Source organism: Ranitomeya variabilis, chromosome 2 (genome assembly GCF_051348905.1).
Source record: "Ranitomeya variabilis isolate aRanVar5 chromosome 2, aRanVar5.hap1, whole genome shotgun sequence".
Classification (NCBI taxonomy): domain Eukaryota; kingdom Metazoa; phylum Chordata; class Amphibia; order Anura; family Dendrobatidae; genus Ranitomeya; species Ranitomeya variabilis.
This window is the reverse complement of record NC_135233.1, coordinates 263,057,252-263,310,357: the sequence shown is the minus strand read 5'-3', so window position 1 is coordinate 263,310,357 and position 253,106 is coordinate 263,057,252. Positions and strand designations below refer to the sequence as shown.

The following is a 253,106-nucleotide window of genomic DNA, read 5'->3' as shown; positions in this document are numbered from 1 at the left end:
TACAGGGAGCTCCCCCTAGTGCTGACTGCAGACAGGATCTTATCATGTATCTCTGTATACAGGGAGCTCCCCCTATTGGTGGCTGCAGACAGGATCTTATGTATCTCTGTATACAGGGAGATCCCCCTAGTGGTGGCTGCAGACAGGATGTTATCATGTGACTCTGTATACAGGGAGCTCCCCCTAGTGGTGACTGCAGACAGGATCTTATCATGTATCTCTGTATACAGGGAGCTCCCCGTAGTGGTGGCTGCAGTCAGAATCTTATGTATCTCTGTATACAGGGAGCTCCCCCTAGTGGTGACTGCAGACAGGATCTTATGTATCTCTATAAGCAGGGAGCTCCCCCCGGTCGCTGCAGATAGAATCTTATCTTGTATCTCTGTATAGTGGGAGCTCCCCCTACTGGGGGCTACAGACAGAACCTTACGTATGCACAAAAAGAAAAGCAAAAAAACGGCACTATCTTGACCGCATTCTTTGAGAAGTATTCAGCGCAGACTTGATAGCAGCTTGCTAGTATTGTGGTATACAGGTGCTCCACTCAAAGAAGACAAGTTTTTGGTGGACCCGTTGAAGCGCTAGTGCAGCGCGAAACGACCGTCATCCTGAAGGAATACCATCCCCGGCTCCATGTTGTATAAAGTGCTGTAAGAATAAAAGTTTATACAAGATGCTTATGTTAGTAACAGTACCACCCTTTCCTCTTCATGAAGCTACAACCTTATCGTGTATATCTGTAGATAGAGAGCTTCCCCCTAGTGGTGGCTGCAGACAGGATCATATCATGCATCTCTGTATACAAGGAGCTCCCCCTAGTGGTCACTGCAGACAGGATCTTATGTATCTCAGTATATAGGGAGCTCCCCCTAGTGGTGACTGCAGACAGGATCTTATCATGTATCTCTGTATACAGGGAGCTCCCCCTAGTGGTGGCTGCAGACAGGATCTTATGTATCTCTGTATACAGGGAGCTCCCCCTAGTGTGGCTGCAGACAGAACTTTACCATGTATCTCTGAATACAAGGAGCTCCCCCCAGTGGCAGATGACAGAATCTATTCATGCATTTATACAGGAGCTCCCCCTAGTGGTGGCTGCAGTATCAGAATATTTGCAGGTCTGCCTGGATATAATATAACTGGATGGTGGCCCGATTCTAACGCATCGGGTATTCTAGAATATGTATGTATATAGCAGCCACATAGTATATAGCACAGGCCACGTAGTATATAGGAGCCATGTAGTATATAGCAGACAAATAGTACGTGGCCTGTGCTATATAGTATGTGGCTGCTATATACATACATATTGTAGAATACCCGATGCGTTAATACAGGCCACGCAATATATAATAGTGGCCACGCAGTAAATAACACAGCCCAAACAGTATATAACACAGCCCACGCAGTGTGGGCACCATATCCCTGTTAAAAAAAAGAATAAAAAATAGTTAGTTACATACTCACCTCCTGGGATCCAACGGCGCGCTGGCGATGTGTGCGCGGCTGCCGCCATCTTCCGTTTTCAGGATGCATTGCGAAATTACCCAGACTTCTTCTGGGTAATTTCGCAATGCATCTCTGGGACCGGAAGCTGGCGGAAGGCGAAAGCGCATCCTTGGACTACGGAGGGTGAGTATAGCAGTTTTTTTTTTATTATTATTATTTTTAACATTAGATTTTTTTTACTATTGATGCTGCATAGGCAGCATCAATAGTAAAACGTTGGGGACACACAGGGTTAATAGCAGCGGTAACAGAGTGCGTAACCCGCGGCATAACGCGGTCCGTCACCGCTAGCATTAACCCTGTGTGAGCGGTGACCGGAGGGGATTATGGAGCGAGCGGGCGCCGGGCACTGACTGCAGGGGAGTAGGGAGGGACTAATCGGACTGTGCCCGTCGCTGATTGGTCGCGGCAGCCATGACAGGCAGCTGGCGAGACCAATCAGCGACGCGGGATTTCCGTGACGGAAGTTGCCGACAGAAAGACAGACAGACAGAAAGACGGAAGTACCCCTTAGACAATTATATATATAGATGTATGTTAGGAAAAGCAGCTTGCCTCTAAGGCTACTTTCACACTAGCGTTGTACTCGGCCCGTCGCAGAGCGTCGGGCCGACGTACCGACGCTAGCAGTGAATGCGCCGCACAACGGGGGCAGCGGATGCTGTTTTTCTACGCATCCGCTGCCCCATTGTGAGGTGCGGGGAGGTGGGGGCGGAGTTCCGGCCGCGCATGCGCGGTCGGAAATGGTGGTCCATCGGCGGCAAAAAACGTTACAAGTAACGTTTTTTGCAGCCGACGGTCCGCCACAACACGGCGCAACCGTCGCACGACGGTTGCGACGTGTGGCAAAGCGTCGCAATGCGACGCTAATGCTAATCAATGGTGAAAAAACGCATCCTGCAAGCACTTTTGCAGGATGCGTTTTTTCAACCAAACGACGCATAGCGACGTGCAGTGCACCACGCTAGTGTGAAAGAGGCCTAACAGGAAACTTTGGGTTTGACATCTCTATGCATGTTCTCCTGTATGTCAGGTGTTAATTTCTGTGTTAACACTTTATTTTCCTGTGTGAAATGTGTTGTTCAGTGATCCCACATCCAGATATGGTGATAAGCGAGGTCTGGGAGAACGTCATGACCTTGGTTCTGCAGTTTGTTTTTAAATTGTTTTCGGCTGTATAAAAATCCAAAAAGCGAGTCCAGCAGCAGGAGGTGACATGTCCGGAGACGGGGAGGGAGGAACTTCAGCTGTCAGGTAAAACATCACCAGCTCTCAGGAATGTTCTAACAGACTTGGAATTTCAGCTTGCTGTCTGAGAATGGAAACACGCACAGATCTGCGGCACAAGGGAACTGCTCTCTCTGTGACCTGCTCGCTTGTCAGCCGGGTTATCTATAAAGGTGGCAGACAAGATGGCAGCCGTATCACCAGGGTGGATGGGTCAATGCGCCAGCAGCATTATACAATGTAATGTCATACGGGAAGGAGACCCCAGAGCCTCAGATCTGCAGAGTAATACTCTCATCTTCAGCAAAAAGATAAACTGTCCCCAATAATGTAACAGGGGCTGTGGAGTACTGAGCTGCAAGCGTACATCCAAGGCCAGCAATCACGCATCCAAGCCCATCCGGTGCGGCACTGAGATGAAATCACGCATCCAAGCCCATCCAATGCGGTATGGAGCTGTAAGCGTCCATCCAAGCCCATCATGGGCGGCACTAAGCTGCAAGCACGCATCCAAGACCAACACATGAAGATGGAAACTCCCTTGACTTGGTCTTCTCCCGGCTTTGCTCAGTGGACGATTTCACAAACTCCCCTCTCCCGCTCTCTGACCACAACCTTCTTTCATTCTCTATCAAGAACTGCCATCCCGCTCAGGTCACCCCCACTTTCCACACTTACAGAAACATACAGGCCATTAACACCCAGAAACTTATGAAGAACTTGCAGTCCTCATTGGCCCCAATCTCCTCCATCTCATGTCCTGATTCTGCTCTGAAGCATTACAATGAAACCCTGCAAAGAGCCCTGGATGAAGCTGCACCTCCTATACATAGAACAACTCAGCACAGATGGCGACAACCGTGGCACACGCTGCAAACACGTTTCCTGCAGCGGTGCTCCAGGTGCGCCGAACGTCTGTGGAGAAAATCTAATCTACCCGAAGATTTCATCCATTATAAGTTTATGCTAAAAACATACAACTCTGCCCTTCACCTCTCCAAACAAACCTATTTCAACACCCTGATCACCTCACTGTCAAATAACCCTAAACGTCTCTTTGACACTTTCCAGTCCCTACTCAAGCCAAGAGAGCAGGCCCCAACCAAGGATCTCCGTGCTGACGATCTGGCCAATTACTTCAAAGAAAAAATTGACCACATTCGACAGGAAATCATCTCCCAATCTCTTCATACCATGCACTGTCCTTCCTCCCCCACTGCATCTAATTCACTCTCTGACTTTGAGCCAGTTACAGAAGAAGTAGTTGGGCTCCTTGCATCTTCTCGCCCGACCACTTGCACCAGTGACCCCATTCCGTCACATCTCCTCCAGTCCCTTTCCCCGGCTGTCACCTCTCACCTAACAAAAGTATTCAACCTTTCTCTCACTTCCGGTATTTTTCCCTCCTCATTTAAGCATGCCATCATACATCCATTACTTAAAAAACCATCCCTCGACCAACACTGTGCCGCTAATTATAGACCTGTCTCTAATCTTCCCTTCATCTCTAAACTCCTCGAACGCCTGGTCCACTCCCGTCTTACCCGCTATCTCTCAGATAACTCTCTTCTCGACCCTCTTTAATCTGGCTTCCGCTCTTTACACTCTACTGAAACTGCCCTCACTAAAGTCTCTAATGACCTACTAACAGCTAAATTTAATGGTCACTACTCCATGCTAATTCTCTTGGATCTCTCCACAGCATTCGATACTGTGGATCATCAGCTCCTCCTCAATATGCTCCGCTCCATCGGCCTCAAGGACACCGTTCTCTCCTGGTTCTCCTCCTATCTCTCTGACCGATCCTTCACTGTATGTTTTGCTGGTTCCTCCTCCTCTCACCTTCCCCTTACTGTTGGGGTTCCTCAAGGATCAGTCCTAGGCCTCCTCCTCTTCTCTTTGTATACTGCCCCTATTGGACAAAATCAGCAGATTTGGGTTCCAGTACCATCTCTATGCTGACGACACCCAATTATACACCTCTTCTCCTGTTATCACGCCAACCTTTTTAGAAAACACCAGTGATTGTCTCACCGCTGTCTCTAACATCATGTCCTCCCTCTATCTGAAACTGAACCTGTCAAAAACTGAACTCCTCGTATTCTCTCCCTCTACTAACCTACCTTTGCCTGACATTGCCATCTCCGTGTGCGGTTCCACCATTACTCCAAAGCAACATGCCCGCTGCCTTGAAGTCATCCTTGATTCCGAGCTTTCATTCACCCCCCACATCTGATCACTGGCTCGCTCTTCTTATCTGCATCTCAAAAACATTTCTAGAATTCGCCCTTTTCTTACTTTCGACTCTGCAAAAACTCTTACTGTTTCACTTATTCATTCTCGTCTGGACTATTGTAACTCTCTACTACTCGGCCTCCCTCTTACCAAACTCTCCCCGCTCCAATCTGTCCTGAATGCTGCAGCCAGGATCATATTCCTCACCAACCGTTACACCGATGCCTCTACCTTGTGCCAGTCATTACACTGGCTACCCATCCACTCCAGAATCCAGTACAAAACTACTACCCTCATCCACAAAGCACTCCATGGCTCAGCACCACCCTACATCTCCTCTCTGGTCTCAGTCTACCACCCTACCCGTGCCCTCCGCTCCGCTAATGACCTCAGGTTAGCATCCTCAATAATCAGAACCTCCCACTCCCGTCTCCAAGACTTTACACGTGCTGCGCCGATTTTTTGGAATGCACTACCTAGGTTAATACGATTAATCCACACAGTTTTAAGCGTGCCCTAAAAACTCATTTGTTCAGATTGGCCTACCGCCTCAACGCATTAACCTAACGATCCCTGTGTGACCTATCATTAAAAAAACAAAAAAAACAAACCCATAATCAGGTTCCTCGTATCATGTTCTCATACACTTTATGCAGTTAATAGCCCTCTGTGTCTGTACTGTTACATACTTAGGCAGTTAACTGGTTCATGCAGCTTTACATGAACACCTGATCCTATGGCTGGTCCAAATAACTAGAGCAATTGTTACCATCCACCTCTCCTGTCTCCCCTTTTCCTCATAGTTTGTAAGCTTGCGAGCAGGGCCCTCATTCCTCCTGGTATCTATTTTGAACTGTGATTTCTGTTATGCTGTAATGTCTATTGTCTGTACAAGTCACCTCTGTAATTTGTAAAGCGCTGCGGAATATGTTGGCGCTATATAAATAAAATTATTATCCTGTGCGGTACTGAGCTGCAATCATGCATCCAAGCCCATGCGGTGCGGTATGGAGCTGCAAGCGTGTATCCAAGCCCATCCTGTGCGGTACTGAGCTTCAAGCGCATCTAAGCTCATCATGTGCGGTACTGAGCTGCAAGCACATCCAAGCTCATCATGTGCAGTACTGAGCTCCAGGCACGCATCCAAGCCCATCTTGTGTGGTACTGAGCTGCAAGTGCAACCAAGCTCATCATGTGCAGTACTCAGCTGCAAGCGTATCCAAGAACATCCTGTGCAGTACTGAGCTGCAAGCGAACATCGAAGCCCATCCTGTGCAGCACTGAGCTGCAATCGAGCATCCAAGCCCATCCTGTGTGGCACGGAGATGCAGACGTGCATCTAAACCCATCAAGTGCGCATCCAAGCTCATCCTGTGCTGTACTGAGCTACAGGCGTGCATCCAAGCTCATCATGTGCGGTACTAAGATGCAAGCGCATCCAAGAACATCCTGTGCGGTACTGAACTTCAGGCATGCATCCAAGCCCATACTGTGCGGTACTGAGCTGCAAGTGCGCATTAAAACTCATCCTGTTCGGTACTAAACTGCAAGAGAGCATCCAAGCAAATCTTGTGCATTACTGAGATGCAGGCGCGCATCCAAGCCCATATATAGCCCGGGACAGGCAGCATATACAGCACATATAGCCCGTGACAGGCAGCGTATACAGCACATATAGCCCGTGACAGGCAGCGTATACAGCACATATAGCCCGTGACAGGCAGCGTATACAGCACATATAGCCCGTGACAGGCAGCGTATACAGCACATATAGCCCGGGACAGGCAGCATATACTGCACATATAGCCCGGGACAGGCAGCGTATACTGCACATATAGCCCGGGACAGGCAGCGTATACTGCACATATAGCCCGGGACAGGCAGCGTATACTGCACATATAGCCCGGGACAGGCAGCATATACAGCACATATAGCCCGGGACAGGCAGCGTATACAGCACATATAGTCCGGGACAGGCAGCGCATACAGCACATATAGCCCGGGACAGGCAGCGTATAAAGCACATATAGCCCGGGACAGGCAGCGTATACTGCACATATAGCCCGGGACAGGCAGCGTATGCAGCACATATAGTCCGGGACAGGCAGCGTATACAGCACATATAGCCCGGGACAGGCAGCGTATACTGCACATATAGCCCGGGACAGGCAGCGTATACAGCACATACAGCCCGTGACAGGCAGCGTATACAGCCCGGGACAGGCAGCGTATGCAGCCCGGGACAGGCAGCGTATGCAGCCCGGGACAGGCAGCGTATGCAGCCCGGGACAGGCAGCGTATGCAGCCCGGGACAGGCAGCATATGCAGCCCGGGACAGGCAGCGTATGCAGCACATATAGCCTGTGACAGGCAGCGTATACAGCCCGGGACAGGCAGCGTATACAGCACATATAGCCTGTGACAGGCAGCGTATACAGCCCGGGACAGGCAGCGTATACAGCACATATAGCCCGGGACAGGCAGCGTATACAGCACATATAGTCCAGGACAGGCAGCGCATACAGCACATATAGCCCGGGACAGGCAGCGTATAAAGCACATATAGCCCGGGACAGGCAGCGTATACTGCACATATAGCCCGGGACAGGCAGCGTATGCAGCACATATAGTCCGGGACAGGCAGCGTATACAGCACATATAGCCCGGGACAGGCAGCGTATACTGCACATATAGCCCGGGACAGGCAGCGTATACAGCACATACAGCCCGTGACAGGCAGCGTATACAGCCCGTGACAGGCAGCGTATACAGCCCGGGACAGGCAGCGTATGCAGCCCGGGACAGGCAGCGTATGCAGCCCGTGACAGGCAGCGTATGCAGCCCGTGACAGGCAGCGTATGCAGCACATATAGCCCGGGACAGGCAGCGTATACAGCACATATCGCCCGGGACAGGCAGCGTATACAGCACATATAGCCCAGGACAGGCAGCGTATACAGAACATATAGCCCAGGACAGGCAGCGTATACAGACCGGGACAGGCAGCGTATTCAGCACATATACCCTGGAACAGGCAGCATATACAGCACATATAGCCTGGGACAGGCAGCGTATACAGCACATATAGCCTGGGACAGGCAGCGTATACAGCACATATAGCCCGGGACAGGCAGCGTATACAGCACATATAGCCCGGGACAGGCAGCGTATACAGCCTGGGACAGGCAGCGTATACAGCACATATAGCCCGGGACAGGCAGCGTATACAGCACATATAGCCCGGGACAGGCAGCGTATACAGCCTGGGACAGGCAGCGTATGCAGCCCGGGACAGGCAGCGTATGCAGCACATATAGCCCGGGACAGGCAGCGTATACAGCCCGGGACAGGCAGCGTATACAGCCCGGGACAGGCAGCGTATACAGCCCGGGACAGGCAGCGTATACAGCCCGGGACAGGCAGTGTATACAGCCCGGGACAGGCAGCGTATACAGCACATATAGCCCGGGACAGGCAGCGTATACAGCACATATAGCCCGGGACAGGCAGCGTATACAGACCGGGACAGGCAGCGTATACAGCACATATAGCCCGGGACAGGCAGCGTATACAGCACATATAGCCTGTGACAGGCAGCGTATACAGCACATATAGCCTGTGACAGGCAGCGTATACAGACCGGGACAGGCAGCGTATACAGCACATATAGCCCGGGACAGGCAGCGTATACAGCACATATAGCCCGGGACAGGCAGTACCTACACTATACACCCCAGGACATACATGACTTGGTCACGGTACATAAGGCTCCCGGTCTCGGTGGTGCGGCCCCCGGGGCTGGGGCTCGGGGTCTGTGCGGCCAATGATGGCTGCGGGGAGTCTCCTCATTACATAACACAAACGTCAAGAATCCGCGGGAAAACTGACGGCGGCTGAATATGGAGCAAAGCGGAGGAGCCCGGGGAACGGAGGCGGCCTGAGGTGAGAAGACTTTACATGTCAGGACCCCCACACTGATCACATACTGAGGTGACCCCCCCTCTGCACACGTCAGGACCCCCACACTGGTCATATACTGAGGTAATCCCCCCTCCACACAGGTCCGAACCCCACACTGATCATATACTGAGGTGACCTCCCCTCACACGTCAGGACCCCCACACTGATCATATACTGAGGTAACCCCCCCTCCACACAGGTCCGATCCCCACACTGATCATATACTGAGGTAACCCCCCTCCTCATACGTCAGGACCCCCACACTGATCATATACTGAGGTGACCCACCTCCACACAGGTCTGAATTCCACACTGGTCATATACTGAGGTGACCCCCCTCCTCACACGTCAGGACCCCCACACTGATCATATACTGAGGTAACCCCCCCTCCACACAGGTCCGATCCCCACACTGATCATATACTGAGGTAACCCCCCTCATACGTCAGGACCCCCACACTGATCATATACTGAGGTGACCCACCTCCACACAGGTCTGAATTCCACACTGGTCATATACTGAGGTGACCCCCCTCCTCACACGTCAGGGCCCCCACACTGGTCAGATACTGAGGTAACCCCCCCTCCCACATGTCGGGACCCCCACACTGATCATATAGTGAGGTGACACCCCCCTCCCACATCAGGACCTCACACTTACCATATAGTGAGGTAACCTCCCTCCCATGTGTCTCGACTTCCACAATGACCATATAGTGAGGTAACCACCCCACATGCCCAGGACCCCCACACTGACCATATATTGAGGTTCCCCCCCCATATGTCAGCACTTCCACACTGAGCATATGAGGTAACCCCCACATCAGGAACCCACACTGACCATATAGTGAGGTAACCCCCTCCCACGTCATGACCCCCACGCTGACCATATCGTGAGGCTACCCCCTCCATGTCAGGACCCCCACACTGGCGTTATAGTGTGGTAACCTCTCCCCTCACTTCTCAGGAACCCCCCCTCCAGTACTGATCATATACTGAGGTATCCCCCCTGTTGCGGAGGGCTGATGGTCTGTGTTTCAGCAGTGGCAGTTATGAGGTTAATGACGGCGGTCCATGCTCTGAGTACTCCTGGAGGATTCGTGATCTGTGTCTGAAGCTGTATTTGTAGGTTTAGGGACTCCGGTGTCCATGTTGGGTGCCCACACCTGTGACATTGGGGGCCATTATCTCACGCCACAGACCTGCGGTCCTGGCAGCCGGCTGTCTGCCAGGAGCACAGACCCCATCATCACTGCGGACCCCCGCCATCACTGCAGGCTCTTGTCCTTCTCGCCCTCGGGTTGTGCTCTATGTGGTCAGACGCATGGCTCGGCCAGTGTGGGTAGAGTGACTAATGCCTGACTCGCCTTGTATGATGAGAACTAACCTGCCCATCATCTACTGACGGGTGGCAGAGGAGGAAGCGCTCCACCTGCAGGTGTCTTTTTGTGGTGAGGCCTTGGCTGGTTTCCAGCTCGGAGTCCTCCTGGCAGGTGGTGATGATGAGGATTATACACTGATTGATGATTATCAAGGTCATGTGCACACGACTTGGGGGAATCTTGGATTGCATCCGCTCCAGAGATAACAATCAGTGCCATTCTGTACATCCAACCTTGGACAGGGAGACACATGGCTTCTAGGATGCAGTCTCTGGCCATGGGATATAAGGAAATGGAATCTGGTTGCACGTTTTAAGATCTTATTCTCGTCGGTTTTTCTGTATTTTTCACAGATGGCACTCGTACCTGCGTATACAAGTGAATGGGGCTGTTCACATGTCCGTGATTTTTTTTCGAGCTGGCAGTCTAAACAGAATTGTAGAGACATGTCCAAGTGTCGGACCAAACTCAGCAATGCACGTTTATGGATCCGTGACAACAATCCATCCAAATGCTGCCTGATTATCATTGGCTGCCAAATAGGAGAACGGAGAAAACCCTTTTCTTTTTTTTCTTTTTTTTTAAACTTTTGCTATGTATGAGAGAAACTGATGCAATTCGGATCAAAGTCTGGTGAAACTTGGTCAGGTTTTCTCATACGTGAAAAAAGCATAGGTGTGAATGTACCCTTACAGATCCATTCTTCTAATCCATTTGTCAACCACTGCAGTGCCATGTCTTGGCCGTCATAGCTTCACATTGGGTTACACATAGTGGTCAGCAGCCATGAGCACCACCTGCACACTGTCTACTAATCCCCAGATGACAGCTGCGACAAGCTTCATGAAGTGGCCGCACACTGGGAGCGTGTGGAGACTATGGCTGTAGTCGGCTTTCTGTGATCTCGCCCGGGGAATAAATGGTCGTGTGCTCCTTTTGTGTCTGAACAATCCACTGCTGCTGTCAAATTACAGCGGAGCTGCACCTTCTGACAACTTGAGTTCAAGCAGAGTAAGGGTATGTTTCCACGTTCAGGAAACGCTGCATGTTTGACGCTGCGTAGAGCCGCAGCGTCAAACACGCAGCGTCCAGATGTTACAGCATAGTGGAGGGGATTTCATGAAATCCCTTCTCCACTATGCATTAAAAGACGCATGCGGCAGACCTGCGGAAACGGACATGTGGCGCGTCTTTTCAGAACGCAGCATGTGCTTACAATGCTGAAACAACGCAGGTGACCTGCCAGTGACCTCAGGTGCAGATTTGGTCAGGATTTTACCTGCATAAAATCCTGACCAAATTCTGATGCAATCCTGAACGTGGACACATACCCTTAGGCTGCTGTCACACTAGCAGTATTTGGTCAGTATTTTACATCAGTATTTGTAAGCCAAAACCAGGAGTGGAACAAATAGAGGAAAAGTGTAACAGAAACATGTGCACCACTTCTGCATTTATCACCCACTCCTGGTTTTGGCTTACCAATACTGATGTAAAATACTGACCAAATACTGCTAGTGTGACGGCAGCCTAAAATATATTTGTGGTTTGTGAAGTGTGGTGATAATAATGTTTGGGGTTTCAGACTATTAATCCCTTCTACTCCTGCGCCATTTCTTTAATCAATTACTATCGGGACAAGTGACGACTCTCAGACATTTTGACAATTTTGCATTTCACTGCTGAGACACTTTAAGCACACAATAAAATCCACGCTTAATACTGTGTGTGTAGAAATGAGCATTTTCCACTGTCCCATGCAGTTTTGGATACTTTTTTAGCTGAATCTGCAGATTTTGGATGAATTTCAGAAGAGAATGTGCATGGAAAAAGCTCATCCTTAAAACAAATTTTCCTGGGTCCAAAAGCAAATAATATAAATGTGCTGTTACATGGGAGAGAGGCATGGCGCCACATACATTTTTGGTGCATAGTCACACACCTAATGGTGTAAAGATGAGATGCATTTATCATCTAGCATGATGATATATTTTGGACAGTTTTAGTAAATCTTCCTCAATGTTCCCTGTCAGGCTTTTCTGCATTGGTTTCTCTGAAGCCTCCCTCGAGCTTTGCGATAAAACTTTTCAACATCTGATCTGTCAGTAGCATGGTTTTGCATATCATTTGATTATTTCATGGATATAGGTTGAGCTTGGAGTTCCCCTTTTGACACATCTGACAAGTTCTGAAAGCAGCCGGTGCTGAGACCAGGAGATATCCCACAGTATGTGCTGCAGAGCTGTGCACAGCATCTCCCCGAGGTGGAGAGGGGGACGAGCCTACTTGAGGTTTTACATTATTAGAAAACAGGAAATACAAATTACAGCGAAGATTTCCGCTGTAGAATAAACTCCAGTGTAACCTTACATTGAGAGTAGAGGAGCACAGGATCACTGGCATAGTTTAGGTGACGGCTGCAGAGAGAGGACCCACCATCACGGTGAGTACTGGGCCTACTGTCCACTAGGGGGCAGTATTGGGGTGTGCAGGTACTGTGTATATATAGATCGTAAGGTTTGCGGGCAATGCATTCAGCTATGTGTGGTCCGTTTTATTGTGAAATGGACCTTTTTTTTTTTGCTGTGCATCATCTCATTTAAACTGAGCTCCTGTCTCTGGGTGACACAGGAAAAGGAAACTGCTACTGACTCATAATAAGAAATATTCTAACAGATGCTGTGACTTGCTACCAACTATTGATCTGATTCACTGTTTTATGCTCAGAGCAGCATAGTGTGCCTGATGTGTGCATATGTAGAACCTACAAACAAATCAACCTAAATACCCTTAGTCTCCAGAGGTGCATTCAGTAGTAATATACCGCTGTACACCCTGCATTCTGAAGTACGAAAGAGTGGGAACATTTTGTTGTAAAAACTTGTCTATTCTCTTGCATTCATTGAGCAGAAGATGCAATTATTGTTTGTCATGTGGTATGTCCGGCAGACATGGAGGAGAGGAGCCTGGAGCCAGCACTGCGAGATGTCTACACGTCCTGTGATCACCAGCACCGCTCACCCATGGAAACATCTACAAAGAATGGACACAGCTGTTCAGAGCTGATGGTCAGCCAAGCAGAAGGTCAATACGTGCTCTGCAGGTGGACAGACGGACTCTACTACCTGGGGAAAATTAAGAGGGTAAGTGTGGAATAGTTAGTTGGACACAGAGGCAGAGATGTTGGGAGTGATACTTTGTGTGTAACTGAGAAAGTGGATGGTCAGCTCCTGTAGATGAGGATGATGGGAGTGATGCATTTGGTGTACCGTGCGGTGACAGAGGCCCGTAGTTCTCGCCTGTCCTCAGAGAGGCTGCCTCTGGTTACTGGTATGCCAGTAGTGAGAAGGGCTCCCCTCTTATACTCAGAAGGTGTGTGTGGGGTGACACAGAGTCCGCCCTGTCATTGCTATTTGAGGAGCTTTTTTTTTCATTTTCCCTTTTGTAATCCATTTACAACCATAGCATTCTGGCAGTCTAGTAGAACAGTAAAAATCACACCTCTATCGAAGCGATCTGATGTGCCATCACTGAAACATTAAAGGGGTCTTCCCATCTCCAAGATCCTATCCCAATATGTAGTAGGTGTTGTAATAAAAATAATAGCAAATTCCTCCAATTATAAATGTAGTATTCTGATTTGCTAGGTCGCCTTAACTATATGCAGGGCATTGCATGTTCGGTATCCATTAATTTATGGATTTATCCATAATATTTGCTAATATTATTTTTACACTTACTACACTGTGTTCCAAATTATTATGCAAATTGGATTTAAGTGTCATAAAGATTTAATTGTTTTGTTTTTCAAATAAACTCGTGGATGGTATTGTGTCTCAGGGCTCAATGGATCACTGAAATCAATCTTAAACACATGTGATAATTGGTTTTCCAGGTGATTCTAATTAAAGGAAAACTACTTAAAAATAATGTTCCACATTATTAAGCAGGTCACAGTTTTCAAGTAACATGGGTAAGAAAAAGGATCTCTCTGTTGCTGAAAAGCATCAAATAGTGCAATGCCTTGGTAAAGGGATGAAAACATTAGAATTTTTCCAAAAACATAAGTGTGATCATCGTACTGTTAAGAGATTTGTGGCTGTATCTGAGCACAAATGTGTTTGTGCTGATAAAGGCATAATGAGGAAGATTTCTGCCAGGCAAGTTCATCGGATTAAGAGAGCAGCTGCTAAAAAGCCATTACAAAGCAGCAAACAGATATTTGAAGCTGCTGGTGCCTCTGGAGTCCCTCGAACCTCAAGGTGTAGGCTCCTTCAAAGGCTTGCTGTGGTGAATAAACCTACTATTCGGCCACCCTTAAACAGTGTTCACAAGCAGAAATGGTTGTATTGGGCCCACACATACATGAAGACTAATTTCCAAACAGTCTTGTTTACTGATAAGTGTTGAGCAACCCTGGATGGTCCAAATGGATGGAGTAGTGGATGGTTGGTGGATGGCCACCATGTCCCAACAAGGCTGTGACGTCAGCAAGGAGGTGGAGGAGTCATGTTTTGGGCCAGAATCATGGGAAACAGCTGGTAAGGCCCTTTAAGGTTCCTGAAGGTGTGAAAATGACCTCTGCAAAGTATATAGAGTTTCTGACTGACAACTTTCTTCTATGGTCTAAAAAGCAGAAACGTGCCTTCAGGAGCAAAATCATCTTCATGCTGTCAATGCCCCATCTCATGCTGCAAAGAATACCTCTGAGTCATTGGCTTCTATGGGCATAAAAGAAGATAAACTCATGGATGTGGCCACCACCCTCCCCTGACCTCAACCCTATAGAGAACCTTTAGAGGATCATCAAGCAAAAGATCTATGAGGGTGGGAGGCAGTTAACATCCAAACAGCAGCTCTGGGAGGCTATTCTGACTTCATGCAAAGAAATACAAGCAGAAACTCTCCAAAAACCCACAAGTTCAATGGATGCAAGAATTGTGAAGGTGACATCAAAGAAGGCTCCTATGTTAACATGTAACTTGGCCTGTTAGGATGTTTTGGCGTTAAATAGCTTTTTTGCTCAGTGAATGTGAACTCCTAATGCAGCAAATTCCACAAATGAGCATTTTCAGTTCTTTAAAACATATCAAATGTATAAAAATTCTACTGTGCCTAATAATTTGGAACAGTGCATTTTGAGTTTTTATTCATTTTGGAGATTATACTGTTATCATTGGGAGGTTTCTTCAATAAAATTCGATGTATAATCTAACGGGTGATGACTTTTATTAGACTGACTGTCATTTGCACCGACCATTTAGGAAAATCTGAGAAAAATGTAATTTGCATAATAATTTGGAACATAGTGTAAATATTGGGATAGGATCTTGGGAATGGGAATATCTCTGTAAGCCTTGAAACCTCATGCACATTAGCCTGAAAGTGCTGTACCGGCGTGTCAACACGCTCTGACTGCATGGGCACACCCCCAATGCTCTTCCAGGCTCATTAGCATGAGGCTTCAAAGTTAAATTTCTCTACGCTGGTACATCGGATCACTACAAGACCTATCTCATTGTTGTGCATATAGAGCCGCACCACTAGGTACAGTAATAAGCGGCTGAGCCCTCACAGTATGTGTGTGTGTGTATATATATTATATTATATTATATTATATTATATTATATTGTAACGTCCCGTGTTCTGTCTCATAGGTGAGCAGCACAAAACAAAGCTGCCTCGTGACGTTTGAGGACAACTCCAAGTACTGGGTGCTGTGGAAAGACATTCAGCACGGTTAGTTCTAGATCCATTCGCTCAATGCTATGGGGAGCAGTGTAACATTATTACAGGCAGGTGTGGGGAGCAGTGTAACATTATTACAGGCAGGCGTGGGGCAGCGTGATGTTATTACAGCATGGTGTGGGGACAGTGTGACGTCATTACAGCACGGTGTGGGGGGGCAGTGTGACATTTACAGGCAGGTGTGGGGGCAGTATGATGTTATTACAGGCAGGTGTGGGGGGCAGTGTTACGTTATTGCAGGCAGGTGTGGGGGGCAGTGTAACGTTACAGGCAGGTGTGGGGCAGTGTGACATTGTTATGGGCAGGTGTGGGGGCAGTGTGACATTACCACAGTCAGGTGTGTGGGGGCAGGGTGACGTTATCACAGGCAGGTGTGGGTGGCAGTGTGACATTATTGCAGGCAGGTGTGGGGGGCAGTGTGATGTTATTGCAGGCAGGTGTGGGGGGCAGTGTGACATTATTGCAGGCAGGTGTGGGGGGCAGTGTGACGTTATTGCAGGCAGGTGTGGGGGGCAGTGTAACGTTACAGGCAGGTGTGGGGCAGTGTGACATTGTTACGGGCAGGTGTGGGGGGCAGTGTGACGTTATTACAGCACGGTGTGGGGGGGCAGTGTGACATTGTTACAGGCATGTGTGGGGGCAGTATGACTTTATTACAGGCAGGTGTGGGGCAGTGTGACATTGTTACGGGCAGGTGTGGGGGCAGTGTGACATTACCACAGTCAGGTGTGTGGGGGCAGGGCGACGTCATCACAGGCAGGTGTGGGGGGCAGTGTGACGTTATTATAGGCAGGTGTGGGGGTAGGATAATGTTATTACAGGCAGGTGGTGGGGGGCATGGGGATGTTATTACAGGCCAGGTAAGTTCTTCCTGCTCAATGTAATATTGCATAACAATATTCGGACACATTCTTGGCCGGTGCTCTCATCACGGTTTAACCCTTTCCCATTTTGAGTTCTTCACAGCAGTAGCTCAAACCACTTTCCTCTACTGATAGTTTGCTACAATGCATCGGAAGGTAAATGTATCAGCCTAGACACAGAATATTACCTCTAATTTCTCCAATTGTAGCAAACCGATGGAGGAGTCCTTGTTACCATAAATTAGACCCTGTGTCATGGTTGGAAATAAGGTACACATTGGGAACGACACAGTATGGAAATCTAGAATGATGGGGCGAGGAACGGTGATATAAACAGCATCAGCTGGGTCATGTCACACATCTGCTCTGTCTGTGAGCTGTACTGGGCCACAACCGAACATGCATGCCGGTTTTACCGTTATACATAGAAGAAAAACCTCATAATGAACCAGTCCCCTGTGGTCTCCACATGTAGGGGCTCTGCTGCTGCCACGTCTGTGTGGTTGATACTGTAATTTGTAATGAGGCAAAAATTATAGTATTCACACAGCTGTGCCCATGCAGGGAATATAACACGATGTCATGTAGCGGCTGGTTACTAGTGCTAAGCATGGAGCAGCATTATAATATAATCCACTATCTGTAGGAAATATCACCTCCATAATCTTCTGTTGTTTTCCTAAATCCTTGTACTCACAGCCGGTGTGCCCGGCGAGGAGCCAAAGTGTAATATCTGCATGGGAAAGACAAAAGCTGTGCAAAACGACATCCTCCTATGTGGAAAGTGCGGACTGGGTGAGTGCAACTGTGAATGAGACTATCTGAGTTCACAGCGATGACACGCTGCCACTCCGGGTACAGGGTAATGACGCTACCACTCTGTGTATTGGACAAGGATGCTGCCAGTGTAGGTACGGGATAATCACGCTGCCACTCCGGGTACGGGATAAAGCCACTGCCACTCTGGGTACGGGATAATGACGCTGGTACTCTGAGCATGGGCTAATGACACTGGTACTCTGAGCACGGGGTAATGACACTGGTACTCTGAGCAGGGGGTATTGATACTGGCACTCTGGGTAAGGGACAAGGATGTTGCCAGTCTGGGTATGGGATAAGGATGCTGTTACTCTGGGTACGAGACAATGACGCTGCCTCTGTGGGTACAGGATAATGACGCTGGCACTCTGGGTATGGGGTAATGGCGCCGCCACTGTGGGTACAGAATAATGGCACTGCCACCCTGGGTACGGGATAATGACGCTGGTACTCTGAGCATGGGGTAATGATACTGGTACTCTGGGTACGGGACAAGGATGCTGTCAGTCTGGGTATGGGATAAGGATGCTGTTACTCTGGGTACGAGACAATGACGCTGCCTCTGTGGGTACAGGATAATGGCGCTGGCACTCTGGGTACGGGATGATGACGCTGGCGCTCTGGGTACGGGATAATGATGCTGCCTCTCTGGGTACAGGATGGCAACTCCCTGACAGTCACTACAACGCAATGTGGTTATAACATTTCTGAACAGTGGAACAGCTTTGATAAATTCATTGTTCTCTTAGTGAATACTGTTGTCACTGCTTTACATAATATCCTGTGATACTGGACCAGAATATTATTGGGTATGTGATATATTTTACTGGGAAATATGCAAATTGCTATTTGGGGAATGTGGATTATTTGCTGCTCTTTCTACAAAAATCTGTCACATAAGCAGAACGGATACCTAATTGTTACCGTATGTGCGCTGTTTGCCGATCTACACATGTGCTTCATCAACATTCATTGGAGAAAGGTCGTCAGATGTGTTGCCCCTGTGCAGGTATAACCCCTTTACTAGCTGTGCATCCTGTGATGCTGATCAGAGCCTGAGGCTACAGCCTCGGAGTACATGGGGATGGTGACATGAAGGTCTGCTCACAGAAAATGTAGTTGGTTAGTCCTTTTTTACAGCCATCGTAGTAGTCCAACCAATTTTGGCCGCATTCACACATACGCTTATCATGGACTGTGATGCATGGACTTGAATTCAACATATACATTGCCTTGAAAATAGAATTTCCACATTTTTTCATATTACACCCACAAAAGTAAATGTATTTTGTGGGTGCGGGTATGTGACATACAAAGTCGCAAGTATTTATGAAGTGTAAATGAAATGACACATGGTTTCTAATTATTTTAAAAATATAAATTTGAAAATTGTGACGTGCATTTGTATTCAGCCTCCTGTAGTCTGATAGCCCTAAATAAAATCCTGAGTGACCATTTGACTCCAGAAGTCACGTAATTTGAGTCCACCTGCATGCAATTTCTTCTCAGTATAACTACAGCTATTCTGTGAAGGTCTCAGAGGTTTATTTGAGAAATTAGGGATTAAACAACATCGTGAAAACCAAGGAACACACTAGACAGGTCAGGGATAAAGTTGTGAGCTAGAGTAAGGCTGTGTGCACACAGTACTAATTTAATGACAATCCTGAAGTGTTGTGCACATGATCAGTAATTTTTGTATAGCATGTCAATTCTTTGTCCGTTTCTGCGTTTTTGTTGGCGTTTATCCGGCTTCCTATGGTGTTTCCCATGCTGTCATCTGTGTGACAATGTGGTTTCTATCAGTGGTAACGCTACTGTTGGTCAGTGCTGTGGGTTCATGCTGTCAGATGTCAGCGTGACCCGCAGCGGTGACCTGCAGTAAAAAGCTTACCGCAGGTCATCAGGCGTGGGCTAATGGGACTACTGCTCCCATTGGGCTACTCTGCTGTCACTAATAACAGTGACAGCAGGTGCATTTGATGGAAGAGGTAGTCTAATCAGCCGGCGCCTGTGCTCACAGTATAAAAAAAAAAAAGTTAAATAATTATGTACATGTTCAAATAAAAATAAAAAAAGGTACAGTATACTCGCCTAACACCAAATCCCCGATGCCCTCATTTCCTAGAAATAATGTAAAAAAAATAACCAACATATACTCACCTGTCCGCTGTAGTCCACGTAATCCTGAGTGTCCCACGGCGAGATGTCCTGCTCTACCCGGCCGCCGTCGATACACTGCGGGAGCAATTAAATCGTGTCCGTGTATCACAGAGCTGCTGTGAGAGAGTTCACTGGAGTTCATCAGCTGATCAGCTCCGGTGCTCTCACTTACGGCACTGCTGCGTGAGAACTGTCTCACGCAGCAGTGGTGCTGCAAGGGAGATGAAAAAAGGTGGTGCTGAACCAAGAAATTACATCACAAAACTTTTTTTTAAATATCTTAATTTAGTGTAAAAAAGCATTCATTGCTGTACAAAAACGCATACAAAAAGCTGCAAAAATTAGCATTTTTGCCACAGTGGTTTTCCTGCTAAGAGATGCAGAAACCTTGCCGAAATTTCTGCAATCAAATACTCACACATAGCCTTAAACAGTGCTAGATTATTAAAGAAATACATATCCCAAGCTCTGAACATCTCATGAAGCACTGCTCAATCAATCATCCAAAACTGGAAGAATTATGGCACAACTGTAAACCTACCAAGACATGGCCGTCCACCTAAACTGACATCCGAAACAAGGAGAGCACTAATTAGAGAAGCAGCCAAGGGGTCCATGGTCACTCTGGAATAGCTTCAGAGATACACAGCTCAAGTGGGAGGATCTGTCCACATGAGACTATTTGTCATGTACTCCACAAATCTGGCCTTTTATGGAAGAGCAGCAAGAAGGAGCCATTCTCAGGCTATGTGCACACGTTGCAGATTTGGGTGCAGAATTATCTGCCTCTCCTGGCAGAAAACGCAGGTGCAGATTTGATGCGTTTTTTATGCAGATTTTGTGCGTTTTTGTTGCGAATTTTGTGCGGATTTCATGTGTTTTTTTTACCTCTGCGGATTTCTATAATGGAAGGGTGCAGAAACGCTGCAGATCCGCACAAAAGAAGTAACATGCTCCTTCTTTAAATCCGCTGCGTTTTCCATGCGGAATTTTCCGCACCATTAGCACAGCATTTTTTTTTTTGCTACTGATTTACATTGTACTGTAAATCATTTTGCGGATCTGCAGCGTTTCTGCGTGGAAAAAAATGCTGCGGATCCGCAGTAAATCCGCAACGTGTGCACTTAGCCTTAAAAGTAAGCCATAAGAAGTCCTGTTTGCAGTTTGCAACAAGCCATGTAGGGGACACAACAATCATGTGGAAGAAGGTGCTTTGGTCAGATGAGACCAAAGGAGAACTTTTTGGACTAAATGCAAAACACTATGGCAGACAAATAACACTGTAGGGGAAGGGAAAAAAGAGTGTATAGATTGCACCAGTATCCCTAAGGCTGTATGCACACGTTCTGGATTTTTCATGTTTTTTCGCTATAAAAATGCGATAAAACCGTGAAAAAAACACTCACCTTAAGCATCCTATTTAAAAGAATGCAATCCGCATTTTGTATGCACATGCTGCGTTTTTTTCCTGAGCGGAAACGCATTCCGGAAAAAAATGCAGCATGTTCATTAATTTGCGGAATCGTGGGGATTCCGCACACATAGGAATGCATAGATCCGCTCACTTCCCGCATGGGGCTGTGCCCACCATCCTAATCAACTCGTTACCTGCATTAAAGACAGCGGTCTTACATAGTCGCCTTTATAAAAGACTCCTTTCCACAGACTCAATTAATCAGTCAGACTCTAACCTCTACAACATCGGCAAGACCAAAGAGCTTTATAAGGATGTCAGGGACAAGATCGTAGACCTGCACAAAGCAGGAATGAGCTACAAACCATATGTAAGACGCTGGGTGAGAAGGAGACAACTGTTGGCGCAATAGTAAGAAAATGGAGAAATACAAAATGACTGTCATTCGACATCTGTCTGGGGCACCATGCAAAATCTCACCTCGTGGTGTATCCTTAAAGGGAACCTGTCACCCCCAAAATCGACAATGAGCTACGCCCACCAGCATCAGGGGCTTATCTACAGCATTCTGTAATCCTGTAGATAAGCCCCCGATGTATCCTGAAAGACAAGAAAAAGAGGTTATATTATACTCACCCAGGGGCGTTCCCGCTGCGGTCCGGTCAGATGGGCGTCGCGGTCCGGGGCCTCCCATCTTCTTACGATGATGTCCTCTTCTTGTCTTCACGCCGCGGCTCCGGCGCAGGTTTACTTTGTCTGCCCTGCTGAGGGCAGAGCAAAGTACTGCAGTGCGCAGGTGCCGGGAAAGGTCAGAGAGGCCCGGCGCCTGCACACTGCAGTACTTTGCCCTCAACAGGGCAGACAAAGTACGCCTGCTCCGGAGCCACAGCGTGAAGACAAGAGGACGCCATCGTAAGAAGATGGGATGCCCCGGTTCGCGACGCAGGGACAGCCCCTGGGTGAGTATAATCTAACCTCTTTTTCTTATCTTTCAGGATACATGGGGGGAGGGGGGGGGGCTTATGTACAGCATTACAGAATGCTGTAGATAAGCCCCTGATGCTGGTGGGCTTAGCTCATTGTCGATTTCGGGTGTGACAGGTTCCCTTTAATCATGAAGAAGGTGAGAGATCAGCCTAAAACTACACGGGGGGAGCTTGTTAATGGTCTCAAGGCAACTGGGACCACAGTCACCAAGAAAACCATTGGTAACACATTACGCCATAAATGTTTAGAATCCTGCAGTGCCCACAAGGTTCCCCTGCTCAAGAAGGCACATGTACAGGCCCGTCTGAAGGTTGCCAATGAACACCTGGATGATTCTGTGAGTGATTGGGAGAAGGTGCTGTGGTCAGATGAGACAAAAATTGAGGTCTTTGGCATTAACTCAACTTGCCACATTTGGAGGAAGAGAAATGCTGCCTATGACCCAAAGAACAACCCACTGTCAAGCATTGAGGTGGAAACATTGTGTACTAATGTACTAATGTCTGCTAAGGGCACAGGACTACTTCACCGCATCCGTGGGAAAATGGATGGAGCCATGGACCGTAAAATCCTGAGTGTCAACCTCCTTCCCTCTGCCAGGACAGTAAGGCTGTGTGCGCATGTTCCGGATTTTTCGCATTTTTTCCGCTATAAAAACGCTTAAAATACGCATACATATGCATCCCATCATTTAGAATGCATTCCTCAATATTTGTGCATATGTTGCTTTTTTTCCACGAAAAAAACGCAGCATGTTCATTAATTTTGCGGATTTCCCACTATATTATTGCATCCCAGGACCTCCGGGAAAAAAATGCGAAACATGTTGCAAAAAAACCCGTGAAAAATCCGCATGCGGATTTCTTGCAGAAAATGTCCGGTTTTGTTCAGGACATTTCTGCAAGAAATCCTGATGTGTGCACATAGCCTAAAAATCGGTCGTGGCTGGGTCTTCCAGCATGACACTGACCCAAAACATACAGCTAAGCCAACAAAGGAGTGGCTCAAAAAGAATCACATTAAGGTCATGGAGTGGCCTAGCCAGTCTCCAGACCTTAATCCCATAGAAAACTTACAGAGAGAGTTGAAGCTCTGAGTTGCCAAGCGACAGCCTCAAAATCTTAATGATTTAGAGATGATCTGCAAAGAGGAGTGGACCAAAATTCCTCCTGACATGTAAGCAAACCTCATCATCAACTACAAAAAACATCTGACTGCTGTTCTTGCCAACAAGGGTTTTTGACACTAAGTATATGTTTGCCAGAAAGATCAAATACTTATTTCTCACTTCAGAATGCATATAAATGTATATACAGTAATTTATACAATGTGATTTTCTGGATTTTATTTTTGATATTCTATCTCTCAATGTTAAAATTAGTTAAAAGTTAATTTATTTCAGTTCTTCAGTACAAAAAGTGAAACTCATATTAGATAGTCATTACAAACAGAGTGATCTATTTCAAGTGTTTATTTCTGTTAATGTTGATGATTATGGCTTACAGCCAATGAAAACCCAAAAGTCATTATATCAGTAAATTAGAATAATTAACAAATAACACCTGCAAAGGCTTACTAAGCATTTAAAAACGTCCCTTAGTCTGTTTCAGTAAGCTCCACAATCATGGGGAAGACTGCTGACTTGACAGATGTTTAGAAGGCAGTCATTGACATATTCCACAAGGAGGGAAAGCCACAAAAGGTCATTGCTAAAGAAGCTGGCTGTTCAGAGTGCTGTATCCAAGCATATTAATGGAAAGTTAAATGTAAGGAAAAAGTGTGGTAGAAAAAGGTGCACAATCAAGCGGGATACCCGCAGCCTTGAAAGGATTGTTAATAAAAGGCCATTCAAAACTTGGGGGAGATTCCCAAGGAGTGGACTGCTGCTGGAGTAATTGCTTCAAGAGCCACCACACACAGACGTATCCAGGACATGGACTACAAATGTCGCATTCCTTGTGTCAAGCCACTCATGACCAATAGACAACGCCAGAAGCGTCTTACCTGGGCCAAGGAGAAAAAGAACTGGACTGTTGCTCAGTGGTCCAAGGTTCATTCTCCAGCAGGACTTGGCTCCTGTCCACACTGCCAAAAGTACCAATACCTCGCTTAAAAGCAACAGTATCACTGTTTGATTGACCAGCAAACTCGCCTGATCTTAACTCCATAGAGAATCTATGAAGTATTGTCAAGATGAAGATGAGACACCAGACCCAACAATGCAGATGAGCTGAAGGCTGCTATCAAAGCAACCTGGGCTTCCATAACACCTCAGCAGTGCCACAGGCTGATCGCCTCCATGCCATGCCGCATTGATGCAAAAGGAGCCCCGACCAAGTGCTGAGTGCATTTACTGAACAGACATTTCAGTTGGACCACATTTCGGATTTTAAAATCATTTTTCAAGCTGGTGTTATGAAGTATTCTAATTTACTGAGATAATGACTTTTGGGTTTTTATTGGCTGTAAGCCATAATCAACATTAACAGAAACAAACACTTGAAATAGATCACTCTGATTGTAATGACTGTATATCACACCTGGGCAAAGTGCGGCTTGCGGGTCACATCCAGCCTTCTGACTGTCTCAGTCCAGCCCACAGACTGAGACAGCCGTGGGGCTGGAAACCAGAGGTCCACAGGCCGCATGATGCCCGCCGGCTCGCTGTCTCCATCTTCGCTGAGCACTGACTTCTTTGGAGGAGGAGGGGCCTCCCGCCACTTCCTCCACCAATCAACGTGTGCAACAGCTGAGGCGATGACGTCATTTTATCGCGTCAGCTGTGTACTGCTGATAGTCAGCGCCTTGGAGGTAGAGAGAGAAGCAGAGTGACGGGGAATGGGACAGAGGTGAGTGTGGTGTTCATTATTATTATTATTATTTTTTTTTATGTGTATGGGATGTTTGGGTGGGCATGGGGAGGCTATAGGGATGTCAGGCTGCACATGCCGCTGCCCATGAGGGTGCACATGGGGGTGACATGGTGCTGCAAATGCGGAGGGTGACATGATTTTGCACATGGGGGTGACCTGCACATGGTGCTGCATGTGGAGGCGACATGTGCTGCATGTGATGGCGACATGCTGCATATGGGGAGGCTATGGGGGCGACATGCAGTGTATACAGGGAGCCAGTGTGGGGCTCATACCATATATAGGAGGATGTCAGAACACTTAAATCTGCTCAATATTAAGTGATACAATTAATATTAATTCTGCGCAGGTGCAGTTAAATCACTTGGCTGATCTCGGTGGCAGATGCGCGACGTGTCTACAGGCAGAGGAGGCCGGTCACATTAAAGGGGTTTTCCCACGAACAAAAGTTCATTTTAAAAACTGTCTGTGTCTGACCGTGTACAGAGCATACCACATCTCCTGGGCAGGGGAGGAAGCAAAGGACAATACTGACATTACAGCAGGGGATCACAGTGGATTCATTTTGTGAGGTAAAATATTTCGCTGACTGTTTTTTAAAAATATTTTACTTCACAAAATGTATCCTCTGCGATCTCCTGCTGTAATGTTAGTATTTTCTTTTGCTTCCTCCCCTGCACAGGAGCTGTGGTATGTTCTCTACATGGTCAGACTCAGACAATTTTTAAAATTAACTTATATGTGGGAAAACAAAAAAAAAAAAAGCAAATATCAAACCCAACATGGCTCCTCATAAAAAGTAACAGCAAAAGCACAACGTCAAAGACAACAAAGGGCAAATGAGACTCTAGAAGAGCAACAGCATCGCTGGGACAAAAGCAATGCATATAAGCCTAGGCATCAAGCACATGAGTCCCCTGATGCAAAAGTCATTAGGCAACAACAGTACAGGAAGAGTTCAGAAATCAATATTTGGTGGAATAACCATGATTTTTAATCACAGCATTCATGCGTCTTGGCATGCTTTCCACCAGTCTTTCACACTGCTTTTGGGTGACCTTATGCCACTCCTGGCACAAAATTTTAAGCAGTTCTTCTTTGTTTGGTGGCTTGTGACTATCCATCTTCCTCTTGATTACATTCCAGAGGTTTTCAATGGGGTTCAGGTCTGGGGATTGGGCTGGCCATGACAGGGTCTTGATGTGATGGTTCTTCATCCACACCTTGATTGACCTAGCTGTGTGGCATGGGACATTATCCTGCTGGAAAAAAAACAGTCCTCAGAGTTGGGGACATTGCCTGACCAGAAGGAATCAACTGTTTTTCCAAGATAACCTTGTATGCGGCTTGATTCATATCATACATCCTTCGCAAAGATTAACTGCCCAATTTCAGCCTTCCTGAAGCATCCCCAGATCATCACTGATCCTCCACCAAATTTCACAGTGGGTTCAAGACACTGTGGCGTGTACGCCTCTCCAGGTCTCCGTCTAACCATTAGACGACCAGGTGTTTGGCAAAGCTGAAAATTAGACTCCTCAGAGAAGATTACCTTACTCCAGTCCTCTATGGTCCAATCCTTTGGCAAACTACAGCCTGGCTCTCCTTTGCTTCTCATTGATGAAAGGCTTTTTTCTAGCTTTACATGACTTGAGGCCTGCCTCTAGGAGCCTGTTGTGATCTGTTCTTGCCGTCTTCGAAATTTTAAGGGTGGAGACCACATGATGCTCACTGTATCCCTCTGCTAGTAAAGCCAGAATTGAGCCCTTCTTTTCCTCACTCAAGACTTTTCTTTACAACTCCTTTGACATGGTTAAAAGTTATTTTTTTCATTCAAATTAATTTTGGGCTATTCCTAGCACTTGTTTGGCCATCCAACTTTTCCTATTGGAAGAGGATTGTGAAGACCACAGCAGTGTTTTTTATACTTTTCCTCATTAAATAAGATTTGGTTCAGGTGATCTTCTCCCACGATTGCTCAGTTTGGCTGGACGGCCAGGTCTAGAAAGACTTCTGGTGGTCCCAAACTTCTTCCATTTAAGGATTATGGAGGCAACTGTGCTCTTGGGAACCTTGAGTACTGCAGAAATTCTGTTGTAACCTTGGCCAGATCTGTGCCTTGCCACAATTCTGTCTCTGAGCTCCTTGGCCAGTTCCTTTGACCTCCTGATTCTCATTTGGTCTGACATGCGCTGTGAGGTCTTATATAGACAGATGTGAGCACTTGATTTAGAAAGGCAATCAGTTTAATTAAACACAACTGGACTCCAATGAATGAGTAGAACCATCTCAAGGAAATGGACAGCATGTGATTTAAATATGAGTGTCTGAGCAAAGGGTCTGAATATTTATGACCATGCGGTATTAAATTTTTTATTTTTTTCAGTCTAGATGGGGTGCAGAGTGTACATTAATGTATAAAAAATGAACTTTTTTGAATTTACCAAATGACTGCAATGAAACAAACTTTGAAAATCTAGTGGGGTATGAATACTTTCCGTGCCCTGTGTGTGTGTGTGTGTATGTGTATGTACAGCATATATGTATGTGTATATACTGCATATGTGTGTGTGTGTGTGTATGTATGTGTGTGTGTGTGTGTGTATATGTATGTGTGTGTATATGTATGTGTGTGTATGTGTGTATATATATATATATATATATATATATATATATATATATATATATATATATATATATATATATATATATATATATATATATATATATATATATATATATATATATATATACACACACACTCTCACCGGCCACTTTATTAGGTACACCATGCTAGTAACGGGTTGGACCCCCTTTTGCCTTCAGAACTGCCTCAATTCTTCGTGGTATAGATTCAACAAGGTGCTGGAAGCATTCCTCAGAGATTTTGGTCCATATTGACATGATGGCATCACACAGTTGCCGCAGATTTGTCGGCTGCACATCCCAAAGATGCTCCATACAAGGCAGGATGGATCCATGCTTTCATGTTGTTTACGCCAAATTCTGACCCTACCATCCGAATGTCGCAGCAGAAATCGAGACTCATCAGACCAAGCAACGTTTTTCCAATCTTCTACTGTCCAATTTCGATGAGCTTGTACAAATTGTAGCCTCAGTTTCCTGTTCTTAGCTGAAAGGAGTGGTACCCGGTGTGGTCTTCTGCTGCTGTAGCCCATCTGCCTCAAAGTTCGACGCACTGTGCGTTCAGAGATGCTCTTAGGCCTACCTTGGTTGTAACGGGTGGCGATTTGAGTCACTGTTGCCTTTCTATCAGCTCGAACCAGTCTGCCCATTCTCCTCTGACCTCTGGCATCAACAAGGCATTTCCGCCCACAGAACTGCCGCTCACTGGATTTTTTTTCTTTTTCGGACCATTCTCTGTAAACCCTAGAGATGGTTGTGCGTGAAAATCCCAGTAGATCAGCAGTTTCTGAAATACTCAGACCAGCCCTTCTGGCACCAACAACCATGCCACGTTCAAAGGCACTCAAATCACCTTTCTTCCCCATACTGATGCTCGGTTTGAACTGCAGGAGATTGTCTTGACCATGTCTACATGCCTAAATGCACTGAGTTGCCGCCATGTGATTGGCTGATTAGAAATCAAGTGTTAACAAGAAGTTGGACAGGTGTACCTAATAAAGTGGCCGGTGAGTGTGTGTGTGTATATATATATATATATATATATATATATATATATATATATATATATATATATATATATATATATACTTATACACTAGATTGTGGCCCGATTCTATCGCATCGGGTATTCTAGAATATGCATGTCCCTGTAGTATATGGACAATGATGAGATTCCAGAATTTGCGGCAGACTGTGCCCGTCGCTGATTGGTCGAGGCAACCTTTATGACATCATTGTCGCCATGGCAACCACTATGACATCCACGTCGATACTGTGCCCGTCGCTGATTTGTCGAGGCCAATTCGCGGCAGACTGTGCCCATCGCTGATTGGTCGAGGCAACCTTTATGACATCATCGTCGCCATGCTGTGCCCGTCGCTGATTGGTCGAGGCCTGGCGGCCTTGACCAATCAGAGACGCGGGATTTCCAGGACAGACAGAGACAGACAGACAGAAAAACCCTTAAACAATGATATATATAGATATACAGTACAGACCAAAAGTTTGGACACACCTTCTCATTTAAAGATTTATCTGTATTTTCATGACTGAAAATTGTAAATTCACACTGAAGGCATCAAAACTATGAATTGACAAATGTGGAATTATATACTTAACAAAAATGTGAAACGACTGAAATAATGTCTTATATTCTAGGTTCTTCAAAGTAGCCACCTTTTGCTTTGATGACTGCTTTGCACATTCTTGGCAGTCTCTTGATGAGCTTCAAGAGGTAGTCACCGGGAATGGTCTTCCAACATTCTTGAAGGAGTTCCCAGAGATGCTTAGCACTTGTTGGCCCTTTTGCCTTTACTCTGCGGTCCAGCTCACCCCATACCATCTCGATTGGGTTCAGGTCTGGTGACTGTGAAGGCCAGGTCATCTGGCGTAGCACCCCATCACTCTTCTTCTTGGTCAAATAGCCCTTACACAGCCTGGAGGTGTGTTTGGGGTCATCGTCCTGTTGAAAAATGATGGTCCAACTAAACGCAAACCGGATGGAATAGCATCCCATAGCAAGATGCTGTGGTAGCCATGCTGGTTCAGTATGCCTACAATTTTTAATAAATCCCCAACAGTGTCACCAGCAAAGCACCCCCACACCATCACACCTCCTCCATGCTTCACGGTGGGAACCAGGCATGTTGAGTCCATCCGTTCACCTTTTCTACGTCGCACAAAGACACGGTGGTTGGAACCAAAGCTCTCACATTTGGACTCATCAGACCAAAGCGCAGATTTCCATGTTCATTCCTTGTGTTCTTTAGCCCAAACAAGTCTCTTCTGCTTGTTTCCTGTCCTTAGCAGTGGTTTCCTAGCAGCTATTTTACCATGAAGGCCTGCTGCACAAAGTCTCCTCTTAACAGTTGTTGTAGAGATGTGTCTGCTGCTAGAACTCTGTGTGGCATTGACCTGGTCTCTAATCTGAGCTGCTGTTAACCTGCGATTTCTGAGGCTTGTGAATCGGATAAACTTATCCTCAGAAGCAGAGGTGACTCTTGGTCTTCCTTTCCTGGGGCGGTCCTCATGTGAGCCAGTTTCTTTGGAGCGCTTGATGGTTTTTGCCACTGTACTTGGGGACACTTTCAAAGTTTTCCCAATTTTTCGGACTGACTGACCTTCATTTCTTAAAGTAATGATGGCCACTCCTTTTTCTTTACTTAGCTGCTTTTTTCTTGCCATAATACAAATTCTAACAGTCTATTCAGTAGGACTATCAGCTGTGTATCCACCAGACTTCTGCACAACACAACTGATGGTCCCAACAACATTTATAAGGCAAGAAATCCCACTTATTAAACCTGACAGGGCAGACCTGTGAAGTGAAAACCATTCCCGGTGACTACCTCTAGAAGCTCATCAAGAGAATGCCAAGAGTGTGCAAAGCAGTCATCAAAGCAAAAGGTGGCTACTTTGAAGAACCTAGAATATAAGACATAATTTCAGTTGTTTCACACTTTTTTGCTAAGCATATAATTCCACATGTGTTAATTCATCGTTTTGATGTCTTCAGTGTGAATGTACAATTTTCATAGTCATGAAAATAAAGAAAAATCTTTAAATGAGGTGTGTCCAAACTTTTGGTCTGTACTGTATGTATATGTGCCTATATGTGTGTGTATGTATGTATGTATATATATATATATTATGTGTGTGTGTATATGTATATATAACAATTGTGAGGCAGCGACAGGTATTATATGCGAGGGTTGCTATGTGTCCCCCACGATATGCGCTCAGAAGCGTATTGAGCCCTCTGGACTGCATTGCAGTAACAGGCATATCTGTCATTGCAGAGCAAAATAAAAGTAAGCTATTTGCCCAAGGCAGATTTAAGAAAACCCGCAATGGGCTTTTATTTTTGGAGCGGACTACAGGATGGTAGTGGGGCTGTCTGCTCTCTCCCGGCCAGGTCTTACAAGTGGCCCATGGCCACAGGTTTCATTTTAAAACCGTGCAGTAAAGAGTTTGGGTGTGGTAGTCTTGGTTTGCAAACTGCAGAGCAGGAGGCTCTGCAAACCTTCAGACTGTGTGAAGTAACGCGGAGCCAAGCAGCGCCCAAAAGGCCTTGCACCCCTCAGTGTACACGGCGGTGGTCGCCCACGGCAACAGGACTTGGATTAGGACTGTCTTGTTTCCTAGCTGCGATCCGTAGACCTTTTGTTTTCTGCTTGTGAGTACACTGGACATTAAAGAGAGTTTTGCTTTGAACTTTCCTGTGGTCACTGACTGTCTGTCACACTGCACTACACTGAGGTGTGTGTGTGCGTGTGTGTGTGTGTGTATATGTATGTGTGTATATATGTGTATGTATGTATATGTGTGTATATATATGTATACACACACACACACACACACACACACACACACACACACACACACACACACACACACACACACACACACACACACTCACCGGCCACTTTATTAGGTACACCATGCTAGTAACGGGTTGGACCCCCTTTTGCCTTCAGAACTGCCTCAATTCTTCGTGGCATAGATTCAACAAGGTGCTGGAAGCATTCCTCAGAGATTTTGGTCCATATTGACATGATGGCATCACACAGTTGCCGCAGATTTGTCGGCTGCACATCCCAAAGATGCTCCATAGAAGGCAGGATGGATCCATGCTTTCATGTTGTTTACGCCAAATTCTGACCCTACCATCCGAATGTCGCAGCAGAAATCGAGACTCATCAGACCAAGCAACGTTTTTCCAATCTTCTACTGTCCAATTTCGATGAGCTTGTACAAATTGTAGCCTCCGTTTCCTGTTCTTAGCTGAAAGGAGTGGTACCCGGTGTGGTCTTCTGCTGCTGTAGCCCATCTGCCTCAAAGTTCGACGCACTGTGCGTTCAGAGATGCTCTTAGGCCTACCTTGGTTGTAACGGGTGGCGATTTGAGTCACTGTTGCCTTTCTATCAGCTCGAACCAGTCTGCCCATTCTCCTCTGACCTCTGGCATCAACAAGGCATTTCCGCCCACAGAACTGCCGCTCACTGGATTTTTTTTCTTTTTCGGACCATTCTCTGTAAACCCTAGAGATGGTTGTGCGTGAAAATCCCAGTAGATCAGCAGTTTCTGAAATACTCAGACCAGCCCTTCTGGCACCAACAACCATGCCACGTTCAAAGGCACTCAAATCACCTTTCTTCCCCATACTGATGCTCGGTTTGAACTGCAGGAGATTGTCTTGACCATGTCTACATGCCTAAATGCACTGAGTTGCCGCCATGTGATTGGCTGATTAGAAATTAAGTGTTAACAAGAAGTTGGACAGGTGTACCTAATAAAGTGGCCGGTGAGTGTATGTGTATATATACCGTCATATGAAAAAGTTTGGGCACCCCTATTAATGTTAACCTTTTTTCTTTATAACAATTTGGGTTTTTGCAACAGCTATTTCAGTTTCATATATCTAATAACTGATGGACTCAGTAATATTTCTGGATTGAAATGAGGTTTATTGTACTAACAGAAAATGTGCAATCTGCATTTAAACAAAATTTGACTGGTGCAAAAGTATGGGCACCTCAACATAAAAGTGACATTAATATTTAGTAGATCCTCCTTTTGCAAAAATAACAGCCTCTATTCACTTCCTGTAGCTTTTAATCAGTTCCTGGATCCTGGATGAAGGTATTTTTGACCATTCCTGTTTACAAAACAATTCCAGTTCAGTTAAGTTTGATGGTCGCTGATCATGGACAGCCCTCTTCAAATGATCCCACAGATGTTCAATGATATTCAGGTCTGGGGACTGGGATGGCCATTCCAGAACAGTGTAATTGTTCCTCTGCATGAATGCTTGAGTAGATTTGGAGCGGTGTTTTGGATCATTGTCTTGCTGAAAGATCCATCCCCTGCGTAACTTCAACTTCGTCACTGATTCTTGCACATTATTGTCAAGAATCTGCTGATACTGAGTTGAATCCATGCGACCCTCAACTTTAACAAGATTCCCGGTGCCGGCATTGGCCACACAGCCCCAAAGCATGATGGAACCTCCACCAAATTTTACTGTGGGTAGCAAGTGTTTTTCTTGGAATGCTGTGTTTTTTGGCCTCCATGCATAACGCCTTTTTGTATGACCAAACAACTCAATCTTGGTTTCATCAGTCCACAGGACCTTCTTCCAAAATGTAACTGGCTTGTCCAAATGTGCTTTTGCATACCTCAGGCGACTCTGTTTGTGGTGTGCTTGAAGAAACGGCTTCTTTTGCATCACTCTTCCATACAGCTTCTCCTTGAGCAAAGTGCGTTGTATAGTTGACCGATGCACAGTGACACCATCTGCAGCAAGTTGATGCTGCAGCTCTCTGGAGGTGGTCTGAGGATTGTCCTTGACTGATCTCACCATTCTTCTTCTCTGCCTTTCTGATGTTTTTCTTGGCCTGCCACTTCTGGGCTTAACAAGAACTGTAGCTGTGTTCTTCCATTTCCTTACTATGTTCCTCACAGTGGAAACTGACAGGTTAAATCTCTGAGACAACTTTTTGTAGCCTTCCCCTGGACATCTATGTTGAATAATCTTTGTTTTCAGATCATTTGACAGTTGTTTTGAGGAGCCCATGATGCCACTCTTCAGAGGAGATTCAAACAGGAGAACAACTTGCAAGTGGACACTTTAAGTAGCTTTTCTCATGATTGCATACACCTGGCTATGAAGTTCAAAGCTCAATGAGGTTAGAAAACCCCAAAAAAGTGCTTTAGTAAGTCAGTAAAAAGTAGGTAGGAGTATTTAAAACAAGAAAATGATAAGGGTGCCCATACTTATGCACCTGTCAAATTTTGTTTGAATGCAGATTGCACATTTTCTGTTAGTACAATAAACCTCATTTCAATCCAGAAATATTACTGAGTCCATCAGTTATTAGATATATGAAACTGAAATAGCTGTTGCAAAAACCCAAATTGTTATAAAGAAAAAAGGTTAACATTAATAGGGGTGCCCAAACTTTTTCATATGACTATATATATATATATATATATATATATATATATATATATATATATATATATATATATATATATATATATATATATATATATATATATATATATATATATATATATATTTATATATATTATGCTCTAGGAAACCAGAATAAGTACCAGGACACTCCAGATACTATAAATCCTGCAAAACCCACAGAGTCATTGTGAAGGACATGAAAACATTATTTGTATTGCATGGTAGGGAAGGACTGAGCAATCAGATCGTCAAATAAGCCATGATTTATGGTACTCTAAAGTGCTTAGTGCATGCAAGGTTCAGTAAAAGAGTCCGGAGAGGGCATGCTCAAACCATGGAGATGATACCAAAAATGGTCACGTGTAATGGGTGATGACTACTGTAAAAGTCTCTATATAAGGCATGAGACCTCACAAAAAACAAATAAAAGGACAGATTAATCATAAGGAGCCCAGCTTACCCGTTCTAATGCCTGCCAATGTGATGTCTAGTGCAGCCCTGTATATTTGTCTCTGGTTCTTTTTTGCTTATTTAAGAGAGTGTTCATATATCCTTACATATTTTGATGTTGATTAGTTTTTCAGCCAAAAGTATTCCCCCTAATTTTTATTTTGATGTCCTTTTTTGTACACTTAAATTATTTAATAAAGGTATTTGGTCACTTTTCATTTTTGAAATTGTCTTTGCGTTTTATTTTGGGTTACTGGTGCCCTCTATATACCTTCTTTCCCCCGTTGTGTACAGTCTTGTTTTTTATGTATGGCACAGAACCTTACTAGTTGCGGACTAGTTCTTTACTCGGAAAACTAATACTACACATCACCCTGGAAGCACCATCCCCACCGTCAGACATGGTGGTGGCAGCATCATGCTGTGGGGAGACTTTTCTTCAGTAGGGACAGGGAAGCTAATAGAGTTGATGAGAAGATAGATGGAGCTAAATACGAGGAAATTGTGGAGGAAAACCTGTTAGAGGCTCCAAAAGACCTGAGACTGGGATGTAGGTTCGCCTTCCAGCAGGACAACGACCTTAAACATCTTGTCAGTACTACAATGGATGTTTAGATCAAAGTATATTCATGTGTGTGAATGGCCCAGTCACCGTCCAGACCGAAATCCCATTGAGAATCTGGCAAGACATGGAAATTGCTGTTCACAGACCCCTCCATCCAATATCACTGAGCGAGAGTGAGTGTGCAAAGAAGAACGGGCAAATGTCACCTCCAGATGTGCAGAGGCGGTAGAGACAGACAACAAGACTTGCAGCAGTAATTGAAGCAAAAGGTGGTCCTACAAAATATTGACTTGGGGGCTGAATACAAATGCACATCACAATTTTTAGATTTATATTTTTAAAGTATATAAAATACCATGTATCATTTCCTTTACACTTCACAAATACTTGCTACTTTGTGTTTGATATATCACATAAAATCCCAATAAAATACATTTTAGTTTGTGAGGGTAATGGGGAAAAAAGGGTGAATAAGTTCACTGGGTATGAAGACTTTTTTTGTATAACCTTTTCAAGTTTGGGTCAAGAGACCTGTGGCCTGTCCTTTCAACATGACCAGTGACACACGGACAGCCAGTTACACCTGGGTGGGAAACGGTCATTGCATCTCCAGCCTCTAATATTTCAGGATATCATCAAAAGTGTCACATCCCAGCGGTGGAGAGCGGAGACGACAGGACTCTGGAGCCGTGGTTCTGCAGGCGCTGTATCTTTGTCCTGGCTGTTAGGGTAAGAACATAAGGTTATCAATGGCCGACCTGCTGCCTCCTGCTCTAATATCTCCCATAGTGTAGAATTGGGGACGTTTACACTGCACAGCTTTCAGTTTTCTGCATAGGGATACTCGTTTCCTGATATTCCTGCAACGTAAACGGATTGCCGATCATACGGTAAATGAGCAAGATGCTTCTTCGTCTAGTCATGATCTTTACACTTATAATCACTAATCAACACCCCCCATCAATTATGGGAGAATTAGAGGCAACAGCCAAAAAATAAACGTATGATATAAAATTTATTGTTTTATTACATATATAAAAGTTAAAATTAACAAGGGAATATCACAAAAAATCCGAGGACAGTACAAAAAATCACACCAAGGGCATAAGTACACATATCATGTTATTGGCAATGTTAAAGCACCCAGCTTACCTAATGTCTATATGCCTACAAACAAAAAATGGAAACTGCTTAATATCAGGATCCTATTTGTAAAGTGGCAATGCTATATACAAAATAAGGCAAACAAGGCTATGTGTATACATGCCAATAACTCTAAATGGAAACCGCTCTATGTCAGGATCCTAGTTATAAAGTGGCAGTGCTATGTGCAAAAAATACCAGCGTACACAAGCCTAAGCCAGGTTATCAGTGTTTACAGCATGCTACTTACATGTCACCTTTAGACCTTGTGTGTACTGCCTCGGACACCCCGACAGCGCCGTTTCGCCATGTAGCTTCCTGTTGAGGATTCTCCAGCCCTGTTCATGTTTAGTTGCGTCTTTTCCATTATGTGATAATCACCAGTATTCAGTCAATCGCAGCCCCCAAACGACTGTCGTCATCATTGCTCTGATATGTGGCTGTCAGAACGGTCATGGTCATTCTGCAGTCGCTGCTACATGATGTCGGCTGATTAACCTTCACTCGTCTGCTCCAGGTGAATAAAATCACAGTCTGATTCACAATGGCGTAGTGTCCTCTACACTGGTCATTGAGCAGATCATGCCTGGCCTTCGTTTCCACTCGCCCCTGATTTGGAAAGCCTCACCATAGTAAGTTTAGTGCTGGTGCTGTGGCATGTTCTGGAAAACATGAAATATTACTCATTTACGATGAATGTTAAGCCAATATTCATCTAGGCAAGTCTGAGTGTCCCGGAGACATTATCCAGTCACGGAGTGGAGTGACCCCTAAGAAATGTCTCTAGGATGTTCAGGAGGAAAAAAAATGCCTCTTGTGGGCCTTTAGGTGTTGATGCGCCTCCATTGTGAACTAACTCCAGGCACTGGAACTAGATTCTGAACTGATACATTCTGTCACTGACAGATTGTAACCAGCTATTAGGAAGAGAGACTTGTGCTTTTGTTTACCTTAGTACGAGAGTACGAGAGGAACTCCGCCGGTTAGTGTACACATAAATAATACATCCTATACGGTTCTATTCACCGATACCCCAGGGAGTGTATAGTACAAATAATGCTAATAATGCACCCAACTAATGACGTGATCAAAAGGGTGGGAATATAAGGGTGCCGTCATGTCTCATGAAAAAACATATTACCAGGTATGTAATACCCATGTTTTTCCATGATACATGACGGCACCACGAGAGAGTTACAGAGATTTGTATTCTCTTTAGGGAGGGATCACTGCTTGTAACACTCTTCTCCCAAATGCGAGATCAGAGGTAGCAGATAGGTCTAGCCTATAATGTTTAAAAAATGTAGACAGAGAGGACCAAGTGGCCGCCTTACAGATTTGGTCGATGGTAGCATCTGCTCTCTCCGCCCACGACGTCGCCATGGCCCTCATGGAGTGGGCTTTCAGACCCTGTGGAACAACCCTGCCTGCACTACTATACGCTAGAATAATGGCCTCTCTCACCCATTTAGCGATAGTTTGTTTTGAGGCGTTAAGGCCCTTCCTTGACCCCTGGAACGAAACAAATAAAGCCCTCTGTTTCCTCCAGGATTTTGTACTCTCTAAATACTGTAGGAAACATCTCCTGACATCTAGGCAATGGAGTCTCTCCTCTTTCTTGTTACTAGGATTGGGACAGAAAGAGGGTAGGGTTATATCCTGAGCCCTATGGAATCTCGATACCACTTTGGGGAGATATGCCGGATCTAATTTTAATACACCCCTATTGTCCATAATTTGTGTGTAAGGGGGGTCAGCTGACAACGCGTGTAAATCCCCAACCCTACGGGCCGATGTAAGTGCCACTAACAAAGCTGTCTTTAATGTCAGTACTTTATCTGATGTTGTATTTAACGGCTCAAAGGGGCTTTCTGTCAAAGCTGTCAACACTAAATTTAGATCCCATGGTGGAGGAGTAGGGGATGGAACAGAGTCAGCTCTACTACAGGCTCGGATAAACCTCACCAACGACCTATTGCTTGCCAGGTCACAGTTGAATAAGGCTGCTAAGGCTGAAATGTGTACTTTGAGGGTACTAACAGCTAACCCCAGATCTAAGCCCTTTTGCAGGAACTCCAGAATTGCCACTATCGGGACCTCCTCTTCCCGTATTGGCCCTGAGCTGGACAGGAATTTCTTCCATATTTTCCCATAGATCTTGGTCGTTACTGGTTTTCTGCTACTAAGCAAGGTGGATATTAAACCAGCTGAGAACCCTTCTTTCTCTAACAACGACCGTTCAAATGCCAGGCCGTCAAATGTAGCCCCGAATTCTGCGGGTGGTTGAAGGGACCCTGTGTTAGAAGGTCCTGGTCTTCCGGGAGAACCCACGGGTCCGTCACTGACATCACTCTCAGCCAGTAAAACCATGGTCTTTTCGGCCAGAAGGGAGCGATTACAATCACTCTGGCCTTGTCCTCCCTGATCTTCCTCAGAACTGCTGGGATTAGACATATCGGTGGGAAGGCATACAGGAGTCCTGATGTCCATTCTATACTGAAGGCGTCTACTGCCAACGGCCTGTCTGCAGGGTTCAGGGAGCAGAATTTTTGAACTTTTTTGTTGGCTTTTGAGGCAAAGAGGTCTATACTGGGTCTTCCCCACATATGTATTATCCGTTGAAAAATTGACTTTTTTAGGGACCATTCCCCTTGCCTCAAGTGGTTCCTGCTTAAAAAGTCTGCTTTTATATTGTCCACACCTTGAATATGCAGGGCAGATAATGAAAGGAAATGCCTTTCGGTTAGAGTCATGAGTCTTCTGGTTATGTGCATCAGTGACCGAGAACGGGTGCCCCCCTGGTGGTTCACGTATGCGATCGCTGTTCGGTTGTCCGATAGGACTCTCACATGATGCCCTGTCAAGTGTGGAAGTAGTCTCTCTAGCGCCTTTTTTATTGCTAGGAGTTCCCACTTGTTTGAGAATAGATTTTTCTCCTCTTGAGCCCAGGGATCTTGGACCCATAGTGTGTCTGAGTGAGCTCCCCACCCCCATGGACTGGCGTCCGTTGTGATTACTTTGGAGGCTGTGTATGTCCAGGGAACTCCTCATTTGTTTGATCTTGTCCTCTTTTTCCTCTGGGAGGCAACATTCCTGCGCCACTTAGTCTACCGTTATCCCTAGGAAATTCTGGACCATTGCTGGCTCTAGTTTGGATTTCTTGAGGTTCAGTTGCCATCCTAGTGTCTGTAGAGTGTCCATCACTATTCTGACCTGCTCCTGACTGTGAGAAAAGTTTTTCCCCACTATCAGGAAGTCGTCTAAGTAGGGTATTATCAGAGTGTCTTTTTCTCTGAGATGTGTTGTGACCTCTGCAATCAGTTTTGTAAACACCCGTGGGGCTGTTGCTATCCCAAAGGGCAGAGCCCTGTACTGAAAGTGACGTAGCTGGGACCCCATCTGAACTGCCACTCTGAGAAACTGACGATCTTGTTGTCTGATTGGGACGTGATAATAAGCGTCCTTGAGGTCTAGGACGGACATGTAACACTGAGGATATAGAAGTTTCACCGCTGATTTTATGGTTTCCATTTTGAAAGATGGAATTATTAGATATTTGTTGAGGCCTTTTAAATTTATTATTGTCCGCTTTTTTTATGAGAAAAAGGGGGGAATAAAATCCTTCCATCCTTTCCTCTATTGGAACTTCTTCCAAGACGTGCTTGTCTAGGAGTGATGTTACTTCTCCTTCCAGACTGTCTTGTTTCTCTTGGGAGGACTGTACCGGGGTCTGCATGTATCTTCTTGGAGGCCAGTGGTGGAATTTTAATTTTAGGCCTGATCCTATGATCTGTTGGATCCATATGCTGGATGAGATCCTCTCCCAGGCTGGAAGGAAGTGAGAGGGCCTCCCTCCCACCTGAGAAGGACCGTCACTGGGAGGGTTTCTTGGTGTCCCTGGGGGACTTGCCAAAATAGAAGCCTTTTCCTCCCCTTGACCGCTTATCGAAGTTGCTCCTGTCTCGGTCTCTCTCTTTGAAAGGAGCGCTGAAAGGGCTGAAATGGCTGCTTAGGAACATTTTTCTTTTTGTCACCGGCTTTTTCTAACACTTCGTCTAATGCCAGTCCGAACAGGAAGTTCCCCTCACATGGCAAAGAGCAAAGCTTCATCTTTGCCTGAGTATCTCCTGGCCAGCATTTAAGCCATACGGCACGGCGTCCTGTGTTGGCTAAAGCTGCTGATTTTGCTGCCAGTCTAGCTGAGTCTGCTGATGCTTCAGCTAGAAATACTGCCGCTGCTCTCATGGCCGGTATTGCCTCTAGGATAGTCTCTCTGGGAACTTTTTGTTCTACCTGATCCTCCAGGTTGTCTATCCAGATCTTTAGGGATCTGGCTACACAAGTGGCCACGATAGCTGGCCTTAGTGCTCCTGCCGAGGCTTCCCATGCTGTTTTCAGGGAACTGTCCACCTTTCTATCCAGAGGTTCTTTTAGAGAACCTAGATCCTCGAATGGCAGGGAGGATTTCCTGGCAACTTTTGAAATTGCCACATCAATCTTCGGGGCTCTATCCCAAGATGAGGACGCCTCCTCTTCAAAAGGATATCTTCTCTTTAGGGAGGTGGTTATCTGGGACCTTTTTTCCGGTTTTTGCCATTCCCTTTTAATCAGTTCTTGTAGCTGTTCATTAATAGGGAATGACCTCCGTTTTCTCTTGCAGACCACTGAACATAAGTTCTTGGGCTGTCTTTTTTGCCTTCTCATCTACCAGCCCCATGGTAGAGCGAACAGCTTTAATAAGCTTATCTGTAGCCTCCGCTGGAAATGCGTCTTCCTCCTCTGAGCTACTATCTGAGCAGCGAGCTGTATCTGAGTCCCCCTCTGACTCTGAGGAATCCCTCTGGGATGCTACTGAGGGGCTGGATCTGTCCCTAGATCTGGTATCTGTGTCGGCTGTCTGCAATGCTTTCACAGACCTACAGACCTCTGATTTGATCAGTGATCTTAGACTCTCTGTAAAGGAGGGTGTTTCCTCCGCTACCGTCTTGTTAATGCAATCCTGACACAGATCTTTATTCCAGGATGGTTTTAACGCTTTTTTGCATAAGGGAAATTCCTTGTTTTTAGCCTTTGATTTACACTTCTTGGGGACCTCCTATACTCCACCCCCCAATGTATGTAAGAAAAGAGGGGAGAGACGGAGATAAGAGAAGAGAAAAGAACAGACATTAGCGTGCTGGACTTTCTCACAGTTCACTCACCACTTAGACGCTTTCAAAGTACGGGTACTGGATCCGAAGGTTGGCTGGTGTCTCCGTGTCTCCCAATGAGACTAGGGACCCCTCCTTGGTATGGCGATCCGTCCGTACGATGTCCGAGCGGCTTCTGCTGCTGCCATGGCGGATCTGGCTCTTCTCACTTGAGCGAGACCGCCTCTCCTGCACCTCTTGCTATGGCATTAAATGTTCTGGTGAAAAGCTCTCCATCATACACCCTACCACGTAACAAGAGTAGTCACCCTCAACCTAGCCTGGTTTAGTGACACAGGGCAGCACTTCTGGTTCGTTTAAATACATTCACTTCCTCTTTTTTTTTTTTTTTTTTTATGGATCACCTGTTGATCCTGCCATTACTGGTCGCTTCAGTAGTCAGGTGCATGTGCGCACCTGTCCTGATTTGATTACCTGGCTGATCGTGCCTGCACCACTTCCGGTGCTCATAGATGCAATCAATCACCTGGTTGATCCTGCATCTGCTGGCCGCTAGCACAACGCCTGCGCTGTATAATTATGCCAGAGCGCGCACCCGGCAACCACTTCCGGTGCGCGCTATCAGATCCACCATTCACCTGGTTGATCCTGCCCCGAGTTCTGACGCCGGGTCCTGCGCGTGCACACGGCTATTATCTCCGGTGCATTATTAAGTCTCCTCTGAACCTTCTTTTTCGTAGGCTAAACATTTTCATATCCTTTAGAACAGCACGGTGGCTCAGTGCTGGAGCCTTGCAGTGCTGGAGTCCCGGGTTCTAATCTCACCTTGGACAACATTTTCAAGGAGTTTGTATGTTCTCCTTGTGTTTGCGTGGGTTTCCCCCGGGCACTCCGTTTTCCTCCCACATTCCAAAGACATACTGATAGGGAATTTAGATTGTGAGCCCCATCGGGGACAGTGATGATAATGTGTGCAAAACTGTAAAGCGCTGCGGAATATGTTAGCGCTATATAAAAATAAAGATTATTATTAATTATTGTGACAAGTGCCACTTCTATATGTGCAAAGGGAGGAAATTACCATGAGCTAAGTCAATTATTATAATACGAACTGTCACTCAAATCAAAGTATGTATCTTGCCTCCAGATGAAGATAAAGGGAAACACGCGTAGGGGCAGTAGGCTGGGGTTCTAGTAAGAACATTATACCAGTAAGTTTTAGCCCTTCTTATGCACTTTGGCCCACTTCTGGCTGTGGCTTTGCACTACTTAGCACTAAACACCTTATTTTCATACATATATTTAGTGATATACATTTTTTTGCAGCTACTTTGTCCTCAGGTCGAGCACTGATATTCAGTACATGCAATATAGCAAATTACCAGCAAGATACATACTTTTATTTGAGTGTCCGCTCCTCTTATAATAATTAAAGTCAAGTAAATAAGGCAGCACACTGCAGCGCTGAAACATGCAAACATGAAACATGAAAACTGAACTGCATTACTGCACTAGAAATATGAAAAATGAGAGCGTTTAGCGCATAAAAATGGCCAATTTTATGTGTACCTGGTAGCCACTTTAGGGCATCTCTCGTATACCAGGTCCTACGCTTTCCTTTCCTCGCTGAGAATAAACGTCTCAAGTCAAATAATTGACTTAGCTCATGGTAATTTCCTCCCTATGCACATATAGAAGTGGCACTTATTACTTTACTGGTTGCTATTTATCTTTTGTTATTCCCCTTAGTCCTGCTTCGGCAGTATGATTCTGTTTATTTATTAATTTATTTGTTATATTTTACTTCAATAAAATGTATTATTTGGTACAAGATACTCTCTTTTCCCATTTGCTATAATTAGTTGGTTGGGGTTGTGTATATGCATCACACTGTTGACTCATGTGCAGTCTGTGATCTGTTAGTATACCCGCTCTTTTTCACACGTGCTGTTGCTTAGTTCTGTTCCTCCCATTTAATAGATGCAATTTTCGTTTTTCTTGCCCATATGTATAATCTTGCATTTCTCCGTTAAATACCATTCTATTAGGGCCCCTTCACACTGTGCAATCAAAGTCTGAACGAGCGTTCGATTTGTGACGTTTATCCGTCCTCGTTCCGAGGTTGCAAAGTGTGACATGGCGTTACGATTTGCGACGCAGCCCAGCATCGTACGATGTGAAAGAAAGAGCAGAACTTTCTTTCGTCGTAAATGTCTCGCTGTGGCGGTCGAAATCGTAGTATGTGACGGCGGTCATACGAGCTCGTAATGCGACTACGTGGGTTGGGCTTCCGCATACCTGTCTCCTGATTGGGCGTGACGTTTTAGCACGCCCATGCTGGTAATACGTCACGCTCGGAGTCGTAGGACTATGGCGGTGTGAAGGGTAGCGTACGATTGCGACGCGTGACGTTCACATCGCAACTACGTCAGAAAAAGCGTTAACATCGTAGAGTGTGACCGCTGGCTACGAGCTCGTACTGCGATGTCGAATATGACGCAAATGCGTCGTAATCGTAGCAGAATCGACCAGTGTGAAGGGGCCATTAGTCACTGCCCATTGTTCAAGTTTATCTATATCCTTCTGAATCCTTTCTCTTTTGTCTAGTGTTAGCTATCCCTCCTAGCTTTGCATCGACTGTAAATTTGATTAGTTTACCTTCAGTTCCATTACCTAGATCATTTATAAAAATGTTGAACAACACTGGGGCTAGTACAGAGCCTTGTGCTACCCCACTGCAAACACTTTTCCAATTGAATGTGCAACCATGTATTACCACTCTTGGAGTACTTTCACTGAGCCAGTTATGAAACCACCAAACCATAACCTTGTCAATCTCATACTTGGTCATTTTTTCAATAGTATGAGATACATATCAAATGCTTTGATGATGTCGACATATACGATATCTACCACAATTCTCTGATCCCCCCAGTCAGTGATTCCATCATAGAAGAAAATTAGATTAGTCTGGCTTGACTTGTTTGCTACAAACCCATGCTGGCTCTGGTTAATTGCTGTATTCTTATCTAAGTACTTATATGCATGCTGTTTAATAATTTGTTCAAATATCTTTCCTGGGATGGAAGTAAGGCTCACTGGCCTGTAATTTCCTGGCTCCATCTTATTTCCTTTTTTGAAGATAGAGACAACATTTGCATCAAAATTGTATCCTGCGGCCTCATGACAGAGAAGAAAACGAAAGAGCTGTGCACGTTTTGGTGCCTTGTGACTGGAAAGTGACTCAGATAAATGATTTCTAATATTACTACTTTTTTTTCCAGAAAGGTGGCGCTCTAAAGAAAGGTCCGATAGCAAAGACCCTCCAGGCTGTGAAAATGTTTCTTACATACTGTCCTGAGGACCTGGACTGGGACTCGTCTCACAGAACTAACCAGCAGCAGTGTTACTGTTACTGCGGGGGCCCCGGAGAGTAAGAGACTGGTCCTGCTATGTGCATCCTTCCAGCTTAATACAATGACAGGGCTCGCTTGTAGTTCCTGTGTAGCAGATGAGCCTAGTTAAGTCAGTATAGCTACAGTTAGATCCAGAAATATTTGCAAGATACTGTTATATAATCAATATGGGCTTAGAGTGCAGACTCTCAACTTTAATTTGAGAGTATTCACATCCTAATTGGAGTAGGTGTTTAGCAATTACAGCTCTTTAATATGTAGCTTCTTCTTTTTCAAGGGACTAAAAGTAATTGGACAGTTATCTCAAAATCTCATTAATGGTCTCCATGTGCTATCTCTTTATTGATCCATTATCAATTACGCAGGTAAAAGATCTGGAGCAGATTCCAGATGTGGCTTTTGTCTTTCAAAGATGTTGCTAAGAACTCACAACATGTGGTCAGATGAGCTCTCAATGGAAGAGAAACAGACCATCATTAGGCTGCAGAAATCCATCAGAGAGATATCAGAAATGTTAGGACAAATCAACAGTTTAGTACATTCTGCAAATCAAAACAAAAAATCCACTGGTGAGCTTGGGAACTCAAAAAGGCCTGGACGTCCACAGAAGACAACATTGGTGGAAGATCGCAGAAACCTTTCCATGGTGAAGAAAAACCCCTTCATAACATCCATCCAAGTGAAGAACACTCTCTATGAAGTTGGTGTCTCAGTATCGAAGTCCACCATAAAGAGAAGACTTCATGAGAGCATATACAGAGGGTTCACCACAAGGAGCTAACCATCAATCAGCCATAAAAATAGAAAGGCCAGATTAGAGAGATGTAAGGTGCGCACTCAGTGTTGGGTAGAGAGGCATGTAGGCTGAACTGGAGAATCCAAACTAAGTCAAATAGCAGGAAATCGGCCGCACTCGCACTGAGAACGCTTGTATTTATTTAGTTACAGTACAATATTTCACAAAAGTACTGGGTAGAAGAATATAGCGTGACATGTTTAGACCTGTCCCGGGTCTCTTTCAAACGTTCCTTTAATCACAAAGATAGGATGTACTGCACAGCACACACCAACGCTGGAGCACATGTTGCGCAGCACACCCTTATCCTTGCCATTAAAGCCACATTTGAAAAAGACCAGGGACGGGCCGAAACATAAAATACGAAAGGCCACATTAGACTTTGCCAAAAAACATCTAAAGAAGCCGCCCAGTTCTGGAAAACCATTCTGTGGACAGATGAATCTAATATCAACCTGTACCAAATTGATGGTGAGAAGAAAGTATGGAGAATACTTTGAATGGCTCATGATCCAAAGCACAGCACACCCTCTGTAACACATGGTGGAGGCAGTGTGGTGACATGGGCATGTATGGCTTCCAATGGCGCTGGGTCACTAGTGATTATTGATAATGTGACAGAATCAGCCGGACGAGTTCTGTAGTGCACAGAACGATACTTAATGCTCAGATTCAACCACATGCAGCAAGGTTGATTGGACGACACTTCACAGGACATTGTCCCAAAACATCCTGCGAAAGCAACCCAGGAGTTTAAGGCAAAGAAGTGTAATTTTCTGCAGTGGCCGAGTCATCCACAAGATTAACCCCATGGAGCAGCATATCACACGCTTAAGACAAAACTTAAGGCAGAAAAATGCGCAAACAAGCAACAAGTGAAGTCAGCTTCAGTAAAGGCCTGAGAAAGCTTCACAAAAGAGGAAATCCAACGTTTGGTGACGTCCATGGTTTCCAGACTTCAGGCCATCATTGCCTGCAAAGGATTCTCCCCAAAGTATTAAAAATGAACATTTTATTCATGGTAAAGTTAATGTGTCCAATTACTTTTGACCCCCTGAAATGAGGAGGCTTTGTAATAAAATGATTGTGATTCCTAAATGTTTACAGGATATTTTTGTTCAACCCCTTTAATTAAATATGAACGTCTACACTTCAATTGTATATCAGTTTGTTCATTTTTCAGCAAAAATAGTGGCCTGCAGAGCCCCGATCTAGAGATTCAGTCACTGTCCAAATATTCGAGAATGGGGTTATAGAGCCTTGTTTGAATCCATATGGGTTTGAACATGTAAACCACTGCTCCATCTGTCTGTTCTCTGTGGCTTTCCTGAAAATGGCTGAGTGCAGTATTGTATTTGGCAGTCCTGTAGACATTGAATTTGGCGCTGGAGTGCATGCTTGCCCCATTTAGATGAGAATCTGTAGAGCCTGGATCTAATGACCGGTACGCTTCCCAGCAATCAGACCCCAGTGTTCAGTGAGTTACGCTTGTTGTTTCCTGGAGATGCCCTCCTCCGTGTGTATGGACATGTGCCTTGTGACCATTTATAGCTATAATATGATATGCTCCTGGTTTGAAAATTCTCCCCAGCGCCAATGTAGTCATTGCTATGGGCTGTACATGATTTATCACAATAGATGTAAAGATAAATAAATAGGTGCAATTATAAGATCTAAATTAGCTCTGATGCACCATCTAGTAAGTCATTGACATTCTCTGGTTTTGCCATTGATCCTGTCTTCTGATCGCAGGTGGTACCTGAAGATGATCCAGTGTTGTCGCTGTCGCCAGTGGTTCCACGAGGCTTGTATCCAGTGCTTGACTGAGGCCATGCTATTTGGAGACAGGTAGGATCGTTATCCCCCCGTTCTTTTGCCATGGAGGGCCGTTATAATACAGCTTCACCGGCCGTTAATGTGCAGTAAATGATACAGCAGTGACTGCTTGTCATGTACAGCAAACAAGCTGCGCTCATTCTGTGAGGAGCGATTACCTACAGAAAAAACTATAAGAAAATTCTACCTGAGCTGTGACTTCACCGAATGTAATTGATGCTGATTTCCTTCAGTTCCTATACTACAGTACTGACATGGAGGTAACTCCATAAATGTGGGCCTCATGGCGTGGGCTGGATTTCACCTCCTTCCGCCATTCATCGTGCAGGGGTGCAGTCAGTCTGAAGTGGTGACTTTTAGCGTGAAGTCTGTACATTCCTAAGTCTGGGCCTCTCCTTCACATGGCCCCCCGCCCTACACAACCAGCAAAAACATTCACTGCATTAACCCTTCCAGAAACATGGCTGACACCGGCCCACTGAGAAGTATCCATCAGTACTATGGGCTCGTAGTAAATAGTGGCATGTGATACTCAGGCTTTCTAGCTATAGTGATGGAGAAGCCGACCCTGTGCAGTTCCAGAAGCAGGACAGACCCTGCAATACACCTGACACATGGATCCCATCTAACCCTGTGTTTCTTTGCAGGTTTTTCATATTCTTCTGCTCTGTCTGCAATCACGGGGTGGAGTTCATCCGACGGCTGCCACTGCGATGGTAGGAACGCTCTAGATTTGTCACAAGTGCACCCTAATAATGGGCCAACTGATTGGTGCAACACTTATTAGATGTTTTTGAGACTCTTTACACAACTCTCACAGTAGAAATGTAGCGAGTTATGGGGCAGTGTCTGAGAGGAGTGGTAAAGTGCCCAAGTTTTGGGAGTAAACGAATATTGTATAGTTGCATCAACCACATGGTGATATAAGAATCCCAGCACTCGAGCGTTACAACACGGGCTCCATTTACATTTGTAACTTTTATGAATGTGCTCAATTTGCCTGATTTTGTGCATCTTCTGACTATTGATGAGTCACCCTCATATGTGGAGGCCAGAAGATCCCTCTGCTCAGGGCTGACGCTTATTCCCTTGTGTCCTTGTAGGGTGGATGTTGTGCACCTCGCTCTCTACAATCTCGGGGTCCTCAGTAAGAAGAAATACTTTGATTTTGACGAGATCCTAACTTTTGTTAATGAGAAGTGGGAGCACCTGCAGCTCGGGAAGGTAAGTGGCAACTGTGCAGGGCTGTGCCAGTTGTCTGGCATATAAAGCTCAGAAATATGTAGTATATGTCTGCATGTATACAGCTATATGAACTTATAAGTATTCGGCCATGAGTAGATATTGTGTCCATTCTCTTTGTAGTCCTGACTAGGGTTGAGCGACCTTAGCTTTTTTAGGATCGAGGTGGGTTTTGTGAAACCCGACCTTCTCGGATGTCGGATCATATGGAATCGGCCGATTCTCCTGTAAAGTCGGGTTCCGGACCCAGAACACGAAACCCAATGTATGGCAATGAAATTATATTTTAATTTTTTTTTTTTTTTTTTTTTTTTTTTTTTTTTTTTTTTTTTTCTCTCTCTCTCTCTCTCTCTCTCTCTCTCTCTCTCTCTCTCTCTCTCTCTCTCTCTCTCTCTCTCTCTCTCTCTCTCTCTCTCTCTCTCTCTCTCTCTCTCTCTCTCTCTCTCTCTCTCTCTCTCTCTCTCTCTCTCTCTCTCTCTCTCTCTCTCTCTCTCTCTCTCTCTCTCTCTCTCTCTCTCTCTCTCTTTCTCTCTCTCTCCGTCCGGAACCTATGTCATCACGCTGCCCACAATTAATTGGCTCAAAAAAATTGCGGGGAAGGCCTCATTCGAAACGCGACTTTGGCGCCAAGTTCGCGTTCCACGTGGCCGACCCACACTGGGATCGGATCGGGTTTCATGAGACGCCGACTTTGCCAAAAGTCGGCGACTTATGAAAATGAACGACCCGTTTCGCTCAACCCTAGTCCTGACTGTTCTGTTCTCCTTGCTACGCTTATCAGCCATGGCCATGAGTAGATGTGTCCATCCGCTATGTATTTGTGTCTGTTCTGTTCTCCTCGCTGCACTTACCAGCCACAAGTAGGTTTTTTAGATATTGCATAATGCCCAAAAAATAAATATAAATTATTTGATAGCACCTTAAAATTACAACATATGTCAAAGAAACCAGTGAAAATAAATAGTGACAGCTAATTAAAATAATATATGATATAAATTGAAAATAAATTTGCAAGAATATTTGCAAAAATTATGTGCAAAAACGTGCAATTCCTAAAACACATATACTGCAGCAAAAAGCTGTGTAATCAGATGAAGTAAAATATAAAGTGCAAGCAGTGCTGGACGGTTTAATATGACAATGTTAACAGCAAATGCGTTAATAAAATAGATAAGGTGTGTCATAGGATGTATTAAAACATCTCAGTAGGGCATCATTTACCTAAGGGAACCGTGTTACCAGGTCCTCTACTCTCGTTTTGACGCTGTTCCTTCTTCCGGGGGTGGCCATGAGTAGATGTTGTGTCCATCCTCTGTGTAGTCATATTTGTTCTGTTCTCCTCGCTGTGCTCATCAGATTGGGCCATGAGTAGATGTTGTGTCCATCCTCTATGTAGTCATGTCTGTTCTGTTGTCCTCGCTGCACTGATCAGCCACGGCCATGAGTAGATGTGTCCATCCTCTATGTTGTCATGTCTGTTCTGCTCTCGCTGCGCTTATCAGCCCCGGCAACGAGTAGATGTGTCCATCCTCTTTGTAGTCGTGTCTGTTTTGATCTCCTTGCTGCGCTTATCAGCCACGGCCATGAGTAGATGGTTATTATTATTATCTATTTATATAGCATAAATTAATTAATTCCATGGTGCTGTACATGAGAAAGGGGTTACGTACGGGGTTATAGATATCGTTTACAGTAAACAAATTTACAGTGACAGACTGGTACAGAGGGGAGAGGACCCTGTCCTTGCAGACTCACATTCTACGGGATAATGGGGAAGAGACAGAAGGTCAAGGGTGCGGCAGCTCAGGTGGTGGTGAGGCAGCAGCTCAGGTGGTGGTGAGGCGGCTGCTCTGGTGGTGGTGACGCAGGAGCTCTGGTAGTGATGAGGCGGCAGCTCGGGTGGTGGTGAGGCGGCAGCTCGGGTGGTTGGTGAGGCGGCAGCTCTGGTGGTTGGTGAGGCGGCAGCTCGGGTGGTGGTGGTGAGGTGGCAGCTCAGGTGGTGGTGAGGCGGCAGCTCAGGTGGTGGTGAGGTGGCAGCTCAGGTGGTGGTGAGGCGGCTGCTCTGGTGGTGGTGACGCAGGAGCTCTGGTAGTGATGAGGCGGCAGTTCGGGTGGTTGGTGAGGCGGCAGCTCGGGTGGTGGTGGTGAGGTGGCAGCTCAGGTGGTGGTGAGGCGGCAGCTCAGGTGGTGGTGAGGTGGCAGCTCTGGTGGTGGTGAGACGGCAGCTCTAGTGGTGGTGAGGCGGCAGCTCGGGTAGTGATGAGGCAGCAGCTCAGGTGGTGGTGAGGCAGCAGCTCGGGTGGTTGGTGAGGCGGCAGCTCAGGTGGTTGGTGAGGCGGCAGAATGGTTATTGCAGGCTGTAGGCTTTCCTGAAGAGATGGGTTTTCAGGTTCCGTCTGAAGGATCCAAGGGTGGTGGATAATTGGACGTGTTGAGACGTGGAATTTCAGAGGATGGGGGTTATTCGGGAGAAATCTTGGAGGCGGTTGTGTGAGGAAAGAATAAGTGTGGAAGAGAGAAGGGGGTCTTGGGAGGATCGAAGATTACGTGAGGGAAGATATTGGAAGAATAGTTCAGAGATATAGGGAAGGGACAGGTTGTGGATGGCTTTGTAGATCAGTGTTAGTAGTTTGAACTGGATTCGTTGGGGAATTGGGAGCCAGTGGAGGGATTTGCAGAGGGGAGAAGCAGGGGAGTAGCGAGGAGAGAGGTGGATTAGCCGGGCAGCAGAGTTGAGATGTAGATGTGTCCAATCTCTATGTAGTCTTGTCTGTTCTCCTCGCTGCAGTTATCAGCCATGTGTAGATGTGTCCATCCTCTATGTAGTCGTGTCTGTTCTGTTCTCCTCGCTGCGCTCATTAGCCCCGGCCATGAGTAGATGTGTCTGTTCTGTTCTCCTCGCTATGCTTATTAGCCTCGACCACGAATAGATGTGTCCATCCTCTTTGTAGTCATGTCACTTCTTTTCGCTGCACTCCTCAGCCCCGGCCATGAGTAGATGTGTCCATTCTCTTTGTAGTCATGTCTGTCCTGTTCTCCTCGATGCGCTCATCAGCCCCGGCCTGCACATTTGGCTGCTATGGTGACTTTGACAGTAAATGTCCTATAAGGTCTCGGCCATAGAAGAGTTGATGGTTTTTATCTGTAGAGACCCAAGTTATTATTACGTGTCTTGGTCCTCAAAGCAGTACACGGCTCAGTAAAAAACCTTTTGACATATGTGAGGCAGTGACCGGGGTCATATGCGAGGGTTGCTATGTGTCCCCCAGGATGCGCACACAAGCTGTGATTGCAATGCAGAATAAAAGTGAGTGTTGGCTTTGGGCAAGCTATTTGTCCAAGGCAGATATAAGAAAACGTGCTCTGGGCTTTTATTTTTGAAACGGACTACAGGATGGTAGTGGGGCAGTCTTTTACCTCCCCCACCTGGCCCGGGTTTTCCATGTGGCCGCTGGTCACAGGTTCTTTGGTAAAAATCCCTACAGCAGAGGGTGGGGTGTGTCAGTTTTAGTCTTGCAGGCAGGCAGAGCAGTCTGCTCTGCAGAGCTCAACCTGTGTAAGGCAACACAGGGCCTAGTGGAGCTAAAAGGTCTGACACCCTCAGCGTACACGGCAGTGCAGTCACCCACGGCAACAGGTCCCAGACTGTCTTTGTTTTCCCGGCTGCGATCCGTAGGATACAGCGTCTGTGCACTGTGTGAGTTTTTGGACACTAAGCACGTTTTGTTTTGAACTTTGCTGGGTCACTGCCTCGTCACTACACAGTGTGGACACCGCTGCACTACACATACACAGGTACTTTAAGGGTTAATGTAGCGATAACTGAATAGGGTGTACACTGTATCCCATCTGCTGCTCATTTGCAGAGGCGCAGCTCCGCCATCTTATCTCCATCCCCTGCTGGTTCTGGGAAGTGGGGAAGAGGCGGTGTGCCTTCATGTACTGTACGGGGGCTGCTAGGAATGACTGGCTCAGAGATTGTTTCATCACGTGTGGCATATTGTGCAGTAATGGAGGGAATTTCCTTAGGAATCAGAAAGTTGTGAAATAGTTGAAAACCACCCAGCCTGGAAGCGCAACACATCTACTTTTATTGTAGTGTCTCTCATACTGTGCTGAGCTGTGTATCTAATCCTATAATATGTGATACGGTTTGCTGAGCTATGTATCTAATCCTGTCACATTTGATAGTGGCTTCTGAGCTATGCATCTATTGCTATCCTGTGTGACACAGTCCCAGAGACAGTACAGATGTTGCTCTGTTTCATTGTGCTTTGTTGCCACCTAGTGAATATGTCAGGAATTACTGCTCTGAATCATCAATAAATTCTCACGGTCCATAAACAAAATTAATTTTTCCAGCAAACAAGAATTGTGATAAACTTCACAGAAAAAGGAGAAATAATCAGGTTGTGACCTGGGGCTGCTGCCCGGGTATCTCACCATGTGATCCCCTGGTCATTTCTGTACATTGTCATTTTAGAATTACAACACCTTGTAGCTACCAGTCTATGTTTCCGTTTGTTTATGTGCCCGATTATTCCTGTGCTCTGACCTGTCAATCATGTCACTTCCAGCTTTCGATCTTCCCTGTAGAGGAGCGAGAGCAGCACCTTCTTGAAGCGTTAAACAGCTACAAAAGCAGGTGAGTGCTGGTGACTTCAATTGGAGAAGTACTGTGAGATGCCACTTCCATCAGAGATATATACTATGTGCTGACAACTTCCATCAGAGAAGTACTGTGTGCTGGCGACTTCCATCAGAGATATACTGTGTGCTTGTGACTATAAGAAGACATAGTGCCCCTGTGTGGAGGCTGCACTGGAGCTGGGACTTATGTTCTGTAACCACAGCCTAATTATACCAGGTCACTGACCCCTGTGAGGGGTTGACTCACTCAGCTGCTTCCCAAGGTAGACACAGGAACACTTCTTTTGGTGAATCACCTGCTGGTTTATTGTGGAACAGCATATACCATAGCAGGGTTCAGCAAAGTAAACATGGCCTTTCTGGCATAACGGCAAAACAAAAAGAAAACATATAGCAAAGTCTATATGTCTGAGGGATTCGCCCTCTCAGACCACCTTGTGTCTCCAACTCTACCTGGAGCCACCGTTTGGAGTCTTTTTCTCTCCAAACCACAACACACAGACTTCTTCTCAAGTCCAGTTATTTAAACCCCTGACATTGTGACTCCAAACTGTGACATCACAGAGGTGCCATCAGCACACGGCTGTGCCGACTGCAGGTGGAGATGAGGTGCACATCTTCCCACCCACTCTATAGATGTCCACATAAAACCAGCCCATGTATGCAACTTTAATTTAACTCTCACAACACTTACTGTGCTGAATGAAAATACTGTGGTTTCACATCACTGACGCCATTATGCGCAGCAACACATATCTCCCCTCATATGCTGTGCCAGTGACCCTGTCACACCCCCTGCAGTTAGCCCGAGGATAGGGGGCTCATTTAACTACCAAGACATATGTAGACAAGTAAGTGTTCCCAGTGCATGCAAGTCAAGGCTCTGCTGTCGCTGGGGCGCTCCTGTTGCTCTGGAGCTGCTGTTGCTCTGGAGCTGCTGTCGCTGTGGAGCTGCTGTCGCTGTGGAGCTGCTGTCGCTGTGGAGCTGCTGTCGCTGTGGAGCTGCTGTCGCTGTGGAGCTGCTGTCGCTGTGGAGCTGCTGTCGTTGTGGAGTTGTTGTCGCTGTGGCGCTGTTCTCGCTGTGGCGCTGTTCTCGCTGTGGCGCTGTTCTCGCTGTGGAGCTGCTCTCGCTGTGGCGCTGTTGTTGCTGTGGCGCTGTTGCTGTGGCGCTGTTGCTGTGGCGCTGTTGCTGTGGCGCTGTTTTCGCTGTTGTTGCTGTGGAGCTGTTGTCGCTGTGCCGCTGTTCTTGCTGTGGAGCTGCTCTCGCTGTGGCGCTGTTGTCGCTGTGGAGGTGCACTCGCTGTGGCGCTGTTGTCGCTGTGGAGCTGTTGTCGCTGTGGAGGTACTCTCGCTGTGGAGGTGCTTTCGCTGTGGCGCTGTTGTCGCTGTGGAGCTGCTCTCGCTGTGGCGCTGCTGTCGCTGTGGAGCTGTTGTCGCTGTGGAGCTGCTCTCACTGTGGTGCTGCTGTCGCTGTGGAGCTGCTGTCGCTGTGGAGCTGCTGTCGCTGTGGAGCTGTTGTCAATGTGGAGCTGCTCTCGCTGTGGAGCTGTTGTCGCTGTGGAGCTGCTGTCGCTGTGGAGCTGTTGTCGCTGCTGTCGCTGTGGAGCTGCTGTCGCTGTGAAGCTGCTGTCGCTGTGGAGCTGCTGTCGCTGTGGAGCTGTTGTCGCTGTGGAGCTGCTCTCACTGTGGCGCTGTTGTTGCTGTGGAGCTGTTGTCGCTGTGGAGCTGCTCTCACTGTGGGGCTGTTGTCGCTGTGGGGCTGTTGTCGCTGTGGAGCTGTTGTCGCTGTGGAGCTGGTGGCGCTGTTGCTGTGGCGCTGCTGTCGCTGTGGAGCTGCTGTCGCTGTGGAGCTGCTGTCGCTGTGGAGCTGCTGTCGCTGTGGAGCTGGTGGCGCTGTTGCTGTGGAGCTGCTCTCGCTGTGGAGCTGCTGTCGATGTGTCGCTGTTGTCACTGTGGAGCTGCTGTCGCTGTGGAGCTGCTGTCGCTGTGGAGCTGTTGTCGCTGTGGAGCTGTTGTCGCTGTGGAGCTGTTGTCGCTGTGGAGCTGTTGTCGCTGTGGAGCTGCTGTCGCTGTGGAGCTGTTGTCACTGCTGTCGCTGTGGAGCTGTTGTCACTGTGGAGCTGCTCTCGCTGTGGAGCTGTTGTCGCTGTGGAGCTGCTCTCGCTGTGGAGCTGCTCTCGCTGTGGAGCTGCTCTCGCTGTGGAGCTGTTGTCGCTGTGGAGTTGCTGTCGCTGTGGAGTTGCTGTCGCTGTGGAGTTGCTGTCGCTGTGGAGTTGCTGTCGCTGTGGAGTTGCTGTCGCTGTGGAGTTGCTGTCGCTGTGGAGTTGCTGTCGCTGTGGAGTTGCTGTCGCTGTGGAGTTGCTGTCGCTGTGGCGCTGCTGTCGCTGTGGCGCTGCTGTCGCTGTGGCGCTGCTGTCGCTGTGGAGCTGTTGTCGCTGTGGAGCTGTTGTCGCTGTGGAGCTGCTGTCGCTATGGCGCTGTTGTCAATGTGGAGCTGCTCTCGCTGTGGAGCTGCTCTCGCTGTGGAGCTGCTCTCGCTGTGGAGCTGTTGTCGCTGTGGAGCTGTTGTCGCTGTGGAGCTGTTGTCACTGTGGAGCTGCTCTCGCTGTGGAGCTGCTGTCGATGTGGCGCTGTTGTCGCTGTGGAGCTGCTGTCGCTGTGGAGCTGCTGTCGCTGTGGTGCTGTTGTCAATGTGGAGCTGTTGTCGCTGTGGAGCTGCTGTCGCTGTGGAGCTGATGTCACTGTGGAGCTGCTCTCGCTGTGGAGCTCCTGTCGCTGTGGAGCTGTTGTCGCTGCTGTCGCTGTGGCGCTGCTGTCACTGTGGAGCTGCTGTCGCTGCGGAGCTGCTGTCGCTGCGGAGCTGCTGTCGCTGCGGAGCTGTTGTCGCTGTGGAGCTGTTGTCGCTGTGGAGCTGTTGTCGCTGTGGAGCTGTTGTCGCTTTGTCACTGCTGTCGCTGTGGAGCTGTTGTCACTGTGGAGCTGCTCTCGCTGTGGAGCTGTTGTCGCTGTGGAGCTGCTGTAGCTGTGGAGCTGCTGTCGCTATGGAGCTGCTCTCGCTGTGGAGCTGCTCTCGCTGTGGAGCTGTTGTCGCTGTGGAGCTGCTGTCGCTGTGGAGCTGCTGTCGCTGTGGAGCTGCTGTCGCTGTGGCGCTGCTGTCGCTGTTGTCGCTGTGGAGCTGTTGTCGCTGTGGAGCTGTTGTCGCTGTGGAGCTGCTGTCGCTATGGCGCTGTTGTCAATGTGGAGCTGCTCTCGCTGTGGAGCTGCTCTCGCTCTGGAGCTGTTGTCGCTGTGGAGCTGCTGTCGCTGTGGAGCTGTTGTCGCTGCTGTCGCTGTGGAGCTGCTGTCTCTGAAGCTGCTCTCACTGTGGCGCTGTTGTTGCTGTGGAGCTGTTGTCGCTGTGGAGCTGCTCTCACTGTGGAGCTGTTGTCGCTGTGGGGCTGTTGTCGCTGTGGAGCTGTTGTCGCTGTGGTGCTGTTGTCGCTGTGGAGCTGGTGGCGCTGTTGCTGTGGCGCTGCTGTCGCTGTGGAGCTGTTGTCACTGTGGAGCTGCTCTCGCTGTGGAGCTGTTGTCGCTGTGGAGCTGCTGTCGATGTGGCGCTGTTGTCACTGTGGAGCTGCTGTCGCTGTGGAGCTGCTGTCGCTGTGGAGCTGCTGTCGCTGTGGAGCTGCTCTCGCTGTGGAGCTGTTGTCGCTGTGGAGCTGTTGTCGCTGTGGAGCTGCTGTCGCTGTGGAGCTGCTGTCGCTGTGGCGCTGCTGTCGCTGTGGAGCTGCTGTCGCTGTGGAGCTGCTGTCGCTGTGGAGCTGTTGTCGCTGTAGCACTGTTGTCACTGTGGAGCTGCTCTCGCTGTTGAGCTGTTGTCGCTGTTGAGCTGTTGTCACTGTGGAGCTGTTGTCGCTGTGGAGCTGTTGTCGCTGTGGAGCTGTTGTCGCTGTGGAGCTGTTGTCGCTGCTGTCACTGTGGAGCTGTTGTCGCTGTGGAGCTGTTGTCGCTGTGGAGCTGCTGTCGTTGTGGCGCTGCTGTCTCTGTGGCCCTGTTGTTACTGTGGAGCTGCTCTCGCTGAGGTGCTGCTGGCTTTGATGTCTGTTTGCAGTGTGGATTGTCAGCCTCAAACTCTATGGATCAGTAGAGACACTAACAACTTAATGCTCAAAGAAAAATATGAAAAAGTAAACATAAACCCGTTTTTAGTTTGATATATTTTCTACCTCACAAGACGTTGGACAAAACCTGCCGAGCAGCTGTTGCCTTCCTGCTTTGTGACCGCCGGTGCAGAATTCATGACATTAGCCCCATGTGAGATAGCGCTCACTAGGGTATTGGGGAACACTCGATTGGCACGGGATTCAAGCACTCAGGCACAGTTTTCTCACATAAACAGACTATTTGGTTAGGTGGTAAGGGTGTTGTTTAGTAAAATGAAAATATATTATCAGGTCATGTATCTAATGTACGGTATTTGTCTGGATATTGTATCGGACGGTGTTAATGGCTTGATATATGCTTTAATAAAAAATACATGATTTAAAAAAAATTAAAAAAAACAGACTATTTGGTTTATTTAGGCAGTCATAAACCATAAAAACGTGAACCAAATGCAAACAATCATCAGTTTGCGGCAACTAAACATGCTGGTCTGGCTCTGACCAGTTGCTGTGGGTGACCGCACAGTTCATGAAACATCATAAGCACCAACAGTCTATGGAGGTACCTTACGGGAGCTCCTGCTCCACCTGCTGACTCCTTGTCAGTCCTTTCTCCTGGGAAAACTGCCTTACGGGGAGCACCAACTTGCCTGGCAGGCACACTTCAGTCAGTCCAGATCCACCGAAGGACGATAGCTTCCCCAACATAGACCGTCCAAGTCCACGGTCCCTTTAGGCATTCCAGGAAGACTCCACTCACAGGAGCTTCCAACACAGACCGTCCAGGACCACGGTCTCACTGTGCGCTATTCAGGACGTCCATCCCCACCTGGGACCGTCCAACACACAGGCATGTGGCCTGTCTGGGTGCTATTCAGGACGTTCGTCCAACACCCAGGCCACCAGGTCCAAAGCCCCACCACGTGCTATTCAGGGAGATAGAACGCCCAACACATAGGCTTTTCCAGGACCTACAGCACAGTCCACACTCTCAAACCATGTGACCACACCCTGGTCACATTATGAAGCTGTAACCACTCCCACAGGTGGGAGGTGTGTGTGTGGCTAGTTCGACCCACCCAGCTCTCAGAACTAGCCCTGCCAGCCTCCCTCTAAAACAACACAATTTACTTGTAGGACTACAGGTCCCAGAACATCCTTACTTCAGGCTGACAGTGCAGAGTGTCTTCCTCTGCGACACACATACCGGCCATTTACAATAATGCCGGACTTTGACTCATCACCACAGTTATGCCTGCGATTGCCATGCATTCCTGTGGCCTTAAAACGCCTCCATGCATATTCTGGGAAGACCATGCAGTGCCCCCTACCTGTAACAGGGGTCACTGCATCACACCCTCTACTTCCTTAGACCATCAGGACGTTTTAATTAATAGGAATTATTTTTCTCTGTATGTCCTTTAGTCAGATGTGGACAGTACTGAATTTTTTATTTTGCTAATGAGATCAAGAATGAGAATAAAAATGTGAGAAAAGGAAGCATGGTCGCAATGTAGGAGAACATCCAGAAAATGCTTCCCACTGGCATTTGATGTCAGAGACCACTGCAGACCCTGCTCTCTCCTCCTGGGGATTATTACATTGCATTCACTAAATTACTTCTTGCTTTGGAGGAACAGCAGTGACTTGGGTGGCAGCTCGTTCCTCAGGTGAGAAGCTGCCCTGGAATTGTCTCAGGATTTCTCCTGTACAGTTCCTAATTACTTTTTTATGTTACAGGTTTCTTTGTGGCAAAGAAATAAAGCGAAAAAAATGCATCTTCCGTTTACGTATCCGTGTGCCGCCAAGCCCTCCGAGCAAGCTCCTACCAGACAAACTGCTTGGCCAGACAGAGAACCGGTCAGGAGCGGATGTCAAGAAGAAGGGTCGCAGCAAATACAAAGACAGGTACGACTGTGAGCATGACCACTGCGTGTGGTTTCATCATCTCTTGTATTACACATCCATCGTCTTGTCTACTGCAGCCTCCTTCCCCAAGAGCGACAGAAGAGAAGAGGAATCCGCAGGAAGCAGGCCCAGTTCCTCCTAGAAGATGCCATTCCCAGTGTCAGTAACTTTCTGCAATGATGTAGTTTGTGGTGTTCTGTGAGAGATATTTCCTCTCATTACTAACTTGTTATCCTTTCGGTATCATTGCTGCCTGTCCCTCCATATCTTCTTACTCATATTTCTTTTATGATGAGAATCCTTTCCCTCCTGACATTACAGAGTGACTTTACCTCGGCCTGGAGTACCAACCACCATCTGGCGAGCATCTTTGATTTTACGCTGGACGAGATTCAGAGCTTGAAGAGGTAAATTCAGTGTCCTGAACATCATAGAACATCACTAATGGGTAATGTACTGATGAATGTGTTCTCATGTACGGCTGGTGATGAGGAGCCTGGTCCGGCCGTATGTTCCCGCAGATACAAACAGTCTTTGCTTATACATTATATCTAGTGTGAGGGGTTGACACACTCGGCTGCCTCCCAAAGTAGACACCGGAACGTTTCTTGTAGTCAATCACCTGCTGGTTTATTATAGACAGCATAGACCATAGCAGGGTTCAGCAAAATAAACGGAACCTTTCTGGCATAACGGTAAAACAAAAATATAACATGACCATATCCTTTTGTCTGAAGGATTCGCCTACTCAGACCACCAGGTGTATTCAGCTCCGCCTGGAGCCGCCGTTTGGAGTCTTGTGCTGTCCAAACCACAATACACCCCACTGCTTTCAAGTCAAGCTATTTAAGCCAGACCATGTGATGATCACATGTCTGTGACATCATCCCAGGTCCTGTCAGTACCCATGCCCGTGTCAGCCCTGCAGGTGGAGATAAGGTGGGCACCCTCCCACCCAATCTATGGATGCCCACATAGAACCAGCCCATGTCTGCAACTTTAATTTAACCCTCCCAACACAATAACTGACGCCATTATGCGCAGTGACACATATCTCCCCTCATATATTGTGCCAGTGACCCTGTCACCCTAGATATTATTATATAATGGCAAGTAGTGGAGCAGATGCATGACATGCCATGCTCCAGTCACCTCCAGAGCTGCGGTCACTATTCTGCTGGAATTGGTCAGTTGGTGCTGACACATGCTCCTCCAGCGTATCTAACAGCCTATCCTGCCCCACGCTCCTCTCTACCTTGTGATGCATTTTCAGGCCCTCTGTTTCTTCTTAGTGATTATTTTTTGTTTTAGCGCCAGTTCTGGACAGAATTTCCCATCGGATCTGGACTCTATTGATGCCGGCAGCTCATCCGGATCGGCCTCCACCAGTCTTTCCTATGAGTCGCAGTAAGTGGTGCAGGAATGTGGTTTGGGAGAAAAAGTCCTTGTGTCAAAAAATGTTAAGAATATTGTGCCATGCTCTGACATCTACATACTACACAGACTTAGCACGTCTCACAGCTGAGATTTGTTACAATTTTATTCAGTTTTGACAAACGTTAAACTACAAGTTATTGCTTCCTCATAGAATATGCGATAACTACCAGATTGATGGGGGTCCGACAGCTGAGACCCCCACTGATCTCCAGAACCAGTGGCTTGTGTCCTCTGATTTCATGGATCGTCAGTCTCACTTGTTCACTCACCCTCCATTCAATCTTTATAGCACTGACAGTAACAGTTGAGTACGGAGAAGTCTCATAGAGAGACAGTGGTCACACGCCCTACCAATGCTGCATTCACCCTGGAGATACGACCCCCATTAGGAGACTTTCTCAGTGGTCAGTTCCCACCACAATGTAGATAGCCGTTGACCTCTAGTTTTTAGAACACCCCTCTAAACAACTTGGACTCCAGACTGACACATTGTACCTGCACCTACACAATGTAACAAATCACCAAGTGTGGAGAGATTCCTGCTGTCATTGTGTTTAGCTCCTCATTTAGAAATGGGAAGAAGTATGGTACTCCTTGTTGATGGCAGGTGCACGGGTAGGAACCCAACTCTTTAAAATATAGAAAAAAAATAAAATATAGGCAAAAAAAATGGAATCCGGCACATTAATTGCGATTTATTCACTCCAAGAAATGTGTGTAATCAGATATACACAAAATAAAAACAGATAGATATACAAACAATGTGTCCTAGTAAATAAAGAAAAAATATAATGCAGTTTCGCAGATTTTTACATAAATGAATGCAATTCATATAAATTCAATCCGGCTCTTTAAATTTCATATACTGTTCAAAATTTATATCATAGCCTGTTAGAAACAAAATGTGAGATCATCAGAATATGAAGGCAGTATATAGACATGAGTTATGCATAGGGATATGGATCGCCCCCTAGGGCTAGGGGAACTCGGTACCGGGCCCTTCGGTTCACGATGGGGATGTCACGGTGGCTGACCCGGTCCGTGGCCCTAGGGACGTCCGTGTTAAAAGGGGAAGTGTTCGTGACGCCACCTGTGGTATTCGGTCAGGATGACCGATGCTGCGGTGAGGGGTCCGCTGGGGTGATGTTATGGCAGCTAGATGGTATACCTTCCCATAGGTGAAATGTTTCCCCAGGGCTTCCCAGATGTGTAGATGGTGATGGTGGACGATGTAAAGCGCAGGGAATAACGAGGACTTCAGCATCCACAGCCCAGGGTACAGACCACAGGGTAGGTAGAGTCCGGCCGGTCCAAAGGCAAATCCAGAGTCCCCTTATCCAGGTGGAAATCAGTAGCCTTCCTACTAGCGCCTGTGTGTTGTAGTACCTCCCTGCTGAGCAACTCGGTAAGGTCCTCACAACTTTCGTAGATGTTCTAGATGTCTTCCTCTCTGTCCCCCAGATGATATGGATAGGACAAACCCGTATGACTGATGGCCTGAGGCTTGTTTATAGGGACCCTAGAGACGCCCCGACCCCCACAATTTGCCACCGTGTCTTCTTAGGTATTTAGGTTGGGCAGCCAACTTGGAATTGACTGTCCTGCCGGTCTCTGAAGTAATGCGTAGAGTCAATTACTCCCTCGGTGTTCCGGCCACCGGCTATGCGCCTCAGAAGGAGGCAGCCTATTTCAGGGCAGAACTCCTCCCGGTGTTTTCTCCTTGTGCTATGACTTCGTTTCTCACCCTCTACAATACAATTCTCTTCGTGTCCTTTCTTAGGATCCTGCCGCACGTGGGGCAGGCGCAGCTCTGTAGCTTTCTGTCTCGCTAGGCCTCTGTCAGGATCCCACCTTTGACAGGGACCCTCTGTCTGCAGCTCAGATGTTCCTCCTTTCCCCCTGTCTGCCTGACAGGAACTCCCTGGGTCAGAACCCAGGCAGCGTCTCACTAACTTCCTATCCAGTCCACCAGTTTTACATGGTGGATTGGAGTGTGAAGTGTGGTGTATGGTTTGTGATACCTGGAAAGATGAACTCCTTTATTACCTTCAGACGTAATATCACTCCCCCTGGTGGAGGAATGACATTACTGCAACGACCAGGACTCTGGGGCGCTGCAGATACATGATATATAATACCTAGTATAGGTCTTGTTGTACCCAGCATATGATAGGACCTTACATTAATGCTAATAAACATATACAGGGAGTGTAGAAAGTGCAAATCAAAGCTAAATCCATAAAAAGAATGGAAAGAAGGGGGGGGGGTATTCAATATCTTACCATCCATGTATATGAGTGTAGGAACCCAGTATTAGATAAGCATTAGGACATTTATCACGTCGCCAGAGTAGTCTCCTTGTGCCCTCCCTGGCATGTTAGTGGGGGTATAAGCTAGCATTGTGACTTCCAGTTGTTATGACTGCCAAAGCACATTCACACAGGTAACGTACAAACCTGGGACACAAATACCTGAAGCTAACAGGTCCCTGTTCAGAGTAGGTAAAGCCCTTCTCTGACCCTGGTCTGTCCCTGCCCGACCGCAGAGGTTGGCACCCTAAGATAACGCAATGGCGGCCTCTCTCAACAGCAGATTACCCTGAATGTCCTTAGCTGCTCCTGGGATTGCTAGAGTAGCAATAAAAGATCACACAAAAAACAACTGCAACCAACACAAACTACAGCAAAGTGAATGAATTCAACAAAGCAGCAGGAAACACCAGTAAGGGAAGGAATTTAAAGCTGCACCTGAAAAGTGATAGGAAAGACAAACATAGTAAATGAAGAACACATATGTTAAGCTAGAAAGACTGCAGCCAGAATAGCAGAACCCAAACACCTAGAGAAAAGGTGTGTCCCTTGTGGCTCGGTGGAAAGAGAATCTGACCACAATCTCAAGGGATCAGATCCAGGAGCATGACACCAGTCCAGATACTGGAAGCGACGTATCGCTACTTCCTATGAGGAGACAATGCTAGCTAGTGTATGTCATACATACTGGAGGCGTCAGGTGACTGGACTTTGTTGGTTCCACGTGGGGCCGAACGTATCACATCTTCCAATGATAAGAGTGGCCAATGTCATGTTTTGGATGGCAGTAGCAAAGTTAACAAAATATATAAAGCAAAACATAGAAAAAGAGGATTTGAAGAAGGAAAAATATGGAAAATAAGGAACCAAAAGAGGAAAATGAACCGAATAATAATGACAATGAACAAGCAAAAAATACATTAAAAATACATTAAAAATAAAATGTATTTATATTTTGTTTGCTTTTTTTATTGTTTACTTTATTCATACCAATTTTTTTATTACAATGCATGGCATGCTTAGTAAAATCTGATTATAATGCATAATACAGTGAGTTAAATATAGAGTATAGATATTCTCAGCAAATAACACACTGTGGTATACACATTTCCCTTCCCCTTTTCTCTCTTCAGTATCCACATACATATAAACAAAAAAAAAAGCCTTGAGAAGCATTTATATACCAATAGGCGGTAGTGCGCATGTGTCTTCTGCGTACCTCTTGGATCTCACTCAGTACTTATCATAGCAACTGCCAGTATGCTCCGCTTGCGATGAAGGAGATCACTTCCTTATGATCGTCATGCGCCAACTGTACCGCCCACTCATCGACGTCAGACGCCATCCTCTGTTGGTTAATAGAGCAATTGCGTATCTTTACCTGACTAGATCAGCGATTTATTTTACCCGGCCATGCCTCCCACTTATGACATGCACTCAGGAAGAAGCCAGAGCAGCGAAACGCATGTAGGGGTAAAGGTGGCAGACCATACCAACCCCGCTGTATCAACCCCATTGTGAACAGTACACTCCTTTTATCCATGTAAAAATCTGCAATAGACTTACTATCCCTTAAGCGATTCAAGTTCACATGAGAAGGATTATAAGAGTTGCATAAACTGTGGACAATAGGGGGAGTGAGAAGGACTTTATGAGATATGTAAATTGTGGATATTGTTAAATATATAGGAACAGTTTACTGCACTAGCACTTATTAATTTTTCCTTTTTTACACATATTTCCCTGTACTACTAGTCTGATAAAGCTAAAAACTAAATGGTCTGCACCTACTTGAGGTATCCTTGCTTCTCAATGATTTTATTGTAATTTTTAATATGCAATTTTTTTTAAAATTCGTTTATTAATTGCAGAGTAAATCATACAATACACACATTTGCATTTGTTTCTATCATTATCCATTATGACATACAGTGTGAATCGTTACAATGCATCATCACATCTGGAGTATTACAGGAGTAATAAACGGTGCATGTCAATCACAAGTATCCTATTGTATAACCTTAACTACATCAACTACTAAAAGAACGCCGCCAAAAGAAAATTCCGTATAAATTTCACCCTGTAAGCAATGTCCCCAAAACCACAGACCCTACTTCCTACGTGTATATTAAATTGTTATAGATTATAGAGTATGATGGGAGGAGTTCCATTTACCCCATGTTTTCTCAAATTTATCTGGACATCCTCTATTCTGATATAATGTCCGTTCATACGGGATAATTGAGTTCACTAAACCCACCCAAGCTCTAAGAGATGGGCAAGAACCACCCATCCATCGCAGCGCCAGTACCTTTCACGCCAGAAGCTGTCTCTCGCAAAAAAATCCCAGTGTGGTGGTCCCAAGCCTCCGCATCCCACACCCCAAATAAACAGGTCAATGGCTCAAGTGGGACAGGAATCAACAACAAGGATGTCAATAATGTCGTCACCTCTTTCCAATAATGAGAGATAACGGGACAATTCCATATCATATGAATAAAATCCGCATCACTTAAGTGACATCTCAGACAATCTGACGAATGGAGACGACCCATTTTAAAAAGACGAGTCGGGGTCAGATAGGATTGATATATAATGTATAGCTGAGTCATCCTATTGTTAATTGATGGGGAAACCTTAGTTGGAGATTCCAAAATGTCGTTCCATTCTTCCCCCAGTGTATCTGGAAGAAGCCCCTCCCACCTCCTCTTAATAGAATCTATAGTAGACCCCTCTCCTATGGATAATAGATAAGTGTATAAAGAGGAGATAAGTCCTTGAGGACCTTGTGAATTGAGAATTCCTATCAATGGTAGAGATGAAATGGCTCGACCCGTACCCATATTTCGCACGTGTGATTGAAAGGCTGATCTCAATTGTAGATAGCGGAAAAACTGGGATCTTGAGATGTTATAAGTATTTTGTAATTGTTCAAAGGAGGTAAAAAAAACCCTGGTTATGTATATTGCCTATTGAGAGAACACCGTGTGATATCCAAAATTCCGTGGATGGGTGGCCCAATAATCCCGGGAAATAACTGTTATTCCACAGTGGCATTTCTGCCACTATATCAACAAATTTAGTTATTTTTTTAATTTGACTCCATATTGATCTTGCCAACCGAAGCAAAGGTAGCAAACGGGGAACACCAACCCTCTCCATTTCCAAAAACCCCAACGGACAATCAATCCGAGCAGAATAAAGCAGATGGCTCTCTGAATTAGGGCGAGAATTAGAATTGTTGGGCATCCATTTATTTATCATTTTAACCTGCCCGGCCAGATAATATAAGTAGAAGTCTGGCAAAGCTTCTCCTCCCCCCGCCTCGGTCTCTGCAGAGTAGATAGCCTAAGTTTAGGCCTACTTTTCCCCCATATAAAAGACGTGGTTAGGGAATTTAGAGTCGCAAAGAGGGATTTAGGTATTGGGACAGCACTGTGTTGAAGGCAGTAACTTAATTTGGAGAGCAGTATCATTTTGATCAAATTAATGCGACCAGCCACAGAGAGAGGGAGTTTATCCCAGGTAGTAAATTTGGAGTTTACCAGATCTATTAATGGGTAAATATTAAATTGTAAATCAAATCTACTATGTTGAGACATATGGATTCCCAGATATTTGAAATTGGAGACAATGGGCAACAACGAGAGAGTTTCAAGACGTGACATTGGAATATGAGAAAGAGGCATCAGGGCGGACTTATCCCAATTTATATCAAGACCAGAGAATTTTCTGAATTTGTCTATAATCGTTATTACTTTTGGTAGCGTATCCTCTGTTTGATCCATAAATACCACCATATCATCAGCATAAAGACCAATAATATCTACCCGATCTGCAATGCGTATCCCCTTGATGTCAATGGAGGACCTCATCCGTATTGCCAGAGCCTCTATCGCCAAGGCAAATAGAGCAGGGGAAAGAGGGCATCCCTGGCGAGTTCCTCTATGTAAAGAAAAGGGCTCAGATATTGAGCCATTCACTATCATACGCGCCCTGGGTTTCGTATATAATGTACCTATCCCTTTCAGAAATTTGTCCCCAAAACCGTACCTCCGCAAACATGCAGATAGAAAGGACCACTCAAGGGAGTCAAAAGCTTTGGCTGCATCCAGCGATGCCAATGCCCACTTATTATCTGGCTCTAAAGAGCTATATTGAATAACCGACTGGGCCCGTCTAATATTGATGGAAGTGCTTTTCCCAGGCATAAACCCAGTTTGGTCCGGGTGTATGAGATCTAATATAATCGTATTCAGTCTGGTAGCCAAAATTTTAGTAAAGATTTTATAATCTACGTTCACTAGAGATATAGGTCGATACGATCCACAATCGAGAGGATCTTTCCTGAGTACAATAATATTGGCATCATAAAACGTTTCAGGGACAGGTTCTCCCTTCCATATTCCCCCGAGTACCTTCAATAGAAGCGGTGCCAACTTATCCCTGTATTTTCTATATAGCTCAATGGGAAACCCATCAGGACCCGGGGCCTTCCCAGTAGCCATGTCTGCTATAGCTTGTTCCACTTCCTCCAAAGTAAACTCAGCATCCATAAAGGCTTGTTGGGACGGGCTCAGCGAGGGGAACGTTATATCTGATAAATAATCCAAACATTCATCAGTATCAAAACCGCTACTAGATTTATATAATGAGTTATAATAATCGTGAAAACATTGAAGTACCTCATCAGTAGAGGATACTAATGAGCCATCAGGCACACGGATTTGTAATATTGTGTTGGAGGTGTTGTGTTGGCGTACTAAGAACGCCAGGAGTGTACTGGCCTGGTTCCCCAGCTCAAAATAGGACTGACGGATAAAGAATAATTTGCGTTTCGACTTAACGTCTATATGTTGGGTATACAATCTCTGGGAGGTAAGCCATTCAGCCCTGTTACTGCTGGTCTGATTTGCTATATATGTAGCCTCTGAATCCTTTAATCGTTGCTCCATCTCATCATCCCCCCTCGCCGTCACCCTTTTAATGTAGGAAATTATAGAGGAAAAGCACCCCCTTAAATATGCCTTAAGGGTGTCCCAAAATAAACCAAAATTCTGGGGTTCCGGATGTGTTAAAATAAAACAATTTAATTGGTCAATTGTCCTGTCACTAGAATCTATTAATTTCAACCAGAAAGGGTTTAATTTCCAGGATCTATTGTTATTGGACTGACCATATTTAAGTTTAAGAACTACTGGACTGTGGTCTGAAATCCCTCTGTTGCCATGTTCAACATTATCCACCTGCAGTGCCACGCCACTAGATCCAAATATATAGTCTATACGAGATAAAGATTGTTTAGTGGATGAGTGGCAGATATACCCCCTAACCTCCGGGTGACTTATTCTCCACAAGTCCAACCAACCGCTGCCATCCATAAACAGTGCCAGCTGGGAAGGGGACTGGGGCAAGGACTCCCCGGATACTGTGTTATCCAATCTTACTCTGTCCATGGAATGATCCATGACTAGGTTAAAGTCACCCATACAGATAACATTGGCATCTGGATATTTTAAGGAGAAACCCAATGCCATACAGAGAACCGACATATTAGCGGGGGGAGGATTATAAACACATAGTATCACATATTCACACGAATTAAGAAATGCATGTACAAAGACAAAACGGCCCTCAGGATCTCGCTGTGCTTCTCTCGCCTCCCATCTAACCCCTCTGTGTATCACCAAGGAGACCCCTCTTGAGTAGCTAGTATGAAATGCATGGAGCGACCACTGTACCCATGGCTTTTGTATACATCGAACCGTATCCCTAGTCAGGTGTGTCTCCACCAATGCCACAACATGAGGATTGTGTTTTTTGATCTGTGAAAATACCTTGATTTTCTTCCGAGGAGTCTTAATACCCCGTATGTTCCAGGTCATATATATAATTTCAGATCCCATATTTATATATAAAGGGAAAAATAATATATGTCAACGTTATTCGGGCGTGATTCAGAGACACCCCACAGAGCAAAAAATTAATATTGGCGGTAACCATATACATCAAACAGTCAAAACTAGTGCATAAAATCAAACCCAACAGAACTTGAACAATGGAGGAGCATGCTTCCATACTCCTACAGTCAAATAGAAACGGGGATACCCTCACTGAATTCAGTGTCTGGTATTGTTGACATCTTTCGCACCCACGTGAAGAGCTCTATTTATATTGCCTTTAGATAAAGATCCCAAATTAGGAGTTTTTTTGCGCATTGGACCCCTTGTGAGACCGCAACTATTCGGCCACCTCTGCTGGGTCTGTAAAAAATAGAGAGGATCCGTCATGGACAATGCGGAGACGGGCTGGATAGAGCATGGAATAAATGATATTCTTGTCTCTAAGTTGCTTCTTGACTTCCATAAATCGTGCTCGCTGTTTCTGGAGCTCCATGGAGAAATCCGGAAAAATCGATATGATAGCATTGTTGAGTTTGATGGGGCCCTTCTGCCGTGCCAAACGAAGAATAGCATCTCTATCTCTGCAATTAAGGAGGTGTGCCAGAAAAGGTCGAGGCGGAGTTCCAGGGGGCAGAGGTCTCGTTGGGACCCTATGGGCTCTTTCCACCGAGAACGTTGAGGAGAATCCATCCCCCAGAGTGGTCTTAAGCCAGTCTTCCAGGAATTGCTCAGGCTGCTGACCCTCCGATCGTTCCAGGAGACCGATAATTCGAATATTATTGCGACGCAGTCTGTTTTCCAATTCATCTGCCTTTTGTTTCCAAGCGTTTACGGAGCCAGCAGCTTTTGTCAATTTAGCTTCCATAGGAGTGATAGTATCTTCTATATGAGACACTCTGGTTTCAACCTCCGAAATATGCCCTCTCATAGCTTGCATGTCGTGTCGCAAACGACCCACCTCAGTATGCACATCCTCTATTTTCTCCGTAAGAGAAGATCTAGTGAGGGAGATAGCCTGCATTCTACTCAGATGCTTGTTTAAGTCCATGTACACACGTTCGGTATTTTTCGCGTTTTTTTCGCGTTTTTTCGCTATAAAAACTTGATAAAAACGCTAACATATGCCTCCCATTATTTTCAGTGTATTCCGCATTTTTTTGTGCAAATGTAGCCTTTTTTTCCGCGAAAAAATCGCATCGCGGAAAAAAAAGCAACATGTTCATTAAAATGCGGAATTGCAGGGGATTCCGCACACCTAGGAATGCATTGATCTGCTTACTTCCCGCACGGAGCTGTGCACACCATGCGGGAAGTAAGCAGATTATGTGCGGTTGGTACCCAGGGTGGAGGAGAGGAGACTCTCCTCCACGGACTGGGCACCATATAATTGGTCCAAAAAAAAGAATTAAAATAAAAAATAGTCCTATACTCACCTTCGATGTCTTCCCGCCTCTCCGCTGCATGCTGCCGCTTCGGTTTCTATAGCTGGTGTGCGGTGAAGGACCTGCGATGACGTCACGGTCTTGTGATTGGTCGTGACCGCGACGTCATGGAAGGTCCTGAACCACACCGGCATCTATAGGAACGGACGCCTGCAGGTGAGTATAACCATTTTTTTAATTTTTTTTATTATTTTTAAACATTCTATCTTTTACTATAGATGCTGCATAGGCTGCATCTATAGTAAAAAGATGGTCACACTTGTCAAACGCTATGTTTGACATGTGTGACCAACCTGTCAGTCAGTTTTCCAAGCGATGCTACAGATCGCTTGGAAAACTTTAGCATTCTGCAAGCTAATTACGCTTGCAGAATGCTAAAAAAAAGGCGAAAAAAACGCAAAAAAAAAATGAGGATTTCTTGCAGAAAATTTCCGGTTTTCTTCAGGAAATTTCTGCAAGAAATCCGGACGTGTGCACATACCCTTAGAGTCAGTTCGTCTTGTTCTCCCTCCTCATTACTATCAGAAGGACGGCCCTTACGCTGGGCAGGTGCAGGATTATTTCTGAGAGTGCGCAAGTTATCAGAGGAATCATCTCTGGCGAATTTCCTCAATTTATCGGCAGCCCCTGCTCCCTTAGAGTGTTGCATGGTAGGCAGTTAAAAGAACTCCACAAAGTAATCCCAATTATAGTTGTAGATAAACCGAACTCTGACTTCAGGTCCTGTATAATATTGGACTGTACTCCAAAGGGGCCACGAGATTGGCAGATAATGATAATGAGGATCACAGGGTGGTCGTTTTGATGTTTACTCGGGCCCTATATAACTGAGCGGGCTCTCAGTCTGTGCACGGGGAGGGCATCAGGGAGGGGGTTAATTCCCAATATTATGGTGCTGCTAAATGAAGCGGCTGTATGATAGGGGGGGCGCAGGGCCCAATATTTCAGGGCACACACCGCACCACCCCTCTAGTTCCTTATATGCTCGTTCTCCTTCCAAGCAGCACCGCAGGTATATGAGGCGCCGCTCCCCTTGCTGTTAGGGAGCGCGCTGTATTGATGGCCGCTGCACCCCGTGGACACCGCTATCCCCCTCAGGCCTCCCAACTTCTGTGCACAAGCACAGCTCTCACCGCTGCGATCCTGCCACTGTCAGCTCCGATGAGGAGAAAGCCCGGCTTCAGCAGGAGACGGCGCCGCGTCCTGTGTCCCGGAGCGCGCGCACCGAAGATGGCTGCCACTGCACATGGATCCTCCTGGTGTCTCTGTCCCTGCAGCTCCCGCCGCCTCAGATCACCGCGGCAGCCGTCCTGAGGGCTCACAAGGTTCCTCTGGATGTGGGGTTCCAGCCCCTGTCGGTACCACTTGCTAATATGAGGTATATGTGGCAGGATTAAATTAGGATGTATGGAGCTCTCACTCAGTGCGTCCTTCTCCGGCTACATAGCCACGCCCCCTTTAATATGCAATTTAAATAAAATTTGGAACTTTTATTATAGTCATAGATCTCTTGGTCTGGATATTTTATCACAGATTTATGGTTTTTCATATGCAATTAAAGTGCTATGTATTATTTTGGGACATATAGTAACAATTCATATAAATCCTACATCTGTGAACATTTGGTTTTCTGTTTATTGTGAAGCAAACAACAAATAGGACAAAATAACTGAAAACTTCAGCATGCATAACTATTAACCCCCCTCCCCAAGGCACTATCCATTTTCCCTGTCCCTTCTGCTGAAAAACATCCCCACAACATGATGCTGCCATCACCATGTTTCACTGTGGGAATCGTGTTCTTGGTGTGATGAGCTGTGTTGGTTTGGCTCCAGACATAGCGTTTACCTTGGTGGCCTGAAAGTTAAATTTTCGTCTCATCTGACCACAGCACCTTCCTCCATACATTTGGGGAGTCCCCAACGTCTTTTGGCAAACTCAAGATGAGCCTTACAATTTTTGCGTGTAAGTAAAGGGTTTTTTTTTCTGCCCACTCTTCTATAAAGGCCACCTCTATGGAGTGTATGGCTTATTGTGGTCATATGAACATCTGCTTAGGAACTCTGCAGCTCCTTCAGGACTACCTTTGGTCTCTGAGCTGCCTCTCTAATTAATGCCCTCTTTGCCAGGGATGAGAGTTTTGGTGGACGGCCCTCTCTTGGCAGGCTTGTTGTGGTACCATGTTATTTCCATTTGATGATAATGGATTGGATGGTGCTCCGGGGGATCATCAGACATTGAGATATTTTTTTATAACCCAATCCTGACTAGGACTTCTCATCAACATTGTCCCTGACTTGTTTGGAGATCTCCTTGATCTTGATGGTGTTTGGTTAGTGCTGCCTCTTGCTTAATCATGCTGCAGCCTCTGTGGCCTTTCAGGGTATATACTGACCAACATGCGACACTTAGATTGCACACAGGTGGACGTCCTGTCACTAAGCATGTGACTTATGAAGGGAATTGCTTACACCAGAAATTTCTAGAGTCTTCATAGCAAAAGGGGTTAATACTTCTGCACATGACCATTTTTGGTTATTTGATGTCATAAATTGAACTTATGCCTATATTTTTCTCACTTCACCAACTTAGACTATTTAGTGCTGCTGAATCACACACAAATCGGAGTACAAAAATATTAGGCTGGGTTCACATTGCGTTAACAGTAGCCCGTTCAACACATACGTTAACGGGCTGCTGTTAACGCAAGTGCCGGTATGGCTGCCCACTAGCGCAGATAGAGCATCTGCTAGCTCTATCTGCACTAGCGGTGACGAACCCGGAAACACTGCAGCCCGCGTCTCAGGGTCTGTCACTCAATGACGGAACATCGCTAGCGCACGGCCATTGTGGGCGTGCGATGTGTCCGACATTGCATTCAATGGCGGCGTTAACGGACTACGTTACACCGCGTTATGCCGTGGTGTAACGTAGTCCGTTTAACGGACTCGCAGAACGCAATGTGAACCTAGCCTTAAACACAGGGTGCAATGTAACAAAATAAGTAAAAAGCCAAGTGGGTGAATACTTTCGCAAGCCACTGTGTGTATACTGCCTTCATATTCTGATGATTTCACATTTTTGCTTCTAACAGGCTATGAAATAAATGTAGAACAGTTTATGAAATGTAAAGAGCCGGATTCAGTTTATATGAATTGCATTAATTTATGTAAACATCTGCTAAACTGCGTAATTCGTTTTCCTTTTTCCTTTATTTGGTATTATTACACACTAATTTATTATGTATATCTGATGAAGGACAGTGAGACCCAAAAATGTCAAAAATCTGTTTATACACAATTCTTGGAAAGAATAAATCAGAATTCTTTGAGTGCTGGATTTCATTTTTTTTCTGTATCTCAATGTTTAGGTCGCTGTTTCTATTTACTGACAGCAATCGGAGACATTGAGGCCATGTGCGCTGCGGATTCCATTGCAGAATTTTCCGCAGCGGTTTTGATAAATCCGCAGTGCAAAACCGCTGCGGTTTTTACTGCGGATTTATCGCGGTTTTTATTGCGGTTTCCGCTGCGGTTTTTCGCCTGCAGTTTCCTATTGGAGCAGGTGAAAAACCGCTGCGGATTCCGCACAAAGAATTGACATGCTGCGGAAAATAAACCGCTGCGTTTCCGTTTTTCCACAGCATGTGCACAGTGGTTTTTGTTTTCCATAGGTTAACATTGTACTGTACACCGCATGGAAAACTGCTGCGGATCCGCAGCGTCAAAAACGCTGCGGATCCGCAGCAAAAACCGCAACATGTGCACATACCTTTAAGCTACAAAAGTTGCAGTTTTCTTATTTTCTGCGTCTGTTTACAGGGGCTACGTAGGAAGCAGGAAGAGAAAGTTGACATCAAAGATGTATCCACCCATTGAATCAAGGAGGCTGGTGGTGACCCACTCCGACCAGCAGAACAGCTGCACCAGCGACTTAATAGAGTATACCAGGGCATCCGACTTCCAAGACAATGGCATCGATGGCCACACCTATGAAAGCATCAGCAAGGATGACATGTCACTGCCGCACCTCAAGACCTCCATCACTAATTACTTTGGCGCTGCAGGCAGATTGGCTTGTGGAGAGAAGTACCAGGTCCTGGCACGGAGAATAACCCCAGAGGGAAAAGTTCAGTACCTGGTGGAGTGGGACGGCACAACTCCTTACTGAGAGATCTATAACCTAAGTATATATCATGTATCTTAGTCAAGTAACCAAAGCTGGGGTCTGCTGGCAGCAGGCGATGGCACTAGCCAGGCGTGTGCTGCCTAATCGGCCCCTGTGCAGGTGTCAGAGACTTATTAACCAGCTGCAATTATGAAGAAAGCACTTATGCAGGGTACAAGGCCCGCGACCTCTTGATCAGTCAGTACTGACAATGAGGAAATGATTGTGGTTTTATATGGCACGGTAATACGGCCACCAACTATAGTACAGGCGTCACTGACACCACAGATGTGAACACTTCAGCACTGCCTCATCAAGACCTCTGCTTACCGTCAGTGAATGAAAACAGTTCGGTGCACAGCTAAGGACTTGTTACAGTTACATTCAGTAACCAAAACTCTGTGACCTGCAGTGTCTGGACTCCAGACTGATACATTGTAACAAAATGGCAGGAGAAAGGTGTGTGCTGCTGCTATATTTCGTTCACAGAGGATTGTTTCAGCTGTGCACAGTTGTCACAAACCTCCAGCTGTGAGGAGTATTTTGACTTGGACAGGCTTCTGGATGGAAACAAAAAAACAATTTCCATTTCACTGACAACAAGCAGAGATCTTGAAATAATGATAAATTGAAATGCAAACTATAGTTATAAGATGCAGTACATAATTTTTATGTCCATATGATGTAATGGGCTCTATGCGTCCTAAAGGGCAATAGACGGGGGCTGTCACCATCAATTTATGCACTGGGAGTCATTGTAAGCCTTATCTCCCCTTGCAGGGTCCAAAACGCTTTATCACATGTAGTAACGTTTTGATGGCAACCCTTCTGGGATGTCAGCGGAGTGGGAGGAGCTTGCAAAGCATCAATAAAGTGGGGGCTTTTCTCGGGACATTAGCAGGGTGACGGGTGCTCCCGGTACTTCAGCTGAATGGGGGGAGCTCCTATGATGACATCTTGGTGGGGGAGCTTCCAGAATGTCAGCAGGGTGGGGGAAGTTCCCAGGACGTCTGCAGATTGAGGGGAACACTCAATCTGTCAGTGGGATGGGGGGAGCTCCCGCGATAACAGCTGGGTGGAATAAAATTCTGGAATGTCAGCTGGGTGGAGGGTGCTCCCAGGCCCTCAGCTGGGTGAGGGGAGCTCGCAAGATGAAAGCTGGGTGGAGGGAACTTCTGGGATATCTTCCGGGTGGAGGGAGCTTCCAGGACATCGGCTGGGTGGAGGGAGCTTCCGGGACGTCACCTGGGTGGGGGGTGCTCCCGATACCTCAGCAGGGTGTGTAGCGAGCTCCCAGGATGAGTTGGGTTGGGGGAGCTCCAAAGATGACAGTGGGATGGTGGGAGTCTGTGGCTGCCCACCCCAGCTCATACACCCATGAAAAGGCCCATAAGCTCTACCACTGACAGTTATTTCTTCCGGCATACATGCAATACTGAGAACAAGGTGATCAGGTAGGAAATTTACTAGTCCTGATTTTGCATACCCCAACTTCACCTGTTGGGGGACAGTCCAGAGACCCCCAGTCACATAGTTGGCCTATTCAGACAACTTTAATGTGTGTCAGGTCTTTAGATTTTTAGAGAGGGGCCCTTTAGATGAGCAATGGCATTCAGGGTGCTCCATGAAAAGTATGGCTGCTATATATGGTGACAGACACTGATTGTGTCCTTGTTTCTAATAGGTGGGCTAATAAAATATAATCTGAGAGGCCGGTAAATGATGTAGTGAAGGGCACTGCGTGCACCTGGGGCAGTATACAGCGAGTGAAATAAGTATTGAACACGTCACCAATTTTCTTAGTAAATATATTTCTGAAGGTGCTATTGACATGAAATTCTCACAAGATGTCGATAACAACCCATCCAATCCACACAGGCAAAGAAATCACCATAAATGTCCATAAATTAAGTTATATGTAATAATGAGAAATGATACAGGAAAAAAGTATTAAACACAAAAAGAAAGGTGACAACTGCCATGGAAAATTCTGATACCTTCTGAAATCTGTCAGTAATTAGAAAGCAATCCTGCCACTTAATGAAAAATAATATCAGCTGGTTCAACTAATGCCTATAAAAAGGTGTCTCATTAACAAGGTGCCACACAAGAAACATCTCATGATAGGAATACCCAGTGAGCTGTCTTGTGACCTTCACAACCTTATTGTTGGAAAACATACTGATGGCATTGGTTACAGAAGAATTTCTAAACAATTGAAGGATCCAGTGAATATTATTGTTGGGGCCATAATCCAGAAGTGGAAAGAACATAATTTCACCATAAATCGGCCATGACCAGGTGCTTCCCGATTTCAGACAGAGGAGTGAAAAGAATTATTAGAGTTGTCCAAGGACCACCTTTGGAGAGCTCCAGAAAGACCTGGAATCAGCAGATACAATTGTTTCAACGAAAACTATAAGTAATTCACTCAACCTGCATGGCCTGTATGCACGCTTACCAAGACACCATTACTGAACAAAAAAGCATGTTCAAGTGTTTGCTCAACAACATTTAGACAAGCCTGTGAAATACTGTGAGAGTATAGTCTGGGCAGATGAGCCCAAAATTGAACTCTTTGGCTGCCATAATACACATCATGTTTGAAGGCCAAAAGGCACTGCATATCACCCAAAAACACCATACCAACAGTGAAGTATGGAGATGGGAACATCATGTTGTGGGGCTGTTTTTCTGTATACAACACTGACAAACTTCATATAACTGAAGGATGAATGTACAAATACACTCACCGGCCACTTTATTAGGTACACCTGTCCAACTTCTTGTTAACACTTAATTTCTAATCAGCCAATCACATGGCGGCAACTCAGTGCATTTAGGCATGTAGACATGGTCAAGACAATCTCCTGCAGTTCAAACCGAGCATCAGTATGGGGAAGAAAGTTGATTTGAGTGCCTTTGAACGTGGCATGGTTGTTGGTGCCAGAAGGGCTGGTCTGAGTATTTCAGAAACTGCTGATCTACTGGGATTTTCACGCACAACCATCTCTAGGGTTTACAGAGAATGGTCCGAAAAAGAAAAAAAATCCAGTGAGCGGCAGTTCTGTGGGCGGAAATGCCTTGTTGATGCCAGAGGTCAGAGGAGAATGGGCAGACTGGTTCGAGCTGATAGAAAGGCAACAGTGACTCAAATCGCCACCCGTTACAACCAAGGTAGGCCTAAGAGCATCTCTGAACGCACAGTGCGTCGAACTTTGAGGCAGATGGGCTACAGCAGCAGAAGACCACACCGGGTACCACTCCTTTCAGCTAAGAACAGGAAACTGAGGCTACAATTTGTACAAGCTCATCGAAATTGGACAGTAGAAGATTGGAAAAACGTTGCTTGGTCTGATGAGTCTCGATTTCTGCTGCGACATTCGGATGGTAGGGTCAGAATTTGGCGTAAACAACATGAAAGCATGGATCCATCCTGCCTTGTATGGAGCATCTTTGGGATGTGCAGCCGACAAATCTGCGGCAACTGTGTGATGCCATCATGTCAATATGGACCAAAATCTCTGAGGAATGCTTCCAGCACCTTGTTGAATCTATGCCACGAAGAATTGAGGCAGTTCTGAAGGCAAAAGGGGGTCCAACCCGTTACTAGCATGGTGTACCTAATAAAGTGGCCGGTGAGTGTATATCAAGACATTCTTGAAATGAGGGTGGACATTTCAGCAAGAGAATGATCCCAAACACACAGCTCAGTGCTGCTAGAATGGCCCCGCCAATCACTGGACCTGAATCCAATAGAAAATATATGGAAGAAACTAAACATCAGCGTCCATAGAAGGAGCCCACGGGACCTTTAGTATATGAAGACTTTGTGTGGAAAAATGGGCCAATATCACACCTGAGCAATGCATGCGACTAGTTTCTCCATACAGGAGGCGTCTTGAAGCTGTCATCACCAACAAAGGCTTTTGTACGAAGTATTAAATACATTTCAGTAAACATGTTCAATACTTTTTCCATGTGTCCATTCTCATTATTACACACAACCTAATTTATGAACATCTGTGGTTTGATTTCATTGCCTGTGTGGATTGGATTGGTTGTTAAGACAGCTCATGAGAATTTCATGTCAATAGCACTTTTAGAAACATATTTACTTAGAAAGTACTTAATTTGCCTGCTCTATATAGCAGTGAGCAGCATGCTTCCTCAACCTCCCTACCTTTTTTTCTTTCGCACCTTAATTCACTGGCTCCTAATACTGACTGCTAACAGAGAGCAGTGGAGCATAAATGCACAGATGAGTGATACTGACAGGACCTGGGCAGGGGGTGCTGTGGCCGATGTTCCTGGAATATGAGGCTTGGAGCCAGGCGGGCGGTGCAACGACCTTGTCCCTCTGCTGGATCTATTTTGGATTGGCATTAGATAAGTAGAATTACTGGTGTTGAAACCAGTAAAATGGGTCCAATACTCAAAGCGGAAATGAGTTGTGACTGGAGACCGCATGTGACTGATGGCTTCATTGTTGAGGGGGTGTCATGTAGACTGCTCTACTCGGTGGGGGGGATGGGGGGGTCACACCTAATTTTCCCTGGATTATATCTGTTCTGCCTGTATGGGGCACTTTTATGTGAAATGGGTTGTCTCAAAGACACTGTTTCAGTTTACCTCTTATTAAAAATCTCTCTGTGTAATCAATAACGGAGGGATTTTTAATTCCATTGTTGTCTAGGTTACTGGCTACCTCTGCAGTCTATCAGAAGTGGTTGGACTCCTAGGCAATGAGCGCAGAGCTTATGAGTTCAGCTTTGAAGCTGTCTGGATTGCTGGACCTGCCATCTTCGCTGCCCAGGTAATGTAACCTCGCTCACATGCCGCTGGTCCCATCTGTCATTTTTCAGGAGCTCTCAGGAACCTGGAGCAGTGCACAATTGGACAGCTCCTTTATGGGGCATTTGCTGTATTTTCCAGTGCAGTCTTACATTCCTGACAGCATCTTCATGTAGAACATGAGCACTTTTGATTCTTTCAGGCTGGTGATTGGGGTGGAGCGTTCCTCGCTAAGCTCATCCCCGACTATCTGGCTGGTAGTTCCCCAACATATGAGTGTAATGCTCGGTTATCAAGTGCGATAGTTTGTAACAAACGTAAAGATAGTGTTTCTTAGCAGCACATCACCAAATTCAACACGTGCTGCAGAGAATAATGGTATTGTGTGCGCACAGGTCGGTTGTGTTACTGATAATTCTGTGCTAATTACAGAGGACGTGCGGATAAGGTGCTGCGAGTTGGGGGACTACTTGTGACCAAATTACTGCAACAAGCACGGACAAAAATTATGTCCTATCAAATTATCACTAAAATATGGCACCTTTCCCACATGTAGTGCGATGGAGCAGTGATCCAGCGCTGCTCCATCCAGCAGCCACCGGTCACATCTTGTCTGTTTAGCAAGTCCCAGACGAGTCATGCCACCAAAATCATTCTGACATGCAACTATTATAGCGCTGCAAAAATCTAAGTAAATCACAGACGTGCGAATGGTGGCCAAACAGCAGAAATCTGTTGCAAACTAAGATAAAAAAGGAAAATATCTGAGTTGAGAAATGTCAGGTGGTCACTTTGCAGTTCACATCTGACACTTTTCTGACATCTCATTTGATGTTTATAACCAATGTGTGGCTACAACAGACCCCTATATTCTAAGAAGACAGCATGCACAATGTCCTCGGCCAATCAGAGGTTCAGATAGGCATGATGTGATCTCTTACGACCTGGTCATAGGCAGCACCAGACGTCTTGGTGTTGGTGACTATCCGGCTCCGTGTTTGCCCCTCTATCACTTCATACTTCTTACAACATGGCGGCCTGTGCTGTGTACTAGGTGACTGCTGCACTTGTTCATGTGGTATATACATGTATATCTATCTGCTAATTAGTATTTCTCATTAATATACAGAGGTTTATTGTAGAGACCGAATAATGATTGTATCTTATAGATTTTATGTATCATCTGCTGCTAATAATCATCTCCCCACGTCGTCTCTCTGGAGCGCGGCCCAGTCAGACAATCGCCGTCAGTCCGCGTCGACTGCGGTTATGGACGCGGTTCTTATATTTTATTTTACTGCTCAAAGATTTATACAAACTTATCGAATTGTAGAAAGTGGTATATCTGATTGTGATGTCCCCAGCACACAATAAAGTCTGCTATATCCTCTATCGCCTCATGTCACACAGTGGACCACAGCTTCCCAGCTGCCTGTGGGCTGTCAGGTGGACGTCACTTTCTCGGGTGAGACTGATGGAAAGAAGCTCATGACAAGACAGTGGGGATGTGGATGATTAAAACCAACTCGCCATGCACGCCTGTATGGCGGACTAGGGTAGCACCTTCCTGCCCTGGCTCCTCTCTCACACCTGATTTGTCAGGACAAGCAATGAAATGTGCTCCAAGCTGGAGTCACTTCCTTTCCCTCAACCTACCCTTCATACAGAGCATGCATGTTTAGTATTTGGTCAGTATTTTACATCAGTATTTTTAAGCCAAAACCAGGAGTGGAACAATTAGAGGAAAAGTATAATAGAAACATATGCACCACTTCTGCATTTATCACCCACTCCTGGTTTTGGCTTACAAATACTGATGTAAAATACTGACCAAATACTGCTAGTGTGACGGCAGCCTAACAATATAATCTTAACACTAGAAAGGATAGAGGTAAGCTGGTGAGGGGGTGATCAGTCAGAGGAAAAGTATAGTATAAACACGTCACCACTTCTGTATTATAACCCACTACTGGTTTTAGATTACAAATACTAATGTAAAATACTAACCTAATAGTATACATGTGCACTTGGCCTTATTCAGCAGGGGGCGCAATCTGCCCCACCCTGGGATTCATGACGTCCCTGTGTAACCTATCATGGCTCCTGTTATTATACTGGAGCTGCCATTTAAGAAACATGACAGCTTTGCAGTAACGTACAGCGTGATGTGAGTGGGTGGTTTATTCATCTACAAGATGACATTTTCCAGAGATTTTATAACCTGCACCATTATTCTGTTACCAACAAAGAATCCCCAGTGTGTTGTCACAGACGAAGAATCCTCAGCGTGTCGTCACTGACAAAGAATCCTCAGCGTGTCGTCACTGACAAAGAATCCTCAGCGTGTCTTCACTGACAAAGAATCCTCATCTTGTCGTCACTGACAAAGAATCCTCAGCGTGTCGTCACTGACAAAGAATCCTCATCGTGTCTTCACTGACAAAGAATAATCATCTTGTCGTCACTGACAAAGAATCCTCATCTTGTCGTCATTGACAAAGAATCCTCAGCGTGTCGTCACTGACGAAGAATTTCCTGCATGCCGTGGTGCTTCTCACTACTTACCCGTGTGCTGTCAGCCGCTACTGGGATGTGATTGCTTCTCAAGTAAATAAGTAATTATTTATGATATGTAAGTTTTTTAGGCTCTTCTTAAGGTGGAAAAGCTCAAAAAAAACTCAAACGTGATCACATGTTTAGAGTTTTTTTTTCCATTTCTGACTTTGAAAACCGCCTGGTGGGAGGAAGGAAAATGCTGGTCGCATCTCTGCAGCCACTCCTGATGGAATCTGATGCGTGAGCAGCGCCGTCCAATCAGAAGGTGGCAACAACTATAGGGACGTTCACACTTTTTTTTTTTCTGGCAGTCAAAAAAAGCTGTTTATTAGGGCTCTTTTCCATTTGTGAGAAACACGTCCGTATCTCGCATGTGAAAACCAAGCTCTGGCGCCGGCACTTTGGAGCGGAGCGTGCAGCTCCATGTGTTGCTATGCGGACGCACGCTCCGCTCTGGAGTGCCGGCGCCAGAGCTTGGTTTTCACATGCGAGACACTTATGTGTTTCTCGCAAATGGAAAAGAGCCTTTAAGCAGAGGATCCTCAGGAATTGCGTCATTTTCTCTGGCATTTTGTAAAGCTGAAGTGTCTTTTTATGCATTTTTTTTTTGTTATTTCCTGAACACTTTTTCCACTACCATTTTATCCAGCATTTTTTGAGAGTCTCTGGTGTTTTCCTATCATTGTTTGAGATACATAAAGAAATCAAGAAAATGCCTACAAAGTCCTCAAAAAAACACTCCAGGTTTCTTTAACTTCTCCATTGACTTCTGTTGTAAAGTTTTGAGCATCCTCCCAGCGGAAACGCCCGATGAACAGAGGTCACTTCTTTTGGCGTCTTTAGAAGCCTGAACATGTGACTGGAACTTTGTTCTTCAAAAGAAATGAATGGAGATATTCTATCACTTTTTCCGACATCTTTATGAGTTGAACCACTGAAAAAATGTGAGAAAAAGACAGTATGAACATATCCGAAAAGCTTCAGAAGACGAAGACTTCTCCAAAAACTTCCCGGAGAATGGGCGGTGCTGATGCAGTTTACACCTGTCTGGTCCAAAAAAAAAACTCTTCGCACAGCCTCAAGCTGCACTTGTATCCCAGTATGCCCCACCCAAACCTGAAATGGCTGATAACAGAGAGCACATGGAGCAGAGGTGGGAGTGCACTTCACTTGGCTGAAACATAAGTTATTAGGAATTATGTTTTGGGGTGACTTTATTACTACACTTGGGTATAGCAGGTCACAACACGGTGTGAATCAACCCCTAAGAGTCGATGGTCATTCCCTGATGGTGAATGCAGTCACATTACACGGGCCCCCCGCTGTGGAGTCCGGGGCGGGGGCCCTGTTCTCAGGCTCCTTCCATCAGTCCAAATACAGGAAGGTGCTCCGTGATTTCAGGACCTACATCACTTGACTTCAGTCATGACCTGCGACCATGCTTCACTGCCAGCTGTGCAGGGTCATTTCTTCACTGTCACCTCCTCTATGTACCTCGAATAGTCCAGGTCTTCCTGATCGATGGACATGGTCATAAAGTCTGGAGCCGCAAAGGGATGACTGAACCTGGAAATGGGAAGACATTATCATAGACAAATCATTCTATTGTCATCTGGAAACCATCAACAAGCTGCTGACGACAGATATGTTATTCCTCTGTACATAGTAAAGTTATAGGCACCAACAGGACCAAACTGTGCAGGATTATCAAACACATAAAGACGTGTATACATTTTGGCTGAAAATATAAAATCTGCTGCTGGTGACGGAGCCGGACTGCTGGTGTTCTCCACTTGTGACATTCATGATATGGAAGCGGTGTACTGCAAACTAATCAGACTTCCTAAATGAATGGTCCTGAGATTATCAGCTTTCTCATGTGTGCAGAGAGCCTGCATACTGATGGTTTTCAGTTACAAATTGACCTCTTTTTGGTAAGTGAAGTGTTACAGAGTGTAGTTGTATTTTGCCTATTTCAGAGACTGGATGTCACATTTGTTAGTCTACGTTCACATTTGCGGTCTGCGCCGCAGCGTCGGGCGCCGCAGCGTCGCTGCATGCGTCATGCGCCCCTATATTTAACATGGGGGCGCATGGACATGCGTCGCACTTGCGTTTTGCGGCGCCCGCGTCCGGGCGCAGAGGACGCAGCAAGTTGCATTTTTGCTGCGTCCAAAATCAATGAAAAAAAGGACGCATGCGACGCAAAACGCAGCGTTGTGCATGCGTTTTGCTGCGTTTTTGTTTGCGTTGTGCGTTGCGGCGCCGACGCTGCGGCGCACAACGCAAATGTGAACGTAGCTTTAGCTGGAGGTGGAGCGTCAGTTTTACATAAGTAAGTGAACCCTATAGATGGTATAAGGAACGTACCGCACGTATCCAGATAACTCGTGTAACCGCGCTGTCCGGGTCTTAACAATCTGAAATAAAAATGCAAAATCTTTACAGGAACAAACTATAATCGGCTTATAATAAGACTGCATGTCGCTGCTTCTTAAGGGGAAGTTGTGCCCACAGAGCCATTGTCTTTACTGCCATAGTATATGACCCCCACCTCATCATATAACTATAGACACAGATAGGTACGTGATATAAAATGTATATAACAGAGATCAACCCTTAGGAGGGGCTGGAAACGGTGCAGCTTGGCGCCCTGTTGGTTGGTGACTATTACATTCCTGAGCCTCGTTATCCCGCAGGATTACATTCACAGAATGTAGATTATGTCCATGTTATTACAGCATGGGAGGGGGATGGGCGTGGAGGAGACCTGTCGCAATGGGTATAACTTAGGGATGACCGTCATTGACAGACTTACCAGCAGCACCTCACTGGACTGCTCAATCTCCCCTTTCCAGATGTATCTGAGGAGCAAGAGAACATTAATGACAACCATGAAGAAATGGCGTTCAGTAACTCTCGCCGCAGAATGACCACACCTATAGGAGTGTGGGTGTTGTAGTCACCCCCATGCCACAGGAGTAATATACCACCCCTCAGCATTACTACTGATGTGTACTGCTGACAACTACCATGTATGCCATGTGTGAGAGGTTGTTATCCACTCCCCCCAATGATGACATTACTGATTATATGTGATTACACTACACCCCTTATAAAATGACACACTACACCCCTTGGTAAAATGCAAGGTTTTTGCCATGTACTGTAAAAAGATCAATCCAAGAAGAATCATTTCAGGACTTGTTCCCCCTTTAAAGGGAACCTGTCAGCAGGATTGTGCACAGCAACCTACAGACAGTGTCAGGTCGGCGCCGTTATACTGATTAAAATGATACCTTGGTTGATTAAATCTGTCTTGTGGTTGTTGTTTAACCCCTGAAGGTGGTTTGCGTAAATGACCAGGACAATTTTTGCAATTCTGACCATTGCCACTTTATGTGGTTCTAACACTAGAATGCTTCAACAGATCCCACTGATTCTGAGATTGTTTTTTTGTGTGACATATTGTACTTCATGACAGTGGTAAAATTTATTTGATATGACTTGCGTTTATTTGTGAAAAAAATGGAAACTTGGCGAAAATTTTGGAAATTTCGCAATTTTCTAACTGAATTTTCATGCCCTTAAATCACACAGACATGTCACACAAAATAGTTAATAACATTTCCCACATGTCTACATCAGCACAATTTTGGAACACTTTTTTTTTTTGTTAGGAAGTTATAAGGGTTAAAATTTCTCATTTTTCCAGCAACATTTACAAAACCATTTTTTTACGGACCATCTCATATTTGAAGTCATTTTGATGGGTCTGTATGATAGAAAATACCCAAAAGTGACACCATTCTAAAAACTAAACCTCTGAAGGTGCTCAAAACCACATTCAAGAAGTTGATTAACCATTCAGGACCTTCACAGGAATTTTTAGAATGTGGGGAAAAAAAATGAACATTTAACTTTTTTTCACAAAAAAATCAGATCCAAATTTATTTATTTTAATAAGGGTAACAGGAAAAATGGACCCCAAAATTTGTATAATTTCTCCTGAACAGGCCGATACCCCATATGTGGGGAAAAAAAATATAGTTCTTACTGATAACGGTATTTCTCTGAGCCCATGACAGCACCACGGAGAGAGGGGATCCGCCCACCAAGGACAGGAAACCTACAGATAAAAAGGCGGTACCACTCTCCCGCATCAGTTGTTTACTAGAGAACGATTGGAGACTAGGAGATAGAGTCTTACTTTAATATTACTTAAACTAAATTGAGATACCGCGTGACTTATTTAGACAATTAGCATATGGCACTATATTAGTGTGCACACCCATAAGTGAAGGGAGGGAATGTACGGGTGCCGTCATGGGATCAGAGAAATACCATTATCGGTAAGAACTATATTTTTCTCTGACGCCCATGACGGCACCACGGAGAGATTTGCAGAGATTGTACATTCAGGGAGGGACCACCGCTTCCAGAACCCTTTTACCAAAGGTAAGGTCTGAAGAGGAGATAAGGTCCAATCTATAGTGCCTATAGAATGTAGATGGTGAGGACCAGGTAGCAGCTCTACATATCTGGTCAATTGAAGCTCCAGCCTTCTCCGCCCAAGAAGTTGCTACTGCTCTTGTTGAGTGACCCTTGACATCTCCCGGGACGGACATTCCACTTGATGAATATGACAGGCTGATGGCATCCGTGATCCATCTCGCCAAAGTGGCTTTGGATGCTTTTTCCCCTTCCGGGGACCCTGAAAACACACAAAAAGAGAGGCATCCTCCCTACTTTCTCTGGTGCCTTCTATGTACTGCATGAGGCATCTCCTGACATCTAGTGCATGTAATGATTCTTCCTCCTTATTTTTAGGGTTGGGACAAAAGGAGGGAAGAGATATCTCTTGAGTTCTGTGGAACCATGATGCTACCTTCGGGAGGTATGCTGTTGTGAATTCTGCTTTTGGGCTCCCTCCGGTGGTTGTAGGTGGTAATGCAGTTGCCCCTGAGTTGCAGCCCTGGTCAGGTGTATCTGCTGATTGCAGTTCTGACTGGGGTATTTAGGCGTGCAGGATTCATTTGTCCTTGCCAGTTGTCAATTGTTCTTGGGAGGTTATGGACCTCTGCCTGGTTCCTCCTGCCTTTCTGCCAAATCAGCAAAGATAAGTGTCTGGGTTTTTTTTTCTGTGGCACACATGCTGTGTGCTTCACAATTCAGTGCTATTCTTTGTGTTTTCTTGTCCAGCTTCAGTTGTGTCAGTATTTTCTCAGTCTTGTTGGATTCTCTGGAGTGGCAGATATACATTCCATGTCTTTAGTTAGATTGTGGAACTTTTTGTATTATCTGCTGTGGATATTTTTGGAAGGGTTTTAATACTGACCGCCTAGTAATCTGTCCTATCCTTTCCTATTTAGCTAGAGTGGCCTCTTTTGCTAAATCCTGTTTCTACCTGCCTGTGTCTATTCTTCTCCTACTCACAGTCATTATTCGTGGGGGGCTGCCTATCCTTTGGGGGTCTGCTCTGAGGCAAGGTAGCATTCCTATTTCCCTCTATAGGGGTATTTAGTCCTCCGGCTGTGTCGAGGTGTCTGGGTTCGTGTTAGGCACACCCCACGGCTACTTCTAGGTGCGGTGTTAGTTCAGGATTGCGGTCAGTACAGGTTCCACCGACTCCAGAGAAAGTTTCATGCGGCTCCAAGGTCACCGGATCATAACAGTATGCTGGGTCTATTTTGAGAACGACCCTATTCTCTAAAAACTGTGTGTAAGGAGGGTTAGCAGATAGAGCCTGTATGTCGCTAACTCCACGAGCAGAGGTGAGGGCGACGAGCAGGGATGTTTTGAGGGACAGGAATTTCAATGGGATATCCCCTAAGGGCTCGAAGGGAGGTTTAGTCAGGGCTTTAAGGACCAAGTTTAAATCCCATTGAGGGGTAACCTTTACTGGAAGCGGTCTCGATCTACCCGCTGCCCTGATGAACCTGGAAACCCACCGGTTCCCTGCCAAGTCATAGTTAAATAGTGCTATATATAGGGCTATATATAGACCGATCTCCAACCCGTTTTGTAGGAACTCTAATATGGATTTAAGAGGGACTTCTTCACCTATTTTAGCGCCTGATGAGATGAAAGGAATTTTTTCCATATCTTTCCATACTGTTTTGTTGTAGTTGATTTTCTACTTTGCAATAGAGTAGATACCAGACCTGGAGAGAACCCTCTGCTTTCTAGTAGCTTCTTCTCAAATGCCAACTTGCAGATGATGAACTGGGCCCTGGGAGAGGAGGTTTGGAAGGTCTGGAAGTACCCACGGGTCGGAGATTGACATTCTCATCATCCAAGAGAACCAAGGCCTCTTCGGCCAGAACGGGGCTATTAAGATCACATGAGCCCCGTCCTCCCGAATCTTCCTCAGAACTGCCGGAATCAGAGCAATTGGGGGAAATGCATAAGCTAGCTGTTGGAGCCACGGAATCAGGAACGCATCCAACGCTACTGGGTTCCCCAATGGGGTTATGGAGCAAAAAGAGCCTACGTTTGCAAAGAGGTCTATGCTTGGTACCCCCCATTTTTCTGTAATCTGGGTGAATACTGCTTGATTTAGCTCCCATTCCCCCTGCCTTAGTTGGGAACGACTCAGAAAGTCCGCTCTGTAATTGTCCACCCCTTTTATATGCAGGCCTGACAGGAATAGAAGTTTTCTTTCGGCTATGTGGAATATTGACTTGGCTACCTCCATCAGTTTTTGAGAGCAAGTACCCCCTTGATGATTCAGGTACGCTACTACTACCCTGTTGTCTGACATAACCCTGATATAGTGAGAGTGAAGGGGCCCCAAGAACTCCAGTAGAGCAAACTTGACCGCCAGTAGTTCCTTCATGTTGGAGGATTCTTTTGCGAGAGATGGTGACCAAGTGCCTTGGGCTAATAGGTCGTTCAGATGAGCCCCCAACCCGCTGGGGCTTGCGTCTGTGGTTACTATTTTTGAAATTGGAGTTACCCACTGGACCCCTTGGGAAAGATTGTTTTGCGATGTCCACCAGGTTAGTGACCGAGTTGTGTGCGGAGATAAACTGAACCGACCTTCTAAATGATCTCTTAGAGAGACTTCCTCTGACAAAATTTGCCATTGAAGATCTCTCGAATGGAGCTGAGCCCATTGGACTGCAGGGATGCATGAAGTCATGGATCCCAAGAGGGACATAGCTTGGCAGAGAGTTATGGAGGGGAGAGCTTGCATTTTGGACACTAGCCCCGATATTTTATGTATTTTCTTTGCAAGAAGACGGCATTCCTGTTTCACGGAGTCTAGAGTGAGACCTAAATATTTCTGGGTGTGGGAAGGTAACAACCTGGTTTTTTTAGATTTGTCAACCAGCCAAGGTTTTCTAGAGAGGACATTATCGTTTCTAGTTGTTTGGTGCAGTGTTGGGGAGAGGAGCCTATTACCAGAAGGTCGTCTAGGTATGGCACGATCAGGGTGTCCTGTTCCCTCAGGTGAGCCATTACCTCTGCGACTAGCTTGGTGAATACCCTTGGAGCTATGGCTAGCCCAAAGGGTAGGGCTGAAAATTGAAAGTGGTGTAACACCCCCCCCCCCCCCATGTGAACTTCTATCCTGAGAAACCTTTGGTGATCTCTGTGGATAGGGACGTGATAGTAAGCGTCCTTCAGGTCCAGGACTACCATGAAACACAGAGGAAACAGCATTTTAATCAATGTTCTCATTGTTTCCATCTTGAATGCTTGTACCTCTAGGTATTTGTTTACGTTTTTCAAGTTTATGGTAGTCCTGTATGACCCGTCCGGTTTTTTCCTCAGGAACAGAGGGGAATAATATCCTTGCCCTTTTTCCTGGGGGGGGGGGGAACCTCTAGGAGAACCCCCTTGTTCACCAGTCCAATGATCTCGTTTTCCAACGCTAGTTGCTCTTCTACTGAAGACCTTGGCGATGTTATCATAAAGGAGGAGCGAGGGGGATTGAGAAATGTCAGTTTCAGTCCCGATTTTACTATGTTCAGAATCCAAGGACTGCAGGTAACTTTCTCCCAGGCCGAGAGAAAGAGGGACAGTCTTCCCCCACCCGGGGCAAACCTTCATTAGGAAGGTTTCTTGTTGTCACTAGGGTTCTTATTGAACAAGAACCCTTTATTCTTGTTTCTCTTATCCTCCCATTTTTCCTAGTTTTTCCCCGGCTTCCTTCGGAAAAACCTCTTGCTCCGAAAGGGCCTTCTGTAAGAAGGGAAACCCAGGGAGGGAAAAGATTTCTTTTTATCCCCCGCCTTCTCTAAGATGTCATCTAAGGTGGGGCCGAATAAGAATTCCCCCTCACAGGGGATGGTACACAACTTGGACTTGTCTGTAGGTCCCCTGGCCAGCACTTAAGCCAGAGGGCGCGCCTAGCTGCGTTAGAAGAAACTGCCGACCTAGCAGCTAACCTAATTGAATCGGCAGAAGCATCTGCCAAAAAAGCGGCCGCTCCCCTCAAGGTGTTTAATATGGAGTCTCGGGATGACTTCCCTTTAAGCTGGCCTTCCAGTTGGTCTAACCAAACCATTAATGAATGAGATGTGCATGCAGCGGCAACTGCTGGCTTTAGACCTCCCCCAGCTTCTTCCCAGGTACTTTTGAGAAAGGCGTCTGCCTTTTTGTCCATGGGGTCTTTCAAGAACCCCATGTCCTCAAATGGGAGGGCGAATTTCTTTGATGCCTTGGCTATGGTGACATCTAGCTTGGGTTTTTTTCCCAGAAGGAGCAAGATTCATCCTCAAAAGGGTACTTTTTGGTGTTAATAACGCCTTCCTTGTGGGTTTTTTCCACTCTTTCTTGATTAGCGCTGATATTGTCTCATTAAGGGGAAATGCTCTCCTCTTTTTTTTTGCTCAAGACCCCAGAACATGATGTCCTGTACCGAACTTTTGGGGTGAGGGTCCACTAGTCCCATAGTACTTCTAACTGCCTTCATGAGGCCATCTGTGTCTTCCAAAGGAAAACAACTGTGACCCCCAGAGGAAGAAGAGGATGATGAAGAGGAGGAGTTTGATGTATCTGAGAAAGCATCATCACTATCCGTAGTATTAGACCCAGGAGATGGGGTCCTGTGTCTAGTCTTCCTTCGTTTTTTACCACCTTTTAGGGACCTGAAGGTGTCTTCCACCTGATTTTTTTTATCAGGGTTTTGAGGTCGGCTGCGAACCCAGGAAGCCCTTCGGATACTGCTTGCTGTATACACATGCTACAAAGTCTTTTCTCCCAGGTAGTCGGAAGGTCTTCTTTACAAAGGGCACAAACCCTGTGCTTAGATTTGCCTAAGCTTTTCTTCCCCTAAAGTAGCAAAACAAAAAAACAAAATATGTCCTTGCGGACCCATAAATACCGGTTGGGGATGCTCTGCATCTGTCCTTTTGCCGGACGCCATACTGGACTCCTTGCTGTGCAGGGACCTTTGGCGTTCTTTACCAGTAACATCTTGGTGTCCTTTTTGTTGTCGTCGCTTTTGCTGCTGCTGCGGCGGCGACGCTGGTGGTGGTGTTGATTTTGCTAGGGGTGAAGCCTCTAGGTCGCTCATGCTGCTTTCTGGGTGATTCCCTGAGCTCACAAAAAGCACCAGACCTTGGCAAGCCTTCCCCTTTATGTTGCGGCGGTTCCCGTCGTCTTTTGAAGCTTGTGCCTGCGCAGTAGCCTTTCTGCCGCCCGGCGCATGCGCAGTAGCCAGTATTGCGCGAATTGTGCCAAATCTCGCGCATGCACAGTTAGATCCAAAATGGTGCCGTGCATGGCGTGCAGTGCTGCATATTGGAATCTCTGGATTCTACAGTCTGCAGGCTGGCGTTCCGGAGGGAGAGCCGCGCTACTCCCCCACAACTGCAGAGGGACCCCCCTGGATGTTGACGCTGCAGGCATTTTTTCACATGGCGCGCGGGCGCTGTATACTGGAATCCCCGGCTTTTACAGTCTGCAGGCCGGCGTCTCCGAAGGGAGAGCCGCGCTACTCCTCCACAACGACAGAGGGACCCCCCTGGATATTGTCCTCTGCAGGCATCTTACCCTGGAAGGTGGCTGCGAACTCCATGCCACCTTCCCCCACACACCCTAGAGGCCCACTAGCCCCAGCAGTGGTGCCTCGGGTCACCACACCAGCCGAGGCAGGGGTACCCCCGCTGCCTGAGTCGGACTGATTGGTCGCGGATCCGCGACGTCTTCTTGTTGGTAAGTCCGTAGGTCTCCCATCAAGGACAGGAAACCACTGATGAGGGAGAGTGGTACCGCCTTTTTATCTGTAGGTTTCCTGTCCTTGGTGGGCGGATCCCCTCTCTCCGTGGAGCCGTCATGGGCGTCAGAGAAAAACACTGTTTGGGCGCACGGCAGAGCTCAGAAGGGAAGGAGTGCCATTTGACTTTTTGAATGTAAAATTTCCTGGAACAATTGGCGGATGCCATGTCGCGTTTGGAGAGCCCCTGATGTGCCTAAACAGTGAAAATCCCGCGCAAGGGACATCGTTTTGGAAACTAGACCCCCTCAGGGAACTGATCTCGATGTGTGGTAAGCACAATGAACCCTCAGGGTGGTACATTTGCACCACCAAAATTTTGTTTTAGACCCAGATTTTACATTTTCACACAAGAAGTGGGTAAAAATGGCACCAAAATTTGTCCCACAATTTCTACTGAGCTTGGCAATACCCCATATGTGTCTGTACAGTACCACTTAGCCATACAGAGAGACTTAGGAGGAACGGAGTGCTATTTGCCTCCTGGAGTACAGATTTTCCTAGAACAGTTTGTGGACTCAATGTACAGAGTCCCTAATTGCTAGAAGAGCAGAATCTCCATCCCCCCTCAAGTGACCCCATTTTGGAAACTATCGCCTTTGGGGAATTTATCTGAATTCATCTACAGATGCAGTGACGATTTTGACTTCATGGGTATTTTCCAGAAACCAGCAGCAATGAATGTGCTCTCATCGCTTCAGAAATGCCAAATGTGGACGGTATATGTGGTTTAGGTATACTGTGGGGCTCAGAAGGGAGGGGGCATTTGGAAGCGCAGAATTTGCTGAATTTCTTTTGGCAAGTTATTTTGCTTTTCCGGAGCCTTTGTACTACCAGTAAAGTGGAAGTCCCCTATATTTCCGTTAACAGATTTCGGACCTGAGTGGGGACTTGATTTTTTTGTGGACTGAATTAAAGCTTTTATTGGGAACATTTTACATAACGTTTGGGATCGCATTTATCCGGCACTCTACGCTGCGCACTTACTTTGGGGTTTCCATCTAAATCTCTAAGTAATGTGATTCAGATGAAAGCTAAGATGGATACATTCACTATAATGAGGCAGCAGAGTTACTCTAGACTCCGTCTGGCCTCTGTTCAGCTGTGTTCTTTTCAGAAGTGCGCAAAACTGTTGCCAACAGCACTTTTATGCAATCCTAAAAAGACTGATACCGCCGGATCACAGGTCAGACGGCGTCCACTGTTATGACCTGGTGGGTACGGAGCGGTACTGAGATGACCTGGTGGGTAAAACCAATCATGGACTCGCTTAGAGGAGGTAGCAGCTCCACAGACAGTAATCACTGATATGACCTAGTGAATACGGAGCAGCACTGAAATGACCTAGTGGGCAAAACAAAAGTAGTACTATCTCTGAGGAGGTGGTAACTTTACTGACCGCAATCCCTACTCCTAACACCAACACTAGAAATAGCCGTGGAGCGTACCTAACTCTGCCTAGACGCCTCTGCACAGCCTAAGAACTAGCTACCCCTGAAGATGGAAACGGAAAGCTATCTCGCCTCAGAGAAACCCCCAAAGGAAGATAGCCCCCCACAAATATTGACGGTGAGTGGAGAGGGAAATGACAAACTCAGAAATGAAACTAGTTTTTTTTTAGCAAAGGAGGCCAGAACTATCTAAATAGACAGAGATAGAAAAGGTTACTGTGCGGTCAGTATAAAAACTAAAAATCCACGCAGAGTTTACAAAAATAACCACCACACTGACTCACGGTGTGGAGGGGCAAATCTGCAACCCCAGAGCTACCAACTAGCCGGAATATTTCATAATGACAAGCTGGACAAAGAGACATAAATTGAACTGAACAAAAGGTCATAAGCAGGGAAACACCCAAAAACTAGCAGACTTATCTTAAGCTGGAAATGGACTGGCCAACAGAGAACTTCCAAGAAAGGACTGAATCCACAGGAAATACATTGACAGCTGGCATCCACTACAGCCAAAAGCCCAGTTAAATAACAAGGCCAGGAAACCGATTAGTGAACGCAGCTGCTAAGTTCCACTTGAAACCACCAGAGGGAGCCCAAGAGCAGAACTCCCAAAAATACCATTAGCAACCACAGGATGGAGCCCAAGAACAGAATTCACAACAGTCCACAGTGCCTCCATCTGCCTCATTATAGGGAATTTTCTGCCAGAGGTTCCATCTGAATCACGTATTTCAGAGATTTTACACGGAAACTACGGTGTAAGCGCTCAGTGCAGAGCGCAGGATAAATGTGTGTTGGGCCTTGCTGTGATGTTTGGAAGGCTTAATGAAAAAAATCAACAGCAGGTGAAAAATTGGTTTTGTTTATATTTTACACCGTTCCTCGTGCGGTATAAGTGATAAGGCGACTATTCTTCGGGTTGGTGCGATTATAGCGATACCAGATTAATATCGGGTTTTTATGTTTGGCAGCTGTCACACACTAAAAGACACTTTTTATTGCAAAAAATAGTTTTTGCATCACCACATTTTGAGCGCTATAATTTTTTCATATTTTGGCACAGAGTCCAGTGAGGTCTTGTTTTTTGCGGGACGAGTTGACATTTTTATTGATACCATTTTCGGGCACATGACATTTTTTGATTGCTTTCTATTCTGATTTTGGAAGGCGATCCAATAGATGCTACTGCGTAGGTGCCGCCGGCGCCATTTTGCTAGAGGAAAAAAAAAAATTGTCTCCACCAAGATGGCGCCCTCCATATTAGCATCTATCGGATCACAGATAGATGCTATTGCCCAGGCGCCTCCAGCGCCATTTTGGTGGAGACAATTTTTTTCCCTTCTAGCTAAATAGCACCGGTGGATCGCCGATAGAAGCTACAGCGCAGGTGCAGCCAGCGCCATTTTTAGAAAGATTTTTTTTTAGAATAAATGTATATGACTAAATAAACCAGTATAATGCAGATTATAGATGCGATCATGCTGCAGCACCTACGCCATTTTGAGAGGTTTTTTTCCCCAGAATAAATGTATACCACTAAATACAATAACTTAATGCAAATTATACATGCAATCATGCTGAGTATGATTTTTTTCAATACATATTATATTCAGTATGTAAAATAGGGAGCAGTTCAGTGAGGGATCAGTGACCTGTCATAAGCCATCAGTATGAATATCTAATCAGAGTACCAAATAAAGACCCCCCCAACAGGCCGCCCCAGAGCATGCGAATTTCATGAACTGAAAACTGAAAATAAAGATTAAACAACAACCACGAGACGGATTTCATCAACCAAGGTATCATTAATCAGTATAACGGCGCCAACCTGATACTGTGTGTAGGTTACTCAGCACAATCCTGCTGACAGTTTCCCTTTAATGTCTCCCATAATCTGTACAAATCCATTGAGGAACAAACTTTTCATTTTAAGGAGGAAAAAAAACTAGAAAACTACAATACTGTTGTTGTATCAGTGGGAGGACCCTCTTATAATTGGGAATATGGTTGTGCTCAGAGTCAGCAGCTCACATTTCCCCTCATGCTACATAGTAGTCAGTGCACGGCTGCCGTCATTTACCACAATTTTGAGAAAGAGAAAGTGTAGCTGTTCTAGGAGGATTGTCCTAACATTTTCTAGTTCTTAAACAGCTGACAACACAGCAAAGGATCTCATTGTGCAAAGTAGTAAATTAGATGAAGGTACAGAAACATTTGCCAGGCATTAGATCTACCTTAGACACTGTCAAGATGTCATTGAGAAGTGGCTTAAATTTAGTACAAGAGTGACTTTACCGAGAACTGGATGCCCATCAAAAATTGGTGAGAAGAGAATTGGTCTTGCAGGCTGCCAATAGGTCAACAGCAACATTAAAGGAGCTGCCGGAATTTCTGTCCTGGTTGTGCAACAATTTCCTGTATTCTTCATACATCTGTCCAGCTTGTGGGTTAGGGAGGGAAACATCCAAGCCCGGCTGTGTGTTACCACAACCTTCATTACGTCTGCCGAAGGTTGTGGGAAACGTGTTAAGTCTGATGAGACCCAGGTGGAATCATTCAGCCATAATCTCATAATGCACAAAGCTGACACCGTACATTACCAGAAGACCACCATTCCCAATGTCAGGCATGGCGGAGGCAGCATTATGTTTTGGGCCTGTTTTTTAGCAGCTGGAATTGGAGCTATAGTCAAGGTGGAGGGAATTACGAACAGTTCGAGTATCAGACAATTTTACATCAAACCCATCAGGCCCATGCCAAAAAAAGCTGTGGAGGAATTTCACCATTCAACACGACAATGACTCTAAGCAACCTCTAAATTACCAAAAGAACGACTTCAGCAGCTGAAGATGAAAGTACTGGAATGGCCGAGCTCAGGCCTGAACCAAGTGGTGACTTGAAGAGGCAATATGAAAAATTGTGCAGCTGCCGCAAGGAGGAGCAGTCAAAAATCATTCATTCTACATGCGCTGCGCTGATAGACTCTGACACATAAGACTGAATGCTGCCAGAAAGACACAAGGGACTGCAACAAAGTCTCAGTGTACGAGTGTGCAGATTTTACTTTTTCCACTGAAAAAGATTTCATTTTTTCTCAGTGAATTTGAACACAATATGGGGGAGACTGTAATAGTATTCTTCTACATGACATACACCTGGGATTTCAACAAAGGCTTGTAAATTTTATGTGCACTGTATTACTGCTGACAACCAGCCTGTATATCATGTGTTAGAGGTTGTCAGCCCCACCCTTTACTCAGAAAGTTATGATTATCATTTGGGATGTATATTAGGAGCCCTCTCTCATACAGAAGAGTCAGGGTGAATAATTCATGGCTGTTCTTGCTGTACTCACAGTGATGAGCTTTTTGGCATAATGTTCACACTAGCAGCCAGCTTTTTCTCCAATATGCCCCTAGGGAAACAGAAAAAAAAAACAGACATGAAGGAGTTAAGGCAAGAATCTGGTTCACGAACCCTAGTAACCATCCTGAACTGGAGATCTCACCACATATATAAATGACTAATGACAGCGGCTTTCTCAGTGATGGCACCACTGATACTAGTAATGGATAAGTGGCATTCTCAGTGATGGCACCACTGATACTAGTAATGGATAAGTGGCATTCTCAGTGATGGCACCACTGATACTAGTAATGGATAGGAGGCATTCTCAGTGATGTCACCGCTGATCTCTAGTGATGGATAGGCGGCATTCTCAGTGATGTCACCGCTGATCTCTAGTGATGGATAGGAGGCATTCTCAGTGTTGTCTCTGCTGATCTCTATCTAGTCACTTATGAATACATGTTACCTGGCAATCTCGTGGGCTATCTGCTCGTTGGGGCAGTTGATGAAGGCAATGGAGTGCGATCCGGAGATGTAGCATCCAGTAATCGCTCCGTGAAACTGCCAGTACGCGCTCCACAGGACAGGGTGCAGAAGAGATGATCCGACCATCACCTGAAACACAGATATGATCACATCTTCAGGGTCATGCAAACAGATCAATTGATCTTCAGTTCATGACATGGAGCAAAGATGTTTAAATGGATGAAGAACTGAAACAATTAAATTAGAAAAGTCAGATCACATGATGTCCCTAACACAGTCGCATTGGGCTCTTTGATGCTCCCCAGCACGTGATGTGGGTAATGGGTTCTCTCCTGACAAAGGCGCTGTGGAAACTCTGTGTTATCAGAGCACAGCTCCAACGTCACTTGACCAGAGACTTCCGCCACTGCTGCGCTCAAATCCAGATCCAACCGTCCTGACCGGAGCACTGACCCCAGCAGAATCTGTATCACGATTAAATGCACACTCTGGTCACGGAAGGCAAATGGTAGAGTTCTCCGCAACTGGGACCCCGAGTATCGTACTGCAAATATGGTGTCTACTGCCAGGAGGACGCTCTATGGGAAAACACTCTACTGATGCTCCACAACAGGACACTCTACTAATGCTCAATAGGAGAACGATATACTGACGCTATACAGATGGACGCTCTACTGAAGCTCTAGGGGAAAACACTCTACTGAGGCTCCACAAGAGAACACTCTACTAATGCTCAACAGGAGAACGATCTACTGACGCTATACAGGAGGACGCTTTACTGACGCTGTACCGGAGGACGCTCTACTGACGCTATACAGGAGGACGCTCTACTGATGCTCTACGGGAAAACACTACTAACGCTCCACAAGAGGACACTCTACTATGCTCAACAGGAGAGCGATCTACTGACACTATACAGAGGACGATCTACTTGACGCTATACAGGAGGACTATCTACTGACGCTACACAGGAGGACACTCTACTGACACTCTACAGGAAAACACTCTACTAACGCTCCATAAGAGGACACTCTACTAATGCTCAACAGGAGAACGATCTACTGACGCTATACAAAAGGACGCTCTACTGACGCTGTACCGGAGGACGATCTACTGACGCTATACAGGAGGACGCTCTACTGACGCTCTAGTCTACAGGAAAACACTCTACTAACGCTCCACAAGAGGACACTCTACTAATGCTCAACAGGAAAATGATCTACTGACACTATACAGAGGACGATCTACTTGACGCTATACAGGAGGACTATCTACTGACACTATACAGAAGAGGTATATATCTTGGTACCGTGTTAGCCAGTAGTTAGAAAAATATTTAGAATTGAGAGTTCTCAGTGGTTGATGCCTTTTAATGGCTAACTGAAAAGATGGTAACAAATTGCAAGCTTTCGAGACTACACAGGTCTCTTCATCAGGCAAAGACTAAAAGAAATTCTGATGAATCATATTTATGCACAACACAGCACAGAAAAAAAAAAAACGCTCTACTGACGCTCCACAAGAGGACACTGTACTAATGCTCAACAGGAGAACGATCTACTGACACTATACAGGAGGACACTCTACTGATGCTGTATCGGAGGACGATCTACTGACGTTATACAGGAGGACACTCTACTGACGCTCTATAGGAAAACTACTGACGCTGCACAAGAGGAAACTCTACTAATGCTTAACAGGAGAACGATCTACTGACTATACAGGAGGACGCTCTACTGACGCTGTACCAGAGGACGATCTACTGACGATATACAGCAGGACGATCTACTGACGCTATAAAGGAGGACTAGCTACTGACGCTATACAGCAGGATGATCTACTGACACTGTACCGGAGGACGCTCTATGAGAGTGCTCCTATACGAAGCCTCTTTATGAGGACACTTTTCCCAAGGATGCTCTACTGAAGTCTACAGAATGACACTTTACAGGAGTACGCTCTGCAAAAGAACGCTTTGCACAAGGACACTCTACTGACAATCAATATGAGGAAATTCCACTCTATAAGAACGCTCTACAGATGGATCTACAGGATGGTGCTCCAAAAGGGCACTCTACATGATGACACTCTACTAATGCTCTGTAGGAGTACGACCTACTGATGCCGTACAGAAGGACACTATGAGAGTGCTCTATATGAAGACGCTTTATGAGGACGCTCTACATGACAACGTTCTCTTTGAACCCCAGCATGGGCGGACATACCGCCTGTTCAACTGGTGCAACTGCACCGGGGACCGTAGGCTCCGGGGGGGCCCCTGCAGGGTGGCTAATAATGAGGGCAATCTGGCCAGTTTATCCGGCCCAAGGTTGTGGGGGGCCCCTGGCCAGATTGCCCTCTGGGAGCAATCTCTGCAGCTCTGCTGCCTGCAAGAGAAAATGGCAGCAGGGCGGAGCTGCAGGGATCCATCCTGCTTCCTGCCCGTACTTACTGTCTCACACAGCAGCGGCTGAATGACATCATCATTCAGCGCCGCAGCTGTGCGAAACCGGAAACTGCCGGCGATGGTGCGGCTTCAGGATACCGTGGGCAGAGGTGAGGTGTGGTGCGTATGTGTGTGTGCGTGCAGAGAGGTGAATGGAGCTGTGTGTCTGTGTGTGTAGGTGATGGGGCAGAAGGCAATGATTGGGTTGATGGAGAGGGCAATGATGGGGGTGATGCTGCAGAAGGCAATGATTGGGTTGATGGAGAGGGCAATGATGGCGGTGGTAGAAAGGGCAATAATGGGGGTGGTGGGGAGGAGGAAATTATGGAGGTGGTGTAATGGGCAATGATGGGGTGGTGGGGGAAAAGACAATGATGGTGGTGGTGGAAAGGGAAATTATGGGGTTGGTGGGTGAGGAAGAAATGGCGGTGGTGGAAGGGTAATGATGGGGTGGTGGGGGAGGAGAAGGCAATGATGGTGGCAGTGGAAAGGACAATGATGGTGGTGGGGAGGAAGCAGTGATGGAGGTGGTTGAATGGGCAATAATGGGGTGGTGGGGAGAAAGCAATGATGGAGGTGGTGAAGAAGGCAATCATGGGGGTGGGGAGAGGGCAATAATGGGATGCGGGGGAGGAGGACAATGAGGGGTGTGGGAGATTGGGTGGGAAGAAGGGGGATTTATAATGGATTTGGGAACAGGGGGAGGTGGAGGGAGACGTTATCGATTATTATGTCTAACACTGTCCCTTAGTATAAAGTGTACTCACTTATTATGTATAGCACAGTCCCTTAGTATATAGTGTACTCACTTATGTATAGCACAGTCCCTTAGTGTATAGTGTACTCACTTATTATGTATAACACCATCTTTAGTTACATAGTTTCCTCTTTTATCATATATAGCAACGTCCCTTATTACATACCATCCTCTCTAGTTATATATGGTACCTTATTATATAGCTTCCTCTGCTGTTATGTACAGTGTTGTCTCTTACATAGTGTATTCTTGTTATTTTTGTTATTCACAGTGCCCTCTTTTATTACATAGTCCCTTCTCTTGTTAGATATAAAATGACTACTGATGGAGTAGCCGGTGACCAGACTACCAGTCCATCAGCTCCTCCTTTAGAAAAGATGCTTCCCCATGCTCCATCAGCCATCATTGCATTATACAGCTAACAAGACAAGACGGTATGTAATAAAAAACAGGGCTGTATAAAATCCAATATGTAAGAGACTGTGCTGTACATAGCAAGAGAGGGCACTGTATAATAAGGGCCAGCATTATACATAATAAAGGAGACTATATAATATATACATGTATGTGTGTGTGTGGCTATATAAGTATACATATATATATATGTCGCTTTTTCGCCTTAAAAGGAGGGGGGCCCATACACATTTCCGCCCCAAGCTGTCTGTGTCTGCCCCTGAACCCCAAGTACGGACTTTTTACACGGTGTCATTGTGTCATGTGAGGAGTTCTAGTTTCATACATGCAGGTTATTCTTTGGATATTATTATATTATATTAGTTTTGGAACTCCAGAAATGAATTACAAATTAAGTTAATCACTAACTTAGGGGACATCGGACGATTGTTAATAATAACTCTGCACTGCCAGCTCTGTGGAATGCATGGCAGGGGCTGTGCCAGGACACCAGCTGCCAAGAAAATTTACTAATAACTCTGCACATTCCGCAGGCTGAGGACTACCTCTATCCCAGGAGAACAAGAAAAGAGGCTCACCAGCACCGCAGTCATCCAGCCTGAGCGCAGCCAGTTCTGAGGGGGTGGCTGACACCCCATGTTCACCGGCTGCCTGGCACCCCTCCTTCCCTCATATCCATAGATGTACTCAGCTCGGCTTGCTGTGCGTCGCTCTTTTCACTTGTTGCTTCTGCCCTGAGACTTAGTTGTCAGCCTCTATCCCTCCCTCTGCAGCACCCAGCAAATCCCCTGCTGCTTCCCTGCACTCAAGCCTACCCCATCATTACCAGCACCTCCAGATGTCACCGCTGTCCTCACGTCACCAGCTACAAGGGTTAATGCACCAAGTACTACCCCAGAGTTGTCTACATTTTGTAACTAAAGGGACTCGGCACAGAATGACTGTTCAAACCAAGTATATGAGCTCGGTGCATCATGGCACAGCCACAAACTTAAGTGCACCTTCCACCTGCGTGTCCTCCCCCTACTTCTTTGATTGACTGCTCTGGCTTCAGAGTTAAAGAAGAGCAGAGGTTGCAAAGTGTAGTTAAATGATTAGTCACTAGTGGTGAGTGAGTCACCCACCAGGGCGATGGGGTACTCGGTATCGGTACCAGGTCTGGTGTTCACAGGGGGATGTCACGGTGGCTGCGACCCGGTCCATGGCCCTGGGCGCCCATGTAAAAGGGGGAAAGGTCTTTAAAGGGATAAAGTCTATTGCTCGTGACGCCACCTGTGGTATTCGGTCAGGGTGACCGATGCTGCTTTAAGGGGTTCCCTGGGGTGATGTTATGGCAGCTAGATGGTATACCTTCCCACAGGTGAATTATATCCCCAGGGCGTCCCAGTGGGTAGATGGTAGAATGGTGAGAGGTGCAGTAAGGAACGAGGACGCAGGTTTGCAGTCTCTTTACCTCGTTTACTGAAGACTTCAGCAGCCACAGCCAGTGGCGTAACGACAAAGTTATGGGCCCCGGTGCAAACCCCCCACCCCCGCCAAAATATTTTCCTCCCAAATTCACATTTTCCCTAATCATTTCGCACACTATAGCTTTATTGCAAAGTTGTATAGTGTGACCTCAGTTGAATAACTATCCGGTGCCCCATCCTGGGATATATTTGTCCCCTGTACTACCATTGTTATGTAACGTATAAAAGAAAATAAACCATTATACTCATCAGGGGCTAACATAGAAGTCATGGGGATCCATATAAGAAGTATAATGCACCCCCATAGTCCTCCTTATAGTATAATACACTCCCCATAGTCCTCCTTATAGTATAATACACTCCCCATAGTCCTCCATATAGTATTGTACACTCCTCAGTCCTCCATATAGTATAACACACTCCTCATAGTCCTCCATATATTAAAATACAATCCTCATAGTGCTCCATATAGCATAATACACTCCTCATAGTGCTCCATATAGTATAATACACTGCTCAGTCCTCCATATAGTATACTACACTGCTCGGTCCTCCATATAGTATAATACACTCCTCAGTCCTCCATATAGTATAATACACTGCTCATAGTGCTCCATATAGTATAATGCACCCCTCATAGTCCTCCATACAGTATAATACACTCCTCAGTCCTCCATTTTGTATTATACACTCCACATAGTCCTCCATATATTAAAATACACTGCTCAGTCCTCCATATAGTATAATACACTCCTCATAGTGCTCCATATAGTATAATGCACCGCCATCGTCATCCATGTCGCACAATTCACTTCCCACAGTATAATGCACCCCATAGTTCTTCATATAGTATAATATATTCCCCATAGTCCTCAATTCAGTATAATGCAGCCCACACATAGTATAATGCAGCCACCCCAGAGTATACTGCAGCCCTGCCATACAATTCAATGTAACCCCCATAGAATATAATGCAGCCCCCCTCATAGTATAATGCAGCCCCTCCATACAGGGGCAGTGAGAAAGACAAGAGCAAATGGTGACGAGGGGGCAGGGGAGAGGGCACAAGGGGGCTAGGGGAAACAGGCACAAGGGTAACATAGGGGTGCTAGGGAGCAAGGAAGACAGGCACAAGGGGACACATGGGGGCTAGGAGGCAGGGGAGGTTACAAGGGGACTAGTGGGCAAGGGAGACTGACACAAGGGGACAAGGGAGACTGACACAAGGGGACACATGGGGACTAGTGGGCAAGGGAGCCTGACACAAGGGGCACACGGGGACAAGTGGGCAAGGGAGACTGACACAAGGAGCACATGGGGACTAGTGGACAAGGGAGACTGGCACAAGGAGACACAGTGACTAGTGGGCAAGGGAGACTGACACAAGGGGACACACGGGGACTAGTGGGCAAGGGAGACTGATACAAGGGGACTAGTGGGCAATGGAGACTGACCCAAGGGGACAAGGGAGACAGGCACAAGGGGACACACATTGACTAGTGGGCAAGAGAGACTGACACAAGGGGACACACGGGGACAAGGGATACAAGCACAAGGGGACACACAGGGACAAGTGGGAAAGGGAGACTGACACAAGCACAAGGGGACAAAGGAGACTGACACAAGCACAAGGAGACAAAGGAGACAGGCACATGGGGACACACAGGGACTAATGGGCAAGGGACACAAGCATAAGGGGACAAGGGAGACAGGCTCAAGGGGACACACGGGCCCCTGACCTGCCAGAGCCGCTTGCAGCGGCGACCGCTGCGACCGTGGTAGTTACGCCCCTGCCTCACACACACACACACTACAGATATCACACACACACACACATACTAGATATCACACACGCTACAGATATCACACACACACACTACAGATATCACACACACTACAGATATCACACACACACACACTACAGATATCACACACACACACTACAGATATCACACACACACACATACTACAGATATCACACACACACACACCAGATACGAGCTCATATACACAACTCACACTCTCTTCTCTGGTACAGGGGAGGCTGATATAAACCTGCAGCTCCTCCTGACTAAAGCGGCTCTGTCCCGCACCTCCCCCGTTCTCGCCTTCTGTCCCGGGGCTGCAGAGCAGGAGAAGCTGTCTCACCGTGATGACTGGAGCTGCTTCCGGTCTCTCACGTGCCCCGGCTGCCCCCTCCCCCTAGATACGCCTCGGACTGTTGCCGTGCAGGAGGAATCTCCTGCACTGCAACATGGTGTTGGGTGCCTCTGACCTGCCGGGCCCCTGACCCGCCGGGCCCGGTCGCAGCGGCGACCACTGCGACCGGGGTAGTTACGCTCCTGGCCACAGTCCAGGGCACTAGATCACAGGGCAGGTAGGGTCCGGCCAGTTTGGAGGCAAGTCCAGAGACCCCTTATCCAGGTGGAAAATAGAAGCCTTCCTTTGTGCTGTAGAGGTGTATTTCCTTACTGCTAGAAGCTTCACATAAGGTCCTCACAGATGTTATCTCTTTCTCTCTGTCCCCCAGGTAGGATAGGACATAACCCATATGACTGGTGACTTGAGCCTGTTTATAGGAACTCTTAGATGACCCGACTCTGAAGGGTGTCACCGTGCCTGCTGGGTGTTGGGTCGGACAGGGAACTTGAAGTTCAGCTGTCCTGCCAGTCTCTGATGTAAATGCATGTAGAAAAGCCGCGGAGACACCATCACGTGTTTCTGAACGCAAGCAATGAATAGCCAGGTCTTTCACCTGAAAGGAACACGGGAAGGGCAGCATCCAATAAAGTAAAGCCACCTATGCCAAAACATGGTATCCATCCACAGACAGCTGTTTCGGGTTGTTTGCCCCTCATCAGTGTAAAGTAGGAAACTGGCTATTAGGAGCAGTGCCTAGTGAAAAGACTATAAACATGAGGATGAATGACCTCGGGGAGATCAAAACATCCAATACCGCGGAGACACCATCACGTGTTTCTCAACGCAGTGATCCAGAACACTGCCCCCATCCCTTAAGGGAAATATGCAAATGCATGTAGAAAAGCCGCGGAGACACCATCACGTGTTTCTCAACGCAAGCAATGAATAGCGAGGTCTTTCACCGGGAAGGAACAACCACGGGAAGGGCAGTATCCAATAAAGGAAAACCACCTATGCCAAAACATGGTATCCATCCACAGACAGAATACCCCGAAACAGCTGTCTGTGGATGGATACCATGTTTTGGCATAGGTGGTTTTCCTTTATTGGATGCTGCCCTTCCCGTGGTTGTTCCTTCCCGGTGAAAGACCTGGCTATTCATTGCTTGCGTTGAGAAACACGTGATGGTGTCTCCGCGGCTTTTCTACATGCATTTGCATATGTCCCTTAAGGGATGGGGGCAGTGTTCTGGATCACTGCGTTGAGAAACACGTGATGGTGTCTCCGCAGTGTTGGATGTTTTGATCTCCCCGAGGTCATTCATCCTCATGTTTATGGTCTCTGATGTAAGGCGTGGAGGTCCTTACAACCTCGGTGTTCTGGCTACCGGATTTCTGCGTCTCAGGAGGCAGTCTGCTCGGGGCTGGTCTCCCTCTGGTATCCTCTCCTGTGCTTCCTCTCCTGCTCGCTCACTGCAATCAATTCTGCTTTCTAAAATGTCTCTTTCCAGGAGCTGTAGCACTGTGGCATACACAGCTCCGTAAAACAAATTAATGCTAATTGATAATGGAACTGGAGCTTCCCTTTATGGGAGGTCAGAACACTTGAACGTTGCAGGAACTTATTTACATGGTACGCGTACTTTTAACAAAAGAGAACAGTACAATAACTAACTATGAAATACTACTACCCGCTACGGGTATACTATCTTAAGGCTTCAAGTGCAAAACAAACATTTTCTATATTCAAAGTGCAGAATATTTCTAGCAACGAGGACTACCCCTACGGATATGATATCTCAAGTCCATCTGTTTCAAAAGTGCAACATAATACATTTTCACTACTTTCTGCACGCAACACTATCCTATCTAACTACAAGTTTCAATTTTATTTTTATTCCATATATTAACTCACTAATATACTAACTAGCTGGCATATGAAGTACATTTTTAGTAGCAAAGTGCAACAAATCAACTTTCAAGTCTTTCAATACTGAGGTAGTGCAATTAATACTCAAGTCAATCATTAACTTAAGAACAGCAGCAACGATGCGAGGGACCTGTCATTAACCCCCAACGTTGGTTTGGGCGGGCTACAAGGCGTGTACCCAGACCTGGAATGCTGCCGCGCCAAACGGGTTTTTTTTTCAGGTCTCTGGGAAACAAAACAACTTTCAAAGCAATATTAGACGCAGTTTCTTTCAAAGCTTCTTTGTAAAACCAGTAGAAAACACCTTTAAGAAGGTGCAAACTATTTACAACGGAAAGTTTTTGAGCCATTCACTGTCCATGACTCGAATGTCTTTAAATGGGTGAACTGTCCAACAGAGGATTCCTTTTAACGTGGGACCACTTTAAGTAGAAACCCTGGTCAGGTTTAATGAACTTGTGAACAGCAACAGTCATTTTGGAAACTTGTAGCAAAAGAGTTAACTTAACTATTTACAGTCATTTTCAAATTTGTTGTATTTTACTTTGGCTGTGGTAATTTCCATGGCAACACCAGTGGATTTTGGCGATCCCCACGTAGTACATACAGTGCGTCTACCCTCTGAATAGGCATCTGGGTGGCCACTGAGGTTTGTCCAATTGTTGTCTGTGTGGCCTTTGTGCACATGGTGACCGGTGCAGGGGTCACCTGGCCAGGTGGAGGCGATGATCGGTAGTATGGAGCCGCTGATGGCCATGGCTCCAGGCCCCGAGATGGCAGTTTTATGACCTTAGGTTCACATTTATGGACATGGAGAGCGTACCACCCTTTGTCTCCCCAATGTCGAGTGTAGGAAACACAGTCTCCAGGATAGAGGGCCCTGCTGATATTCCTCCCGACTGAGTAAGGCGGCAAGACCGTTGAAACGCGTTTGATTTTAATGCACTTTAAGCCTGTGACTGTCACTGGTATGAATCGCCCGTTTTTGTGTCTATGGATATGAAGATGGACTTTGGATTTATGTGCTTTTAACAAAAATGGAATAAAAGGTATTTTTTATGGACATCACCCACGCTGGACTTCTGCTTTTTCTTTGTACTACTTGCAGCACTGCATGATCCGTGCGCTGGGACTGAGAGGAGGTGAGCTGATCTTCGTTGCTTTTTCTTTTAGGAAACACAGTCTCCAGGATAGAGGGCCCTGTCTGGGTGTCCCTCCATTAAGTGTGCCTCTACATCATGCCTGGTCACAAAGACTTCGGGGTATGTCTGCTTCCTTTATGAAGCCCCATCCAGATTTTATGCAGAATGTTACCACTGTGCCCTGTCTCCGCGGACCTCTGTTCTCATAGGTCTCCTTCCTGCCCCGGTGTTTTACTCGTTGGTCCTTCTCCCTGGCAGCCTGGCGTTGGAGATCCCGCTTCCTTTCCTCCTGAATCTGCTGGAGCGCCTGCTGCTGCTGATATTCCTCCCGACTTATGACCTCAACCTGCTCTCCCTCTGCTTGGGCCTCTCTGGGGAACCCGATCAGGTCGGTGGTGGTGTGTTTCCACCAGAAGGTGACCCATTCCCTCTCGATGTCAACGGTCTTTTTGGTAGGCTGCAGCGGGACGTCAGAGGTGCCTAAGGTCTCCCAGGGCCGTTCCCACTCTAAGCGGCTACACAAACGGCCGGGTGGTGGTGGCGGGGGAGAGTCTATGGCCACTAACAGGGTGGTGTCCTCGGCGACCGGGGCAGGGTTGGTGGTCTTACCTGCCGCCGCAGTGTCGCCGGTATTGGCCTCCTCCTCTGCAGGCTTGGGCTCCGGGGGCTGGTGACGCTGCTGTTCTTGTATGCTAGCGGCTACATTATACCACGAGCTCTGGAGCTGACGACACAATTCTTCGACCTCCCCGCCAAGAACCTCCAGGTTCATAAATGATGGTAGGGCTTCCTCATCCGATTGGTTAGAGATGCTGCATGTTTTCTCCCCCTTCTCCGGGTGACCTCCACTCCCCATCTTGCCAACCAGGTCTGTCTCGGCGTCTTCCTGTACTGGGCGGTCACTGCTCCACCCCTCTCCATCCCAGACTAGGAGGCGGATCTCTTTTGTTGATGGACATATCTTTCGGACATAGTAGTATCTGTAAGGGGCGGCTTTTACTTTTGCGCCGTTTTTCCATGCCACGCCCACGACAAAACGCCCCACTTCTCCTGCACGCCACATGGTGCTGTAATGGCGGCGGTTTTGGCGGCAATTTTGACGGTATTTTACGATACAAAGTATCTGAGCACAAAACAGTTAGGCAGTCTTTTAGGTGCACATGACCCGATTTTCATGGTTGGTCGATCCTGTTTGTGACGCTAAGATGAGTCGCCCCGCCAGGGCCGTGGGGTACTTGGTACCGGGTCCGGTGTTCACAGGGGGATGTCACGGTGGCTGCGACCCGGTCCGTGGCCCTGGGCGCCCATGTAAAAGGGGGAAAGGTCTTTAAAGGGATAAAGTCTATTGTTCGTGACACCACCTGTGGTATTCGGTCAGGGTGACCGACACTGCTTTAAGGGGTTCCCTGGGGTGATGTTATGGCAACTAGATGGTATACCTTCCCACAGGTGAAGTATATCCCAAGGGCATCCCAGTGGGTAGATGGTAGAATGGTGAGAGGTGCAGTAAGGAACGAGGACACAGGTTTGCAGTCGCTTTACCGCGTTTACTGAAGACTTCAGCAGCCACAGTCCAGGGCACTGGTTCACAGGGCAGGTACGGTCCGGCCGGTTTGGAGGCAAGTCCAGAGTCCCCTTATCCAGGTGGAAAATAGAAGCCTTCCTTTGCGCTGTAGTGGTGTAGTCCCTTACTGCTAGAAGCTTCACATAAGGTCCTCACAGATGTTATCTCTTTCTCTCTGTCCCCCGGGTAGGATAGAACGTAATCCGTATGACTGGTGACTTGAGCCTGTTTATAGGATCTCTTAGATGACCCGGCTCTGAAGGGTGTCACCGTGCCTCCTGGGTGTTGGGTCGGACAGGGAACTTGAAGTTCAGCTATCCTACCGGTCTCTGATGTAAGGCGTGGAGGTCCTTACAACCTTGGTATTCCGGCTACCGGATTTCTGCGCCTCAGAAGGAGGCAGCCTGCTCGGGGATGGTCTCCCTCTGGTATCTTCTCCTGTGCTTCCTCTCCTGCTCGCTCACTGCAATCAATTCTTCTTTCTAAAATGTCTCTTTCCAGGAGCTGTAGCACTGTGGCATACACAGCTCCGTAAACCCTCTGTCCTCCTCAGACTGCTGTGTGGAGGTCACTAACTTTAACTACAGACTACCGGTTATATATATCTGGGGAGTCACCTAGTAAATAGGATCAAAAGCTCCCTCGGTGGCCTGGAGTGTGAATGTGTTGCATGTTTGTGATACCTGGTTACAGTTATCCTTTCTTGCCTCCAAACGTAGCATCACTCTCCCCGTGAGGAACGCAACATTACTGTGACGACCAGGACCCTGGGGCACCAGATGAGCAAGCATGCTCCAGTGCTAATAGAGTATCTTCGGCGTACCGTAATACCATGATCGATTTGCCGCGGCTGTATGTCTCGCGGCTGTTCAACAGCTGCAATACATGCACGGATTGCCGGTTTGTTAGGCGATCCCAACATGTGTTGCGGCTGTCGAACAGCAGTAAGACATGCAGCCACGGCGAATCGAACATAGTATTACGGTACGCCAATACTCTATTAGCAGTGGAGCATGCTTGGTTAACACCTTATCCAAGCACGCCCGCTCATCACTATTAGCCGCGCCATGGAACACTGAGCGCCTAAAGTTGGTATGAACAGTCATTCTGTGCTGACAGTCTTTTCAAATATTCACCTGTCCAACAGTCGCCTCCCCCAGTAATGACTGATAACAGGGAGTAATATATTGTAGTCAGCTATCCTACAGTTGCCTCTCCCCAGTAATTGCTGATAACAGGGAGTAATAGATTGTACTCACCTGTCCTACAGTCACCTCTCCCCAGTAATGGCTGATAACAGGGAGTTAAGGCCCCGTCACACACAGCGACAAAACAGCGATACAGACAATGATGCTGATCGCTGCAGCTGGGGAGCTGTCACACAGACCGCTCTCCAGCGACCAACGATGCCGAGGTCCCCGGGTAACCAGGGTAAACATCGGGTTGCTAAGCGCAGGGCCGCGCTTAGTAACCCAATGTTTACCCTGGTTACCAGGGTAAAATGTAAAATAACAAACAGTACATACTCACCTTCGCGTCCCCCGGCGTCCGCTTCCTGCACTGACTGAGCGCCGGCCCTAACAGCAGAGCGGTGACGTCACCGCTGTGCTGTACTTTCACTTTCCGGCCGGCAGTCAGTCAGTGCGGGAAGCAGACGGCAAGGGACCTGACGGACACCGGAATGTGAGTATGTACTGTTTGTTTTTTTTTAATACATTTACGATGGTAACCAGGGTAAACATCGGGTTACTAAGCGCGGCCCTGCGCTTAGTAACCCGATGTTTACCCTGGTTACCAGTGAAGACATCGCTGAATCCGTGTCACACACACCGATTCAGCGATGTCAGCGGGACCTCAACGACCAAAAAAAGGTCCAGGCCATTCCGACACGACCAGCGATCTCACAGAAGGGGCCTGGTCGCTGGTACGTGTCAAACATAGCGAGATCGCTACTGAGGTCGCTGTTGCGTCACAAAACTTGTGACTCAGCAGCGATCTCGCTAGCGGTCTCGCTATGTGAGACGGGGCCTTAATAGATTGTACTCACCTGTCCTACAGTCACCTCTCCCCAGTAATGGCTGATAACAGGGAGTAATAGATTGTAGGTCTTTTTTATTATATAGAAATACATCACATGACACAACTAAGATACATTACAGGATCAGACACAACAGAACAAAAAATAAGAACAAAGCTCCAATCAGACAACAAGAGGACATAAAATCAGACACAAATCACAAAGGAATAAAACAGAAATTGAAATATAATGGATTACATTTCTCAACCTACTAAACGGGAAAAAAAGAAAAATTGGAATAAAACTAAAGAAATAAAATAATGAAGAAAAAAAAACCTAAAAAGTGAAGAAACAAAATAACCATAACTACATGAATATCCTCTTCTAAAATAATAAATAGTATAACATCATGTAAGACCATCAGCCCAGCTTCATTCATGCTACTATACAGTACAGACCAAAAGTTTGGACACACCTTCTCATTTAAAGATTTTTCTATATTTTCATGACTATGAAAACTGTACATTCACAGTGAAGGCATCAAAACTATTAATTAACACATGTGGAATTATATACTTAACAAAAAAGTGTGAAACAACTGAAAATATGTCTTATATTCTAGGTTCTTCAAAGTAGCCACCTTTTGCTTTGATGACTGCTTTGCACACTCTTGGCAGTCTGTTGATGAGCTTCAAGAGGTAGTCACCGGGAATGGCCTTCTAACAATCTTGAAGGAGTTCCCAGAGATGCTTAGCACTTGTTGGCCCTTTTGTATTCACTCTGCGGTCCAGCTCACCCCAAACCATCTTGATTGGGTTCAGGTCTGGTGACTGTGAAGGCCAGATCATCTGGCGTAGCACCCCATCACTCTCCTTCTTGGTCAAATAGCCCTTACACAGCTTGGAGGTGTGTTTGGGCTCATTGTCCTGTTGAAAAATGATGGTCCAACTAAACGCAAACCGGATGGAATAGCATGCCGCTGCAAGATGCTGTGGTAGCCATGCTGGTTCAGTATGCCTTCAATTTTGAATAAATCCCCAACAGTGTCACCAGCAAAGCACCCCCACACCATCACACCTCCTCCTCCATGCTTCACGGTGGGAACCAGGCATGTTGAGTCCATCCGTTCACCTTTTCTGCGTCGCACAAAGACACGGTGGTTGGAACCAAAGATCTCAAATTTGGACTCATCAGACCAAAGCACAGATTTCCACTGGTCTAATGTCCATTCCTTGTGTTCTTTAGCCCAAACAAGTCTCTTCTGCTTGTTGCCTGTCCTTAGCAGTGGTTTCCTAGCAGCTGTTTTACAATGAAGGCCTGCTGCACATAGTCTCCTCTTAACAGTTGTTGTAGAGATGTGTCTGCTGCTAGAACTCTGTGTGGCACTGACCTGGTCTCTAATCTGAGCTGCTGTTAACCTGTGATTTCTGAGGCTGGTGACTCAGATAAACTTATCCTCAGAAGCAGTGGTGACTCTTGGTCTTCCTTTCCTGGGGCGGTGCTCATGTGAGCCAGTTTCTTTGTAGCGCTTGATGGTTTTTCCCACTGCACTTGGGGACACTTTCAAAGTTTTCCCAATTTTTCGGACTGACTGACCTTCATTTCTTAAAGTAATGATGGCCACTCGTTTTTCTTTACTTAGCTGCTTTTTTTCTTGCCATAATACAAATTCTAACAGTCTATTCAGTAGGACTATCGGCTGTGTATCCACCAGACTTCTGCATAACACCACTGATGGTCCCAACCCCATTTATAAGGCAAGGAATCCCACTTATTAAACCTGACAGGGCACACCTGTGAAGTGAAAACCATTCCCAGTGACTACCTCTTGAAGCTTATCAAGAGTGTGCAAAGCAGTCATCAAAGCAAAAGGTGGCTTGTCATGAATCCCCAATGGCTAGGGATAGCACAGGACAAGCAAAGTACAAATAAATAACGGACGAGCTCTAGGGTGATGGACTGGGATGACCGCTGCCCTACGCCTGACAAACGCAACTAGAGATAGCCAGGGAGCGTGCCTACGTTGGTTCTAGACGCCACGCACCAGCCTAAGAGCTAACTAGTACTGCAGAGAAAATAAGACCTCACTTGCCTCCAGAGGAATGAACCCCAAAAGATATAGTTGCCCCCTCACATGTATTGACGGTGAAATGAGAGGAAGGCACACACATAGAGATGATATATATAGCTTTAGCAAATTGAGGCCCGCTGTAAACTAGAAAGCAGAAAGATACAAAAGGGGACTGAGCGGTCAGCAAAAAACCCTAATCAAAAAAACCATCCTGAGATTACAAGAACCCATGTGCCAACTCATGGCACATGGGGAGAACCTCAGTCCACTAGAGCTACCAGCTAGCATAGAGACATAATAAGCAAGCTGGACAAAAAACCAAACAACTGAAAATCAGCACTTAGCTTATCCTGAAAGATCTGGGAGCAGGTAGGCAGGAACCAAACAGAGCACATCTGAATACATTGATAGCCGGCAAGGGAATGACAGAAAGGCCAGGTAAAATAGGAAACACCCAGCCTCTGATGGACAGGTGGAAACCAAAGGCCGCAACCCACCAAAGTCACCCAGTACCAGCAGTAACCACCAGAGGGAGCCCACAAACAGAATCCACAACAGTGGCTACTTTGAAGAACCTAGAATATAAGACATAATTTCAGTTGTTTCACACTTTTTTGTTAAGTATAATTCCACATGTGTTAATTCATAGTTTTGATGCCATCAATGTGAATGTACAATTTTCATAGTCATGAAAATACAGAAAAATCTTTAAGGCTAAGTGCACACGTTGCAGAATTGCCGCTAAAAACTGTATCCAGTGCTGGCATGCAGAAAGGTCCTTCACTCATGCACTTAAAGGTTGGTATCTGAAGCCTTCTCTGAATCTCTGTTCCAAAAATATCCAATATGTTGCAGAGCAAATGGTGGTATAGGAGACGCTGTCCCGGCCGGTGACTAGCGTACTCCCCCAGAGCTTGGTGACTGCCGTGAACAGGTAGTGGCGGCCGCGTGTGTATAGCTAAAGCCGACAAGGTGCAGGACCTTGTGTGACGTCACAGTCACGTGATGTGTACACGTGACCAGCTACAGAGCTGCGGAGCTAAGGAGCTACGAATAGCACACAGGACCAACTAATCCTACGCGTTTCAGAGTCACTGACTCCTTCATCAGGGATGGTGCTGTGTGCAGGATGTGTGCTTTATATAGCGTGCCACTTTTTTTTTTTTTTTTTTAATTATTGCTCATTGGATAAAAGCAAACAGTTCTATCTCCGTGTTTAGACCATGGGGTGCCAGAGTATTCAGTTCAAATATGTACCTCATTTCTTCTCTTGACATTTGGTGAATAAAGTTGCCACCCCTCCAGTCTTTTTTCACTATTTTCAGTCCAGTGACTGAAATGTCCTCAAGTGAACATCCGTGATATTTGGCAAAATGTTGAGATAAAGGGTGTTCCGAGAATTTTTTACTAATATTGCACAAATGTTCCCTAATCCTTTTTTTTCAAAAGGGACAAAGAAAAAACGAAAAAGGGGATGTAGGGGCGGGAAATCAACCAAAAAAGAGAGATCAGTACATCAACAACAGGAAATCATCTCAGCGCAATTAAAACAGAAGATCTTCAATCTGAGCAATCACACATTGAGCAACAATGAGGCTTGCTGACTAAATAGGGGCCTTAAATACGCACCGAGCACAAAGTTCAATAAATTTCAGGCTTACATAGGGGTGAAACTGTTCATGAGGAAACTGGCTATTAAAAAACACTATCTAAAAAAGAAGCTAAGCATGGCCAATAATGATGGATCAATGGATACTTTTGATCCATATGAACACACCCATCTCAAAAAGAAATCAAATTTTAACCCGATCCAGGAATATTCTGAGGCATTCGAGGCCTTTCAGAATAACGTGATTCGGGATATTAGAAAAATTTCGGATAGAAAATGTTCCCAGTTAAAGTACAACTTGTCTAATCAAGAACGTAGGGCGATTCAACAACTTCAAGACAACAAACAAATAACCATCAGACCAGCCGATAAAGGGGGTGGTATAGTTATACTTAACACTCCCGATTATGATAAAGAATCCCTACGGCTGTTGAGTGACAATCGCACCTATAAAAAACTGAACATGGACCCATCCGCTAACTATCTAAAAGAAATGCAAAGCTTGATACAAACAGGTCTCCAAAAGGGATTTTTAAATAAGAATGAACTTGATTTTGTAAATAACATGCATCCCCGGGTTCCATATTTTTACTATTTAATTAAGGTCCACAAAGATCCGCTGCATCCACCAGGCAGACCGATTATCTCCGCCATAGGAGGCCTCACATCTAACCTTTATAAATTTGTGGATTGCTACCTACAGAGACTGTGTCCCCTCCTTCCATCCTATTTGAAAGATAGTGCACACATTTTAAATATTCTGCAGAAGATACAATGGGAAGAACACTATATTATGGTGACTTTAGATATAACTTCCCTCTATACTGTGATTGAGCACAAAAAGGGATGTGAAGCAGTCGAATATTTTATGTCAAAAAATAGCCAGACTCCCAGGGATCAGAATCTTTTTATTCTAGACTGTATCGATTTTATACTCACTCACAATTATTTTAAATTCGGGGCGTACTACTACTCCCAGGAATGGGGTACTGCCATGGGTACCAGGTTCGCCCCTAGTTACGCCAACCTTTATGTAGGGAGGTGGGAAGAAGAAACCATCTTCAGCGGGGGCGAGCTGCGGTCGAACCTGGTCCTATGGCAGAGGTTCATCGATGATATTTTTATTTGGTCTGGGGGCCCCATTTTGCTAAATGATTTTATTCAACACTTAAACATAAATGATTATTTTTTAAAATTCACTTCAGTTATAAATAATAAAGAAATACATTTTTTAGACTTAAGAATTTTTATTGATAGCAACAAAATACACACTCAAATATATCATAAACCCACTGATTCTGGAAACTATATAGCCTTGGACAGTTGTCATCTCCCCAGTTGGCTTCTCAATGTTCCAAAGAGCCAATTCATCAGGGCACACAGAAACTGCTCTAGACTGGACGACTATAACAAGGAAGCAAACCTTTTGGTGGAGAAATTTGTAATTAAAGGATATGACAAAAAATTCCTGTTAGAAACTAAGGAACAGGTTGGAGAACACCCGAGGGAAAGGCTCCTGATGCAGATAGATAAGAAGTCAGGAAAAATGAATGGAGAAAAATGGGGAGATTACGAGATTCCAATTATAACGCAATATAATTCTAAAAGTGGACTGCTGAACAAGATTGTAAATAAACATTGGAACATACTCAAAGAGGATAAGGTAATTGGGGAGTCACTACCAGTGCGTCCAAAATTCATCTACAAAAGGGCAAAAAATTTGGGGAATCTGATTGCCCCAACGATATGTAGACCTCTGGAGAAAGAGGAAAAAAATCAGCATTTCTTATCAAAACGCCCCAATGGCTTCTTCCCATGCAAAAAATGCTTATCATGTAAGAAATTAGGCACAAGAAAACAAATTTCCATCTCCAATCAGGCAACAGTAATTAATATTAAAGATTTCATTACCTGTTCCACTAAAGGAGTTATCTACAGCATTATGTGCCCTTGTAAGAAATTATACATAGGTCGCACCATTCGCCCTATGTATGTAAGGATTAGGGAACATTTGTGCAATATTAGTAAAAAATTCTAGGAACACCCTTTATCTCAACATTTTGCCAAATATCACGGAGGTTCACTTGAGGACATTTCAGTCACTGGACTGAAAATAGTGAAAAAAGACTGGAGGGGTGGCAACTTTATTCACTAAATGTCAAGAGAAGAAATTAGGTACATATTTGAACTGAATACTCTGGCACCCCATGGTCTAAACACGGAGATAGAACTGTTTGCTTTTATCCAATGAGCAATAATTAAAAAAAAAAAAAAAAAAAAACGGCACGCTATATAAAGCACACATCCTGCACACAGCACCATCCCTGATGAAGGAGTCAGTGACTCTGAAACGCGTAGGATTAGTTGGTCCTGTGTGCTATTCGTAGCTCCTTAGCTCCGCAGCTCTGTAGCTGGTCACGGGTACACATCACGTGACTGTGACGTCACACAAGGTCCTGCACCTTGTCGGCTTTAGCTATACACACGTGGCCGCCACTGCCTGTTCACGGCAGTCACCAAGCTCTGGGGGAGTACGCTAGTCACCGGCCGGGACAGCGTCTCCTATACCACCATTTGCTCTGCAACATATTGGATATTTTTGGAACAGAGATTCAGAGAAGGCTTCAGATACCAACCTCTAAGTGCATGAGTGAAGGACCTTTCCGCATGCCAGCACTGGATACAGTTCTCCTTTTCCTTGATATTAAGGTAAACACATCTTGTTAATCCTAGTCTTTAACGAAGAACCTTGCTTATGACATGTCCTAGCATTTTAACTATTTATGGCTTCATATACCTCCTTAACGCAAATATTACATATAGCTTTCTTTGATATGTCAATCAGCCTGGTCTCCTGCCAAAAAAAAATGTTGGCATCGAACTGGCCAAGAAAATTAAAGACCGTAAACCTTGAACGCATCTGACTTTATGCTGGAAACATTACTGGTTGCCAGTGTCAAAGGGGTGGGTGCAGCCATCGTGATTAATTAACTTAGATAGTATTTTTTTGTCCCACATCTTCCTCTGATAATGAGTTTTTAGCGCGCTTAAGACACAGACTAATATATTCTCTCCTTACATACACTCTGACCCTTTTCTGATGGTCCCAAGTTAGTCTTCTCTCCCTAGAGGGCCTTTTATTTGCCCCATGAGAAGACCCAGTGACCCCCTGAGTGCCAACCACCTTGTCTGCAACCTCCGTCCCCAAGTCCCTCTCCTCCCAATCTAGAGGCGAGTCCTGGAGTGCCTGGAACCGGTTGAAGAAATCCACCTGAGGGGGAGGCAGCTGGACCTTGCAATGGCACCTGGATCAGGGATAGAGAGTTAGAGGAGTCTCACTTGAAAGAGGAGGCTCGAGACCTAGACCCACTCATACACCTGGTTGTTTTTCTGCTACCATTTATCTTTTTCTCTGACCACTCCCCTTCTCCCTCATCAAGACCATCACCGGATGAAGGTTCCTGAGAAGATGCGGTGTCCTCTTACTCCTCCCTTTCAAGTCTCTTGACATCTTCGCTCAATTCACTGTAATTAAGATCCTCAGCTGCAAGTGGACGGGTGACCAAAGTCAGCACACAAGTTACACCTTATCCTGCCACAGGTTGCAGCAAGATGACCAAGGTCCCCACACAGTGAGCATTTCTGGGTGGTACACCGCGCACTAAAGTGTGTGGGGCTATCGCACCTGTGACAAATCTTATGCTGCCCCCAGTAGAAAATCAAGATTATATCTCTCCCCAAAAATGTTGACAAAGGAATATGGGTAACAGTGTTTCCTGCAATTTTACCATAAACGTCCAGGCCCCTGACCAGATACAATGGTCATCGAGGCCCTTTTGAGGAATATCGACGATATCTCCGTATTGACCTACCGAGGCCATAATGTCCATACAGGAAAGTGACTCCTTACTGATCAAAATTATCTCCTTCTTGACTGGATTCTGGCGGGTTATTGCCAAAGGAAAGAAACACTGCCATTCGGGGTGACTCTGAGCCAGCTCATGGCGAGACCAGAAAAGTCAAGGCCCTCAGATCGCACGAGGCTGAAATCAAAGTAGGAGGTCCCATATTGATAAATCAAGGCAAATATCTCATAAGCCGCAAAGCCCATCCCCGGCAGGAGCTCAGAAACCTTCGACCTATCAGGACAGGCTTCCCTGTTTACCTACTAAAGACGGGCCACGTTCCTATGGTTACTCCTCTGCCCCATTGTTGGCAGAGACTAGACAGGCTCTGCCCCTCTATCTCAGAAAGCTGAAAGATCATATCTCGATCCAGACAAGCAGATCAACTTCCCTCCCCTCTACATTGATGGAACACTCCCCTTTCCTCCAGGCGTCTATGAAGTGCTGTTGCAAATCACCGTCCCCAGGGCCACCAGACAAGGACGCACTACTACCCCCAGTACTGAGAGCTCCTGAATAGCTTTGGGCTGAAACCACCACCACTGCTATGGGGGTAGCGGGATCAGTATCTACTTCCTTCCTACCAAAACCAGTGCTGCTCTCCTCATTCACTCCACTACTACTCCCATCATTTGCTGCACCGTTACTCTCATTATTCACTCCACTACTACTCCTGTCATTTGCTGCACCGCTACTTTTATTCCCCTTACTTGTCATACCATTACTGCCACCCCATTACCACTCATACCACCACCTTCCGTTATTCCATTACCACAATTCTCACCACCTTCATTTATCCCACTGTTCTTTGCACCTTCCACAGTCACATCCATTCATTCTTGCCTTGTGTCTGGCATCTCTGCACTCATGGAGGGGTACATTTTCAGAGCCTCTTTTCCAGGCTGCACACACCCGCTTACTTAGGATCAGTACTTGCTCTCTGCTGTGCTCTTCGAGCGCCCTGTCCCCTTACTGCAGCAGTTCGCTCATTATCCCAGGCAGACTGTTTGTTAGCCACTCGCCCTGTACCCACAGACTTCAAGGCCTTAATGTCCTGTTTGGGAGCCGGGGCACACTGCCCCTCTCGTAGCAGTGTGCCCAGTGTTCCTAGCAGATTTTTTGTTTTCCTGCTGCTTATCTTCTGCAACATTCTTGACACGTGGCTCCCCTGTCCCAGCCACGTGCCTTCGTTGAGGCGCACTGTGTTCCTGTCAGGGAGGAAAACTCCACATGATTTCTGTTTGGCACCGTGAGTACCTCCACAGCCTAGCCTCCTGCACTGTTCCCTGCAAAGATGGCAGCATCGCCGGACATCTTCCTCCTCTCCTACACTCTGCTTATGCCTCGGAGCCACTTCAGAGCCTGTGCCTTTAGGTATGTCGGGGTCTTCTTGTTAGTTCTGCCCCTCAGTCACCCGGCTTGTTTGAGCATGTGGGACACGAGTCACATCTTCATCTTCCTCCTCCTCTTCGCATAGGACACCGGCTGGCAGTTGTCCTGAAGTATTTAACCCCTTCATTTGAGAACCACTGCTGGTTTTTATACCTCTCTAGGAAGGGACCTGCGTTCTTCTCAATCCCCTCCTGGAGGAGCATTAACCTGACCACCCACCTACTATCTGAGGGCTTTAATGGGAGGTCACGGGTCTTTCCTTGTTATACTCCCAGTTGATCAGGACCCGAGCCTTCCGCATTGCCTCTTAAAGCCGGGCTAGTGCTGCGCCGGCATCCTTGTACTCCCACAACACGGCGACCACTGAGGAGCAGAAGGAACTTGTGGACTCACTGGAGCTCATCCCCCCAGGATTTTCCTAGGCGCTTCTTCCTGGGGTCCCCCTGTCTCCCTCTCTGTGCAGATGAACTGACTCGGCGGGGTTGCAGTAGGTAGATACGTTCTTCCTCACTCTTACTGATCTCCTCTGTCCCTCCTGGGTCGGTTACTGATGCTCCCTGTCCCCCACTGGCATAGAAGCCTGGGAAGTCATGCTAGCCACCCAGAAAGCCTGCTTCTCCCTGGGGTGAAAAGAGGCAGAGTATGGTCCTCCTCCTGGAAGTCCTGGAGCTCATGAGGCAGATGCTACTCCTAGCAGGGAGTATGCAAAATTTGAAAAATTTGGAGCCAAGACAACTGTCTTCAAAATTGAATTCAAAAACGAAACGTGCGTAAGGGCTGGCAGTCTGCTTCCACACTGCGACCATTATGGGTGAAGATCAATCTTTGGCTAACATTTCTGACTAGTTGTTCTTAAAGACACATACGCACCTTATTATATGGCTTATTAGCCTTAAGAACTTGATTCCTCTGGTCGGATTTCACTTTATCAGTGTGGCTGTTTGGACTATTTACCTGTGTCCTTCTTGCTTTAGATATCCATTTGATGTTTATGTGTGTCTATTTGTACTCTTGTTATTTTTACTCTATTATGAGATATTGAGATTTAATAAATGTAATTTTGTATTAAATTTTGAAGACAGTAGTCTTAGCTCCAAATTTTTCGAATTTTGAATGTGTTGGGGAGTTTTTCTGTCAATATCTCCAGATTTTGTACAATATTTCTATTGCTCTGATCTATATATTTCCTAGCAGGGAGTAATAGATTGTCCTCTCCTGTCCTACGGTCGCCTTTCCCCAGTAATGGCTGATAACATGGAGTAATAGATTGAAGTCACCTATCCTACAGTCATCTCCCCCCAGTAATGACTGATAACTGGGTGTAATAGACTGGATCTGTGAGTGCCGTTCTGTGCAGTTTTTCCTGCTTCCCTTGTTCATGAGTATAGCACAACGTATTCCAGTAAAGTATGTGGACTGTGGAGAGCCAATGCTGGCCCTGTCTGTGCTCCGCTTGTGTTCACCACATGTGATATTTCCTCTCGGCCGCTGCTGTTTGCTCTGGAGCAAAATGCGGAGGCTGCAGGTAATCAGCGACATTTGTGTCTCTGATGCTGCACCCCAATATAAAGGTGGCATTGAGCTGTGCAGAGACAGAGCGGCATTCACAGCAGCTTCTGCACTGAGAGTCTCCATTCACTACTCATCAGGCGCTGTGCCCAGGAGGTGCCAGTCAGGACCACCCCGTGATGCTCAGCCTCTAGAACTGTTCAAATCATAGAAAACCAGATCCTCGCTGCTTCTTGGGGTGAAATGTGGACAATGGACGGTTCTCGTCTTCAGCACATCTGCCACCTGTGTACTACAATGCTTGTTCTAAAAGTCTCCGTTATCAGCTCTCATTTCTGCTGTTCACAATGCCATGAGATGGGGCAAGGATATGGGGTGACTAGAGCATTGACCTGGGCATGATCGTCAATAGCTCTAGGCGTGATTCTGTCACGTATCTGTGCTTGAATCTGTGGGTAATCATGGTTTGAATGTGATGTGGTGCAGATCTGGGGATCAGTGGGGTGCATCTGGGCATAGTTGGGATGTGGATCTTAGGCCGGCGTCACACTGGCATATTGCATCCGATGCGAGATGCTAATGACACTCGGCTCCTGCTCGCAGCAGAGCAGGAGTCGAGTGTCATGAATCTGTGCTCCGATTCTCTCGCACAGGGAGGATCGGAGCACAGCTGCGGAGGAGGCAGAGAAATTAATTTGTGTAAAAATTTTTCCCACGCTCGAGTTTATATGAGGACATCCAGCAGAGGGCGCATCACCGCGACTCAAGGTAACTACAGGACATTCCCCTGCTTTCCATTCATTCCCCGGGGTTTTACAGCCACCAGCACTGCATTAGCAGAGCTCCTGGGTGTAAAATGATTTAACCCCTTCAGATGGATTTACATCGTGGGACGTGACCTGAACAACGGAAGGTATGGGATATTGTTGTTTTTTTATTTTTCCTTTTTTACAGAACGAGGGTCTTCAGGTGGATTAAGAGTCTAATAAAATATTACAACACCCTGTGTCTTTATTTCATTAAAGTACTTTGTAATAATGAGTGTGTGTTTTATTAACCATTTCGTACTATTGGATTAATAATGGATAGGTGTCATAATTGACGCCTCTCCATTATTAATCTGGCTTAATGTCACCTTACAATAGTAAGGTGACATTAACCCTTCATTACCCCATATCCCACCACTACACGGGAGTGGGAAGAGAGTGGCCAAGTGCCAGAATAGGCGCATCTTCCAGATGTGCCTTTTCTGGGGTGACTGGGGGCAGATGTTTTTAGCCAGGGGGGGCCAATAACCATGGACCCTCTCTAGGCTATTAATATCTGCCCTCAGTCACTGGCTTTACCACTCTGGCGGAGTAAATGGCGAGGGAGCCCACACCAATTTTTTCCGCGATTTAACCCTTTAATAGCTAGAGGGCCCAAATTTTGCACATACACACTACTAACATTAGTAGTGTGGAATATGCAAAAAAAAGAGGGGATATGAGATGGTTTACTGTATGTAAACCATGTCTCATATCATGTCGGGTTTGGGAAGGAGATAGCAAAAGACAGCAATTGAATTACCGGCTATTATGATATCTAGCGCTGTATAAAATATAAATATATATATATATATATATATATATATATATATATATATATATATATGTGTCTATCTGACATATATATACACTCACCGGCCACTTTATTAGGTACACCATGCTAGTAACGGGTTGGACCCCTTTTGCCTTCAGAACTGCCTCAATTCTTCGAGGCATAGATTCAACAAGGTGCTGGAAGCATTCCTCAGAGATTTTGGTCCATATTGACATGATGGCATCACACAGTTGCCGCAGATTTGTCGGCTGCACATCCCTGATGCGAATCTCCCGTTCCACCACATCCCAAAGATTTCATGTTGTTTACGCCAAATTCTGACCCTACCATCCGAATGTCGCAGCAGAAATCGAGACTCATCAGACCAAGCAACGTTTTTCCAATCTTCTACTGTCCAATTTCGATGAGCTTGTGCAAATTGTAGCCTCAGTTTCCTGTTCTTAGCTGAAAGGAGTGGTACCCGGTGTGGTCTTCTGCTGCTGTAGCCCATCTGCCTCAAAGTTCGACGCACTGTGCGTTCAGAGATGCTCTTAGGCCTACCTTGGTTGTAACGGGTGGCGATTTGAGTCACTGTTGCCTTCCTATCAGCTCGAACCAGTCTGCCCATTCTCCTCTGACCTCTGGCATCAACAAGGCATTTCCGCCCACAGAACTGCCGCTCACTGGATTTTTTTTCTTTTTCGGACCATTCTCTGTAAACCCTAGAGATGGTTGTGCGTGAAAATCCCAGTAGATCAGCAGTTTCTGAAATACTCAGACCAGCCCTTCTGGCACCAACAACCATGCCACGTTCAAAGGCACTCAAATCACCTTTCTTCCCCATACTGATGCTCAGTTTGAACTGCAGGAGATTGTCTTGACCATGTCTACATGCCTAAATGCACTGAGTTGCCGCCATGTGTTTGGCTGATTAGAAATTAAGTGTTAACAAGAAGTTGGACAGGTGTACCTAATAAAGTGGCCAGTGAGTGTATATACCTATTCTATGTGTAGACATTTATTCTACCTATTCTATTCTGTCAGTGTGATTTTACTGTACACCGCACTGAATTACCGGCTATTCTCTATAACACCGGTGCGTATTTCTCGCAAATCACACGCATGGTCCGTGTGTAATCCGTATTTCTCTCGCCCCCATAGACTTTTATTGGCGATAAACGCAGCGGTTTATTTTCCGCAGCATGTCAATTCTTTGTGCGGATTCCACTGCGGGTTTACACCTGCTCCAATAGAAATCTGCAGGTGAAAACCCGCAGAGGAAACCGCAATAGAAACCGCGATAAATCTGCAGTAAAAACCGCAGCGGTTTTGCACTGCGGATTTATCAAATCCGCTGCGGAAAATTCCGCAATGGAATCTGCAGCGTGTGCTCAAGCCCTTAATCCCCTTCAGATTTACTTGATTGAGGGAAAAAAAGGCATTTTGAAAATGGCGCCTGCGCAGTAGCAGCTATTGGTTTGTATAGATCCGATATCTGCTGTTGCGCAGGCAGCGCCATCTTGCTGGAGAAGAAAAAAAAAGTACTCTACCAAGATGGTGCCGCCTGTGCCATAGCAGTTGCTGGCGATCTCCGAGCTGCTACTGCGCAGGCAGCGCCATCTTGATGGAGGACCTTTTTTTTTTTTTTTTATCTTCGCAAGCAAGATGGCGCCGCCGGCGTCTGTGCAACAGCAGTTATTGGATCTATACAAACCGATAGCTGCCACTGTGCAGGCGCCCTGGGCGCCATTTTCAAAATGACTTTTTTCCCCTCGCTCAAGCCAATCTGGAAAAGGGAATTAAGTGCACAGTAACCATGCAATTACACTACAACGCAGGTGCCACAGCTGGCACCTGCCTGCAGAAGCGTTTTCTTTATTCAGTATATGCTTGCATTAATTATGTAAACTAGAGGGCAGGTCAGTGAGGGAGCCTGTCAGCAGTCTGCATTATGAATATATAATCAGAGCACCACACTCACCAGCCCCGCCTTAGGACACGAGCATATCATTAACACAAAACTGAAAATAAAGATTAAGAAACAGCTAGAAGACCGATTTCATCCTCCAAGGTATCATTTTGTTCAGTATAACGGCGCCGACCTGACAGTGTGTGTAGGTTACTATGCACAATCTCGCAGACAGATTCCCTTCAAGACTGGCATGTAATGCTTAATAAATTGGCCCATCAAATCCTGGTCAGCTTTTTAAAGTATGGCATGTTTCAGAGTAAAACATACATGGCTACAATAGTGAAGCAAGACGCTGATTCATGTGCAATTTGATTTGGGCAGCATGAGATTCGTGTGAGGTTCAACTTTTGAAGCATGCCAAAAGTAAAAAAAAAAAAAAAAAGTTTAAAAAAACATTTAAACAAATATAAAAGTTTAAATCACCCCCCCCTTTCGCCCCATTCAAATAAAAAAAAAAAAAATACACATATTTGATATCACCACATTCAGAATAGCCTGATCTATCAATAAAAAAGGATTAACCTGATTGCTAAACGACAGTGAGAAAAAAGGTCAAAAAGCCAGAATTAATTTTTTTTTTGTAGCCATGACATTGCATTAAAATGCATAATGGGAGATCAAAAGATCGTATCTGCACCAATATGGTATCAATAAAAACAACATCTCGGCACGCAAAAAATAAGCCCTCACCCGACCCCACATCATAAAAAATGGAGACGCTACGGGTATCGGAAAATGGCGCAATTTTTATTTTATTTTTTAACAAACTTTGGATTTTTTTTCACCACTTAAATTAAAAAGAACCTAGACATGTTTGATGTCTATGAACTCGTAATGACCTGGAGAATCAATGGCAGGACAGTTTTAGCATTTGGTGAATATGGTAAAAAATAATTGTAAAAAACTGTTGTGGAATTGCACTTTTTTTGCAATTTCACCGCACGTGGAAATTTTTTTCCTGTTTTATGAGTAAATGATATGATAAAACCAATGGTGTTGTTCAAAAGTACAACTTGTCACACAAAAAAACAAGCCCTCACATGGCCATATTGATGGAAAAATAAAAAAGTTATGGCTCTGGGAAGAAGGGGAGTGAAAAACAAACGAAAAAGGGCTTCGTCTCATAGGAGTTAAGGAGCAATTTTATCCAATGTGGAATATACTGCATATGATAACAGGTTCCTTTTAAACCAGGGGTCTCAAAGCTCGGCCGGGTAAATGTAGTTATCCTACATGTGACAGTGGGGGTTGTTGGTGACCTAAGGTTGGCTATTCATTATTGAATGATGGTATTATATAGCCGCTGGTATCCTAGTTATGTTTACATTAGGGGAACTGTAGGGTTACCAAGGTCAGCCGCCGAGGAGTGGGGGTGCCACATTGCGTCCAAGAGGGTGCCAACCTCCGCTGGTAGGTAGGGATCATTCTAGGGACTCATTAGGGTGAATTTTATTTGTCCCAAATTTACCCTAGAGGGTAAGTTTGTTTTGCACCAGACATAATTTCTTGTAGTGGCAGTTATTGTTAAGAAATCCTTGTTTTTTGCTACACTGTATGAGTATTGTATATCTTTATGTACGGTTGTATTTTGGTAGGGGTATTATCCAGTAAACTCCACTTTATAATAAGGGATTTCTAGGGACAGGAGGGCGAGCCACCGAGGAGTGGGGGCGCCATATTGCGTTCAAGAGGGTGCCAACCTCCGCAGGCAGGTAGGGCTAAGATAGGGGTGAATAGGGATAAGTAGGTATACCCATACCCTAGCCTGCCTTATGATCTGGTCTGATAATAGTGGGTCAAAAGTACACTGTGTGCAGAATTATTAGGCAAGTTGTATTTTAGAGGATTATATTTATTATTGATCAACAACTATGTTCTCAATCAACCCAAAGCTTAATATTTTTGGAAGTTGGAGTGGGTGTTTTTTAGATTTGGCTATCTTGGGAGGATATCTGTTTGTGCAGGTAACTATTACTGTGCAGAATTATTAGGCAACTTAATAAAAACTTAATATAATCCCATCTCACTTGTTTATTTTCACCAGGTAAACCAATATAACTGCCCAAAATTTAGAAATAAACATTTCTGACATTCAAAAACAAAACCCCAAAAAATTAGTGACCAATATAGTCACCTTTCTTTATGATGACACTCAACAGCCTTCCATCCATAGATTCTGTCAGTTGCATGATCTGTTTACAATCAACATTGCGTGCAGCAGCCACCACAGCCTCCCAGACACTGTTCCAAGAGGTGTACTGTTTTCCCTCCCTGTAGATCTCACATTTTATGAGGGACCACAGGTTCTCTATGGGGTTCAGATCAGGTGAACAAGGGGGCCATGTCATTTTTTCTTCTTTGAGACCTTTACTGGCCAGCCACGCTGTGGAGAGGTTGGAGGCATGTGATGGAGCATTGTCCTGCATTAAAATCATGTTTTTCTTGAACGATACCGACTTCTTCCTGTACCACTGCTTGAAGAAGTTGTCTTCCAGAAACTGGCAGTAGGTCTGGGAGTTGAGCTTCACTCCATCCTCAACCCGAAAAGGTCCCACAAGTTCATCTTTGATGATACCAGCCCATACCAGTACCCCACCTCCACCTTGCTGACGTCTGAGTCGGAGTGGAGCTCTCTGCCCTTTACTGATCCAGCCTCTGGCCCATCCATCTGGCCCATCAAGAGTCACTCTCATTTCATCAGTCCATAAAACCTTTGAAAAGTCAGTCTTAAGATATTTCTTGGCCCAGTCTTGACATTTTATCTTATGTTTCTAGTTCAAAGTTGGTCGTTTTGCAGCCTTCCTTACCTTGGCCATGTCCCTGAGTATTGCACACCTTGTGCTTTTTGTTACTCCAGTGACGTTGCAGCTCTGAAATATGGCAAAACTGGTGGCAAATGGCATCTTGGCAGCTTCACGCTTTATTCTCCTCAATTCATGGGCAGCTATTTTACGCCTTTTTTCCCAACGCGCTTCTTGCAACCCTGTGGGCTATTTGCCATGAAATGCTTGATTGTTCGGTGATCACGCTTCAAAAATTTGGCAATTTCAAGACTGCTGCATCCCTCTGCAAGACATCTCACAATTTTGGACGTTTCAGAGCCCGTCAAATCTGTCTTCTGACCCATTTTGCCAAAGGAAAAGAAGTTAATTAAGTTAAGTTAATTAAGCACACCTTATATAGGGTTTTTATGTCATTAGACAACACCCCTCCTCATTACAGAGATGCACATCACCTGATTTACATAATTGGTAGTTGGCTCTCAAGCCTGAACAGCTTGGAGTAGGACAATATGTATAAAAAGTATCATGTGATCAAAATACGACTTACCTAATAATTCTGCACACAGTGTAATCAGTGACCTGGTGTTACATTATTGATTCTAAGTTTGTTTTTTTATTTTAATTGGAAATAAACTTTAATGTTTTATGGTACTAACTGAAAAGATGGTAACAAATTGCAAGCTTTTGAGACTACTCAGGTCTCTTCAACAAACATAGACTAATACAAAATCTGAAGAATCACATATTTATGCACAACACAGCACAGAAATAATGTCATAGATAAGACAGGTGACGTGAATCAGAACTACCAATATGGGAGAGTGATAAACAGTTGTGTCCATAAATATTAGAACAGTTCATAGATAAGGAGTGTAAATGTTTTATTGTCCTCTGATTGGGGTCTGGTTCTGTGTTGTGATGCCCCCACAAGGTCTGAGGAGCAAATTCCTTAATTGATGCAAAAAGACAGAAATCTATGCGACACATTCATTCCTGCACTGAGAGTGTCAAAGGTAGTCATGAGTTTATACTTCCAGACCCTTCTGTCTCTGAGATTTGAAATTACCCTTTAATCCAAGTAATCTCATGTCCATGGTGCTGTGATCCAGCATACAAAAATGTTTGGCCACAGGTAGATCCATTCTTTTTTTTTTCTTATTGTGTGGTGGTGAGAATTCATCCTTGTCCTCAGTTTTTGCCCTGTCTCCCCTACATACAGACCCCAGATGGACATTTAGTACAAATAATTAGGTACACCACATTAGATGTGATGCAGCTGAAAGTACCTGGGATATTTTAGTCCTTATGTGAATTTGGGATCTTTATCTTGTCTGTGGTCATTATAAATGGATAGTTTTTACATTTTTTTCTGGTTGCAAAGCTAAAGAAGAAAATAACCGGGTGCCTCTAGTAGTCATTACAATCCAAATCTGGAGATGCTAAGGGGAGCTGCACGGAAATTACAACCTTTACTACAAAAAGATTCCCGCATACAATCCATTTTTCCAGACCCCCCACTACTTTTGGCATTCCCCACATCTAAGAAGCATTATTGTCAAAGCTCCCTGTCCTCTCCAACTGCTGCAGGAACCTTTCCTTGCGACCAGAAAAAAATTTAAAACCTGTCCATTTATAATGACCACGGACAAGATAAAGATCCCCAATTCACATCAGGACTACAATATCCCAGGTACTTTCAGCTGCGTCACATCTAATGTGGTGCACCTAATTATTTGTACTAAATGTCCAACTGGGAGGTCTGTATGTGGGGGAGACAGGGCAAAAGCTTAGAACGAGAATGAACTCTCATCGCCACACAATAAGAGAAAAACGAATGGATCTACCTGTGGCAATACATTTTTGTCTCCCCGATCATAGCATTATGGACATGAAATTACTTGTATTAAAAGGTAACTTCAAATCTCGGAGAGACAGAAGAGTCTGGGAATATAAGCTGATGATGACCTTTGACACTCTCAGTGCAGGAATGAATGTGTTGCATGGATTTATGTATTTTTACATCAATTAAGGCATTTGCTCCTCAGACCTTGTGGGGGCATCCCAACACAGAACCAGACACCCAATCAGAGGACAATAAAATATTCATACTCCTTATCTATAAACTGTTCCAATATTTATGGACACAACTGTTTATCACTCTCCCATATTGGTAGTTGTGCTTCACGTCACCTGTCTTATCTATGGCATTATTTCTGTGCTGTGTTGTGCATAAATATGTGATTCTTCAGATTTTGAATTAGTCTATACCTGATGAAGAGACCTGAGTAGTACTGTAAGCTTGCAATTTGTTACCATCTTTTCAGTTAGCCATTAAAAGGTATCAACCACTGAGGACTCTCAATTCTAATTATTTTAAACAGTAATTTTAGTTACAAAATGTTTTTCAGTTCAATATTTTGCGGACTATTAGACGCTCCAGACCATAAGCAGCACCCCAAATGTTGAGGATTTTTAAATTTTTTTTAAATCTGTCAGATGGGGGTCTGTCTTACAGTCCAAATCTAGCTAACCGAGAGGGAGAATGAGTTAGGGGGTGGCAGTGGTGGAGCTGGGTTACAGGAGGCAGGATCGCCGCTGCAGGAAGCTGGAGATGGCAGGAATGGGGCAATGCTGCAGTCCATGTGCAAGAAGGAGAGGTTGTCCCAGCAGTGTTCTTCATTAAAATGTCGGAGGTGCAGGCAGAAGCAGAGTCCCCATTCACAGATTGTTTTACCGGCGGTGGGCTTAAGGAAAATGGGCGAGAGCTCAATCTGCACATGCGCAGCCTCTAGCGGCCATTCTCCTGAAGCCCACCGCTGCGAGAGCAATGTGTGGACTGGGAATTCCACTCCTGCCTGACCCGCCAGCATGTATACTATAAAAGGCACTAGCAACAGGCCAGCATGTACACAAAAAAAAGGCACCAGGCCAACATGTATACTATAAAAGGCACTAGCAACAGGCCAGCATGTACTGTTGTGAATTTGCTTTTTGCTCCCTCTAGTGGTTACTAGTTTTTTGACTCTGGTTTTTCTGTCATTCCTTTTATCCGCACCTGGGTCGTTAGTTAGGGGTGTTGCTATATAAGCTCCCTGGACCTTCAGTTCAATGCCTGGCAACGTAGTTATCAGAGCTAGTCTGCTGTGCTCTTGTCTACTGATCCTGGTTCCAGTTATATCAGCTAAGTCTGCCTTTTGCTTTTTGCTATTTGTTTTGGTTTTGTATTTTTGTCCAGCTTGTTCCAAATCTATATCCTGACCTTTGCTGGAAGCTCTAGGGGGCTGGTGTTCTCCCCCCGGACCGTTAGACGGTTCGGGGGTTCTTGAATTTCCAGTGTGGATTTTGATAGGGTTTTTGTTGACCATATAAGTTACCTTTCTTTATTCTGCTATCAGTAAGCGGGCCTCTCTGTGCTAAACCTGATTCATTTCTGTGTTTGTCATTTCCTCTTACCTCACCGTCATTATTTGTGGGGGGCTTCTATCCAGCTTTGGGGTCCCCTTCTCTGGAGGCAAGAAAGGTCTTTGTTTTCCTCTACTAGGGGTAGCTAGATTCTCCGGCTGGCGCGTGTCATCTAGAATCAACGTAGGAATGATCCCCGGCTACTTCTAGTGTTGGCGTTAGGAGTAGATATATGGTCAACCCAGTTACCACTGCCCTATGAGCTGGATTTTTGTATTCTGCAGACTTCCACGTTCCTCTGAGACCCTCGCCATTGGGGTCATAACAGTTTGCCAGGCCAGTATTAAATGTTTAATGCATTGCAGAAGAGGGATTATAAGAAAGAAGATTCTGAGTTTTTTTTTTTCTTCTTCCCCTTTACCTCAGAGTGGCTATGCTTGCTGCAGACATGAATGTCCAGACCTTGATTACAAGTGTGGACCAGCTGGCTACTCGTGTGCAGGGCATACAAGACTATGTTATCAGAAATCCTAGGTCAGAACCTAAAATACCGATTCCTGAACTGTTTTCCGGAGACAGGTTTAAGTTTAGGAATTTCGTGAATAATTGTAAATTGTTTTTGTTCCTGAGACCCTGTTCATCTGGAGATTCTGCTCAGCAAGTAAAAATTGTTATTTCGTTCTTACGGGGCGACCCTCAGGATTGGGCTTTTTTGCTGGCGCCAGGAGATCCGGCATTGGCTGATCTTGATGCGTTTTTTCTGGCGCTCGGTTTACTTTATGAGGAACCCAATCTTGAGATTCAGGCAGAAAAGGCCTTGCTGGCTATGTCTCAGGGGCAGGACGAGGCTGAAGTGTATTGCCAAAAATTTCGGAAATGGTCCGTGCTGACACATTGGAACGAGTGTGCACTGGCCGCTAATTTTAGAAATGGCCTTTCTGAAGCCATTAAGAATGTTATGGTGGGTTTTCCCATTCCCACAGGTCTGAATGATACTATGGCACTGGCTATTCAAATTTACCGGCGGTTGCGGGAGCGCAAAACCGCAAATTCCCTCATGGTGTTGTCCGAACAGACACCTAATTCGGTGCAATGTGATAGAAAAACCGCTAATTCCCTCATGGTGTTGTCTGAACAGACACCTGATTTAATGCAATGTGATAGAATCCTGACTAGAAATGAGCGGAAAATTCATAGACGCCGGAATGGCTTGTGCTACTACTGTGGTGATTCTACACATGTTATCTCAGCATGCTCTAAACGTATAGCTAAGGTTGTTAGTCCTGTCACCATTGGTAATTTGCAACCTAAATTTATTCTGTCTGTAACTTTGATTTGCTCACTGTCATCTTATCCTGTCATGGCGTTTGTAGATTCAGGTGCTGCCCTGAGTCTCATGGATCTCTCATTTGCTAAGTGCTGTGGTTTTACTCTTGAACCATTAGAAAATCATATTCCTCTTAGGGGTATTGATGCTACACCATTGGCAGCAAATAAACCGCAGTATTGGACACAGGTTACCTTGTGCATGACTCCTGAACACCGCGAGGTGATACGTTTCCTGGTTTTACATAAAATGCATGATTTGGTTGTTTTAGGGCTGCCATGGTTACAGACCCATAATCCAGTCCTGGACTGGAAGGCTATGTCAGTCTCAAGTTGGGGCTGTCGTGGTATTCATGGGGATTCCCTGCCTGTGTCTATTGCTTCTTCTACGCCTTCGGAAGTTCCGGAGTATTTGTCTGATTATCAGGATGTCTTCAGTGAGTCTGAGTCCAGTGCACTGCCTCCTCATAGGGACTGTGACTGTGCTATAGATTTGATCCCAGGCAGTAAGTTTCCTAAGGGAAGACTGTTTAATCTGTCGGTACCTGAACATACCGCTATGCGTTCATATATCAAGGAGTCTCTGGAGAAAGGACATATTCGTCCGTCTTCTTCCCCTCTTGGTGCGGGATTCTTTTTTGTGGCAAAAAAGGACGGATCTTTGAGACCTTGTATTGATTATCGGCTTTTAAATAAGATCACTGTCAAATTTCAGTATCCTTTACCGCTGTTGTCTGACTTGTTTGCCCGGATTAAGGGTGCCAAGTGGTTCACCAAGATAGACCTTCGTGGTGCGTACAACCTTGTGCGCATTAAGCAAGGTGATGAATGGAAAACCGCATTCAATACGCCCGAAGGTCATTTTGAGTACTTGGTGATGCCTTTTGGGCTCTCCAATGCGCCTTCAGTTTTTCAGTCCTTTATGCATGACATTTTCCGGAAGTATCTGGATAAATTTTTGATTGTTTATCTGGATGATATTTTGGTTTTTTCTGATAATTGGGATTCGCATGTGGAGCAGGTCAGGTTGGTCTTTAAAATTTTGCGTGAAAATTCTTTGTTTGTCAAGGGCTCAAAGTGTCTCTTTGGTGTACAGAAGGTTCCCTTTTTGGGGTTCATTTTTTCCCCTTCTGCTGTGGAGATGGACCCAGTCAAGGTCCGAGCTATTCTTGATTGGACTCAGCCCTCGTCAGTTAAGAGTCTTCAGAAGTTCTTGGGCTTCGCTAACTTCTACCGTCGTTTTATTGCTAATTTTTCTAGCATTGTGAAACCTTTGACGGATATGACCAAGAAGGGCTCCGATGTAGCTAACTGGGCTCCTGCTGCCGTGGAGGCTTTCCAGGAGTTGAAACGCCGGTTTACTTCGGCGCCTGTTTTGTGCCAGCCTGACGTCTCACTTCCCTTTCAGGTTGAGGTGGATGCTTCGGAGATTGGGGCAGGGGCCGTTTTGTCGCAGAGAGGCCCTGGTTGCTCTGTTATGAAACCTTGTGCCTTTTTCTCTAGGAAGTTTTCGCCTGCCGAGCGAAATTATGATGTGGGCAATTGGGAGTTGTTGGCCATGAAATGGGCATTTGAGGAGTGGCGTCATTGGCTCGAGGGTGCTAAGCATCGTGTGGTGGTCTTGACTGATCACAAAAATCTGATGTATCTCGAGTCTGCTAAACGCCTTAATCCGAGACAGGCCCGCTGGTCATTGTTTTTCTCCCGCTTTGATTTTGTTGTCTCGTATTTACCAGGTTCAAAGAATGTGAAGGCTGATGCTCTTTCTAGGAGCTTTGTGCCTGATGCTCCTGGAGTCGCTGATCCTGTTGGTATTCTTAAAGATGGAGTTATCTTGTCAGCTATTTCTCCGGATCTGCGACGTGTGTTGCAGAGATTTCAGGCTGATAGGCCTGAGTCTTGTCCACCTGACAGACTGTTTGTTCCGGATAAGTGGACCAGCAGAGTCATTTCCGAGGTTCATTCCTCGGTGTTGGCAGGTCACCCGGGAATTTTTGGCACCAGAGATCTGGTGGCCAGGTCCTTTTGGTGGCCTTCCTTGTCAAGGGATGTGCGGTCATTTGTGCAGTCCTGTGGGACTTGTGCTCGAGCTAAGCCTTGCTGTTCTCGTGCAAGCGGTTTGCTCTTGCCCTTGCCTGTCCCGAAGAGACCTTGGACACATATCTCCATGGATTTCATTTCTGATCTTCCGCTGTCTCAGGGCATGTCCGTTATCTGGGTGATATGTGATCGCTTCTCCAAGATGGTCCATTTGGTTCCTTTGCCTAAGCTGCCTTCCTCTTCCGATCTGGTTCCTGTGTTTTTCCAGAACGTGGTTCGTTTGCACGGCATCCCTGAGAATATTGTGTCAGACAGAGGATCCCAGTTCGTTTCCAGGTTCTGGCGATCCTTTTGTAGTAGGATGGGCATTGATTTGTCGTTTTCGTCTGCTTTCCATCCTCAGACTAATGGACAAACGGAGCGAACCAATCAGACTTTGGAGGCTTATTTGAGGTGTTTTGTCTCTGCTGATCAGGACGATTGGGTGACATTCTTGCCGTTGGCTGAGTTTGCCCTTAATAATCGGGCTAGTTCCGCCACCTTGGTTTCGCCTTTTTTCTGCAACTCTGGTTTCCATCCTCGCTTTTCTTCGGGTCATGTGGAGCCTTCTGACTGTCCTGGGGTGGATTCTGTGGTGGATAGGTTGCAGCAGATCTGGAATCATGTGGTGGACAACTTGAAGTTGTCACAGGAGAAGGCTCAGCGCTTTGCCAACCGCCGCCGCGGTGTGGGTCCCCGACTACGCGTTGGGGATTTAGTATGGCTTTCTTCCCGCTTTGTTCCTATGAGGGTCTCCTCTCCCAAATTTAAACCTCGTTTTATTGGGCCTTACAAGATATTGGAAATCCTTAATCCTGTGTCTTTTCGTCTGGATCTTCCTGTGTCGTTTGCTATTCACAATGTATTTCATAGGTCCTTGTTGCGGCGGTACATTGTGCCTGTGGTTCCTTCTGCTGAGCCTCCTGCTCCGGTGTTGGTTGAGGGCGAGTTGGAGTACGTGGTGGAGAAGATCTTGGATTCTCGCCTCTCCAGGCGGAGGCTTCAGTACCTGGTCAAGTGGAAGGGCTATGGTCAGGAGGATAATTCCTGGGTGGTCGCCTCTGATGTTCATGCGGCCGATTTAGTTCGTGCCTTTCATGCCGCTCATCCTGATCGCCCTGGTGGTCGTGGTGAGGGTTCGGTGACCCCTCACTAAGGGGGGGTACTGTTGTGAATTTGCTTTTTGCTCCCTCTAGTGGTTACTAGTTTTTTGACTCTGGTTTTTCTGTCATTCCTTTTATCCGCACCTGGGTCGTTAGTTAGGGGTGTTGCTATATAAGCTCCCTGGACCTTCAGTTCAATGCCTGGCAACGTAGTTATCAGAGCTAGTCTGCTGTGCTCTTGTCTACTGATCCTGGTTCCAGTTATATCAGCTAAGTCTGCCTTTTGCTTTTTGCTATTTGTTTTGGTTTTGTATTTTTGTCCAGCTTGTTCCAAATCTATATCCTGACCTTTGCTGGAAGCTCTAGGGGGCTGGTGTTCTCCCCCCGGACCGTTAGACGGTTCGGGGGTTCTTGAATTTCCAGTGTGGATTTTGATAGGGTTTTTGTTGACCATATAAGTTACCTTTCTTTATTCTGCTATCAGTAAGCGGGCCTCTCTGTGCTAAACCTGATTCATTTCTGTGTTTGTCATTTCCTCTTACCTCACCGTCATTATTTGTGGGGGGCTTCTATCCAGCTTTGGGGTCCCCTTCTCTGGAGGCAAGAAAGGTCTTTGTTTTCCTCTACTAGGGGTAGCTAGATTCTCCGGCTGGCGCGTGTCATCTAGAATCAACGTAGGAATGATCCCCGGCTACTTCTAGTGTTGGCGTTAGGAGTAGATATATGGTCAACCCAGTTACCACTGCCCTATGAGCTGGATTTTTGTATTCTGCAGACTTCCACGTTCCTCTGAGACCCTCGCCATTGGGGTCATAACAATGTACACAATAAAAGGCACCAGGCCAGCATGTATACTATAAAAGGCACCAGCACCAGGCCAGCATGTATACTATAAAAGACACCAGTACCAGGCCAGCATGTATAATATAAAAGGCACCAGTACCAGGCCAGCATGTATACTATAGAAGGCACCAGCACCAGGTCAGCATGTACACTATAAAAGGCACCAGTACCAGGCCAGCATGTACACTATAAAAGGCACCAGTACCAGGCCAGCATGTATACTATAAAAGGCACCAGCACCAGGCCAGCATGTATAATATAAAAGGCATCAGGCCAGCATGTATACTCTAAAAGGCACCAGCATCAGGCCAGCATGTATACTATAAAAGGCACCAGTACCAGGCCAGCATGTACACTGTGTTCCAAATTATTATGCAAATAATATTTCCTCATGTTTTCTCTAAATTACCTATCTGAATTGCAGTCATTGTTATTTTTCAGTCATCTACTATTCTAGTATAATTGCAATGTTTTGGAACAAACTGCCTATGAAAACAGTATCTTTAACCCCTTAGCGACCTTTGACGCATACGCTGCGTCATGAAAGTCGGTGCCAAAACGACCTATGACGCAGCGTATGCGTCATGGAGGGATCGCGCTCCTGCAGATCGGGTGAAAGGGTTAACTCCAATTTCACCCGATCTGCAGAGACAGGGGGAGTGGTGCTTCAGCCCAGGGGGGGGTGGCTTCACCCCCTCGTGGCTACGATCGCTCTGATTGGCTGTTGAAAGTGAAACTGCCAATCAGAGCGATTTGTAATATTTCACCCAAAAAAACGGTGAAATATTACAATCCAGCCATGGCCGATGCTGCAATATCATCGGCCATGGCTGGAAAACCTAACCTGCCCCCACCCCACCCCACCGATCGCCCCCCCGGTGCTCTGTTACGGGGTCCGGTCCCCTCCGTCCGCCTGCCGGCTCCTCCGTCCTCCTGCCCGCTCCCCCCGTGCTCCGGTGCCCCCTCCCTGTGCTCCGGTCCCCCCCCCGTGATCCGATCACCCCCCCCTACATACTTACCTGGCCTCCCGGTGTCCGTCCGGCTTCTCCATGGGCGCCGCCATTGTCCAAGATGGCGGGCGCACGCGCACTGCGCCCGCAGAGTCTGCCTGCTGGCAGATTCGTTCCAGATCTATTTTGATCACTGCGATATAGCCTATCGCAGTGATCAAAATAAAAAAAAGTAAATGACCCCCCCCCCCCCTTTATCACCCCCATAGGGAGAATAATAAAAATAAATAAAATATTTTTATTTTTTTTTCTGCTAGGGTTAGGGTTAGAACTAGGGTTAGAATTAGGGTTAGAATTAGGGGTAGGGGTAGGGTTAGGGGTAGGGTTAGGGCATATGCACACAGTGCAGATTTGGCTGCGAATCCGCAGCGGATTGCCGCGGATCCGCAGCGGATCGGCCGCGGATCCGCAGCGGATCGGCCGCGGATCCGCAGCGGATCGGCCGCGGATCCGCAGCGGATCGGCCGCGGATCCGCAGCGGATCGGCCGCGGATCCGCAGCGGATCGGCCGCGGATCCGCAGCGGATTGGCCGCTGCGAATTCGTAGCAGTTTTCCATCAGGTTTACAGTACCATGTACACCTATGGAAAACCAAATCCGCTGTGCCCATGGTGCGGAAAATTCCGTGCGGAAACGCTGTGTTGTATTTTCCGCAGCATGTCAATTTTGTGCGGATTCCGCAGCGTTTTACACCTGTTCCTCAATAGGAATCCGCAGGTGAAATCCGCACAAAAAAACACTGGAAATCCGCTGTAAATCCGTAGGTAAAACGCAGTGCCTTTTACCTGCGGATTTTTCAAAAATGGTGCGGAAAAATCTCACACGAATCCGCAAAGTGGGCACATAGCCTTAGGGTTAGGGTTGGAATTAGAGTTAGGGTACCGTCTCACAGTGGCACTTTTGTCGCTACGACGGTACGATCCGTGACGTTCCAGCGATATCCATATGATATCGCTGTGTCTGACACGCAGCAGCGATCAGGGACCCTGCTGAGAATCGTACGTCGTAGCAGATCGTTTGGAACTTTCTTTCGTCGCTGGATCTCCCGCTGTCATCGCTGGATCGTTGTGTGTGACAGCGATCCAGCGATGTGTTCACTTGTAACCAGGGTAAACATCGGGTTACTAAGCGCAGGGCCGCGCTTAGTAACCCGATGTTTACCGTGGTTACCAGCGTAAAAGTAAAAAAAACCAAAAAAAAACGTACATACTCACATTTCGGTGTCCTTCAGGTCCCTTGCCGTCTGCTTCCCGCTCTGACTGTCTGCCGGCCGGAAAGTGAGAGCACAGCACAGCAGTGACGTCACCGCTGCGCTCTGCTCTCACTGTACGGCGGCACTCAGTCAGAGCGGGAAGCAGACGGCAAGGGACCTGAAGGACACCGAAATGTGAGTATGTACGTTTTTTTTTTTTTACTTTTACGCTGGTAACCACAGTAAACATCGGGTTACTAAGCGCGGCCCTGCGCTTAGTAACCCGATGTTTACCCTGGTTACCCGGGACCTTGGCATCATTGGTCGCTGGAGAGCGGTCTGTGTGACAGCTCCCCAGCGACCACACAATGACTTTCCAACGATCACAGCCAGGTCGTATCGCTGGTCGTGATCGTTGGTAAATCGTTATGTGAGACGGTACCCTTAGGGTTGGAATTAGGGCTAGGGTTGGAAATAGGGTTAAGATTAGGCTTGTGGTTAGGGTTAAGGATAGGGTTAGGGTTGTGTTGGGGTTACAGTTGTGGGTAGGGTTGGAATTAGGGTTAGGATTAGGGTTGGATTTAGGGTTACGGGTGTGTTGGGGTTAGGGTTGTGGTTAGGGGTGTGTTGGGGTTAGGGTTGTGATTAGGGTTATGGCTACAGTTGGGATTAGGATTAGGGGTGTGTTGGGGTTAGTGTTGAAGTTAGAATTGAGGGGTTTCCACTGTTTAGGCACATCAGGGGTCTCCAAACGCAACATGGCGCCACCATTGATTCCAGCCAATCTTGCGTTCAAAAAGTCAAATGGTGTGCCCTCCCTTCCAAGCCCCGACGTGCGCCCAAACAGTGGTTTACCCCCACATATGGGATACCAGCGTACTCAGGACAAACTGGGCAACAACTATTGGGGTCCAATTTCTCCTGTTACCCTTGCAAAAATAAAAAATTACTTGCTAAAACATAATTTTGAGGAAAGAACAATTATTTTTTATTTTCACGGCTCTACGTTATAAACTTATGTGAAACACTTGGGGGTTGAAAGTGCTCACCACACATCTAGATAAGATCCTTTTGGGGTCTAGTTTCCAAAATGGGGTCACTTGTGGGTTTTTTCTACTGTTTAGGCACATCAGGGGCTCTGCAAATGCAACGTGACGCCCGCAGACCATTCCATCAAAGTCTGCATTTCAAATGTCACTACTTCCCTTCCGAGCCCTGACGTGCGCCCAAACAGTGGTTTACCCCCACATATGAGGTATCAGCGTACTCACAACAAACTGGGCAACAAATATTGGGGTCCAATTTCTCCTGTTACCCTTGTGAAAATAAACAATTGCTTGCTAAAACATCTTTTTTGAGGAAAGAAAAATTATTTTTTATTTTCACGGCTCTGCGTTGTAAACTTCTGTGAAGCACTTGGGGGTTGAACGTGCTCACCACACATCTAGATAAGTTCCTTGGGGGGTCTAGTTTCCAAAATGGGGTCACTTGTGGGGGGTTTCTACTGTTTAGGCACATCAGGGGCTCTGCAAACGTAACATGATTCCCGCAGACCATTCCATCAAAGTCTGCATTCCAAATCGTCACTACTTCCCTTCCGAGCCCCGCCATGTGCCCAAACAGTGGTTTACCCCCACATATGGGGTATCAGCGTACTCAGGAGAAACTGGACAACAACTTTAGGGGTCAAATTTTTCCTGTTACCCTTGGGAAAATTAAAAAATTCTGGGCTAAAAAAATATTTTTGAGGAAAGAAAACACATTTTTTATTTTCACGGCTCTGCGTTATAAACTTCTGTGAAGCACTTGGGGGTTCAAAGTGCTCACCACACATCTAGATAAGTTCCCTTGGGGGTCTAGTTTTCAAAGTGGGGTCAATTGTGGGGAGTTCCTACTGTTTAGGCACATCAGGGGCTCTGCAAACACAACGTGACGCCCGCAGAGCATTCCATTAAAGTCTGCATTTCAAAACGTCACTACTTCCCTTCCGCTCCCCGACGTGTGCCAAAACAGTGGTTTACCCCCACATATGGGGTATCAGCGTACTCAGGAGAAACTGCACAACAACTTTTGGGGTCCAATTTCTCCTGTTACCCTTGGGAAAATAAAAAATTGTGGGTTAAAAAATCATTTTTGAGGAAAGAAAAATAATTTTTTATTTTCATGGCTCGGCGTTATAAACTTCTGTGAAGCACTTGAGGGTTCAAAGTGCTCACCACACATCTAGATTAGTTCCTTGGGAGGTCTAGTTTCCAAAATGGGGTCACTTGTGCGGGAGCTCCAATGTTTAGGCACACAGGGGCTCTCCAAACGCGACATGGTGTCCGCTAATGATTGAAGCTAATTTTCCATTCAAAAAGCCAAATGGCGTGCCTTCCCTTCCGAGCCCTGCCGTGCGCCCAAACAGTGGTTTACCCCCACATATGAGGTATCATCGTACTCAGGACAAACTGGAAAACAATATTTGGGGTCCAATTTTTCCTATTATCCTTGGGAAAATAAAAAACTCCGGGCTAAAAATCATTTTTGAGGAAAGAAAAATATTTTTTTATTTTCATGGCTCTGCGTTATAAACTTCTGTGAAGCACCTGGGGGTTATAAGTGCTCACTATGCATCTAGATAAGTTCCTTGGGGGGTCTAGTTTCCAAAATGGGGTCACTTGTAGGGGAGCTCCAATGTTTAGGCACACAGGGGCTCTCCGAACGCAACATGGTGTCCACTAACGTTTGGAGCTAATTTTCCATTGAAAAAGTCAAATGGCGCGCCTTCCCTTCCAAGCCTTGCCGTGCACCCAAACAGTGGTTTACCCCCACATATGAGGTATCGGCGTACTCAGGAGAAATTGCCCAACACATTTTAGGATCCATTTTATCCTGTTGCCCATGTGAAAATGAAAAAATTGAGGCAAAAACAAATTTTGTGTGAAAAAAAAGTACTTTTTCATTTTTACGGATCAATTTGTGAAGCACCTGAGGGTTTAAAGTGCTCACTATGCATCTAGATAAGTTCCTTGGGGGGTCTAGTTTCCAAAATGGGGTCACTTGTGGGGGAGCTCCAATGTTTAGGCACACAGGGGCTCTCCAAACCTGACATGGTGTCCGCTAACGATGGAGATAATTTTTCATTCAAAAAGTCAAATGGCGCTCCTTCCCTTCCGAGCCTTACCATGTGCCCAAACAGTAGTTTACCCCCACATATGAGGTATTGTCGTACTCAGGAGAAATTGCCCAACAAATTTTAGGATCCATTTTATTCTGTTGCCCATGTGAAAATGAAAAAATTGAGGCTAAAAGAAAATTTGTGTGAAAAAAAAGTACTTTTTAATTTTTACGGATTAATTTGTGAAGCACCTGAGGGTTTAAAGTGCTCACTATGCTTCTAGATAAGTTCCTTGGGGGGTCTAGTTTCCAAAATGGGGTCACTTGTGGGGGAGCTCCAATGTTTAGGCACACGGGGGCTCTCCAAACGCGACATGGTGTCCGCTAAAGATTGGAGCCAATTTTTCATTCAAAAAGTCAAATGGCGCTCCTTCCCTTCCGAGCCCTGCCGTGCGCCCAAACAGTGGTTTACCCCCACATATGAGGCATCAGCGTACTCAGGACAAATTGGACAACAACATTCGTGGTCCAGTTTCTCCTTTTACCCTTGGGAAAATAAAAAAATTGTTGCGAAAAGATCATTTTTGTGACTAAAAAGTTAAATGTTAATTTTTCCCCTCCTTGTTGCTTCTGCTGCTGTGAAACACCTGAAGGGTTAATACACTTCTTGAATGTGGTTTTGAGCACCTTGAGGGGTGCAGTTTTTAGAATGGTGTCACTTTTGGGTATTTTCAGCCATATAGAACCCTCAAACTGACTTCAAATGTGAGGTGGTCCCTAAAAAAAATGGTTTTGTAAATTTTGTTGTAAAAATGAGAAATCACTGGTCAAATTTTAACCCTTATAACTTCCTAGCAAAAAAAAAATTTCTTTCCAAAATTGTGCTGATGTAAAGTAGACATGTGGGAAATGTTATTTATTAACTATTTTGTGTCACATAACTCTCTGGTTTAACAGAATAAAAATTCAAAATGTGAAAATTGCAAAATTTTCAAAATTTTCGCCAAATTTCCGTTTTTTTCACAAATAAACTCAGAAATTATCGACCTAAATTTACCACTAACATGAAGCCCAATATGTCACGAAAAAACAATCTCAGAACCGCAAGGATCCATTGAAGCGTTCCGGAGTTATTACCTCATAAAGGGACACTGGTCAGAATTGCAAAAAACGGCAAGGTCATTAAGGCCAAAATAGGCTGGGTCATGAAGGGGTTAAAAAAAAAATAAACACTCAAAATGCATGTTCCAAATTATTATGCACAGCAGAGTTTTCAACCTTTTTTTTTTTATTTTGAACAAAAAAATGGTCAATTGTGAAGTTATAAGCATTATCAGCTTATTACAAAATGAAATCAAACAGTTTTCAAGTGAAAACTTTATTCTAGGTGATGTTACACTTGCACATAGGACCCCTTGTTCAAAAGAAGCTTCTGAACTCTCTCGTCCATTGAATTTGTCAGTTTTTGGATGGTTTCTGCTTCAATTGTTTTGCATGTGGACAGAATACCCTCCCAGAGCTGATGCTTAGATGTGAACTGCCTCCCACCATCATAGACACTCTTTTTGATGATGCTCCAGAGGTTCTCAATGGGGTTGAGGTCAGGGGAAGATGGTGGCCACACCATAAGTTTGTCCTCTTTTATGCCCATAGCAGCCAGAGATGCAGATGTGTTTTTTGCAGCATGAGACGGTGCATTATCATGCATGAAAATGATCTTGCTGCGGAAAGCACGGTTCTTCCTCTTGAACCATGGCAGGAAGTGTTGTTTTAGAAACTCCACATAGATTATGGAGTTCATCTTTACCCCTTCAGGGATCATAAAGGGGCCGACAATCTCTCTCCCCATGATTCCAGTCCAAAACATTACTCCACCTCCTCCTTGTTGGCGCCTTTGCCGTGTTTTCATGGGGTGTCCATCAACCAACAATCCTCCACACCATCCATCTGGACCATCGAGTGTTGCACGGCACTCATCGGTGAACAAAAGTTTGGAAGTCAGTCTTCATGTATCGTTTGGCCCACTGGAGCCGTTTCTGCTTGTGTGCAGTGGATAGAGGTGGTCGACAGGATGGCTTCGCACCTCTGAAGGACCCTGCATCTTGTTGTTCTGGGGACGTTGGAGGCACCAGCAGCTTCAAAAACTTGTCTGCTGCTATGACAAGGCATTTTTGCAGCTGCTCTTTTAACCTTACGCAATTGCCTGTTGGAAAGAGTCCTCAATTTTTCCTTATCAGCACGCACACGTGTGTGCTGGGAATCAGCTACATACTTCTTGATTGTGCGATGATCACGATGAAGTGTCTTGGCAATGTTGATTGTAGTCATGCCTTGACCTAAATACTCCACAATTTGTTGCTTCTCAGCAGGCGACACATCCTTTTTCTTTCCCATTTTGGCAAAAAATGTAGGCTGCTTAATAATGTGGAACAGCTTTCTTAAGTAGTCTTGCCTTTATTTGGACACACCTGCCAAACTAATTTGCACAGGTATCTGCAATTGCTTTCAGTGATATAAAGAGCCCTGACACACATCACCATCAATGAGTTTAAATGACAAACAAAAAAATTCTAACCTTATCACTCCTAAACTCTTTGTGCATAATAATTTGGAACACAATGTATACTATAAAATGCACCAGGCCAGCATGTATACTATAAAAGGCACCAGGCCAGCATGTTTACTATAAAAGGCACCAGGTCAGCATGTTTACTATAAAAGGCACCAGTACCAGGCCAGCATGTATATTATAAAAGGCACCAGTACCAGGCCTGCATGTATATTATAAAAGGCACCAGTACCAGGCCAGCATCTACTATATAGTTGTCTAAGGGTCACTTCCGTCTTTCTGTCTGTCTGTCTGTAACAGAAATCCCAAGTCGCTGATTGGTCGCGGCAAAACAGTCACGACCAATCAGCGATGGCCACAGTCCGGCGGCAAAATGGCCGCTCCTTACTCCCCGCAGTCAGTGCCCGCTCCATACTCCCCGCAGTCAGCGCTCACACAGGGTTAATGGCAGCGTTAGCGGACCGCGTTATGTCGCGGTGTAACGCACTCCATTAACGCTGCTATTAACCCTGTGTGACCAACTTTTTACTATTGATGCTGCCTATGCAGCATCAATAGTAAAAAGATGTAATGTAAAAAATAATTTAAAAAATAAAAAATAGTTATATACTACCGTCCGGATCAGGAACAGGCTTTTCCCGCTCCTCGCGACGCTCAGGTGACCGCTCCATGCATTGCGGTCTCGCGACATGATGACGTAGCAGTCTCGCGACACCGCTACGTCATCATCTCGCGAAACCGCAATGCACTCTTGGGACCGGAGCGCGCGAGGAGCATCGGTAAACGCTTCGCCTGGATCCGGGGGCCAACGGAAGGTGAGTATATACGGTAACTATTTTTTTATTTTAATTCTTTTTTTTTAACAGGGATATGATGCCCACATTGCTATATACTACGTGGGCTGTGCAATATACTACGTGGGCTGTGCAATATACTACGTGGGCTGTGCAATGTACTATGTAAGCTGTGCAATATACTACGTGGGCTGTGCAATATACTACATGGGCTCTGCTATATACTGCGTGGGTTGTGCTATATACTGCGTGGGTTGTGCTATATACTGCGTGGGCTGTGCAATGTACTATGTGTGCTGTGCTATATACTACGTGGGCTGTGCAATATACTACGTAGGCTGTGCAATATACTACGTGGGCTATGCAATATACTACGTGGGCTATGCAATATACTACGTGGGCTGTGCAATGTACTACATGGGCTGTGCAATGTACTACGTAGGCTGTGCAATATACTACGTGGGCTGTGCAATATACTACATGGGCTGTGCAATATACTACGTGGTCTGTGCAATGTACTACGTAGGCTGTGCAATATACTACGTAGGCTGTGCAATATACTACGTGGGCTGTGCAATATACTACGTGGATGTGCAATGTACTACGTGGGCTGTGCAGTATACTACGTGGTCTGTGCAATGTACTACGTGGGCTGTGCAATGTACTACGTGGGCTGTGCAATACACTACGTGGGCTGTGCAATATACTACGTGGGCTGTGCAATGTACTACGCGGGCTGTGCTATATACTACGTGGCTGTGCTATTTACTACATGGACTGTGCTATATACTATGTGCGCTGTGTTATACACTACATGGGCTGTTATACACTACGTGGGCTGTTATACACTACGTGGGCTGTGATATACTGCGTGAGCTGTTATATGCTACATGGGCTGTTATAAACTAAGTGTCTGTGTTATATGCTATGTGGGCTGTTATACACTCCGTGGGCTGTGCTATATACTACGTGGCTGTGCTATATACTCCGTGGGCTGTGTTATATACTACATGGCTATGCTACATACTCTGTGGGCTGTGCTATATACTCCGTGGCTGTGCTATATACTAAGTGGCTGTGCAATATACTACGTGGCTGTGTTATATACTACGTGGGCTGTGTTATATACTGCGTGCGTGGGCTATTATATACTACGTGAGCTGTGTTATATGCTACGTGGGCTGTTATAAACTAAGTGGCTGTGTTATATGCTATGTGGGCTGTTATACACTCCGTGGGCTGTGCTATATACTACGTGGCTGTGCTATATACTCCGTGGGCTGTGTTATATACTACATGGCTATGCTACATACTCTGTGGGCTGTGCTATATACTCCGTGGCTGTGCTATATACTAAGTGGCTGTGCAATATACTACGTGGCTGTTATATACTACGTGGGCTGTGTTATATACTGCGTGCGTGGGCTATTATATACTACGTGAGCTGTGTTATATGCTACGTGGGCTGTTATAAACTAAGTGGCTGTGTTATATGCTATGTGGGCTGTTATACACTCCGTGGGCTGTGCTATATACTACGTGGCTGTGCTATATACTCCGTGGGCTGTGTTATATACTACATGGCTATGCTACATACTCTGTGGGCTGTGCTATATACTAAGTGGCTGTGCTATATACTAAGTGGCTGTGCAATATACTACGTGGCTGTGTTATATACTACGTGGGCTGTGTTATATACTGCGTGCGTGGGCTATTATATACTACGTGAGCTGTGTTATATGCTACGTGGGCTGTTATAAACTAAGTGGCTGTGTTATATGCTTTGTGGGCTGTTATACACTCCGTGGGCTGTGCTATATACTACGTGGCTGTGCTATATACTCCGTGGGCTGTGTTATATACTACATGGCTATGCTACATACTCTGTGGGCTGTGCTATATACTAAGTGGCTGTGCTATATACTAAGTGGCTGTGCAATATACTACGTGGCTGTGTTATATACTACGTGGGCTGTGTTATATACTGCGTGCGTGGGCTATTATATACTACGTGAGCTGTGTTATATGCTACGTGGGCTGTTATAAACTAAGTGGCTGTGTTATATGCTTTGTGGGCTGTTATACACTCCGTGGGCTGTGCTATATACTACGTGGCTGTGCTATATACTCCGTGGGCTGTGCTATATACTACGTGGCTGTGCTATATACTCCGTGGGCTGTGCTATATACTACATGGCTATGCTATATACTCCGTGGGCTGTGCTATATACTACGTGGCTGTGGTATTTACTACGTGGCCGGCGCGAACAATCAGCGACAGGCGCAGTCCGGCCGAATCCTGTGTGTAAATTGCATTATTCTAAAATCTTCATAAATAAACTACATACATATTCCAGAATACCCGATGCGTTAGAATCGGGCCGCCATCTAGTGTATACTATAAAAGGCACCAGAGGTCCTTGGCCAAGGGAAATCCGGTCTGAGTCATTTGAAGAACCCATGCAGTTGGGTGCGGCAACTCGTTCTGGAAAGCAGTCTGTCCTCTTGCCTGTACCGCTCTGCCTCCTGCCTCCCTCACTTGCACCGAGCTGACCGCTAGGGGAGCTCCGAGTATACTGGCCAGACGCCGCTCTGCATATACTGAAAGTGGGAGGCTGTGCCGGGCGGAGGAGGAGCTGGCGGGCGGAGGAGGAGCCGGCAGGGAAAAAAGGCAGTGACGGAATTTGGAATTCAAGAGTGCAGTGACGCCCCCGTCTGCAGATGTGGGCAGCGCTGCACCGGCGGCTGCTGTGGAGGACTACAGGTGTCAGCAGGGGTATATATGAGAACCGCTTTCGTTTCACACTACAAAAGTCTGATTCGCTCGGACTCGCTGACGTCACGGGAGGGGCGGAGCTAGTTTATCATCCCGTTGCTGTAGTAACCGCTGCATTCTCGCGGAGTTTGCTTGCAGCCAAGAATGGCGGCGTCCATAGAGGAGCTGTTGTGTGCTCTGACGGGACCCTCTGAGCCCACAGAGGCGCTGAGGAGCCTGAAAACGGCGGCGCTGGCCCTGCCCCTGAGCGCCCTGAGAGAGAGGGTCCCGGAGTTGCACTTGGGGGTCGTCTTCTCCATTATGGGAGGCAGCGACAGGTGAGAAGCGGAGCCCGGTTATAAACATACATAAACACGCACCCTCAGTTCACCCCAATATACAGCAGAGCCTGTGTGTATATACCGTGTACCCCAATATACAGCAGAGCCTGTGTGTATAACCGTGTACCCCAATATACAGCAGAGCCTGTGTGTATATACCGTGTACCCCAATATACAGCAGAGCCTGTGTGTATAACCGTGTACCCCAATATACAGCAGAGCCTGTGTGTGTGTATAACCGTGTACCCCAATATACAGCAGAGCCTGTGTGTATAACCGTGTACCCCAATATACAGCAGAGCCTGTGTGTGTATATACCGTGTACCCCAATATACAGCAGAGCCTGTGTGTATATACCGTGTACCCCAATATACAGCAGAGCCTGTGTGTATAACCGTGTACCCCAATATACAGCAGAGCTTGTGTGTATATACCGTGTACCCCAATATACAGCAGAGCCTGTGTGTATAACCGTGTACCCCAATATACAGCAGAGCCTGTGTGTGTGTATAACCGTGTACCCCAATATACAGCAGAGCCTGTGTGTATAACCGTGTACCCCAATATACAGCAGAGCCTGTGTGTATAACCGTGTACCCCAATATACAGCAGAGCCTGTGTGTGTGTGTGTATAACCGTGTACCCCAATATACAGCAGAGCCTGTGTGTATATACCGTGTACCCCAATATACAGCAGAGCCTGTGTGTGTATACCGTGTACCCCAATATACAGCAGAGCCTGTGTGTGTATATACCGTGTACCCCAATATACAGCAGAGCCTGTGTGTATATACCGTGTACCCCAATATACAGCAGAGCCTGTGTGTGTATAACCATGTACCCCAATATACAGCAGAGCCTGTGTGTATATACCGTGTACCCCAATATACAGCAGAGCCTGTGTGTATATACCGTGTACCCCAATATACAGCAGAGCCTGTGTGTGTGTATAACCGTGTACCCCAATATACAGCAGAGCCTGTGTGTATATACCGTGTACCCCAATATACAGCAGAGCCTGTGTGTATATACCGTGTACCCCAATATACAGCAGAGCCTGTGTATAACCGTGTACCCCAATATACAGCAGAGCCTGTGTGTATATACCGTGTACCCCAATATACAGCAGAGCCTGTGTGTATAACCGTGTACCCCAATATACAGCAGAGCCTGTGTGTGTGTATAACCGTGTACCCCAATATACAGCAGAGCCTGTGTGTATAACCGTGTACCCCAATATACAGCAGAACCTGTGTGTGTATAACCGTGTACCCCAATATACAGCAGAGCCTGTGTGTGTGTATAACCGTGTACCCCAATATACAGCAGAGCCTGTGTGTATATACCGTGTACCCCAATATACAGCAGAGCCTGTGTGTGTATACCGTGTACCCCAATATACAGCAGAGCCTGTGTGTGTATATACCGTGTACCCCAATATACAGCAGAGCCTGTGTGTATATACCGTGTACCCCAATATACAGCAGAGCCTGTGTGTGTATAACCATGTACCCCAATATACAGCAGAGCCTGTGTGTATATACCGTGTACCCCAGTATACAGCAGAGCCTGTGTGTATATACCGTGTACCCCAATATACAGCAGAGCCTGTGTGTGTGTATAACCGTGTACCCCAATATACAGCAGAGCCTGTGTGTATATACCGTGTACCCCAATATACAGCAGAGCCTGTGTGTATAACCATGTACCCCAATATACAGCAGAGCCTGTGTGTGTATATACCGTGTACCCCAATATACAGCAGAGCCTGTGTGTATATACCGTGTACCCCAATATACAGCAGAGCCTGTGTGTATATACCGTGTACCCCAATATACAGCAGAGCCTGTGTGTATATACCGTGTACCCCAATATACAGCAGAGCCTGTGTGTATATACCGTGTACCCCAATATACAGCAGAGCTTGTGTGTGTATACCGTGTACCCCAATATACAGCAGAGCTGTGTGTGTATATACCATGTACCCCAATATGGAGCAGAGCCTGTGTGTATATACCGTGTACCCCAATATACAGCAGAGCCTGTGTGTATCAGGGTGGATTGATTTAAATCACGCCGATTTAAATCATGATTTAAATCACGATTTAAATCAAAAGATTTTTTTCTATTTAAATCGGATCGATTTAAATCATGATTTTAATCATGATTTAAATCACTGATTTAAATCAAAAGGTTTTTTTTAATATAAATCACGATTAAAATGAGAAGTGAGAGCAGTGCGCATGTGCGCCCATAGTTACACGGACGAAACTAGGGGCAACGATCTAACGCCAGGGTGAGGGGGGGACCCCAAAGTAAGTAAAAATCTTTTTTGTTTTACTATATGGCAATAGGTAGGTGTTTAAAAGCAGCATGTCTTAATTGTATAAACTATTAATAGCCTCCACATTTTGTTCATACTGCCCCTTTAATTCCACACTTCTAGCTTGGTTTCACTTTTGGTTTAGTTTCTTTTTCCATTCAGTTGACATGCCCAAACTTGTTGGATAGTCAGCATCCTACAGAAACCTCTGGAAGAGCATGGCATTGTGAATGTTACACATATACAGCCTTTATTCTACTGAGTTAAACAACTCAGCTTTATCTCATGATGGAAGAACCTTTGGATGGTAAAATATTTTCCTCAAAAAGCAGTTTATTGAAAAAAATCCGATTTAAATCAAAAAAATCCGATTTAAATCAAAAAAATCCGATTTTTTTGATTTTTTTAAAAAAACATTGATTTTTATCCACCCTGGTGTGTATATATACCGTGTACCCCAATATACAGCAGAGCCTGTGTGTGTATATACCGTGTACCCCAATATGGAGCAGAGCCTGTGTGTGTATATACCGTGTACCCCAATATACAGCAGAGCCTGTGTGTATATATACCGTGTACCCCAATATACAGCAGAGCCTGTGTGTGTATATACCGTGTACCCCAATATGGAGCAGAGCCTGTGTGTGTATATACCGTGTACCCCAATATACAGCAAAGCCTGTGTATATATACCGTGTATATGCAGTACACCCCAATATAGAGCAAAGTCTGTGTATATATACAGTGTACCCCAATATACAGCAAAACCTGTGTGTATTTTCCTATCGCCACGACCGCACCCACTACGAGAGAGGGGATCCGCCCACCATCCGGACAGGAACCTACAGGTTAAAAAGGGGCAGTCCCCCTCGCTTCTCCAGTTTGGGTTCCTGTCCGGACGGCGGGAGCCTGCAGGTTAATGCTTACCTGGGTCCACCATGCCTCTGCGCGGTTTCCATGAGAGCGGCAGAATCGGGGACACTGGAAGCTGCGTCGGGGGTGTACTGTGTGCAGATCCCCCTCGGCTGGCAGGAATGTTGATGCGAACCCAGGTGCTGGGGAAGTGCCGTCCTGGGTCGCATAAGCGCGGCGTGGCTGAGATCCGGGAGGCTGGAGCGCTTGTGACCCGGAAGTAGTTCGGCAGGAGGCGTGCGGCGTTGTTTAAATCTGAGCCGCAGCAGGGAGGAAATGTCTGCCGAGATGTCCTCTGTAGGGGAAGCCGAGCACCTGCAGGTGCCTGAGCAGCAGCAAAGGAAGAGCGGTGGCAGCCGCTCATGCAGCAGTGATAGGACGCGTGGGAAGCAGAGTTCAAGTACCCCAGCGTCTCGTGGCACTTCACCCCCTCCGGAGCCGGTACTCTTTCATCAGCCTTGGGTGAGTGTACGATTCCACACCTGGTAGCTGATTGTTCCGTTTTCCTATGCTTTGTTATAGGTTAAGAAGGCCTCAAAAACAAAGCACAAACGGTGTGCATTATGCACAGAACCATTGCCAGACAGCTTATATTAAGAAGTTGTGTCAGGCTTGCATTTGCCGTATTTTAGAAGAGGAAGCTCCCCTCCGTACATCAAGTTTAAGGGAGGTTATTAAAGAAGAGATCAGATGTTCCCTTAAAACTGGACGGCATGAGAAAACCAGTGTGGATGTGTTGTCTGATTCTAGCCCCTCTCTGCAGGAGGGTGAATGTTCGGATGCTTCATCACCATCCTCCTCGGATGAGGAAGGAAGACCGTGCTTTTCTATGGAAAATATGGAAACATTAGTTAAAGCGGTTCGGTCAACCATGGGTGTCACAGACAATAGAGAACCTAGATCCACCCAGGAGATTATGTTTGCTGGATTATGTCAGAAGAATCGCAGAACTTTTCCAGTAGTAGATACAGTAAAAGATCTGGTTAGACGAGAATGGGATAAGCAAGATAAGGGTTTTTTACCGTCAGCCGCGAAAAGAAGAAACCCCTTTGATGACGAGCTTTTGGCCCAGTGGGTAAAGGTCCCTAAAGTGGACGCAGTGGTAGCTTCCACCTCAAAATCTGCCTCTTTGCCACTTGAGGACGTAGGTCTCCTTAAAGACCCATCTGACAGGAAAGCAGATATGTTCCTGAAGAAAGTATGGGAGTCATCTTCGGGAGCCTTTAAGCCTGCGATTGCCAGTACCTGTACTGCCAGATCTATTATGGTCTGGGTAAGTCAGCTGGAGGACCAGCTTAAAACAAGAGTTCCCAGGGATAAACTGCTAGACTCCTTGTCTCAGATCCGTGAGGGGGTAGCTTACCTAGCAGAAGCGTCGGTAGACTCTTTGAAGTTAGCAGCAAGATCGGCTGGTCTTTCGAATGCTGCCCGTCGCGCACTTTGGCTTAAAACCTGGAAAGAGGATGCTCAGGCTAGAGCCAAGTTGTGTTCAATTCCATGCAGGGGTGAGTACCTATTTGTCCCTGTACTGGATGATATCCTTGCTAAGGCAGAGGATAGGAAGAAAGGGTTTCCTAAGGTGTTTAATCCTACTTTTAGAAACGCCTTTAGAAGACGGATGCCTTTCCGAAGATTTCAGCCTGACCACCCGGGCTATAGTTGAGATTGGGAACCAGCGGAACAGAAGAAAAAAGGTGCATACTTCGGGAGCTCTTCTTCCTCGTCAAGACGTAGACGCAACTATAGATAAAACTGATCTCCCAGTAGGCGGTAGATTAAGATACTTCCTTAACCAGTGGACCAAGATAACTTCTAGTAGCTGGATCATGGGAGTAGTTCCGTCAGGGTTGAAGTTGGAGTTTCAGAAGATTCCTCTGAGTCATTTTATATTGACTACTCTTGATTCTCCAATTCAGCAACGGGCCTTAGAAGTAGAGATCCAGCAATTAATTAAAAAGAAGGTTATTGTAGAAGTTCCAAGGGGTCAGGAGAAATAAGGGTTTTATTCTCCTCTATTTTTGATTTCTAAGCCTGATGGGTCGTTTAGGACTATCATAAATTTACGAAAATTAAATACATTTCTCCAATATCACTCTTTTAAGATGGAGTCCATTAAGTCGACTACTAAACTTTTATTTCCCAGGTGTTACATGTCGGTACTGGATCTAAAAGATGCGTACTACAGGGATCACCAAAAGTTCCTCAGGATGGTGGTGCGGTTAGAAGATCAGGTTAGGCATTTTCAGTTCGTGGCAATGCCCTTTGGCCTTTCCATGGCCCCAAGAATATTTACTAAAATTATTGCTGAGGTAATGGCCCATGTCAGGGAAAAGGATACCCTTGTGGTACCCTACTTGGATGATTTCTTAATAGTTGGGAATTCAATCTCCCAGTGTAAGCTTCGTGTAAACGCTATAATATCGTCTCTGCAGGACCTTGGTGGGATGATCAACATAGAAAAGTCAAAACTAGAACCTTCCGCGGGTCAAGTTTTCCTGGGTAGTCTTGTAGACTCAGAAGAGCAAGCATGTTTTCTACCAGAAGACAAGAAAAAAAGGATTGTTCGCAAAGTCAAAGCAGTGAGGAAGAATCCGGAGCTAACTTTGAGACGCAGTGTCCCTGCTAGGGTCATTGACATCACGTATACCGGCTGTACAATGGGCTCAAGCTCATACCCGAGTACTGCAGTCCGAGATCCTAGAAGCAGAAGGAAAGCTTCAGGGTTATCTAGATGGGAGACTCAGGCTATCACCAGCCACTCGTTACGATCTAAGATGGTGGCTAGACATGCTCCATCTGTCAAAAGGGGTTCAATAGAGTATCAAACCAGACAAAGTGGTCACGACCGATGCCAGCCCATTTGGTTGTGGGGCCCACATGGGGGAGATTCCGGCCCAGGGGCAATGGTCAGTTCTAGAATCCCAAAACTCTTCAAATTTAAAAGAACTCTCGGCGGTCAGATATGCGCTCCTTCACTTCCTACCATCCCTAAAGGGTTCACATGTACGAGTGCAGACCGACAATATGACAGTGGTGGCCTACCTCAACCATCAAGGAGGGACAAGGTCGCAATCTCTAATGTTCACCGTGGTTCAAATACTTACTTTAGCCGAGGCTCACTTCCTTTCCCTCTCAGCAGTTCACATAAAGGGAGAGCACAATGTAGAAGCAGACTATCTCAGTCGGCATTCCCTTCGGCAGGGGGAATGGTGTCTGGACCGACAGATATTCAATCAGATAGTCAGGCTCTGAGGGTTACCAGTCATAGATCTGTTTGCCACGAGGGAAAACAGGCAGGTCAGGGAGTTTGCATCACTCCGGGTAATAGACCGACCATGCACAGTAGATTCCCTGCAAGTCCATTGGGGCTTTCCTCTAGCTTATGTGTTTCCCCCGATGTGCTTAATTCCTCTAGTTCTCAGGAAGATCAGGGAAGAGGGGGCGAGAGTAATTCTAATTGCCCCCTTCTAGTCCAAGAGGCCTTGGTTCTCTCTGCTCAGAGCGATGTCTGTGACCGATCCTTGGGTATTACCAGTAGTTCCGGGACTCCTTTCTCAAGGTCCATTTAATCATCCCATTACGGAGAGTCTTCATTTGACGGCGTGGAACTTGAGAGGGAGTTAAGGCAAAGGGGTTTTTGAGGAGCTTTAATATCTACTTTGCTAAAAAGCAGGAAAGAGGTCACTACAAGAATTTATTCTAGGGTCTGGAAAAAATTTCTTACATTCCATCAGCAACCTCTGACGGACCATGTTCCAATTCCGGCCATTCTGGAATTCCTGCAGAAGGGCTGGGAGTTGGGTTTGGCAGTTAACATTCTTAGGTCCAAGTATCAGCCTTAGGAGCCCTGTATAATAGTAATGTGGCAGTGAATAGATGGATTTCTAAGTTTATTAAAGCAATTGAGCGTAGTAACCCAATTCATATTGCTAGATTGCCACCTTGGGACCTAAATTTAGTGCTTGATACAACCCCCTTTCTAGCCATTAGAATCTACTTCAATTAAAATTCTAACCCTAAAGACAGCTCTACTGTTAAAGTACCGTCACATTAAGCGACGCTGCAGCGATATCGACAACGATGCCGATCGCTGCAGCGTCACTGGAGAGCTGTCACACAGACAGCTCTCCAGCGACCAACGATGCCGAAGTCCCCGGGTAACCAGGGTAAACATCGGGTTACTAAGCGCAGGGCCACGCTTAGTAACCCGATGTTTACCCTGGTTACCATTGTAAATGTAAAAAAAAACCAGTACATACTCACCTTCTGATGTCCGTCAGGTCCCTGGCCGTCTGCTTCCCGCACTGACTGTGAGCGCCGGCCGGCCGTAAAGCACAGCACAGCGGTGACGTCACCGCTGTGCTCTGCTTTTACTTTACGGCCGGCCGGCGCTCACAGTCAGTGCGGGAAGCAGACGGCCAGGGACCTGACTGACATCAGAGGGTGAGTATGTACTGTTTTTTTTTTTTTTTTTTTACATTTACAATGGTAACCAGGGTAAACATCGGGTTACTAATGCTTTTGCTGTCAAACACGACGATACACGCCGATCTGACGACCAAATAAAGTTCTGGACTTTCAGCAACGACCAGCGATATCACAGCAGGATCCAGATCGCTGCTGCGTGTCAAACACAACGATATTGCTATCCAGGACGCTGCAACGTCACGGATCGCTATCGTTATCGTTGCAAAGTCGTTTAGTGTGAAGGTACCTTTAGCATTAACGTCTGCTAGGAGGGTTAGCGATTTCCAAGCGTTATCAGTTGATCCTCCCTATCTAATGATCCTTCAGGACAAGATTGTCTTGAAACCAGATCCTGCATACTTACCAAAGGTAGCATCTAGGTTTCAGAGTCAGGAGATATATTTACCGACCTTTTATGATAATCCAGTTTCAGAGGAGGATAAAAGATGTCATACTCTAGATGTTAAAGGGCCACTGTCACCCCCTCCAGCCGTTATAAACTAAAAGAGCCACCTTGTGCAGCAGTAATGCTGCAGTCTAACAAGGTGGCTTTTAGTTTTTGATTCAGTTATTCCCTCAATAAAGCGTTTTAAAATTTGTACAAAATTACCTGTCCTTAGATCTGGAGGCGGTCCGAAGCTTCCTCTGTGAATCTCCCAACGGCCGTCACTCTTCTCTTCTGGTGATGTGGTCGCCGCCCCCTGCACGCTGTTTCTTCTTAAATCCGGCGCCTGCGCTGTGCGTGCCTGCCTGGGGCAGGCGCAGTCTTCATTGTCCTTCATTGCTCAGATCCAGGGTGCCTGACTGCGCCTGTGCCGGCAGTGCGGCAACCCTGTTGCTGAATCCCCGCCCCGCACTGTGTTATTCATTATGCACAGTGCGGGGCTGATATTCCTGGGCATGCGCACTGCGCTGTTCAGACGGTCCCCCGCCTTCCAGCGTTGTAATTTACGGCTGCTTCATTCCAAACGCTGGCAAGGAAACCTGTATATTACGGCAACGCTGGAAGGCGGGGGACCGGGGGAGCGTCTGAACAGCGCAGTGCGCATGCCCAGGAACCCCAGCCCCGCACTGTGCATAATGAATAACACAGTGCGGGGCGGGGATTCAGCAACAGGGTGGTCGCACTGCCCACACAGGCGCAGTCAGGCACCCTGCATCTGACCTATGACGGACAATGAAGACTGCGCCTGCCCCAGGCAGGCACGCACAGCGCAGGCGCCGGATTTAAAGGGACACTGTCACCTGAATTTGGAGGGAACAATCTTTAGACCTAGGGGCGGGGTTTTCGGGTGTTTGATGCACCCTTTCCTTACCCGCCGGCTGCATGCTGGCTGCAATATTGGATTGAAGTTTATTCTCTGTCCTCCAAAGTACATGCCTGCACAAGGCAATCTTGCCTTGTGCAGGCATGTACTACGGAGGACAGAGAATGAACTTCAATCCAATATTGCAGCCAGCATGCAGCCGGCGGGTAAGGAAAGGGTGCATCAAACACCCGAAAACCCCGCCCCTAGGTCTAAAGATTGTTCCCTCCAAATTCAGGTGACCGTGTCCCTTTAAGAAGAAACAGCGCGCAGGGGGCGGCGACCACATCCCCAGAAGAGAAGAGTGACGGCCGTTGGGAGATTCACAGAGGAAGCTTCGGACCGCCTCCAGGTCTAAGGACAGGTTATTTTGTACAAATTTTAAAACGCTTTATTGAGGGAATAACTGAATCAAAAACTAAAAGAGCCACCTTGTTAGACTGCAGCATTACTGCTGCACAAGGTGGCTCTTTTAGTTTATAATGGCTGGAGGGGGTGACAGTGGCCCTTTAAAAGAGCAGTATTATATGACGAGTATTTGGATAGAACGCAAAGCTGGAGGCAGAGTAGGGCTATGTTTGTTTCTTTCCAGAATCTGAAGAAAGGTTTGAGTGTCACAAGAAGTTCTATCGCTAGATGGATCAGGGATGCGAGATGTCTTGCCTATTCTACCAAAGGAGAGACACCACCAGAGGGCATCAGGGCACACTCCACTCGGGCTATGGCATCATCTTGGGCGAAGAAGGCGGATGTTTCCATTGATATGATATGTAAGGCGGCAACGTGGTCATCACCTTCCACCTTTTATAAGCACTATCGCCTTGATCGATCCGCCAATTCCAGCCTACACTTTGGGCATCCAGTACTTAGTGCTGTGGTCCCTCCCAGATAAATAGTCTTTGAAAGTCTCTCGTAGTGGGTGCTGTCGTGGCGATAGGAAAATCGTTCTTAACTTACCGGTAATAGGATTTTACAGAGTCCACGACAGCACCCCCCCCCCCGTATTTAATAACGAATTCTTGCACTTCGTGCTTTGGAATCACTCTATAGAGGTGATGGTATTTAGTATTGAAGCAAAAAAAGAAGAGAAGCCAGCACTGCTGAAGGTCAAAACGCAATATCTAAAGTGCACATGCACATAATAAATTCTGACTGTATTTCAAATATGAGATATTTAGCAAATAATTGATCAATTCTTTGAGCTACCCCGCCACTTCACGGCAATCTCATAATGGGGCAGTCCTAACTCTAAGTTTTTTTATTTACATTGTGCCATTACGGCCTCCTAAATGTATAGAGAGTGAGAAAAAAAAAAGGGACAGACCACATTACATAACATTACATGACAAACTGTACCTGGAGCATTGACAGAATCACTCCCTTAGTGCCAGGAAGGCGAGCGCGGATAGAGGCCGATCAGGTCTTGTGCGGACATATCAGATCTGGCCTCCACACTGCCAAACCAACACCAAAGTTAAAGGATGAAACTGGCTGAGGCACAGCTGCCTAATTAACTAGAGCCTGAGGCAGGGTATTTAGTATTGTTTAAGATATTGTTATCATGTACTGATTCATTGGCAGTATCCCTTGTATCTGGAACACAAACTGGAGAAGCGAGGGGGACCGCCACTTTTTAACCTGTAGGTTCCTGTTCGGATGGTGGGCGGATCCTCTCTCTCGTAGTGGGTGCTGTCGTGGACTCTGTAAAATCCTATTACCGGTAAGTAAAAACCGGTATACCATGTACCCCAATATACAGCAGAGCCTGTGTATATATACCGAGTACCCCTATATACAGCAAAGCCTGTGCATATATACCATATACCCTAATATACAGCAGAGCCTGTGTATATACCATATACCCCAATATACAGCAAAGCCTGTGTGTATATATACCATGTACCCCAATATACAGTGGAGCCTGTGTATATATACTGTGTATATACCATGTACCCCAATATACAGCAGAACCTGTGTGTATATACCGTGTACCCCTATATACAGCAGAGCCTGTGTGTATAACCATGTACCCCAATATACAGCAGAACCTGTGTGTATATACCGTGTACCCCAATATACAGCAGAGCCTGTGTGTGTGTATATACCATGTACCTCAATATACAGCAGAGCCTGTGTATATATACCGTGTACCCCAATATACAGCAGAGCCTCTGTGTATAACCATGTACCCCAATATACAGCAGAACCTGTGTGTATATACCATGTACCCCAATATACAGCAGAGCCTGTGTATATATACCGTGTACCCCAATATACAGCAAAACCTGTGTATATATACCGAGTACCCCTATATACAGCAAAGCCTGTGCGTATATACCATATACCCCAATATACTGCAAAGCCTGTGTGTATATATACCATGTACCCCAATATACAGTGGAGCCTGTGTATATATACTGTGTATATACCATGTACCCCAATATACAGCAGAACCTGTGTGTGTATATACCGTGTACCCCAGTATACAGCAGAGCCTGTGTGTATATACCATGTACTCCAATATACAGCAGAGCCTGTGTGTATACCGTGTACCCCAATATACAGCAGAACCTGTGTGTGTGTATATACCGTGTACCCCAATATACAGCAGAACCTGTGTGTGTATATACCGTGTACCCCAATATACAGCAGAACCTGTGTGTGTGTATATACCGTGTACCCCAATATACAGCAGAGCCTGTGTGTGTATATACTACAGTGCCTTGCAAAAGTATTCGGCCCCCTGGAACTTTTCAACCTTTTCCCACATATCATGCTTCAAACATAAAGATACCAAGTGTAAATTTTTGGTGAAGAATCAACAAGTGGAACACAATTGTGAAGTTAAACAAAATTTATTGGTTATTTTTAATTTTTGTGGAAATTCAAAAACTGAAAAGTGGGGCGTGCAATATTATTCGGCCTCTTTACTTTCAGTGCAGCAAACTCACTCCAGAAGTTCATTGTGGATCTCTGAATGATCCAATGTTGTCCTAAATGTCTAATGATGATAAATATAATCCACCTGTGTGTAAATCAAGTCTCCGTATAAATGCACCTGCTCTGTGATAGTCTCAGGGTTCTGTTTGAAGCACAGAGAGCATCATGAAGACCAAGGAACACATCAGGCAGGTCCGTGATACTGTTGTGGAGAAGTTTAAAGCCGGATTTTTATACGAAATGATTTCCAAAACTTTAAACATCCCAAGGAGCACTGTGCAAGCGATCATATTGAAATGGAAGGAGTATCATACCACTGCAAATCTACCAAGACCCGGCCGTCCCTCTAAACTTTCATCTCAAACAAGGAGAAGTCTGATCAGAGATGCAGCCAAGAGGCCCATGATCACTCTGAATGAACGGCAGAGATCTACAGCTGAGGTGGGACAGTCTGTTCATAGGACAACAATCAGTCGTACACTGCACAAATCTGGCCTTTATGGAAGAGTGGCTAGAAGAAAGCCATTTCTCAAAGATATCCATAAAAAATTTTGTTTAAAGTTTGCAACAAGCCACCTGCGAGACACAGCAAACATGCGGAAGAAGGTGCTCTGGTCAGATGGAACCAAAATCGAACTTTTTGGCAACAATGCCAAACCATATGTTTGGCGTCAAGGCAACACAGCTCATCACCCTGAACACACCATCCCCACTGTCAAACTTGGTGGCAGCATCATGGTTTGGGCCTGCTTTTCTTCAGCAGGGACAGGGAAGATGGCTAAAATTGATGGGAAGATGGATGGAGCCAAATACAGGACCGTTCTTGAAGAAAACCTGTTGGGAGTCTGCAAAAGACCTGAGACTTGGACGGAGATTTGTCTTCCAACAAGACAATGATCCAAAACATAAAGCAAAACCTACAATGGAATGGTTCACAAATAAACGTATCCAGGTGTTAGAATGGCCAAGTCAAAGTCCAGACCTCAATCCAATCGAGAATCTGTGGAAAGAGCTGAGAACTGTTCACAAACGATCTCCATCAAACCTCACCGAGCTCGAGGTGTTTGCCAAGGAAGAATGGGCAAGAATTTCAGTCTCTCGATGTACAAAACTGATAGAGACATACCCCAAGCGACTTGCAGCTGTAATTGCAGCAAAAGGTGGCGCAACAAAGTATTAAGTTAAAGGGGCCGAATAATATTGCACTCCTCACTTTTCAGTTTTTGATTTTCCACAAAAATGTAAAATAACCAATACATTTTGTTCAACTTCACAATTGTGTTCCACTTGTTGTTGATTCTTCACCAAAAATTTACATTTGGTATCTTCATGTTTGAAGCATGATATGTGGGAAAAGGTGGAAAAGTTCCAGAGAGCCGAATACTTTTGCAAGGCACTGTATGTACCCCGTTATACAGCAGAGCCTGTGTGTGTGTATATACCATGTACCCCAAACAAATAAAGTAGCGTGTAAAGGCAAGGATCACCATTGAATATACAAGATTTAACAAAATTATCTTTATTCAAACTTAGACAAGCAATGCACATAGTGGAGGAGTCTGGAGGGTACTCATATGACCTTTCATATTTGTTCATCTATAAACATTTGGGTTTTTAAATTGTTTTAAAATCACATCTTGTTTTGCTTGTGTAATTTTGAATAAAGATAATTTTGTTAAATCTTGTATATTCAATGGTGATCCTTGCCTTTACACGCTACTTTCTTTGTTTGCTTACATTTCTTTAGCGTGTGGTCAGTGATCCCCATTTACTTATATTTATAGTAGTGCCCTCAGTTTTTGTCTATACTATACCATGTACCCCAATATACAGCAGAGCCTGTGTATATACCATGTACCCCAATATACAGTGGAGCCTGTGTATATATGCAGCGTACACCAATATACAGCAAAGCCTGTGTGTGTATATACCATGTACCCCAATATATAGCAAAGCCTGTGTGTATATACCATGTACCCCAATATACAGCAGAGCCTGTGTGTGTATATACATTGTACCACAATATACAGCAGAGACTGAGTGTGTGTGTGTGTGTATATATATATTGCTCAAAAAAATAAAGGGAACACTAAAATCCCACATCCTAGATATCACTGAATGAAATATTCCAGTTGTAAATCTTTATTCCTTTCATAGTGGAATGGAAAAATTATCAATGTAAATTACAACTAATATCCCACGGAGGTCTGGAGTTGAAGTGATGCTCAAAATCAAAGTGGAAAATGAAGTTTACAGGCTGATCCTAGTTCAGTGGAAATGCCTCAAGACAAGGAAATGATGCTCAGTAGTGTGTGTGGCCTCCACGTGCCTGTATGACCTCCCTACAACGCCTGGTCATGCTCCTGATGAGGCTGCGGCTGGACTCCTGAGGGATCTCCTCCCAGACCTGGACTAAAGCATCCGCCAACTCCTGGACAGTCTGTGGTGCAACGTGACGTTGGTGGATGGTTCAAGACACGATGTCCCAGATGTGTTCAATCGAATTCACGTCTTGGTAACAGGTGGGCCAGTCCATAGCTTCAATGCCTTCATCTTGCAGGAACTGCTGACACACTCCAGCCACATGAGGTCTGGCATTGTCCTGCATTAGGAGGAACCCAGGGCCAACCGCGCCAGCATATGGTCTTACAATGGGTCTGAGGATCTCATCTCGGTACCTAATGGCAGTCAGGCTACCTCTGCTGGGTACATGGAGGGCTGTGCGACCCTCCAAAGAAATGCCACCCCACACCATTACTAACACACTGCCAAACCGGTCATGCTGAAAGATGTTGCAGGCAGCAGATCGCTCTCCACGGCGTCTCCAGACTCTGTCATGTCTGTCACATGTGCTCAGTGTGAACCTGCTTTCATCTGTGAAGAGCACAGGGCACCAGTGGTGAATTTGCCAATCCTGGTGTTCTGTGGCAAATGCTAAGCGTCCGGCACAGTGTTGGGCTGTGAGCACAACCCCCATCTGGACATCGGGCATTCAGACCATCCTCATGGAGTCGGTTTCTAACCGTTTGTGTAGAGACATACCCATTTGTGTCATTTTGCAGGGCTCTGGCAGTGCTCCTCATGTTGATCCTTGCACAAAGACTGACTGAGGTAGAGGTCCTGCTGCTGGGTTGTTGCCCTCCTACGGCCCCCTCCACGTCTCCTGGTGTACTGGCCTGTCTCCTAGTTGCGCCTCCAGACACTACGCTGACACACAGTAAACCACCTTGCCACAGCTCGCATTGATGTGCCATCCTGGATGAGCTGCACTACCTGAGCCACTTGTGTGGGTTGCAGAGTCCGTCTCATGCTACGAGTGTGAAAGCACAACTGACATTCGAAAGTGACCAAAACATCAGCCAGAGAGCATTGGTACTGAGATGTTGTCTGTGGTCCCCACCTGCAGAACCACTCCTTTATTGAGGGTGTCTTGATAATTGCCAATAATTTCCATCTGTTTTCTATAGGGCAGCACGGTGGCTCAGTGGATAGCATTGCAACGCTGGAGTCCTGGGTTTAAATTCCACCAAGGACAATATCTGCAAGAAGTTTGTATGTTCTCCCTGTGTTTGCGTGAGTTTCCTCCCACATTCCAAAGACTTTCTGATAGGGAATTTAGATTGTGAGCCCCATCGGGGACAGCGATGATAATGTGTGCAAACTGTAAAACGCTGTGGAATATGTTGGTGCTAGATAAAAATAAAGATTATTATTACTACTAGATGGAAGCCCGATGCTATCACATCGGGAGGGTTGTGACATCCCGATGGGGGCAGGCTTTGCAGCACTGAAATTCTCTCGTCCCCAAGCCCCATATAATGCTGCATATAGGTTGATTATGGCCCCATAAGATGCTCCATAGAAAATGTGCCCCATATAATGCTGCATAATGGTTGATTATGGCCCCATAAGATGCTCCATAGAAACATGTTCTCCATATGCTGCTGCTGCTATTAAAAAAAGAAAAAAATGACATACTCACCTCTTGCCCTGAGCAGGCCCCCTGGCACTTGCGATATTCATCTGTCCCTGTTCCACCGCTGGGCGCCGCTCCGTCTTCCACATCCTCTTCAGTGACGTTCAGGCAGAGGGCTAAACACGTCATCGCGCCCTCTGACCTGAACGTCACAGCCAGAGGACGTGGAAGACGGAGCCCGGCAGTGGAATGGGGACAGGTGAATATCGGAATGCTCACCCTCCCCGTTATACTTACCTGTTCCTGGCAAGGTCCCTGGCAGCTTCTCACTGACAGATGGTCTCCGGGAGCAGGCAGCTTCTTCCTATGTTCAGCGGTCACATCGTGCCGCTGAACACAGGAAGAAGCTGCCGGCGCCGGAAAAGCAGGGACATGCAGAGACGCGCCGGGTGCAGGTGAGTATGATGGACAGCTGCCGCTCCCCCACCGACCCGTAAGGTCCGGTGATGACCCGCTTGTGGTACTGCGCAAGGGCTTGGTACCACCAGCGGGTGCCATATTGGAATACCCATCACTTGGGTATTCCAATATGGCGGTCGGCTTACTTCCGGTGCGGCGCGGTGGATTGTGGGATTCGAGGACGTCCAGACGGAAGTGGATGACAGACAATTTAAGGCAATTATATAAATAGATTATTCCATTTGCACAACCGCATATGAAATTGATTGTCAAATAGTGTTGCTTCCTAAGTGGATAGTTTGATTTCACAGAAGTTTGATTTAATTGGAGTTACCGTATATACTCGAGTATAAGCCGAGATTTTCAGCCCAAATTTTTGGGCTGAAAGTGCCCCTCTCGGCTTATACTCGAGTCATGATCGGTGGTGGGGTCGGCGGGTGAGCACTGTCATATACTTACCTAGTTCCGGCGATCCTGGCGCTCCCCCTGCCTGTCACACTGTCTTCGGTGCCGCAGCCTCTTCCCCTGAGCGGTCACGTGGGACCGCTCATTAGAGAAATGAATAGGCGGCTCCACCTCCCATAGGGGCGGAGCCGCCTATTCATTTCTCTAATGAAGCGGTGCCGGTGACCGCTGATAGAGCAAGAGGCTGCGGCACCGAAGACAGGCAGGGGGAAGGAGCGGGACGCCGGGAGCAGGTAAGTATGACATATTCACCTGTCCTCGTTCCACACGCCGGGTGTCGCGCCATCTTCCCGGCGTCTCTCCGCTCTGACTGTTCAGGCAGAGGGCGCGATGACGCATATAGTGTACGCGCCGCCCTCTGCCTGATCAGTCAGTGCGGAGAGACGCCGGGAAGATGGCGCCGAGGACCTGCAAGCAAGACAGGTGAGTATGTTTTTTTGGTTTTTTTTTATTGCAGCAGCAGCAACAGCTATGGGACTATAATGGACGGTGCAGAGCACTATATGGCACAGCTATGGGGCAATGGTGCAGAGCACTATATGGCACAGCTATGGGGCAATGGTGCAGAGCACTATATGGCACAGCTATGGGGCAACGGTGCAGAGCACTATATGGCACAGCTATGGGGCAATGGTGCAGAGCATTATATATATGGCACAGCTATAGGGCAATAACGGTGCAGAGCACTATATGGCACAGCTATGGGGCAATGGTGCAGAGCACTATATGGCACAGCTATGGGGCAATAACGGTGCAGAGCACTATATGGCAAAGCTATGGGGCAATAACGGTGCAGAGCACTATATGGCAAAGCTATGGGGCAATAACGGTGCAGAGCACTATATGGCACAGCTATGGGGCAATGGTGCAGAGCACTATATGGCACAGCTATGGGGCAACGGTGCAGAGCATTATATATATGGCACAGCTATGGGGCAACGGTGCAGAGCATTATATATATGGCACAGCTATGGGGCAACGGTGCAGAGCATTGTATATATGGCACAGCTTTATGTGGAGCATCTATGGGGCCATAATGAATGGTATGGAGTATCTATTTTTAATTTTGAAATTCACCGGTACCTGCTGCATTTTCCACCCTAGGCTTATACTCGAGTCAATAAGTTTTCCCAGTTTTTTGTGGCAAAATTAGGGGGGTCGGCTTATACTCGGGTCGGCTTATACTCGGGTCGGCTTATACTCGAGTATATACGGTATATTGTTTGTGTTCCTGAGCAATGCAAATTAATATCCCATAACATAGTAACATAGTTATTAAGGTTGAAGGAAGACTTTAAGTCCATCTAGTTCAACCCATAGCCTAACCTAACATGCCCTAACATGTTGATCCAGAGGAAGGCAAAAAAAAAAACATGTGGCAAAGAGTAAGCTCCACATTTGGGAAAAAAATTCCTTCCCGACTCCACATACGGCAATCAGACTAGTTCCCTGGATCAACGCCCTATCAAGGAATCTAGCGTATATAACCTGTAACATTATACTTTTCAAGAAAGGTATCCAGTGCCCTCTTAAATTTAAGCAATGAATCACTTATTACAACATCATACGGCAGAGAGTTCCATAGTCTCACTGCTCTTACAGTAAAGAATCCGCGCCTGTTATTATGCTTAAACCTTCTTTCCTCCAGACGTAGAGGATGCCCCCTTGTCCCTGTCTCGGGTCTGTGATTAAAAAGATCATCAGAAAGGTCTTTGTACTGTCCCCTCATATATTTATACATTAAAATAAGATCACCCCTTAGCCTTTATTTTTCCAAACTAAATAGCCCCAAGTGTAATAATCTATCTTGGTATTGCAGACCCCCAGTCCTCTAATAACCTTGGTTGCTCTTCTCTGCTCCCGCTCTAGTTCAGTTATGTCTTTCTTACACACCGGAGACCAGAACTGTGCACAGTATTCTAATTGTCGATCTAGTGACTTGTATAGAGGTAAAATTATGTTCTCCATGGAGGTCTGGATTTGTTATGATACTCAAAATTAAAGTGGAAAATCAAATCACAGGCTGATCCAACTTCAGTGGAAATGCGTCAAGACCAGAAAATGATGCTCAGTAGTGTGTGTGGCCTCCACGTGCCTGTATGACCTCAATGCCTGGGCATGCTCCTGATGAGGCGGCAGATGGTCTCCTGCGGGATCTCCTCCCAGACCTGGATTAAAGCATCCGCCAACTCCTGGACAGTCTGCGGTGCAACGTGACGTTGGTGGATGGTGCGAGACATGATGTCCCCAGATGTATTCAATCAGATTCAGGTCTGGGGAACGGGCGGGCCAGTCCATAGCTTCAATGCCTTCATCATACAGGATCTGGTGAAACACTTCAGCCACATGAGGCCTAGCATTGTCATTCATCAAAAGGAACCCAGGGATCAGTGCACCTACATTTGGTCTCACAATGGGTCTGTGCAGTCCTCGAAAGAAATGCCTCCCCACACAATTACTGACCCACTGCCAAATCAGTCATGCTGGAGGATGTGGCAAGCAGCAGAACGTTTTCCACAATTTCTCCAGACTCTCACGTCTGCCACATGTGCTCAGTGTGAACCTGCTCTCCTCCATGAAGAAGTTTCCTTCTTTTTAAAGAAAAGAAGGAAACTTACAAAAAAGCCAGTGTGAATCCAGTCACCCAACGTGCGTTTTGTTGCTACTTCATCAGGAGGCGTGATGAAGAAGCAACAAAACATGCGTTGGGGCGACTGGATTCACACTGGTTTTTTTGTAAGTTTCCTTCTTTTCTTTAATTTTTTTTTTACATGATTTAAGCTAGGTTTGATCATTTGCAGTGCTTTTCCAGTGGCCACACATGTATGTTTGGTTGCTATTCAGTAGTGATAAAGCCATGAATAGTGGTATTATTTGCATTTGTTTCCTTACTTTGATGTATTTAATTTTGCACTTTATTTTTCAGCCAGCGTGTTCCTTTCATTGTAGCTTGGCAGCCTCTGTATTTTATTGCTATTTATAAAAAAATATATTTTATGTGATTTAAGAAAAATTTTATATTTTGGATTACACTCTATGAGCATTTTGGGTCTTTTTTGATTAAAGTTTTGAATATAAGTTGATTTCTCTATATAAAAAAAAAAAAAATGTGATTTTTGTGTTTAACCCCTTCACCCCCAAGGGTGGATTGCACGTTAATGACCAGGCCAATTTTTACAATTCTGACCACTGTCCCTTTATGAGGTTATAACTCTGGAACGCTTCAACGGATCCTGGTGATTCTGACATTGTTTTCTCGTGACATATTGTACTTCATGATAGTGGTAAAATGTATTTGATATTACCTGCGTTTATTTGTGGAAAAAAACGGAAATTTGTCGAAAATTTTGAAAATTTCGCAATTTTCCAACTTTGAATTTTTATGCAATTAAATCACAGTGATATGTCACACAAAATACTTAATATGTAACATTTCCCACATGTCTACTTTACATCAGCACAATTTTGGAACCAAAATTTTTTTTTGTTAGGGAGTTATAAGGGTTAAAAGTTGACCAGCAATTTATCATTTTTACAACACCATTTTTTTTTTAGGGACCACATCTCATTTGAAGTCATTTTGAGGGGTCTATATGATAGAAAATAACCAAGTGTGACACCATTCTAAAAACTGCACCCCTCAAGTTGCTAAAAACCACTTTCAAGAAGTTTATTAACCCTTCAGGTGTTTCACAGGAATTTTTGGAGCGTTTAAATAAAAATGAACATTTAACTTTTTTTCCACACAAAATTTACTTCAGCTCCAATTTGTTTTATTTTACCAAGGGTAACAGGAGAAAATGGACCCCAAAAGATGTTGTACAATTTGTCCTGAGTACGCCGATACCCCATATGTGGGGGTAAACCACTGTTTGGGCGCATGACAGAGCTCGGAAGCGAAGGAGCGCCATTTGACTTTTCAATGCAAAATTGACTGGAATTGAGATGGGACGCCATGTTGCGTTTGGAGAGCCACTGATGTGCCTAAACATTGAAACCCCCCACAAGTGACACCATTTTGGAAAGTAGACCCCCTAAGGAACTTATCTATATGTGTGGTGAGCACTTTGACCCACCAAGTGCTTCATAGAAGTTTATAATGCAGAACCGTAAAAATAAAAAATCATCATATTTCACAAAAATTATCTTTTCGCCCCCAATTTTTTATTTTCCCAAGGGTAAGAGGAGAAATTGGACCCCAAAAGTTGTTGTACAATTTGTCCTGAGTACGCTGATACCCCATATGTGGGGGTAAACCACTGTTTGGGCGCATGGGAGAGCTCGGAAGGGAAGGAGCGCCGTTTAACTTTTCAATGCAAAATTGACAGGAATTGAGATGGGATGCCATGTTGCGTTTGGAGAGCCACTGATGTGCCTTAACATTGAAACCCCCCCACAAGTGACACCATTTTGGAAAGTAGACCCCCTAAGAAACTCATCTAGATGTGTTGTGAGAGCTTTGAACCCCCAAGTGTTTCACTACAGTTTATAACGCAGAACCATGCAAATAAAAAAAAAAAATTTCCCACAAAAATTATTTTTTAGCCCCTAGTTTTGTATTTTCCCAAGGGTAACAGGAGAAATTGGACCCCAAAAGTTGTTCTCCAATGTATTCCGAGTACGCTGATACCCCATATGTTGGGGTAAACCCCTGTTTGGGCGCACGGGAGAGCTCGGAAGGGAAGGAGCACTGTTTTACTTTTTCAACGCAGAATTGGCTGGAATTGAGATCGGACGCCATGTCGCGTTTGGAGAGCCCCTAATGTGACTAAACAGTGGAAACCCCCCAATTATAACTGAAACCCTAATCCAAACGCACCCCTAACCCTAATCCCCATGGTAACCCTAACCACACCTCTAACCCAGACACACCCCTAACCCTAATCCCAACCCTATTCCCAACCGTAAATGTAATCCTAACCCTAACTTTAGCCCCAACCCTAAATGTAGCCTTAACCGTAGCCCTAGCCCTAACCGTAGCCCTAACCATAGCCCTAACCCTAGCCCTAACCCGAACCCTAATGGGAAAATGGAAATAAATACATTTTTTTAATTTTTCCCTAACTAAGCGGGTGATGAAGGGGGGTTTGATTTACTTTTATAGCGGGTTTTTTAGCGGATTTTTATGATTGGCAGCCGTCACATACTGAAAGACGCTTTTTATTGCAAAAAATATTTTTTGCGTTACCACATTTTGAGAGCTATAATTTTTCCATATTTTGGTCCACAGAGTCATGTGAGGTCTTGTTTTTTGCCGGACGAGTTGACGTTTTTATTGGTAACATGTTCGGGCACGTGAGATTTTTTGATCGCTTTTTATTCTGATTTTTGTGAGGCAGAATGACCAAAAACCAGCTATTCATGAATTTCTTTTGGGGGAGGCGTTTATACCGTTCCGCGTTTGGTAAAATTGATAAAGCAGTTTTATTCTTCGGGTCAGTACGATTACAGCGATACCTCATTTATATCATTTTTTTATGTTTTGGCGCTTTTATACGATAAAAACTATTTTATAGAAAAAATAATTATTTTGGCATCGCTTTATTCTGAGGACTATAACTTTTTTATTTTTTCGCTGATGATGCTGTATGGCGGCTCGTTTTTTGCGGGACAAGATGACGTTTTCAGCGGTACTATGGTTATTTATATCCGTCTTTTTGATCGCGTGCTATTCTTCTTTTTGTTTGGCGGTACGAGAATAAAGTGTTGTTTTTTGCCTCGTTTTTTTTTTTTTTTTTTTTTACGGTGTTCACTGAAGGGGTTAACTAGTGATATAGTTTTATAGGTGGGGTCGTTACGGACGCGGCGATACTAAATATGTGTACTTTTATTGTTTGATTATTTTTTTTTTATTCAGATAAAGAAATGTATGTATGGGAATAATTTTTTTTTTTAATTTATTTAGGAATTTTTTATTTTTTTTTACACATGTGGAAATTTTTTTTTTTTACTTTTTCACTTTGTCCCAGGGGGGGACATCACAGATCGCTGATCTGACAGTTTGCACAGCACTCTGTCAGATCACCGATCTGAGTTACAGTGCAGCAGGCTTACCAGAGCCTGGTCTGCACCCGGAAGTAATCCCTGCAGAACCCGGATGCAGCACCGTGGCCATTTTGGATCCGGGGCCTGCAGGGATAGGAGGTAAGAGACCCTCGCAGCAACGCGATCACATCGCGTTGCTCCGGGGGTCTCAGGGAAGCCCGCAGGGAGCCCCCTCCCTGCGCGATGCTTCCCTGTACCGCCGGCACACCGCGATCATGTTTGATCGCGGTGTGCCGGGGGTTAATGTGCCGGGGGCGGTCCGTGACCGCTCCTGGCACATAGTGCCGGATGTCAGCTGCGATAGGCAGCTGACACCCGGCCGCAATCGGCCGCGCTCCCCCCGTGAGCGCGGCCGATCTCGCTGGACGTACTAGTCCGTCCTTGGGAAGTAGGGCCCACCCCACATGGACGGAATAGTACGTCCAATGGCAGAAAGGGGTTAATATTAAGTATATACAGGCTGGGTCATTTATGTAGATACACCTAAATGAAATGGGAATGGTTGGTGACCCAGATCGGTGCGCTGAATTTGCAGAATGGGCAAAACAAAAATTAGAGCAGGACCCTCCGTTTACACAGAACATTATGTTCAGTGATTAGGCAAACTTTTTTTGGGTGGGCCATTTATATGGATACACTTAAATAAAATGGGAATGGTGACCGTTTTCTTGCATAGGGTGTCTTGCATTGAAATCTGCTGCAATTACCCGGGTACTGTGTTCACCAGACATCAACACAATTTCTATCCGCTCGTCACGTGTTAACCTCTGCGACATGTCAATGGCTGTAAACAAAGAGAAACATTTAAATAACTTATGAAAGAATAAAGTTACGTAAAACCAAGCACACCATTGTTTTTCTTCTTAAATTCTCAATAAGTTTGATGTCACATGACCCTCTTCCCATTGAAAAATATAAAGTTGGATCCAAAATGGCCGACTTAAAAATGGCCGCCATGGTCACCACCCATCTTGAAAAGTTTCCCCCTCTCATATACTAATGTGCCACAAACAGGAAGTTTATATCACCAACCATTCCCATTGTATTTAGGTGTATCCATGTAAATGGCTCACCCTGTAAATAACCATTAATAGGTGGGGATGACTGCATAGTAAACATTAATGTATAAAGTGATCTAAGTAATTGCACGGATCCTTTATACAGATGCATAGTGGTAGTACATATAAAGTAGAGCGGATGGGATTTATAGAAATCTCATGCCCACTGTGCTTCTATTTAATGTGCACCAGCGGTGCAGGTTTACGAGCCGCAGCATGTCAATTATCTGCAGCTAGCTGCGTCCAAAACACTGATATTTCTTGATCGTTGGCATATAGCTTTATAATTCTCCTCATGGTCCTGGTGTCTCCACTTTCCTCAGGGAGCAGGTCGCTTTGTGTGTTGTGATTCTGGAAAGATTCCTTCAAGCCTCTGATCCACTTCACATCGCCCGGAATTACAAGGAAGAACTTCACCGGGGGCTCTACCACCCGGAGGACACTGTGCGACTGCTGGCTGTATCACAGGTGATTGGCAGGGGGTCCGGGCTGTATCACAGGTGATTGGTGGGGACCGTGATGTGTAACTGATAAGCATCAGAGGTCCGGGCCATATCACAGATGATTGACGGAGGACAGAATGTGTGATGGATAAGCAGCAGGGTTCCTGGCTATGTCACAGGTGATTGGCGTGTGTCCTGTCTATATCACAGCTGATTGGCTTGTGTCCTGTCCATATCACAGCTGATTGGCTTGCGTCCAGGGCTAATCACAGATGATTGACGTGTTTCCTGTCTATATCACAGCTGATTGGCTTGCGTCCAGGGCTATATCACAGCTGATTGGCTTGTGTCCTGTCTATATCACAGCTGATTGGCTTGCGTCCAGGGCTAATCACAGATGATTGGCTTGTGTCCAGGGCTATATCACAGCTGATTGGCATGGGTCCTGTCTATATCACAGCTGATTGGCTTGCGTCCAGGGCTAATCACAGATGATTGGCGTGGGTCCTGTCTATATCACAGCTGATTGGCTTGCGTCCAGGGCTATATCACAGATGATTGGCTTTCGTCCAGGGCTAATCACAGATTATTGGCTTTCGTCCAGGGCTAATCACAGCTGATTGGCTTGCGTCCAGGGCTATATCACAGCTGATTGGCTTGTGTCCTGTCTATATCACAGCTGATTGGCTTGCGTCCAGGGCTAATCACAGATGATTGGCTTGTGTCCAGGGCTATATCACAGCTGATTGGCATGGGTCCTGTCTATATCACAGCTGATTGGCTTGCGTCCAGGGCTAATCACAGATGATTGGCGTGGGTCCTGTCTATATCACAGCTGATTGGCTTGCGTCCAGGGCTATATCACAGATGATTGGCGTGTGTCCTGTCTATATCACAGGTGATTGGCTTTCGTCCAGGGCTATATCACAGCTGATTGGCGTGGGTCCTGTCTATATCACAGGTGATTGGCAGGGGCCAGGATGTGTGATACATGAGCCGTAGGGGTCTAGATTATATCACAGGTGATTGATGGGGGTGAAGAATGTCTGACAGATGAGCAGCGGGGGTCCAAATAAATCGTTGTTGTACTCTGCAATTCTTTTTCATCGGAGGTCGGGAGGATTGTGGAAAGCTCGGAGGCAATGACAGAAATCCTGAACAATCTGGAACTACTGAAACAAATGATTTTGTGCCTTGGAGAAGACAAGATTGCAGTGGCGAAGGAGGTGAGCGCTGTGACCAAGAAGAGGTGGACAAAAGATCGCTTATTAACAGATTACTTGGAAAACTAACAATCAGATTTCTATTTCCGACTTTTCAGCCGACAGTCCCCCATTTCTTAGTCTATAGCGTTCTATGATCCCTGCTTTGTCTTTGCTCTTCAGGCCATTGCGTCCCTCTCCAGGATCGCTCGCAGCTTGCCAGGGTTACAGCTGCTGTTCGGGAGCAACTTGTTAGCAGACCTGAGATCGGTGATGGGTGTCAGTGACGTCGTTCGTTACCGCGTGTATGAGGTGGGTGCACAGGATTTTTTTCTAGCTGAATGTCACCCTCTGCTGAGAAGCGTACTTTCTACTTATGTCTGCTGCTTATATTGAAATTTGTTTCATTATTTTTGGGGGAGTATTTCTGACCTTATGATATGGCTGTCCTGGGGTGGTGATTATTAATGTCTTTGGCCTCTCATTATAGCTGGTGGTGGAGATCTCGTCTATGTCTGCTGAGTCTCTGAGCTTCTGTGCCAATAGCGGCATTCTGCCCCAGTTACTGGAGGAGCTCACAGGGGATGACGTCCTTGTCCGGTAAGTGCTGATCCCTTCCTGTATATATCCATGGGCCTGTAGACTGAGCGCTTGATGTGTAACGTGTGTCTGGTTCTGCAGGGTAACCTGTGTAGAGATGGTCACCACGCTAGCAGCCACACTTCATGGGCGCCAGTATCTTGCCCAACAAGGAGTCATTGACAAGATATCAAATTTGATAGTTGGAGCAGACTCTGACCCGTTCTCGGGGTTCTACTTGCCAGGTGACAGTCTCAAGTTCTCTTTATTTTTTGCTTTTTCTGCTCCTCAGTCTCATGATGCAATTTGTGGTTCATAGGATTGGTGAAATTCTTTGGAAATCTAGCAATCATGGAGAGTCCACAGCAGATCTGTGAGCATTACCCTGCTTTCTTGCAAAAAGTGTTTGATATGACAGAAGGTCATGAGACCACCATGATTGGTGTAGCAGTGGACACACTTGGGGTACTGGGTTCTAACCTGGAAGGAAAACAAGTTTTACAGAAAACTGGTAAATTCTGCATTCATCTGTATGGGAGTTGAGCTACATGTGCATGGCCATATTTCCCTCCATCTTTTCCCCACTCCCTGCTCTCTTCCGCTGTCCCTCCCTCTTTTTTACACTTTCTATCTATTTATGTTCACTTTCTCTCCCTCTACGTTTTGCTCTCCCTTCTTCCGTGGTTCGATTGCTTGCTCTTTTTCCGTCTCTTTTTCTCTGGTTCACTTGATTGCTGTCCCTCTTTTGCTCTCTGGTTTCCTCACTTGGTCTCCATTTCTCCATTCCTGGTTCGCTTGCTCTCCCTCCCTCCATTCCAGGTTCGCTTGCGCTCTCTCTCTCTCTCTCTCTCTCTCTCTCTCTCGCTGGTTCACTTACTCTCCCTCCCTACCTCCCTGGTTTGCTCACTCTCCCTACCTTCCTGCTCACCCTCCCTCCCTGGTTTGCTTTCTCGCTCACCCTTCCTCCCTCCCTCCCTGCTTTGCTCCCTCCCTCCCTGTTTTGCTTGCTCATCTTCGCTCCCTGGTTTGCTCTCTTGCTCGCTCTGTCTACCCGTTTAATTCATTCTTTTGTTTGCACACTTTCTCTCCGGTTTGTTCGTTCGCGCGCTCTTTTTTTTTTTTTTTTTTCTCTCTCTCATTCTCTCTTGCGCTTTGGCTCTCTCATTTGTTCATTTTGCTCTCCCTCCCACCCTGGTTGGTTCTCTCCATCTCTCTCCCTCCCTGGTTGGTTTTCTTGATCTCTCTCTCTCCCTTCCTCCCTGGTTCGCTTGCACTGCTAATAATTTTAACTGAACACTGTTCTAATTTTTATATCTCGTCATTTCTTTTTCCAGGAAGCAGATTTATTAATGTTTTCAGGCGAATCGGACACCATGCGAAAAATGCCACTACAGAGCTAAGGGTGCGATGTTTGGACGCCATTTCCTCCATTGTGTTCTTACCGGTACGTGTTATCCAGAATCAGTGATATGTTATGCTCTGTCCTCTCACGTTTTCATACTGTCCTCCTCATTTCTTGTGTGATGATCTTCTTCAGCCAGATAATCATACTGATGATCTTCTCGCCATGTCTGAATCCTGGTTCGGGTGTTTGTCCAACCAGCCGATGGAGATGTTCCGCAGCATCGCCTCCCAGCCGTTTCCAGAGCTGCACTGCGGAGCTCTGAAGGTTTTCACTGTGAGTTTCCCCTTTAGCAGCTGAGTCCCCTATACAGTTCACACAACTTAGGCCATGGGAGCCTGGACTGCAGAGCACATCAGGTTCATAATTCAGAGACCTTGGAAAGCTGGGTAGTAACCTCCTGAGGGCAGTCGTGTAAGCCATATTGTTACCCAGCATTCCCAGAAACCGGAAAGATTAGTAACAACTAAGTGATTGTGTCCTAATGGGAGTTGTTTGCCGTCTTCTTATAGGCCATCGCCAACCAGCCCTGGGCACAGAGGATGATGATAGACAATCCGGGATTTATGGAGTACATTGTGGATCGAACAGTCGACCCAGACAAAGACTCTAAAGATGCCAAGTATGAACTTGTAAAAGCTCTGATCAGTGCCAAGACCACGGCTGAAGTGTTCGGGAATCAGCATTACCTGAGACTGCGCGCCTATCACAGGGAGGGCCCCTACTACGTGAAAGCCGTGTCCTCCGTGGCCGTGGAAGGAGCAGAGTAGGTTACAGACTAGTCTTCTGAGGACATCGCTGTGACAGGAGGGAAAAAAATGGCCAGGAGGAACAGACACTGGTGTCGGCAATCGCCACTCTCTCTAGCACTTGTGTACTTTTCTGTGGGAAATATAGATCTTTCTTAGAGCCGGGCTGTGCTGTCTGTTCTTCTGGTTACGGGGGGTGAGGATGGCAAAAGAGGATTTGGCCTGTGAAGATCTCAGCAGTGGTCACATGGCACTTACTCTAGATGACCTCTCCTGACTTGTCAGAGGATGGATACAGCTGAACTTTCCCTCTAATCATGGTATAATGAAAACAATATTTTTATTACACAATGACCTATCTGACCCGTATAACCTATAGTCATAAAATATTAAGCTTTCAAAATGCTGTATAAGATTCTGTGCTTGGTCCCTTGTTTGACGCCCCCTACTGTCCTTGTTATCTGCTATTGCAGCTCGGCTCCATTCATGTTAATGCCAGATACATGCAGGGCATGAACTCGTACCTCTTCTTCTAAACTCCTAGGTTATGATATGCGTGAGTTATTGTGCTAGGGAAAGAATAAATATCATGACGTGGCCTTTATTTTATCCCACATGAAAAAGGGCCTTCATAATTAACCACTTAAAACAATTTTATGTATAAAAACCATATATTTTACTATATAAACCACAGATTTACTATAAAATTATGTTAATAAGGCAAACAGGTGCCTATTGTGTGAGGGACCACACAGCCTTTAAATGTATATATTTTGAAACATTTTTTAAATACATTTTTAGGTTTTCACAGAAATTAGTAATTCAAAAAGCAGTATAGGAATGTTATGCAAGAGTACCTAGTTGCATACTGCAGGACCATGTGCTTTTCTATAAAGGTGCAAGTGCATAGAGAAAAGTAGGTTTGTATATACCTCTTCACCCCTTTCCGACATCAGGCTTAATAATACGCCGATGTCGGACACCATCCCTATGATGTGGGCTCCGGCGGTGAGCTTACATCTTTTCCGGCACGTGCCAGCTGTTTTGAACAGCTGACCTGTGCCCACAACAGCCGCAGGTGGAATCACGAACCACCCACGGCTGTTAACCTGTTAAATGCCGCTGTCAAACTTTGACAGCAGCATTTAACATGCGTTTCCGGCAAGCGCGCTGGAAATCCCGCCCATCAGCGCCCGTGTCACATGACCACGGGTCGCCGATGGGTTGGCATGACATCCAGAGGTCTCCAGCAGTTGTCTCTGTTGGATTGCTATGAGCGTCGCCCAGTGGTTGGCACTCATAGCAAGTGAGCAATTCTCCTACATACAGGTGATCTGATTATCGCCTGTATGTAGCAGAGGTGATCGGTATATGGCAGTTTCTAGTCTCCCAGACTATTGAAGCATGCCAAAAGTAAAAAGAAATATATATATATATATTTTTTTTTTAAATATAAAAAAAAAAAATTTCAAATCACCCCCCTTTTGCCCCATTCAAAATAAAACAATAAAAAAAAAACATGCACGTATTTGGTATTGCCGAGTATACAAAAAAAAAAAAAAAAAGTGTGCACCACAAAGCATGAGTAAGTCAGGGATCAACCATATGCATATGTATTTGGTATTGCCGCCTTCAATATTGCCCGACCTATCAATAAAAAAAAGGATTAACCTGATCGCTACACGGCGTAACATGAAAAAAAGTCAAAACGCCACAATTACGTTTTTTTGGCCGCCGCAACTTTGTAAAATGCATAACGGGCCATCAAAAGATCTCATCTGCACCAAAATGGTATCATCAAAAACGTCAGCTCGGCATGCAAAAAATAAGCGCTCACCTAACCTGAGATCACGAAAAATGGAGACGCTACAGGTATCGGAAAATGGCGCAATTTTATTTATTTATTTTTTTTTTAACAAACTTTGGATTTTTTTTCACCACTTAGATAAAAAAAGAACCTAGACATGTTTGGTGTCTATGAACTTGTAATGACCTGGAGAATTATAATGGCAGGTCAGTTTTAGCATTTAGTGAACCTAGTAAAAAAGCCAAACAAAAAACAAGTGTGGGATTGCACTTTTGTTTGCAGTGTCATCACACTTGGAATATTTTTCCCGTTTTCCAGTAGACAATATGGTAAAACCAATCATGTCATTTAAAAGTACAACTCGTCCCGCAAAAAACAAGCCCTCACATGGCCATTTTGACCCAAAAATAAAAAAAGTTATGGCTCTGGGAAGAAGGGGAGCAAAAAATGGCCTCTAGAAGGTTTGTATGCAAGTGACTGAATTCACATATATAGCAAAGTATGAAACAGAGCAGTGAATATTCGGTGACTGTGCTTCCCGCAGTATGCAACTAGGTACTCTGCATAACATTCCTATACTACCTTTTGAATTTCTAATTTCTTTGAAAACATAAAAATTGATAAAAAAATGTTCAACCTATATATATTTAAAGGCTATTTGCTGTGTGGTCCCTCACACAAGAGGCAATGTGTGGTTAATATAGTAAAATGTATGGGTTTTATATATAAAAATCCACCTCTCGTGTCTCCCATTTTCCTCATAGTTTGAAAACTTGCGAGCAGGGCCCTCACTCCTCTTGGTATCTGTTTTGATCTATGTGTTTACTGTTATGCTGTAATGTCTATTGTCTGTACAAGTCCCCTCTATAATGTAAAGTGCTGTGGAATATGTCGGCGCTATAGAAATAAAATTATTATTATTATAAAAATGTTTAAGTGGTTAATTATGTAGGCCCTTTCCCCCTTTCATGTGGGATAAAACAGAGGCCACTTTATGATATGTATTCCTATGTATAGTACCACATTACTTGGTCACTCCTTCTGATCTCATAGGGATAGAATAAACCTGGGTCAGGAATAGATGCACATATCGTTCTGGGAATATTCTTCTTCCTCCTACAACAAATTCTTCAGACCAGGAAAATGGAGAAACAAGGTATTTATGGACTGACTTAAGTGTTGCTGTGCGTAACATCTCAGCGCCCCTCTGCAGGCATTAGGAGCTCTGCGTGCGCTGCTCATTTTCACTATATACCAGTGTGTATGTGTGTGTGTGTGTGTGTGTATATATATATATATATATATATATATATATATATATATATATATATATATATATATATATATATATACATACATACATACATACATACATACATACATATATATATATATATATATATATATATATATATATATATATATATATATATATATATATATATATATATATATATATATATATATATATATATATAATGTGTATATATATGTATGTATGTGTGTATATATATATATATATATAGTGCCTTCTAGTGGTGCCAGTAGTAAGTGAAAACCAAGAGGGTCACTTCAAGGAACAAAGCTGAGGAAAATTAAGAAGTGGTTCTTCCATGTGAAATTCCCTTTAAGTGATGCCCTAAAGCCGTGATCTGATTCCCAGCTGAGATTATCATGCTTGTCTCTGCTGCATCCTGGGATCGGTGGCGGATCCTGTGAGACGCAGGGCTGACAGTCTGTCTTCAGATCCCTGCAGGTCTTGTTTCCTGGGGGTCAGTGTTGTTTATTCAGTGTGGTATTACAACTTGGACTCCCACATCTTTTGGATACACTTGTGCATGATGCAATCACCCGCATCGGTTTGCTCTGGTAATCAGTGAACGCTTTATGGCTTCCATGGTCCCGGCACTGATGGAATTGTTCTCTAGACTGATGTTTATGAGGGTGCAGGCACTGCTTGAATGCAGGCTTTGGGATATGGCGTGCCCACCCTCCTCCCCGATTTCATTACCATCTAGGTCCAGACTCTGGAGACTCTGGTTGACCTGGATAACCTCACTCAGCAGTTTGGCCCCGGGGTCCCCCAAGCTGTTCTCATCCAGCAACAGGTGGATGACTTTTGTGTTCACCTTCATGGCATTGAACAGTTCTGCCCAGGCATCTAGATCAGCCACAGAGCTCTGTGCTAGGCAGAGTTGTCTGAGTGGTGGGTTAAGCTTGAGGAAGGAAGCAACGCTCCTGAGACCCTCACTGTCCATCTGATTCCCTCCTATGTCCAGTTCTGATAAGTGAAAGTTGCATAAATTGGTTGATGAGACCCTTGGTGCCCCATAGACTGAACGCCATAGATCAGAGAGACCAGCCATGAGGGTCCGAATGCCAAGTGCTCCCAGCTGGTTCCCGTATAACCTGCAGGGAGGAAGCAAACAAAACATTTGCAATATGAGAGAACTCCAAGACTGCAAGTCAGCAGAACAAATTGGAAGGGGCTCTCCATTACTTCTGTCCTTCATAGTAAAGAGGCCACCTATAATCACCCGCTACCACAATCAGCTGATTACCGGGAGGGTTATTTTTTTGGTGGAGGTTAACCTGTGTGCTGTCAGGAGTGTCTAGAGTATATTTGGAAGGATAGGGTAGACTTTGCTGTAAAATATCACCCCACACACTCCATTAGTCAGAGCTAACTGCCCCTATAGTGAGTAGTTTTTGTTTTCTAAGGCTATTTGCACCTGCCCCTTTAAATGGGTTTTTAGTTATCTTTTTGGATGATCCCATAGGGTGCACAGGGGTGGTCTGAAGTGAGCCTTCCCTATAACTGATAATGAGGATTGATGTTATTTTTTATAGTGGGCTCCTGGGGCGGTCTTGAGTCTACTCCGCTCACTCACAAGAGGCTTTTTACACATGGCTTTTCCCCCAGCAGACGGACGATGGTCTTCGCTCCCTCAGGACCGATCTCGTTTAGGTTCAGGTTGATGTTTTCCACCTCGGACTTGCTGGCGCTGATTGCTGGGGCGAGATGATGAAGCAGAGCGTCTGTCAGGCCGATGTTCCTCAGGACAAGATGATCCACCTCATCACACTCCTTGAGAACTGTCATGAGGTCTACAATCTGGAGGAAAGACGTGGAGATCAGGAAGCAGGTCTAGAACATCACAGAGACATCTGCTCCTCAGCACTGCGGTAATCACGGAGCCGCCACGTGAGGCTGCGTGCACACCACAACGGTATTGGGTATCGCTTAGCCTATGGAAGGGACGAATCTGTTATCACACCCCACTGACATGAATGGGGTCCACCAGTCTCCCTTTATAGAGTCCATCATTACACCAGATAAATGAGCGGACTGTCCAATAACAACAGATCCACATCCCACAACTCTGCACCACCTGAAATACACCGCCTGTAATCAGATTCATATGATTTATCTCACCTGACAGACAAGACCCTCCGCAGCAGCAGCCACCTCTGATACTTGCTCCTGACCCTCGGCTGCCACCTGCTCCAGAGCTGAAAGTGAAACGCATGATACAGTAGTGTTCAAAAACACAAATTAATCACAAAATCTTTACACTAGTTTCTATTTCCAGCATTGGGAACATTGCACACAGTTTTCTAATTCAAAACATGAAGAGAAATTTTTGTGGATTGAGCGTTCCTATGAATCACTAACCTAATATTTAGTTGCATATCCACAGTTTTTATAACTGCTTCACATTTATGTTGCATGGAGTCAGCCAACTTCTGGCCGCTGTCACCTGTTATTCCAGCCCAGGATGCTCGGACTACATCCCACAATGTTTTGGCATTTGTTGGCTTTGCAAAAAAACACCATAAGAGGAAAAACCTCCACTATTCTAGACAAAAAAACACCAGTACACAGGCAGAGATGCTTACTTGTCCAGGGCCTCCAAACAATTGCACTAACCAAGGTGCAGAGGACCCAAATAAAGATGGCAGATACACAGGTGCAATAATACCGATCAGGAATTGGCCGCGTGGTGCACCTGTGCAAACAAATAGTCTGTATGTGGCGTGTTCACACAGAAATGCAGAGCATATGGCTCAAAGCCTATTAATGATGCCATGTAGCGGGTAACCATTGCTGACTATAATGCATCCTGTGTGAACATGCCACATACATACAGGTGTACCACGCGGCCAATTCCTGATTGTAGGCTGGCTGCCTTATCGGTAGCATTCGTTGGCTTTGCCTCAGAAACGGCATTTTTGATGTCACCCCACAAGTGTTCTATCGGATTAAGGTCCGGGGATTGGGCTGGCCGCTCCATAGCCTCAATTGTGTTGGACTGGAACCAAGATTTTGCTCATTTACCGGTGAGTTTAGGGTCGTTGTCTTGTTGAAACGTCCATTTCAAGGGCATATCCTCTTCAGTGTAAGGTAACATGACCTCTTCACGTGTTTTAATATAAGCAAACTGTCCCATAATCCCTGGTATGTGGTAAATAGGTTCGGCACCGTAGTAAGAGAAACATATCATGATGCTTGCACCACCATGCTTCACTGTCTTCAGAGTGAACTGTGACATGAATGCAGAGTTTGGGGGTCGTCTGACGAACTGTCTGCGGCCCTTGGACCCAAAGAGAACAATTTTACTTCCACCAGTCCACAAAATGTTTCTCCATTTCTCTTTAGGCCAGTTGATGTTTTCTTTGGCAACTTGTATCCTCTTCAGTCCAAGTCCTTTTTTGTACAGTGGGACTTTGCGGGGACTTCTTGCTAAGAGATTAGCGTCACACCGGCGTCTTCTGTCACAGTCCTCCCAGGTAACTTGAGACTGTCTTTGATCATCCTGGAGCTGATCATCGGCTGAGCCTTCGCCATTCTGGCTATTCTTCCATCCATTAGAATGGTAGTCTTCTGTTTTCTTCCACGTCTCTCTGGTTTGGCTTTCCATTTTAAGGCATTGGAGGCCATTTTAGCTGAACAGCCTATCATTGTCTGCACTTTAGCAGTTTTACCCTCTCTAATCAACTTTTTAATCAAGGTACGCTGTTCTTCTGAGCAATGTCTTGAACGACCCATATTTCTCAGGCTTTCATGGAGAAATGCATGTACTAAATGTCCTGCCTTCACCCTAAAATAAGGGTCACGAGATTCACACCGGTTTCTTCACAGAATGTTGACCTCACTAATTAAACTCCACACTGCTATTATTGTGAACACCGCCTTTCAATTAATTATTCGAATACACAGACTCCAAAACCTGCAGATCATTAATGTGGAGTCTGGTGGTTTTCTTAGAATCTACTGCACCAACTGGTAAATTGTGGGACATGTGGTAATATATGCCAAAAACAGTGATTAGTCTGGTTAGTCATATTGGGCTGCTATTATTTTGAACACTACTATATATCGTAACATTGTCACTGCTGTATAATATATCTGATATCTGGAGACCGTGATGTCACTTTCTATTCTTGTATGGAAATTTGGTTGTTTTTTTTAGGATGGTGACGTACCTGTGATGCTGGCAGAGCTGTCATTGCTCTCGCTGGAATCGCTCAGTTCCACCTCTGAGTGTGCACTCCACTCGCTGATTGCTTTCACAAGCCTGTGAATTGTCTGCCCTGAACATAACAGTGAGATATGATTATTACATGCCATGACTTTTATCGTAGTCTGGTACATTATTTATATTTCTAAGCTGTTTCTCATTGTGGAGATCTCCTCCAGTCACTGCGAACAACAGCTTCACCCAGAGCATAATGCAGTGCCAGCATCTCTGCTCCCTGCCTCCATTCCCCAGCAGAGACGGTGACTCGCTTACCGCCGCGGTCCCGCACTTTTTCCCACCTCTCCTGCTGCTGATATCCGGGGTGCGTGTGCAGAACCCCGGGCGCGTTCACGCTCCTTTCTTAAAGGGGCCACACACGCACTGTCCTAAAGTGTCCCCAGCCAATGGATGGGAGACAAGTACTATTTAAGGCACCTCCACCTGCATGGAGGTGCTCATGCAACATTGTGGTTTGTTTCTAACACACTTGCTAGTTCTCAGGACCCAGCGCTCGTATACCTGCCCTGTACGTAAGCCCACCTGCCTGCCTATAAGCCTTGCTGACCTGCCAGGATGCCAGTCACTGTGCCAGTCAGTACTTGCTAAATCTACAATTACTGGCCATTCCTGCCTCCTGTCCCTTGGGGGTCAGCTGCCACCTACTTAAGGTTAGTCTTGGTGTAGCACCTGGTTCCATTGCCTTTGTCCCTCCTCAGATCGCATTATTGACAGCTGCCATGCATCCAAGGTCAGACTTTGTGACTCGCTTATTCATGCCCCTCCAGGCTCTCCTCTGATCACGGCACAATAGTTCACCACGCAGTCCGTTACACATAATACAGGCCATAAATTACAGCATAATAATATATCAAGTTTGTTCTCTATCATCAACCTGATACATCTTCGTGTATCTCTGTATACAGGGATCTCCCCTTAGTGTAGCCTGCAGACAGGACTCTATCATATATCTCCATACAAGGAGCTCCCCCTAGAGGTGACGGTAGACAGAACATCAATATGTATCTCTGTATACAGGGTGCTCCCCTAGTGATAGCTGCAGACAGGACCTTATTATGTATCTCTGTGTACAGGGAACTTTCTCTGGTGGTGACTGGAGATGTAATTTTGTATATCTATACAGGGAGCTCCACATAGTGGTGGCTACAGACAGGATCTTATCATGTATCTCTGTATACAGGGAGCTCCCCCTAGTGGTGGCTACAGACAGGATATAATCATGTATTTCTGTATACAGGGAGCTCTCCCTAGTGGTGGCTGCAGACAGAATCTTATCATGTATCTCTGTATACAGGAAGCTCCCCCTAGTGGTGGCTACAGACAGGATCTTATGTATCTCTGTATACAGGAAGCTCCCCCTAGTGGTGGCTACAGACAGGATCTTATGTATCTCTGTATACAGGGAGCTCCCCTTAGTGGTGACTACAGACAGGATGTTATCACGTGTCCCTGTATACAGGGAGCTCCCCCTAGTTGTGATTGTAGACAGATCTTACTATGTTTCTCTGTAGACTGGGATCTCCCTCTAGTTGTGGCTGCAGACAATATTTTATCATGTATCTCTGTATACAGGGAGCTCCCCCTAGTGGTGATAGTAGGCAGGATCTTATTATGTATCTCTGTATACTGGGAGCTTGGTGTAGTGGTGACTGCAGGAAGGATCAAATCATGTATCTCTGTATACAGGGAACTCCTTCTAGTGGTGACTGCAGACAGGATCTTATGCATCTCTGTATATAGGGAGCTCCCCTAGTGGTGATTGTAGGCAGCATCTTATAATGTATCTCTGTATGCTGGGAGCTCCCCCTGGTGGTGATTGTAGGCAGCATCTTATTATATTTCTCTGTAAACTGGGTGCTCCCCCTAGTGGTGACTGTAGGTTGTAGCTTATCCTGTATTTCTGTTTACAGGGAGCTCCCCCTAGTTGTGATTGTAGGCAGGATCTTACTATGTATCTCTGTATACAGGGAGCTCCCCCTAGTGGTGATTGTAGGCAGGATCTTGTTATGCATCTCTGTATACTAGGAGCTCCCCCTAGTGGTGACAGCAGACAGATTCTTCTCATGTATCTCTGTATACAGGGAGCTCCCCCTAGTGGTGACTGCAGACAGAACCTTATCATGTATCTCTGTATACAGGGAGCTCCCCCTAGTGGTGATGGTAGGCAGGATCTTATTATGTATCTATGTATACTGGTAGCTTGGTGTAGTGGTGAGTGCAGTCAGGAGCTTATCATGTATCTCTGTATACAGGGAACTCCCCATAGTGCTGGCTGCAGACATGACCTTATTATGTATCTCTATACTGGGAGTTCCCTCTAGAGGTGACTGCATACAGGACCTTATAGTCCATGAGCCAAGAACCAAATTTGACGATATCGGTACCAAGCGGAGTGACTAATTCTCTTTGGTATTTTTAGGTAGATGCATGTCTGTAGTTTATTTTTTGATATGATAGCCCTTACATATACGTAGCTTATTAACCCCTTCAGCCCTAGGCCTATTTGTACCCAAGTGCCTAAGCCAATCTGACCTGTGCCACTTCATGGGCTAATAACTTTGGAACGCTTTCACCTATCCAAGCCATTCTGAGATTGTTTTCTCGTGACATATTGTACTTCACGTCAGTGCTAAATGGGAGTCAATATATTTTACCTTTCTATATAAAAAAATGCTAAATATTCGGAAATTTTGGAAAAATCGGCAATTTTTTAACTTTGAAATTCTCTGCTTTTTACAAAAATACTGATACCCCCCATAATAGTTATTAATTTACACTCCCCACATGTTTACTTCATATTGGCATCATTTTGAAAATGAAACCTTATTGTTTTACGACGTAATAGGGCTTATAGTTTTATGCGCAATTTTTCACATTTACAGCAAAACCCACTTTTCAAAGGACCAAGTCACTTCTGAAGTCACTTTAAGGGGCTTACATAACAGAAACCACCCATAAATTACCCCATTTTGCAAACTACACCCCTCAAGCTGTTCAAAACTCATTTTTAAAAACTGTTAACCCTTTAGGTGTTCCACAGGAATTTTAGCATGAGCCAAGAACCAAATATGACGATATCGGTACCACCCGGAGTGACTAGATGTAGTATTTGTAACAAAATTTAATCCAAGTTATGTAAATACACACTGAACATGTCATGTGCATATATATATATATATATATATATATATATATATATATATATATATATATATATATATATGTTACTCCATAATATCTTCAACATCGGACTCTGAATCTGACTGTTGTTCTACTGGCTCGTCTTCAGTACCCTTGTTCTGGCATGTCTGTAATCTGCACATGTCTGTGCACTTCAGGCCATTGCTGAGGCAAGTACACTGAGGAAGTTCACATGACCGCACACACTTGCAGGACAGTAGCTGTATAATAGCTTCTGGTGCTGGTGCCCCTTGCATCCACTTGACAACAAGCTTTCCGTCGTTATCTATCATCCAACCGCAGTCTGTTGGGTTTGCAACCCATGGCTGGCTCTGCAGACTTCTCCTCCAGATCGCAGCCTGGTAGTTTGCACGCAGTGCATGCATGAAAAGGCAGTCCTGGCAAGGAGGGAGTTGACTTGACTCTACCACTCCACGTCTGGCACAGAACAGCTGATAACGGAGCCTGTTTACCTCAGTTGTTTGGGTAGTTGGCAGGTACATGTGGCAGGTGATTTCCTGTAACTTCTCAAAAAGTTCGGTAGACACTTCCCATGAACGACCAACTTCCTGAAAGGCATCCTGGTATGTCTTGTTCATCTTCAACTGCTTGAGTGTCGTCATCTTCCCACGGCCAGCGAATGCACTGACGGTGTCACAGCCTGTAAATGCATGCATACCAATCAATGAATCACATACGCTGCCTCCCAATGTTCGGCTCAGAGTGGTGATATCCAGGAATCTTGTCCGGTTCTGTGTACCGCATTTCTGGAACAGGTGGGATGGGATTTTGTGGCACATGCCCAGACACAGGACCATGACATCAGTATCCTCCGAAGTGATGATGACCGACTTGTAACCAGATTCTGCTGCATGAAGAGCATGGAGAAGGAGGCGTGTGTCTGCTTCTTCTTGATTTGACTTAAGGTCAGCAGCCTCTTCCCACTGTTCTTTGGTGATCTTAAAGCAGAGCTGCTCACATGTGACATACAGCTCCTTCTCCTCAAGCTTCTCCCTGTGGTGTTTCGCCTTCCATTCTTCTACCAGAAACTTTATGAGACTTGCCTTGTTGGAGGAACTACTTAGAAGCTTTTTCCACTGCTGGATGTTGTGCCCATGTTGAATGTTCTTGAAATGGATCCCTGTGCCTTCATATCTGTTGACTCTTTCTGTATCTTTGATGGATGTCTCCTTGTAGACGTCAAAGACAATATCAATGCGCTTGCTCTTAGCACCCTCATGGATAGCGCGACTCATTGCTGTGCCTGCTAGCTGGCCAAATGTTGCATTGTTTCCCTTCAGTTTCTGAACCAGGCTCATCCCATCAATGATGGTTGCAGAGGGCTCGGGGATCACTTCTGCAGGACGAGCATTCCTCTCCAACTCCCTTGCGAGGGCAGCCTTGTTGGTCTTGCGGATAGACCCATCACCATTGGCAAGTGCCCATGGCAATGGACCCAGGGGATGAGTCAAGACATCACTCATTTGTAGCTTTCTGTTCTCAGCTACAAGTATCATCTGGCCAAATAGGTTTCTGTCAGCCTTCAAAATTACCTCCTTGCCAAGACCTTGTCTGCGTGTCTTCATTTGGATGTTAGAGAACGTTTTAAGTTTGTTCTTCGTCATCTTGTCATGAAACAATGTAGTTGGCTTATCGGTACCCAAACGCTCATCCTTGAATGTTTGATATGCATCCTCTCCTATACTGTATGCCCCTTGAAGGTCTTTGGCTACATCTGGTGGTGCTACAGTCGCTGTTGACAAACTGATAAGTTCACCATTATGCTCTTTGTTGAAGGGGTTCACCCAACCTGTCTCCAGCAGTTGAACGAAAGATTGGACATCGGCTTCATCTCTTCTAATCCTAGACACCTGTAGGTCTGAATGGCTGAAGTCAGTATATTGTTGGCCTACCAGGGCCCTCAGCTGCCTCAAGTACATACTGCGGTACTCTGATGTCAGGTAGAACCTGGAAACAGCTCCAACTTTGAGGCTGAAGCCTTTTGTGCCCCCTGGTGTCTGGGTGTCTTTGTTGATTGTCTCTTCAATGGTCTGGTCCACAGGAATTCGTCCAAAAGGATTCTTGCTACCGATCTGGACCGAAAAGCCACCTTGCATGAAGTATTCATGGACCTCTGGGTGTTCTATGGGCAGCCGAGACATTGTGGCATAGTAATAGGTTAGGTATCGGGCATAGTTGACCTTGTCATAGGCAAAACACCATGGTATCATCTGTCGGATTGCTCCTAGGTGAAGCATCCAGTTGCCTTCTCTTGAAGCTCGAACCAGGGCCAGCATGGTCTCGACCATGTCCAAGTATGACATCCAGAATGCTGAGAGTTGTTCATTTCTGAGGGTCTCAAGATAAACTTGAAAGAGCTTCAGGGTAAGTGTGCAAGATTCATTATCCAAGAGCTTTTCGAAGGATCCCTGCGACACACTGATGCGAAAGTTTGTGATGTTCTTCAGTGTTTCATCCAGATGGTGAAGGTCCCTTGCATGGTTTTCTTCTAGCCATGGAAGGAAGTTTTTCCATGCAAGCCTCATAAGTGCTTCATAGACCAGCTTGTGTAGTCTCACTGCTCTGTTGTACCTCCGGCCGTCCATCACTCCAGACACTGATCCTTCAGCGATTACACCGGATTCAACACACAGATCTCTAAGGCCTGCATCCTGAAATCTGTTCCCTATGATAGAGAGGAGATTACAGATTGTGTGGAAGACACCCATTCTAATTATAATGTTCTTGAACTTCTCCTGTTTCCAGATAACCTCGGCAGCTTTGGCATAGAGTGCTTGATCAAACACACACACAATTCTGTTAAGCTTCAGGGTCTGCATGATGGCATGTGTTTGCTCCAAGACTTCATTCACAGTGGACATGGCTGTTGCAGGAGCATTGATAGTGGGCAGGTAGCTTACAGTGTCCTGGGCCACTACAATGTCGCTGCGGATTTTTATGTTGAACCCAGTCCAACTGCTGGTGGTCTGATCCTCATGGTCTGACATTCTAGCCAGAAGCCAGATATGGTTTTTGGTTTTTGAATCCTGGACCTCCTTGGTAGTGTTAACATTCGAAGTCTCAATCCTGGGTGGCTCTCCCCGCTGCCCAACATTGTATATCGGTAGCATTAATTCTGTCAGAGTTATGCTTCTTTTCTTCGACTTGGTTACATCTGGCAGGACTTTCTTTGTCACAGAGCATGCAACATTGGACTGAACAGCAATGCCATTGACTCTATGAGATGTACCTGCTCCACTTAGTGTCTCCTCAAGTCTGTCAATGTTATCCCAGGCCAGGGTTGTGAACACACCTGGGTAGATACTTGCTGGCATTGGGATGTCATCCTTTGAACATTCCAAATTCTGGATACAAAGGGCTGTATCGATCTCCTCAGCCATTGAATATGACACACAGTGGCCAAGACGATTCAGAGTTCGAATCAGTTCTGTATTGCCGGTCAAAGACTTAACTGCAAAGGATAGCAGTACGTGCTTTGGTGGCTTTGTCTTTCCATTGGTAACAGCAAAAACCAAGTCACTGCCGAAGGATGTGGCAAGACGTTGAGCTCTTTCACAGGTAGTTTGGCACTCACAATCTCCTGTAAGCAGGGTTTGCAGGAATTGAGTGACTAATGCAGGAACGACATTCTGATCTGTATTGGGAGGCCATGGCTGACTCACATCTTGCTTCTTGATCTCATTCCTTAGCTGCATTGCTGCTTTGGTTACGATATCTCCAGAGTTAGCAGCTCTTGCTTCTTGCAGATCTTTTGTCATGCTGTGTACTTGCCGGACAAGGTCGTCCATTGATAGGCTACATGGATAGACTAGAAGCTTACCTTTCTCATCTGAGAGAAAGCAGAGTGATTCCCCAATCTCTGTTTCAAGTTTTCGTCGAACATGTTTCTTTGTCGATGGTTTCAGTTGGATGATACCACGGGATATCATTAATCTCTCAAGCCTAGATGTGAGGTTTATCATAGGCAGTACTTCTGGGTTTGGGAACAATTTAGTCCTTATATACAAGAAGAGTTCTTCAAGGGCCTCTTTCTCTGCCTCTTCGTAGCGTACTTCCTCGCTTTCGACCTGATTTTCAGCTGCACTAGACCTACAGGCCACTTGGGAATCATCTTTTGTGAATAGTTTGTAGCACGACTTGTGGTAGTGCCCCTCTGCAGCAACAAGGTCTCTGCTAAGTAAACCAAGTATTCTCTGTGTGCCTTTCCTTATCGCTGCTCTGCGGATCGTCTCATCTGCTCGTAGCTCAACACACTGGACAATTGGCTCCCTTGTTTGTTTTCCTTTTAGGTACTTGCTTGACTTCTCACAGAAGATACATACTTTGGCATACACCCTGCTATCACTGGGGGCACCCCTCGGTAGCTTCCTCATGGAGATTTTGCTTGCTGTTTCGACATTGACACCCTTGCCAAGGATAGAATCCAGTGACTTCTTCATTGTAAAGATACTACGACATTTACGGTGATATTGTATGTGTGGTATTTCTCCTTCTTCAAGGCCCTTAGCTGCTACCAGGACTGATTCATGCTGCCTGATCTCTGCAGCCCTAAGCAATGTTTTCCAGGAGTCCAAATCCTTAAGGGACGCCAGATCATCGCTGTCATCATTAGAGCAGTGTATGATACAGTCGATCCGTGATTTCTTCCTTGCTGGTACTTCCATCATGCCGTTAGATAGTCAGTAAACACCTGCAAACACAAAGAAAAACATTAAAATTTTATTTACCGTATTTCCTGGCGTATAAGACGACTTTTTAGCCATGAAAAACATGGCTCCAAGAGGGCGGTTGTCTTATACGCCGAATACAGCCGCCGGGGGGAAAGGCCGCCGCGCAGGGAAGGAGGAGGCAGGGGCCCACCTTCATGAGGCGCTCGTTCTTAGAGCTGGGAGCGCTGGTGCTAGGTGACTGTTCCCCCTCTCTCCACAAGTTCCTTACCAGCAGCAGCACACAGTACAGGACTACAGGACCTGTGGTGATGTCACGGCCATGTGATCAGTCACAAGCCTGGGAGGTGTCAGCCTCTACAGAGGGAGATAGGAGCTCTGCAGAGAAGACCGGAGAGTCCTGTTCAGCACAGAACGTGTATGTGTCAGTGTGTGTGCGTGTGTTGGGGCACCTCAGGGTGTCTTCAAATGTGACATAGCCCCCTAGATTTCTTCCAGTAAAATTTGCACTCCAAAAGTCATTTGGCGCTCCTTCCCTTCCGAGGCCTGCCGTTCCCCAATACTGCAGTGTACGACAACATATCGGGTGTTGTTGTGTTCGGGAGAGATTGGTGAACAAATAGTGGGGTGCATTTTTTGCTGGTACACCTCTTAAAAATAAAAAAATGAGCCTAAAATGACACCTTCATGTAAAAAATGCACTTTTTCCATTTTCTCAACCAAGTGTTTCCAACTACTGTGAAACACTGGTTGGGTCAAAGTGGTCACTATACCCCCTAAAAGATTCCTTGGGGGTGTAGTTTCCAAAATAGGGTCACTTTTTGGGGTTTCCACTGTGGGGGTACCTCAGGCAGCCTTCAAATGTGACATGGCCCCCTAGATTTCTTCCAGTGAATCCGCCACCCAAAAACCACATAGCGCTCCTTCCGTGTTGAGCTGTGCTGTGTGCCCATACTTTAGTTTACGAGTACATGTGGGGTGTTTCTATAAACTGCAGAATTAGGGTAACCAAGTTTGGGTTTGCCGTTAACCCTTGCTAGGTTGCAGGTAAAATTGGATTACAATGTAATATCTGGAAAAAAAATGAAATTTTGAAATTTCGCCTTCATTCTGCTAAAATTCCTGTGGAACACCTAAAGGGTTAACAGTTTTTAAAAATGAGTTTTGAACAGCTTGAGGGGTGTAGTTTGCAAAATGGGGTAATTTATGGGTGGTTTCTGTTATGTAAGCCCCTTAAAGTGACTTCAGAAGTGACTTGGTCCTTTGAAAAGTGGGTTTTGCTGTAAATGTGAAAAATTGCGCATAAAACTATAAGCCCTATTACGTCGTAAAACAATAAGGTTTCATTTTCAAAATGATGCCAATATGAAGTAAACATGTGGGGAGTGTAAATTAATAACTATTATGGGGGGTATCAGTATTTTTGTAAAAAGCAGAGAATTTCAAAGTTAAAAAATTGCCGATTTTTCCAAAATTTCCGAATATTTAGCATTTTTTTATATAGAAAGGTAAAATATATTGACTCCCATTTAGCACTGACGTGAAGTACAATATGTCACGAGAAAACAATCTCAGAATGGCTTGGATAGGTGAAAGCGTTCCAAAGTTATTAGCCCATGAAGTGGCACAGGTCAGATTGGCTTAGGCACTTGGGTACAAATAGGCCTAGGGCTGAAGGGGTTAATAAGCTACGTATATGTAAGGGCTATCATATCAAAAAATAAACTACAGACATGCATCTACCTAAAAATACCAAAGAAAATTAGTCACTCCGGGTGGTACCGATATCTGGCCCGGCTCATGGACTATTATCATGTATCTCTGTATACTGGGAGCTCCCCCTATTGGTGGCTGCAGACAGAACCTTATTATATATATCTGTATACAGGGAGCTCCCCCTAGTGGTGGCTGCAGACAGGACCTTATTATGTATCTCTGTATACTGGGAGCTCCCCCTATTGGTAGCTGCAAACAGAACCTTATTATATATATCTGTATACAGGGAGCTCCCCCTAGCTGTGATTGTAGATCTTACTATGTATCTCTCTATACTGGGAGCTCCCTCAAGATATTGTCTGCAGCCAAAACTAATCATGTATCTCTGTATACAGGGAGCTCCCCTAGTGGTAACTGCAGACAGGATCTTATTATGCATCTCTGTATACAGGGAGCTCCCCCTAGTGGTGATTGTAGGCAGGATCTTATTTTGCATCTCTGTATATTGGGAGCTCCCTGTAGTTATGGCTGCAGACAATATCTTATCCTGTATCTCTGTATACTGGGAGCTTGGTGTAGTGGTGACTGCAGGAAGGATCTTATCATGTATGTCTGAATATAGGGAGCTCCCCCTAGTGGTGACTGCAGACAGATTCTTATCATGTATCTCTGTATACAGGGAGCTCCCCCTAGTGGTGGCTGCAGACAGGATCTTATCATGTATCTCTGTATACAGAGAGCTCCCCCTAGTGGTGGCTGCAGACAGGATCTTATCATGTATCTCTGTATACAGGGAGCTCCCCCCTAGTGGTGACTGCAGACAGATTCTTATCATGTATCTCTGTATATAAGGAGCTCCCCCTAGTGGTGGCTGCAGACAGAACCTTATCATGTATCTCTGTACACAGGAAGCTCCCCCTAGTGGTGATGGTAGGCAGGACCTTGTGTATCTGTATACTGGGAGCTCCCCATTGTGGGGACTGCAAACAGGACCTTATCATGTATCTCTGTATACATCCAACATATGTAGATGGTTGTCAGGAGGACAATAGTTCAGTAGTCGTTCACCACCCTTACCTGTATCCTTGTCTTCCATGTGCCGACTGCTGTTCTCTGGGCCCTTCGTCTGTGATGTGTCTGCTGCTTCGTTATCTCCTTGGTCTGTAGACCCTTTATTCCGCCCCAGTGTATGAATGGCTCCTGCTTTTCTGTGTACAGGTGAATCGGGGGTCCTGATCTCTTCGTGGTCTCCTTCCGCTGGCTCCGTCTGGTCTTGTTCTCTGAATGAGCACATCTTGCTGCTCGCTCTAGAGCCTGTGGGGATGTTATAGGAGCAGTCTTGAGTACTGCACGGTCACTGCCCCTTTATAGGAGCGCTCCAGCATGTTGTTTTTTATTCTCCCCTCTGTTAGTAATAAGTATTGTGTGTATTATCATAATCACCATTTGCTGTCTTCTGCAGTTTGCAGCGCTGGGCCGAATCCCTCCTTCACCATGTGACTGTAGCCCCCTTCAGACTGTTAGCTCCTCTGGTAGTGAGTCTCCAAGTCTTACATTGAGAAGGTGACCTCCAGGCCACACAGAAGCCATGGTCATAAATGTCACGTGATGCAGCAGAGGAGCGAAAGACTCCAACCAATAAGTATTTTAATTCAATGGTTACACACATTGCTGATTGTTAACAGTGGGGGCAATGCAGAAAACCCACCGGAGTGCTCTTTTAAATGCAGTAGGTAATTTTTTGACCATAGTGATAATATTGTGCTGTGTGTATATACAGCGCTGGCCACTGAGTAACCGGCGAGATCCACGCGTTAAGGACAGGCAGGTAACTATACCCTCCTATACCCGGGTCTGTGCCGTTCTAGTCACACCCAGGGCTGGATTTGAGACAGACTAATGTGCCCAGTTATCAACAGTTTAGGGACCAGGAAGATATATAAATCGGGAGGCATGTAAAGTGGAACGACCATGGAAGGAGCCAAAATATCTGCCATACTGGTTGTCATCAGGAGGAGGAGCAGACTGGAGCGGAGCCCATTATTCCTGTGTGTTTATTTCACAGGCTGCAGGGGGCTGTTCCAATTGTGAAGTGATTGGTTTGTGTATAGTCTGTAGTGAAGCAGATAATGGGTGTTGTAGTTCTGGGATCGATCTTACCTTTCCTCCTTCGGGGTCTCTGGCGTTGATTCTCTTGCTCAGAGTCCGAGTCTTCCTCTCTTAGAGGCTTCTTCTTTTTTGTCCTTCTCCTCCTCCTCTCTGGGTGGATGGCGCCCATGTTAGGGGCAGTGGAGTGCAGGCTCTGGGGTTCCCATGTGTTGGTCTCCAAGTTCCCCATCATCTCCTCCTCATTCGTGGCTGCAATATCCATCAGTAGAAGATGCCCCTTGTTACTGTTCCCACATAATAATGACAGCCCTAGAGCCCCATTCTCTCATGTGACCCCAGTAAATACATTTCACACCTTTCTGTTCACTGCTGATGGAGCCCTCACAGTTGCTGCTTGCTGACTGTTTCCTTCCTGCTTTTATCTGATATTTCTTGTAGTGCTGCACACACCTGGAGAACACAGAGCAGGTGACCCCCTCCCTCTCGTATGCCCCTCATACACACGGCAATGATTACACACATTGAATATGGTATGTATTCGAGGGCCAGCATGTTCTCCCCCTGTACCTGTAACAAGGCTGCCCCCCGCTCAGCTGGGTGATTCGGAAGCAGCCCCGTCTTCCTTGCTTGAACCCCACATGCTGGCGGTATTCGCAGCACCAGCTTATCCGTGCCGCAATGAGCCCATTGATGTAGATGCTGGCACTGAACGGAAATCCGTAGTGACGGCGAGAGATGATGTGAAACGTGTCTGAGGAGAGAATCGATGTTACTGTACCCCCAACATCTCATAGGTGCAAAACTACAACTCCTAGCATGCATTGAAAGACTGGACTTGTGCAGCATTTAACCCATGTAATTACATTACGGAGTCCATATTCCCTGGGTCTATGCCTGGGCCCACCCTTGAGAAGCGCTTACTGCCTGGACCCAGCCTTGTGGAGCCCACGCTCCCCGGACCCATCCTTGAGGAGCACTTACCTGCCCCGACTCGCCCTCACCGAGCGCTTACCCCCCGGGCTTAGGTAGCCTTTGTATATACAGATGCTCTCTCCTCCGCAGATTTGCTGGAACATGCTGAACTCATCCTTGGGGTTTATGATCTCATTGGTCACGGAGAAGCCAGTTCCCAGATACTGCAGCCCCATCTTCACTTCCGAACACTTGTGTACCTTCTGATGTACGACCTTATCAGGGTCACGGCCGGATGGAGAAACCTGGAGCAGGAGATGACTGTCAGTGCCGCTCATCACAGCAGTGTTGCTGTATGGTGGCCCCATCTATAATCTGACTACAGCCGGACCTGGGGATAATCACAGCTTATGTTCCCCTATCATTAGACATGACGGTCAGCATTGGCGGTTTCTTACCTGGTCTCCTGGGGAGGTCTGTAGCGATGGAGATGTTACCCGCACAGCCTGCTGTGTTACTGCACGATTAAGGGATCGGTGCTGTACCTCGGATGTGAGGGACGCAGCGTAGTCAATGCTGAAGTTCATGGTGTCCATGATCATAGACGTACACTTCAGGTATATGCTCGGTAACCGATTCATGACCCCGGGGTCTGTGCCCACCAAGTACTCCAGCCTCGTGAACATCTGCAAATGATCAAGACTGTTATTGCATGAAAACTGGAAATTAACTGCTTTTTTGGTGCATTTCTGATGTTTTTTTGGTGCATTTGTTTCCTGTTATTTGCAAATTGTCTCTTCAGAGAGTAAGAGGACTAGAACTCTACTTCCAATGGGTGGCACTGTGAAGGAAGAAATTAAGAAAGAATCTCCATTTTGTGCTTTTCGACTCCATTTTGTTGTTTTGATATAAATTTTGTTAGTAGGCTGAAGGTTACAGCTGTTATGAGATTTTGATGAGACCTTGATTGTTGCAACCTTGGTAGAACATGGGACTGAGGGTGTATTGTTCTACAAAACTTTGACGCACAGATTGTTCCTGCATTCTTATAGGCTAAGAACCGTGAGCGTGTTCTTATGCTGATTGGTTGAAGTGTAATTTCTATGACTATGATAAAGTCATGCAGAATAAACGGGGGCTAGAGATCAGCTCGATCCCCCATACAGAGACACATGTCTCCGTCTGGTCATTTTCAGTTGCCGGCAACACCTTATATATTAATTTGGAAATCACTGGGTTAACCGTGAAGGATCACTTTAAATCCTCCCTCAACAGTTGGTGCCGAAACCCGGGATCCAAGCAGGAACGCTTCTGCCCCCCGGAGGACAACAAGACAAAGGACCCTCGGACCGGACGCAGGCACTGGAAAATTGGGACTGATCATCCCCCACAACAACCACGGTAAGTTGGCAGTTATACTGTCCAGACTGACCGTTTGGTGTGGTTTTCCTGTGTTTGTTGCTGCAAAGAGGATCTGAGGTTTGTCCCCGGAGGTGGGATGATTCTTGGGTGGAATCATATAGAGGTGTAGTTCCGTTGGAAGCCCAGTGCTTGAACCGTACCTCATAAGGGACGGACACCCCGGATTAACCAGTGATGTAATTCTCTTTACAGTCAAAATACCCTGAATTCCTGATCACTGTTAGAATCAGGCGCGGTGAGGTGATCGAAGATTGGGTAGGATGCGTAACTCAGGAATACATAGATATATATGTGTATGTCCAGGGGCGTCCGGAGGGGTTAAGTCTAAGACGCCCTCCTCCTTTCACTGAGTACCGCGATTTGTGCGGTGAGGTGATCGAAGATGGGTAGGATGTATAACTCAGGAATATATTGATTTAAATATTTCCAGGGGTGTCCGGAGGGTTAAGTCTAAGACGCCCTCCTCCTTTCACTGAGTACCGCGATTTTGGGTTGTCCCAGCGGGGGACAGGTAAAAACCCCAGTGGAATAGACTATAAACGGCCGCTCTGGTAACTATACACGACTAAGTAGGGGTATTTCGCTTTAAAGGAGAATCAGTCCGTGGAAGAAGAAGACTTTGAATTGTGTGATAAAAATTTGATATTGTTAGCCCAAAGAAGGGAAAAGAAATCTGTCAGGAATGCAGGGAAAATATTCTCAATCTGGTATGTGAATTGTGCGATGAAGATTTTGTAGAAATTAATTAAGTCTGAGAACTGCTGTATTTCCGGTTCTGTGTTTGTCTCTAAAATATCCGATGGGCGGGGGGAGTTATACAGCTGCGTTATGGCTTTTTTCTGTGCTGAGGAATGTTTTGATTCTTCCTATCTCCGTGTTTCTGGTAGGGAGGGGCAGCAGCAGGTCGCTGCGCTCTTGAGTCTCTGTGTTTTCTTAGTGTTGTACGCGCTGGTAGATCTGTGAAATATTGTAAATTGAAAGTGAAATCTGGTTGTGCCCCTCAATCCTAAGGCACCAATATATATGTTGGGTTGTCAGAACTTAGTGCGCCTCCATCCTGTGATCCGGCTGCGTGGATCTGTGATGTATGCGGAGTTACTAATTCTCAGTGTAGAGAGGTCTGTTAAGCAAGAAGACCCGGAGTTGTAGCCCCCACCTTTCCCTTGCTAAACGCTGACAGCAATTCCCCGCTCCAAATACAGCCCCCTTTCACAGCTGCAAGCACAGCAGCGTTTCTTATCAGCTCCAGCCCTCCCACCTTACACAAATCCAGTCTCATGCTAAAATATCCCTTTTAACCCTGTCTGGGAATCTCTCTCCCCAGCCCCACCATGCAAATTCTCAGATCAAGAGCTTGTTTTAATTAGAGTAGATGACAGACCCAATAAATATACTCTTATAAAACCTATCCCTGTGGGACCTTTCCCTGAAGTTACTGCTCAGTTCGTAATCTCTTCTATATGTTCGGTAAATTTACTGGGGGCAGACTTATTATTACAGTTCTGCTCCAGGATATAATTCCAAGATGATGGTCAGATGGTCCTTACGTTATATAACCCCTATGCAGATGAATATAATGAGATCTGTATCCTACATGCCCTTCCCACAGTTATGATGGTCCTGATAGACCCAGATTCTCCCCCAATAATGCCTGTAGAACCAGTAAAAGTGTTTCTCAAACCTGGTGCCCCTTTTTCTAAAGTCCATCAATACCCTTTGAAATATGATCAGGAGCAGTGTCTCAAGGGGCAAATACAAATGTTATTCGATAATGGTGCCCTGATACCCTGTGTTTCCCCATGTAACACACCCTTGTTTCCCGTTAAGAAAAAGACCCCACCCGGCCAACCCCCTGTGTACCGGCTGGTACAAGATCTACAGGCATTTAATGCAGTTACTGTTCCAGAAACTCCGGTGGTGCCTAAGCCACATACTCTTTTGTCCCAGATATCTCAGGATGCCGCTTGGTTCATAGTTATCGATCTTGCCAATGTCTTCTTCAGCATTCCATTACACCCAGATTGCCAGTTCTGTTTGCATTCATTTATCAGGGATGACAATTGACGTGGACAGTTATGCCAAAGGGGGGCCAGTCATAGCCCAAGAGTGTCAGGCCTACCTTGCCACTTATGGCCCCTTGCAACCAGGAGAGGCTATGGCCACCCCACACGATGTATATAGTATCCTTAACCAAGTACAACCTAGCCACATGTCCATGGCTGGACAGCTGCGACTTCAGTGTGCTATTCTCATGCCTACTAATGTGACTTTAAAAAGGTGCACTGTCCTAAACCCCGCTACTTTTTCCCTAGTTCCTATGGATCCAAAGGGGGGAGGAGTAGGTGACATGAAAAAGGACACTCTTTCTTTCTAGAATGGATCCAGAGGAACAAGATTAGGTTTCCAAACCACATGATATGTCTCAGGAAACGGCTGGTCTCTAGTGTGCCTATTCTAATGCTGATTTTTAGCTTTTTGTAGATGGATCCCGTCACCAAGATGACCAAGGACGCTTCTGTACCAGATATGCTGTGGTCTCAGAACATGAGGTAATCAAGGCAGAGTTAATGCCAGCTCATATGTCTGCACAAGAAGCAGAAGGTAAGACTGTAAATATCTACACTGATTCCAGGTATGCTTTTGGCATTATACACGGTTATGGGCCTATCTGGAGAGCCAGGGCTTTCCTGACAGCAAATGGCCACCCCTTTAAACGTGCTGAGGCAGTCCAGCAACTTATGAATGCACTACAGTTTCCCACCCAAGCAGGCATTATAAAGGTAAAGGCACATACCAAAGGCACTGATGGACGAACAAAAGGGTAACGCACTGGCAGACCAGGCTGCCAAGAAAGCAGCAAGCACTCCTGTAGCCTCTCAAGTACATCACCTAGACACCCCACCATCTCCATTTGTGTTGAAAGACATCTTAGCCCAGTTACAAGAACAGGCAAGTAAGGAGGAGAAAAATAGGTGTCAAAAGATAGGGGCTTGCTCTGATACCGTCACTGGACTATGGGGGAGGGGTGAAAAGGTCTGCCTACCACAGGTACTGTACCCAATGATGGCACAGGTTCTGCACGGGAATGTGCACCACTCGAAGACGGCCATGTGACACCCTACAGAAACAATGGATTGCCCCCGGGTTTTCCACCTGCGCAGGAAGGCAGGTACAGAGCTGCATGATATGTGCCACACATAATCAGGGTAGGACAGTGAAAACCCCATCCAAACACACTCCCCGGCCCTTTAACCCATTCCAGAGACTGCAGATTGATTATATTCAGTTACCCAGGGTAGGGACGTATGAGTATGTGTTGGTCTGCATTGATTTATTTTCAGGTTGGCCAGAAGCCTACCCAGTTGCCAAAGCTACGGCTAAGACAACGGCGAAGAAACTGATGGCTGAGATCATAAGCAGGTATGGAGTTCCTGAAGTCATTGAAAGCGATCAGGGTTCCCATTTTACTGGAGAGATCATGTCAGAGGTAATGGCAGCACTGGGGGTAAGTCAAGCATTGCATAGTCCATCCACAGAGCAGTGGAAGAGTGGAGAGACTAAATGGAACTCTTAAGCTTAAAATCCAGAGGGCAATGACAGAGACTGGTAAACCATGGACAGAATGCCTTCCTCTAGCTTTGTTTTTAATAAGATATACCCCAAACAGGAAGACAGGACTGTCACGTATGAGATTCTGTTTGGCAGGGGCCCCAATCTTTAATGTTTCTTTCCACAACAGTTGCAGCTCAAGTACCAGGACTTGACTAGCTATGTGCAGGCCTTACATGGACACCTTGCCAGAGTGCATTTAACCATTTTCAGTTCTCTTCCAGACCCAGACAAGGTTCCTGGACACCATCCCTTTGTGCCAGGAGACCTGGTGTATGTGAAAAAGTTTGTGCGCAGAGATTGTCTCCAGCCGAGATTTGAAGGACCCCACACGGTGATCCTAGTCACCCCCACTGCAGTAAAACTTGAAGGAAAGAGCACCTGGATCCACGCCTCACACTGTAAAAGAGACCGAACCAGTGTTTAGTCACAGTAGTGACTGAAGGGAAATGTTGCTGTTGTTTTTGATCCTGGAACTGAGGGCTATCCTCGCCCCTACCTTTTCGGCCCCTATTGTAAAAATAAGAATTCTGGTCCCACTATTCTTTGGGTAAACCTGATAGCCCCGGCGAATATCTGGCGATTTGATTTCTGTGATGTAGTCAAGTGCCCCGAGACTGAACGGGTGGTAGAGGAGACCATCCAGTTTTATATGTGTGTTACCAGAAATGACAACAATAACCATTATTATTGGTCAGATGCTGCCTGGAATACGGGAGATGATTGGGGATATAAATCTAGTGAAGCCATGTTCCCAAGGATGGGACGGGTAGGAGTTTTCGTGAGAGAATGCATCTAACAGCCCTTCTGCAACCACTTAGGGACTGTAGATGGGGTAAAAGTTGTCACCCCCTCCTCCTAAATCTCGAAAGCCCCCAATCTGTTGACCTGCAGACATTTGTACTGGGAAGGCATTATAATTATGTATTTAGTAGTGGATACTATGGGAATTTAGGCCATATACAGCTCCAGGATATTAGTTTCAGACCAACCAAAGCCCCTGTTACCAGTACACCTAAAACAGGCCCAGGTGAGCGTTTGCAAAATGTAGTTAATGAAGTGATCCCCATTCCAGGTCTCAGTTGGCAAGAGGTTTTCTCCATAGAAACACAAACAGCCCCAAGGAAAAATCTATGGTTAGAATGGGTGAGATACAATGTAAGAGTCCAGAATATCTCTGTAGGATGTATTGCTTGTGCTGCTGCGAATACACACCTATACATATATGCATTGCTTTTTCCTGATGACAACACCACTGCCTGTGTCATGAATCTGTTGAAAGGTTTGAAGTCCACTGATTGCCCAGATTATGTCCCACTAATTCATGAGGAACCTAAACTAAAGGTCCCAGGAGAAGTAACCGTATTAGCTGACAATTACACCTGCTATAATTCCCAGGTACACCACAGGTACACCAGTAGGGATCTTCGAGACAGGTTTCTGCAAAGGGAACAGTTCTCTAGATACTGATTTGCTAATCAAACATACACATTATATGTACGATATTTATTGGTTATGTGGAGATGGTAAGCTCCGTCCTAGGTTGCCTAATGCCTGGATAGGCCAATGCACACTTGTTAAACTAGCCATGCAGTTCAAGATTTTACCTTGAGATCCAAAGACACCTGATGAACCTACCAGAAAGAGGAGAAGTTTTGATCAGCTCCACATGAGTTATGAAGAAGATCCACTAGTATATATTGATGCTATTGGGGTGCCAAGGGGGGTGCCTGACCAGTTTAAAGCCCAGAACCAGATCTATGCTGGCTTTGCTTCTATAATCCCACAGGTGCAGATTAATAAAAATGTTGAATGGATCCAATATATATATGTATATATTACAGTGAACAAAGATTTGTTAATTATAGCTGTGATGCCTTTTAGGGTATAGTTGAGGATTTGGGCCCTAACACTTGTATGACCCGTGCTGCAACCCGACCTAAGAGAGTTACACTGAATCCTGTCCAGACAAGATCACATGCAGTGATATAAGAAGCTGACACAGGATTGTGGTTGGTGGATACTGGAGACACTAACTTTTGGGAGTAGGCTGACAGTAATCCTTTTGGGAAGGAGCTGTAGACCAGCATGTCATGTCGCCCCCACCACCAGAGAACCAACCACATCAGGTAGGGTAAGACAGATACAGGAGTATTATCCCTGGAGGCCCTCTGACTAGCTATGCAAAAACAATTGGCTGACCCTGAGAACCAACCTTTCTCATTTTACAAACAAATAATGACAATATGATGGACGTATAAGTACACCTGGGCAGGCCTAGGTAGTTAGTGAAAGCAATCCCGACTGGCACCTTCCTCAATTAAGAAGTAGACCCACCAGAGTACAATGGTACTGATCCAGGGGAGATCCCTAAGTATGTCCCCCTCAAGAGAGTAGACAAAACCCCCCATTCTCAGATGATGCTAAGAAATTTAGTTTAGGGACAGTGGGAGAACTCCATGTGAAGTTAGTGAAGGGTTCAGCTGCCTGGAGGCCTCTCGCTAGGGGAGAGTTTCTGAGGTGTCTGGATGAAGAAATCCACCTCCCCTTTTCCCATCACATGGACAGTCTCGAAGGATCTTTCTTTAGGGAAAAAAACTTAGTATTTAGGGGGGATTGTCAAGGTGAAAATATATTTTCTTATATACTTTTTGTACTGCTATACTCTTATACTGTGAAACAATAACTTTTTCCTATGCTTGCAGATATAACTGTATTTAAAATGGCTGCCAGTATTCACCTTTATCTTTGTCATGTATGTAATACTAAAACTTGTTTTTTTTTGTGTATTTCTGTGTGTATTAGGAAATTCTGCACTAGGATAACTAGTGATGAAACCAAAAGCGTTGCTATCTCTGCTCTTCTCTACACCGATTTCACAAAGTTATCTGATGAAGATGTTGAAGCCAAGCGCATGGCTGTCTTCAAAAGATCCCCACTACTGTTATCAACAATTGTTATTCGTAAATTCTAGTATACAGGGGGGACGGGTACACCGCAACAGCCATGGCTGGTAACATGGCACCAGCCATGTGAAGACCAGTACCCCTCGAGCTTAGAGCTTGGGATAGTATCTCTGATGTTGGACATTAATTAACAAAATTTATCTAGGGGGGAATGTGAAGGAAGAAATTAAGAAAGAATCTCCATTTTGTGCTTTTCGACTCCATTTTGTTGTTTTGATATAAATTTTGTTAGTAGGCTGAAGGTTACAGCTGTTATGAGATTTTGATGAGACCTTGATTGTTGCAACCTCGGTAGAACATGAGACTGAGGGTGTATTGTTCTACAAAACTTTGACGCACAGATTGTTCCTGCATTCTTATAGGCTAAGAACCGTGAGCGTGTTCTTATGCTGATTGGTTGAAGTGTAATTTCTATGACTATGATAAAGTCATGCAGAATAAACGGGGGCTAGAGATCAGCTCGATCCCCCATACAGAGACACATGTCTCCGTCTGGTCATTTTCAGTTGCCGGCAACACCTTATATATTAATTTGGAAATCACTGGGTTAACCGTGAAGGATCACTTTAAATCCTCCCTCAACAGCACTAGAGTTCTAGTCCTCTTCCTCTCTGAAGAGACAATTTGCATATTTCCCAGAGGAGCATTGCGGCTTTAAGTCTCCTCATCTTGACATGCTTAACATGTCACTCTCCGATACTTCTTGTTTCCTGTTGTTTGAATCTCGTGGAAAAAACGCTGAAAGAATTGACACTCTGAATGTGCTCTAAAATGCATGAGCCAAAAAAAATAAGAAAAAAAAAACTCCGTGTGAATGAAACTTTATAAATCTCATTTTGCCTTTACTGTAAAATGGTGCGTTGTTTTCTACAAGAAAAAAAATGTATAAAAAAATGCAACATGTGAAGAAGCTCTTAAGTGGCTTAAGAGTCATCCATTGTTGAAGATCCAATTTACATACCCGATTTAATTAATTCTGATTTGATTCTGGAGTCATATGTTAATGCTCCTCATCTCATTGATAATGCTTCTCGCTCTTGAGGACCCCAGCACTGTGCTTGGTGATGTACAGTTGCTTGACCATGTAACTCCTGGCAGGGCGCAGTGTTTGTGCTGATGTTAATACCAGAGGAGGTCTGGACACTGGTGAAATGCCCGGAGGGCCCCAAAGAGGAGGAGGAGGAGGAAGGAAAAAAAAAAAAACAGGGACGCCGGCCCTTTAAATCTGCAGGCGGCAGAGGCGCGTGTGGACGCAAGCACGCAGTCCCGACTGCCGCCACGACCAGGACTGGCTGCAGCACCCAGCGAACCCAAGTAAGCGCTGGGTGCCCTGGGCAAACGGGTGGGACACGGAATATGGGATCCGTGAGTCGGGGGAGTCTGGTGCCAGCGTTGGCATCGGGCCCCCCTTCTAATACTCACCTCTCCTCGTTCCGGGCGGCAGCTGCAGTGTCTTTAGCGCCCTCTGACTCTGCGACGTCTCAGGGCAGAGGGTGCGATGACGTCATCACTGCACGCTCAGCCTCTCTGGCCTGAGCGTTGCAGAGCCGGAGAGACGCTGAGTGTACCGGACCTGCGGTGGGAACGGGAGAGGTGAGGATTTGACTTTTTTTTTTTTTATGTATTGGGCCAATGATGTGCTGTATGGAGTTATGGAGTAGCAGGGGGCCCATAATAATGTATGGAGGAGTGGGAGGAGGGGCAAAATGCTGTGTGGAGGAGCGGGGGGGGGGGGGGTCCCATAATACTGTGTGGAGGAGCGAGGGGGCATAATACTGTATGGGGGAGTGGGGTCCCATAATACTGTGTGGAGGAATGGGGGGCCCATAATACTGTATGGAGGAGTGGGGTCGCATGATACTGTGTGGAGGAGCGGGGGGCATAATACCGTGTGGATGGGTGGGGTCCCATGATACTGTGTGGAGGAGTGGGGTCCCATGATACTGTGTGGAGGAGGGGGGGGGGGGCCCATAGTACTGTATGGAGGAGGGGGGGGCCTTAGTACTGTGTGGAGGAGTGGGGTCCCATAATACTGTATGGAAGAGCGAGGGGCATAATACTGTGTGGAGAGGTGGGGGCATAATACTGTATGGTGGAACGGGGAGCATAATACTGTGGAGGAGCGGGGGGGCATAATACTGTGTGGAGGAGCTGGGGGGCATAATACTGTGTGGAGGAGCAGGGGGCCCTCAATACTGTATTAAAGAACAGGGGGGCCCACAATACTGTATGGCGGAGCAGGGGGCCGTGAGGTGTTGTATGGAGGAGAATTGCATGGAGACCGTGATGTGCTGTATGGAGGAGCATTCTATGGGCCCATAATACTGTATGGCTGCAGCTGTAACGGGGCTGGCTGCAGCTGTGACGGGGCGCTCTGTTCTGTGACGGGGCGCTCTGCTCTGTGACAGGCCATGTGTTGAAGTCACATTGCAGTTTTGTTAAATGACTCCCGCAGCCTTTGATAGGCCGGCAGCCTTTCAATGTTACTGCTATGTGACGTCAGCGCACGGCCTGTCACAAAGCAGAGCACCCTGTCACAGCTGCAGTCGGCAGCCATTGTAACGACCATGCCGAATATGAAGCCACAAGTGGATGTCGGGGAGCGCAAGAAGGTGAGAAGAATCCCCCCCCTCCCCTGTGATTGGGCAAGTTAGTGGCTACAGGGGAGGTCATAGGGTCCCAGGAAGGGTACATTAAATAAAGGGGCCCAGGATGGGGACATTATTACTGGAAGGGGCCCAGGATAGGGACCTTATTAAGGTGGACATTGGGGTCCAGGATGGAGACATTAAATAAATGGGCCAAGGATCTTGCACCTTATTACCGTAAATAAAGGGGTCACATAATTACTGTATTGAGGTCAGGATGAGGAACATGCATTATTGGTTTATGGTGGCAAATGGGGACATAATTATTGTAACGACCATGCCGAATATGAAGCCACAAGTGGATGTCGGGGAGCGCAAGAAGGTGAGAAGAATCCCCCCCCTCCCCTGTGATTGGGCAAGTTAGTGGCTACAGGGGAGGTCATAGGGTCCCAGGAAGGGTACATTAAATAAAGGGGCCCAGGATGGGGACATTATTACTGGAAGGGGCCCAGGATAGGGACCTTATTAAGGTGGACATTGGGGTCCAGGATGGAGACATTAAATAAATGGGCCAAGGATCTTGCACCTTATTACCGTAAATAAAGGGGTCACATAATTACTGTATTGAGGTCAGGATGAGGAACATGCATTATTGGTTTATGGTGGCAAATGGGGACATAATTACTATAGGGGCCAATCAGAGGACATTATTACTGCTGTAATTTACTTTTGAGGTTACTGTCTTTCATGGGGAGAACAAAAGGGGGTCCTGCTACTGTGCAGGTTGGCACTATGTCTTTTTTTTCTTCATCTGACATAGTATAGAATTAGAAGTAGAGGAAAATAGTGGGGAATGTGCTCTGGAAGCGATCAGCTATAGCTGTGATATTTTCTGCAGAGACGAGTCTTTGCTGGAAGAAGTAATGGCGGTCTGCACTGGATGAAGAAAAAAGACCAACTACAGATGTCACCGATGGGTCAGTGTGTTGCTTATACACTTACACTATATACTGTGTACAGAGCTCCTTTGTATAATGTCACTGGTGATCACTGTATTACCCGTACACTATACACTATATATAGAACTCCTGTGTATAATGTCACTGGTGATCACTGTATTACCTGTACACTATATACAGATCTCCTGTGTATGTCATCATTGGTGATCACTGTATTACCTGTACACTGACACTATATACAGATCTCCTGTGTATAATGTCACCAGTGATCACTGTATTATCTTTACATTGACACTATATACAGAGCTCCTGTGTATAATATCACTGGTGGTTACTGTATTATTCATACTGACATTATATACAGAGCTCCTGTGTATAATGTCACTGGTGATCACTGTATTACCTGTACACTGACACTAAATAGAGGTACTGTGTATAATGTCACTGGTGTTAATAACAGTGTTGTTAGTATTGTAGTTTGTATTCATAATCAATATTGTAGTATTCGGTCACTATGTGTTGGCAATTTGTGGTCTTCTGGTCACGGCGTGGCAGTATTTCTCCTTGTATGTGGTATTATTTGGTCCTTATATGCTGGTAATATTTATTTTTATTTTTACTCATTTGTATAGCGCTATTAATTCCACAGCGCTTTACAGACATTATTGGCACTGTCCTCGATGGGGCTCACAATCTAGATTCCCAAGCAGCATGTCTTTGTAAATTTGGGAGGAATCCAGAGTACCTGGAGGAAACCCACACAAACACGGGGAGAACATACAAACTCATTGCAGATGTTGTCCTTGGTGGGATTTGAACCCAGGACCCCGGCACTGCAAGGCTGCAGTGCTAACCACTGAACCGTGCTGCCCTAATATGTCATATTTTTCGGTCACTATGTGGTGGTAATATGTGGTCTGGTTATGGTGTGGCGGTATTTGTCCCTTGTATGTAGTATTATTCGGTCACTATGTGGTCTGGTAATGGTATGGTGGTATTTCTTCCCTGTATGTGGTAATATTGGTCTTGGTATAGTGGATTGTGCTGTGTATGGCCGTCACTTGTTCTCTCTGATATTAATTAGGAGAAGTCTTTATTTTTCCATCATACATGACGGCACCACGAGAGAGAGGATCCGCCCATCAAGGACAGGAAACCTTCAAGATAAAAGGGGCGGCTCCTCTCTTCACATCAGTTGGTTTCCTGTCCTTGACGGGGAACCCTCAAGATGGAAGACTTCTGATGAAGACAGAAGAGGATGCCTGGGCCTGCCTGGGTCAGGTGGATTTGGGCAGGCGCTGGTCTGCTGCCCCCATCACCAGGTACCGGTAGTCGCCTCGGGGGCCATGTATACCATGCCCCCCCTGAGCGAAGCATGGCCACAGCCCGTGAGGCGAACGCCAGGGTGAAGTTGGGGCCTAGGAGGCCATCCCTGTTGACAAAAAAAAAACACACCTGCCAATTGTCCTCGGAGGTCACAATGGTGCTCCCTCCCTGTTGACTATGGTGGCCATGCAGCCTGTGAGGCACATCGGTGCCCAGGCTAGGTAAGGCTCCTCGGATGTATTATGCCATCCCTGTTGAGCACTGCAGATGGTCCCCCCACGCCACCCCTCTCCCCTCCTCTCCTTCCTTGTCGGTACCTGAGACAAGCGGAGATGTATGGAGCGGTATCTGGCAGCATGGACCTGGGGGTGAGCGTGGCGTGTCAGATGGAGTGGACGCTGCAGAGTTTCCTGCTTGGCCGGCGCCATGTTCCCAGGAGGCGGCCGCGTGTGCGCACATCGCCGGGCAGCAGCGCTCGGAACGTTTGTGCAGGGCACTGGGGCAGGAGGACCGGAATTTTCGGCGCGCACCAGAAGTAAGGGCCAGGTGCGCGCCTGGAAGGTGAGTGCACATGGACGCTGGAGGGTGACAGAGCAGCGCGCACCGGAAGTAAGTACCGGGTGTGCGCGCAGAGCCCAGCGGCGGCACTTGGGGCAGAGACAGGATCAACCAGGTGAATGGTTAGTTAAGTAGTGCGCCCCGGAAGTGGTTGCCGGAGGCGCGCATTGATACCATTATACAGCGCAGGCGTTGCGCTAGCGGCGGCAGATGCAGGATCAACCAGGTGATTGATTGATTGCATTACATGCACCAGAGGTGGTGCAGGCACGATCAGCCAGGTAATTAGTTGGATTAATACACCTGGTTATAGCACACACCAGGGTGCTGAGCAGCCAGTAAAGGCAGGATCAACCAGGTGATCCATAAAGAAAAAAAAAAAAAAGGGGGTAAGTGAATCTATTTAAACAAACCAGAAGTGCTGCCCTGTGTCACTAAACCAGGCAGGTTGAAGGTGACTACTCTTGTTACGTGGTGGTGTGTATGATGGAGAGCTTTTCACCAGAGCATTTGATGCCACAGCAAGAGATGCAGGAAAGGTGGTCTCGCTCAAGTGAAAAGAGCCAGACCAGCCATGGCAGCAGCAGAAGCCGCTCGGACAGCGTACGGACGGATCGCCATGCCAAGGAGGGGTCCCTAGCCTCATTGGGAGACACGGAGAAAACCAGCCAACCTCCGGATCCGGTACCCGTACTTTGAAAGCGTCCGAGTGGTGAGTGAACTGCAAGAAAGTCCAGCACGCTAATGTCTGTTCTTTTCTCTTATCTCCTCTCTTCCCTCTTCTCTTACATACATTGGGGGGTGGAGTATAGGAGGTCCCCAAAAAGTATAAGGCAAAAACTAAAAATAAGGAATGTCCCTTATGTAAAAAGCCTTTAAAGACATCTTGGGGTAAAAGACTGTGTCAGGAGTGTATCAACAAGACTGTGGCGGAGGAAACACCCTCCTTTACGGACAGCCTAAGATCTCTGATCCAGTCTGAAGTCTCTAGGTCCGTAAAAGCATTACAGACAGCTGACACAGATGCCAGATCTAGGGACAGATCCAGCCCCTCAGTAGCATCCCAAAGAGACTCCTCAGAGTCAGAGGGGGACTCAGATACAGCCCGCTGCACAGATAGTAGCTCAGAGGAGGAGGATGCATTTCCAGCAGAGGCTACGGATAAGCTTATAAAAGCTGTTCGCTCTACCATGGGGCTGGTAGACGAGAAGGCCAAAAAGACAGCCCAAGAACTTATGTTCAGTCGTCTACAAAAGAAAAAACGGAGGTCATTCCCTGTTAGTGAACAGCTACAAGAACTGATTAAGAGGGATTGGCAAAAACCAGAGAAAAGGTCCCAAATAACCTCCTCCCTAAAGAGAAGATATCCTTTTGAAGAGGAGGCGTCCTCATCTTGGGATAGAGCCCCGAAGATGGATGTGGCAATTTCAAAAGTTGCCAGAAAGTCCTCCCTGCCATTCAAGGATCTAGGTTCTCTAAAAGAACCTCTGGATAGGAAGGTGGACAGTTCCCTGAAAACAGCATGGGAAGCCTTGGCAGGTGCACTAAGGCCAGCTATCGTGGCCACTTGTGTAGCCAGATCCCTTAAAATCTGGATAGACAACCTGGAGGAACAGGTAGAACAAAAAGTTCCCAGAGAGACTATACTAGAGGCAATATCGGCCATGAGAGCAGCGGCAGTATTTCTAGCTGAAGCATCAGCAGACTCAGCTAGACTGGCAGCAAAATCAGCAGCTTTAGCCAACACAGGATGCCGTGCCATATGGCTTAAATGCTGGCCAGGAGATATTCAGGCAAAGATGAAGCTTTGCTCTTTGCCATGTGAGGGGAACTTCCTGTTTGGACCGGCATTAGATGAGGTGTTGGAGAAAGCCGGTGACAAAAAGAAAAACTTTCCAAAACAGCCATTTCCGCCCTTTCGTCGCTCCTTTCGGAGAGGCCAAAAATTCCGAAGGCAGCAGTATAGAGACAAAGACAGGAGCAACCTGGACAAGCGACCCTGGGGAGGAAAGGGCTTCTATTTTGGCAAGTCCCCCAGAGACACCAAGAAACCCTCCCAGTGACGGTCCTTCTCAGGTGGGAGGGAGGCTCTCTCAATTCCTTCCAGCCTGGGAGAGGATCTCATCCAGCGTATGGATCCGACAGATCATAGGATCAGGCCTAAAACTAAAATTCCACCACTGGCCTCCAAAAAGATATATGCAGACCCCGGTACAGTCCTCCCTAGAGAAACAAGACAGTCTGGAAGGAGAAGTAACATCACTCCTAGACAAGCACGTCTTGGAAGAAGTTCCAATAGAGGAAAGGAGGGAAGGATTTTATTCCCCGCTTTTTCTCATAAAAAAAAACAGACAATTCTTGGAGGACAATAATACATTTAAAAGGCCTCAACAAATGTCTTGTAATACCATCATTCAAGATGGAAACCATAAAATCAGCGGTGAAACTTCTATATCCCCAGTGTTACATGTCCGTCCTCGACCTCAAGGACGCTTATTATCATGTCCCAATCAGACAAGATCGTCAGTTTCTCAGAGTGGCAGTTCAGATGGGGTCCCAGTTGCGTCACTTTCAGTACAGGGCTCTGCCCTTTGGAATAGCAACAGCCCCACGGGTATTTACAAAGCTGATTGCAGAGGTCACAGCACATCTCAAAGAAAAAGACACTCTGATAATACCCTACTTGGACGACTTCCTGATAGTGGGGAAGAACTTTTCTCACTGTCAGGAGCAGGTCAGGATAGTCATGGACACTCTACAGACAATGGGATGGCAACTTAACCTCAAGAAATCAAAACTAGAGCCAGCAATGGTCCAGAATTTCCTGGGAATGACGGTAGACTCCGTGGCACAGGAGTGTCGCCTCCCAGAAGAAAAGGAAGGAAAAATCAAACAAATGATTATGACAACATTAACAAAACCAGAGATGACTTTAAGAAAAGCCATGTCAGTATTGAGGTCCCTAACCTCCTGCATACCGGCAGTAAAATGGGCCCAGTTCCATGCAAGAGAACTGCAGTGGTGTGTGCTGCAGAACGACCTGGAACTTCAGTGGCAGCTAGAGCAGAAGCTCATTCTCCCACTCTCTGTACTCCAATCACTCAGATGGTGGTTACAGATAGAGTCATCTCCGAGAGGAGTTCCCTGGACATACACAGCCTCCAAAGTAATCACAACGGACGCCAGTCCATGGGGGTGGGGAGCTCACTCAGACACACTATGGGTCCAAGATCCCTGGGCTCAAGAGGAGAAAAATCTATCCTCAAACGAGTGGGAACTCCTAGCAATAGAAAAGGCGCTAGAGAGATTACTTCCACACTTGACAGGGCATCATGTGAGAGTCCTATCGGACAACCGAACAGCGGTCGCATACGTGAACCAGCAGGGGGGCACCCGTTCTCGGTCACTGATGCACATAACCACAAGACTCATGTCTCTAGCCGAAAGGCACTTCCTTTCAGTATCGGCCCTGCATATCCGAGGTGTGGACAACATAAAGGCAGACTTTTTAAGCAGGAACCACTTGAGGCAAGGGGCCCCTAAGGGGTCCCTAAAAAAGTCCATTTTTCAACGGATAGTGCACATGTGGGGAAGTCCCAGTGTAGACCTCTTTGCCTCAAAAGCCAACAAAAAAGTTCAAAAATTCTGCTCCCTGAACCCAGCAGACAGGCCGTTGGCAGTAGACGCCTTCAGTATAGAATGGACGTCAGGACTCCTGTATGCCTTCTCACCGATATGTCTAATCCCAGCAGTTCTGAGGAAGATCAGGGAGGACAAGGCCAGAGACCATGGTTTTACTGGCTGAGAGTGATGTCAGTGACGGACCCGTGGGTTCTCCCGGAAGACCAGGACCTTCTAACACAGGGTCCCTTCAACCACCCGCAGAATTCTGGGCTACATTTGACAGCCTGGCATTTGAACGGTCGTTGTTAAGAAAGAAGGGTTCTCAGCTGGTTTAATATCCACCTTGCTCAGTAGCAGAAAACCAGTAACGACCAAGATCTATGGGAGAATATGGAAGAAATTCCTGTCCAGTTCAGGGCCAATACGGGAAGGGGAGGTCCTGATAGTGGCAATACTGGAGTTCCTGCAAAAGGGCTTAGATCTGGGGTTAGCTGTTAGTACCCTCAAAGTACACATTTCAGCCTTAGCAGTCCTTTTCAACTGTGACCTGGCAAGCAATAGGTGGGTGGTGAGGTTTATCCGAGCCTGTAGTAGAGCTGACTCTGTTCCATCCCTTACTCCTCCACCATGGGATCTAAATTTAGTGTTAACAGCTTTGACAGAAAGCCCCTTTGAGCCGTTAAATACAACATCAGATAAAGTACTGACATTAAAGACAGCTTTGTTAGTGGCACTTACATCGGCCCGTAGGGTGGGGGATTTACACGCGTTGTCAGCTGACCCCCCTTACACACAAATTATGGACGATAGGGTTGTATTAAAATTAGATCCGGCATATCTCCCCAAAGTGGTATCGAGATTTCATAGCGCTCAGGATATAACCCTACCCTCTTTCTGTCCCAATCCTAGTAACAAGAAAGAGGAGAGACTCCATTGCCTAAACGTCAGATGTATCCTACAGTATTTAGAGAGTACAAAATCCTGGAGGAAACAGAGGGCTTTATTTGTTTCATTCCAGGGGTCAAGGAAGGGCCTTAAAGCCTCAAAACAGACTATCGCTAGATGGGTGAGAGAGGCCATTATTCTAGTGTATAGTAGTGCAGGCAGGGTTGTTCCACAGGGTCTGAAAGCCCACTCCACAAGGGCCATGGCGACGTCGTTGGCGGAGAGAGCAGATGCTACCATCGACCTAATCTGTAAGGCGGCCACTTGGTCCTCTCCGTCTACATTTTTTAAACATTATAGGCTAGACCCATCTGCTACCTCTGACCTCACATTTGGGAGAAGAGTGTTACAAGCAGTGATCCCTCCGTAAAAGAGAATACAAATCTCTGTAACTCTCTCGTGGTGCCGTCATGTATGATGGAAAAACACGGGTATTACATACCTGGTAATGTGTTTTTTCATGAGACATGACGGCACCCTTATATTCCCACCCTTTTGATCACGTCATTAGTTGGGTGCATTATTAGTATTATACACTCCCTGGGGTATCGGTGAATAGAACCGTATAGGATGTATTATTTATGTGTACACTAACCAACGGAGTTCCTCTCGTACTCTGTAAAACAACTGATGTGGAGAGAGGAGCCGCCCCTTTTATCTTGAAGGTTTCCTGTCCTTGATGGGCGGATCCCCTCTCTCATGGTGCCGTCATGTCTCATGAAAAAACACATTACCAGGTATGTAATACCCGTGTTTCCATTACAGATTAAATACTTGGCACACAGCGGCGTAGATGCACTTACAGGGGGCTTCCTGTGGAAAAAAGTAATTACCTCTCCACAGGATAAGTGATGATGTATTGATTGGTGGAGGGATCTTATTGCTTGGACCCATTCAGCAAAATGTGGAACTTTTTATCCCCATTAGACTGGAGTGGCATTTCCGACTTGACCACTGAACTATTCATTTCCTCAGTGGCTGCACTTGTTTTTTTCTGGAAGCCCCAAAGAGAATTACTGGAGCTGCAGTCAGACATCCCACCTACCGCTCCATTTTAAAATGGGGGTAAGTGTCCTGTCATGGATAAAACTTCCCCATTCTTCTGATCGGTGCAGTTTCTAATGGTCGGACCTAAGCGCTCACCTATTCTGTGGAGCCCATGGATTGGTGATAACTTGTTTTAACCAAAGAACCCATTTAATGCAAACTACCGTAATTATACATCCCAGTTATGGGGGCGCACAGTAGATGTGTTTTACAGCTGAGGCTCCACTATAATGGGGATAACGACCGACAGATATCTGCATATAGCTGTAGGGTGGGCCCCTAGAGTCCATTCCCCAGGTAGGCCCCAGACCCCCCAGTCCGACCCTGCTTGCAGTTATGGGGTCAGCAGAGCGTTGGTGACTTTTCTGCCCTCTGCTCCTCAGCAGTATGTCCCCCACCACACTCTGTAACTTTATAAGGGTTTCCATTTCATGGTTGAGTTGCTGCAGCTCCTTCCACTTCTCAATAATATCACTTACAGGTTATGGTGTAAGATTCGAGACGAAGAAATGTTATACTGTTGACATTGATGCTAAAGGGTAAGCACCTAGGGGATGGGGGGTGATGGAACTGGAGTTTATACAGAGAGGGATTTGGTGAGGGAGCAGGATGTCATATACTGCAGGGTGAGTTGATGGGCTGGATGTCATACATGGAGGGTAATGGGACAGAAAGAGAAATCAGGATTCAACAATTAAGATAAAGGGTCCAATTCTTTTCTCTTTATAGTATATGGCACAGTACCACTGGCTTTTTTTTATAGCTCAGCTCATTATCTTGGGGTTGGTGTGTGGAGACCCCATGGCGGTTCCGCTCTTGTCTATGCTGTGATCTGCATTTTTCCATTGCACTAGGGTTAATGTCTCGGTAACACCTGACCCTGGCGGAGGGTGACACCTGACCTTATGCCTGGTACTGCACTCACCTACAAGACACTAATATGGTCTGAATTATAGATGATGGAGCTGTTCACTGTGACATTTTAACGCATCCTGAGTGTGAAGAAATCTTAATTAAATGCTTCTCAAATACCTTGGTGTGTTTCCCATAAATGATGTCTCTCTGTACAAATGTGTCATAATAAATCTTCGTATTTTACCCCATAATATTTCACTGATACATTGTAACAGCTGCTCCTCCTCACTGTGAACCCCTGCGTTTGTCTGATTCTCATACTGCCCCATTACTGTAGATGGGGCCATGTCTGTACATTACACTGACAAATGATATAAGTGGGCCTGGTCACCCCCCCCTTGCCCATACCGCCTCCTTGCTGGCATCACCTCCATCTATTACTGGACTTATAATCCCTGTAGTGTAAAAACAGAACACAGTGTATCGATGCTTGGGGTGATCAGTTCAATGTGGGGCCACAACACAAAGTATTGGATGAGGATAGCTTCTGGGACGATGATTAGTGTTACAGAGAACTACTGTCAGGGAATGGGAGAGTTGTAGTGTCACAAGAGTTGGAGCTGCAGGTGCAGAATCAGAGAGAAATAATGTAGAGAAACACAATTCATATGGACAGGAGTTCAACAGCGATCATCCCCATCATTAGCATAGTCTTCCCAGTTACCAGCCTCATCATTCTCATCCTCCTTATGATCCCCATTATGCTGCTCCCCTCTGACCTTGCTCTGGTTCCTGGGTCTTTTCTCCGGTGCTCCTGCTCTGTCTCCTTGTCTTGCACTGGTTGCTAGGAGTCTTGTGTCTTCAGGAGCTGCGCTCTGCTTGAATTCCTGTACATTGTTCTTCAGCCTCTAAAAGGACGTCTGCAGCATGCAGGGCGGTGCAGCGCTCTGGATAGTGCTGGTGCTACATCCAGGTGCAAATATAGAAATCTAATATGAGGGAGTTATATAGTATATCTGCCCCCACCCAGTGTGATATGTTTGTAACTATGGAAGGGGGTATCCAAAGCCTATGTCATGCCTTATCCTCCAGGTCTTTTATTAAATAAAATAAAAATACTTTACATGACAATAACTAAGATACATTACAAATAAAACACAACAGAACAAAACATAAGAACAAAGCTCCAATCAGACGACAACAAACGACAAAAATCACAAAGAAATAAACCGGAAATGGTACAAAAATGGAGAAAGTTCATGACCTACAAATCAGGGACGTGAAAGAAAAATTCCAATAAAAATAAAGAAAGCAAAACTAAAAGACGACAAACAAAATACTCATAACTACATGAATACCCCTGTAAAAATATAAATAATAAATAGTATAAAATCATGTAAGACCCCCGGCCCAGCTTCATTCATACTACTATATACAACCCCAACTACATTCACACCATCATTTTCTTTTTTAATATATATACACACCTACTCCAACTATCCCGCCACCCCTGATCCAGCTCTGGCCACAAAGTTCAGGAATTATCCGAGCTAGGATCAGGCCCCAAAGTTTTTCCCCAGGCGGGGCCTGGGCCAGGTGAGATCAGTCTCTTATCAACGCCGTTGAACCCCCCAATCCCCCCACCCAACCTAACTAAGACCCTCTATTATACACACTATATACAATATATACAATACACTATATACAATATATACATAAACCAACATCACAGAACACAAACTACATACTCACCACCCAAGGCTCAAGTTCGATGCCTGCAAACTTTCTATTCAAGGAACAGAAATACAAAGCAAAAATCTAGGGTGTAAAGATATCAGCCCACCACCAGGATATAGGAGCGCTAACGGACTAAGGCACCCCGAAGGAGAAACCCCTCCAGAGATGGGCCGCCCTCCGGGCACCCAGTCTTTCGCACTCCAGAGAACGTACCTTCACCAGGGCACCTAGGATGCTGCTACAAACTTCATCTACACGGAGGATTTTACTCTGCGTCAAAACTAAAACTCGTGCGTTCCACGTGAAGTACCTCACCACTGTGCTGACTAAGAATAACGTGGCTCGGTCCCTTCTCCCGAGGTCTCTGAACGCTCCATAGGCCCACTCGGCATAGGACAGAGTGGCCAGCCGCGGCCAACCAATGGAAACGCCCACCCTGTTGTACACCTCTGTATTAAAGGGACAATGAAGCAGGAAGTGCTCCATGCTTTCCAGCATGGTAGTGCAATCCTCACGGGGACAATTTCTGTCCACGGAACTCCTGTGCTTCAAATTGTCCCTCACATACAACTTACCATGGAAGCAGCGCCAAGTCAAGTCCCAATACTTCTTGGGGATCCTGCTAGAATTTAACAAACTTAACCCAACCTCTAGATCCCGACTCGGGCAGTCCTTGAAGACCAGTGGTCTCTGAAAATGCGAAAGCAAGACCCGCATGTCGAGGAGTTTCCTCGGGAGGGACCTCACTTCCCACAATCCCAGACCCCACCGGCGCATCATTTTCAGAACCGGGGTAACATAAGACGGGAGATGCAAGTGCGGTGTGCGAAGATCCTTCAATCTTCCCCGTCTCCCATTCCTGGAAGAAAGGCTGAAACCATCCCCTGCAGGAGAATACCCACGGAGGAGCCCTCTCCTTCCAGAGGTTTGCCACGTTAACTTTCAAAAAGGTGTTCACTATAAACACCACGGGGTTCACCATATTCAACCCCCCTAGTCTCCTCGTGCGATAAGTTACCTCCCGTTTGACTAGGTTCAGTCTATTCCCCCATAACATCTGGAAGAACAGACTGTAGACCCGTGTCCAGAGAGGCTCCGGCAAGACACAGACGCTGCCCAGGTAGACCAGCAAGGGGAGCAGGAAAGCTTTGCACCGGTCAACCCTTTCCCTCAGTGTCAAAGACCAACCCCTCCATTGGTCCACTCTCTGGGCGACACCCTTGATTCTGCCTTCCCAGTTTTTCGTGGGGTAATCACCCTGGCCAAATTCGATGCCTAGGACTTTGGCATGTTCTTGGGATTCGGGGAGGGTGTCCGGAAGATCAAACGTGGGATCCTCGCCTCCCAGCCAGAGACTCTCACACTTGTCCTGGTTGACCTTGGACCCGGATGCCTCCGAGTAGCTCTCCACCTCTGACATCACCACCATCGCCTCCTCTTGCGAAGAAACAAAGACGGTAACGTCGTCCGCGTAGGCCACTACCCTCAGGATAGCCTCTGGCGCCAACCCGCCCATCCTCACCCCGCCAATGGTCCACAATCAACCCTTCTGAGGAAGGGATCGATCGCAAACGCGTAAAGCAAAGGGCTAAGAGGGCAGCCCTGGCGGACACCAGATCCCACCTCGAAAGGTTGTCCAATCCACCCGTTTACCAGAGGGAAAGTCTCAGCCCCTGCGTACAAGGTCTTAAGCCAGTCCACAAACCCTCCAGGCAGACCATACCTCAAAAGAGTGGACCAGAGGTACTCGTGGTCGACCCGATCAAAGGCTTTTGCCTGATCCAGGGTCAGCAAGAACCCCTTCCAAAGGCCCGCCCTGCCTTGCTCCACGGCCTCTCGGACACCCAGAACATCACTGAAAGTGCTACGGCCAGGAACGCAACAGTGCTGGGCCTCCGAAAGGAGCCGCGGTGCAAACTTCACCAGCCTGTTGAAGAGTATCTTAGCCAAAACCTTCCTGTCCACATTGAGAAGTGATATGGGATGCCAATTCTCAATGCGTGACGGATCCTTACCCTTTGACAAAATGATCAAAGCCAACCTCCTTAATGATCTCGGCAGAGTGCCCGAGGAGAGACACTCATTAAACACCTGAGTCAAGAGGGGGACCAAGGAGTCCCTAAAGGTCTTAAAAAACTCGGATGTTAAGCCATCCGACCTGGCGATTTCTTTGGGCCGGAGCCCATCGATCGCCAGTCTCACTTCCTCTTCTTTGATCGCTTCTGCCAAACCGCCCAGCGAGAGGTCAGCCCCTGGCTCAGGAACAGCTTCAGCCAGGAAAGCTGACATCATGTCACGATCCAGTTCCTTCCTTCCCAAGAGGTGCGAGTAGTATGAACTGACGACCTCCAAGATCCCTGATCTGGACCTTCTCAGGGATCCCGTACTGTCCATCAGCCCTGTCACTATCTTACTATTCATGTAGGATAGCTGCGGAGACACCATCATGTGTTTCTCGACGCAAGCAGTGAATAGCCAGACCTTTCCCCGGGAGGGAACAACCACGGGAAGGGCAGCATCCAATAAAGGATCCAGAACACTGATGAGAACCTTCCCGTGGTTGTTCCCTCCCGGGGAAAGGTCTGGCTATTCACTGCTTGCGTCGAGAAACACGTGATGGTGTCTCCGCAGCTATCCTACATGCATTTGCATATTTCCCATAAGGGATGGGGGCAGTGTTCTGGATCACTGCGTTGAGAAACACGTGATGGTGTCTCCGCGGTGTTGGATGTTTTGGTCTCCCCGAGGCCAATCATCTGTTCCTTCACAGCCTTTTACTAGGCACTGCTCCTAATAGCCAGATTCCTACTCCACACTGATGAGGGGCAAACAGCCCGAAACAGCTGTCTGTGGATGGATACCATGCTTGGCATAGGTGGTTTTCCAGTATTGGATGTTTTCATTTATTGGATGCTGCCCTTCCCGTGGTTGTTCCCTCCCGGGGAAAGGTCTGGCTATTCACTGCTTGCGTCGAGAAACACGTGATGGTGTCTCCGCAGCTATCCTACATGCATTTGCATATTTCCCATAAGGGATGGGGGCAGTGTTCTGGATCACTGCGTTGAGAAACACGTGATGGTGTCTCCGCGGTGTTGGATGTTTTGGTCTCCCCGAGGCCAATCATCTGTTCCTTCACATATCTTACTATTCACTGACATCTTGCAGCTTCTGTAACGGTCGGGCGAGTAGTACTTCCCGTAGTCCCTCTCAAAAACCAAAGATGCGTGCCTATCGTACTGACACCTCTTTAGCAAGGATTTCACACTGGAGATCGCCTCGCGGCTACCCCCAGTCGAGACAAGATGCTCGAGTTTCCTCCTCAGGCTCTGATACAGGCGATCCCTGTTCAGGCTTCTGAGGTTCGAGAGTTGCCGGAAGAATTTCACCACCCGATGTTTGAACATCTCCCACCACTCAGACTTAGTGTTACTTAGGCCTAGCAGCGGTACCTGGCTCTAAAGAAATTCCTCAAAGGACCGTCTTACAGCTTCTTCCTCAAGGAGTGACGAATTCAGCTTCCAATAACCTCTTCCCATCCGAGGAGTCTCTGTAACGCTCAGAGAAAACATAATCAAACAGTGATCGGAGAACTCCACCTCCACAACCGACAACGGCGAGGAGACGGCATCCTCCTTCAAATAAAACCTGTCTATCCTAGACCTGCACTGACTATCTCTAAAAAGTGTGAACCCCGCGTGGCCTGTGTTGTGCCGGATGTGGACATCCACCAGGCGTGCCTCGCTTACTATCCTATTTAGCGCGACGCAATCGTAAGCCAGCCGGTCTCCGGAACCTCCTCTATCACAGGGTCTCGTGACGTTGTTGAAATCCCCTCCAAAGACCACCTGCCGACTCAAAAATAAGAAAGGTTTGATCTTCATGAAGAGACACTTGCGGTCCCACTTGGACTGGGGACCGTAGATGTTAATGAGCCGAAGCTCCTGTCCCCCAATGGAGACATCTAGGATCAAGCATCTCCCCATTTCTAACTCGATCAATCGTCTGCATTCAACCGGTCTTAAAAAGGACCGCCACCCCGCTATACGGCTCGGCCGCAAGAGACCAGTAGGAGGGCCCGTGCCTCCACTCCCGCCTTGCTTTATGCATGGTTGATAGGTCGGTCAACCTGGTCTCCTGCAAAAACAAAATGTCGGCGTCAAGTTGGCCGAGAAAATGAAAGGCCGTGTACCTTGCCGCTTCAGACTTTCTGCTGGCAACATTAATGGTTGCCAGTGTCAACGGGGTGGGTGCCGCCATCATGATTGATTGAATTAACCTTTTTCTTCCCACCCCCAACAGTTTCACCCTCTTCCTCTGACAATGAAGAGTTTTTAGTGCACTTAAGACAAACAGACTCATCCATTCTCTCCTTACATACACTCTGGCCCTAGTCTGGTGGTCCTGAGTTAGTCCCACCCAGAAGGCTTTGTATTTGCCCCCTGAGAAGAAGACCCAGCGACCTCCTGAGCCCCAACAACGTTGTCCGCAACCTCCGGCCCCGGGTCCCCATCGCCCCCCTCTGGAGGGGAGTCCTGGAGGGCCCGGAACTGGTTAGAGAGATCCACCAGAGGGGGGGTAGCTGGACCTTCCAATGGCACCTGTATCAGGACTACGGAGTCAGAGGGGTCGCACTCCGAGGAGGAGGCTCGAGGCCCGGACCCCTCTTATCCTTAGTTGTTTTCCTGTTACCCTTTTTCTTTTGCTGTGACCACTCCCCCTCTCCCTCATCCAGACTGTCACCGGATGAAGGTTCCTGGGCAGATATGGCGTCCTTTTGCTCCTCTCTTTCAAGTCTCTTGACTTCCTCGTTCAATTCGCCATCTTTAGGATCCTCAGCTGCAAGTGAAGCACCCAGGTCAGAGTTTAGGGTCATTACTCCCTGACCCCTGTTCCCATGGTGCTGCTCCTGCCGCCTGATATTGGATGGCGGCAGCCTGCTCCTCACTGGTTCCCTGCCTCCTCTGCCTCTACTGGTCCCTTCACCGGCGAGATTAGTCCCGGCTTTTGCCTGTCCCGCACTCGCCGCTTTCAGGACCGCATTGGCAAAGGAACGTGGACAGCGACTGAACACACTGAAGTGTGTGGGGCTGCCGCACCTGTGACAGACCTTAGGCTGCCCCCGGTAGAAAATCAAGATCCTGTCCCTCCCCAAAAATGTTGAGGAAGGGATATGGGTAACGGTGTTTCCTGAAACCTTCAATTTCACCATGAAGGTCCAGGCTCCTGACCAGATACCATGCTCGTCGAGGGTCTTTTCAGGAATACCGACGATGTCGCCGTATCGTCCAACCCATGTGGAGATGTCGACACAGGAAAGTGACTCGTTACTGGTCAAAACGGTTACCTTCCTGACCGAGTTCTGGCGGGATATTGCTACAGTGTGGAAACCCTGCCATTCGGGGCGACCCCGAGCCAGCTCATGGCGAGACCAGAAAAGCTCAAGGCCCTCCGGTCTCACGAAGCTGACGTCGAAGTAGGAGGTCCCATAGGGATGGATCAAGGCGAAGATGTCATATGCCACGAAGCCCATCCCCAGCAGGAGCTCAGCAACCTTTGACCGATCAGGACAGGCATCCTTGCTTACCCACTGGAGACGGGCCACGTTCCTACGGTTACTCCTCTGCCCCGGTGTTGGCAGAGACCAGACAGTCTCTGCCCCTCTATCTCAGAAGGCGGAAAGACCGTGTCTCTCTATCCAGAAAGACAGATCAACCTCCCTCCCCTCTACATTGATAGAACTCTCCCCTCTCCTCAGGGCGTCCAGGAAGCGCTGTTGCAAGTCACCATTCTCAGGGTCACCAGACAAGGGCGCACTACTACCCCCAGCAGTTACAGCTCCTGAATAGCTTGGGGCTGAAGCCCCTGCCACTGCTGTGGGGGCAGCGGGACCACTACCTGCTTCCCCTCCACCAACACCAGTAATGCTCTCCTCATTCACTCCACCACTACTCCCATCATTCACTCCACCACTACTCCCACCATTCACTCCACCACAACTCCCATCATTCATTCTCTCACTCGCCCTCCTCCTCTTCCTCCGCTGACACTGCAGCCTGTGCTGTCGGAGTCCTCTGCCATGCCGGGAGGCCGCTTCCGTTGTTGGCTCTGCGACTCACTCTCCAGGCTGGTTCCAGCTTGTAGGACTCCAGTCACAACCACATCGGCGTCCTCCTCCTCCTCCTCATCTTAGGACGCCGGCTGGTGGCTCTCCTGAGGTGTTTAACCCCTTCATTTCTGAGAACCGCCGCTGGTTCTTAAACCTCTCCAGGAAGGGACCTGCACTTTTCTCAATCCCCTCCCGGAGGAGCACTAACTGGATCACCTCATCTCTGAGGGCTCTGAACCTCTGGGAGGTTGCGGGTTTCTCCTTGTTAGAGGCTCGGGTGTTCAGGATCCGAGCCTCCCGCAGCTCCTCCTTCAGCCCGGTCAGTGCTTTGCCGGCGTCCTCGTACTCACGTAGCATGGCGACCACTTGGGAGGAGAAGGTACTCGTGGACTCGCCGGAGCGCCTCTCCCCCCAGGATGTTACTGGGCTCTCCTTCCTGGGGCCTGGGGTGCCCGTCTCCCTCTCTGGGTGGACGATGAGCCGTCTCAGGGTTGGAGTAGGTGGGTATGTTTCTTCTCACCTGTCCCGACCTCCTCAGTCCCTCTTGGGCCGGTTGCTACTGCTGCTCTCTGTCCCCCGCCGGCACAGACCGGGGAACAGAAGCCTGGGAAGCCATGCCGGCCTCCCAGGAAGCCTGCCTCTCCCTGGGGAGAAGAGAGGCAGACTCTGGGCCTCCTGCTGGAAGTGCTGGAGCTCACAAGACAGGTGCTGCTCCTAGCAGGGTGTGACTGATTGTGGGCACCTGTCCTCCAGTCACCTCCAGAGCTGCAGTCACTATTCTACTGTTACATCAGGTCTTAGATAGAAAGAGCTATAGTGTGAAATAATCATCACTATTCTATTAACCTCAGGGTCAGCAATATACACTAGCTAGGAGGATACCCCTGTATTAAAACTTAACTTTTAATAAATAGCATATAAAATGTATACAACTCAACTGACGCAAACAAAAAAGTGCTAATGTGAAACAGTGCTTAAACAATAAAAATTGGTTGGATCTCACCAATAATAGCAGAGCGGAGTGCCACTCCAGTACTAACGGACGTGTAGTCACCATAGAAATCCTCCCAGTGTCCTTAACTGGAGGTCCGTAGTCCACATGTATGGATAGGGGCTGGGTGTGGGATAATATCTTTCTTCCCTGTTAGGCCGGCCTCACACTAGCGAGTTTTACGGACGTATGAACGCATAAACTACGTCCGTAAAATACGCATTACACACGACCCAATGATTCTCTATGGCCCAGCTCCTATCTGCCGTATATTACGCATCCGTAATACACGGTCTTGTACGGCCGTAGAAAATCGCAGCATGCTGCGTTTGTCACCGTATTGCGCAAAAAAATCGCCAATGAAAGTCTATGGGGGCGAGAAAAATACGGATTCTACACAGACCAGCAGTGTGACTTGCGAGAAATACGCAGCGGTGTTAGTGAAAAGCCGGTAATTCAATTGCCGGCTTTTCATTTCTCCTTCACAAACCCGACATGATATGAGACATGGTTTACATACAGTAAACCATCTCATATCCCTTTTTTTTGCATATTCCACACTACTAATGTTAGTATTGTGTATGTGCAAAATTTGGGCGCTGTAGCTGCTAAAATAAAGGGTTAAATGGAGTAAAAAATTGGCGTGGGCTCCCGCGCAATTTTCTCCACCAGAGTGGTAAAGCCAGTGACTGAGGGCAGATATAGCCTAGAGAGGGTCCATGGTTATTGGCCCCCCCCCGGCTACAAACATCTGCCCCCAGCCACCCCAGAAAAGGCACATCTGGAAGATGCGCCTATTCTGGCACTTGGCCACTCTCTTCCCACTCCCGTGTAGCGGTGGTATATGGGGTAATGAAGGGTTAATGTCACCTTGCTATTGTAAGGTGACATTAAGCCAGGATAATAATGGAGAGGCGTCAATTATGACACTTATCCATTATTAATCCAATTGTATGAAAGGGTTAAAAAAACACACACATTATTAAAAAGTATTTTAATGAAATAAACACACAGGTTGTTTTAATATTTTATTGCTCTCTCAATCCACCTGAAGACCCTCGCTCTGAAAAATAATAAACCAACAATATACATACCTTCAGATGATCTGTCATGTCCCACGAAGTAAATCCATCTGAAGGGGTTAAATCATTTTACAGCCAGGAGCTGTGCTAAAGCACTCGCTCGTGCCTGTAAACCCCCAGGTACTGAAAGGAAAGCAGGATGATCTGTACTTACCTTGAGTTGTGGTGATGCGCCCTCTGCTGGATGTCCTCATGAACTGGAGCCTTGGAAAAGTTCCCACGCTCGAGTTCATATGAGGACATCCAGCAGAGGGCGCATCACCGCAACTCAAGGTAACTACAGATCATCCTGCTTTCCTTTCAGTACCCGGGGTTTACAGGCACGAGCGAGTGCTTTAGCACAGCTCCTGGCTGTAAAATGATTTAACCCCTTCAGATGGATTTACTTCGTGGGACGTGACAGATCATCTGAAGGTATGTATACTGTTCGTTTATTATTTTTCAGAGCGAGGGTCTTCAGGTGGATTGAGAGAGCAATAAAATATTAAAACAACCTGTGTGTTTATTTCATTAAAATACTTTTTAATAATGTGTGTTTTTTTAACCCTTTCATACAATTGGATTAATAATGGATAGATGTCATAATTGACGCCTCTCCATTATTAACCTGGCTTAATGTCACCTTACAATAGCAAGGTGACATTAACCCCTTCCCGACCTGTGACACAGCGTATGCGTCATGAAAGTCAGTGCCAATCCGACCTGTGACGCATATGCTGTGTCACAGAATGATCGCGTCCCTGCAGATCGGGTGAAAGGGTTAACTTCTATTTCACCCGATCTGCAGGGAGAGGGGGAGTTGTACTTCAGCCCAGGGGGGGGGGGGGGTGGCTTTGCCCCCACGTGGCTACGATCGCTCTGATTGGCTGTTGAAAGTGCAACAGCCAATCAGAGCAATTTGCAATATTTAACCTATGAAAATGGTGAAATATTGCAATCCAGCCATGGCCGATGCTGCAATAGCATCTGCCATGGCTGGAAATCATGTTCTGCCCCCCCCCCACCGCCCCCGATCTCCTCCCCAGTCGTCCGTTATGTGGCCCGGTCCTCTCCGTCCTCCTGTCCGCTGCCGCGTCCTCTTGCCCGCTCCTTCCTTGCTCCGATCCACCTCCCCTGTGCTCCGATCCACCCCCCGAGCTCCCCCCCTTACCCCCACATACTTACCGAGCCTCCCGGTGTCGGTCCATCTCCTCCCTGGGCGCCGCCATCTTCCAAAATGGCGGGCGCATGCGCAGTACGCCCGCCGAATCTGCCTGCCGGCAGATTTGTTCCATGTACATTTTGATCACTGTGAAAACCTATCACAGTGATCAAAATAAAAAAAAATGTAAATGACCCCCCCCCTTTATCACCCTTATAGCTAGGGACAACAATAAAATAAAGAAAAAAAATATATTTTTTTTCCCCACTAGGTTCAGAACCAGGGTTAGGGTTAGGGTTAGGGTTTTCTGGTCCTCTGTGGATTTTTCCTTAGGGTTAGGGTATTCTGGTCCTCTGTGGATTTTTCCACAGCGCATTTGATAAATTTGCAGTGTAAAACCGCTGCGGACGTATCGCGGATTCAACGTGGTTTTTCTGCGGATTTCACTGCGGTTTTACAACTGCGGTTTTCTATTGGAGCAGTTGTAAAACCGCTGCGGAATCATCAGAAAGAAGTGACATGCTGCGGAATGTAAACCGCTGCGTTTCCGCACAGTTTTTTCCTCAGCATGGGCACAGCGTTTTTTGTTTCCCATAGGTTTACATTGAACTATAATCTCAAGGGAAACTGCTGCGGACCCGCAGCTGCGGAAACGCTGCTGATCCGCAGCGTTTTCCGCAGCGTGTGCACATAGCCTTAGAATTAGGCTGTGTGCACACAGTGTGGATTTGGCTGCGGATCCGCAGAGGATTGGCTGCTGCAGATTCGTAGCAGTTTTCCAACAGGTATACAGTTCCATGTAAATCTTTGGAAAACCAAATCCGCTGTGCCCATGGTGCGGAAAATACCGCGCAGAAACGCTGCGTTGTATTTTACGCAGCATATCAATTCTTTGTGCGGATTCCGCAGCGTTTTACACCTGTTCCGCAATAGGAATCCGCAGGTGAAATCCGCACAAAAACCACTGGAAATCTGTGGTAAATCCGCAGGTAAAACGCAGTGCCTTTTACCTGCGGATTTTTCAAAAATGGTGCGGAAAAATCTCACACGAATCCACAACGTGGGCACATAGCCTTAGGGTTAGGGATGGAATTAGGGCTAGGGTTGGAAATAGGTTTAAGATTAGGCTTGTGGTTAGGGTTATGGTTAGGGGTGTGTTGGGGTTAGGGTTGAAATTAGGGTTGGGATTAGGGTTAGGGGTGTGTTGGGTTAGGGTTGTGGTTAGGGGTGTGTTGGGGTTAGGGTTATGGCTAGAGTTGGGATTAGGGTTAGGGGTGTGTTGGGGTTAGTGTTGGAGTTAGAATTGAGAGGTTTCCACTGTTTAGGCACATCAGGGGTCTGCAAACGCAACATGGCGCAACCATTGATTCCAGCCAATCTTGCTTTCCAAAAGTCAAATGGTGCACCCTCCCTTCCGAGCCCCAACGTGCAACCAAACAGTGGTTTACCCCCACGTACGGAGTACCAGCATACTCGGGACAAACTGGGCAACAACTATTGGGGTCCAATTTCATCTGTTACCCTTGTGAAAATAAAAAATTGCTTGCTAAAACATCATTTTTGAGGAAATAAAAATGATTTTTTATTTTCACGGCTCTGCGTTGTAAACTTCTGTGAAGCACTTGGGGGTTCAAAGTGCTCACCACATATCTAGATAAGTTCCTTTGGGGGTCTAGTTTCCAAAATAGGGTCACTTGTGGGGGGTTTCTACTGTTTAGACACATCAGGGTCTTTGCAAATGCAACGTGACGCCCGCAGACCATTCCATCAAAGTCTGCATTTCAAAACGTCACTACTTCCCTTCCGAGCCCCGGCGTGTGCCCAAATAGTGGTTTACCCCCACATATGGGATACCAGCATACTCGAGACAAACTGGGCAACAAATATTGGGGTCCAATTTCTCCTTTTAGCCTTGTGAAAATAAATAATTGCTTGCTAAAACATCATTTTTGAGGAAAGAAAAATGATTTTTTATTTTCATGGCTCTGCGTTATAAACTTCTGTGAAGCACTTTGGGGTTCAAAGTGCTCACCACACATCTAGATTAGTTCCTTCGGAGGTCTAGTTTCCAAAATGGGGTTACTTGTGGGGAGTGTCTACTGTTTAGGCACATCAGGGGCTCTTCAAACTCAACGTGACGCCCGCAGAGCATTCCATCAAAGTCTGCATTTCAAAACGTCACTACTTCCATTCCGAACCCCGACGTGTGCCCAAACAGTGGTTTACCCCCACATATGGGGTATCAGCGTACTCAGGAGAAACTGTGCAATAACTTTTGGGGTCAAATTTCTCCTGTTACCCTTGGGAAAATAAAAAATTCAGGGCTAAAAAATCATTTTTGAGAAAAGAAAAATTATTTTTTATTTTCATGGCTCTGCGTTATAAACTTCTGTGAAGCACTTTGGGGTTCAAAGTGCTCACCACACATCTAGATTAGTTCCTTCGGAGGTCTAGTTTCCAAAATGGGGTCACTTGTGGGGGAGCTCCAATGTTTAGGCACACAGGGGCTCTCCAAACGCGACATGGTGTCCGCTAATGATTGGAGCTAATTTTCCATTCAAAAAGCCAAATGGCGTGCCTTCCCTTCCGAACCCTGCCGTGTGCCCAAACAGTGGTTTACCCCCACATATGGGGTATCAGCGTACTCAGGAGAAACTGGACAATAATTATTGGGGTCCAATTTCCCCTGTTAACCTTGGGAAAATAAAAATGTCCGGGCTAAAAAATCATTTTTGAGGAAAGAAAAATTATTTTTTACTTTCACGGCTCTGCGTTATAAACTTCTGTGAAGCACCTGGTGGTTTAAAGTGCTCACTATGCATCTAGATAAGTTCCTTGGGGGGTCTAGTTTCCAAAATGGGGTCACTTGTGGGGGAGCTCCAGTGTTTAGGCACACAGGGGCTCTCCAAAGGCGACATGGTGTCCGCTAATGATTGGAGCTAATTTTCCATTCAAAAAGTCAAATGGCGCTCCTTCCCTTCCGAGCCTTGCCGTGCGCTGAAACAGTGGTTTACCCCCACATATGAGATATCGGCGTACTCAGGAGAAATTGGCCAACAAATTTTAGGATCCATTTTATCCTGTTGCCCATGTGAAAATGAAAATATTGAGGCTAAAAGAATTTTTTTGTGAAAAAAAAGCACTTTTTCATTTTTATGGATCAATTTCTGAAGCACATAAGGGTTTAAAGTGCTCACTATGCATCTAGATAAGTTCCTTGGGGGGTCTAGTTTTCAAAATGGGGTCACTTGTGTGGGAGCTCCAATGTTTAGGCACACAGAGGCTCTCCAAACGCGACATGGTGTCTGCTAACGATGGAGATCATTTTTCATTCAAAAAGTCAAATGGCGCTCCTTCCCTTCCGAGCCTTACCATATGCCCAATCAGTGGTTTACCCCCACATATGAGGTATCGGTGTACTCAGGAGAAATTTCCCAACAAATTTTAGGATCCATTTTATCCTGTTGCCCATTTGAAAATGAAGAAATTGAGGCTAAAATAATTTTTTTGTGAAAAAAAAGTACGTTTTCATTTTTACGGATCAATTTGTGAAGCACCTGGGGGTTTAAAGTGCTCACTATTAATCTAGATAAGTTCATTGGGGCGTCTAGTTTCCAAATTGGGGTCACTTGTGGGGGAGCTCCAATGTTTAGGCACATGGGGGCTCTCCAAACGTGACATGCTATCCGCTGAAGATTGGAGCCAAATTTTCATTCTAAAAGTCAAATGGCGCTCCTTCCCTTCCGAGCCCTGCCGTGTGCCCAAACAGTGGTTTACCCACACATATGAGGTATCAGCGTACTCAGGACAAATTGGACAACAACGTTCATGGTCCAGTTTCTCCTTTTACCCTTGGGAAAATAAAAAAATTGTTGCTAAAAGATCATTTTTGTGAATAAAAAGTTAAATGTTCATATTTTCCTTCCATGTTGCTTCTGCTGCTGTGAAACACCTGAAGGGTTAACAAACTTCTTGAATGTGGTTTTAAGCACCTTGAGGGGTGTAGTTTTTAGAATGGTGTCACTTTTGGGTATTTTCAGCCATATAGACCCCTCAAACTGACTTCAAATGTGAGGTGGTCCCTAAAAAAAATGATTTTGTAAATTTTGTTGTAAAAATGAGAAATCACTGGTCAAATTTTAACCTTTATAACTTCCTAGCAAAAAAAAATTTTGGTTCCAAAATTGTGCTGATGTAAAGTAGACATGTGGGAAATGTTATTTATTAACTATTTTGTGTCACATAACTCTCTGATTTAACAGAATAAAAATTCAAAATTTGAAAATTGCGAAATTTTCAAAATTTTCGCCAAATTTCCATTTTTTTCACAAATAAACGCAGAAATTATTGACCTAAATTTACCACTAACATGAAGCCCAATATGTCACGAAAAAACAATCTCAGAACCGCTAGGATCCGTTGAAGCGTTCCTGAGTTATTACCTCATAAAGGGACACTGGTCAGAATTGCAAAAAATGGCAAGGTCATTAAGGCCAAAATAGGCTGGGTCATGAAGGGGTTAACCCTTCATTACCCCATATCCCACCGCTACACGGGAATGGGAAGAGACCAAGTGCCAGAAATAGGCGCATCTTCCAGATGTGCCTTTTCTGGGGTGGCTGGGGGCAGATGTTTGTAGCCAGGGGGGGGGGGGGCAATAACCATGAACCCTCTCCTGGCTATTAATATCTGCCCTCGGTCACTGGCTTTACCACTCTGGCGGAGAAAATTGCGCGGGAGCCCACGCCAATTTTTTCCGCCATTTAACCCTTTATTTTAGCAGCTACAGCGCCCAAATTTTGCACATACACACTACTAACATTAGTAGTGTGGAATATGCAAAAAAAAGGGGATATGAGATGGTTTACTGTATGTAAACCATGTCTCATATCCTGTCGGGTTTGGGAAGGAGAAATGAAAAGCCGGCAATTGAATTACCGGCTTTTCACATATATCGCGCTGAATTAAATATAAATACAGAATATATATATATATATATATATATATATATGTGTCTCAATGATATATATATATATATATATATATATATATATATATATATATATACTGTATATGTTTTAACGAACATTTGAGCACATAAATCCATTAGATGTCGGTTTTGCAAGCCTGCGAGAAAATATCGCAGTACGGATGCCATACGGATTACATACGGAGGATGCCATGCGCAAAATACGCTGACACACCCTGCCTACGGATGACATACGGATCACTATTTTGGGGACTTTTCTGCGTATTACGGCTGTAAAAAATGGACCGTATTTACATACGCTGAGTGTGAGGCCAGCCTTAAACCCGTTCAAGCTCCTGTCCTGACAAGGACAGGCCCCAAGTGATCCCTAACCATGGACTCCACCAAAACATGGATCGCTACCGTGAACACATACGGTGGTATGGATACCTAGCCACTGCGGGTCCCTACACCTAAAAGGACTTTTATTGTACTTTCATTGGACCATTGGCCAGCTGCTTACTGGCATATTTGCTCCCCTGATGAGTCTCCATAACTGGATATGAAACGCGTTGGGAGAACCTGTTACCGTCCATGTTTTGGTGGAGTCCATAGTTAGGGATCACTTGGGGCCTGTCCTTGTCAGGACAGGAGCTTGAACGGGTTTAACAGGGAAGAAAGATTTTATCCCACACCCAGCCCCTCTCCCTACATGTGGACTATGGACCTCCTGTTAAGGACACTGGGAGGATTTCTATGGTGACTACACGTCCGTTAGTACTGGAGAGGCACTCCGCTCTGCTATTATTGGTGAGATCCAACCAATTTTTATTGTTTGAGCACTGTTTCACATGAGCACTTTTTTGTTTGCGTCAGTTGAGTTGTATACATTTTATATGCTATTTATTAAAAGTTAAGTTTTAATACAGGGGTACCCTCCTAGCTAGTGTACATCAGGTCTTACCCTCCAGAGCTGCAATCACTATTCTGCTGTTACACTGTGAAAGGAGAAGTATAATATGAGATATGACTATTTATTACAGAGCACTGCGTGGTCAGACTCCGTGGTATGATATGACAACAAATTGTACTAAAAGCGTGAAATCTCGGGGGGATGGGGCATTAGCCAGCGCCGCACAGTATAGGTATACAGCTCTATAATTCATGTGTACAGGTGAGGCTCCCCTGCCGCTTCATGATCTCATCCCGGGAGACTCCACCATTAATTACTTATTCTGGGGAATTAAGCTGCCCCGGCCTCATAAATAGTGACCGGCCCAATTATCACATTTACCTCGCACCAGAACAGAGAGAGTGCCAACCGGTACCCAAAATATCCACCGCACCCAGAGACAGGCAGAAAATCTCTACAATGTGCAAGAAATAATGTCCCAACTATATTCTTGTACATAGGGGGCAGTATTATAGTAGTTATATTCTTGTACATAGGGGCAGTATTATAGTAGTTATATTCTTCTATATGCAGTGGTGGAAACAAGTATTTGATCCCTTGCCGATTTTGTAAGTTTGCCCACTGACAAAGACATGAACAGTCTATAATTGAGAGATAGAATATCAAAAATAAAATCCAGAAAATCACATTGTATAAATTATATAAATTTATTTACATGTGAGAAATAAGTATTTGATCCCTCTGGCAAACAAGACTTAATACTTGGTGGAAAAACACTTGTTTGCAAGCACAGCAGTCAGACATTTGTTGTAGTTGATGATGAGGCTTGCGCACATGTCAGGAGGAATTTTGGTCCTCTCCTCTTTGCAGATCATCTCTAAATCAGTAAGATTTTGAGGCTGTTGCTTGGCAACTCGGAGCTTCAACCTCCTCCATAAGTTTTCTATGGGATTAAGGTCTGGAGACTGGCTAGGCCACTGCATGACCTTAATGTCTTTCTTTTTGAGCCACTCCTTTGTTGCCTTTGCTGTATGTTTTGGGTCAGTGTCTTGCTGGAAGACCTAGCCACAACCCATTTTTAATGTCCTGGCGGAGGGAAGGAGGTTGTCATTCAGGATTTTATGGTACATGGCTCCATCCTTTCTCCCATTGATGCGGTGAAGTAGTCCTGTGCCCTTAGCAGAGAAACACCCCCAAAATATGTTTCCACCTCTGCTTGACAGTGGGGACAATGTTCTTTGGGTCATAGGCAGCATTTCTCTTCCTCCAAACACAGCGAGTTGAGTTAATGCCAAAGAGCTCAATTTTTGTCTCATCTGACCACAGCACCTTCTCCCAATCACTCACAGAATCATCCAGTCATCGTTGGCAAACATCAGATGGGCCTGCACATGTGCCTTCTTGAGCAGGGGGACCTTGCAGACACTGCAGGATTTTAATTAAACCTTTAAGGTGTAATGTGTTACCAATGATTTTTTGGTGACTGTGGTTCCAGCTGCCTTGAGATCATTAACAAGTTCCCCCCCCCCCCCCCCCCGTGTAGTTTTAGGCTGATCTCTCACCTTCCTCATGATCAAGGATACCCACGAGGTGACATTTTGCATGGTGCCCCAGATCGATGTCGGTTGACGGTCATTTTGTATTTCTTCCATTATCTTACTATTGCACCAACAGTTGTCTCCTTCTCACCCAGCGTCTTGCATATGGTTTGTAGCCCATTCCAGCTTTATGCAGGTCTATGATCTTGTCCCTGACATCCTGATAAAGCTCTTTGGTCTTGCCCATGAATGTAGAGGTTAGAGTCTGACTGATTGAGTCTGTGGACAGGAGTCTTTTATAAAGGTGACTATAGGTACCTTCACACTAAGCGACTTTGCAGCGATAACGACGGCGATCCGTGACGTTGCAGCATCCTGGATAGCGATCTCGTTGTATTTGACACGCAGCAGCGATCTGGATCCTGCTGTGATATCGCTGGTCAGAGCTAGAAGGCCAGAACTTTATTTGGTCGTCAGATCGGCATGTATCGTTGTGTTTGACAGCAAAAGCAACGATGTCAGCAATGTTTTACAATGGTAACCAGGGTAAATATCGGGTTACTAAGCGCAGGGCCGCACTTAGTAACCCGATATTTACCCTGGTTACCATTGTAAAAGTAAAAAAAAAAACAGTACATACTCACCTTCTGATGTCTGTCACGTCCCCCGGCGTCCACAGGTTACGCGCTGCTGCTCAGAGCTTCCTGCACTGAATGTGTCAGTGCCGATGCCGAAGTCCCCCTGCAGCACCCGGGTAACCAGGGTAAATATCGGGTTACTAAGTGCAGGCATGTACTACGGAGGACAGAGAATGAACTTCAATCCAATATTGCAGCCAGCGGGTAAGGAAAGGGTGAATCAAACAGCCGAAAACTCCGCCTCTATGGCTGAAAATTGTTCCCTCCAAATTCAGGTGACAGAGTCCCTTTAACTGGTCTGTAGGAGCCAGAACTCTTAGGCTGTGTGCACATGATGCGGATTTAGGGCGGATCCGCAGCGTTTTTTACGCACAGTGATTTACAGTACAATGTAAATCAATAGAAAAAAAAATGCTGTGCTAATGGTGCGGAAAATTCCGCATGAAAAACGCTGCTGATCAAAAGAAGTAGCATGTCACTTATTTTGTGCGGATCTGCAGCGTTTCTGAATCATTCCATTATAGAAATCCGCAGGGGTAAAAAACGCATCAAATCCGCAACAAAAACGCACAAAATCCGCATAAAAACAGCATCAAATCTGCACCTGCGTTTTCTGCCAGGAGATGCGGATTTTGTGCAGAAAATTCTGCACCCCAATCCGCAACGTGTGCACACAGCCTTAATGGTTGGTAGGTAGCAAATACATTTATATAATTTATACAATGTGAATTTCTGGATTATATTTTTGATATTCTATCTTTCAATGTTAAAATTAACCTACCCTTAAAATTATAGACTGTTCATGTTTTTGTCAGTGGGGAAATGTACAAAATCAGCAAGGGACCAAATACTTATTTCCCCCACTGCAGGGGCAGTATTATAGTAGTTATATTCTTGTACATAGTGTCAGTATTATTGTAGTTATATTCTTGCACATAGGGGCAGTATTATAGTAGTTATATTATTGTATATAGGGGGCCATATTATAGTAGTTATTTTCTTGTACATAGGGACAGTATTATAGTAGTTATATTCTTGTACATAAGGGAAGTATTAAAGTAGTTATATTATTGTACATGAAGGCAGTATTATAGTAAACTGTGTTCCAAATTATTATGCAAATTGGATTAAAGTGTGATAAAGATTTAATTGTTTTGTTTTTCAAATAAACTCGTGGATGGTATTGTGTCTCAGGGCTCAATGGATCACTGAAATCAATCTTAAAAACATGGGATAATTAGTTTTCCAGGTGATTCTAATTAAAGGAAAACTACTTAAAAATGATGTTCCACATTATTAGGCAGGTCACAGTTTTCAAGTAACATGGGAAAGAAAAAGGATCTCTCTGCTGCTGAAAAGCATCAAATAGTGCAATGCCTTGGTGAAGGAATGAAAACATTAGAAATTTCCCGAAAACTTAGGGTACCGTCACACATTGAAATTTTCATCGCTGCGACGGCACGATTCGTGACGTCACAGCGTCGTATAATCATCGCTCCAGCGTCGTAGACTGCGGTCACACGTTGCAATCACGGCGCTGGAGCGATGCCGAAGTCCCCGGGTAACCAGGGTAAACATCGGGTAACTAAGCGCAGGGCCGCGCTTAGTAACCCGATGTTTACCCTGGTTACCAGCGTAAACGTAAAAAAACAAACACTACATACTCACCCGTCGGTGTCCTTCAGGTCCCTTGCCGTCTGCTTCCTGCTCTGAGTGCAGCCGTACAGTGAGAGCAGAGCGCAGCACCGCTGTGATCTGCTCTCACTTTCCGGCCGGCACTCAGAGCAGGAAGCAGACGGCAAGGGACCTGAAGGACACCGACGGGTGAGTATGTACGGTTTGTTTTTTTACGTTTACGCTTGTAACCAGGGTAAACATCGGGTTACTAAGCGCGGCCCTGCGCTTAGTTACCCGATGTTTACCCTGGTTACAAGCGAAGACATCGCTGGATCGCTGTCACACACAACGATCCAGCGATGTCAGCGGGTGATCAAGCGACGAAAGAAAGTTCCAAACGATCTGCTACGACGTACGATTCTCAGCAGGGTGTCTGATCGCAGTAGCGTGTCAGACACTGCGATATCGTAACGATATCGCTAGAACGTCACGAATCGTAACGTCGTAGCGATGGAAATTTCAATGTGTGACGGTACCCTTAAGCGTGATCATCGTACTGTTAAGAGATTTGTGGCTGTATCTGAGCACAGATGTTTGTGCTGATAAAGGCATAATGAGGAAGATTTCTGCCAGGCAAGTTCATCGGATTAAGAGAGCAGCTGCTAAAAAGCCATTGCAAAGCAGCTAACAGATATTTGAAGCTGCCGGTGCCTCTGGAGTCCCTCGAACCTCAAGGTGTAGGCTCCTTCAAAGGCTTGCTGTGGTGCATAAACCTACTATTCGGCGACCCCTAAACAGTGTTCACAAGCAGAAATGGTTGCATTGGGCCCACACATACATGAAGACTAATTTCCAAACATTCTTGTTTACTGATAAGTGTTGAGCAACCCTGGATGGTCCAAATGGATGGAGTAGTGGATGGTTGGTGTATGGCCACCATGTCCCAACAAGGCTGTAACAACAGCAAGGAGGTGGAGCAGTCATGTTTTGGGCCGAAATCATGGAGAAACAGCTGGTAGGGCCCTTTAAGGTTCCTGAAGGTGTGAAAATGACCTCTGCAAAGTATATAGAGTTTCTGACTGACAACTTTCCTCCATGGTATAAAAAGCAGAAATGTGCCTTCAGGAGCAAAATCATCTTCATGCATGACAATGCACCATCTTATGCTGCAAAGAAAACCTCTGAGTCATTGGCTGCTATGGGCATAAAAGGAGATAAACTCATGGTGTGGCCACCATCTTCCCCTGACCTCAACCCTATAGAGAACCTTTGGAGTATCATCAAGCAAAAGATACATGAGGGTGGGAGGCAGTTCACATCAAAACAGCAGCTCTGGGAGGCTATTCTGACTTCAAAGAAATACAAGCAGAAACTCAATGGATGCAGGAATTGTGAAGGTGATATCAAAGAAGGGTTCCTATGGTAACATGTAACTTGGCCTGTTAGGATGTTTTGGAGTTAAAGAAGTTGTCCACTACAATAAACATTTTTTTTTTCATAAATCTTGCTATTATGTGCCACTGAAAACATCCACTGTCTTTATTTTAGCAATATTACCTTTTATCATGCTGCAGCAGCACATCTTCAGTGCTGGATCCAGCTCTCATGGGGTTAATCGACAACTTCCTTTCTCCTGAGTTATTGTGCTCTAATACTACAAGTTCCATGACGCATTGCACTCGCCTGTAACTCTGCACCTGGCACACCCACTCCAAACACACCCCAACCCATCCTCTAGCTTCAAAAAGATGTGTGATGTAATTTCTGTCCAACCTCCTCTTTTACATTTGTCCAACCCACACTCCATCACACACGGATAGATAGATAGATATAGATAGATAGATAGATAAACAAATAGATAGATATGGAATGGTTAGATAGATACATACAGATATATCTATGTTTATTTCCATAGATATGTCCATATCGATGTTTCTAAACCCCTTCACTCCTGGAGTTTTTTTTTCGTTTTTCGCTCCCCTTCTTTCCAGGGCCATAATTTTTCCATCAATATGGCCATGTGAGGGCTTATCTTTTGCGGGACAAGTTCTACTTTTGAACGACATCATTGGTTTTACCATGTCGTGTAACAGAAAATGTGAAAAAAGTCAAAGTGCAATGAAATTGCAAAAAAGTACAATCCCACACTTGTTTTTTGCTTGGCTTTTTTGCTAGGTTCACTAAATGCTAAGGCTGTGTGCACACGTTGCGGATTTGATTGCAGATCCGCAGCATTTTTTGCCGCACAGAATTGCAATAAATCTGCAGTGTAGTGCACAACCAATGTAAGTCTATGGGAGCCGCAGACTTGTGCACATGCTGCGGAAAAGGCCCCACCGAAACACAGCTTTTTTTTCCGCAGCATGTCACTTTTGTGCCAAACTGCAGCGTTTATGCACCCATAGACTTTCATTGAGTCGGGCACATCCGCAGCAAAACCGCAGATGTAAAAAATACGTGCAGTTTAGATGCGGATGTGGGTCCGAGAAACGCTGCAGCTCGGAAGGATGGAAGTGTGTGGGCGGTGACGGTGTGCGTGTATGTGCGGACGGGGTCTGCGGGCTGTTCGGATGTGTGCAGGACTGTTCAGGTGTGTGCGGGGTCTGCAGGCTGTTCGGGTGTGTGCGGGACTGTTCGGGTGTGTGCGGCGCTGTGCGGGACTGTTCGGGTGTGTGCGAGGCTGTGCGGGGGGGGGTCTTTTGGGTGTGTGTGCAGGCATCATCCGATGGGACTACAAGTACGCAGCATCCAATCTGCAGCTAATTCGGATGTAATCCGGACAGTGGACACGCACCCTACACTATCCATACATCTATCAATAGATAGATATATGGATAGATGTATGCATCTATAGATCTATCTATATGTAGCTCTGTCTATCCATTTCATCTATCATCTATATGTCTGTGTGTAATTGAGTGTGGGTTGGACAAATGTAAAAGAGGAGGTTGGACAATAATGACATCACAAATCTTTTTTTTTTTGTTCAATAATACATCTTTATTTAGCTTTCAAAAAAGCATACAAAAAAGGAGATTTTTGTGTACTCACCGTAAAATCTTTTTCTCCGAGTCATCATTGGGGGACACAGGACGAATGGGTGTTATGCTGCTGCCACCAGGAGGACACTAAGTTAAACACACACAAAAGATTAACTCCTCCCCTGCAGTATACACCCACAGACTGGACAATCCAGAGCCAGTTCGGTAACAAAGCAGTAGGAGTAAACCAGTTATCAAACAGAAAACATGTCAAAGTCAACAAACACAGACTGAAAAAAACAATTGAGCCAACTAGGCTAACAGGGAGGGTGCTGTGTCCCCCAATGATGACTCGGAGAAAAAGATTTTACGGTGAGTACACAAAAATCTCCTTTTCTCCTACGTATCATTGGGGGACACAGGACGAATGGGACGTCCTAAAGCAGTCCCTGGGCGGGTCACCAGAAGTTATGAGTGCTGTGCGAGCCTACAAACTACATATGAGACACAGCCGCTTGTAGAATTCGCCTACCGACGGAAGCGTCTGCCGAGGCCTGAAAGTGCACATGGTAGTGTTTCGTGAATGTATGGAGACTGGACCATGTAGCAGCCTTGCAGACCTGTGCTGCCGATGCCTGGTGCCGGATGGCCCAGGACGCGCCGACTGACCGGGTAGAATGAGCCTTGATCCCCGGAGGTGCAGCGTGACCCTTGACACGGTAGGACTCTTGGATGGCGGAACGAATCCACTTGGCAATGGAGGCCTTGGAAGCGGGTAGTCCCTTCCGTGGCCCCTCCGGAAGAACAAAGACAGCAAAGACACCTCGTGCAAGGGCTCAAAAGGTGGCTCTTGAAGAGCACAGAGAACTAAGTTCAGGTCCCATGGTTCCAAAGGCATCTTGTAAGGCGGAACCATATGAGAAACCCCCTGGAGAAAGGTCCTGACCTGCAATCTGTTTGCGATCCTTCTCTGAAAAAGGACCGAGAGAGCAGAAATTTGGCCCTTAAGAGAGCTGAGTGCAAGACCCAAGTCTACGCCTGATTGGAGGAATTCCAAAATGTGAGGAATAGAAAAACGGAGGGGGGAACGCCTCCGATCCCTGCACCAGGCGAAGTATGCCTTCCAAGCGCGGTGGTAGATGCGCATAGAAGAAGACTTGCGTGCACGGAGCATGGTAGATATCACCGTCTGAGACAACCCCTTCTGCCTCAGAACCCAGGACTCAACGGCCACGCCGTTAAACACAGGGCCTCTGAGTTCGGGTGGTAAATGGGCCCTTGAGACAGGAGGTCTGCGCGATTCGGCAGCCTCCAAGGTACGTCTGAGACCAGTTGAACCATCTCGGCATACCATGTCCTGCGTGGCCAATCCGGAGCGATGAGGATTACTGGAATCCGTTCTGCCTTGATCTTCCTGATAACCTTCCCCAGAAGGGGAATTGGGGGAAAGATGTATGGGAGACTGAAGCCCTGCCATGAGAGGACGAGAGCGTCGGCTCCGAAGGCTGAGGGGTCGTGAGACCTGGCCATGAAGACGGGAACCTGACAATTGAGGCGGGATGCCATTAGATCCACGTCCGGGGTCCCCCAACGAGAGCAGATCTGGTGAAAGACTGCGGGATGAAGAGACCACTCTCCGGGATCGAGGCTGTGGCGACTTAGAAAGTCCGCTTCCCAGTTTTCCACGCCTGGTATGAAAACTGCTGAGAGTATGGAATGATGTGCCTCGGCCCAACGGAGAATTAGCGTCACCTCGACCATGGCCGCCTTGCTGCGAGTGCCCCCTTGGCGGTTGACGTAGGCTACTGCAGTAGCGTTGTCGGACTGGACTCTTACCGCACGTCCGGAGAGGAACTGCTGAAAATGATGGAGGGCTAGTCTGATTGCCCGAATCTCTAAGATATTGATGGGTAGCTGGGACTCCTGCGGCGACCAGCGACCCTGGGTCGAGTGGCGCTGGAACACTGCACCCCAGCCGAAGAGACTGGCGTCCGTTGTGACAACCAGCCAGTGCACCGGAAGGAAAGACTTCCCCCGAGTCAGGGAGGACCTCTCGGTCCACCACCTGAGGGATTGTCTGATTTGGCGAGAGAGAAGGAGACGGCGGTCGAGCGAGGCGGGATTCCTGTCCCATACTGCCAGAATGGCGTGTTGTAAGGGCCGGAGGTGAAAAACCGCAAAGGGCACTGCCTCCATTGCCGCCACCATCCTGCCGAGTACCCTCATGGAGAAGCGTAGGGAGTGAGAGCGAGGTTGAGCAAGCTTCCGGACTTCTCTCTGTAGAGTAGATACCTTTTCCGGAGGCAAGAGTACTAGACCCTGAGAGGAGTCTAAGATCATGCCCAGGTAGGGTATGGTTTGGGCCGGGACTGGGGAAGATTTTTTGAAATTGAGTTTCCAGCCCAGGCGTGAAAGAGTATTTATAGTGACATCTACCGCCTCTGAACAGGACCGGAAAGAGGGTCCCTTTATAAGAATGTCGTCCAGGTAGGGCAACACCACTATGCCTCGAGCATGGAGAATGGCCACGGCAGCCGCCATGACCTTGGTGAACACCCGAGGAGCGGTGGCCAGCCCGAACGGTAGGGCGACAAACTGAAAATGGTGGCCCTGGACCGCGAAGCGGAGAAAACGCTGATGAGACGGCAGAATGGGAATGTGCAGGTAAGCGTCTTGAACATCTAGAGATGCAAGAAACTCGCCCTCTTCCAGAGAGGCAATTACCGAGCGGAGGGACTCCATTCGGAATTGACGTACACGGACGTACCTGTTGAGGAGTTTGAGGTCCAATATCGGACGTACGGAGCCGTCCTTCTTTGGTACAATGAAAAGATTGGAATAAAAACCTTGGTACCTTTCGTCCTGAGGTACCGGGATGATGACCCCGTCGTCCCATAGCGATTTTATGGCCTGGAAATACTGACGGACCCTTGCTCTGGGAGGAGGGGACTGAAAGAAACGAGATGGGGGAAGAGAGACAAACTCTATCTTGTAACCGACGGATACCAGATCGCGGACCCATCGGTCGGGAACTACCGAGAGCCACGCGTCCCGAAAGAAGAGTAGGCGGCCGCCAACTCTGTCGGTGTCCTTTGGCGTCTGCCAAGAGTCATTGAGGAGGAGACCTGTTAGATCTGGACCCCCTGGACCCCTGTTGTCTGGGTCTGCCTCTCCAAGATGGGAGAAGGTTTGTAAGATGGCTGGGAGGTTCTGTCCTTGCGCTGACCTCTCCCGACGCCAGGTGGCGCGGAGGAAGGATTGGACCAGTTGGAACCGAAACGGAAATATCGGCCTCGGCCCTGTTGGATGCGAAAGGGACGAAAGGTCCGTTGCTGGGGAAGGAATTTGCTCTTTCCCCCTGTGGAGTCTGCGATCATTTTATCTAGTTTGTCCCCAAACAGACGTTCACCCTGGTATGGAAGGGACGTGAGAGATTTTTTGGATCCTGAGTCCGCTTTCCAGTCCCTGAGCCAAAGGGATCTGCGGACCGTGACAGCATTGGCCGCTGCCTGTGAGGCACAGTTGGCCGCGTCTAAGGATGCGGAAACTACAAAGTCCCCCGCTCTGGCAATCTGAGTGGCCAGGTGAGAAACCTCAGGGGGTAAGTCGGCATGAAGTGCAGTAGAGGCTAAAGACTCGGCCCAATGGGTCATGGCTTTTGCAACCCATGTGGCGGCAAAAGAAGGAAAGAGAGAAGCCGAGGAAGCTTCAAAAGCCGAGCGAGCCATCTGATCAATTTGTCTATCCGTGGGATGCTTGATGGACGCGCCCTCGGAGGAAGATAGAACCGCCTTTGTGGCTAGCCGCGACACTGGCGGGTCCACGGAGGGTGACTGAGACCACTCCTTAGCAAGGTCCTGAGCAAACGGATACTTCAATTGCATAGCCTTCTGACCTGAGAAGCGTTTATCCGGACGGACTCTATGGAGATCGACAATGTCCTTGAATTGAGGATGCGTGGGAAAAAACCTATGAGCCTTTGTAGTCCGCCCAAATGACACGGGATGAGCCGCCTTAGACGGGGCTTCCTCCTCTAACTGTAGAGTCTGACTTACAGAGTCTATGAGAGAATCAAGGGTCTCTTGGTCATGACGGTACTCTGGGGAACAGGACACGCTGGAAGCGTCGTCCAGAAAAGATTCCCTGCTATGATCTGGGGATGAGTGACGAGAGACTTCGCTCTCTGAACCAGAAGGCTGATCACGGACCGGAGATATTACCCTGGACTTCTTTCTATATGAGTGAGGGCTTCTGGAAACGGTACGACCTCTGGGCCGTGAGGGGTTCTTAGACCGCGTTACATCATCCTTGGAAGTACCCTGGGTAAGGGACGGCTCACGGAGGGACTGTATCGTCCTTTCCAAGGATGCCACAGATCGAGCAAGGGAGGACGCCCATGCGGGGGTACTAGGCTCACTACATTCCGGGTCAGAGGCCGGATTATCCTGTGCCGCGGGCATTTCACAGGCAGAGCACAGCGGGGTGGTGTGACCTCGGGGCAGAGAAATCTTGCAGGAGGTGCACACAGCAAAAATAACAGAGTGGGTCTTTCCAGTCCGTTTTTGCCTAGACTGTGACATATTTGCTGTGGAGTGAGCGTACTGGCAGGGGGGGGGGAGGCAATCCTATTGGGTGCGTCTCACCTAGGATCCGCGGTGGCTTGGCAGGGAGATCCTGAAGCTTTCCTCCTGTCCTGAGCGCTGCGGTGCTGCAGAGCCGCCAGCGCACTTCCTGGTCCAAGATGGCCGCCGAGAAGTGAGAAGGGCGCTTCTCGGGAGCGAGAAGCGCCCAGGGAGGGGGCGTGTCGTGGGCGGGCGGCGGCATGCTTGTAGGCGGGCACTGTAGTCCGACCCAGGCCTGGGAGCCGCCGAGCCCTCTCAGAAAGTAAACGCTGCCCAGCGGCTATAGAGCCGCACGCTGCCCCGCGGCTGCAGAGCCACCCGCTGCCCCGCGGCTGCAGAACCGCACGTTGCCCCGCGGCTGCAGAGCCGCACGCTGCCCCGCGGCTGCAGAGCCGCACATTGTCCCGCGGCTGCAGGGCCGCATTTAGAAGAGAGTAAGGGGGGGCCCCCTGCTGCCAGCTGGTCGGTCCCCGCACTTACCTTGTGCGATGGGACCGATGCTCCATCCACCTTCACCATGATAGGGAGAGGGTGGAGAGCTACTGCCGCCATGTATCAGCCACTATATTCAGTGGTGGTGCAGTGGGCGGCTGAGCGGACGCCCTGTCAATTTGTCCGGCTGTGCCCTGGCTCCAGGAGACTTAGGTGGATGATTAGTCCCCATGGTCGCCTGAGAAGGATGGAAGGAGATCGGGACGCTAGGGAACCGTCGCCACACTGAAAGGTGAGCCAGGGCTGGCATCCATCGTTGCGGGAAAGGATACAGGAGGAACGCTCCGTGTACTTGCCCGTTGTTGGTGCGGGAGAGATCAGAGCTAAAAAATTTGCCTGTCGCTCCCTTCTTTCCGTTAAATCAAAAACAAAAAATTGGTGGGGTCCTGAGGACCCAAGTGCCTCCTGAGACACTAAGTAAGAACTGGCTCTGGATTGTCCAGTCTGTGGGTGTATACTGCAGGGGAGGAGTTAATCTTTTGTGTGTGTTTAACTTAGTGTCCTCCTGGTGGCAGCAGCATAACACCCATTCGTCCTGTGTCCCCCAATGATACGTAGGAGAAATGCACAAAAAACACGCAAAAACCGCAACAAAAACCGCACCAAGAACTGCATCAAAACCACACAAAAAACATGCATCAAAACCACGCAAAAAACATGAAAAAACGTGAAAAAAATGCATCCAAAACGCAGCGGCGTTTTCTGCAAGGAGATGCAGATTTTGTGCAGAAAATTCTGCACCCAAATCTGCAACGTGTGCACACAGCCTAAAACTGACCAGCCATTATGATTCTCCAGGTCATTACGAGTTCATAGACACCAAACAAACTAGGATTTTTTTTATCTAAGTGGTGAAAAAAAATTCCAAAGTTTGCTAAAAAGAAATAAAATAATTGCGCCATTTTCCGATACCCGTAGCATCTATATTTTCTGAGATATCGGGTCGGGTAAGGGCTAATTTTTTGCACGCCGAGCTGACATTTTTAATGATACCACTTTTGTGCAGAAATGTTCTTTTGATCGCCCATTATTGCATTTTAATGCAGTGTTGCGGCGACCAATTTTTTTTTTCTCGCTATGCCGTTTAGCGATCATGTACATTTTTTTTTGTATTGAAAACAGCTGACATGTTGCGGCTTTGAAGTGGGCTCACCGCCGAAGCCCACCTCAAAGCACGTACTATTCCATCAGCTGGCAGAAAGGGGTTAATGAACAATGTTTCAGTTAAAAAAAAAAAAAAAAAAAAAAAAAGAAAAAAAAATGGCGTGGGCTCCCGCGAAATTTTCTGCGCCAGAGGGGAAAAGCCGACGGCCAGGGGCCAATATTTGTAGCCTGCTATGAATATCAGCCCGCAGCTGTCTGCGTAGCCTTTACTGGCTATTAAAATAGGGGGATCCCAAAAAAAGATGATGTGGGGTCCCCCCTATATTTTATAGCCAGAAAGGCTACGCAGACAGCTGCGGGCTGATATTCATAGCCTAGGGAGGGGCCATGTATATTGGTCCCCCCCGGCTACAAATACCAGTCCGCAGCCGCCCCAGAATTGGCGCATCTGTAAGATGCGCCAATTCCGGGACTTAGCCCCTCTCTTCCCACTCCCGTGTAGCGGTGGGATATGGGGTAATAGGGGGTTAATGTCACCTTGCTATTGTAGGGTGACATTAAGCCGGGCTAATAACGGAGAGGAGTCAATAAGACGCCTATCCGTTATTAATCCAGTAGTAATAAAGGGTTAATAAAACACACACACATTAGGAAAAAAGTATTTTATTATTCTTCATTTAACCATACTTACCATACTTCAGCGCCTGCAAAAAACGTAAAATAATAAACCGTATACTACCTGTCCGCCGCAGTCCAATTAATAACGAGTGTCCCACGACGATCTCCTCTATAGAACAGTGACATCGGGTGATGTCACTGCTCTATAGGACCTTCAGTGACACACTGACAGGAGACAATGACTCCTGCAGTGCATCACTGAGAGGTTACCTTAGGACAAAGTCTCACTTTATGGCAATTGCTGCCTGGGAAAATGTTTCAAACAGCAATGGCATAAAGTGAGACTAGGGACTATTTTCTCACAGGGGCGGAGGAATACATTGTGGGGAATACATTGTGGAAGGATACCTTCCTCCCCCTCACTGTGTTCCTGGAGCGCCTGGAGAGTGGTCGCATCAGCTGATGCTCCTGCTCTCCACGGGAGATCGTCGAGGGACACTCGTTTTAATTGAATTTCTGCGGATCAGGGAGTATACTGTTTGTTTATTATTTTAATATTTTTTACAGATGACAATGGCTTCGGGGATCAAAGTGACAAGTGATGGTGAGTATGTACTCTATGTTATATGTACTGTATGTCTATGTATGTATGTACTGTATGTATGTACTGTATGTGGCATGTCGCATGATGTCACATGTTGCATGTCATTGCATGGTGCATGTCGTCGCATGCAGTCACATGGTCCATGTCGCATGATGTCACATGTTGCATGTCGTCGCATGCTGCACGTCGTCGCATGCTGCATGTTGTCGCACGTTGTCACATGTAGCATGCTGCATGTCACATGTCGTCGCATGTTGCATGTCGTCGCATGCTGCATGTCGTCGCATGCTACATGTCGTCGCATGTTGTCACATGTAGCATGCTGCATGTCACATGTCGCATGGTGCATGTCACATGCTGCATGGCGCATGTCGTTGCATGGCGCATGTCGTCGCATGGCGTTTCATGGTGCATGTCGTCGCATGGTGCATGTCGCATGTCGACGCATGGTGCATGTTGCCGCATGTCGACGCATGGTGCATGTCGCCGCATGTCATCGCATGGTGCATGTCGTCGCATGGTATTGCATGTCGTATGTTGCATGTTGTCACATGTCGCATGTTGTTACATGTCACATGGTGTGTGTTGTATGTATGTACTGTATATGTGCATTTCTTTTTTTTTTTTTACATTCAACACATTAGCCGGATGATGGGACTACTACTGTCCCATCATTGGCTAATGTGTCACTCACTGTCACTGTAGCAGGCAGAGCCCGATGGGACTTGTAGTCCCATCAGACAATGCCTGCACACAGAGACACACACACACACACACATACCCCAAAGACCACTCCCCCCAGCAGACCCAGCACATACCGGCGCCGGACCCCACATACCGGCACCGGCACGCAGGGCACCGGCACGCAGAGCCCCGGCGCCGCCACGCAGAGCACCGGCACGAACATGCCGGCACGCAGAGCCCCCGCACCGGCACGCAGACACCGGCGCCGGCACGCAGAGCCCCGGAACCGGCACGCACATACCGGCGCACAGAGCCCCCGCACCGGCACGCAGACACCGGCACGCAGAGCCCCGGCACGCAGACACCGGCGCCGGGACACAGACACCGGCACAATCATCCCTGCCTAGCCCCGCCCGCCCCCAGCACAGCCCCACAGGCTGATTTATGTAAACTAGAAGCTTGGGCTGATAAATGGCAAATGAGCTTTAATGGGGATAAATGTAAGGTCATGCACTTGGGTAGAAGTAATAAGATGTATAACTATGTGCTTAATTCTAAAACTCTGGGCAAAACCGTCAATGAAAAAGACCTGGGAGTATGGGTGGATGACAAACTCACATTTAGTGGCCAGTGTCAGGCAGCTGCTACAAAGGCAAATAAAATAATGGGATGCATTAAAAGAGGCATGGATGCTCATGAGGAGAACATAATTTTACCTCTATACAAGTCACTAGTGCAACCAGACTTAGAATACTGTGCACAGTTCTGGTCTCCGGTGTATAAGAAAGACATAGCTGAACTAGAGTGGGTACAGAGAAGAGCGACCAAGGTTATTAGAGGACTGGGGGGTCTGCCATACCAAGATAGGTTATTACACTTGGGGCTATTTAGTTTGGAAAAACGAAGACTAAGGGGTGATCTTATGTTAATGTATAAATATATGAGGGGACAGTACAAAGACCTTTCTGCTGATCTTTTTAATCATAGACCGGCGACAGGGACAAGGGGGCATCCTCTACGTCTGGAGGAAAGAAGGTTTAAAGGGAACCTGTCACCACGTTTTTGGAAGATGGGATAAAAATAGCGTTAAATAGGGGCAGAGGTGGGCATTACATTAGTGTGTTTGTTATGCGTTTATTACCCACCTAAGTTGCCGAAATACCTTTGCAAAGTCTCCGTTTTCGCCTGTCAATCAGGCTGGTCTGGTCAAAAGGGCGTCTTGTCTTCCCCCAGATTTTGCGTAGTTTTCCGTTGGTGGCGTAGTGGTGTGCGCATGCCCAAGGTCCTGAATCCTCTGCCAGGGGATTTAAAAGAGCGCGCTGTTCGTTTTCATTGGTGATCGGTGGGCGCGGCCATCTTCCTTTGGCCGCGCGTGCGCAGAAGCGGCGCTCTGCTGGCCGCGGCTTCAGGAAAATGGCCGCGGGATGCCGCGCGTGCGCAGATGGATATCGCGGCGGCCATTTTCCTGAAGCCGCGGCCAGCAGAGCGCCGCTTCTGCGCACGCGCGGCCAAAGGAAGATGGCCGCGCCCACCGATCACCAATGAAAACGAACAGCGCGCTCTTTTAAATCCCCTGGCAGAGGATTCGGGACCTTGGGCATGCGCACACCACTACGCCACCAACGGAAAACTACGCAAAATCTGGGGGAAGACAACGCCCTTTTGACCAGACCAGCCTGATTGACAGGCGAAAACGGAGACTTTGCAAAGGTATTTCGGCAACTTAGGTGGGTAATAAACGCATAACAAACACACTAATGTAATGCCCACCTCTGCCCCTATTTAACGCTATTTTTATCCCATCTTCCAAAAACGTGGTGACAGGTTCCCTTTAAGCATAATAACAGACGTGGATTCTTTACTGTAAGAGCAGTGAGACTATGGAACTCTCTGCCGTATGATGTTGTAATGAGTGACTCATTGCTTCAATTTAAGAGGGGACTGGATGCCTTTCTGGAAAAGTATAATATTACAGGGTATATATATATTAGATTCCTTGATAAGGCGTTGATTCAGGGAACTAGTCTGATTGCCGTATGTGGGGTCGGGAAGGACTTTTTTTCCCCATGATGGAGCTTACTCTTACCACATGGGTTTTTTTTGCCTTCCCCTGGATCAACATGTTAGGGCATGTTAGGTTAGGCTATGGGTTGAACTAGATGGACTTAAAGTCTTCCTTCAACTTTAATAACTATGTAACTATGTAACAGTCAGCCCCCAGCCCCGCCCACAGCCCAGTCACTCTTGATGAGTGACTGCTCTGACTGTGCGGCTGGGACACGCCTGCTGCTGACGTCACGTCAATTTCCAGAGTCTGGAAATTGACGTGACGTCGGCGGAAATAAGCGGTGGCTGCAGCCTGGGGATCACGTGACCCGGACTCAGCCGCCGCTATAGTGCCGCTCACAGGCGAAAACGGCAACAGAAGGTATTTGCACAATTCATCAGGGGCCACGGGGGGGATACATTGGGGGGTTAATTGAAAGTAGTGGACAACCCCTTTAAATAGCTTTTTGTTCAGTGAATGTGACCCCCTAATGCTGCAAATTCCACAAATGAGCATTTTCAGTTCTTTAAAACATATCAAATGTTTAGAAATTCTGCTGTGCCTAATAATTTGGAACAGTGCATTTTAAGTTTTTATTCATTTTGGAGATTCTACTGTTATCATTGGGAGGTTTCTTCAATAAAATTCAATGTATACTCTAACGGGTGATTACTTTTATTAGACTGACTGTCATTTGCACTGACCATTTAGGAAAATCCGAGAAAAATGTCATTTGCATAATAATTTGGAACATAGTGTAGTTATATTCTTGCACATAGAGGCAGTATTATAGTATATTCTTTTTCATAGAGGCAGTATTGTAGTTGTTATATTCTTGTACATAGGGGGAGTATTATAGTAGTTATATTCTGGTATATTGTTGCAGTATTATAGTAGTTATATTCTTGTATATGGGCGTCCGTATTATAGTAGTTATATTCTTTTTCATAGAGTATTATCTATATATTTTAGTATTTTCTATATTATCTATATAGTATTATCTATAGTATATAGTATTATCTATATAGTATTATCTATATATATTATCTATACATATAATTGTCTAAGGGTTTTTCCGTCTGTCTGTCTGTCTGTCTGTCTGTCCTGGAAATCTCGCGTCTCTGATTGGTCGAGGCTGCCAGGCCTCGACCAATCAGCGACGGGCACAGCATGGCGACGATGATGTCATAATGGAAATCCCGCGTCTCTGATTGGTCGAGGCCGCCAGGCCTCGACCAATCAGCGACGGGCACAGTATCGACGTAGATGTCATAATGGTTGCCATGGTGACGATGATGTCATAGAGGTTGCCTCGACCAATCAGCGACGGGCACAGTCTGCCGCGAATTCTGGAATCATCATTGTCCATACACTACGGGGACATGCATATTCTAGAATACCCGATGCATTAGAATCGGGCCACAGTCTAGTAGTAGTTATATTCTTGTACATAGGGGGAGTATTATTGTAGTTATATACTTGTACATTGGTGCCATATTATAATAGTTATATTCTTGTACTTTGGGGCAGTATTATAGTAGTTATATTCTTGTTTATAGGGGGTCGTGTTATAGCAGTTATATTCTTGTACATAGGAGCAGTATCATAGTAGTTATTCTTTTACATAGGGGCCGTATTATACTAGTTATATTCTTGTACATTGGTGCTGTATTATAACAGTTATATTCTTTTTCATAGACGACATATTATAGTATAGGCTTGTATATAGGAGCAGTATTATAGTACTTATATTCTTGTACATAGGGGGCAGTATTATAGCAGTTATATTTTTCATAGAAGCAGTATTATAGTAGTTATATTCTTTTACATAGAGGCACTATTATAGTAGTTATATTCTTCTACATAGGAGTAGTATTTTAGTACTTATATTTTTATACATAGGGGGCCATATTATACTAGTTATATTCTTGTACATTGGTGCAGTATTATAGTAGTTATATTCTTATATATAGGGGCAGTATTATAGTAGTTATATTATTGTACATAGGAGCGAGCAGTATTGTAGTTATATTCTTGTACATTGGTGCAGTATTAGATTAGTTATATTCTTGTACATTGGTGCCGCATTATATTAGTTATATTCTTGTACATTGGTGCCGCATTATATTATATTCTTGTACATTGGTGCCGTATTATAGTGGC

The 253,106-nt window shown here is 46.2% G+C and overlaps 4 protein-coding genes across 10 annotated transcripts; 2 read left to right on the top strand and 2 right to left on the bottom strand.

Annotated features, from left to right (window-relative positions):
• The first annotated feature begins 8,785 nt into the window (after positions 1 to 8,785).
• PHF19 (PHD finger protein 19) lies at positions 8,786 to 77,603 on the top strand. Of its 4 annotated transcripts, none has more exons than XM_077284835.1 (15): positions 8,786 to 8,913; positions 13,263 to 13,456; positions 15,971 to 16,052; positions 17,624 to 17,719; positions 35,948 to 36,048; positions 44,897 to 45,045; positions 47,577 to 47,672; positions 48,308 to 48,376; positions 48,764 to 48,884; positions 53,480 to 53,547; positions 59,435 to 59,602; positions 59,680 to 59,761; positions 59,924 to 60,009; positions 60,914 to 61,009; positions 74,515 to 77,603. In XM_077284835.1, the coding sequence occupies exons 2-15, from the start codon at positions 13,265 to 13,267 to the stop codon at positions 74,861 to 74,863; spliced, it is 1,755 nt and encodes a 584-aa protein (XP_077140950.1). In that variant the 5' UTR covers positions 8,786 to 8,913; positions 13,263 to 13,264; the 3' UTR covers positions 74,864 to 77,603. The 4 variants fall into 4 exon arrangements, with proteins under 4 accessions (XP_077140950.1, XP_077140952.1, XP_077140951.1 ...); XM_077284836.1 differs by lacking the exon at positions 8,786 to 8,913 and adding an exon at positions 12,663 to 12,756; XM_077284837.1 differs by lacking the exon at positions 74,515 to 77,603 and having other exon boundaries at positions 60,914 to 61,013.
• Positions 77,604 to 83,396: 5,793 nt separating this feature from the next.
• LOC143805457 (protein CutA homolog) lies at positions 83,397 to 148,459 on the bottom strand. 3 transcript variants are annotated; one of them, XM_077284844.1, is made up of 6 exons: positions 148,194 to 148,459; positions 97,707 to 97,855; positions 97,248 to 97,307; positions 85,029 to 85,074; positions 84,581 to 84,630; positions 83,397 to 83,776 (listed from the first exon to the last, which is right to left on the bottom strand). In XM_077284844.1, the coding sequence occupies exons 1-6, from the start codon at positions 148,305 to 148,307 to the stop codon at positions 83,674 to 83,676; spliced, it is 522 nt and encodes a 173-aa protein (XP_077140959.1). In that variant the 5' UTR covers positions 148,308 to 148,459; the 3' UTR covers positions 83,397 to 83,673. The 3 variants fall into 3 exon arrangements, with proteins under 3 accessions (XP_077140959.1, XP_077140960.1, XP_077140961.1); XM_077284845.1 differs by lacking the exon at positions 148,194 to 148,459 and adding an exon at positions 101,922 to 102,093; XM_077284846.1 differs by lacking the exon at positions 85,029 to 85,074.
• A 36-nt stretch (positions 148,460 to 148,495) lies between these two features.
• Positions 148,496 to 177,368, top strand: PSMD5 (proteasome 26S subunit, non-ATPase 5). Of its 2 annotated transcripts, none has more exons than XM_077284840.1 (10): positions 148,496 to 148,938; positions 173,157 to 173,301; positions 174,389 to 174,502; positions 174,662 to 174,790; positions 174,969 to 175,078; positions 175,160 to 175,302; positions 175,377 to 175,568; positions 176,392 to 176,501; positions 176,595 to 176,735; positions 176,972 to 177,368. In XM_077284840.1, the coding sequence occupies exons 1-10, from the start codon at positions 148,766 to 148,768 to the stop codon at positions 177,227 to 177,229; spliced, it is 1,515 nt and encodes a 504-aa protein (XP_077140955.1). In that variant the 5' UTR covers positions 148,496 to 148,765; the 3' UTR covers positions 177,230 to 177,368. The 2 variants fall into 2 exon arrangements, with proteins under 2 accessions (XP_077140955.1, XP_077140956.1); XM_077284841.1 differs by having other exon boundaries at positions 148,692 to 148,938; positions 175,404 to 175,568.
• Positions 177,369 to 180,548: 3,180 nt separating this feature from the next.
• LOC143809330 (uncharacterized) lies at positions 180,549 to 218,018 on the bottom strand. Its single transcript, XM_077292417.1, has 11 exons — positions 217,839 to 218,018; positions 197,619 to 197,846; positions 197,261 to 197,465; positions 196,816 to 196,999; positions 196,604 to 196,698; positions 196,300 to 196,497; positions 195,217 to 195,453; positions 184,503 to 184,610; positions 182,452 to 182,528; positions 181,907 to 182,130; positions 180,549 to 181,424 (listed from the first exon to the last, which is right to left on the bottom strand). The coding sequence occupies exons 2-11, from the start codon at positions 197,844 to 197,846 to the stop codon at positions 180,863 to 180,865; spliced, it is 2,118 nt and encodes a 705-aa protein (XP_077148532.1). The 5' UTR covers positions 217,839 to 218,018; the 3' UTR covers positions 180,549 to 180,862.
• Between the last annotated feature and the right edge of the window lie 35,088 nt (positions 218,019 to 253,106).

Coding starts and splice junctions, on each gene's coding strand:
- PHF19 (XM_077284835.1), top strand. CDS start 13,265: ATGGAGGAGAGGAGCCTGGAGCCAGCACTGCGAGATGTCTACACGTCC. Junction 47,673..48,307: donor GCCATGCTATTTGGAGACAG/GTAGGATCGTTA, acceptor GTTTCTTTGCAG/GTTTTTCATATTCTTCTGCT. Junction 53,548..59,434: donor TTAAACAGCTACAAAAGCAG/GTGAGTGCTGGT, acceptor TTTATGTTACAG/GTTTCTTTGTGGCAAAGAAA.
- LOC143805457 (XM_077284844.1), bottom strand. CDS start 148,307: ATGGGTTCTTCAAATGACTCAGACCGGATTTCCCTTGGCCAAGGACCT. Junction 97,856..148,193: donor CATCGGGTATTCTGGAATAT/GTATGTAGTTTA, acceptor TCTGTGTTTCAG/GTGATGGTCGGATCATCTCT. Junction 84,631..85,028: donor AGTCCAGTGAGGTGCTGCTG/GTAAGTCTGTCA, acceptor TTTTTATTTCAG/ATTGTTAAGACCCGGACAGC.
- LOC143809330 (XM_077292417.1), bottom strand. CDS start 197,846: ATGTTCACGAGGCTGGAGTACTTGGTGGGCACAGACCCCGGGGTCATG. Junction 196,699..196,815: donor GGGGGGCAGCCTTGTTACAG/GTACAGGGGGAG, acceptor TGTGTTCTCCAG/GTGTGTGCAGCACTACAAGA. Junction 182,529..184,502: donor CAGCTCTGCCAGCATCACAG/GTACGTCACCAT, acceptor TTTCACTTTCAG/CTCTGGAGCAGGTGGCAGCC.
- PSMD5 (XM_077284840.1), top strand. CDS start 148,766: ATGGCGGCGTCCATAGAGGAGCTGTTGTGTGCTCTGACGGGACCCTCT. Junction 148,939..173,156: donor ATTATGGGAGGCAGCGACAG/GTGAGAAGCGGA, acceptor CACTTTCCTCAG/GGAGCAGGTCGCTTTGTGTG. Junction 174,503..174,661: donor AGATTGCAGTGGCGAAGGAG/GTGAGCGCTGTG, acceptor TTTGCTCTTCAG/GCCATTGCGTCCCTCTCCAG.